Consider the following 219,671-nt stretch of genomic DNA (forward strand, 5'->3'; position numbering starts at 1 on the left):
TTAAGACTAAGTTTTCCAAAACAAATCTCTTCAATAACAAGAAGGTTGATTTGGATCCACACTGCAACCTAACTCCACCAGCAAAGTGTGCTGCTCACCAAAGACATAATGGGGCTTCTTTGTTATTTTGGAAAAAGGCTTAAATATCCAGGGAAATGAGCTAGAAAGGTTTCATGTTTTCTACATATTCTACACAGCACTGTATACAAACCAAATTGTATAGACCATTTCCCAGGGGGGACAGGCAGTAAAACAGTTTTGACTTTCAGTGCCTGTCTTCTAGTCTTAACTCCTGCCCAAATTCTGCCACTTACTAGCTGTATGACCTTCGAAAAGAAAATAAGCTTTCTGTATCTTAGTTTCTGCACCTGTAAAATGGGATAAAATTACTTACATTAACAGGTTCTTTTAAGAATTAAGAGAATACATGTAAAATGTCTGCCATTTTTCCTGGCTTATAGGGTGGGAGTTCATGTTGATGATGATGGAAGACTTGGCCCATCGTTTATGCTTTTTTTTTTCTTTATGACATTGTATAGGACATTTAACCTCTGTATCTTATTAGTCTTTCCTTCTGTAAGATGGAGAAAAGAGTAGCCTCATATTCAATTACTTGGCCATATCATTAGCAAACAAGGATTTAAAAATAGAGGTAACTTGGTACAGTGTGAAGAGGACTGGCCCTTGGAAGAACTGGATACAAACTGTGGTTCTACTAGTTACTAGCTGTGTGGCACTGGAAAACTTCCCTAAAACTCACTTTTCTTATATAAATAAGAAAATAAACAATAAATAAAATGGAAATAATATGTATCTACAGAATTAAGGTTCAATTAAGTATTGCATAGGAAAGTGAGCTAAATTGCTATGCACATGTTTGCAGTTATTATTACCAGCACAAGATTGGATATATTGTCCTTATTGTTTTTTATTGTTGTTGTTGTTGTTGCTTTCTTGCTTGTTTTAATAACAGTGTATTCAGATTTAAGTTCTCACCCTCTTTTGGTTGTCTTGCCCCTTGAGAACATTTTAGCAGTGATTTACCTTATGTTCATAGGTTTTACCCAATTTTATTCATATGTTAAAAGCAATGTTTGCTCTCTATGATAGATAGATAAGAACCTTAGATGCAATATTTAATCATAGGCTGCACTTTCTAAAATATGGCCTTGGTGTTTTAAGTGATACAGTAAAAATAACCTAGTAAAAAGCAGCAGTTTGCTAAGAATGAAGTTTATTTTCGTGTTTGGTAGGTCACTTCACCATCTCTCCTCATGTAAGTGTATTCTAGGGGAACTTAACTCTGTAGGTGCAATTCTTAAGAATATCTGCCTTGAGTCTTTAAATAAAGCCCAACAAATAAATTCACCTTGATAAATTACATTAGGAAAGAATTTCTAGCAGGATCACTTTAAATGGTTTTCTTTCATGCTTAGAATTAGATTTCATTTAGTTCAACCAGTAGAAAACCCCCGATTCAGGGCCTAAGAGTAAACTGAGGTTTGGAGAGGTTTAGTGACTTGGCCATGCATTATTAGTAAGGATTTTTTTGGGTGTAGGTTATAGACATTCGACTCCAAAGTGGCTTAAACAAAAAACGGAATTCACTGGGTCATACAGCAGAAACTAGCTTCCAACATAGCTGAATCCAGCAGCTCCAATCATGTTCTTAGAACTCAGCATTTGCCAACGTTTTTCCCACAGTATTGGCTTCCTACAGTATGGAGGAGAGGGAGGGAGATGGTCATAAGTAGCTCTAGCTTACATCATTTCTATGGTTTATGATCCAAAAGGAAGAGAGGCATCTCTCTCACAGAGCAAATTTTGTGGAAGATCAAAGTGATCCCCTTGGATCCAAGAGAGATAACCCATCACTCTTGGTCAACAGTCCCACCAGGATCACATGAAGTGAGGATTGTGGTCCTCAGAGGGAAAGTGGGGATGCGTGGGAAGCAGATATCCACCACACCAAGGCTAGGGCATTATTAAGGTGGGGCTAGGACTCAGTTCTAGTGCCGTTCTGAAGGTTGCAGTGAGAAAGAGAAATAGGTAAGCTTAGAGCAAAATAGTTTAAGCCTCTCTTAAAGGTGTATGAATTAGAAATGAAGATAAAGCTCTGAAGTGATGTTGTCAAATGACCATTTTTTTTCTTTTACTTTCAAAAGTATATGGATATTGTAAAATGCAAATCCCTGTTATTGCTAATGAATGCTCCTACACGCACTTGATAATTTAGTGTGGAAGTGGATTGAAAGGCATGCCTCTCATTTCCTTGCTCCTTGTTTTCTTCCTGTCACAGAGGGGTATTCCGGAATATAATTTTGAGGGGAAAAAAAAGACAAAATTTAAAAGAAAAATTTCTAAGTGGATAAAAAGTATTAAAATGTGAAGAAAATAGGGCTTCCCTGCTGGCGCAGTGGTTGAGAGTCCGCCTGCTGATGCAGGGGACACGGGTTCGTGCCCCGGTCCGGGAAGATCCCATATGCCACAGACCAGCTGGGCCTGTGAGCCATGGCCGCTGAGCCTGCGTGTCCGGAGCCTGTGCTCCGCAACAGGAGAGGGCACAACAGTGAGAGGCCCGCGTACCGCAAAAAAAAAAAAATGTTTTCTTTTTCGATTAGAACTAAGCATAAATAGATGTCCTCATATTTTCTTCTCCTGCATCCCAAATGGACTGACTTGCATTCTTCCTGGAATATACATACCCCTGGGATGCACTGCATGGACCTCCTTTAGAAACTATTGGTCCAAGGAAAAATCTCTCACATAGGCAAGGATGTTTCCATTTAAAAGAGACCTACTCGTTTCAGTTACTCAGCCATTTTACAGAAAGTGAAAGAGTTTTGAAATGAATCATCTTCACAGAGATTCATAATTTGCCAGCAAAATCCCCACTCTACAAAATGTGAAATGTTCTAAGCAACAGCTGTGAGCATTTCAAACGTGCACTACTCTTGGACAATTCAATTGTTGCCAAGGGAAATTGAGTTGGCTTTAAAATCTTCCTTGGTTTGAATTCTGCATTTACCCTTAATCAGAAATTGAGCAAACAAGTTCTGCATGGCTGGGGCACTGAACTTTTCATGAAGACTGGTATGGGAAACTGAGATGTGGAAATGTAAGTTCCTTGAAGGTGGGAAGGAGACTGGTATTCTACCCAGTTTTGTAAGGCCTAGGGGAGGTGAACTTTTCAGAGCAAACACAGACACTATACAGTGACCAATCACCTGGAGTCAGTAGAGGAAGCCTGCTTCCATATAAGAGCACCATCTTTTCCTGTTTCCCATTTCAGTTCAAAACAGGAATTAAAAAAAATTTTAATGGCACAAAAAAACTTCAAGATCCATTTCTGGGGATGTGCATAGAAATTTGCAACACCTGAGTGCTAAATAACACAAACGAGAAATAACAATGCATTTTTTGGTTATTGTCAGTTGTATATATGTTAGTTTTATTTATATATAGTTCTATTTCCTAACTGTATAGAAAACATGATATAATGCGAAGGGGAAAAACTACAGAACGGAATACACAATTTTAATGAAAAAAATACTGGACAGAGGTACACCAAAATGCTAACAGTGGTTATCTCTGGGTTGAAGGATTATAAACGTTATTTTTTGTACTCAGCAATAAGAATTTCTTCCTTCCTTCTTTTTTTTTTTAACCCTCTCAAAAGACATACGTAGAATCCACTCAAATAGAGCAAGAGTCCAAGAATATTCTCTGGAAATGCACCACTTGGCCTAGGACTCACTAAGGATGCAAACATATCTCTAAATATTTTATCACTTGTTCTAGCTAGAGTTAAGTGAAGCCTTCTCCATAAACTCTTTCGGATCCAACTTGCCAGTGAAGAGCTCCCAAGCTCCCGCAGTTTGAAGCTGGGTTTCCCTGAGCTCTGTACAGCGGGTGGGCCCAAGAGGTTGATCTCAATAAATGATCACAGAGCGTAGTGACCGCGTTCCCACCTGCACAAGTTACACTGAACTGGCCCCAACCAGGCTTGCAGGAGCTCCAGGGAGCTGATATTCAAAACAGAGGTTTAGGGAAAAGGAGACTAGGCGAGAGAGAATTCGAAGCGATACCCAACCCTTGGCCGGGCTCCAAGGGTTCAGATTTCCGTGCCAGGCCTCCCACAAGGTGGAGCGGAGAGCGACTGCTGGGGGCTTTACAGCCCCGGGCTTGCGAGGGGCCCATCTACAAAGGCAGCGGCGCACAGGCTGCCTTTCTTTCTATGCGGCGCTGGTTCCCGTCCGAATGGGATTCCTCGAGTCCAGAAGGGCCAGCCTCGCCGCTGAAAGGGGCGGAATCAAGGGCCAGGGACGCCCCCACCCTTAGCCGACCCTTGCCCTGGAATCCTCAGGTTGCAGACTACCGCCGCCCAGAGGATCCGCACAGCGCGGAAACCCATCGCACTGGTGTCAAGCGCACCCCTCCGGGTTTAAGGAGCTCCTCTCAGGCCTGGCGGCGGCGGCGGCTCCCCGCTTCAGCCTACCCCACCGCCTGGCGGAAGCGGCGGCAGCGCGGCCGGAGATCGCGGTTGCATCCGGGTCCCTCTCGCCTCAGCCCAATCCTCGGCCTCCTCTCTTCCCACCCTCCTGTTTCTCCGCCCCCCCGCCGCCAATCCCCGATCGGGTCTCAGCCCAACATGCTGACAAGGGAGTGAAGGCGGACGCCGGCCAATGAGGCCTCGCTTCCCGTTTAAAGCCTCCAGTGAGTGGGCGCTGGAGGCGGGCGCTGCTGGCCAGAAGGTTCGGTTGCGAGTGTGCCATGGACTCAGCTGCCCGGTGATATTGACAATAGGAGAGAGAAAGGGGCATTGACGGGGACCCACCGCGGGCACCGAACGGCGGCTCTGGCAGCGGCGGCTCCAGCCCCAGCGGCTCCTTCTTCTCCTTCCTTCTCCTCCTGCTGCCGCTGCGGCTCCAGTCTTCCTCCCTCCCTTCCCCCCTCCCCTCGTCGTCGCTGCAGCCGCCGGGTCCGGGGCAACGAGCAGAGGCGCCGCCCGCCGGGAATGTGAGCGAGGAGCCACCGGCGGAGCCGCAGCGGGGTCGGTGCCGATTTGATGGGACGGGCCCGCGGGGGAGGATCGTGAGGCCGCCGCCGCCGCCGGAGCGCTGAGGTTCAGGTCCGGCCGTGAGGCCTAGAGGCGCCGCTGCCGCGGAACCGGAGGGACGCCGCGCCGGACAGCCGTCGCCCCGGGCTCCCTGCCGCTGTCCGGACCTCCCCCCGCACGCCCCGGTCCCGCCACCCGCCCCCGCTGCGGCCCTCTCTCCCGTCTCCCGCCCCTCCGAAACCACAGATCATCTTCGGATTCTTCTCCAGAAGCTTCAAGGTAACTTCGTCCCTCCAGCACCGCGGCTCGTTTGCTTCCTTTCCTCCTTTCCTGCCTCCTACCCGACCTTCTGGGGAACCTGCAGGGCACCGGCTTGGGGAAGGCCTGGCCTGGGCCGGCGAGGGGTGCGATGGGGTGAGGTGAGGGAGAGGGAGCGCCGGTCCACTTGTCTGATTTACCTGCAAATGCTTCTGAAGATGCCTTTCATTCACTCTGCCCTCCACCCCCCTTTTTCTCCACCTTCCGGCATTGGAGGCGTATTCTTGTCCCCCTTTATCCACTGACGGGGGCGGGGGGGGGGGAGGAAAGGGGGATTGGTGTAGTGAGAAGGATTCTGTAGCAGCTTATCTTCTCCAGGGCTTGGGGTGGCGCGGGGTGGGGTGGGGTGGGTGGGAGCAAACGGAGTATGTGAGCATCCCTACAGACCAACCTCTTCTCTGTCTTTCTCCTCCACCCCAGTACCCCCTTTGGGTTATCCTGTGCCATGGAAATGCCCCGTGCCCAATGCTTAGAGGATGATAAAGCTTCGGGCGTCCTAGCCCAGGGCGAAACCTGTTTCCTCGGGCTTTGTACGGACCCGCTGCTACTGCACGTTCAATTCTGCAGCGCTTTAGGGTTGAGATCCTTGACGTTTATCCTGGGCCGCGGGCAAAAGGGGCAAATGATTAAAAAAATTTTTTTTTTGCTACCAGTAAATCATCTTTAGAGATGGGAGATAAAGAATAAAGGAGAGACAAAAAGAGTGGAGGAGGAACAGGATTTACGGAAATCTTGTGTTGTGAGGGTTAAATGTAGTCTAAATAATTCACATACCAGATTGGAAAAGCAGCCCCTAAATTTACAACATACAAATGTGATGTGGAGCTTCTTGCAGATGCAGTGATTATAAATTTTTAAGTCATCTTACTTCTATAATCATTCATGGTTTGCAATTCCTTTTTATCTATCACATTTTATTTAAGGCTAAATTAGATTGCTAAAAACTTTTTAAAAAAAGAGTACCAAACAGGACTTCAAAATTCCAAACCTCAACATCATATGGTTTTGTTTGTTTTTTGTTTATGTTTTTGTTATTTTTACTTTGTCAGAATCCAGCTAATCCAGGTAACTTTTTATTCTCACACATTCAGGAAGAAACTCCCTTACTCTTTTATTTAGAGGTTAAAAAACACTTATGTTATGTATTGGAATGACAGGTGAGTAACTGCATTTCAGCATTTCCCCCATGTGCGTTATTTCTATTCAAGTCTGCCATTAATCTTCCATGGAGCATGGGGCCTCGAGCCTCAGTGCCATAGAAGTGATGGCATCTGTTTAAATTGGTGAATGAAACTGAGCTTAATCCTTGTTACTTTTAGGAAATAGCCTTCATTTTAATGATTTGAGAATGTTAAAAAAAATCCCAAAGAACTGTTCAGTTTCATTAGTTTGATAGAATGAAAATTAATATTTGATGATGAACTTCAAGGGAACTCAACTTGGTTGTCTAAGTAGGCTGTGAATTTGTTTTTATTTCAACTTTGGTGTACCATTTCATCATAGTTTTGTTTATTAAGCTTTAGTAACTTCAGATGGCTTCATTCAAAAAGAAGACTTCTTTGAAATGATTTTAATTATGCCTTTTATGTTTTCTGTTTAAAGTAACCTAGCTTGTCCTCCTTTGTGGTGTGGTGTAGTTTATCATAGCTAACACAGCACATTGCATTAAAAGTCATGGTAGTTGGTAGTTGAGAATGTCTTGGTAGTCTTGGTAGTTGAGAAATTGTAAATTTCACCTTGCTGTGATACAGTGGTGTAGATTCTTGAAGTACCATAAGAGTTTCAACTCTAGAGCCCATTCATAATATTAACTATCTTGGGAAAATGTTTGGATGGAAATTTTGTAACTGCAGAATAGTTCCTCAATTACTTCAGGATCTCAAGATGAGAAGAGCTGTGCAGTTAGAAAATGAGTAGATGTTCAAGTATAAATGAACATCTTTTTTTGTTTGTTTGTTTGTTTGTTTTGCGGTACGCGGGCCTCTCACTGTTGTGGCCTCTCCCATTGCGGAGCACAGGCTCCGGACGCGCAGGCTCAGCAGCCATGGCTCACGGGCCTAGCCTCTGCGCAGCATGTGGGATCTTCCCAGACAGGGGCACGAACCCGTGTCCCCTGCATCGGCAGGCAGACTCTCAACCACTGCGCCACCAGGGAAGCCCTAAATGAACATATTAAATGCATATCGTAGTGGGAGTAGCACAATGCATTAGCATTACAATATTGCTTATACAGTACTTATATTCTATTTTCCACCAAGTTTTTCTGTTTTCCCATTGAACATGTGACTGCTCTTAATTGATTTTATTTGCTTTCTTTTAAACATATTCCCATTTTCAAAAATAGTGTATGGGAATTTTAGAATTTGAGTAACTCACTTGTACGCTTCTACCTCGGGAATGTGTTGATGATACTTCTTTCTTTTCAGTAGGGATATGTCCTCAGCACCAACTACTCCTCCATCAGTGGATAAAGTAGACGGATTTTCTCGGAAGTCCGTCAGAAAAGCCAGACAGAAGAGGTCGCAAAGTTCCTCACAGTTTAGGTCTCAAGGCAAGCCTATTGAGTTAACACCTCTGCCGCTGCTAAAAGGTAAGGCTCATGACCAGGTGATGGATTCCTTTTCAGTTGATCTTTTTGTATCTGTATATAATTTTCTTTTTTGTAGAGTTCCATATTTGTTAAAATTCCGTGTTGCAAATTGAAGGGATGGGAGGTTTCCGACATGTTGAAGTTATTGGTGTGTGATACACCCACTCCCCCTTTTAAAGGGTTCAATTTAATATAAATAGCCATGGGCAAATGAAAAGAAACTTATGATCAGAGAATCTCTCACATTGATAAGTAGAAAAACTGAATGCCACAGAAAGTTTATGAGGTCTGGGTCTGTGTTTTTCTTATTGTCTTCTGCTGACATTTAGATGTATACATCGTGTGCAGTGACAACTACAAATTGTACAGTTTTAATCACAGGAGGTAGACCTAGTAGAGGAGATGGTGCCATTAACTTACATATAGAAAATGATGTTTGAAATAATTGATTTTTTAAAAATGAGAAAAAATGGTCAGTAATTGATTACATGCATTTTTGTTTTCAGATAGTACAAATAGAAAAAGTATTTGATGATCATATTGTTTATGGAATTAATATGAGACCTTTTTTTTCTAAATTAAAGCTTTTACCTTTTGTTTGAGTATGTGGGTACTTTTTGTTCCTTTTAATTTTTATCTATTTGCTTTATGTTTATGAACAAGCATTGTTTGAAATGTATCCGAACATAGCATTTATAGCATGGAGCTATTGGAATCCATCGTTGAAGGTAGATTTTTGTCTGCTGAACACTTAAGAGTGAGGAGAAAGGGGACGTGAACAATACAATGCACTTTAGTGGCTCAGAGGAAATCAAAAAACTTGGTTGCTAGTTAGTTAGTGAACATTTATTTCTGTAACAATTTGTGAAATCAGAAGGTATTAAAAGAAAAACTGGAGTGTGACTAGAAAAGATCCTCAAAATGTAGCCTAGGATATTTCAAACTTCTGTTTTTCCCGTATGAACATTTTTTTTTAAGGGAGGGAGATTCATAAATGAGATTTCCATGTTTATACTTGAAATTGGTAAACATGAAATGAATACTATTACTGTAACGATGATATATCAACAGTTAATGAAGATGAGCTCATATGAGTTTGCGGGGAGAAAATTTTGACTAAAGTTTTTGCTGGTAAAAATGAAAAGAGTCTTTATGAGGCTTTGGAAGAAAAATGAAGGAAAAACTCGCTAGGGATAAAAGCAACAGTACTTGAAATACAAAGTTGGGAGGTATATTGGATTCTTTAGTAGTTTATTTAATCTGAAATAGACATGTAATAGCTATTAGCGTCTATATCTGGCAAAGGACTTTATTCTGAGGAAGCAGTATAAACTTTCTTAGGGTTAGAACAAATTTAAACTTTGTTATATTAATTTCTTGGGGCCCATGGTAAACATTTAAATTAGAACTTAACTGACCACTCAGAGCCATGGTGTTGGTTTTGTGGATAGTGAAAGAAGCATACATGAGAAGAATTTGGCACATGTTTTAATATTTTGTTGTTTCTTATCTCATTTTTAAAAAAATTGTAATATATATATATAACATAAAATTGACCATTTTACCTATTTTTAAGTGTGCATTAAACATGGCATTAGGTACATTCACATTGTTGTACATCCATTACCACCACTCATCTCCAGGACTTTTGATCTTCCCCAGCTGAAACTCTGTATCCATTAAACACTAACTCCCCATTATCCCTCCCTCTAACCTCTTTGCAACCACTACTGTCTCTGTGAATTTGAGTACTCTAGATATCTCCTATAGGGGGAATCCTACAATGTTTGTCTCTTTTGTGGTTGGCTTATTTCACTTAGCGTAATGTCCTCAAGATTCATCCATGTTGTAGCATGTGTCAGAATTTCTTTCCTTTTTAAGGCTGAATAATATTCCATCGTGTGTGCGTGTATGTGTATGTATATATATGCCACATATTGTTTATCCATCTGTCAATGGATACATGAGTTTCTTCCACCTTTCAGTGATTGTGAATAACGCTGCTCTGAGAACATGGGTGTACAAATATCTTTTTGAGCCCCTGCTTTCACTTCTTTTGGGTATATACCCAGAAGAATTGCTGGAGCATATGTTTAATTTTTTGAGGAATTGCCATACTGTTTTCCACAGCAGCTGTACCATTTTACATCCCTACCAGCAATGCCCAAGGCTTCTTCCAATTTCTCCACATTCTCACAGACACTTGTTATTTTCTTTTCCTTTTTTTTCTTTTTGATAATAGCCATCATAATGTGTATGAAGTAGTATTTCATTGTGATTTTTATTTGCATTTCCCTAGTGATTAGTGACATTGAGTATCTTTTCATGTGCTTTTTGGCCATTTGTATATCCTTTTCTCATATTTTAAGTGGAATCTGATAGTATTGTAAAATTTCCAAGAATTCTGCTCTCCAAGAATATGATTTCTGTGAACTTGTATGTTTTGCCAGCATAGGAGCATTGGAGAGCAACAAGATCATATAATACTAGATACATCCACAAGCTTAAATTCCAGACAGACTAAAAGTGATTCTTGTGTAATAAGCACGTTCTGGGAAAATATTCCGGGAAGCATTCCATAGATTTCCGTATCTGTAGAATAACAAAGAAGTACAATCATGTATAGACTTTAGAAATGTGTATTTGTTCTTGATTATTATAGTGAATGTAAAGAGTTTGTTGAATGACATTTGTTTTCCTTACAATGGATTGACTTTTATTTGTGTGCCTTCTCACAACTTTAGGAGGTGGTTTATGAAATATAAGGAAAACATAAAAGGAATTTTTTTTTTTGCCATTTCCTTAGGAAAAACCAGAGTAAATTATATATGCATGCCAAAGGGTAGTTACTGATTTAATTTTCTATAGAATTGTTTTGACTGAATTGGAAGGTTTAAGTTAATTTTATTTGGGGGCACAATATAAACTGTAGTTGAATTTTGGGGGTTGCTTTAAAGAGTAAAGAAAAAACATGTCCTTAAGGTCTAATTTTAGGGGAGTTTGAAAACGGAAATTGTGTAAACATAGTAATTATGTAGCTCATCTTTTTAATATGTAAGTTTTGAAAGCTCAAAAGTTAGGTATTCACTAATGATCACTTGTTTTGTGTGTCTGCCTTATAAGAATGCTTATTATATGCATGGTAATATTTGACTGACTTACAAGTAACACTGCCATTATTTCTTAACATTTTAAAAGTCTCTTCACTTGCAGAACTGTAACAAAGTGAAAAGAAAGTTTCATCTCTTTTGCTCTTTTCCTAATAGGTGGGGTTTTGAAATTTGTATCAATGATGTTATTTTTCTGTAGACAGCAACACCAGCATGTAGTTCTGTGTAAATATATCAGAGTGACCCTGGCTTTTCCTGCAATTGTGAAATTGCAGGATAGTCCTTGACATGTAGACATTTGAGTTTTCTCCATAAAGTACTTCTGAAAATATTTTCAGAAGGTCCTAAAGTTTTTGAGCTTGAAGGACTTTTACTCATTTTCCTGATAAGGGAAATTCAGTAGAGGTTGAGTGCCTTATGTGCTTGATAAGAAAGTAAAGACTTGGATGCTTTCTGGGTGCCTGCACAGCAGGGCATAAAGCAAGCTTTGACAGTTACCTAGGTAAGTTGCTGAATAAGGACAAAATAAACACTTAGGCAAATAGACACACACACATTAATAATAATAGCAATAATAATAATAACTACTAGGGGTAGTCGTATCTGTTTAGGTGGTTTATGTTTTCTACCCACGCCGTATTTCCTTCTCTTTTTAACTTTAAACGATTATATAAGTTTAGATTTGAGTGAGATGTTTTTGAAAGCTACCACCTCTTTGAAAATGGGATTATAGTGAAAGTGGCATCATTGTTGCTAGCCTCACAATTCATCATATGTTTCAAAAGCATTTTGCTCATAGTTTGGACAGTCAGTATCAAACATTCCAAAAACTTTGATGGCTGGAGGTGCTGTTCAGCAGAAAGAAACTCTTTGCCCCTTGGTGTTGAAACCTTTAGATTGGTAACGTATTTCTGTAACACTAATTCTCTGATTTTTTTTAACTCTACACTTATGATTCAGCTTACATTTTTATTTTATAGGGTGACAGTTTGTAAGGACTTGAAAAATTCTAAGTTAAAACTAGCTTGTGTGCTTTTAAAATTATTGGATGGGATAATTCATCTCTTTCATCTTTATCTGCTTTGTGTAGTATAAAGGAGCATACAGATAGAATTCCCAGTTTTATAATGGACTAGTGCTCTAAACTGTATTTATAATGCGAATGATCTCCTAAGAAATAATGTCCTCGATTTTGGTGTTCACTGTCTTCCTTGTAGGTTATGCCGCGGTGTCTCATGGGAGGAGGTACACGGGCTTTGTTGCCTGCAAGAGTCCTGGCTAGCTCACTAGCTGTGTTGCCTGGGGCAAGCGAGTTAGCTTTGGAAAGCTTGGTTTTCTTGTCTGTCAAATGGGCATGATAATAAAAATCAAGAGACGCGGCAGTACCACATTCAATATATTACTAACTGTTGCCATTTAACTGGGATTTCAGAAGTTACAATATGAATAATGTGAAATTATTATATGACTTTTTGTATTTTCCTAGCAAAAAAGTTGAAACTGGAGATTTCTCTGAAAATTATGAAACAAGAGCATAGTTTTGAGGTCATGAACCTTTTTCAACCCCCAAATACGAAGAAACAGTGTGCAAATGTGTTGAATTTAGTAGACTAGTTATTTTAAACATCTTTACGTGGCTGTTTTTCACCTTCTGCATTGGTATCCTGCCACATTTTTTAGTGTAGTGCTTTTTGACTTATTCGTTTTTTGAATAGATAATACAGTTATATGGTTCAAATTCCAAAAGATACAAAAGGATGTATAATGAAAAATCTTCCTCCCAAGTCGGTTTTCCTAATTAGCTCCCCTTCCCAGAAACAGCCAGTCATAATATACTTGTATTGTAGGTACAGGCATTCTTAAACCCTTGAATGAATTTGAAATGCATTGAGCAGGCTGAAATTATATGTACATTTTGTATGCATTTGTCCATTTTTAAGTGGGATAATTCCATAGCATTTTCAAATGCTCAAAGGGGTGTCTGAATCAAAAAAGTTAAGAACCATTGATCTAGTTTGTACCTTAGATTAACGATGTATGTTCTTTTTTTCTTTCCCATTATAGTTTATTACAAGATATTGAATATAATTCTTTGTAGGACCTTGTTGTCGTTTATCTATTTTATATATAATAGTTTGCGTCTGCTAATCCCCAACTCCTGCTTTATTCCCCCCTTCCCCCACCTGTCTTCCTCTTTGGTAACCATAAGTTTGTCTTTTATGTCTGTGAGTCTGTCTCTGTTTTGTAAATAAGTTCAGTTGTAATTGATGTATATTCCTTAGGCAACTAAATTGTAGTGTGAGTGTATGCGAATGTGTGAATGGTTTTAAAAAAATAATCATAAGCTTTGCTTTTGAACCAGAAAAACATCTGTAAGTTAATAGGTGTTAACATTCAGCTTTGCAGCCTTTGAAGCAATGTGGTAATATATTTCTTTGGGGGAAGAAATTATAAGATCTTGCACAAAACCAGTATCAAATGACACTGTATCATGTGTGAAAGATTATACTAGTTGTAGTGAAGAGGCATTTCATTCACTTTTAGGTGAGAATTTTATATATCTATATCTCCTAATAGTTTGTTTCTGTGGCATAGAGAAAATTCCCATACAAAGTCTTATGTGGGCCAAAATAAATTGAGAGTAAGCGTTCCTGATTCGTGAATCATTTAAAAGTAGGGTAAGCAGCTTGCATTCATATCTGTCCCATCTGAGTGTGATAATTACTGCTTAGTTCTTAACTTAGGGTTCATGGATTTCTCATTGGGGATAGGGTGTGTGCATCGTGGATGGGCTTCAAGTTTCTAAGAACCTCCTAAAATTATATGTAAAGTTTCTTTGTAGGTGCATTTGGTTTTTTTTTTTTTTTGGAGGATAGAATTCATTGCTTTCATCAACTTCTCAAAGATTTAGCTCTACCATTCCTGCTCTTTCCCCAGAGTTAAGAGCTTTTGGCTTAGACCAAAAGATTGGGAATTATTATTATTATTGTTTTTCCTGAGTATCATGTTAGCTTTATGTGTGCGCAGATGCATTGGATACTTACCAATAAATATTGTAAGCTTTAAATAGAATTCATCATAAAATGGGTCTCTCCAGGATATAACCCATCCAGGGCAGAAAAATTTTATGGTGCCAAATGAAACCTCTCCTAAGGTGAGGTGGTCCTTTTCCGCTTAGAACTTTCTTCTCTTGACTTTGTATCATTTTTCAAGTTTCAGCACAAATGGGACCTTCTTAGGGACCATCCTTCATCACTTTTAAAAATAGTCTCCTTTGACGTTTCTATCACTGTTGTTTTCTGCATCATATTTATAATCTGAAATTACTTTATCTTTGTTCACTTGTATGTTATCTGTTTTTCCTCCCCAATGAGAATATAATCTTTGGTGTGGAAACCTTGTTTCTCTTATCTCTAGGGGCTAGATCAGTGCCTCATACATAGTTGGTATTCAATAAGTATTTGTTAGTAAATGAATGAACATTGTTAGTTGAAAACATCGAGGTTATTAGTAATAGCACTATAGACATTTATTTTTCCTTTCTAAATATTAAATTTTGCCCCCCAAACCCAGGCCATGCAGATTTTATTTTAACTAGTAATTTACACAATTTTTTTTTTTTTTTTTTTTTTTTTTTTGCGGTACGCAGGCCTCTCACTGTTGTGGCCTCTCCCATTGCGGAGCACAGGCTTTGGACGTGCAGGCTCAGCGGCCATGGCTCACGGGCCCAGCCGCTCCACGGCATGTGGGATCTTCCCGGACCAGGGCACAAACCCGTGTCCCCTGCATCAGCAGGCGGACTCTCAACCACTGCGCCACCAGGGAAGCTCTACACAAAATTATAAACTTGTTTAATGAAGACATTTTATTTTTAAAGGATCAAATTGCTGAGTGTTCACTTAAAAAGCTGAGAGTGGTTTTCTTCTCTGGTAATTCTGCATGTTTCAGGTTAAAAACAAGTGCTATCTTGTGGAGAGAGGATGGAGTGGATTTTATGTATGACAGACATTCCTTTTACTTAGGGGATTCATCACTTTCATTTTGTAGAAGTTAAGATATTAAGTATAGTGAAATTTCTTTTTTCTGCTGGTGTTTGGGGACTGAATTATGGGCTGATCAGATCACCAGGCTTTCTTTCTTTATATAGTTTAAGAGAGAATAGCATATCTGATATTATAATGGACTTTCAGAGCAGTGTTTTATGGTCAAATTTTCTCTTGTCTTTAAAACTTTTATAATAATGTAAGCTCTTAATATTAACTAGATTTTGTAGTGCTTGAAAAAAAACAGTAAAGTTTCTAGATATTACAAAAAGGCTAACTAAAGGAGTTCTTTGGTTTGTTTGCCAGTAATGACACTCTCTTTTACCACTTAAAAATATTTTTCTACCTTTTGTATTGTAAGATTTCAAAAAAAAACCAGGGGTCTTATTTTTATATTATAGTAGAATTATGCATAAAGGAACTTATTAATTAAACAGTATAGTATATTATTACCTAATATATAACAGTATATACCTAATATATGTAACATATTACCCGAGGGAGGCAGGTGGCCTCTCTGATGTAAGAATGGAGACTTTGGGGTCACACACACGTAGGTTCGAATTCTAGGTCCACTCACAGCTATGTGACTTCCAAGCATTGGTTTGTTTATTTCCAAAATTGGGAGAGGAACCCACTTAATAAAGTCAGATTAAGTGCTATCAAGCAGGTAAAACATTTAGCTCAGTGCTGACGATGCTGTAGGAGTTGAAGAATATTAACTATTATAATTATAGGAAGAACTGTGTAGTGGAAAATGTATACCAGTGTTTTTCAGTTGATTATTTCTTTAATACATTACATGAATTATTTACACTTAAGGAAGAAAAATATGGAGTATGTGGAGCTGTGAGAATTAGACTTTGAAAGCAAAAAGGAGAACTGGTTCTTGTGGAACAATCTCAGCATTACTGTTTAGTCAACATTAGTTTGAAACTGACTTCTCATTTCAGGAATAAGAACTTAAGGTGGCTAATGTGATTATTTTCAAGGGAAATTCCATTTGTGGAGAGTTAACCAGGAGAAATTATTGTTAGGTAAACTCATTTTGGAAGTTGTCTAGTAGGACAGGATCTGCAAACTTTTTTTGTGATTGCTTACTCCTATCAGTAAAAATAATGTATATTTCTGTTTTTATGTTGTACACACGTGCTATTATATGAATATCTAATGCGTGTTAAGAATATACACAGACATAGAAAGTTAAAAAGGAAGATACTGGAAAATAAAATGTGTAGATGTTCTTAATACTTAATTTTTTTACCTCCTTTTCCCTTGCCCACCCTTCCAGCACATTCACTAACCCTGAACACATCTTTGTTTTGACATTTTGCTTCATAGAGAGAACCTTCTCTTCAGGTTTTGAGCCTCGTTAATTTTGTAGCATTCTGTTTTGAGCCAGAAGGAGTTGACATTGGAGCCAGATGTGGAGAGTGAATGAGAAAACTTCTTTCTTTATCTTCTTGAGGTTTTTGTCTAGGCTTTTGGATCTATTGCACCTTATAGAAACAAAATCTGAATTGAGGATTTTGCCAGTTTAAGGAGTATCATAGAAGGTTCTTTGTCGAGGGCTCTTATTTTGCTGTTGATGGGTGGGTTTCAGAGTGTCCTTAACCCTCTTGAAATTCCAGGCAGTTTTTGTGTCTCTGTGCAGATTGACATTTTTGGGGGGCAGAGGGTCTAGAGCTTTCAACAGATTCTCAAAGGAGTTTTCCTAAAGGCTAGCAACCATTGCCTTGGGTCGTAGGTGTCAGTTTCCTCACTCAGAGCAGAGAGAGAGAATTTGTCATATAATTCCTTTCTGTAGAAGGGAGATCTCATGTCAGGAGGTTTCTCCTGCATGTGTTTTCTGATTTTTAATTCTTTTTGATACCAAACAGAACTTTAAAAGGTATTTGAGGGTAGAAGTTACTACATGACTCCAGTGTGGTGGTTTGGAAATTTTTGATCAGTGTCATTTGAAAAATTAAGCTGGTTGAATAGAACTACCATTGGTAAAATTGAGAGTGCCTGTAAAATAGCATTTTCTCTGGAACAGCTGTGGACCTGGAAGAAGTCGGGAGGAGAAACTCAGGTTATCTTTGCTGGTGAAGAAATAATTTAGTAACCGGTGAAGGAGAAGAGAAGCAGTATCTCTTGGTCCTGCTATGTGCCAGGTGAGGTACCACATGGTGTCGCATTGAAGCTTCCCAACAACACCAAGAACAAGGGATGTTTGCTCTTGACTGCGGGTGGAGAGAGCCTGAGTTGGGACCCCAGTTCCATCTGTTCCAAAGCCAGGGCCTTTTCCATTATGTGCGTTAGTGGTGGATGAACACAGGTGAGCACTGGAGCTAACAGCCTTCTTGCTCATGCTGTGCTGGGATGATTTATTAAGTGAATCATCTTGCTACCTCTTGTAAGAACCCTGAAAATTGTGAGGAGACTGAGGTGATGAGAAAGGGAAGTGGAGAATAGAAGCAGGGGGAGCAGCCAGGCTGGCAGTGGCACTGTGGGTGGTGGATGGTGACAGGGAAGAGTTGAGGAAGAGCAGCAGGCCTCACAGACTCAGCTCCTTGGAAAGGCCAAGGCAGTGCCACCAAGAGGCAGACAGGAAGGATAGCCAGCACCTCGCGTTGGCAGGGAGGGGGAACTGCCTCTCTGGACCCCTGTGGGACACAAATGCTGTCACCATAAAGGTGGGAGAGTTAGAGTTTGGTAAACAGGTAGCATTCTGGCAGTGGTATTTTTTACCATCATCTTCCCATCTTTGGGAACTAGCATATTGTAGGAAAGGATATGGGTTCAAGCCTGGGTGATAATTCTACCTGTGTGATTTGAGATCAGGTATTTAACCTCTTTGGAGCTTCAGTTTCCTCTTTTGTAAAATGGGACTCATACATCCCAAGGTGGTTGTAAGGAATGAGATAATGTGGGTAAACTGCTAATGTGTGGTCCGTGGCCTAATAAATATTCCTTCCCTTGTCTGTCTGTTTGCCATTGATCTTTCTTTGAGTCACTCCTGTGGGCCTGCATCGTATTTCAGAATACACAGTGTTGTGAGGGAAGGGGTCTGGCAAAAGTTCATCCATTTATGTAGGCACCATGAAGGACTTTCATCCTAAGGTGAGGTTACATTTTATGTAATTAACTCGCCGTTGCTAGTGCCTGGAACACTGTTCAAAGTGAAACGTTAAAACATTAAAAAGAACGTGGAGAAAATTGGGACTTGCCACCATTTCAGGAAAAGTACTGTCTTCTGACAAGGAAGATGAATGCTTTGGAATTAGCCTTTCACCAAAGCAAGCCCAGAAGACAGTATCTGGGAGTGGAGGGGTTGCACCTTTGCCATACCTAATAAGGATATACAGTGAGAGTTCAGAGCGGTTTCAGGCTCCAGAGGACCTCTCATACATTCTTACATTAGCAGTTTGGAAATCACAGCTACATTGTACCTTCCACATTATAGGCATGTACCACTTTTCTTTTTGAATGAGTATTTTGAATTCAAGAACATTTGTAGCAAAAATGAAGCTTCTTTTGCGGGTCAGAAGGCTATTTCAACATTTGACTCATCAAGTTAATTTTTCAGAAAGATATAGTGATGAATCAGAAGGATTGGTGATTTTCCCTAATTTGTGAGCAAAAGTCAAAATGACTTGAAAGCAGTTTGATACAAGAGACTTTCTAAAAAGTAAAAGGATGTTTCAGTACTCTCTGTTCTGCCTTGTCTTGCATGCATTCATCTGTGTTTGCCTTTTCAACTACATCTACAAGTGGTATAACTAACTGGTGTTTTTAACGATACCTAATCATTTAGAAATAAATAAAGTTCATTTCACTTTAAGAAAGCTTAAAGATATTTTAATCAATAACAGTTAAGATGAAGTTCTAAAACTTAGTTCCTTCAATCTGGGATGTCGCTGGTTCTTGGAGGTTTATAAGTTTTTAGCTATGAGGAACCTTGATGTAACCTTTGGCTGTTGAGAAAACCTTGTGCTTTACTATCTAGAGTCAGTTATTTCCTAAAGATTTTGGATAGAGCTATATTTTATTGTGTTTAGATTTATATTTTGACATTGTAAAAGACATTTCAACTAATGGTGGAATTTGTTTAGGCATTTCTGGTTTAGTGGTATGTTCTAGAAATGGTATATACTTTAAGTACCCTTGAGCTTAGGAGTGGTAGACCCTGTACTCCTACTCTTGAATTATGGTGAGACTCGAATGAAATAAATGGTGTGCAAGTATTTTTCAAAGTATATATGAAGCAAATAGCTATGAAAGGAGTCTGCATATGACCTGGCTAAATCAGTCACATCCAAAGGCCTTAAATTCTCATTTTTGAAATTTTTCTGTGGGCTCTGTAATTGAGTTCATTCATTCATTCATCAGATTTCTACTGTGTGGTGTGATGTACTAGGCACTGTCCTGGGAACACAGTGATGAGCAAAACAAGAAGATTGATGAGGTACTTCTGAAAAGGCCATTGTAGCTGGAGGTCAGAGACTGATGGAGCTATTTAGGTCGTTGGGCCAAATCATCCAGGCTGGGTTAAAGTTTGTCCTTGACCCTGAGGGCATTTGTACATAGCCGTAAATATACAACGACAGAGTATATAAATCACCCACAAACCTCCTACCTAGTCATGAGTATTTTTCCCTCATGTTTATATATTCTTGTGTTATGCTTTAAAAAATTTTTGTTATGTGTAATGATTAATACCATTTTAATTACTTTGAGATATTCTTATTATTGGAGTTGGAATTTTAAAAAGTTCTTTTTTCTTGTTGTGGTAACATCATGCTTGTCATCTTATGATACTGAGGTTTCTTTGAAAACTAATTGCTTAATCATTGCTTGCTTTTTGAAAATTATTACCAATGTACTTTCACTCTATAAACATGAAATGTACAAACTGTAAAAAAAAGATATCAAGTCCTTTAAAAACTAAATAAAATGCATCTGTAGGTCCAGCTACATACTCTGTAGATGGCACTGTGTTATTAAAGTGCATGATCTTAAGTTTTCATGTGTTTTAATTCACTGTTTTATGAACTGCTGCTTGGAATAGTGGGGAACATAATACATTAGATTTAATTCATTAACAGAAGAAAGGTTTAGAAAGATCCGAGCTAGAACTATTGTCAGCACCACTTAAAGTTCATTAAATGAGAATGCAGGCAACAGTAAAACCAGTTAGGCAAAGCAATTAACATTAGTGTTATGGTTACTGTAAAGATTGAGAAAAATAAATAATTGAAAGTATTTTAAATTTGACAAATTGAATGAAGTTAAAAATCGAATCCACCTACTTGTCATTTGCTAATTTAAAATTTTCCTGAGCTATTATGACTTAAATTATTGAGTGTTATCTGTGCTGCATTCTGTAGGTGGTGAAAATTGAGCGGAGTGAGTGCTTTTCAGTACCAGTGCTTGAAGCAGAACTGAATTTGTGATGGTTTACATAAGGAAAAAGCATCATCTGTGATTATCTCAGACTGTGACTTGTGGGGAAATCCAGCAAAATAAGTAAAAGAACTGTAGAGTCTGGAGTTTTTGACAGTCAGGGCTTAAAGGACCACTCTTGGACCTTAGTGGTTAACGAATTTCAAAATGATTTTAGAATCAATGTGCACACCTCTAAGTGCAAATCTATATTTAATATTAATATACTCTTGGTAAAATTATATTTTTTTACAGTTTTACTTAATGAAATATTTTCTTTTATGTGTTAAAGTAGGTAGGACACTTTACCCACATACATTTCCTGGCTAGAAAGATATCCTTTTTTTATTTTGTACTGTCTTTTAAGAGAATAATTTTACATCATAGCATCATAGTTAATGATTTATACTCATTTCTCCATAAATGCAAGGATAATTAAGTAGTTATTTGCCTCTTTCTTGGTGAGAAAGTCGTGATGTTTTGCTTGACTCATTTGGAAATGATGAGAGATCAGGAACTTCTCCACAGGGTGGTTTTGAGGATTGAATGAGTTAATATAGCTAATGCTCAGAGCAGGGCCCAGATCATGGCAAGTATTATATAAATGTTAGCTATCTTTGTCATTGTTGTTACTGTTATTATCATTTATTTATAAATACTACTTAATTGTTTGTATCTTAAGGCTTGGGTTTCAAGTGGATCCTGTAAAGATGATCTATTTTTGTATACTATGTTTGGGAAGTGGGTGTTTTGTTTTTTAAAATCTATTTAGTCTATACATAGACAAAATTGTTTAAGTAAAACAGTATAGCACTATGTATTCCATTTGCTAATGGACTTTAGAGAACATTTAAAATGAATTTTTGAGTGAAGTAACATTTGGAAGCTGTCAAAAAAAAATTACTGAACCCAAGGGCTGGTCTAGCCAAGAGTGAGCTGCATTGGGCTTCCCTGGTGTCGCAGTGGTTGAGAGTCTGCCTGCCGATGCAGGGGACACGGGTTCGTGCCCTGGTCCGGGAAGATCCCACATGCCGCGGAGTGGCTGGGCCCGTGAGCCAGGGCCGCTGAGCCTGCGCATCTGGAGCCTGTGCTCCACAACGGGGGAGGCCACAACAGTGAGAGGCCCGCGTACTGCAAAAAAAAAAAAAAGAGTGAGCTGCATTGCATTATGTTCACCTAGAGCACTGTGTTCACCTGTCTTCCCCAGCTGGTGCTTTGCCGGGAGTGTGGGTTGGGGAGTTGCATGTGTGTGATGACACTGAATGAACATTGTCCCTGTGAAACATTAGGAGGGACCGTAGGTGGTTGCTAAATGGAGTTAAGATGTTGTTGGATGCTACCTGGACAGATAGGAAATAGCTATCAACCTAATGTCTTTCATTTAGTGGGAACACTGAAAAATTGTAAAACAAAACAAAACACCAATCCCCCCCCCCCCCACCGCCCACCCCAATCTAAAGAGTTTGCTAGGAGTTTTGCAAAAGTATCTTTGGAACAAGTGGCTTAGAATATGAGTTTCATGTGTATTAGAAGTTTTTCTTCACCTGTGAGTTTTTACCTAAAGCTATTTTTATGAACTGAAATTATGTATTTGTTGTGCATGTGTAATTTTGATTAACAGTGAAACCTGTATTTAGTCTTTATTCAGGCCTAGACCTAGAAAGTTTTCTTTTTCCCCCATGGGAAGTTGAGGTTATTACAATGTCCAAAGCACTCTTTTCTCAAACTTAACTCAAGATAATGAGTATTCTCATTGATATGTCTTCAGTTTCTGTTCAGAAATAATGAATTCAAATAAAATAAGTGATCGTGAATTGAAAATATTCATAAAAGCAGAGTGTACATACATTTGAAGTAGGTATATAATGAGGGAAACCAAGGCTCCAAGAAATCACTGGCAGTTCAAAGTTGAATTGGAATGTTCATCAGAAAAGAACTCTCTCTTCCAAGTTACCTATCTCCTTGAGCTGGTAGATGCTGCTGTTTCTGTTCTACTTTGAATTTTTACTTTTTATCTTAAAGATTTAAAATAAAGACTCAAAGACTGAAAAAAAGAAAGCTTCAGTCAAGGCAAGGCACTTTATGTGTATACCATACTGCTTGACTTCAGCTTTACTGAAGCTTGAGACAGTTCCCAGACTTTTTTTTCCCATCTGTTTAGAAAATTTTTTAAAACAAAATTTCAACATTTATTTTTCATTCTCTGTTTCTCTTGCTTAGTTTTTTTCTTCAGGTGGGTTTACTTTAGGCCATATTGAGCTATGACCAGGTCAGAAGTACAGAGGTAGCATGGGAAGCTAGGGAGACTGATGATTAAAACACAAAGATGTTGCATGTCTATCAAGGTAGAGTTAATGGAAAGAGGGTAGATTTGTGAGCCAGCAGCCAAAAGTCTTGGAATTCCAGTCAGTTTTCCTTGCAAACTGGGTGACTGTGGACAGATGACCTTCTCAGAGCCTCAGTTTACTCATCTGTAAAGTGATAATATCTGCCTTGCGGGACTAGTTTGAGAGGCCATGTCTGTGATATGTCTAGACCAGTACCTCATACATGGTAGACACTTGGTAATTGACACTCGTCATGATATTTCCATCCTTGGGGTCAGGGACCATGTCCATTTATGATTGTATTCCCATTGCCTAGGATAGTGCCTCCCCCACCCCACATCTTCCCTGCTCATTGAGTACCTGTTGACTGAAGCCATCCTTCAGGTAGGAAAGGAATTCTTTATGTATGTAAAGCAGTGCTGACTCATTGCTTTTTGTTTTCTGATTTGTATCTTAAATATTCTTTTAACAAATGTATATATCAGTATATATTTTAATGTGTAATGTAGTTGTCTAGTAAACTGAGCATAGCTTTAAAGACAAATGTTTATGTAAGTTAACCTTAAAAATGCATTCCAGTATACATTAGGTGCAAGCAAATCCTGTTTGATTCCACTTATACGAGGTACCTAGAACAGTCAAATTCACAGAGTCAGAAAGTACATTGGTAGATGCCAGGGGCAGGGGTGGGGGTGAGGGGGTAGGAAGAGGGAATGGGGAGTTAGTGTTTAATGGGGACAGAGTTTCAGATTAGGAAGGTAGAAAATTTGGGAGATGGATGATGGTGAGAGTTGCACAACAATGTGAATGTACTTAGTGCCACTGAACTGTACAGTTAAATATGGTTTAAAATCATATGTTTTATATTATGTGACTTTTACCACAATAAAAAAAAACAAACAAAAAAGACAAATGTTTATGATTATGGCCCACTCTGGTTAGCTGAAAAGGTGCTGCTTTGGACAGAGCACAGTCTCTGAAAGGATTATCAAAAGTTGCTAAGTGCTGGACTTCCTTGGTGGCGCAGTGGTTAAGAATCCCGCCTGCCAATGCAGGGGACATGGGTTCAAGCCCTGGTCTGGGAAGATCCCACATGCTGCGGAGCAACTAAGCCTGCGTTCCACAACTACTGAAGCTCGCATGCCTAGAGCCCGTCCTCCTCAATAGGAGAAGCCACCGCAATGAGAAGCCTGCGCACCGCAACGAAGAGTAGCCCCCTCTCGCCGCAGCTAGAGAAAGCCCGCGCGCAGCAATGAAGACCCACCACAGCCGTAAATAAAATAAATTTATATTTGAAAAAAAGTTGCCAAGTGCTTTGAAAGGCTTCCTCTTCTGGTTTTATCTTCAGTCTCTGCAGCTGTGATTGAGAGCTGGCTGTGACATGGAGTGAGTGTTTATAGAATGAATGAATATGGTGGTCGTTAAGATATCAAAATTTCGTGGGGTCTTCACTGGGTGATTTTTATTTGATCAGCTTTGAAAAGCAGAAATAGTATGCAAACATTAAATGAATTTTAGTACCTCCTTGACAGTAAAACCAACTCAGTTTCCTGTCACATCTCGGGTTTGGACCAAACAGAGATGTGCTGGTTCACAGTAATTGCTGCTGGCACTAACCTGGCACTTTGCTGCTCTCCTTAAAATACACCATAGAGAAATTTCCCCTGGGCTAGAACCTAGGACCTGAAAAGCATCACGTTTGTATAGTCTCCTCTGGATGGGGGATGTTTGAGTGAAAGAGTGAGCTGCGGGAGAGAATGTGGATGTTCTAGTCTTTTCTCTCACTTTGGCCCCTCTTGCCTTGTAGGGATTTATGTCAGCTCAGACACACCGGTTCTGGCTCACCATGATTAATGAGAGAGAAGTGCTGTAAAAGTTACTACGCTGGTCCTCTTTGTAGTTTCTCTTTCCTCTTAGGTGGACTTTTTTCTTCACCCAGTCTGTCTTTACTTTTGTTTGGTGTGTGTTCAGGAAATCTAAAAAGCTTATTTTAGTTCTAGCCTTAAGCAAACATAATTAACAAGGAAAAGTTTCTGTTGGTTGTTGCAAGAAGCCCTCCCTGCTTCTACCCCCTGCCTCTCACCCCCTATATATGTTTTTTAATACTCAGGAAGAAGTGAATTTTAGGTTATTCATGTTTCTATCCCTTCATTAGTGAGTATAATTAAGAGGTGCAAGGATTTGATGTGGCTTGCTAAAGTTTTAAGTAACATAAGAAGCACACTTCATGGTTCATATTTTTGAAAATCCGTACAGTATTTGGGAAGATTTTCTTTTACTAGAAACCTCATTTTCTGGGCTCTTCATTTTGCTATGCGTACTTTGATAAGACTCAATGTATCTGTCCTTGTCCTTTGTACTTGAAAGGAGATGCAGAGTATATTCTGAATAGAGCAGTCTGTGACCCTAGGAGGCCTTTCTTTGGTGAGCATAGCTTCAGAAACGGAGGTAATCAGGATCTGTCACCCGGAATTTCCTTTCTTCCTGAAGCCCCATTTCCAAACGTCAAACATAAACTAAGCCCCTAAACTCTGGCAAGCTCTTTCATTTAACCATCTAAACAGTTTCTGTTTCAGGTCCAAAAAAGGTGATTTGCCATCACCCATTAAAGACTTAGGTTTCAATTTTTTTTTTTTTTTTTTTTTTTTTTTTTGCGGTACGCGGGCCTCACTGTTGTGGCCTCTCCTGTTGCGGAGCACAGGCTCTGGACACGCAGGCTCAGCGGCCATGGCTCACGGGCCCAGCCGCTCCGCGGCATGTGGGATCTTCCCGGACCAGGGCACGAACCTGTGTCCCCTGTATCGGCAGGCGGACCCTCAACCACTGCGCCACCAGGGAAGCCCAGGTTTCAAATTTTTAAAAAAATATTTTGTGAGCGAGAGTGGACTGTTAACAGTGATTATCTGTGGGGAAATAGGAATGGTTTCACTTTCTACCGTGACATGTAAAAAAATTAATTAAAAAACAGAACAGTAGTCCTATGTCTGTTTTCCAAACTAGTGAAAGTAAGCAAACTAGTGGGAATAAAATGATCCATTTAACATTGGTGATCATTAGATTAAGCCTAAGTAGTAACGTGAGAAAATATATTCAGGAGTCTTTCCATACAGCATAAATGTTTATACTGAAGGTAATTAATAATCGAAAGTATTATTGATGTATATATGTCTGTCCTTCCATCCTTCCATCGTCCATCCACCCATCATCCATATACCCATCTGTCTGTATCAGTCAAGGAACTGTGACCTCAACTTGTGATCTCTTTAATATAATGGCTTTCTTTTCTATAAGGAAAGAGCTTTAATTGCTCATCTACCTGGATAACCTTGAAAAAGCATTATTTTTAACGTTTAGAAGGAGGGTAAAGTACTTGGTAATTTTCAGAAATGGTCTGTAGGACATTCAAAAGATAAATTCTATCCGTGTGAAATCTTTTATTCTCACAGTTTTCTGACATTCTTATCTTGGTGATTTTATTTCACAAAGAACTCAGCTCCCTGGCTGTCATACACCACACTTTAATGAGCTACACAGTAATTTGTGACTTGTGCTCTCTCCTTTTCTAATCAGCTTATCAGCTGATCAACATCATACCCATTCTGTATCAATTTACTTTATTTTATTTATTTTTTTTACATCTTTATTGGAGTATAATTGCTTTACAATGGTGTGTTGGTTTCTGCTTTATAACAAAGTGAATCAGTTATACATATACATATGTTCCCATATCTCTTCCCTCTTGCGTCTCCCTCCCTCCCACCCTCCCTATCCCACCCCTCTAGGTGGTCACAAAGCACTGAGCTGATGATCTCCCTGTGCTATGCGGCTGCTTCCCACTAGCTATCTATTTTACGTTTGGTAGTGTATATATGTCCATGCCACTCTCACTTTGTCACAGCTTAACCTTCCCCCTCCCCATATCCTCAAGTCCATTTTCTAGTAGGTCTGTGTTACCCCTAGGTTCTGCATGACATTTTTTTTTCTTAAACTCCATATATATGTGTTAGCATACGGTATTTGTCCTTCTCTTTCTGACTTACTTCACTCTGTATGACAGACTCTAGGTCCATCCACCTCACTACAAATATCTCAATTTCATTTCTTTTTATGGCTGAGTAATATTCCATTGTATATATGTGCCACATCTTCTTTATCCATTCATCCGATGATGGACACTTAGGTTGTTTCCATCTCCTGGCTATTGTAAAAAGAGCAGCAATGAACATTTTGGTACATGACTCTTTTTGAATTATGGTTTTCTCAGGGTATATGCCCAGTAGTGGGATTGCTGGGTCATATGGTAGTTCTATTTTTAGTTTTCTAAGGAACCTCCATACTGTACTCCATAGTGGCTGTACCAATTCACTTACCACCAGCAGTGCAAGAGGGTTCCCTTTTCTCCACAACCTCTCCAGCATTTATTGTTTCTAGATTTTTTTGATGATGGCCATTCTGACTCGTGTGAGATGATATCTCATTGTAGTTTTGATTTGCATTTCTCTAATGATTAATGATGTTGAGCATTCTTTCATGTGTTTCTTGGCAGTCTATATATCTTCTTCGGAGAAATGTCTAGGTGTTCTGCCCATTTTTGGATTGGGTTGTTTGTTTTTTTGTTATTGAGCTGCATGAGCTGCTTGTAAATTTTGGAAATTAATCCTTTGTCAGTTGCTTCATTTGCAAATATTTTCCTCCATTCTGAGGGTTGTCTTTTGGTCTCGTTTATGGTTTCCTTTGCTGTGCAAAAGCTTTGGAGTTTCATTAGGTCCCATTTGTTTATTTTTGTTTTTATTTCCATGTCCCTAGGAGGTGGGTCCAAAAGGATCTTGCTGTGATTTATATCACAGAGTGTTCTGCCTATGTTTTCCTCTAAGAGTTTGATAGTGTCTGGCCTTACATTTAGGTCTTTAATCCATTTTGAGCTTATTTTTGTGTATGGTATTAGGGAGTGATCTAATTTCATACTTTTACATGTACCTGTCCAGTATTCCCAGCACCACTTATTGAAGAGGCTGTCCTTTCCCCACTGTACATTCCTGCCTCCTTTATCAAAGATAAGGTGACCGTATGTGCGTGGGTTTATCTCTGGGCTTTCTATCCTGTTCCATTGATCTATATTTCTGTTTTTGTGCCAGTACCATACTGTCTTGATTACTGTAACTTTGTAGTATAGTCTGAAGTCAGGGAGCCTGATTCCTCCAGCTCCATTTTTCTTTCTCAAGATTGCTTTGGTTACTTGGGGTCTTTTGTGATTCCATAAAAATTGTGAAATTTTTTGTTCTATTTCTGTGAAAAATGTCAGTGGTAGTTTGATAGGGATTGCATTGAATCTGTAGATTGCTTTGGGTAGTAGAGTCATTTTCACAATGTTGATTCTTCCAATCTAAGAACATGGTATATCTCTCCATCTATTTGTATCCTCTTTAATTCCTTTCATCAGTGTCTTATAGTTTTCAGCATATAGGTCTTTTGTCTCCTTAGGTAGGTTTATTCCTAGATTTTTTTTTTTTTTTTTTTGCGGTATGCGGGCCTCTCACTGTTGTGGCCTCCCCCGTTGCGGAGCACAGGCTCCGGACGCGCAGGCTCCGGACGCGCAGGCTCAGCGGCCATGGCCCACGGGCCCAGCCGCTCCGCGGCATATGGGATCCTCCCAGACCGGGGCACGAACCCGTATCCCCTGCATCGGCAGGCGGACTCTCAACCACTTGCGCCACCAGGGAGGCCCTTCCTAGATATTTTATTCTTTTAGTTGCAGTGGTAAATGGGAGTGTTTTCTTGATTTCACTTTCAGATTTTTCATCATTAGTGTATAGGAATGCCATAGATTTCTGTGCTTTAATTTTGTATCCTGTTACTTTACCAAATTCATTGATTAGCTCTAGTAGTTTTCTGGTAGCATCTTTAGGATTCTCTATGTATAGTATCATGTCATCTGCAAACAATGACAGCTTTACTTTTTCTTTTCCAATTTGGATTCCTTTTATTTCCTTTTCTTCTCTAATCGTTGTGGCTAAAACTTCCAAAACTATGTTGAATAAGAGTGGTGAGAGTGGGCAGCCTTGTCTTGTTTCTGATCTTAGTGGAAATGGTTTCAGTTTTTCACCATTGAAGACGATGTTGGCTGTGGGTTTGTCATATATGGCCTTTTTTATGTTGAAGAAAGTTCCCTCTATGCCTACTTTCTGCAGGGTTTTTATCATAAATGGGTGTTGAATTTTGTCAAAAACTTTCTCTGCATCTATTGAGATGACCATATGGTTTTTCTCCTTCAGTTTGTTAATATGGCGTATCACATTGATTGATTTGCATATATTGAAGAATGCTTGCATTCCTGGAATAAACCCCACTTGATCATGGTGTATGATCCTTTTAATGTGTTGTTGGATTCTGGTTGCTAGTATTTTGTTGAGGATTTTTGCATCCATGTTCATCAGTGATATTGGCCTGTAGTTTTCTTTCTTTGTGCCATCCTTGTCTGGTTTTGGTATCAGGGTGATGGTGGCCTCATAGAATGAGTTTGGGGGTGTTCCTCGCTCTGCTATATTTTAGAAGAGTTTGAGAAGGATAGGTGTTAGCTCTTCTCTAAATGCTTGATAGAATTCGCCTGTGAAGCCATCTGGTCCTGGGCTTTTGTTTGGTGGAAGATTTTTAATCACAGTTTCAATTTCATTACTTGTGATTGGTCTGTTTATATTTTCTATTTCTTCCTGGTTCAGTCTCGGCAGGTTGTGCCTTTCTAAGAATTTGTCCATGTCTTCCAGGTTGTCCATTTTATTGGCATAGAGTTGCTTGTAGTAATCTCTCATGATTCTTTGTATTTCTGCAGTGTCAGTTGTTACTTCTCCTTTTTCATTTATAATTCTATTGATTTGAGTCTTCTCCCTTTTTTTCTTGATGAGTCTGGCTAATGGTTTATCAATTTTGTTTATCTTCTCAAAGAAACAGCTTTTAGTTTTATTGATCTTTCCTATTTTTTCCTTCATTTCTTTTTCATTTGTTTCTGATCTGGTCTTTATGATTTCTTTCCTTCTGCTAACTTTGGGTTTTTTTTGTTCTTTCTCTAATTGCTTTAGGTGCAAGGTTAGGTTGTTTATTCAAGGTGTTTCCTGTTTCTTTCTTTTTTTTTTTTTTTGCGACACGCGGGCCTCTCTCAATGTTGTGGCCTCTCCTGTTGCGGAGCACAGGCTCCAGACGTGCAGGCTCATCGGCCATGGTTCACGGGCCCAGCCGCTCCGCGGCATGTGGGATCTTCCTGGACCGGGGCACAAACCCATGTCCCCTGCATCAGCAGGCAGACTCTCAACCACTGCGCCACCAGGGAAGCCCTCCTGTTTCTTAAGGTCGGATTGTATTGCTATAAACTTCCCTCTTAGAACTGCTTTTGTTGCATCCCATAGGTTTTGGGTTGCCGTGTCTCCACTGTCATTTGTTTCTAGGTATTTTTTGATTTCCTCTTTGATTTCTTCAGTGATCACTTCGTTATTAAGTAGTGTATTGTTTAGCCTCCATGGGTTTGTATTTTTTACAGATCTTTTCCTGTAATTGATATCTAGTCTCATAGCGTTGTGGTCGGAAAAGATACTTGATACAATTTCAGTTTTCTTAAATTTACCAAGGATTGATTTGTGACCCAAGATATGATCTATCCTGGAGAATGTTCCTTGAGCACTTGAGAAAAATGTGTATTCTGTTGTTTTTGGATGGAATGTCGTATAAATATCAATTAAGTCCATCTTGTTTAATGTATCATTTAAAGCTTGTGTTTCCTTATTTATTTTCATTTTGTATGATATGTCCATTGGTGAAAGTGGGGTGTTAAAGTCTCCTACTATGAATGTGTTACTGTCAATTTCCCCTGTTATGGCTGTTAGTATTTGCCTTATTTATTGAGGTGCTCCTGTGTTGGGTGCAGAAATATTTACAGTTGTTATATCTTCTTCTTAGATCAATCCCTTGATGATTATGTAGTGTCCTTCTTTGTCTCTTATAATAGTGTTTATTTTAAAGTCTATTTTGTCTGATACGAGAATTGTTACTCCAGCTTTCTTTTGGTTTCCATTTGCATGGAATATCTTTTTCCATCCCCTCACTTTCAGTCTGTATGTGTCTCTAGGTCTGAAGTGGGTCTCTTGTAGACAGCATATATATGGGTCTTGTTTTTGTATCCATTCAGCCACTCTGTGCCTTTTGGTGGGAGCATTTAATCGATTTACATTTAAGGTAATTATCGATATGTATGTTCCTATTCCCATTTTCTTAATTGTTTTGCGTTTGTTATTATAGGTCTTTTCCTTCCCTTGTGTTTCTTGCCAAAGAAGATCCTTTAGCATTTGTTGTAAAGCTGGTTTGGTGGTGCTGGACTCTCTCAGCTTTTGCTTGTCTGTAAAGGTTTTAATTTCTCCATCAAATCTGAATGAGATCCTTGCTGGGTAGAGTAATCTTGGCTGTAGGTTTTTCTCCTTCATCACTTTAAATATGTCCTGCCACTGCCTTCTGGCTTGCAGAATTCCTGCTGAAAGATCAGCTGTTAACCTATGGGGATTCCCTTGTGTGTTATTTGTTGTTTTTCCCTTGCTACTTTTAATATGTTTTCTTTGTATTTAATTTTTGACAGTTTGATTAATATGTGTCTTGGTGTGTTTCTCCTTGGATTTATCCAGTATGGGACTCTCTGTGCTTCTTGGACTTGATTAACTATTTCCTTTCCCATATTAGGGAAGTTTTCAACTATAATCTCTTCAAATATTTTCTCAGTCTCTTTCTTTTTCTCTTCTTCTTCTGAACCCCCTATAATTTGAATGTTGGTGCGTTTAATGTTTTCCCAGAGGTCTCTGAGACTATCCTCAGTTGTTTTCATTCTTTTTCCTTTATTCTGCTCTGCAGTAGTTATTTCCAGTAGTTTATCTTCCAGGTCACTTATCTGTTCTTCTGCCTCAGTTATTCTGCTATTGATCCCTTGTAGAGTATTTTTAATTTCATTTATTGTGTTGTTCATCATTGCTTGTTTCCTCTTTAGTTCTTCTAGGTCCTTGTTAAATGTTTCTTGCATTTTCTCTATTCTATTTCCGAGATTTTGGATCATCTTTACTATCATTATCCTGAATTCTTTTTCAGGTACACTGCCTATTTCCTCTTCATTTGTTAGGTCTGGTGGGTTTTTATCTTGTTCCTTCATCTGCTTTGTGTTTTTCTGCCGTCTCATTTTCCTTATCTTACTGTGTTTGGGGTCTCCTTTTTGCCGGCTGCAGGTTCGTAGTTCCTGTTGTTTTTGGTGTCTGTTCCTAGTGGCTAACGTTGGTTCAGTGGGTTGTGTAGGCTTCTTGTTGGAGGGGCCTAGTGCCTGTGTTCTGGTGGATGAGGCTGGATCTTGTCTTTCTGGTGGGCAGGTCCACGTCTGGTGGTGTGTTTTGGGGTGTCTGTGGACTTATTATGGTTTTAGGCAGCCTCTCTGCTAATGGGTGGGGTTGTATTCCTGTCTTGCTAGTTGTTTGGCATAGGGTGTCCGGCACTGTAGCTTGCTGGTCGTTGAGTGAAGCTGGGTGTTGGTGTTGAGATGGAGATCTCTGGGAGATTTTCGCCGTTTGATATTACGTGGAGCTGGGAGGTCTCTTGTGGACCAGTGTCCTGAAGTTGGCTCTCCCACCTCAGAGGCACAGCACTGACTCCTGGCTGCGCCACCAATAGCCTTTCATCCACACGGCTCAGAATAAAAGGGAGAAAAAGTAGAAAGAAAGAAAGAAAGAAAGAAAGAGGATAAAATAAAATAAAGTAAGGTAAAATAAAATAAAGTTATTAAAATAAAAAAATAATTACTAAGGAAAAAAAATTTTTAAGAAGTAAAAAAAAAATGGACGGATAGGGGCTTCCCTGGTGGCGCAGTGGTTAAGAGTCCGCCTGCCGATGCAGGGGACACGGGTTCGTGCCCCGGTCCGGGAAGATCCCACATGCCGTGGAGCGGCTAGGCCCGTGAGCCATGGCTGCTGAGCCTGCGTGTCCGGAGCCTTTGCTCCACCAAGGGAGAGGCCACAACAGTGAGAGGCCCGCGTAACGCAAATAAATAAAAAACAAAACAAACAAACAAACAAAAAAACGGACGGATAGAACCCTAGGACAAATGGTGAAAGCAAAGTTATACAGACAAAATGTCGCAGAGAAGCATACACTTACACACTCACAAAAAGGGGAAAAGGGGAAAAAATAATAAATCTTGCTCTCAAAGTCCACCTCCTCAATTTGGGATGATTCGTTGTCTATTCAGGTATTCCACAGATGCAGGGTACATCAGGTTGATTGTGGAGATTTAATCCGCTGCTCCTGAGGCTGCTGGGAGGGATTTCCCTTTCCCTTCTTTGTTTGCACAGCTCCGGGGGTTCAGCTCTCGATTTGGCCCCGCCTCTGCGTGTAGGTCGCCGGAGGGCGTATGTTCTTCGCTCAGACAGGACGGAGTTAAAGGAGCCGCTGATTCGGGGGCTCTGGCTCACTCAGGCCTGGGGGGAAGGAGGGGTATGGAGTGCGGAGCGAGCCTGCGGTGGCAGAGGCCGCGTGACGTTGCACCAGCCTGAGGCACGCTGTGCGTTCTCCCGGGGAAGTTGTCGCTGGATCCTGGGACCCTGGCAGTGTCGGGCTGCACAGGCTCCCGGGAGGGGAGGTGTGGATAGTGCCCTGTGCTCACACACAGGCTCCTTGGTGGCGGCAGCAGCAGCCTTAGCGTCTCATGCCCGTCTCTGTGGTCCGCGCTGTTAGCCGCTGCTCACGCCCGTCTCTGGAGCTCCTTTAAGCAGCGCTCTTAATCCCCTCTCCTCGCGCACCAGGAAACAAAGAGGGAAACAAACGTCTCTTGCCTCTCCGGCAGGTCCACACTTTTCCCCTGACTCCCTCCTGACTAGCCGTGGCGCACTAGCCCCCTTCAGGCTGTGTTCACGCCGCCAACCCCAGTCCTCTCCCTACATCAGACCGAAGCCTGAGCCTCAGCTCCCAGCCCCGCCCGCCCTGGCGGGTGAGCAGACAAGCCTCTCGGGCTGGTGAGTGCTGTTCGGCACCGATCCTCTGTGCGGAATCTCTCCGCTTTGCCCTCCGCACTCCTGTTGCTCTGCTCTCCTCCATGGCTCTGAAGCTTCCCGCCTCCGGCACCCGCAGTCTCCGCCCGCGAAGGAGCTTCTAGTGTGTGGAAACCTTTCCTCCTTCACGGCTCCCTCCCACTGGTGCAGGTCCCGTCCCTATTCTTTTGTCTCTGTGTTTTCTTTTTTCTTTTGCCCTACCCAGGTACGTGGGGAGTTTCTTGCCTTTTGGGAGGTTTGAGGTCTTCTGCCAGCGTTCAGTAGGTGTTCTGTAGGATTTGTTCCACGTGTAGATGTTTTTCTGATGTATCTGTGGGGAGGAAGCTGATCTCCGCGTCTTACTCTTCCGCCATCTCAATTTACTTTAGAATTGAAATTTTCTTTTTGTGTAATGCCATTAGAGAAACCAAGAGAGGTTAGTGGTTTGTTTTCGATTTGTGGGGGGTAAAAAAATATTGAATCAGCTTTTGCTGTTTAATAAACCATTCCAAAACTTGGTGGCTCAAAACACAGCCCGTTATTTAGCTCACCAGTCTGTGGTTTGGCCGCTGGGGCTCGGTTCCGCGACGTGATGGTCCTGGCCTCTGCTGGGCTCACTCTTGCACCTGCAGTCAGCTGGAGCATAATGGTCTCATTCACATACCTGATGGTTGGCTGACCGTTGATTGGCTGTGGCTACAGCGGTGTCTGGGCTGTGTGAGTCTCAACATTTGGCAGGTTAGCCTGGTTTTCTTTACGTGGTAAGTTGCGGGGTTCTGTGAAGCAGTGAGGGAGGGCAAGCTTTAAGGCTTAAGTACTTTTCAGATCTCTTGCGTTATGTTTGCTGTTATCCCACTGGCCACAGCAAATTACAAGCGAGCTGAAATCCCAAGCGTGGAGAAAGACTCCACCCCTTTGTGGGAGGAGCTGTAAAATTATACTGCGATGTCATGAATACAAGGAGGAAAAGAATTTGTGGCCATTTTTGCAGTCTGCCACAGATATTCTGAGGACTTCAGATCTTGGTTCAGTGGATATTGTCTCCCTTTTGAAATACACGTAGAATCTACCGCCACTTCTCACCACTTCTGGTGCTACCTCTTAGTTCAGTCCATGATCACCTTTTGCCTCCTTACAGGTCCCTTGCTTCCACCCTTTCCCCCTGTGCTGTACACAGCCGCCAGAGCAAACTTTTGGAATAAAAGTCAGATCATGTTCAAAACCTTCCATTCGCTTCCTATCTCTTTCAGAATAAAATTTAAATTCCTTACTAAGGCTGCAGTACTACACGATACAGCTCTTTCTCTGACCTCATCTTACATCACTCTTCTCCTCACTTATCCTATCCTATCTAGTTACACTTCCCTTCTGGCTGTTTCTCAGATACACTAAACATGCTCCTGTCTCAAGGCTTTGCGTTTGCTGTTTTTTTTCTGCCAGATATCCTGCATTGCTCCCTCCTTCACTTCTTTTAGGTTTCTTTTATGTGTCACCTTCTCAGAGAGGCCTTCACTGATATCCCTACGTACAATAACAGTCTTTCCTACCAATCTCTGTCTGGCTTTATTTTACTCCCTAGCACTTATCACCACCTGACGTGTTTGTTTGCTCTCTCCTCCAGTTAGAACGTAAGCTCCTTGAGGGCCGCAACTGAGTGTTTATCCACAGTGACTAGAACAGTGCCTGGTGCAGGGTATATGCTCCCTGAGCCTCAGTGGAATGACTGTTAAGTGAAATTCATCACCTGGTCTCAGTGGTGGCTCTTCCCTAGAGCTGGTGATACCTGTGTCCTATCGTTGCTGGGCTAGAGGCAACGTCTCTCCTCCCCTTGCCCAGTGCTCAGCTGGACTGGTGTAATGATATTTAATGAAGTTTTTATTCTATTTCCCTTAGAAATTTTTAAACAATTGAGATTTACTGGTTTTCGGATCATTTTTCTTTATAAATGTCTATCTTCATGGACTCAGAAATGTAATTATTCTATTTTATCCTGATGGCTTAGGTAAATACATAAATACTTATGTTTTTTTGCAGAGGGTGGCACACAGCAAACTCTCTGGGCTAGACGTGCAGGCTCAGTTGTTGTGGTGTTAATACCTTCTTCTTGTACTCTTGAAATTCCTTCAGTCCCCAAGCCCCTTTTTCTTAGGCCTGTGTACCAAATTCAGGTCCTACTGGGCTAGGCTTCCCCTGAGCTTTAGCTAAGCCAGGCATAGGGTTGCTGTCCTTCAAGTGTAATTTGTCTCTCAAATGGCTTTCCTGTAGCTGCCTCTCAGGCCTTGAATCTGAATTGTTAGTCCACAGGAGTTTACCATCTGCAGGTATGTGTTTGTAACATAGAGTCAAACGTCTAATTTGGAATAATGAGGTGGGACGGGAATGAGTAGGAGGAAGGGCAGTCTGGCTTAGTGAAGCCTCCAAATCACAGAATACTTAAAGACAATTATATGATTTTTAAATTATAGTGTATATTATAGACTAATATGTAACTGAGACATAATGAGCTGTGCGAGCAGCAGTATGGAAATATTCACAATTCACAACAGGCCTACAGAATAAGCTAAGAATGGTAAGCAGCAAAGTCTTTGTGAGGGTTATTTGACTCAGAATTTGAAGGCTAATCCAAAGAACCTGAAGAATCATAAATTTCCTGAAAGCTTTGATTTGAAAAAATTACTGATTTTTATATAGAGCGTTCCCAATTAGTGAAGACCTGAAAGTATGCAGGTACAGATGGACTTGTACTTGATCATAATCACATTCTTCAAGATTAAAGTGGAAATTTGGAAGAGGAGGAGCTGTGACAGGAGGTCTCACTGCCTCACCTTCCTTCCTTGGACGTTCAGGTAATCCTCTGTGGAAACATCTTCTCCCATCCTAGAAAGTGGGTGGATACATATTAATTTCTGTTGCCCCAAAGCTGGTTGAGTTAGGAAGTTGGAAAGCAAAATAAGAGAAATTTTAAAATAATTTAGTGGAAAGAGTGCTCATAAATGGCAGCAGGGATTGGGGGACTGTTCTGGTCTCTGGCTTCTTTTTTTTTTTTGCGGTACGCGGGCCTCTCACTGCTGTGGCCTCTCCCGTTGCGGAGCACAGGCTCCGGATACGCAGGCTCAGCGGCCATGGCTCACGGGCCCAGCCGCTCCGCGGCATGTGGGATCTTCCTGGACCGGGGCACAAACCCGTGTCCCCTGCATCTGCAGGCGGACTCTCAACCACTGCGCCACCAGGGAAGCCCATGGTCTCTGGCTTCTTGTGATGGTATGGACAGGGTTAAGAACATGCACTTTGGAGACAGGCTAAGGTTTTAGTCCAGATTTTGCTATTTACTGTTTGAGTGATCTTAAATTATTGAACCTCTCTACATCTCAGTTTCCTTTGTCATAACGGGGGTGCTGATAGAACCTATATTTTAGATTTTTTGTAAGGAATAAGTGAAGTTAATGTATGCAAAAGGCTTAGTACTAGAAAGGCACATAATATATACTCAGGAAATGTTAGCTAATATATAGAGAAGGAATACTTTTTCAAGAATTCAGAAAAATGATGGTACCAGAAGGGCTTAAACATGGGCACGAGGACACAGTCTTTTGTGACGTTTTGGCCCCTATGAAAATATTGAATATGTGCAGTTAGTTTGTGAGAGGGACAGGGCGAGTGGTGACAGGGAGAGGGAAGGGGTTGTCATAGCATTACAAGGCCTGCAGCTGGGGTGGGTAGCTAGTGGTTTAGCGAGGAATGGGCAGGGCCTTTGATGTGTGCAAAGTGGCTCCATAGAGAGGAGCGTGGGGTTGTGTGAGGAGGGAAAAGCGTATGTGTGGTAGTGGGGGCAGAGAGCTACAGGGGCAGGAGGAGAGCACTGGTGTGTTGTGTAGGAGTGTGTTGGGGACCGGGTGGGAGTGGAGTAAGGACTTGCAGGCTTCAATCTGGCAATTACATTTGATGGCAAAGGCATTTAGGAGCCATTCAAGCTAGGCCTCTACAAGGAGGGATGATACAAACTAAGGCTCTCCTGTTGGTTAAAGACAGGTCAGTAGGGTAATGCTCAAATGTATCCACTCAGGTGCCACTAGGCATAAGAGAATTGCCCTTGCTACAATCCTGCAATTTCTTTGAAGTCTTGTTTTTTACTTTACAAATTCAGAGATTTTTGCATTCCATAACATATTAGCTTCTTTTCATTCTAAAAACTGGTGTTTTTAGTAAAGTTTATGGCTCCAGGGAGATGTGCCATGTTTATCCTATGGCTTCTGGAACACACTTGCACTGCCCTCCTTGGATCAGTCCAGGAGCAAGGTAATTAGTAAGTAGGGTATTTGGAATGCGAGGGCCAAGGGCCTTTAGGAGGGCTTCACACTCAACAGCCTGCAGGCAGGCAGGCGGGGTCCCTCATTTTTCTTCTTCCAGGCCTTGTAGGCCCCAAATCCTTTCTGTAAGGCATCTAGAGAGGTTTTGAAAGCCCACTAACAGTGCTTTAGTGCTTACTGCTTCCCCACCTTTTTTTTTTTCTTCTCTTCCCATGACCTAAGATACCTAGCCTCTTTCTTACTGCTTTTTTCAAGAAATTTTATTGAGATATAACTTACATACTGTACCGTTCTCCCATTTAAAGTGTTCAATTCAGTGTTTAGTGTGTTCACAGAGTTGTGCAACCATTACCGCTGTCTAATTTTGGAACATTTTTGTTCCTCCTAAAAGAAACTGTATCCATTATCAGTTATTCCTCATTCTCCTGCCCCCACCCCTGCCACCCCTAGTCCTTGGCAACCATAATCTACTTTCTGTGTATAGGTTTGCCTATTCTATTCACATAAATGGAATCGTACATTATGTGGTCCTTTGTGACTGACTTCTTTCATTTAGCATGTTTCCAAGGTTCCTAATGTTGTGACATGTATCTGCTTCATTCCTTTCTATGGTTGATCATATTCCATCGTAACACATTTTACTTATCCATTTGTCAGTTGATGAACATTTGGATTGTTTCCATTATTTGGCTATTACAAGTAATGCTGTGTTTTTGTGTGGACGTGTTCTCAGTTTTCTTGGGTAAATACTTTAGGCATAGAATTACTGGATCATATTGTAATTCTGTGTTTAACTTTTTGAGGAGTTGCCAAACTTTTTCACAGTGGTGTGCCATTTTGCATTTCCATTAGCAATGTATAAGGGATCTGATTTTTCTACATCCTTGGCAACACTTGTTATTCTTTTGTCTTTTTTTTTTTTTTTTTTTGCGGTACGCGGGCCTCTCACTGTTGTGGCCTCTCCCGTTGCGGAGCACAGGCTCCGGACGCGCAGGCTCAGCGGCCATGGCTCACGGGCCCAGCCGCTCTGTGGCATGTGGGATCTTCCCGGACCGGGGCACGAACCCGTGTCCCCTGCCTCGGCAGGCGGACTCTCAACCACTGTGCCACCAGGGAAGCCCTCTTTTGTCTTTTTGATTAGCGCCATCCTATTGAGTGTGATTTGTATTTTCCTGATGGCTCATGATGTTTAGCATCTTTTCATGTGCTTATTGGTCATCTGTGTATCTTCTTTGGAGAAATTTTTGTTCAAATCATTTGCCCATTTTTGGTTTGTCTTTTTGTTATCGAGTTGCGAGAGTTCCTTTAATATTCTGAGCGCAAGTTTCTTATCAGATACATGATTTGTAAATATTTTCTCCCATACTGTGGGTTGTCTTTAACTTTTTTGATAGTGTCTTTTGAAGCAGAACATGTTTTTCATCTTGATGAAGTCCCATTTATCTCATTTTTTCTTTTATTGCTTGTGCTTTTCTTCCTGTTTTTAAAAAAATTTCCTCTTCTTTTAAAAAAATATTTATTTATTTGGTTGCACTGGGTCTTAGTTGCGGCAGGCAGGCTCCTTCGTTGTGGCATGCAAACTCTTAGTTGTGGCATGCATGTGGGATCTAGTTCCCTGACCAGGGATGGAACCCGGGCTGCCTGCATTGAGAGCACAGGGTCTTAACCACTGTGCCACCAGGGAAGTCCCTCTTCCTGCTTTGTAATCCCAAGCTATTCTGTGGGATGTTGGGATAGGAACAAGAGAACCTGGGTTTTAGTCAATTTTACCACTAATGAACTGATTGACTGTGGGCAAGTCACTGTCTGTTTGCCCTGCTTACATCAGTCTGTCCTCCACAAAAGAGATCTTTTTCTAAAAACTCCATGCTGATCGTGTCACTTCGCTCTTCAGAAATGTCTGTCTGTTTCTTATTGCCCATAAAGGATAAAATCTAAACACTTAAGTTTGACATTTAAAGCTGGCCCTCTATTTTTTTTAAAATTAATTAATTAATTAATTAACTTATTTTCGGCTGTGTTGAGTCTTCGTCTCTGTGTGAGGGCCCTCTCCAGTTACGGCAAGCGGGGGCCACCCTTCATCGCGATGCGCGGGCCTCTCACCACCACGGCCTCTCTTGTTGTGGAGCACAGGCTCCAGACGCGCAGGCTCAGCAGTTGTGGCTCACGGGCCCAGCTGCTCCGCGGCATGTGGGATCCTCCCAGACCGGGGCCCGAACCTGTGTCCCCTGCATCGGCCGGCAGACTCTCAACCACTGCACCACCAGGGAGGCCCCAAGCCCTCTATTTCTTTAGCACATCCTTTCTAGACATGCTGAGTATCTCACCAATGTTTAAACCTATGCTGAATATCTCACCTATGTCATACTCTTTTCCTACTTTATGACTCTGCTTGTGCTTTTTTTCTTGACTAAGAAATCTTTCCCCATCCCCTGTTCCTCTTCATGTAGTAAACTCCCTACTTAGTCTTTCAAGATCTAGGGCAAATATTCATTGTTGTGCCCATGTGGTGCCTGGTACATAGTACATGCTTAATAAGTAATTGTTGAATGAATGAATGAACCACTATATTTTCTTGAAAGCCTTGCCAGGCTTTTTATACAAAATTGTTAGTTCCTATTTTGGATTTCTAGAGTATATGCTTTTTTATGTCTGTGATAATACTCCCACACAGTTTTGTAATTTGTTTGTAATATTTTTCTCTTCCATCCAGTGATACCTTGGAAAGCAGGTGATATGTCCATTATGTTCCCAGCTAAGTTTCTCGCATGTGCAGCAGGATAGTATAAGGTGATCAGTAAATGTTGCCTGTGAATGGATGAGTTTCTCTGGGGAACTCTGTAAATTAAAGAGGGGATATAGATTGTTGATTCTCAGCTTTCAGAAACCAGGTTAGAGAAAGATTATAAAGCGGATGTAAAAGGATGTGAGGAGTTAAATCCTCAACAAAAGATATTCCTTCAAACTTTGACAGAGACTGTTTGGAGACAGGCTGGCTCCATGGACAAGCCTCCCTTGTCTGGTCTTTTGAGAGTGAGGAAGGATTTGGGGGGGAGAGTGAATGGAAAGAGTGTGTGAGGAGGTGGTTATTACTACGGTTCCATAGTCCCCACTGTTTATGTGGATTTCCTCAATTTTAAAGTAGTTACTACTGAGTTTAATTATCTTTTTAACCTTAGGGATGTAAAGCTGTTTTTGGCATCTTTGGAAACTTCCTTGGGAGTAACCAGATTACGTGATCCTGCTAATGCTATAATAAGATCTTTTCCAGCTCTAAGATTTCATGGTTCAAGACTCTGTCTTACCCATGAAGTATTTCTTGATTACTTTAGTCCTCAGTGATCTCTGTCTTCTTATCCTAAGTCATGCAAGACATATTTATGTGTACTGCACCGTATCATTCATTCATTCAGCAGACTTTGTACTGGAAATGTGCTAGATGTTGGAGTGACCAAGATGACTAAAGCAGCATCTATTTAACAGCATTTGTTGAACATATATTTTATACGATGTCCTGGGGACAAAGTGTGAATAATACAGGCAAGGCTCTTACATGGTACAGGCTGTTGCTTTTCATGGGTGTTGGTTTGCTCTCCCTAATTAGACTGTAATTTGTGTGTTTTGTATTTCATTCCTGCAGTTATCTTAATACCCTGAATAAGTAGTTCTCAAGAGTTACCTGATTGACTTCTTGGATGGGGTTCTTTTGATTGCCAAGAAAAATTCTGCTTGCCAAGAAAACAGGAGGGCTGTTTGGTAAAATCAGAACTTTGAAGTTTATAATGTATACAGTGTGTCTGGGTCTCGCAAGTGGCTACCCAGGTAGTGTGATAGGAATAATCCATACCTATAGCTGATTTTCCATTTGGAAGAAAAAAAAAATTTGGAAGTAGCTCATACTCCCTGGCTGTTTACCCAGATTTCATTTCTGAGTAATGAACTTATGTTTTCAAATTTGGGACTCAGGACCCTGGCATGTGATTTTGGTGCTGCATGCTAAATCAGAACTTCAAAGAGTTTTTCTGTTTTGTTTTGTTTTTAAAAACAGGGCAATGCCCTTCCTAGTAAAGCAGAATTTTTTTGTTTGTTTGAGTTGATTGGGGTTTTTCCAAATGTTTTCCCTTGCAATCTGCTATTAATAAGGGCTTTCAAGGCCCTCATACAATTCTCACAGTTTCATTATACCTAAGAGGAGATAGACTATTTATGATTGTCATATCATTTGCAAATATTTTCTCCTATTCCGTAGGTTGTCTTTTTGATTTGTTGATGGTTTCCTTTGCTTTGCAAAATCTCTTAAGTTTAATTAGGTCCCATTTGTTTATTTTGGCTTTTGTTTCCTTTGCCTTAGGAGACGGATCCAAAAAAATATTGCTATGTTTTATGTTAAAGAGTGTTCTGCCTATGTTTTCTTCTAGGAGTTTTATGAATTCCAGTCTTACATTTAGGTGTTTAATCTATTTTGAGTTTATTTTTGTATATGGTATGAGAAAATATTCTAATTTAAGTTTTTTACATGTAGCTGTTCAGTTTTCCCAGCACTGGTTATTGAAGAGACTGTCTTTTCCCCATTGTATATTCTTGCCTCCTTTGTCATAGATTGACCATAAATGTGTGGGGTTATCTCCGGGCCCTCTGTTCTGTTCCCTTGATCTGTGTGTCTGTTTTTGTGCCAGTACCATAATGTTTTGATTACTGTAGCTTTGTAGTATAGTCTGAAGTCAAGGAGTGTGATCCCTTCAGCTCTTTTCTTTCTCAAGATTGCTTTGGCTATTTGGGCTCTTTTGTGTTTCCGTACTACTTTCGTATTTTCACCTTACTACTAGCTTTGTATGTGATTGATTTACTACCTTTACTGTGTTTTTGCCTTTACCAGTGAGCTTTTTCCTTTTGTAATCTTCATGTTCTAGTTGTGGCCTTTTCTTTTTTGCTTAGAGAACTCCCTTTAACATTTCTTATAAAGCTGGTTTGGTGGTGCTGAACTCTTTCAGCTTTTGCTTGTATGTAAAACTTTTGATCTCTCCATCAAATCTGAATGAAATTTTTTGGTTGTAAATTTTTACCTTTCATCATTTTACATATATCATGCCACTCCCTTCTGGCCTGCAGAGTTTCTGCTGAAAAGTCAGCTGATAGCCTTCTGGGAGTTCCCTTGTACATAACTTGTTGCTTTTCCCTTGCTGCTTTTAATATTCTCTTTATCTTTAATTTTTGCCATTTTAATTACAGTGTGTCTTGGTGTGGTCCTCTTTGGATTGATCCATTTTTTGTGACTCTCTGTGCTTCCTGAGCCTGAATGTCTGTTTCCTTTCCCAGGTTAGGGAAGTTTTCAGCTATTGTGTCTTCAGGTATGTTCTCTGCCCCTTTCTCTCTCTCTTCTCCTTCTGGGACCCCTGTAATGTGAGTGTTAGTACACTTGATGTTATCTCAAAGGTCTCTTAAACTGTCCGTGTTTCTTTTTATTCCTTTTTCTGTTCAGCTTCAGTGATTTCCACTGTTCTGTCTTCCAGCTTGCTGATTCATTCCTCTGTATCATTTAATCTACTGTTGATTCCTTCTAGTTTTTTAAAAAAATTTTCAGTTACTGTATTCTTCATCTCTGGTTCTTCTTTATATTTTCTAACTCTTTTAAAAAAATTTCTAACTTCTCACTCTGCTCATCCATTCTTCTCCCAAGTTCTTTGATTATCTATACCATCATTACCTTGAACTCTTTACTGGGTAGATTGCCTATCTCCACTTCAATTAGCTCTTCTTTTGGGGTTTTATCTTGTTCATTCATTTGCAGCATATTCCTCTGTCACCTCATTTTGCCCAATTTGCTGTTTTTATTTCTATGTGTCTGGTAGGTTGATTATGTTTCTTGATCTTAGAGAAGTGGTCTTTTGTAGGAGATGTCCTATGCGTGCCAGCACCCCACTTCCCTCTGGTCACCAGGGCTATATGCTCTAGGAGTGCCCCCTATGTAGGCTACATGGGTCCTTCTGTTGTGGTGGGCTGACTGCTATGGGCAATCTGGTAGGTGTGGCTGGCCCCCAGCCCAGTTGGTTGCCAGACCTTGCCTTGTGTGGAGGCTGCTGGCCACTGGTTGGCAAGGCCAGGTCATGAGGTAGCTGTCTGTGGAACCCCAGGGGGTGTCCCACAGCTAATGTTGGCTCACTGGTAGGCAGAACAGGGTTCTGGAGTGAGTGGTTACAGGACCAGTGTTCCTGGATCTAGTGTCGGCCTGCTGGTAGATGGGGCCAGTTCTTGTCCTGGCTGCTTGTGGGTTTTGGGGTGTTCCAAAGCTGGTGCTGGCCTGCTGGTGAGTGGGGCTGGATCCTGGGGTGACTGGCTGAGGAGTTTAAGGTATTTCAGAGCTGGTGTTTACCTGCTGATGGGTGGGGCCGGGTTCTGGGTTCCCTGGCTGCAGGGCCTTGGGGGTTCTGAAGCTGGTGTCAGCTTCAGATAGTGGGTGTGGCTGCTGGCTGATGGGCCCAAGGTGTCCCAGAGCTGGTGTTGGTCTGCTGGTGGACAGGACCAGGGCCCTGGGGATCCTAGGGCTTTTGCCAGCCTGCTGGCATGTTGCATGGGTCCTGATATGTCAGTCTGTGGGGCTGCAGTGGTCCTGGGGCTGGTGCCTGCCCACTGGTACGTAAGGTTGTTTCCGGTCTAGTGCTGACCTTCTAGTAGGTGGAACCAGGTCCCAGAGTCTCTGACTATAAGCCTGGGGGTCCCGGAATTGGTGTGTTGCTGGTGGGTGGGGCTGAGGCCCAGTGAGTCTTGGGGTTGATACCTGCCCACTGGTGGGTGGGGCTGCGTCCTGGGCCCTCTGGTGAACAGGGCCCTGTCCTGGGGTAGCTGTGGTTTCAGGGGGTTTTAAGGCAGCCTGCCTGCTGGCGGGTGGGGCTGTGTCCCTGCGCATCTAGTTGCTTGGCCTGAGACTTCCCAGTACTGGTGCTGACAGTCTGATAGGCAGGTCCAGATCCCCAGTGCTAATAAGGTAGAGGGAGGATTCCAAAATGTTGCTTGCCGACACCAGTGTCCACATGGTTGAACAAGCTCCCAATAATGGTTGCTGCCAGTGTTTGATGTCCCCAGGGGGAGCTCCAGTTGCCTCCTGCCTCTCTGGGAGATTCTCCAAGATCAGCAGGTGGGTTTGACCCAGGCTCCTTTCAAATGACTGCCTCTGCCCTTGGTCCCAGAGCATGTGAGATTTCGTATGTGCCTTTTAAGAGTGGAGTCTCTTATTTCCCACAGCCCTCTGGGTCTTGTGGAAGTCAGTCCCACTGGTATTCAAAGCCGGACATCCTGGGGGCTTGTCTGGTGCAGGATTCCCAGAGCTGGGGAGCCCGATGTGGGGCTCAGACCTGTTGCTCCTTGTGGAGAACCTCTGCAATTGTAATTATCCTCCTGCTTGTGAATTGCCCACTCAAGGGTATGGGTTCTGACTATATGGGTTCTGACTATACCGCAACCCTGCCCCTCCTACCCATCTCATTGTGGTTCTTTCTTTGTATCTTCAGTTGTAGAAGATCTTTTCTGCTAGATTCTGGTCTTTCTTATCAATAGTTGCTCTGTAAGTAGTTGTCATTTTGGTGTACCTGTGGGAGGAGGTGAGCTCAGGATCTTCCTGCTCTGCCATCTTGCCCAAGCTCCTTGAGTATGTAATTCTTGATGTATGGGGTGTACTGCTTATTGGACCATTCCCATATATTGGACTGCCTTACTAGTATACCTTTCAGGGCTCCCACGTACAGCTTCACAGATTTTACACTCACTGCATAATGTACAACCTTTTAATATAAAAAATTGTCCATTCTCTCATTAAGATTTCAGTTCCTTGAAAGTAGGAATAATCTTAGATTTTTATGTTCTCCATAGCACCCAGTTAATTGTTTATATTCAGCTTATTTCTTCTAATATTTTTATCAATTTCATATAACAAAAATATGGTGGTACTATTTTATCTTTTATTTAGGAAAGAACTGTACTAACAGAAATGATTTAAGATTAGTCACAGAGTCTTAAATTTGATGAAAGTTCTTTTTTAATTTTTAGAGTTCTTTTGCCACCAGGGCTTCATTTCCATTATAATTTAGTATGTGACAAGTAATGTTTTAATGACCATTAAAATTAAAGTACTATTGATTGAATATTGTCTTTTGGAATATACAGTTGCTAAAGGAGATTTTGACATAACAATTCCAGTTAGAAGCCTTGAGCTAAGTTTTTCTGAACCTCCCCCCACCACCCTCCAAATGTACAAATTGTTCCTCTGTGAATAGTTGAATGTGTTTTTTGGTCTTCTTCTGAAAAAGAAAAAAGGAAACTTTTTCAGAGTTATAAAAATCATGCATATATCATTATAGAAAATACAGATGAACATTATAGAAGGACATAAAAATAATCACCTATTCTCAGCTCCAGAGACGATTACCATTTCAAACATTTTGTTGTATGTTCTTCAGGCTTTTTGGAGGGGAGGGGGTGACTCTGTGTATGGGCTCATGGTCTTGAAAATAATTCTGAATTTATTTATTTACTTATTTTAAAATTTATTTATTTTTACTTATTTGTTTTTGGCTGCGTTGGGTCTTCGTTACTGTGCACAGGCTTTCTCTAGTTGTGACGAGCAGGGGCTACTCTTCGTTGCAGTGCGCAGGCTTCTCATTGCGGTGGCTTCTCCTGTTGCGGAGCATGGGCTCTATGTGCGCGGGCTTCAGTAGTTGTGGCACGTGGGCTCAGTAGTTGTGGCTCACGGGCTCTAGAGCGCAGGCTCAGTAGTTATGGCGAATGGGCTTTGTTGCTCCACGGCATGTGGCATCTTCCCGGACCAGGGCTCGAACCCGTGTCCCCTGCATTGGCAGGCGGATTCTTAACCACTGCACCACCAGGGAAGCCCCTGAATTTATTTTTAAATTAACCCTACATTTTTTGGGGAAGGGCTAATTCTATCTTATCCACGACTGTGAGTAATTTATATTAATTTGCCTTTTTTATCAAGTTACATCAAGTAATTGACTTAGCCAAATAGTAGTATATCTCTTGGTTAGATCAGTGCTTGTTGAGCAACAAGACTGAAATATAAAGAACAGAAAGCTGTGCTACTAGAATATTAGGTCATATGTCCTCTGCTTCATTCGACTACCCATTTTGGGAACCACTGACTTTTTTTTAATATTGGAAACTGAGCCAGAACATTTTTGCTTGTAGTTTGAGGAAGGAGAGTACTCATGCTCAGCTTCTCTGCATTTTGGAGAATGATGATTTATGACATAATGTGTACATTTCTCCAGTTCCCTTCTCACCCTTCCATCTTCCTGGCAGAAGGAATCCAGATAACTGCTGACTAATGCCAATACAAAGATTTCTTGTATTCATAGAGGGAGTATGGGGGAGTGGAAGAGAACAGGCCTTGGTGGTTTGCTGCTTTCTACCTGTGTATGACCCTTGGCAAGAACTTCACCCTTTTGAGTCATAGTTAACTCATCCATTAGAGTCTTTGCTCCAGTGGTCATCTCTGCTGTTATCCTGGCTCTTTCCTCACCTTACATTTCATTTGGTTCTCATGGCAGGTGAGGGAGTGAGGAGGATGGGTATTATCATCCTCATTATTTAGATAAGGGAAGTTGCAGGTGGTAGGACGCAGGCCCAGCACCTCATGCCTCTAGCTCTGGTACCTTCTACTTCATGCTGTGTTGATGCTTCCATTAAAGACAACAACAACAACAACAACAACAAAAAACCAGAACTTAAAATAATTTTAGATTTAAAGTTGTAAAAACAGAGAATTCAAATTGTTTCCCTAATAGTAGCAATTTACATAACCGTCATCTCCATTTTTTTCTACTGAATATGGTTCAGTTTTGAATATATTTCACTACCATCTTTTCTTTTTTAAACAGCTTTATTGAGATAAACAGTTGGCCCTCCCTACCCTTAGCTTCCAAATCTGTGGATTCAACCAACCATGGATTGAAAATATTCAGGAAACAAAAATTTCAGAATGCTCTAAAATGCACAACTTGAATTTACTTCATGCTAGCAACTATTTACGTAGCATTTACATTGTATTTACAACTATTTACATAGCTACTTACATTACGTATTATAAGTAATCTAGAAATGATTTGAAGTTATAAGGGACAATGTGCATATAGGTTATATGCAAATACTATGCCATATATGCAAATTCTGTGCCATTTTACATAAGGGACTTAAGCACCTTAGGATTTTGGTATGTGGGTGGGGTATGTGTCTTAAAACCAATTCCCTGAGGATACCGTGGGATGACTATTATATGCATACCATACAGTTTACCCATTTAAAGTATACAGTTCACTAGTTATTTAGTACATTCACAGATTTGTGTAACTATCACCACATAATAATTTGAGAACATTTTTAAAAAAAATTTATTTATTTATGTATTTTGGGCTGTGTTGGGTCTTTGTTGCTGAGCGCGGGCTTTCTGTAGTTGTGGTTAGCGGGGGCTACTCTTCATTGCGATGCACAGGCTTCTTATTGTGGTGGCTTCTCTTGTGGTGGAGCACGGGCTCTAGGCACGCAGGCTTCAGTAGTTGTGGCACACGGGCTCAAGAGCACAGGCTCAGTAGCTGTGGCGCATGGGCTTAGTTGCTCCGCGGCATGTGGGATCTTCCTGGACCAGGGCTTGAACCCGTGTCCCTGCATTGGCAGGCGGATTCTTAACCACTGTGCCACCGGGGAAGTCCCTAGAACATTTTTATCACCTCAAAAAATAACCCTATACCCATTAGCAGTCACTGTCCATTCCTTTCTCTACCCCTTCCCCCAGCCCCAGGCAACCACTAATCTACTTTCTGTCTCTCTAGATTTGTCTAGATATTCTGGGCATTTCATGTACATTTTCCACCATCTTTGCGTCTTGTTAGCATTTCCTATACAGCCTCTAGAGCTACACTTTCTGAGTTTAAATCCCTTACTAGAATCTGACCATGAACTCATCATTTAATTTGTCTCTGCCTTGTTTTTTCAGTTTGTAAAGTAGAAGATGATTGTACCTACGTATGGGGTTTTTTGATATTTATTTATTTATTTGGTTGTGCCGGGTCTTAGTTGTGGCAGGTGAGCTCTTCGTTGTGTCTCGCCAGCTCCTTAGTTGCGGCAGGCGGGCTTCTTAGTTGTGGCAGGCGGGCTCCTTAGTTGCGGCATGTGGGCTCCTTAGTTGTGGAATGTGGGCTCCTTAGTTGTGGCATGTGAACTCTTAGTTGCGGCATGCATGTGGGATCTAGTTCCCTGACCAGGGATCGAACCTGGGCTGCCTGCGTTGGGAGCGCAGTGTCTTAACCACTGTGCCACCAGGGAAGTCCCCCCTACATGTGGGGTTTTAAAAATTAAATGAGTTAACATGTGGAAGGCACTTAAAATTGTATCTATCCCCAATAAGTACTCTGTAAATTTTAGCTGTTGTTATTGTGCTACGACCTGTCATATTTCTGATTAATTCATTTTGAAGTTTTCTTTATTAGTATTTATTGTTTCTGTGTTGTTAACAGCTAAACTTAAAGTGTATAAAAATTATTCAGGTCAGTTTTAGTATTGGGTCCTAACTCCAGAGTTTAGAATTTAGTCATTGTAAACTGTTTCCTGTCCCAGAGACTTAGTTGGTTTAACAAAAAAAAAAAAAAAAAAAAAAGCCTGCAGCATTTGGCAGTATAATTATGCATCTTCATTTGGCACCTTGATGTGTTTATTTGAATGGGAGATGATGCACCCATCTGATTTAGTTAAAGTAAAGTAAATCTAGGTCATTGGTTTCTGAAAACCAAATTGGACTTCATTAAAGTAAGTTTGTTTCTTGAAAAGTTGCATTTGAAACTGGTTTTTTGGACACATTTGTTTTTCATATGTTCTTAGAAGAAAAACTCACTGTGCCCAAAAAACATATCCAAACATATCCACCACCACCACTTCCATAGATGGGTAAACTCTGAGGCTCAGTTTAAATGATCTGCAGGATAGTAAAATGAAGTGTGAGAAAGTCTGTTTAAAGTAGTTATCGTTGTCAAAATAATTTTCAACATAAATGCGAATCAGATCTAGATTAGGACATGTGAGAGGGATTGTGAAATACCAGATAAGACACTAGAGATGCTGGGCTAGGAACCAGAAGTTCTGGGACTACGACTTGCTGTCAGTTAGCTGAGCAACCTGGAGCATGCCACTTATGTACTTGAGTTTTCTCATCTGTAAAATGAGACAGTGGATCCAGTATAGATGGTCTCTTGGGACTCATCCAGAGCAAAAATTCTTTGGTTTATTTCCCATTTGCAGTAAACAAGATACTACCAAACATCGATCAATTCTCCGTGCATTAGTAAGGGAAGGATAGGGCAGAGAAGTCACTATATCTGTGTTTTTATTGCTCTTTTCCCCATTCTTATCATCACTACCACAGCTGTTCTAGTTTCATGGTGAGATGGCTGTTTTATGTTTGTATTTATGCATTTCTGCCATGTGTAAGCAGCCCTGACTTGTGATACCTTCAAAATCTTATTAAGATTATAGTTACAGATGGTCTGGCCAGGCAGTGTAGCTCAGGACTAAAATCAACCTTGCCTCGGTGGTGGTAGAAATGGAAGCTGCCTTGTCCTGTGTTCCAGGGTGTCCTGAAGCCTTTTTATGAGTAATTGCATTTCTTAAAAATTGCCTATGAAGTAAATGCTTGTATGTAAATTATTTTTGTGACTAATTTTGATTTTAAATTTGGAATTGTGGTTTTAGAGGGAAAAAGCATATTCATACCTAACACAATAAATTGTCACTTCAGATTCCAAATACTTACTGTAGAGATCTATACTGTTTGCAACTAGGCAATTTTGTATTTCATATTCTCTGCCAGTGGTTCCCAACTGTGGGCTTTAAAAGATGAGTGAGGGCCTCCCTGGTGGCGCAGTGGTTGAGAGTCCGCCTGCCGATGCAGGGGATACGGGTTCGTGCCCCGGTCTGGGAGGATCCCATATGCCGCGGAGCGGCTGGGCCCGTGAGCCATGGCCGCTGGGCCTGCGCATCCGGAGCCTGTGCTCCGCAACGGGAGAGGCCACAACAGTGAGAGGCCCGCATACCGCAAAAAAAAAAAAAAAAAAAAAAAAAAAAAAAAGATGAGTGATACGTAGTTATTATAAGGGGTTCAGTCATCTATGCAAACCCCTAAGCTGCCAACTAAATAAATAGGCCTTGGGCATAAATGTACTAGTGTTTTTCAGATGTATATAGGTGCTTGTGATTAATAAAGCACAAATTTTTTAAAAAACATGTACTGAATTCAGAAAAATCTTTTGTCCTTGTATTTTCTTTAATGATACAATTACTAGCATGTAAAGATCCACAAACACTTAAAAGCCTTCCAAAAGTTCATGTATGTGAAGCTTGAAAAACATTCTTCTCTAAAACCATGTCAAGAAGGTAGTGAAATGGTCAGCTGAACCCACCTGATATAGATTTATTTAGAAACATGTATATATTAAGTAGTTTCTGTTTTAAGTAAAACTTAATTTAAGCAAGCTTTTGCCTTTTCACTTAATAAAACCCACATTATTTGTCTGTTTAATGGATTTAGGGCATTTGGTCTCAAGACAAAAAGACAAACATTCAAATAGCCCCTCAAGACTTGGTTGATCCTAACTAAAAAAAGCTATCTAACTTATAAGGGAAAGATATTAACTTCATTTCTAAGATGATTATTTTGTTGACTGAATTGGTATCATGCTTAAAATAAGACATAAGCTATAGAAACTGAATTCAGTTATTGCCAAAGGTTCACTAAATGTATTATCTTCTCCTAGGTGAATAAGGAAATGAGATTTATTGATATTTGTGACAAAAGAAATATGAACAATAGAGATGTGATACCAAGTGTTGCCACTAAAATGAGTGTGTTTCTGGCCATGAAAGGAGCAGTGTTCTATGACAGCTTGCAGCAAGCATTGAGTTACTTTCCAGTTTCTGGGTAAACTTTGAGCAGCCTCATGTGTTTCTACCCAGTTACTTACCCTGTACTCTGTTAGTTACCTTTGGAGAGTGAAGGGCTATGGTTTATCTAGAGATGGTGCTTGTCAAGAAAGAAAAGGATTGTGACCTTTTGATGTGGACTCAAGTTTTATGAAATCCCATGGAGCCAGTCTTCAGATCCAGGGTTCTAATTGAATAAAGACCTTCAAGGTTCTGTTGTCATATTGTTCTTTAAATGGAAAGGAAATAGTATCACACTCATATTTATGCATCTCTGTGTAAAATATTTAGAAATGGTATCGTATGGATGTAGTATATTTGTGATAAATGCCCGAATAAAGGTTAAAATGTCTTGGGAAAATGGGAAAGCTTAAGCAGGAGGAAATACAGTTTATTTTTATAATTTAGAATGTTCCACTTAAAAGCAGTTAAACTGGTTAGAGCTGAGGGTAGAGGGAGGGGTGCTAGGATGGTTTAAAGGCCATAGCTATTACGGTGAGTGCCTGACATTTTGTTTTGAACTGTGTCTTCTCGTTTATTGTAGAACCAGAAATTTTCTACCATGCACCCAGATAAAATAGTTTGTTATTTAAGTCTAGAATTGAGGTTATAATTTTTATTAATCATCAGGTCTGTCAGTCCTTCACATGTTTGACTTTGGTTATTCATTGGAGATTTAAGTAAGAAAGGAAAAGCCACATCATTAAGTATTGATCATTTAGATCAATAAATTGAAAAAGAAAATTAGAATCAAATTTAAATTTGACTGCCTGAGATCAGAGTCTGCTAAATTAAACAATAAAACATTTATTAAACATTTCATAAAAGTTAAAAAAAATTCTGCTAAATTAAACTACTTCTTTCTGGATATGTTCTGAGTTTTCAACTGGTTATGGTTCAGGAGGGCAGCTTGGTGAGGTTTCTTACCTCTTTGAAGCTGGTTTGGCAAATTGAATTAAGCCTTATGTGACTTGCTTTGAAGGCATAACAATGTCAGCATAATGTTGGTGAACAAACAGTGGACACCAATACATCCCAGTGTATGATATAGAATTATCCACAAAGCTTGATTTATCGAAGAAGTGACACACAGAAAAAAACAGTTTTTAGGCCTTAAATTTGAAAACTGAAGATAGCCCAAGTCTAATTTTAAGTCTGTGTCTTGAAATTTACTGTTAATGGCTTAAAAAAGCACATACTTGTCGAAAAAATGAAAACAAGTTGGTGTATATTCTTTCAGACTTTTTTCTTTGTCTGCATCTACACAGATATATACATGTTTATTTTTACAAACATGAGACCATACTCTTTCTCTCTCTCTCTCTATATATATTTCTTTGTACATTTATTTTCCACTTAACAGTTTGTCTTATTGTTGCTTTTTTAAAGAAAAATAACTGTACAGTCTTCCAAGGTGTGAATATACAGTAATTTACTTAAAATTATTTTCTATTGACATTTGAAGTATTTCCAGTTTGTTGCTGTTGTAAACAGTGCTGTGGGAACTGCTTAATGCATACCTCTCCTCGTGCAGAGGTGAGCACATCTGTAGGATAGATTCCTAGAAGTGGAATTTTGAGTAAAAAAGTTTGGGAGATGCTGCCATGCCAAATTGCTTTGTAAGTAGCAATTTACATTCCTAGAAGGGTATCTGAGAATACCTGTTTTCCTACAGTTCCTGGATGTTCTCAGTCCTGTTAATTTTTTGCTAATTATATGGGTCACAAAGTGGTACCTTATTTATTTATTTATTTTTTTTAAAAAATACTTGGAGACTTTTTTTTTTTTTTTTTTCAGCACGCGGGCGTCTCACTGTTGTGGCCTCCCCCGTTGCGGAGCACAGGCTCCGGACGCGCAGGCTCAGCGGCCATGGCTCACGGGCCCAGCCGCTCCACGGCATGTGGGATCTTCCCGGACCGGGGCACGAATCCGTGTCCCCTGCATCGGCAGGTGGACTCTCAACCACTGCGCCACCAGGGAAGCCCCTTGGAGACTTTTTTCCCTCTTCTTTCTTTCTTTTTTTTTTTTAATTTATTTATTTTTGGCTGCTTTGGGTCTTCGTTGCTGTGCACAGGCTTTCTCTAGTTGTGGCGAGTGGGGGCTACTCTTGTTGTGGCACGCGGGCTTCTCATTGCAGTGGCTTCTCTTGTTGTGGAGCACGGGCTCTAGGCGTGGGGGCTTCAGTAGTTGTGACACGTGGGTTCAGTAGCTGTGGCTCACAGGCTCTAGAGCGCAGGCACAGGCTTGGTTGCTCCGTGGCATGTGGGTTCTTCCCAGACCAGGGCTCAAACCCACAGGCAGATTCTTAACCACAGCACCAACAGGAAGTTCATGATACCTTATTTTTATTTAAAACTATATTAAAAAAAATAATAATCTGAGTTTAGGTGTTGGAACATCATGTCTTCTGAATAATTATTATTGGTTAATCTAATAAAGAAAAATGTTTACAAACTAAATTAGTTACTGAGGCAGGAAGCTTCACTTACACTGTAGTTGAAGAACCTTGTGTCTTGTGAAGCTCGGCTGGTTCCGATCCCTAGAGTACTTCATTAAATTGTTATCCTTCATGTTTGGTCATATCAGAAACTTCGTCAGGAGTATTTCTTACGAGGTGCGCAAGACCAGCTGTTTGAGTACAACTTAAAACCCTACGTACAGAGAAAGCTCCCTTTGATTTGGCGACTACTGCAGCTTTTTCCAGGTGCTTTTGCTCTCTACCAATGATTCTTGGCCAGGGACATTTTTGTCTCCCAGGGGACATTTGACAATGTCTGGAGACCTATTTGGTTGTCACAACTCGTGGTGGGGGTGTGTGGGAAGGAGATTACTACTGGTATCTAGTGGGGAGAGAGGCCATGGGTGCTGCTAAATATCCTACAATTCACAGAACATCGCCCTCAGTAAAGAATTTTCTGGCCCCAAATACCAATAGTGTGAGATTGAGAAACCCAGCTCTACACAAAGAAGTTAGGATGTTTAGCCTTAACAACTATTTGATTCGTTTTCTTAAACTGTACCCCCATTTCTTGCAGCTTCATGCCAGGTCTATCTTTAATATGTCAGGATTCCTTACTTAGAGTGACTGGCTGGCGGGTGAACCTATGGCTACCCTTAGCTACCTTTGGGGACTTTGTTAGAATTTCTAGCTTCTTCATGTTTTGCTCAGATGTAGAGACAGGCAGAGTTAAGTAGAGCTTGACAAAATAAAGCCTGGTATAAAGAGTCGACTTCTGAGTTCTGGTGAGGACTCTGGTAATTTCTGCCTTGGAATTGGCTATTATTATTTTGCTATTATTTTCCACTCAAATGGAGAAGTAAAACAAATACTCCCCCTCCCCCAACAAAAGAACAAAACCCAAAAACCCAACCAAACAAAAAACTCCCAACAAACAAAAACAAAACACCTGGTGAACAAGGAGAGCCTAAAGTAATTATCTTTATCTCACATTTCAAGTTTGTACTTGACTTGGGCTAGCATAAAAGAAAACTAACTGGTATGACTGTCCCGAGGACATTTCCAGTGAAGAGGCTGGGAGAGTCCAAAAGAATGTTTTGAGTCATCAGATCCTTTTAAAATGCCAGATTCTTTCTGTGGGGTTAATTTAAACCTGTTGTGACCCTTTAAAAAATCTTCACAAGAGGCCTCAGAGTCGTAACAGCATGGAATACTGCTTGTTTAGTAGAAGTCTTTCTAAAGGGCACCTTTATATTTGGCCACATTTCTTACATTATTAACCATCACGTAAGAGAAAAACAGATAGGAATTTTGGGGTCCTTAACAGGAAACAACAGTTGCTTAGGGTAGATTCTCATGAAGTACATTTCCTTTTGAATAAGAAGGAAGCTCTCCCATTGGAAAATAAGGTATATTCTTCTTTCTTCCTTTTCCCTGACAGTTTAGGTTTAGGCTAAGTGTATGAAGTGTCTATCAATGTGTAAAAATTCAGTGTGCTGTTTATTTAAGGTTTGCCTGCAATTCTTGTTCAGAGGTAGAAAGCTGTAAGTCAGGTTATTGAAGAACGGAGAATGGTTGGGTTTCTTTTGTGACCACAGAGTAGAAAGGTTCTGGGCTATTCCAGGTCCAAGGGAATGGGGGAAGTTTTCCCCTTTGTTTTTTGTTGTATCAATTTGTCTCTTTTTCTTTTGCTGCGTTAGTTTAGTGCTTCCCCCCCAAAATAGGATGCAAACCTCAAAGTGAGCCACATACATAATTTAAAATTTTCTAGTAGCCAGATTTTTAAAAAAAGGAAAAAGAAACAGGTGAAATCAGTTTTAATAATGTTTTCTTTAACTCGTTATCTAAAATATTATCATTTTAATATGTAGCTGTTATAAAAATGAGTTATTTCTTTCTTCATACTCAGTCTTTGAAATCTCATGTGTATTTTATATTTATAGCACACCTCACTTAGGACTAGTCATGTTTCAAATGCTCAATAGCTGCATGTGGGCTACTGTATTGGACTGAACAGTTTTTTTTTTTAACTGAAGTATGATTGACAAAAGTTATATGCATAATTAAAGTGTACAATGTGCTATTTCGATACATGTGTGCATTGTGAAATTACCAGTCAGGCTAATTAACATATTCATCACCTCACATAGTTACTGGTTTTGTGTGTATGTGTGAGTGTGTGTGTGTGTGAGTGTGAGAGAGAGAGAGATGAGAACACTTGAGATCTATTCTTTTAGAAAATTTCAGGCACACATTATTATTAACTGTAGTCACTATATTACATACATTAGGCCTCCAAGAACTTATTCATCTTATAGCTGGAAGTTTGTTCTCTTTGACCAACATCTCGCCATTTTTTCCACCCCCTGGACAGCACAGTTTTAGTTGATCTGTTTCAACTCTGTAAGAATTTTTATTACTTATTAATTACAGGGCATTCAGACAAAGGCAGTCATATACTAACACATATAATTTAAGAAAAAAAAATGTAACCACTCTTGTTTAGGATACTCCAAATGTGTCTGTCATGTTTCAGCATTGTAGTTGATGGCATAAATTGGCCTGGATTTCACTGTGTTTGCGGCTGTGCAGTTTTCCTGTGACAGGTAGTCTTTAAAACCAGTTGTAAAGCTGAGAAAAGCGTCATCTAAGGAAAAAATGACTTCTACTTGAATTAAATTTTAATGTACTGTGATAGAAACATTCTAAACCTCAGTGTCCTCAGGAACTTATTGATAATTAAAATTAAGAATTTTGGTATTTGGTAACCAGCATTGAGTATGGTACTGTAATACAAATCCATAAAGAAGAAAATGGATTCTGCCTTTATTAAGACTTTACAAATTGAAGATAGGACTCAGTTGGATTTAAACTTACACTTCTGTAAATGAAACTCTGAGTTTTGAGACATATAATTTGTCCTGGATAAGGGTATGTGAAAGGCAGTGGCACTTTAAAAGTGAATCAACAATATTTTATGCTCATCTTTTACTTTCCAAATATTCTACAGTGAGCTTGTACTATTTTTATAATCAGAAACACCCCCCCCCCACCAAAAGGGGAAAAAAACCTAGAAGGGAAAAGAAGCACAAAAACAAAAAACCAAAACCACCAGTAGTACACAAAAGTGAGGAGGTTTGAAGACCTGGTTCTAATCCTGGTTTTGTTGTTAATCATCTATATCATTTGGGGCAAGTCAGTTAACGTCTTTGAGTCTCTATTTCTTCACCTGTAAAACCAGAAATTAAGTTGATTAGTTTCTTTAGGTCTTTGGTCATAGAGTAATATAATTCCTTGGCAGTTTTCATGTAAGAGTTTTGGGAACATTTTTAGAAGGAATATGTAGCCTGAAGAGGGTCTTGAGAACTCCTTCTGAAGTCATACACCGAATGAATATTTATTAAGTGCCTCCTAAGTGCCATGCAGTGTCCTTTAGCTCTAAAGAATTTGGAAAACATCGTCCTAAGTAGTAGTGGTGATGGTTGAGATGGGGGGTGGAAAGGAGGAATGAAGGACAAAAATGAGAACAAATAATAGAAAAAAAAGTGAGTATGTACATAGTATTGTATAAATTTAAAAGTACTTTTTTGTTTAGTATCTCATTTAACACCATTTAATGTTTTGGAGACATGGGAGAATATATGGAAGTAGCTGGGACCGTGTAAAAGGTAAATAAATAAGGGGAAATTATTAAGAAAACCTTGAGTACTATAATAAAGCAGTATTTGGAATAATCTGAGAAAAGAATATTTTGACTGAATCTGAGAGAAGAATTAAGAAAAAATGATTGTGTTGAGCTGACAAGTTCTGAGGATGGAACCCTGAAATTAAGTGTTGTTGAATTTTAGAAATAACAGGAAAGGTTCTTCGGGACAGTAAATATAGAGAGAGTATACAGTTGATTTATTACTGAGTTTAAAGAGTTTTGAAAGCTGAATGACCAACTGGTGAAGTAGAAAGGATTAAAATTACAAATTTGTTAAGACCCTCAAAACATATTCCTCCCAGGTTCATATAGTAGTCTCTGAAATGCTTTTCAGAAACCACTGGATTGATTTCTAAACGCCCATATCATTGGCACCAACCCTGTCCACTTATCCACATTTAACCACTGTGCTTCCCTTCTGCTTTTTTTCCTAATTAATTAATTTATCATTATTATTATTATTATTATTATTATTTCCGGTACGCGGGCCACTCACTGTTGTGGCCTCTCCCGTTGCGGAGCACAGGCTCCAGACGCGCAGGCTCAGCGGCCATGGCTCACGGGCCCAGCCGCTCCGCGGCATGTGGGATCCTCCCAGACCAGGGCACGAACCCGTGTCCCCTGCACCGGCAGGTGGACTCTCAACCACTGCGCCACCAGAAAAGCCCTAATTAATTAATTTCTTAAAGTTTGTTTATTTATTTATGGCTGTGTTGGGTCTTCATTGCTGTGAGCGGGCTTTCTCTAGTTGTGGCGAGCAGGGGCTACTCTTCGTTGCGGTGCGTGGACTTCTCATTACGGTGGTTTCTCGTTGTGGAACACAGGCTCTAGGTGCGCGGGCTTCAGTAGTTGTGGCACACGGGCTCAGTAGTTGTGGCTCGCGGGCTCTAGAGCTCAGGCTCAGTAGTTGTGGCACACGGGCTTAGTTGCTCCGAGGCCTGTGGGATCTTCCCGGACCAGGGCTTGAACCCGTGTCCCCTGCATTGGTAGGTGGATTCTTTACCACTGCACCACCAGGGAAGTCCCCCTTCTGATTTTTAACCATTTTCAAGCCCCTTTTCTTCTCCAAATGACTAAGCTGAAGAAGAAAATCCTCTGTTGCTCTGGAGAAAGACCAAACATTTGAGAGAGGCAGGATAAATGGTTTTAATTGTTTAATTATTTTAATTCCAAGTCTGATTTCCTTGTGGAATATATCACTTTTCTCTTATTTTAAAATGTCTTAACAACTTGAGCTAATATTTATTTTCACTTTCAAGTCATATATTTAGTTGGTGGCATTATGGAAACTGAGGCAATGTGTTAAAAATACTTAGGATACTGGTTTTGTATTACTTTTCTGAACAAATAACTTGCTTCTCAAAGAGCCGGGGTACCCGTGCAGCTTTATGGGTAGCTGTATTTAAAATAAATTATTTGCTACAGAAACACGTGGGTTTCAGACAGCTTAGCTCTATTCATGTTATGTGTTAGTCTCATAGGGGCTACAGGGTACAAATATAATTAAATATAATTCCAAGAGGGCAGATATTATTTCATCCTGTAATCTAGTTGAGTGCAGTAAGAGAGGTACAAGCAAGGGGGCCCTGCAGTTCAAAGGAGGGGAAAGATCACATCAGGTTGAGGGAATCACCAGGAATGGCTTCATGACAGAACATTGTGAAAGTGACATTTGCGGATGGATGGAGATAGTGCCTGGAGGGGGAAGGGGCCAGAACAGGGAGAGTGAAGACTTGCTGGGGGCCTTTTAACTGAAACACAGGTAACAATTTGAATGGGGCTTGGAGTTTATATGGGATGATGGGGAAGGAGGAGGCGGGAAAGCAGAGGAGGGATAGGAAAGAAAATGGGAGGGGAAGGAAATGGTGGAGCATGGTGGATCTCATGATTTTTCCAGTTTTATATTCTTTTATATCCCAAATGATGGTGTTAGTAAACAGTTTGTGATGAGAATTTACAGTGTGTAACTTAGTATGTACATCTCAAAATAATGTTGGCAAAATGTAAAATACTAGCACATATACATAATAGATCTTTCTGTTTGAGAGAGAGGAGAGGCGAAATGCGGAAAAGAGTGTGTCTTTTGGATTTGTTAGAGAACCTCTCATTTGTGCAAATGTTTCCACTTATAAGCATCTTGGAAAAAAAATTGCTTCATGGTGAAAATGTTAAAGAATGTGTGTGTGTATGAGAAAGAGATTGGAGGAGTCGGAAGTTAGGAGAGGGTGAGGGGGAGAAAGGTGAGGAGGAGAGGAGAGAAGTGAAAAGAGCAGGTGGGGAGCGTAGCTAGTACTAAATGTAAAGGGGACACATTTTTTAGAGGAAATGCCTTTGGGAGCCTTCTCCACCACAGAAGTTTGTCAGTATACACACAGATTGCAAATTAATTACAAGTTATATGTTACTAAAAATGGAAACAACTATAGCCTTTTTTTTCCTACCTTAAAAAAAGGTAAGAGAAACATGGAAGAGAGCATTCACATTTCAGAGTTCCTCTTGTTGAACTATGTATGTAAAAAGTATGTTTTTACTTGAATACTGTAGCATTACCACCTCTTCTGTGAGTCAGAGAGATAGTAGGCCAAAACCCTACAAAAGGAATTGATGCTTCTTTTGGATAGAACATTTACTTTTGTGAAAACAAAGCATGTGCAAAGACTATTTAAAGACGTGAATGGTTGAGTTTGGATATAATAATGGCTTTAAGAGAAAGATTTTCCCCCCTTCTCTTGACGTGCTGAAAAGTAGTTTTTAAAATACGAGGTGGGGTTCCATTGTCCCTTCCTACAGGAGTGTTGCAGGAGTGCTCCCTCTGAGGAGAGATGAGCAAAGCTGCCCAGTTTGCTGCGGGCAGCTCTGCTTTGCTTCCTTGGTCTCCTGCAAATTTAAAAGAATTTGTTGGCTTATCTGTTTTCATTGTAAATTACTGAAGTATTAGGCCATAAAAGTTGAACTTCACTGTGCCCTGGTAGTGTTTTTAAACTTCTTGTGTCTTTGACTAACCTGAGAATACTCTGAAGGGCTCAGCAAATATACTTGGCCTAGATTTAGAACATTGTTGTGTCTGGCTTTCCTGATCTTTTGAGTAGGTTCTGAAAACTTATCATTGGTTTGAATTATAACATTGTTTCTTGTGGTTCCGAAAACTGTCTGTAATAGCCTCATTCTTGTCATTGCCTCATTCTTTTTTTTTTTTTTTTTTTTTGCGGTTCACGGGCCTCTCACTGTTGTGGCCTCTCCCGTTGCGGAGCACAGGCTCCGGACGCGCAGGCTCAGCGGCCATGGCTCACGGGCCCAGCCGCTCCGCGGCATGTGGGATCCTCCTGGACTGGTGCACGAACCCGTGTCCTCTGCATCAGCAGGCGGACTCTCAACCACTGCGCCACCAGGGAAGCCCTTGCCTCATTCTTAAGAAGTTGCTTTTTGCTTTGGGGTACTTGTGGGTGTTTGAGACAGTGCGTGCTTAGGACAAATGAAAAAAATATTAAGAGTAGTGTTGTTGCAGGCTACTTCTTTCTGAAAAAGGAAATGATTAGAAGTCGTTGGTGCTGTCTTTATAATTGATATAATCGTGTGTGTGTGGGGGGGGGAGGGAGAGAAAGGAGGGGGGCGGAGAAAGAGAGAGAGAGAGAGATCCATTCTGATGCCTTCAGCTGCCCCTCCCAGGCTAGAATTTTCCCTACTCCAGATCTGCATTTCTAGCTACTCTGTGGTCCCTTTCACGGGTACCTCACATTGAGCGTGCCCCAAATCTCTCTAGGGTCTCTTCTGAGTTTCCCCATTTTAGGAAGTGGCACCTTCATCTCCATTGTGGGCCTCACTGCATCTATTTGGGCTCCGTCGCTTCTACTTCTAGCTGCTCAGTAGATGTTTGAGTCTGTCCTGTCCTCTCCTTTCCCCATCACTGCCTCTGCTCTTTCATTTCTTGCCTGGTCCCATGTGAAGCTACCTTTCAGAGCTGCCTGTATGAGCTTTCTGTAGCACAGCTCGGTGGTAGAAAGCCCCCCTGCCCCAGAAGATGGAACCCCCCTGCTCTGACCCCTGCCTGCCTCTCTGGGCTGCCTCTTCCCCATCATGTACACGAGGCTTTGTCCCGGGAGGCCGCCTGCTCCCAGCGCTCTGGGATGTTGCTTCTCTCTGGGCCATGGCACATGCTGTTCTCTGGGCAAGGGGAGCCTGTTGTCCTCTTGTGCTTCTGGTCACCTTCTCTTGCTCTCTCAAAAATTGACTCAGGGGCTTCCCTGGTGGCGCAGTGGTTGAGAGTCCGCCTGCTGATGCAGGGGACGCGGGTTCGTGCCCTGGTCCGGGAGGATCCCACATGCCGCGGAGCGGCTGGGCCCGTGAGCCATGGCCGCTGAGCCTGCACGTCCGGAGCCTGTGCTCTGCAACGGGAGAGGCCACAACAGTGAGAGGCCCGCGTACCGCAAAAAAAAAAAAAGAAAAAGAAAAATTGGCTCAGATGTTCTTTCCTCTGGGAGGCAGAATTAAGTGCCTCCTCCTCCTTCCCTCTGAGCCTTGATCAAATCTCATGTAGTATCTATCACATTGATGTCATAATTAGGTAAATGTCTGTCTTGGCCACAAGTCTATGAGCTCACCCTACTTAAAACTGTAACCACGCCGCCCTCCCCATTCCTCTTTCATTGTTTTCTTTTTCTTTTTCTTTTTCTTTTTCTTATTACACTTATCCCCTTTTAACATACTAGCTAATGTTCCTATTTATAATAGTATCTGTGCCCGCTGCTAGAACATAAACCCCACCAGGGCGGGGCTCTTCATCTCTTTTGTTCACCGCTGTATCATCAGTGCATAGAGCAGTGTCTGATACACAGAAAATACTCAAGAAATATGTGTTGAAGAAAATATGTCGGGGCCCAGCTCACAACAGGCATTGGATACGTTAAACAGTTGATGAATAGTTCATTCTGTTATACTTGTCAGGAGGTGTATGCCTGTGCCCTTGTCTGGTACGTAGAAGTAACTATAATTAAATACTTTTTAGGATTTTTATGCATTCAAATAAATTTGCTGTTTTGTAAAAAGCTGGCTTACTCTCTATTAGTTTCAGATGTCCTAGGTGGTGAGGTGTGTTCTGTGCCAATTTATATTTACCCCCCTTTCTTATATAAGCCCAAACTCAACAACTAAGAAAATATTTTACCAAAACTCACGCTTTCAGAATACCCTCTATATAGAGTCCAAAATCACACATACCCCATGGCAACAGTTTTCAAACATTTTTAGTCATATAAACCTGATAGAATTTTGTAGAACATTGAATTTTTGAATTGATTCTGACAAGTTTATCTTGTATGTTTAGATAATTACATAGTGTGTAATTTCCAGGATATTATAAGTATTGACATTTAGAGAATGTCAGAAAGAGAAGTTTGATGATGGGTACATGAGGGTTTATTATATTGTTTTTCCTTTTGAGTATATTTTAATACAAAACAAAAAGTAAAACAAGACAAAGCATGTGTATTCTGGTGTGAGACCACTGTCCTTTGATGCTACTAATACCATTAGTCTCAGTGCTGTTAACAAAGTAAGGCATTCTCTTAGGTTGAACCAAATGAAATTGCCTATATTTCATATAGGCCTAGGACCACTTTTGACTTATAAAAATGATAGTTTTATATAATTCGACATAACAATATTTGATCGTATGTATTGTTCCCTCCATACCACTTTCATTTCACTAATTGGGACAGAGCTTGATGGCTCAGGGAGAATTTTTTTTCAGGGTCTTTAATCCTTATAGACAATTTTTTTAGTTAAAATTTGTCAAAAAGATTCTTAATTTGCTGTCAGTATGGTGCTAGGTGCTATATAGCTTGAGTTAAACATGTAGCCTTGTCTTACCTCTATGTACCAAATACTTAAGTTACGTTTTGTTCAGGTCTTTATTCCTAAGTGTGGGCAAACAAATGGGTCAGTTCATTTAGTGAGGTGTTAAGTGAACAGAAGAGAATGTTCGGGGCCAGATAGATGGAGCTGTCACCTGAATAGTACCTGACGAGTTGACTTTAGAGAGAAATTAATCTCCTAAAGAGCTCAGAGTGTGTGTCTCTGTGTTTTTGTCCTTGTTGTGAAGTATGGGAATAACAGACTGGAGATAGATACTGTTCTTAATGTTTTCTTTAGCCAGAAGGAGATAGGGATCTAGAGAAGGTAAGTGATTTAGTGTGCTATCATGGTAAATCAGGGATAGAGTCAGCTTCTCATGGGTTCACAGTGTTGTATGCTCCATACCCTAGACTAGTTGTACTCAGAGTATGTTGCGTTAGCCAGCTTGGTCGTTGTCCCCCAAGAATTTCCTGGCTCTCTAGTTAAATGTGTTACTTTTATACTTTTTAACTTAATAGAGGATAAATATTAAGCATTTACTGCATTTTTTTTTTGCCTAGTTAGGTATCATATGGCACAAATTACAACAAAACTCTGGCTTTTGTGATATATAGATTTAGACTCTGAATTTTCTTTTTCTTTTCTTTTTTTTTTTCTTTTTGGCCACACCGCACAGCATGTGGGATCCTAGTTCCTCAACCAGGGATCGAACCCAAACACCCTGCATTGGGAGCACGGAGTCTTAACCACTGGACCACCAGGGAAGTTCCCTGAGTTTTCTTTTTAGAAAGCTCAGTAGAGAGCTTTGCCCACAGTACAATTTGCTTTGATACTTTAGCCTCACTATAGAGAATCTCAGGCATATCATATGATGATTTTGTGGTGTCTCACAAAATAATAATAATGCTCAGAGATTATCTTGAGTTTATAGTAAAGTACTTTTTGTGTTTTGGATGGGACAGAAAAGTTACTATGGTTTAGAACTGCTAAGCCGTATGACTTTAGTGTCAGCTGAGTTTTGTAGGGTGACTTCCTTGGTACAGGTTTGGATGTATGTTTCAAGTTCTAGGTTTCATGTAGGTACCATGTTTGTATTTTCAAAACCAATAGTTGGAGCTTAGGGTCTGGCAAAGATTTAAGTTTTCTTCATGATTTTTGATACACATATGTATAAAACTCAGATCCTATTTAGTTAATATACTTCATTTCACCTTTACTGAAAAATACAAGATCACAGAAAAGTGGAACTATCCTAGAAAATCTAAGATGGTGTTTTTCTGATTTTGTGCTGCCTGCAGTAAAGAATTCATTTTACAGTTTGACCACAATATATGCACATCCCCCCCAATTAATGCAACAGTGTACATGTAACCAATATAAAAGTTAAATGAAGTAGAACTTATACTTACTATGTTAGATGCACTTGTTTATTATGTTGTTTCTGTTCCGCTTCATTTAAAAATACATGGTGTTGCAATTCCCTAAGTTGATTTTGAAAAAAACAATGAAATGGTACATATTGTTACTGTACGTATGGTATAAGTGCCTTTTAGAAGGAATTTTGAAGAACTGTATTGAATATCAATTCTTCTGTTCATTATTTGTGTAATCTTTCTTTCTTTCCTCCCTGCCTCCAGTATGTAATGGCTACTCTATGCCAGGCCCTGTACAATAACCAACTGTCTAAGGCAGATACAGTCCTCTCCCCCTAGAAGGTTGTATTCATAATGATAACAATGATAACTGTCATCTTCTGAGCCACCTGCAAGGAGATTGGAGTAACATTAAAACCAATAGCTACCACTTATGAGTGCCTATTGCTTGCTAAATGTTGTACCTTCTGTTTTCTTTATTTCTCATCACAGCTTGCTGGGAGAGTGGTATAATTCTCCCGTTGGATAGTTAGTCAGTGAGGGAACCAGGATTCTACTCCAAGTATGTCTTATTCCAGTATGCACTTGCTTTCCACTGGACTGTTTGGCTTTTTTGTGAGACTTAACCACTCTGGGTTTCAATTTCCTTATTCTTTTTTTTTTTTTTTTTAGCAAGGGTTGGATGTTGGATATTAGGTTGCTGAAGACATTTGATGTTTAGCAGTTGAAACCAGTAGTCTCAGTGTTCAATTATACAGGGTAGGTGTCCACATCATAAAAATCTTTATTTGATTTTCCCTTCTTTGGTTTCCTTATTATTGTTTCAACAGATGACCAAGTATTAAATGAACCACGTATTAAATGAAATTGAGCTATGTCTTTTTTTGTTGTTATAATTTCGACATTTGAGGCAGGAAAGCAGCCTCAAGTAAGTATTGGAAGGATCTCAAGGCTAAATCAGATTGATTCATTTGCCCATGTTTTGCTTAAGAGCAGTACCAGTTGGAATTCATTGTTTCTCTCTTGTAGATTTTTGGGCTTTTAACTCTATTATACACATTAATTAAGTGCTTTTTCTGTAGGATCCAGTAGTGGATAGATTAGAGACTTAACCTTATGGCTATTCTATACTTATACTTTCTTTGAAAGCGCCTGCCTTAAAATGAGGATTTACATTTATTTGGCAGTTAATTTTTACAGGTAATGTACCTAACTTCTCTTTCCTTCATTTTCCTTATTCCTTCTTCTCCCCTTTCCATTTCCTTCTTCTATCACTGCATTTTTTTTTACATAAACAAATCAGTAAAATGAAAGAAAAACACGTTTTATTACAAAGAGATAAACCTTTGGACAGTCATCATTGAACTTGGCCATTCTTTCTGAAAGCTTTGACTTGTTTCTTCTGGAGGTGTTATCTATGGATCTATTTCCTTCTCTCTTCCCAGTTTCCTTTTGCCTTCCTTATTCTTTTCTTCTACTGTTTTTATTTTACTTGATTGTTATGAAGATTGAGTAATATTGGTAACAATTATTAGCATTTATGGAGTGTTTATCATGTGCCAGACATTGTTCTGAGCACTTTACTTAAATTAGCCCATTTCACCTGCACACGATGAAGAAGGAACAGAGACTCTGGTGGTGGGTTTCTTCTTGACAGCCAGTGTGACCTTAGTCTCTGGGGATCTTAGTTTCTCCGTTTGTAAAGTGTGGTGTAAGGAGGTCATTTCTGTAAACCACAGAGAACATTGCTTGGCTCTCTTTAAAGGCTCAGTAAATGTTAGCTGCTATTATTTTTTTGTTATTGTTAAAGCAGATTGACAGTTCCTGGAATGTATCAAGTGCTGAGTAAATAGTAGTTATTCATATTATTTAATATTATTGCATTGTATATTTGCTTTTAGATGGTGTATCGAGTTTGGCTGAGGCAGATGTGAAGTACTAGTAGTTTTATATGCTGTCTTAATTTCTAAATGAGATTTTTTTGTTTCTTAGGAAATGATGCAGATGCTGGATCATGGCTATGATCCAAACATATTTAGTAGATATTGTGGACTTCATAAAGGATACTTCTGAGAACAGCCATTAAATTAAATGAGAAGTAGGGAGAAGATTTGATACTGGTAAAATGACAGGTTGCAAATCTAGGGCTGTTTGAATCATAATGTATTTCCATGCCCTGTGCTCTCTTATTTCCCTAGAGCAAGAGTGTGAATAGCAAAGCACTGGGGTCCTGAAAGGGGGAGCAGGAAGGTGTCTCAGTGGAGAAAGGGAGAAGAAGAGGAGCATTAAGAACAAAGTTCTGGCACCTGCTAATTTTGCCTGGAGCCTTCCTTGATTCCTTTAGATATGCTCTGTCTATTATGGTAGCCACTGTATGCATGGTACTATTGAGCACTTGAAATGAGGCTAATACAAATTGAGATGTACTGGGAAGTATAAAATACACACTGGATTTTGAAGACTTAATATGAAAAAAGACTGCAAAATATCTCATTAATATTTTTATATTGATTACATGGTGAATGATAATATTTAGATATATTGGGTTAAATAAAATGTCCTATTAAAATTAAAAAAAAGATTTGATACTTGTAAATAAGCATTTTAAAAAGTAGAGATATATTTGATTTTTTTTTTTTTGGTGTACATATAAGTCACAAAACAGACCCTCTAATACTTTACAATCTAAATGATTCACCTCATTCTTTAATTTTCAGCTATTATTGGGCTCTTAGTTGAGTTTGTGTTAAATATATTGATATGATCTTATGCCTGAATGTCATGAATGAGTAATTTATAGATTACTTTATGACTACTGTTTGTTAATGGGTTTGAAATCAGTGGAACTTCTAAGAAAGGATGGAAACACAGCGACCACCAGCATTCTTATAATGAGTTCATTAGGAAAAATAATAGCATAATGAATGAACTGTCAAAATTGGCTTTCTGATAATATACCAGTATAGGAGGGCGTCTAATGCCTCAGAACTGATAATCAATGCCTGGTTAATATTATTACTTGGGTGAATGGAATAGTTGAGTCTGTTTTAGAAGTCACAGTATTTTATGTGATATTTGAACCAATTCCAGCAGGGATTTGAAACCCTTTAATTAAAGGCTATATTAATGTAAACTTTGGTATAGGGAGAAGTGGACCTCTTGAAGCCTACAAGACATAGATTTGAATGTGGTCCCTGTTACCTCCTATGTGTATAATTTTGAGCAAATTGTGCATCTTTGGTGCAACTCAGGTTCCTCAATTGCAAAATTAGTATCAAACCTAGCCAGTCTAACTCATAGATTTGTTAGGATCACTAAATGAAATAATATATTTTAAGGATGCCTTGAAAATCTTTTGAGTACTATACAAATGTAAATTAATGTCAGCTCTACTTTCAAATGCAAAGGTATTGTTTGAAGAGTGTTCTGGCTCCAGCTTGTGTTTATGGTTTTAATTTTTTGTTTAGGTTCATCAGTGAGAAGTGTAAGCTTCAAGTATCATGATCCTCTATTTTTTTGACCACTAATTGAAATGAAGGATGTATGCATTTGTGTCTGGCTATATAGACAGACATAAGTACATGATAGCAGTGCTGTTCATGACACTATAGTTAAGCATTTGTCAGAGTTTCCACTGTAAACTTCCCTTTAGATGTTTTTTTTTTCTTCTTTTTTTCCTTCATTTTAGCTTAGCTTTCTTGTGGGATGAAATTATAGGGCCCAAATGCTTTTGGTTGGAAACTTTTTATTTTTCCTTTTTAAAATAGGGAATGAATGCATGCTATTAAAAAACTTTTTCTTGCACTTTATAACATTTTATTGTAAAAGTTTTAAAAACACATGTACATATTTTTTCTTTAATGATTAAAAAATGTATTAGATAATTTCACTCCATATTCATAAATAGTTTTTCTTTGCTGTTGTAGTTTTTCCACTTAAAATGATCACTGTCTTCAATGTATTATCCAAGGTAAAAGAATATAAATCGTTTTTATAAACTTATGATAAGATCTAAAAACAATGATATCTTGAACACCTGTATGCTTATCCCAAGTTAAGAAAAAGTAAACTGCTTATAATATATAAACTTTCTTAGACCTTCATCAGTAAAAATATTCATTGATCTTTGTTTTAAATTTGAGTAAAGTATATTAGAGACAGGCCAAGACTTAGAATACCCATTATATCCACAGACCCTCTTCTAAAGGATGTCGTGTAGAACCTTGTGGTCTGGTCTCAGATGATTGGATCAGTGGCCACCTGACCCAAGACCATCCAATGGATAGGCAGGCCTTTGACCCAGGCAGTAATCCTACCCAGAGTCTCTATCCAACAGATGAGAGTGATGTGTTGTATCAATCAAAACCCCTAAGTTTGAACTTGGCACAGAGCAGTTGAAGGCAGGAATAGAAGCTGAAAACACAAGAAAAAACAGTTATGTTTACAGTGGGGCCATAGGGTAGGATTCCATAAATTCTTGCTGTTGTGTGGTTCTACCTTTATTGTTGCTTTATTGAAATTTCTTGTCAAGGCCACCTCCAAATCCTGATGAACACATGTCTATCCGCAACACCTGATAGTTGTCCACATTCTCCTTGGGGAGACATACTCTTCTTTGGCTTCTGTGACACTCCTCACATTTTCTTCCTACCTCTCTCTGTTTTTTCTCATTTTCTTTGCTGGTTCTTCCTTCTCTACTCCACTTGTATGTGTTATATTTTTCAGGGCTCCTTGTACTTCACTTTCTGCACTCTCACCATAGGTGATATCATCTATGCCATTGGCTTTAAGACCATTTATGTACTGTTGGCTTCCACATTTCTATCTCCAGCTCTGACTTTACTTCAAACTTTGGTCTTGTATATACAGTTACTGGCTAGACATCTTCAGGTGTGTCTCCTAAACATCTCTAACTTAACGCAGTCTCAGTGGAACACTTGATTTTCCCCCACCAAACTATTTCTTTTTTACTTAACGACTCCTCTGTTCATGCAGCTATTCCAAGCAGACAACCAATAGTCATCTTTGATTCCTCTCTGTTTCTCACTTTCAAGTCACCTTCATACCCTTCCCCCAGAACGGTTACTATCAGCAAGTACTTTTGATGCCACGTCCAATATATATCTCTAATTTGTTCACTTTGTCTCCAGTCTACAGTCTCCAATCTCCAGCAACAATAAGACAAACTGTTACGTGGAAAATAAATGTACAAAGAAATATATATATATGTAGAGAGAAAGAGTATGGTCTCATGTTTGTAAAAATAAACATGTATATATCTGTGTAGATGCAGACAAAGAAAAAAGTCTGAAAGAATATACACCAACTTGTTTTCATTTGTCCACTTTGTCTCCAGTCTCCAGTGTCCCCAACACTGAAATACATGAGCTTCCTTTATAAACCCTCTCTGATGATTCCATTTTTATCAGCAGTATCATCATTCTCTCAACCTGGAAACATTAGTAATCTTTGACTGTCTTTCCTTTTCATTATATCTAGTATGACCAAAAAAATCCCTTTGTTCCCGTCTTTTAAACGTATCTCAGACTTCCTTTACTTCCATTCCTCCATTGCCATCAGTGTAGTGTAGGCCGTCACAACTCTTCATGCTTGGTTTTGGTGACAGAGTTTTGGCTAATTTAATTGCCTCTGTCCAAACCTCTCTAAAGCACTTATCGTGTTTGCTCCTGCCCAACAGATCTCTGTTGTCAGCTGCATGAAACCCAGATTACCATGTAGATTATTATCCTTTGAGGCCAGGTCTGTTCTAATTCTTCACTCTGGTTTCCTACTCTTCCCAATCAACTATCTCCTCTATCCAGTCAGTCTTGCATATCTTCTCATATTTCCCATATAATGTGCTCACTCTTTTCTTTTGTTTAAAAAAATTTATTTATTTTGGCTGTGTTGGGTCTTTGCTGCTGCACGCTGGCTTTCTCTAGTTGCAGCAAGTGGGGGCTACTCTTCCTTGCGGTGCGCGGGCTTCTCATTGCAGTGGCTTCTCTTGTTGTGGAGCACAGGCTCTAGGTGTGTGGGCTTCAGAAGTTGCGGCATGTGGGCTCAGTAGCTGTGGCTCACGGGCTCTAGAGCACAGGCTCAGTAGTTGTGGTGCATGGGCTTAGTTGCTCTGTGGCATGTGGGATCTTCCTGGACCAGGGCTCGAACCCATGTCCCCTGCATTGGCAGGTGGACTCTTAACCACTGTGCCACTATGGAAGCCCCAGTGTGCTCACTCTTAACCTCCATGTTCTTCCTGCCTAAAATGTCGTCTTACCTTTCCTTTGTTTATTCCTTGTCCTATTTGTGCTTCCCTTAAGTCGCATTGCCATCTACCTGCTGGATGTCCTCTTGACCTTAGGCCCTGCCAGTGATAACAAAGGGTTGAACACTCAGTTTGACTCATCTTATCAAAACATATGAAGGATCAACAAATGTCAGGTGTTCCAGAACAAAATGCAACAGCTAAACCTCTGTGTCATTACATTTCCCTGAAAAGTAAATTAAAGGCAAACGGAAAGAATGTTGAAGTCTTTAAGGTAAGGCAGGTTAGGCGCAAAGGAGAATGTTGGAAGGCCAGAGAAGACTTGTAATCATCATTTGAGAGACTTAACACCAACATAACGAGGTCCTTTAAATATTAACAGAAATAACAAGCCAGCTAGAGAATCTGTATAACCCCTGGTACTTGCATTTTGTTTGGTCACAGTGGAGATAGATCACTGAGCTCATGCCTGCCTCAGTCTATATTAAAGAATCTATTAAGAGGATTAACCTTTTCAGATAGTCCCTCTAGTGTATGTTGTAGGTATGAGATGAAAAAACAAAAGTGGTTATTGATAAGCCAACTCATGTTACTCTCTAGCAGAGGTGATACAGTGTACAGGTGCCAGATTGCCTGAGTCTGAGGCTCAGCAGGGCTCCTTTCCAGCTGTGTGACTGAGAGCAAGTTACTAAATCTCTCTGGGACTCAATTTCCTGTTATGTAAAATAAGGATAATAATGCCTCCTGCACAATATTGTAGAAAGGATTACACGAGTTAATACATGTAAACTGCTTAGAATGGTGACTGTCTTAGAGTAAGTGCTTACTAAGTTCTTACTATTATTATGTATACATGATATGGCAGGGAAAGGGTGACTCATTCAAGATTTTCAGAAAGAACTATTTATTGTGAAACAGGAAATGGCTCTTGAAAATGTGTTTCTTCTATTTCATACCTGATCTGTCCTTGGTGATTCTTGTTTATTTTGATTTATTCATTCATGAACTAATATATTTTGACATTGTTTATAGTGTTGCAGATCCTAAAAGGGCAGATTGTCTGTAGGAGATCATGGTATTTTCAATAGAGGATGGATTTTGAAAAATACTCTAATGAGAGTTGTGTGAATGAGGTTCTCCTGGCCCATCTGGATCCATGAACAATCTATATAGATAAAGCATCTGGTTTTATTGGAAGTTGGAAACATACACATTTTAGCATGTGCTTTCTATTCCCACAGAGAATCTGGTGCATATATATATATATATATATATATTTTTTTTTTTTTTCCAATTTAGGTAGTATGAGAATTTCCAAGCTCTGGATGAATGTCATTCAAAACTCTGCTGAGCTTGCTGCACTTTACCCTTTCAAAGAGACATTGTCGTTTGCATGCTGGCTTGGTAACTCTCAAGACTTTGGACTTCAGGGAGGGGCAATGGCTCAGAAGCTATTGCTTGGTTAACTTTGTGAACTCAGTGTGCACTAATGGTATGAACGAACAATGTAAATTTTTTTTTTTTTTTTTTTTTTTTTGCTGTATGCGGGCCCATCACTGTTGTGGCCTCCCCCGTTGCGGAGCACAGGCTCCAGACGCGCAGGCTCAGCGGCCATGGCTCACGGGCCCAGCCACTCCGTGGCATGTGGGATCTTCCCGGACCGGGGCACGAACCCGTGTCCCCTGCATCGGCAGGCGGACTCTCAACCACTGCGCCACCAGGGAAGCCCCAATGTAAATTTTTTAAACTTCAGAATAGATATTTCATCTTTTTAAGGCTGAGGTGAGTGAGGGTGAGGGAAGGGAGAATTGGGTGAAGGCAGCCGAAAGGTACAAACTTCCAGTTATAAGATAAATAAGTACTAGGGATGTCATGTACAACATGATAAATATAATTAGCCCTGCTGTGTGTTATATGTGAAAGTTGTTAAGAGTAAATCCTAAGAGTTCTCATCACAAGAAAATAAATTTTTTTCTATTTCTTTAACTTTGTATCTATATTAGATGATGGATGTTCACTAAACTTATTATGATGATCACTTCATGATGTGTGTAAATCAAATCATTATGCTGTACACCTTAGACATGTACAGTGCTGTATGTCAATTATATCTCAATAAAACTAGAAGAAAAGAAAGATATTTTCTCTTTTTATCAAGATGTGCTCTTTTATTCCTGCCCAAGATCTGTTGATAAGGCTTGCCTTATGATGATGTGAAAGTAATACAGATGTCGCTGGAGGGGCTCCAAGTAACTTGCCCATTTTGTTTGAAATTTCCATTTTTCAAATTAGACCATTGGATGAAGCCATTTTGTTATTGTTTATGAAGTCTTTGCAATAGTATAAATATGTTTCTTTGTGGGGGTAAACCCATTAGCCCTTTAGCATTCAGGGTAATCAACCATATTTTCAGAGGACAAGGAAGATATTTGTAAGTGTGGAAAGGTCGTGAGCACAGGGTGTGATTGTGAAAATACCGTGTGCCTTGGAGGGTTGGAGGTGGGCTGTAAAAAGGGAAGTAGAGGATGAGGAGGACAGATTCATTGCTCTGGTCTCCACATTCCTGTTGCCACATATATCTGTCCAAATTAATGTCAAAGAAGGATTCCATTTTGATGTAAAGTTACCATACCTTCTGGTTCTGTATAATGAAACTGCTTCTATACCACGGTTATTGGCCCATACTAATAAAACTGAATATCTTGCAGCCTCAGTTTTCTTACCTGTAAAATGGGAATATTAATGCCTACCTTTCAGGATTTTTGCAAGGCCTCAATGAGAGAACACGTGGAAGGACCCTGGCTGGAATATTTTAGGTCCTTGCTAAATGCTTTTACTTTCCTGTCTTTTAGTCCATGAAATTTAGGTACTTAATTGCATTTTTATTATATTTTTTGCTCTTATTTGCATATGTTAATCTTGCTTCCCACCAGACTGAATTTTTTGGAGGATAAGCAACATTTCTTTTATTCTCTGCAGTATATACTCTTATAGTACCTTGTACCTTTTCTTCATAGTGCAGCCTGTTTTATGTTTATGTATATGACCATTTAATTAGGTTTTCTTCCTTTTCGGTCTGTAAGCTTCATGAAGGCTAGAATTTTGTTTGATCTTGCTCAGAAATGTGTACTTAAGGCCTAAACTAGTGCCTGGCATGTAAAAACTGTTCTGTAAATATTTGTGTAATGAATGAATGAATGATTGATTATTAAGTTAAACATAGTAGATTCTAAGTGAATACTTATTCTGGGAAGGCTGAAACTACCTATCATATTCCTTCCAGACTTAGCCTAAAGCCTTGTAGGAGGCTATAAAAAGTTTGCAGAATTTTAACTAACACCTTAGATCTTTAAATAACAGTGTGTGGAAAAGAAAAAAGGTTTACAAAATACTTTGAAGTGGTTCAGTACTTGATGTTATTTTAGTGGGAGGTCAGTAATGTTTGTTATAAATATGTTATTGTAAAGAACGTTTTAAGTGTAAATTACTGTTATTACTTTTAGCTAAAATTTATAAGTATTAACATCTGTGAATACTAATACTATTTTAAAATTTAGGCTTGAAGGACAAAGCTGTGAAACACTGTTTATTTTTCTTTCCTTTGTGAACTTTGCATAAATCTGATTGTATCTGAAGGGGTCTTTGAGAATGTGTGAGAACCTGGGGTGTCCTGGTCTTGACAGTGCTCCTCCAGTTTGTTGTACTTCTCATAAATTCTTGCTTTTCTGTTCCCAGTGCTCTGTTAGACCATCATTCATTCATCCAAATGCTGACTCTCTTCACCCTTCAGGATTTTGACACATTGCTGATGCATGTCCTGACGGCAGAATCATTTCACATATTGAATTGAGTCAGCATCTTCACCTTTCCTCTAATCAAATTACAATTTTATTGCGAAGTAATCTCACCGGATATTAGTAGGTCAAAAGTTCAATATTATTTCCTTCAAATATGGCTTACACAATTGGACACACACACAAAAGGGGAAGAAGGAAACCCTACATGTGTCATCAATTTATGTTGTTCATTTGTTAGGTATTTTTTAGAAAGCTGACATTTATGGAACATTTTCCATGTGCCAGGCATTGTGTGAAACATTTTATGTATTATCTTATGAAATGTTGGAGCTGTCACTGTGACAGAGCTACTCTTCCTAGATTCATTTTGCAAAGGATAAGCTCAGCAGTGCTTTTTAACAACAACAATGTAACAGCTAAAGTTTATTAAGCACCTAAAGTGTTCCAGACATTGTTCTATGTGTTTTTATTTTTATTCAATCACTTAATCCTTAAGTCAATCATATGAGATAGGTATTACTCTTATGCCCTCATTTACATGAGGAAACGAATGCACTCAGTCTCACCTCTGGTTTTCCACCTAGGAAGTGGCAAAGCCAGGCTTGGAATCTAGCATTCTGGCAGTCTGATTTTGTAGCCCATTATCTTAACTGCCATCCTACTCCCCAAATTGCCAAGCTGGTACACCGAGGAGCCTGATTAGAACCCAGACCCCCGACTTCAAAGTGTGGGACCTGAAGAATAATCTCAGCCATTTGGAAGAATGGAGAATGAGCTTATATTTTTTTCAAGTTTCCAATTTTTAATTGTGCTGAAAGAAATCAACTTAATTTGGCATTGTAAACATTTCTGTGATGTTCCTCCAGAATTATAACTGACAAACTTTTGAGATAGTAGACTTAGGTGCCCTGCTTAGTGTTAATTTTATTACTCTTATTAATGCCAGATCTTATTTTTCATATTTGGTCTGGCTCCTTAAGTAGAAGATACAGTTGTAGAATATGTTTCCTAAAAGTCATTTTTAGTATAACTGAAGAGAAAATGTTTGTACTACCCAGTGGCATATTTAGCTAAGCCCTGGGGTACCACATTGGGTATAGAATACTGAATTATATCTAGATTCAGTAAAGAGGCTTGTGCTTAGAATTGCCTCATTAGCAGGCTTATCTTCAAGTTTCAATGACTCTTGCTACCTTTGGTGACAGATATTTGTGGCCAGGAAATCAGTAGCAAAGAAGGGACTTATGTCATAAATATTCTGGTTCTAACTCGTATCATATCTTACTATTTAGTGTTTTAAAATGCTTCTCTGCTCTGAAGGTGTTAGGCTTTCCAGATACATTCTTTGTCTTTTACAAAATTTCTGTACTACTTTTCTCTAAGTTTCCATTTTGGAGTCATGCACTCACAATTATGCATACATATGTACATAATACATGAGTACGTACATGTAAGTTCCTGTCTCTGTTGTTTTATACTTGACAGTACTGTTTTTATACATAATAAGAAATAAGGTTTCAAAATGGATTTCATTTTTCTTAGTATGGTATTTCAAATCTGAATTTTGGATTTCCTCAAACCTTATATATGGGCTTTACATTTATATTTAATTTCTGTTAATTTGTATGAATCATAGGCACATTCCATAATTAGTGTTGTGTACTACATGTCATCACTGGATTTTATTGCCCAGATTATGACTTTAATTGTACATATACACTCTTTATTACTATTGGGATTAGAGGCCATTCCACTGTACTCACTCAGTCCTCTGTCACTCTCAGGAACTTAAGGTCTTATGTTTAAAACTCCCAGCTGAGGTTCAGAAATAGCATCTCTAAGCTGGCATTGCAACACTGAGTTGACTCTTTTCTGTACTTTAAATCTTTTTTTAAAAAAAGTTTAATGATATCTTTGGTGTCAGCTATAAGTTGTGAAATACCAGACATGGGCTTAATTGATGTTAATGTGATATATATCTATTTAATTTGTTTTTTTTTTAAAGATGTTGGGGGTAGGAGTTTATTAATTTATTTTTATTTTATTTTTGGTGTGTTGGGTCTTCGTTTCTGTACGAGGGCTTTCTCTAGTTGTGGCAAGTGGAGGCCACTCTTCATCGCGGTGCGCGGGCCTCTCACTATCGCGGCCTCTCTTGTGGCGGAGCACAGGCTCCAGACGCACAGGCTCAGTAGTTTAATTTGTTTTTAAACCTCGTATCATACTGTTAAAATAGCTGAGGTTCATCTCATTCTGAACTGATTCCCCCTGATGTTAATCCTCAAAACAAATGGAAAGTAGATAGGCCATTTTTATCCCTTGCAGAAGTAATCCCTTGGGAAGGGGTTTGGGTGGGGGTGGGTCAATTAGCTGAATACTTGAAAATAATGTGTTCTTTTATTGCAGTTTTTTTTTTTTTGGTGGGGGAGGGTCAACTGAAGGATAAGTGCTTGCTGAAAAATCTGTAATCCCATTAATTTATTTCTTACCTTATAATCATGGCACAAGTGAAAGTAGTCTTTTTGAAGATTTTTGTTGCTCATACTTTTGAACCTGGCTGAAAATTGGGCTTTAACAGTGCTGACTCTTGGGCACATCCCAGAAATTTGTTCTATTAATTATTTTTTAATCAGATTATGATTTTATGATTTACTCCTTATCTTAAAAGCCAAATGTGGGAGAGAAGACAACTTGTGGTTATCTGAGGGTTTTTTTTAAATAATTTTTTTTATCATTGTGTTCTGAATTCATAGCATTTTTAAAAAAATTTATTTATTTTTAATTTAATTTATTTTTAATTTAATTTATTTTTGGCTACGTTGTGTCTTTGTTGCTCTGTGCGGGCTTTCTCTAGTTGCGGTGAGCGGGGGTTACTCTTCGTTGCGGTGTGCAGCCTTCTCATTGCGGTGGCTTCTCTTGTTGCAGAGCATGGGCTCTAGGCGCGCGGGCTTCAGTAGTTGTGGTGCGCGGGCTCTAGAGCACAGGCTCAGTAGTCGTGACGCATGGGCTTAGTTAAGCTCCTCGGCGTGTGGGATCTTCCCAGATCAGGGATCGAACCCGTGTCCGCTGCATTGGCAGGCAGATTCTTAACCACTGTGCCACCACGAAGTCCCTATCTGAGGGTTTTAAATAGATGGCCTTTGTTTAATTGAACTTTGGTATTATTCGATAAAATTTCAAAAATTAATATTTCTAAAACTTTATTTAGAATTTATTTTGTAAATGCTTTTAAAGTAATTTTGAAGATGTACCAAAAAAGTAAATGTAAGTCTTTCTCTACAGAAAATAGTTTTAATAGGAGTTATAAAATAGGGAATTGATTCCATACTGTATGTTGTAAATATTTGATAGACGTTTGTCAAATAAAGGATAACTTTTTGAAAGTACTTTTGGAAAGCACTCTACAGCCTACAAAACACTTATTCATTTACTTCTCACTCAACCCTGTGCAGTACATTTTCTCAGTTTTACAGATAAGGAAACTAATGCTCAGAGAAGTAAGTGGTTTTGTCCAGTATCTTCTAGTAAACCATAAAGGTGTGATTCCATTTCAGAACTGGAGTGAAGGACAAAGTCCTTACAGTGTTCCCCAAGGCCCAACATGATCTCCTACACTCTTCGTCCCTTACTCTTCTGACCCATCTCCCTACTTTCCACTCAGGCTCCAGCCATGTTCGCTTCTTTGCTGATGCTCAGATTCACCTGCACACTCCCTGCTGCCAGAGTACCTTTGCGTTTACTATCCCTCTGCTCAGGCACTCTCCCCCCAGATACCCTCTTGGCTGACTACCTCACCTCCTTCAAGTATTTGCTCAAATGCCATCTTTCAGGTTAATATTCCACTTAAAATCATACCCTCCAACCCAACATGTCTCATCCCCCTTGCCCTGTATATTTTCCCCCAGAGCATATACCATACAATGTATTTATTATTTTTAGTTGCAGTTATTTGTCTGTTGCTGCTGGAATGTAAAGCTCTGTGAGAGAAGGGGTTTTTGTCTCTTTTCTTCATTGTGATATCCCTGCAGTGCTTAGACCTCAGTGAGTGTTCAGTGAATATTTGGTGAATGAATGCAAAGCCTATGCTCTTTGCACCAGATCTCCACTTTTCATTTATTAATGATACACTTGACAAAGTTATTAGTATATTTTTGCTACGAAGGGCATTCCAAGTAATACTACTTCATTAGTTTTGTGCATTCACCTTCATTTTGAATATTTTTTCTGTTGCATTTTTCTCTCATCTGTGAATATAAACCACTCTGTTTTTAAAAGTCAGCCAGATTTTTTTTTTAGAAAATGTTAGAAAGTAAGACATTATCTTTTTGGATATTAATAGGGGTAGGTAGTTCAAAGAACTAAGGAATCGTGCATTTTTTAGTTAGGTTTTTGTCAAGTCAGCTGGACTTTTTTTTTTCTTTTTACTTTCATAAATGTATCATTAAAAACCATCCTATTTTAAAATTTTATTTATGTATTTCTAGTTTTCTTGAGATATAATTGGCATATAACATTGTGTAAGTTTAAGGTATACAGTATGTTGATTTGATACACTCATATATTGCCAAATGATTACCACCATGGTGTTAGGTAACACCTCCATCTGGTCACATAATTATGATTTCTTTTTTGTAGTGAGAACATCTGAGATCTACTCTTTTAGCAACTTTCAAGTATATAATATAGCCGTATTAACTATAATCACCATGCTGTCATCAGATCTCCCAAACCTGTTCATCTTATAACTAGAAGTTAATACTCTTTGACCAACATCTCTCCATTTCCTCTACCCTTCCAGCCCTGGTAACCACCATTCTAGTCTCTGTTTCTAAGAGTTTGACTTTTTTAGATTTCACATATAAGCAGTATCCTACAATATCCATCTTTCTCTGTCTGACTTATACTTAGTCCATCTTAGTTGTAAAATTTGCATTTCATGACTTGGTATTATTAAAATATTAGGAAATAATTTATTCTATTAAATATGTTATATTAAACCTTTTCCTGTATTCAGTATAATTTTATTTCTAGAGGAATAAAGTTCTAATTTATGGTTAAAAATATGGGGAAATAAGACTCAATATGTAGAATTTATTGACTCAACCTGCATTTATTATGTGCCTACCATATTCTAGAAACTTCTTTTAGGGGCTGGGTATTAAAAGAAGAACAAGACACGATTCATCGGTTAAAAAAAAAAGGTCCCAATGTAATGTGGCAAGTCCTTGAATGGAGTTATGTATAAAGTTTTATGAGGATTTTTATGTTACAGGATTTCTAAGGGCTCCATGGCTGCCATAGAGTGAGGTACTCCTATACTAATACAGGGTATATGATTATCTTCTCAGCTTTTACAGTCGTCTAAATACAATGGAAAGTAGTACTGTCATTACAGCTGGACATCTGTTATCCATGCTAGAAATGTTGGAACAAAGGAATGATGTGGCTCAGAGAGTCCCAAATACAGACTAGTGGAAAAGTTGTTACTGGTACTGGACAAAGTGAAAAAGAAGTATAAGGGAAGCAAGATCAAGAGAAAACGCATCTCTGTGTGTGTATGTGCTCACATGGGTGCAGGCACGCATGCGTGTGTACCTGTGTGTGGAGGATTACCACCCTCCTTTTTAAGGAAGGATTTCTAGGTTTGTCCTTTCTCTTCTTTTACTATCCTAAAGGTCCTTTTGTTTTATGAAATTATAGTGGAAATAGGTGGTGGCTAGTTATTATTTTAATTCCTTTTCCTGAAATAAAAAAAAGTCAACCTGCTCTTTTTAATAATCTTCCTGGTAAAATCCCCAGAGGGAGCCACTGTCAGGGATACTTTAGAATACTGTATAATTAATTCTTGCAGCCCTTATTTATTTATTTATTTTGGTATAGCCCGGCATGCTTCAGGAATTCCTTATATTCAAAAGGCCCTGGTCCCTATCCTCCTGGTGTCTCAGCTGTGCAAAGAAGCCCGTAGGTAATGAATTGATAGTAGAGAGATCGACTGTGTTAGAAGCTGTGGTGGCTTCTATCCTGTTGATAAGTTTGGTGTCAGGAAAGTAATGCAATACCTATAATTAGGAATTGATCAATTTTTAAAAATAAATTTATTTATTTTAAAAAGAATTTTTGGCTGTGTTGGGTCTTCATTGCTGTGCGTGGACTCTCTCGTGGTGAGCGGGGGCTACTCTTCGTTGCGGTGCATGGGCTTCTCATTGTCCTGGCTTCTCTTGTTGCGGAGCACGGGCTCTAGGTGTGCAGTCTTCAGTAGTTGTGGCACGTGGGCTCAGTAGTTGTTGCTCGCGGGCTCTAGAGCTCAGACTCAGTAGTTGTGGCGCACAGGCTTAGTTGCCCCGCGGCATGTGGGATATTCCCGGGCCAGGGCTCGAACCCGTGTCCACTGCATTGGCAGGCAGATTCTTAATCACTGTGCCACCAGGGAAGTCCCTACGCATTAATCCATTTTTAAATGCTTTATTTTTCTTGTCCTGACAAGTTTCAGTGACCACCTTGGCATTAGAAGGTAAAGCATGAGGGAGAATTATGAAAGGTTGGAAACAGAAATATTTATTAGAAATGTGTATGTGTGTGTTTCCTATTTTTTCTGAGTAGAACATAGTGTCAAAACAGTGTGAAAGCTCTGAATCCTGTGATTTTGACGCTGAGGCCACTATTCTGCATTAGTGGACACCTTTGGGTTTTGCTTATAAACTGGAGTGTACCTATTTGTCAGCTTTTGGGAAAGGATGACTGGAGAGATCCATGAAAGAATAATAATACATGTTGCTTGTCCAAGCTGGGAGGAATCATTAATATATTATTATTATTTAAAACTTTAATTTACCCACCTACTATTGTTCACTCATTTAAGGCTAATTTTGTGCTGTTTAAGTTTTTTTTTTTTTTTTTTTTTTTTTTGTGGTACGCGGGCCTCTCACGGTTGTGGCCTCTCCCGTTGCGGAGCACAGGCTCCGGATGCGCAGGCTCAGCGGCCATGGCTCACGGGCCCAGCCACTCCACGGCATGTGGGATCTTCCGGGACCGGGGCACGAACCCGCGCCCCCCTCATCGGCAGGTGGACTCTCAACCACTACGCCACCAGGGAAGCCCTACATCTTTTCTTAAACAAATAACCAGCCATGACAGTTTACCCATTGCCCCAGTGGAGGTGGTGGTTGTTAGCTGCTACTGTTTATCACAGTCATCATCATCATCATCATCATCATTATTGTTATTGGTGAGGGCACTGGAGTAAGACTACCTGGGTTCAGATTCTAGCTGCGGTCCTTAGTAGTGGGTGATGCTGGGTAAGCGACTTAGCCGTCTGGGCCCCTGTTTTTCATCTGAAAAACTGGGATATTAATAGTGGCCACTCATAAGGTCTTCTGAGGATTAAAAGGGATAATGTGTGTCAGGAGCTTAGCACAGTGCTTTGCAGTAGTGAATGTTCGTTAACATTGTCATCATTCTTTTTACCTTGAAATATCAGTACTGGCCTTATCTGCTTTACGGTTTGTTGTTTAATTAATGCACCTTGGTTTCCTTCTTTTGATATTTTTATGGTGTAGTAGTTCTACGAGACATGTTTTGACCCTAAAAAAAAAAAGGTGTATGCTAATAATCAGCAAAGTGTTTTTCGATCTTCCTAATAGACTGCGAAGAGTTCTAAAAGCAGCCAATTCTACATTCACATATTTATAGCCAAGGCAAAGAAGGAATGCCTTCACTGTTGTAGGTGTTGCCAACGACCTGCCTTTGCTTGAAAATCAGAAATTTTCCCTGTTAGCTTTAAATAAACTGAGAAAGAGAATTTCAAAGGTGAAGGAGATGAAAGAAGGATTTTAAAAGTTATTACTTTAAAAACAGTGGTTTTCAGCTGTGGTCACACATTGAAATCACATGAGCTGCTTCTATAAAATACAAATACCTTGTAGTGGAAACACACCCCACTACCACCACTATCATCAACTACAAACTTTTTTGGAACCCCTATTTTGAATACAGTAATAAAGTAATTGGAATGGTCAGGTATTTAATACTTATCTTAGCTCACATGTCAGTTTCTTATTTGCTTATTAACATGGAACTATCTTGTGTAACCAACATGGTATACTTGGGTTCAGTTCATAGTACATGAAGCCTAATTTTCTTATCTGATTCATTGTAAGGATTTATAGTGGTCTTCGTGTTGTAATGAAATATTGTTGGCTATGTCTGTGATTTTTTTTCTCAAGTGTCAAAAGCAATTCCTAATGGAAGCATAGTTCCACAAATAAAATAGGATTCTTTTTAGGTTTTTTGAAATAGGTACAACAAAAAGGGAATGCTACCTGTTGTATCTATGTTTAGAAGTAAAGTTGGTGGCAAGGGTTTAGACAGACCACATGGACAGGCTATTAGGCATTTTACCACATGTGCTAACATATCACACTTTAGTCCTTCAAGGCTAAGTCAACTTAATATTTTAGTGCTAAGCTCTTCTCTGTGCTGTGAGACTAATTTTCTGTAAATATATTCTCATATGCATATGCAGGTACAATTTTCATTGACTTTGTTGAAGTTTTGGAGGGTCGTTTGTGAGGGACTGATTGCATACTTGGATGGGGATGTGTTCACCTTAAGGAAAGTTCTAAAGGATGAGGTGGAAGGGATCAAAGACCACATTTACATGCTCAATCTCTGCAGGTACCCTTATTTTTTGTGAGAATAGGGGAAATGGATATAGAAGGGCTAAGTGTGTAATATTGTAGGGCATTTTCAGGTGAAAAGTATTGTTAATTTAGAAGAATATGTTTTCCATTTCTTTTGAATGGGAATAACCAGCTATAAATATTGTTCATCAGGAGCTCAAAAAATGTTACTGCTTAGCTTCCAATGCAAACATGACCATTTTATGGAAATTTTATCTGTATGCATTTAAACAGCTTATGTGTAAATAACTTATCAGCCCACATTTTTTTTTTTTTAAACCAATCTGCTTTCTTCCTGTGATATTGTGTCTAATCAGTTTAATGTTGTGGGCCTTCTTTATTTCCTCGGTTGGCACATTTGCAGGTTGCAATGATTTTCAACAATTTCATTTGACTGGAGTCCCAGAGCACCAAACCCGAAGGACATTGGGCTCATGTTCTATTTCTTGTACCTTTGCTACTTTCTGCTTTGCAAAGTCTTGACTGAGTCAGGCCCCAAGGGAAGATGGGCTGATACTGGATCCATGACTGTATGCCCCAAACTTTAGATGGGATGGAACAATGAAAGCTCTTGATTAGGGAGGAAGGAGCTTCTGCCAGTTATAAACAAATAAATAATAAATAAACAACCAGCCCTTAAAATCATAATGAGGGTGAGGGGACAGGTGTGTGTGTGTGTGTGCGTGTGCACATGTGCACACGTGTATGCCTGTGTAACTAAATGTATATAATGCCTGTTGACTGTTCTTTAGACACAGGAGAATCTTTGTCCCTTAATCTGTACTTGCAGCCTCCCTCTACTGTTGAATTCTGTGCCCATTTTTCCATTACCTTTTGCACTTGTAAATTTTAAAATTATTTGGGTATGAACACCTTGGAGGTGAGAGTAATCATTTCCCCAACTTACAGATGAAAATTGATAGGAGGCTGTTGAGAGATGGTGATAGAAAAGCACGTGTGAGAAAATGACTAATGCTGAAAAGGAAAGAGAAGGACAATACAGTGAGAAATGCAACTGCCAAGAGCATCGACCATTTAGCTGGTCAGTACATTATTTCCTTGGGTGAGAAACACATTCTGGAAATTAAATTAATTCTAAGAGTTTTTCCAGAGCAGTGGAATCTGACATTATGGAATCTTATCAAGCTGGGATCATTAGATCAGTTACTCTCCCCTTTAAATGAATACTAACATTGGATGGATGGGTTGTTGTGCTAATGACCTGCATGGTATTATATAACCACTTACTGATTCCTCATTATTTATGGTTATGATTCTGTGGGATCCCTCTCCTGCTGTTAGGGACGGCCTGTGCAGGACAGAGGTTTCCATTGGAAGATAGATGACACAAGCATCCATTGCCTGGTTTGCTTTGGGATTCTGCGATGACCCTTAATTTTTCTAGTTTACATTTATTTTGAACGTCTATATATATTTTTCCTTCATTGAAGTTACTAAACATTTAGATTTTCAGGTGGCTTGGATTTGGGAGGTGGGTAGCTTTGAGTTGTTAAAATCTAGTGTTACTGCATGTGGTCAAAATGTACTGCTTGTCTGATTTCTTCTTTTTTGTCATTTATGAGATTTTCTTTATGGCCTAGTACCTGATACATTTTACAAATGTTTTTTTTTTTTTTTAACATCTTTATTGGAGTATAATTGCTTTACAACGGTGTGTTAGTTTCTGCTTTATAACAGAGTGAATCAGCTATACACAAATGTTTCTTTAAAAAGAATATTTGTATTGCTACTGGGACTGGTTCCATAGACATTAAACTTGTATCACTGGAACCTTCTGCACTACTCAGAGTGTTCCTTCTCTGATCCTGGCTGGTCCTACCTTTTCACATTCTACTTTTTTTATATCCCACTGGGTCTAGGGAAATGAAGGCAAGGAGGGTGGGAGCAGCACAGCCATGTGGGGCAGTCTGAGGGCCAAACATTATAGGAAGAGCCCTATGCTTGGACTGTTGTGAATTAGGTCATCTTTCAGCATGAATGCAAACACAATTTTAAAAAGTTGTTGTAATGGAATTGGCTCTTTCAGGACACCATTCCCCTTTTTTCTTTTGGTCAGTCTTGATTACTTAAATTCTTTAATTTAGGTGAAGGAAGTTATTTTAGAGGAATTTAGTCTGTGATAAAAGATAAAGCATAGCTTGTTGCTGTATGTGTTAATTTCTGGGGAATGGGCTAGTGGGGTTCAGCATGATAGTTTATAATGAGGGCATGTTGGAAATTAATTGGCTGATTTCTTTCTGTGCTCTTCCTCTTTTCTCTTTGTACATACCCTCTTTTATGGAATATGGTATTACTCTTGTGTTTCACTGAGTTTGATTGTTGCCCAGTGGTGAAGAGTTCAGGCTCTGGAGCCAGTTTGCCTGAGTGGGAATCCTGTCTCCACTGCTTATTAGTTCTAAGACTCTGCACAGGTCACTGACTCTCTCTGTGTCTTGGTTTTCTCATCTGTTAAATTGAAAATAGTACCTACTGCATAAGGTTGTTGTCGGGACTAAATAAGATATAATATATGTAAAGTGCTTAGAATAGTACCCAGTAATAGTGCTCAATAAATGTAAGCTTTTATCATTATTCCATTGGTTAGGTGGATAGCCTGCCTCACATTTGTCTATGACATTATATCAATTTGGATAAATAAAGAATACATTTCAACTGTCTAACATAAAGAAAAAGAGCTAAATGTTAACTGCCTGAAATTTTTTAAGTAGCCAAATGTGAATCTCTTGAGTATCATTGCAGTGACCACAAAGAGTAATCATTGTTGTCACTGCTTAAATGATGGTTTGCTTTTTGGAGGAAAAGCTGTCATTTATAGATGCTTTTACATATGCTGAGTTAAGGAGTTCTCCATGTACATGGTCTGATTTTTTAAGCATTATTAAAGTTACTGTATCAAAAGTAGGATTAATTAAAATTTGTCCTGAAGACTTTAATGTTACATTAATAAGCCTTTTCTTGTTCCCTGTGCATTGTCAAAACTCCCCTTCAGATTTGAGGTATGGAATCTGATTTAGAACTTAGAAGACTTCAGTAATTAACCATGATGGTCATGTACATATAATTAGCCATTGGTTAATGATATAGTCATGTTGATAAGCAGCCTTGTTTAGTTTTTGTTTGTTTATGTAAATACCTGAAGCAAATAGCAATGAAAGGGAAAGCTTGGTTTGTCTAAATTTAGTTCTTATAAAGCTTAAATGTTTCAGAAGTGATTAAGTCTAGGGTCATAGAATAAGACATATGTCATGGCTGAACTCAAATCCCCAATTCTTTGACTATAAGATACATTAGGCCTTTGGGGATTTATGGGATGGTGATGGAAGGCGCAACTCACTGGTTGAGAATAATTTCTAAATATGTAACTTGTTTTTGCTGAGAGTAGCAGTGGTGCTATATACCTTTAAAAACATCGACTACTTCTTGTTCCCTTATATCTGGTAGGGAAATGCTATACTTTCTGATGCCCATTGCACCTCATCTAGGTTTACCCCAAAGTTGATGTCAGTAGGTGGTGTTTGGGGGGAATTATCCATGAGGTCCTGGGTACATGGGCTGGCGCTTGGGTTGTGGGCTGTGGGGAGGCAAGGGAGTTGTGCAGAGGAGTCATGTAGATCCTGTGACTAGGAATCTAGCCCTCTCTCCCTGCTGCTGGTGGCTGTAAGATGGGTGCTGTTAGCTGTTGCACTTACCTCCAGGGAGCAGGTGGCCCACGCTGTGAGGCCACTGTAAAGCATTTACTGGGAGGCTGGCAACTGAGGATGGTAGCAAGTGACAGGCCAAACATTGTTCAAGTCCTTCTTGAGTCGTACAGAAGGAATGTGGGAGTGTGGTTAGAGACCCAGGTGCTGAGCCCAGCTTCATAACTCATTCATTGTGGGACCTCCATGATTGTCTCTAATTTTCTCTGTGAAAAATAGAGAATAATAATATGATGCCACCTGCTTACCTCAAAGAGTGTTCTGAGGATTAACGAGTTAATCGCCTTGGATGAAGGCAGCAGAGGTTCTCTTGTTATAATTTCATCGCCTTTCCAGAGAAGCTCCAGTTTGGTGGAATAAAGTAGTGGAAAGGAGATAAGAGTGGAAAGAGCTATCGACAACTTAGTTGGTGTCTTTCAAGTCTAACTGTAGGTCAGGTTTCCATTCTCGCTGGGGAATTTTAGTGTAAAATTTCTACATATTTTTTAGAAACGACACCAAACCAAATGTCTGACCTGCTGCCTGTAGGAAAAGAGCAGATGTTTATTCTGAGAACATATTAATAAAAATGTTAGTGGTTTTCTCCCCCGTAAAGGAAGAAGATGGGTCAAAAGGGAGAGCCTAGATTTTAGTAGAGTTTGCTCGCATTGTCCCATTACTGACGTGCCCTTTTTGAGAGAGTTGGTATTGCTTGATTTTGTTGATTTTTCGAGTTTCTTTGACAAAGAAGCGTCATAGATATCAAGCCAAAACAAAGCAAGAAATATAAACTCACACACCCAACAGTTGCTTTAAATACCAAGGATGTCAGCATGAAATTAAAATGAATCAACTGACATTTCTGCTTTGAAATTATTTTAGTAAAATTAATTTAAACCAACAGTGAAAACTTCTGTATCTACCTTATAATGGAAAGTTTGACCTTTTTCAGTGTTTTTGGCTTAAGGGTGTTGACATTGGGGTGTTTTTGGTTAAAATTTGCTTCAACTCTCTAACAGCTCTTGGGATTTTGGTCAATCTTTGGTGGCTGAATAGCAAATGCTGTCAATTGTGTTGGTACCATGTAGTTTCCAAAGACAAGGTCTCTGAAGTAGTGGATATGGTATCCCCTCCTGCCCATGTGTAACTGTTTAAAAGAACACTGTTGTCATGTGAATTCTTATTTTTTTGAGCTTGCTTTTGAAGTTAACTTTCACAGAGAATTCCTGTTACCTAGAAATTGATGACAGACTTACACCATTTCCTTTTTTTTTCTTAGACGTTCCATCCTCAGAGCAGCCTGAACTGTTCCTAAAGAAACTTCAGCAGTGCTGTGTCATTTTTGACTTCATGGACACGCTATCTGATCTTAAAATGAAAGAATACAAGCGCTCCACTCTTAATGAACTGGTGGACTACATTACAATAAGCAGAGGCTGTTTGACAGAGCAGACTTACCCTGAAGTAGTTAGAATGGTGAGTTTCTTTTTTTCGCCGCGGACACATTTAAGCACCTTCCTTAGGGACTCACAGGTGTATTTACTGCAGGGTCAGGTCACTGGAGGTCACCTCCACAAATGAGAGCCAACCTTCTGAGAGCTAAGCACAAGTAGTCGGCACAATACTAAAATTTGAAGAGCATGATTTCATGAGAATGAAATCCAGAACTTTTCATCTACAACAGTATTGGAGGAATCAGTGACTTCAAAATACGAAGCAAAGATTGCCAGGGTGTTACTGGATTTCTGGCATTGGGAAAAGAAAAGACACAGGAGAATCAACAAAAGTTTTAGATCTGTGTCTGAAAAATATTCAAGCCTGTCGGATGTCTTGATTTTTTTTTTCTCCCTATTCACTGTGGTATATTAGAAATGGCTTTAAGCTTAATGAAATCGTGGTATGTAGAATCTAGGTAAAGCCTCTCTTGGCTTTATAAACTAATCATTCTCTTTATAATCTTAAAAACAGGAGTGATGTCTTTCATTATTTTTGAACAGCGTCTTGTAATTTGTGCGGTCGTTAAGAGTTATGAGAAGAAACATTATTAGCATAATACAAGTAATTATATTCTTATTGTGTCAATAATTATATTAGTATTTCAGAAGCTGAGCCAAAATATAGTTTTCTGTTAGATTTCTGTGGGAGGGTTGCCTTCCTTGGCATCCTAGAAGATCTTGGACCTAGAGAGCACATGATATCTGGAGGAGGTGGGGCTGGTCTACTAACTCGAGAAGTTATGCTGAAGAGATCCAAGGGGGTCAGTGCATCATGGGAAGCCCACTGGGGAATCTCGCCCACCCTCTGTGTACTGCTGAAAATGTACTTAGCCTTTCTTTTTCACTTTTATCACTTGTATTCAACAAATGCAGAAAAGAGACATCTGTGATGGGGTAGTTATGGTTTAAAAATGAATAGTTCAGATTTGGGAAGGGACCTGAATTATCATAACTTGAGAAACTATGACAGATATATGAAGGTCATTTCAAAACAGTGTCCAATATATTCCTCAGATCCATATTGGAGTGTATATTGAATTTGTTAATTTATAGGAACGTAAAACAGGGTTTTGTATGTTAACTGTTTATATTGTGGTTCTTGAGCAGTGGCTCTCAACCAGGGGCGATTTTCCCTGCCAGGGCACCTTGGCATTGTCTGGAGACATTTTTGGGAGTCACAACCAGGGGTGGGAGGTGGGGTGCTACCAGCATCTAGTGGGTAGAGGCCAGGAATGCTGTTAAACATCTTACAATGCACAGGACAGCATTGTACAACAATTTTGTAGATTGTTCTACAACAAAGAATTGTAGATAATTCTACAACAAAGAATTATCTGGCCCCAAATGTCAGTGATGCCACTGTTGAGAAACCATGCTCTAGAGCTTGCATGTTCTCTACACCTCTTACCCTGATACTTAAGATCTTCTCTAGCCCACCTGCCTTCTGCAGAGCACAGTCCCTTGGTTTTAACCTACCCATGTCCTCAGCTAACGGAGGTATCCACCATTTATAAATTTCTTCTATATCTTTCCATGGATAGTCCGTGAATATTGAAGCATATACAAGCATATATGTATAAATATTGTTTTTTGTAAACACACAAATGGTAGCATACTATACACACTCTCTGTACCTTGCTTTTTTTACTTAGCAGTATATAATGTACATCAGTACATATAAAGCTGCCTCATTCATTTTTATAGCTGCATTTCGTTGTGTGGATGTGCCATAATTTATTTAACCACGAGCCCATGAATATCCTTGTACACACCTCAGTTTGCCCTTCTGCGAGAACATCTGGGTATTTGTGGATTTGTTTTGTAATAGCCCCTTTCCCTGTTCCTGGACCTTTGTGAATTCCCTGCCCTCCTGCCTTTAATTCTGATTCCCCCCTTCCTTTCAAGATCTGGCTTACAGTGCTACCACTGGTTCCTGAAAAGCCCAGAGTTTTCTCCTTCCTTCACTTCTACCACTTCTTGGCAACTCACCCTTTTAGAATTTGTTCATTTGCTGCTATTTAATCCTTTCACACGTTTATCTGATTTTTCTAATTAGGCTGTAAGTACTCCTAAGCAGGAACTGTTCGGAGTTGTCCTGCACATCTCTGTGGCCTCTGTAATACCTCCTAGCCCAGGCCTACCTGGAGATTGTTGAATGAATAGATGAATTCCCTCTTAAAATAGGGGCATTTTAGGCTCTCAAATTAGGATGAAGATATTGGATGTCATTGGATTATATTCAGCTTTAAACCCAGTAGCTGGCGTAATCCCATTCATTCCAGTGAACCAACTTGGTCCTAAACCAGCTTGAGTCTCTCAAAGGAGACCATTTTCTCTTCTTACCACCTCCCCCCATGCCCCTCTACCCCAACAAAAGAACTTTTAACAAAAGACTCCTGGACTTCCCTGGTGGTGCAGTGGTTAGGAGTCCGCCTGCCAATGCAGGGGACGCGGGTTCGTGCCCCGGTCCGGGAGGATCCCACATGCCAGGGAGCGGCTGGGCCTGTGAGCCATGGCCGCTGGGCCTGCGCATCCGGAGCCTGTGCTCCGCAAAGGGAGAGGCCACAGCGGTGAGAGGCCCGTGTACCGCCAAAAAAGACTACTGTCATTCGTGTGGGAATGTGTACTTTAAAATGTACTTAAGCCCTACTTTAGGAAGTATTGAATCTGTAGCATGCATGCTATTCTAGGGCATTAGATAATTGACTTTCTGGGTGATAGTTTAGGGTTCTCAGAGGTGTAATTTATTTTTCATATTTTGTGATTTGTGGAATTGCTACCTACTAATTTTGCATGGTTCCTAAACAATCTGGCATTTATAGAGAAGGAAGTAGCGTGGCAGAGTAGAAAGAGAAAGGGCTTTGAAACCACACAAACCTGGGTTCAAATGCCAACTCCGGCCATCCTTACTTGCTTCATCACTTCGGACAGAGCCCTCCATCTTTGGAGTCCTCAGTTTTCGTGAGGTGCTAAGAGGTATGTGGCATTGGGGGAAGGGCAGCCACAGTCCCTCCTGCCCTGCTTCACGAATTGTCCACCTGAGGAAAGTCGTGCTTTGTTTGTACATCAAGGTTCTCACCACCTCAGACACACATACAACCTAGTAAACAGGGATTTATGTCTCTTTAAGAAGGGTTGGAACCAAGTCCCAACTTGCCCTCTACTCCCTTCTGTTTTGCCACGTGTGAGCCCCTTGTGTGTAGAAATCCTGGTGCTATTACTGCTCACTTTCCTCATCTGTAGTGTACCTACCTTTTGGGTATTTTGTGAGGATTGGCGATGATGTACGTAAAGCTCTTAGAACAGTCGCTAACACATGGCAAGCATTTAATCAATGATACTGTTACTATATTTTGTGATTTCATTATTAGATACTTGACTTTATAATCATTGGGGGAACCCAGAGTTCCTGTTTGTGGACTTAAAATGCTCTATTAGCTCGATATGCTATATCCCATTGCCTCAGTGGTCCTCAAATTCTGTAATTCCAATCCTGCCTGTTGAATAGTTACTGTCCCCACCTATTCCTCTTTCTTATTACTGTAAAATGAAACTGCTTCACTAGGATTAGTGAGGGAAATGGTAGGGCTTTTAATGAAATATCAATGAAGTGATAGCTAGGTTTTGCAAACCGGGATGAGTGATGACTTAAGATGGCATGTTCTGATGTCAGTATTATTACCAAAACCTGATGGGACTGTACTTTGAGAGTTGCTATGCCTGTTAGGGTAAGAAAAGAGCAGAAGATGAAAGTAGTCTATGAGTGTGGAAACCATTTTTAGCATTTAAAAAAAGTCTAGATACCACCTACAGACTCTTAGAATTAAGAAAGACAAATAACTCTTTATGTGTAAACAAAATAAAAAAAACCAATATAGCACCTAACTCACCTGCAGAAGTGTAGTGTGGGGTAGTGGAAAGAGCCCCAGATAGAGAAAGTAGAAGCCACTGTCCTCATTTCTCATCTTCCACTTAACTAGTGGTGAGACTTGGGTTCCTCTCTAAGCCCCAAGTCTCCGCTTGTAAATGGAGGGAGTTGGTGGTGGTCTCTCACATCCTTCCAGTTCTGAAAAATACCAGCTCTTTCATCAACACAGTGTAAGAAATTTAGAATGAATTCTGCCATTCTTTTTTTTTTTTCTTTTCTATTATTATTATTATTTTTCGCCGTGCTGCATGGCATGCGGGATCTTAGTTCCCCGACCAGGGATCGAACCCGTGCCCCCTGCAGTGGAAGCATGGTGTCTTAACAACTGGACCGCCAGGGAAGTCCCTGGATTCTGCCATTCTTAAAGTTTACAGAACACTGTCCAAAGTAGTTGCTTCTGCCCCGTAAGTGGTTTCTTCCATGTGTTTCTTTCTCATGGGGTCACATCTGATGGAAAAATGAGAACCAGGACTGTTAGTTCCTTAGGCTTTGGCACATTTTGCCGTGTATCATCTCAAGTGTCAGGCTTCTGTCTTTGAGGCAGTATTTTTACCATATTATGCTCATGTTTTGTTTCTGGTTCTGTTGCCATGCATCCATTTAAAAGATTTCTTAGAATTTCTAGCTCTCCAAGTAATTTTGGGTTAATTTTTTTTTTCACTCTAACTTAAACTGTATTTTATACTCTTTATATTCACACATCTTCCTTTTCAAAACCATCTCTTTGGGGGATAGTTCAAATGTGAGAGGAAATCTTAACGGGTGAAGACATCATTTTAATTAATTCCAAATAATGTTTATTGAGTGATTTAGAGCCATGTTTTTACATTTTGATGATTAAAAAAAGACAGGACCCTGCTCTGTCAACAAACTCACAGTCTGGTAGAGAGGGCACTCATGTGAACAAGTAATAAAATATGTCATACCTGCATTAATAGAAGTATGTAGAAGGCAGGGAAGGAGTGGAGCAAAAGGGGGGTTAATCCGAGGAAGGTAGTGGTGGTCAAGGAAGGCGTTACAAAGTGAGGAAAGCCCGAGTGTTAAAAGGTGAAAACATGTTTTCCAGGGGCTGAAATCGTGTTGAAATGAAAGAGAGAATTACACGATGCAAAGGAATTCCCAAAGTGCATGATATATTCAGAGGAACACAAGCAGTGCTGTGTTGTTACAGCACTAAGTGCGCGTGTGTGGGTTGGGGAGTGAGAGGAGGTGAATGGTGGCAGTTGAAGAAGCAGATGTGGACCAGAAGATCCTGCAGAACCTCACAGACAGTGGGTAATCACTGAAAAGTCGTAAGCAGGGGAGTGACACGGTCAGCTTTGTACTGTAATGGCAGTGAGCCAGGTAGATTGGAGGGGGCTGAACTTGAAGGCAGAGAGGAATTGATTAGGGGCCTGTTGTATTAGAGAAGTTGTAAGAGGGCCTCAACCAAGCACGGGGTGAAAGTAGAGAAGATGAGGAAAGGATGGCATTTAAGACTCACTAGGAGGTAAAATTGAAGGCACGTAGCATTTGCATCGATGTTTGGAGTGAGAGAGAGAGGAAGGAGTCTAGGATAGCTTTGGGAATTAGGTAGTCACGGTGCTCCTATTTGAGAAAGGTACAGCAGGAAGGGGAGCAGGTTTTTTGGGTGGAAGCTGAGTTGATTTTTGATGTGTTAACTTTTTTTTTTTTTTTTTTTTTTTTGCGGTATGGGGGCCTCTCACTGTTGTGGCCTCTCCCGTTGCGGAGCACAGGCTTCAGACACGCAGGCCCAGCGGCCATGGCTCACGGGCCCAGCCGCTCCATGGCATGTGGGATCTTCCTGGACCAGGGCACGAACCCGTGTCCCCTGCATCGGCAGGCGGACTGTCAACCACTGCACTACCAGGGAAGCCCTTGATGTATTAACTTTGAGGTTACAGGAGTCCTAGATGGGAAAGTTGGAGATGGAGATTGAGATTGGTAATTATTAGCATGAGGGTAGAGCAGGGGGGAAAGAGAACAATACTGGGACCCCAGGTGATGCAGAGAATCATTGTGCTTCAGTGCAGTGGTTCCGGGGAGGTAGTGGGTTGTATGTGAAACATGAGGAAGTTGAAATGACGGCTGTAGATAATGATTGCACGTACAGCGGTGGAATCTTGGGTGTACTGTCCTCATTAGAGTAAAACCCTATCACTTCTTTCCTGCACAAAGTATACCTTGTTGCACTGGTCGTTTGCTGTTATTATTTTCATATTTTCTCTTTATATCTTGGCTTTTCTTGATTTCAGAGTCTGCCCTATTCCTACCTCATCTGTGGTTAAATCTCTGTATATCTCAAACTGTAGAATATATGATTTTCCAAAGCGAATGTAGTTTTAAGATAAAATATGTTGTACAACTCTTTCTTCTTTTTTCTATTGAAATCTTTCCTTGAGTCCTTTATATTGTTTCTTGGCCACACATTAGCTTCGTTTTTTCCCACTCTCAAATTATATCCTGTCACTTGGTTATCTAAGTGCTTTATCTTTTATACATTCTGTGACTTAACTGGAAATCACAGCTCTGGTTAGCCTCTTAATAGGATAATATGGATTTGTAGAAAAATATGAGGTCGCAATTAAAGGTCTCAGAGTCTGCCTATACAGACTCGTAGGAATGCTTTGTTAACTTCATTGCATCCTCTCTTGGCTAAAGGATGGAGGATTTCTTTTCATAAAATAACAGCTATCTAAAGGTAGCCTTGGGAATGATAACTACCAGGGGGGAATATGAAATTTCCATTTTTCATCCTCTTGCATCTGATAAGGAATATAACTGTACATCCCGGCCAGAATTTGCCTTGGAGGTGATTCTTTAGGCCCAAAGGAGATAAGATCTTTTGGTGTGAGCCATGGATGTGGGATGGGGGAAGGTGGGCTGCTTACAAGATTGGAAATATAAATAATGGGAAAGAATCGAGTGACATCTGGGAAAGTCATTTAGGAAGTGATGAACTTATTGGGGAATTTTTATGGATAGGATAAGTCTAAAAGATAGGACCTAAGAATTAAATTAGAAAAAGAATTCCTTGGTACTTTGAAAAGAATTTAAGGTTATGATGATGAAGATTACTAAAAGGTATTTTTAGAATGAGGTCAGGAAGAATTAGCATCTTTGGGTGTCCATCAGTTGGTTTCATGGGGGTTAGTGGACCTCCTGATGTTGAGTGCAAAATTTTGTGTGTTTTGCCTATTTTTGTGGGAGACGATCTGTAGCTTTTGATTAAATTTTCAAAGATATAATCTGACTCCAAAATGGTTTAAGCTCAATTTTTACATATGCAGTGCTCTGCTTGATGCTGCTCTGTTGGAAAATATAGGATGAGATTGGAAAGGAGCAGGGTCTCCCCATTTATGGCAGTAACTAAAGATGAAAAATGAAGTTGTAAGAATGATTTCACCAGTGAAACCATCCGGACCTGGAGTTTTCTTTATGGGAAGGTTTCTGGCAGTGAATTCTTTTTTTAAAATTTATTTTATTGAAGTATAGTTGATTTACAATGTTGTGTTAATTTCTGCTGTGCAGCAAAGTGATTCAGTTATACATCTATCTATCTATATATATATATATATATATATACATATATATATATATACATTCTTTTCCATACTCTTCTCCATTACGGTTTATCACAGGATATTGAACATAGTTCCCTGTGCTGTACAGTAGGACCTTGTTGTTTATCCATTCTATGTATAATAGTTTGCATCTGCCAATCCCAAGCTCTCAATCCATCCCTCCCAGACCCCCTCAATTTCTAAAATACATGTCTGACTATTCAGATTTTTTGTTTTACCTTGTGTCAGTTTTTGTAGGTTTTTATAATGGTTATACAGTTTAGAATTGTGGTTGAATACTTAATCCTTAGAGGTTCTTCATAAAGGCATACACCAACAAAAGGAGGTCACCAGCACCTGTACACCTTCCATTGTTAGCAGCATAATAATCTGCAGCAACTACTGTGTGGATGAATTCAGTCTTAACAACAACCTTGTTTTGTATTATATATTATATAATTATTTTATTTTATATTATATTATACTTTGTTAGAGTATTATTATATATTATTTTATAGATGATGTAAAGGAAGTAGAGAGAGGTTAAGAAACTTGCCCAAAGGTACTCACCTGGGTAACTGGCAGAACTGAGGTTTGAACCCAGTCTGTCTGGCCACAGGGCCCATCCTCTTAACTGCTGTGCCGTAATGCTCTCCTGGGATCAGTCTTTCTAATAGGAATGAAGACTAAAATCTCTAAATTTGGACTGTTGCCTCAGTACTGTGTTCTCTTCCTGAGCCCCTCTAAATAGGTCATAACGCCTTGATGCTCTCCCTCTACCTTTTCCTTGCTTGTTATTTTATCAAATAATAGGCTCTGGGGTTAAATGTTTGTTTTTGCTTAAGAAACAGCTTCCCTTTCACTCCGTCTCCCCCCACCACCTCACTGCCCTATATATAATAACTACATTGCCTTTGTGTTATTCTCCAATTAACATTTTTTCTCTGCCCTACCACTCCTTCCCAGTAGGCATGAGTACGTGGTGAATGGGGGTGAGGAGGACCTCAGGAGGAAAGCTGTGTAGTTCAAAAGTCTCCTCTGTTCCATCCTCGAGATGGTCGTATCCCTCAAGTTCACGTGCTCCCGCCATGCTACTTCTCTCTTTGCCCCACTGTTAGAAGCAGGCAAGCTGTGTCAGCAGCCAAGGGATCCCTAAATTGCTTGGTTAGCTTGGATTGGAGCAAGGGAGTTAGATGATTTAAATGTCCCTCCATCTCTATGATGGCCCCTGATCCTTGGAAGCACTTAACATTTGTACAGCCTGCTTTTCCTTTTTGTGGTCCTCCCTGGGTCTGTGATATAGATGGAATGACCTGGGCCACTTAGCTAGCCGTGTGATCTTAGCCGAGTCTTAATCCTCTTGAAGTTGTTACCCACTGTAACTTTATAAAGGTGGTTGTGATGTGGTTACTGTTACCATTATTCATAGTACCACCTTTGCCACCTCTGCTAGACTTAACCTTTTTTGTTTGGATGGATTAATCAGTTTTTCTGGTTACAGTGAAGTCTTGCTAGCCTGAAAGCTTTTTTGTCTCTTTAAGATGACTTCCCATATCTTTGACTGTTGATTTTAAACTTTAATTCTCTCTGGGAAATTTTATTTTCAAGTCCTTTTTTGAGGGTGTGGGGAGAGACCTGTAAATCTGCAGGTGCCTGTGTGTGTATAACTATATATATACATGTGTATATATGCTGCCCTCAGTTCACCTACATAAAATTTTTCCTGATATTACTTACATAGTAATGTCCGCACTGTATTAATAATTTACCACTTCTCTCCTGCAAACATTCCCTCTTAAAATATCAGACAGGGATTTTAATGGGTTTAGTTTTAATTTAAACATTTTAAGGAGCAGATTTTTACTCAGGAAGCAACGAGCTACTCATCATTGCTGTTTGCTTCATTTACAAGCTGTAGTCCCTGTGGCTTAACTGCTTTACAGATTGTTCAGAGTTTTCAATATACTTAAAATGGTTTGACAGCTGTCACTTGTCTAGCACTGGTCTATCCAATACTATCATTTCACTGAGATGAGAATATCCCCCCTCTTTCTCCTCCCCCCACACCCCCAAGCTGGCAGCAGAGTTTTGCAGGATAAGTTACAGTATTGCATTCAAGTTTTGATTCCTCTTTTATCCCACCTTTTAATTTAACCTTGAAACTGAAAATATGGTTAGCAGTGTAAGCAATACTTCTGGAAAAATCTGCCAAGAAAATGGATGATATAATGATTGGGAAATACTGCCTGTGGTATATATAAGTGGGTCTTAACCTCTAGCGTAGGAATTGATGTTAGTTTATATGGCTCAGTCTTCTCTTTACTGAGGAGAGACAGAAATGAGAGAGAGGTATTTATTGGTTGATTCTCTAAGGGGAAAGCCGGTTATGCCACAGTCGTGCATTATTAGCAGGAAGAAACTGAGAAAATGAGTGTCCTCCATGTGGCAATCTCAGAGACAGTAACGCTTGAGGCAAGAATTTGGCAAGAAAACAACGCAGGTCATTTCCAGGAGGTAGGTGGCTTCTGACCAATATTAAAAGCCAAACTTGATCTGTAGATGAAAACAAGAAGAAATATGCTCTCTGGTGACTTCTGCAGAGGAAGTTGCCTCTGGAAAGTGAGGGTAAGATAAGGGACTTTAGAGTAAAAATGCAGTTACAATGATGAATAGAGAAAGGTGCGGGTTAATGTGGCAGTGGAAGAGGGAGAACGGGAAAGACCAGAGCCTAAGGCAGCGTGCGGGGGGGCGGGGGGGGGGGTTGCGGAGGAAGCAGTGCCAGGAGGGCAGAGGGTGACATACAGAAGAGAGATTGTTTCTGAATAAAAATAGGACCTGTTATAATTATTTGGTAAGTTGGAGAGTGAGTTTATTTTTTAATAAAATGGATAAGTAAGGTATTCTGGAGAGTATAATGTTTCCTGGCCCTACAGAAAGGTGGGTTACAAACAGAGAGCGGGGGCTGGGCAGGTGCTCCATGGGCTACCTTGAAATACCATGGAATTTCCCTTCCTGAAGAACTTAAGGCATTTATGAGAATAGAGTGGAACATTCTGGAATAATGCAGGCCTCTTCCTTTTGCGGGACGTTTGGCTTTTTCTCTTAGAAGTTAGAAACATTTGTTAAGCTTAGACAGTAGATAAGGTGCTAGAAAGTTGAGTTTTGTATTTGTGCTGCCATCAGGTACAAAGTGGGGAGTTTGTCATGCCCTATTCTGGAAAGTAAGTGTAGTTATTTGAAGGGTGAAATAACTGGAAGGCAATGGTCTTTAAAAGCACATTGAAAATGGAAGCTAGGGACTTCCCTGGCGGTCCAGTGGTTAAGACTCTGCACTTCCACTGCAGAGGGAATGGGGAACTAAGATCCCGCATGCCTCGCGGTGTGGCCCTCCCAGAAAAAGGAAGCTGAAAGGGTTGGTGAGCAGTACCTGCCCCTAGACCCCTGTCTTGGTTCCTTTCCCAGGAACTTACACCCATGCTCCTGTCTCCCCCTCCAAGATGAGGCCAGCGTGCCTCAGTGAGGCTGGTGAGGGAGAGCTGTCTGTCTGGAGGGGTGTTTCTTACTCAATTTATTATGAAGCAGTAGTGTCTGGTAAAGGGTGATGTTAATCTCTGGTCAAATGTAGGTCAGGTGTGTTTTGTTTTCACTGCTCACCCTTTAGCTCAGGGCTTTATTTTACTAATGAAGGGTCACAGAGACAGAGACTTACACACAGACACAGAGTAAGGTGCAGTGACAGTTTTGGCAGTTCCCTGTTTATTTTCAGTGATTTCACATAAGAACACACACTCAATAGCCAGAAACTCTGCCTCAGGAGCCTCAAGTGTTGTGTGCGTTTTTTTTTTTTTTTTTTTTTTTTTGCGGTACGCGGGCCTCTCACTGCCGTGGCCTCCCCCGTTGCAGAGCACAGGCTCCGGACGCGCAGGCTCAGCGGCCATGGCCCACGGGCCCAGCCGCTCCGCGGCATGTGGGATCCTCCCAGACCGGGGCACGAACCCGTATCCCCTGCATCGGCAGGCGGACTCTCAACCACTTGCGCCACCAGGGAGGCCCGTTGTGTGCGTTTTTTTAATTCAAAATTCAAGAGGTTTAAATTCTCTTTTAGCATTAGCTGATTTTGAACCGTAAAGTGTTTAAAGCAGATGTTAAAGGACTCTACGTGTTCTCAAAAAAGCCCCGTGTTGTTATTGTTTTATCAACTTGTGCACTTTGGGTCTTACCAAAATGACTTAATTTACCAGTTTTAGTACCTTTCTGGGATGTAGGATCCGAAGTCCATGCATAATGATACGTAGCAAAAACCTGGTATCACAGGGCTAGCCTGTGTGTGGGACGTGAGTGCTTGACTGCCAGCAGCAAGATGGCCTGCTCCGTATTTATACACAGTAAGCACTGTGACTATTGCAGTGTTTACACCTCTATTTTTGGATTCCAAGATTTAATATCAACAATCTTCACTTTTGGATTCACTGCTACATTTCCAATTTTGGAGACAGTGCAATATAGTTGTCTCTCTGTGGGAAATATTTCCCGGTGATGGTTCGTGTGGGGATAATAGACTCTAGAGAGAATTAATTTAACCTGACTGTCAGCATTTCAGCAGGTAAAAAGTTGACTCTTACTTTGAGCAAAGTTTAGTCTTGAAATAGAAGCCTAATGGGAGTGGAGGGTTCGTGGTTGGAATTTGTGGGTAATAAGATGGAGTGGCAGGGATGGATCTAGATTACAGAGGTCTTGGCAAGCTAAGTAGAAGAGGTTAGACTTAATCTTGTGGACAGCAAGCAGAGAGTTGCTAAGGTTTTTGAATAGGAGGTGAAATGTAAACGATATTCTTATTTTTCTTTCTCCTGCCCCACAAAAAAAGCTTCCTGCCAGCTCCTTTACAGAGATTTTTGGCTGGCATATTTAACCCAGGATGGCTGGTGGCAGAAGGCTGTTGTCCTAATCTTGTCAGATGGTAGCAAAGGAAGAGGAATTGGAAAAGAATATATAAAGGAACTCCCCATCTTCTCTCTTTTTTCCTGTGCTCATAAAAGAACGTTTGGAAACCAGAGAAAAAAATGATCCATAGTTTCATTATTTAAATTCAATCATTGTCCACCTTTTGGCCAGTTTCCTCCTAGTCACTGTTTTAAAATGAGATTTTCCCCTTAAATAAAAAATTTTTAGATATGCTTACATGGAATACAATTTTAAGAACAGGGCTTAGGCAGTGAATGTTCAATGAATTTAACAATTCTATACACTCATGTAACGATAATGCCAGATCTAGAACATTGCCGTCACTTAAGAAAATTTCCTTATTCCCTTTCCTGTTTTCCCTTGTTAAAATTTTTTTCTAATCTTACTACGTATTTAATTTTGCATTAAAAATTTCTTTAGAATTATGATGTAAACATGCTTTCATGTCATTAAATATATTTTAAAAACATCATTTTAATGTCTGCCTCATACTCCATCATGTGGATATACCATTGTTTACTTAACGGTTTTCCCATTTGGGTACATTTAAACTGTTCTCAAATTCCACTATTAAAAGTAACACCGGGACTTCCCTGGTGGTCCAGTGGTTAAGACTTCGCCTTCCAATGCAAGGGGTGCGGGTTCCATCCCTGGTCTGGGAGCTAAGATCCCACATGCCTCGTGGCCGAAAAACCAAAACATAAAACAGAAGCAATATTGTAAGAAATTCAGTAAAGACTTTAAAAATGGTCCACGTCAAAAAAAAAAAAAAAAAGTAACACCACCATTAGACCCAAGAGACATTGTGAAGGAATAAATAAAATGACTTGTTGATAAGTTGCATAAAGCAGATAGCGGAGAGGAAGAGTTAAAGAAAATTCCAAAGGGTTAGACAGATGAGAAAGGTGAGAAGAGAATTCTCTTTCAGGGGGAAGTAGAGGATGTGATTGGTTTTGACTAGAATGAATTTGAGATCTAGTGAGATGTCAGAATTGCTCTGTACATAATTGGAAATAATGGAGTTAAGGACATCCTAGTGCCCTGGAAACAGAAGTCATAGAAGAAGAGATGACAGAGAACTGAGTATTGAGACAAGAGCATCATGCCAAGGATTCAGCTTTGCTCGACCTTGAGTTGTAGTGCTGATTTTTCTTTTGAGATTTGTGTACTTGTTCATTGGGTGAAATTGATGACTTTGAGGCATTCATTTGACTTCTTTATTCAGTATTCCAAGATCCAGAACGTGCTTGCTTTCTATTTTGATTCACACTAAGACCTTTTACTGTGATTGGTGCTAATTCTGAGAAAGAAAAGTTGATGTGGGCATCTCTCACTTTACCTTGGCTGAGGTTAGAGCAGCTGCCATTTAGTTTTCTTGTCGTTCTGCTGGATTCTTTCCCACTAATGGGGGATTGACATTTTTGCATAAGAAAATTAAATTGCCTGAATTAGAAGAAGTTACTGGAGAATGGAAGAAATAATTTAATAGGAAACAATTGCTAACTTTTGAGTAAATAGTGCGAATTGAACACATATATGCGTATGTTTACTTCCTTTATCTCCGAACCCACACAAAAATTACTGAAAGGAAATAAAGCCCACAGGAACAAAGCAAAATGGAGAGGACATCTCAGACTCAACATTTTGGAAACCAGAAAGCAAATGAACTGGTGGTCACTACCTTGGCTGATTAGAGACAGTTGAACCCTAAGCAACAGCAAGGACAGTTCAGAAGTAGCCAACTCATACCGTATTAACCCCTGGAAGGTGCAGAAAGGTACTTTTCAAAGTAAGGGTGCATGAGGGCAAAAATAGGAGACTTGGTGGAAGGTCTGTGTAAGAAGTAGCTGGAACTCCTGATCCTACCCACTCCCCCCAAACCAGGCAGCCAGATGACTGCACCTCCCAACTCCCAGCAGAAGACTGAAGGGCTCCGCTCTGGAGAGGCTAAACTGGAGGGAATCTAGACTCAGGGATATTGGGCACAGTTCAGAGCAATCGTCCCTTTCTGAAAGCAGGGAATCATGCTGAGTGGAAGGATCCTTAACCCTCTTCCCCATCCCAGCTCCCAGATCCCTTTTGCTGCTACTCTGGAGATGGATGTTTCATTTCTGGAGAATCAGACAAGCCCAAGAGAAAAGACCCAAAGGCACCAATAAAAGGAGAGCTCCTGGGAGGACGAAAGGGGGGTTGTGGTAAGGAAATGGCCCGGCCGGTCTCAATGCCACCCTCTCATACAGGGCTCCCATTTTAATATGCCCGGATGTGGCACTGTGAGTAAGAGCGCTGATTTTGTGGGTTTGAGTCCTCTCTCCTTGCTCTGTACTGGCATTAATGCTATTAGTTAGTTTTGTGAGATTTTGAATTTTATATAAGTGCACATGGAGGGGGCTCTGCTCAGATATCCTCCTCTTTCCCTTGCATCCCCCTACCCTCCCGATCTCTTTTCCTGCTATTGGCGCATTGCTGTCTTCTGATGGGCATGTGGTAGTTCAGAGAGAATGGAACAAAAGACAGAGACCTTTCCTTCACGCACTTTCTCCCTTTTGTCTCCTTGTAACTAAATGTTGATGTTATTCCTCAAAACTGTACCTAGTATTTACATTTGATATGTATTCAGATTCTATTGATTCTCTGGTCTTAATCTCTCATGGACAGATCCCTTTCTTCCTATGCAGTTGTCAGTGCTCTGATCCTTCTAGAAACTGATTGTCTAAAGGGATAAAATTATTTTCAGAAAACTCCAGTTACACCAATTGATCATAACAATTATCAATTAAATACTGCCACCACCAACAGCAGCAGTAATAACATCAATGAAAACAGGTTTTTTTTTTTTTGAAAGAAATACTGAATGAAGGAACTATAAGTAAAAATGATGGTATCCTTGTGACTTAGGAAAATAGTACATGACCACAATTTCTGTTACTTTAATCTTGTCTTTTGAATTTGTCTACATATTTAAAAATTCTAATTGGGCAACATAAATTTTTAAACTTCCTTTTTTGTTGTTTGTTACTCTCTTTCTTCAACTGACTGCTAAGCTTTTCATCATTTTAAGATGTTCTTTCTGCCTCATTTCAGAAATCAGGTTTAATAGAATGGCTGCTATGTCCTAGAAAGCCCTGTTAATACAGACTTAAGGTATGAAAGTGAATGGATAACAATAATTAGGTTGTAATCATTGACTTTAGAAATCTTTTAAATCCTCGTCTAGATTTCCGAATGTTGTAAAACAAACCTCACAACTGTCACAAGTACGTGTTTCTTAGTCACGTGGAAACAGTGCTCTCTGTCTTTGGTTCTGCTTCGGTGAATATTTTCTGAAAGGTATAGAGCTTTGTCCACAAAGGTGGTTTTATGATAAAAACGTGAACAACCTTGCTGCAGTAGCTTGACACACCTGTGTATCACAATATTTTAGTCCTTATTGTGTCGCTAGGACCTGTGCTTGTGGCACACACCAGCATTGCCGAGGTGGTTTTGGTTCAAGGAATCATATTTAACTCAAGTGAGCATGTTTGAGTAATAACTTGTGGAAACGCTTGTCTGAACATTTTAACTGTATTGATATTACATAGCAATGACAGTTACATGTTTAATATATTAGAGAATAAAGTGACACCTGCAGTGGATGGCTCATAATCTAGGAGGTTGTCATACTGATTTAATTAAATTTCTGCTCTTTAGAGTTAGTGCTAAGGACTTGTCTTTATGCTAGAATAAGGGATTTTAATGGTTCCACAACTTTTAAACAACCTCATCCATTCACGTAGACAGTGAGGTTTAAAAAGAGAATTTATACCTAGTCTGAAGACTACGGTAGATTTATTGTGGTAATTAAAAGACATAGTTTGGCTTTAGAAACAAATTATTGATTGAACAAATTGCCAGTGAATTAAATTAAGTGCTAATTGAAAGTTTGAAAATGTTGCCATTTGTTTCCTAATCAGAGCATCAGCTTAAAAGACATTTATCTGCTCTAAATTCCTTGAGGGTAATTACAGGTTCTTTGGGATTTCCCCCCTTGTTTTTATTTATGAGTAATTATTTATCTATAATTACTTTAAAAGGGGTTGAGAGTCAGGTTTGAAAGGTTCTTTATCATTGGGACCATTAAGAATTCTTAAATTTGGTGCTACCAAAAGTAACTTGACATTATGTGTATAAGCTATTTATTACTTTGATGTTATAAAACATACATAGCATAGCAGGGTATCTAGGCAAATTTTATTGGAATTTTAGTTCTTATTCTTAGAGTTTGAATATTTAATACAAATCCTAGTATGTTTGGAAATAGTCTCCTCTGTTCAAACGTCTGATTTAGAGATTTAAAGTAAGTTTTGTTTATGTTCACACTTTTGTTTTAGATGTAATTGTTTTTGAAAATTGCATCCATGGTAAATGTTGATGAACTACTTATGAGATTTTCCTATTTTCTTTCAAGATTTAGTTTTACTGTATCTATTTAGAGGCATCTATTGGGCTAACACAAAATACTATGAAAATAATACATGATGACCTAGCTTCAACATTGCATTTACTGGGTCCTCCCTCTGATTATAAATGCTGGATTAAATCATTTGTTTCTTTTCAATAGATGATGGATTATGGAATGAATGAATGAAGAACTGGATGAAAAACTCGGGGATATCATTGAAATTGTTACTTGCATGAGGTCTTAATACAAATAGTGCTAGAGGAATAATGGCACTTTGAATTTTGCTTGAAGGTTCTCTATTTAACATTCTTCATATAGTTCTTTTTTGTTAGAAAATTTGCATCTTAGATAATCCCAAGGAAATGTATTTTATAGCTATGATGTCATTTTTATATTTACAGTTGGTATACTTGCAGTATTGCATAAGTGTATGAAATTGTAGTTTCACAGATGAAAGAGGGAGAAATATTTTTGATATCAACAGGTTCACCTGCTTTTATCAAAGAAAGATGGTAGTTAATCATCTAGAAAATATTTTAAAGCACAGGGAAGACGATTTAAGTTGCCTTGTTATGCTGTGGTGAAAGTGGTCCCTGATTACATTACATGCCTGGTTTTCCCAAGCCTTAAGTATTAATAGTGCTAACAAATATATAACTAAAGGAAATAAAAAGTATTCCTTTAATACCTTTAAAAATACTTTTTAATAGTCCTTTAAGTTACATAGTTGTGTTTTTTTTTTTTTAAAGTAATACTCACTCTATTGTCCTTACCTTCTGTTTTGTTCTTTATTAATCCTGGCAGATGTTTAGTGACTAGCTACTAGGTGCTAACACATTCTGTTCTTTTATAATGTGCTAGTTATTTTCCTTAAGCAATAACAACAGCAAGATGTCAGCCAAAATCGTGGTGTAAAGTTAGTGGTTTCTATGGAGAGGAAGGGATGGAAGACAGTGAGTTTTTATTTATTTATTTATTTTTCTGCAGTGTTTTAAGTAACTAAAATATTAGTAGTTGTATTTTAATATCACAAGTTAAAAAGTAATAAGTTGTTTAATCAAAAACTGATGAAAATATGCCTAAACACTTCTTGCTCTTTTGCTTATCGGGCCATGCACTTAGGAACCTTTTAGTCTTCTCTTTCACGTTTGGCCAAGACTTCAAAATTTATTTTTTTATGCCATAGTTAACAGTAATCAGCAGGAAACTAAAGAACTGAAAAGTAAGAGAGCAGCCAATCCTTCAAAGCAAGCCCCTGTTAGGTCCTAGGCCTTGCCCGCAACAGTATCCCCCTCTCCTCCTCTTCCCTCGTATGTTACAGCGCCAGTCCTGAGTCACAACTGAGTTGTAACCAGTAGAGGTTCTTAATTAATATTGGTGTTATTTTAGGGTTGTCGGATTTAGGAAATAAAAATATAGGGCGCCTAGTTAAATTTCAATTTCAGATAAACGATGAATAATTTCTTTTTCCCCTTGCAGTATGTGGGACATACTTGAGCGAAAAACTATTTGTTTATGTGAAACTTAGACTCAACTGGTACACTGTATTTTATCTGGAAACCCTATTTATTTCCATTCATTGTATATCAGGCTCTAGGCATTCAGAAATTAGTAAAGAGCCCCTGAGGGGCTCAAAATCTAATTGCGCAGGTGAGAAGAAGGGATGTGAGGAGCAGGAACACCAGAGAGGAAACCACTGCCGTCATCAAAGTGTTTGATGATGCGGAGCTGAACCAGACAGCAGGCGTGCAGAGCGTGTTTTATTTCTCTGTTAGTGCCGAGCAAGGTCATCAGCTTAGGCCTGAATGCTCTCCGGTAAACAGTGCCCATGGATGCCATTGAGGGCCACTGACAGGCCAAAAACCTAAGAAGGGGGTGATGGGAAAGGAGGATGGGAAAATGAGAGAGTAATAAAAATGATAAAAAGAAATGATGAGGGGAATCAGAGGAAGAAGAGAGGGAGATATAAAGAAGTTGTGTCCATACATGGTCTTCAGGGGTTGGGGTGGAGGTGATGTGTCAAGGAAAGAACCCCCAGAACTCTCTGTGCAGATCATGGCACTGTGTTACCTTGAAAAACTCACAAGCTCTTTGGACGTCACTTTTCTTATTTCATACAAATGGAGCTGGATTAGGTAGTCTGTAACATGATGTGATTCTAGAAGCAACTCAGTGGAATCCTTAATCCTAGGTTTGCTGTCTTTGAGGAGGGCTTTTAACATTCCAGATTTTAATACCCATTCCTCCCATTCCCCCAGCTTTGCTTTCTGTCCTTATCGTCACTTTCTGGAGGCCAGGCCAGTGCCTTCAAGCCTTCAGTTTGATTCCAACATTCAGTGTTTATTGGAATATCATTGAAATGAAAATGAATTAGACTACCTCAAGGACACTTCTTTCTTTCTTTTTTTTTTGTTTTTTCTGGCATCACAGAAAGATTTTTATTACTTTTTATTGTTGTTGAACGAGAAGGAAAAAAATTTAAATGGTTCAAGTTTAAATGGATGGTTCTTAAGTAATCATTTGAAAGACCAATATATCATTTTACACTGTGAACTATGTGCACATATGTGTGAACTGGAAACCAAGGAGAAGGGACACTTATTTCTTAATTTTTTTTCTTTGCATTAACCCCAGTGTAGATTAAAATAAAATAGTTGAAAAATAAATTCTTCTAACATACTTTAAAAACTTATTTTGTTCATTTTTTAAAAAATTGGAATATAATTGCTTTACAGTGTTATGTTTTTACTTTCTACTGTACAGCCAAGTGAGTCAGCTATAGTATACATATATCCCCTCTGTTTTGGATTTCCTTCCCATTTAGGTCACTGCAGAGCATTGAGTAGAGTTCCCTGCGCTATACAGTAGGTTCTCATTAGTTATCTATTTTATACATACTATCAATAGTGTTTATATGTCAATCCCCATCTCCCAATTCATCCCACCCACCCGCTTCCCGCTTTGTATCCGTACATTTGTTCTCTTCGTCTGTGTCTGCTTTGGAAATAAGATCATCTATACCATTTTTTTTTAGATTCCACATACACGTTAGTATACGATACTTGTTTTTCTCTTTCTGACTTACTTCACTCTGTATGATAGTCTCTGTGTCCATCCACATCTATGCAAAAGACCTCACAACAGTGAGAGGCACGCGTACAGCAAAAAAAAAAAAAGTGAATCAGCTATATGTATACATATACCCGCATATCTCCTCCCTCTTGCGTCTCCCTCTCACCCTCCCTATCCCACCCCTCTAGGTGGTCACAAAGCACCGAGCTGATCTCCCTGTGCTATGCGGCTGTTCCCACTAGCTATCTATTTCACATTTGGTAGTATATATAAGTCCATGACACTCTCTCACTTCGTCTCAGTTTATCCTTCCCCCTCCCCATGTCTTCAAATCCATTCTTTATGTCTGCGTCTTTATTCCTGTCCTGCCCCTAGGTTCTTCATAACCTTTTTTTTTTTCAGTTTCCATATATATGTGTTAGCATACGGTATTTGTTTTTCTCTTTCTGACTTACTTCACTCTGTATGACAGACTCTAGGTACATCCACCTCACTACAAATAACTTAATTTCGTTTCTTTTTTATGGCTGAATAATATTCCATTGTATATATGTCCCACATCTTCTTTATCCATTCATCTGTCGATGGACACTTAGGTTGCTTACATGTCCTGGCTATTGTAAATAATGCTGCAATGAACATTGCAGTGCATGACTCCTTTTGAATTATGGTTTTCTCAGGGTATATGCCCAGTAGTGGGATTGCTGGGTCAAATGGTAGTTCTATTTGTAGTTTTTTAAGGAACCTCCATACTGTTCTCCTTAGTGGCTGTATCAATTTATATTCCCACCAACAGTGCAAGAGGGTTCCCTTTTTCCACACCCTCTCTAGCATTTATTGTTTGTAGATTTTTTGATGATGACCGTTCTGACTGGTGTGAGGTGATACCTCATTGTAGTTTTGATTTGCATTTCTCTAATGGTTAGTGATGTTGAGCATCCTTTCATGTGTTTGTTGGCAATCTGTGTATCTTCTTTGGAGAAATGTCTGTTTAGGTCTTCTGCCCATTTTTGGATTGGGTTGTTTGTTTTTTTGATATTGAGCTGCATGAGCTGCTTGTAAATTTTGGAGATTAATCCTTTGTCAGTTGCTTCATTTGCAAATATTTTCTCCCATTCTGAGGGTTGTCTTTCCATCTTGTTTATGTTTTCCTTTGCTGTGCAAAAGCTTTGAAGTTTCATTAGGTCCCATTTGTTTATTTTTGTTCTTATTTCCATTTATCTAGAGGGTGGGTCTGAAAGGATCTTGCTGTTATTTATTTCATAGAGTGTTCTGTCTATGTTTTCCTCTAATAGTTTAATAGTGTCTGTCCTTACATTTAGGTCTGTAATCCATTTTGAGTTTATTTTTGTGTATGGTGTTGGGGAGTGTTCTAATTTCATTCTTTTACATGTAGCTGTCCAGTTTTCCCAGCACCACTTATTGAAGAGGCTGTCTTTTCTCCATTGTATATTCTTGCCTCCTTTATCAAAAATAAGGTGACCATATGTGCGTAGGTTTATCTCTGGGCTTTCTATCCTGTTCCATTGACCTATATTTCTGTTCTTGTGCCAGTACCATACTGTCTTGATTATTGTAGCCTTGTAGTATAGTCTGAAGTCCGGAAGCCTGATTCCTCCAGCTCCGTTTTTCTTTCTCAAGATTGCTTTGGCTATTCGGGGTCTTTTGTGTTTCCATAGAAATTGTGAATTTTTTTGTTCTAGTTCTGTGAAAAATGCCATTGGTGGTTTGATAAGAGTTGCATAGAATCTGTAGATTGCTTTAGGTAGTATAGTCATTTTACCAGTGTTGATTCTTCCAGTCCAAGAACATGGTATATCTCTCCATCTGTTTGTATCCTCTTTAATTTCTTTCATCAGTGTGTTATAGTTTTCTGCATACAGGTCTTTTGTCTCCTTGGGTAGGTTTATTCCTAGGTATTTTATTCATTTTGTTGCAATGGTAAATGGGAGTGTTTTCTTAATATCTCTTTCAGATTTTTCATCATTAGTGTATAGGAATGCAAGAGATTTCTGTGCATTAATTTTGTATCCTGCTACTTTACCAAATTCATTGATTAGCTCTACTAGTTTTCTGGTAGAATCCTTAGGATGCTCTATGTGTAGTATCATGTCATCTGCAAACACTGACAGCTTTACTTCTTCTTTTCCAATTTGGATTCCTTTTATTTCCCTTTCTTCCCTGATTGCTGTGGCTAAAACTTCCAAAACTATGTTGAATAAAAGTGGTGAGAGTGGGCAACCTTGTCTTGTTCCTGATTTTAGAGGAAATGGTTTCAGTTGTTCACCATTGAGGACGATGTTGGCTGTGGGTTTGTCATATATGGCCTTTATTATGTTGAGGTAAGTTCCTTCTGTGCCTACTTTCTGGAGGGTTTTCATCACAAATGGGTGTTGAATGTTGTTGAAAGCTTTTTCTGCATCTACTGAGATGATCAAATGGTTTTTCTCCTTCAATTTGTTAATATGGTTTATCACATTGATTGATTTGCGTATACTGAAGAATCCTTGCATTCCTGGGATAAACCCCACTTGATCACGGTGTATGATCCTTTTAATGTGCTGTTGGATTCTGTTTGCTAGTATCTTGTTGAGGATTTTTGCATCTATGTTCATCAGTGATATTGGCCTGTAGTTTTCTTTCTTTGTGACATCTTTGGTTTTGCTGTCAGGGTGATAGTGGCCTCATAGAATGAGTTTGGGAGTGTTCCTCCCTCTTCTATACTTTGGAAGAGTTTGAGAAGGATAGGTGTTAGGTCTTCTCTGAATGTTTGATAGAATTCACCTGTGAAGCCATCTGGTCCTGGGCTTTTGTTTGTTGGAAGATTTTTAATCACAGTGTCAATTTCAGTCCTTGTGATTGGTCTGTTTATATTTTCTATTTCTTCCTGGTTCAGTCTCAGAAGGTTGTGCTTTTCTAAGACTGTGTCCATTTCTTCCAGGTTGTTCATTTTATTGACATATTGTTGCTTGTAGTAATCTCTCATGATCCTTTGTATTTCTGCAGTGTCAGTTGTTACTTCTCCTTTTTCATTTCTAATTCTATTGATTTGAGTCTTCTCCCTTTTTTTCTTGATGAGTCTGGCTAATGGTTTATCAATTTTGTTTATCTTCTCAAAGAACCAGCTTTTAGTTTTATTGAACCTTGCTATCGTTTCCTTCATTTCTTTTTCATTTATTTCTGATCTGATCTTTATGATTTTTTCCTTCCACTAACTTTGGGCATTTTTTTGTTCTTCTTTCTCTAATTGCTTTAGGTGTAAGGTTAGGTTGTTTATTTGAGGTGTTTCTTGTTTCTTGAGGCAGGATTGTATTGCTATAAATTCCCTCTTAGAACTGCTTTTGCTGCATCCCATAGGTTTTGGGTCATTGTGTTTTCATTGTCATTTGTTTCTAGGTATTTTTTTGATTTGCTCTTTGATTTCTTCAGTGGTCTCTTGGTTATTAAATAGTGTGTTGTTTAGCCTCCATGTGTTTGTATTTCTTACAGATTTTTTCCTGTAATTGATACCTAGTCTCATAGCATTGTGGTCGGAAAAGATACTTGATATGATTTCAATTTTCTTAAATTTACCAATGCTTGATTTATGACCCAAGATATGATCTGTCCTGGAGAATGTTCCATGAGCACTTGAGAAGAAAGTGTATTCTGTTGTTTTTGGATGGAATGTCCTATAAATATCAATTAAGTCCATCTTGTTTAATGTATCATTTAAAGCTTGTGTTTCCTTATTTATTTTCATTTTGGATGATCTGTCCATTGTTGAAAGTGCAGTGTTAAAGTCCCCTACTATGATTATGTTACTGTCGATTTCCCCTTTTGTGGCTGTTAGCATTTGCCTTATGTATTGAGGTGCTCCTGTTTTGGGTGCATAAATATTTACAATTGTTATATGTTCTTCTTGGATCAATCCCTTTATCATTATGTAGTGTCCTTCTTTGTCTATTGTAAGAGTCTTTATTTTAACGTCTATTTTGTCTGATATGAGAATTGTTACTCCAGCTTTCTTCTGATTTCCATTTGCATGGAATATCTTTTTCCATCCCCTCACTTTCAGTCTGTATGTGTCCCTAGGTCTGAAGTGGGTCTCTTGTAGACAGCATATATATGGGTCTTGTTTTTGTTTCCATTCAGCCAGTCTGTGTCTTTTGGTTGGAGCATTTAATCCATTTACATTTAAGGTAGTTATCGATATGTATGTTCGTATTCCCATTTTCTTAATTGTTTTGGGTTTGTTATTGTAGGTCTTTTCCTTCTCTTGTGTTTCTTGCCTAGAGAAGTTCCTTTAGCATTTGTTCTAACGCTGGTGTGGTGGTGCTGAATTCTCTTAGCTTTTGCTTGTCTGTAAATCTTTTAATTTCTCCGTCAAATCTGAATGAGATCTTTGCTAGGTAGAGTAATCTTGAATGTAGGTTTTCCCCTTTCATCACTTTAAATATGTCCTGCCACTCCCTTCTGGCTTGCAGAGTTTCTGTGGAAAGATCAGCTGTTAACCTTATGGGGATTCCCTTGTATGTTATTTGCTGTTTTTCCCTTGTTACTTTTTTTTTTTTTTTTGCAGTATGCGGGCCTCTCACTGTTGTGGCCTGTCCCGTTGCAGAGCACAGGCCCTGGACGCGCAGGCGCAGTGGCCATGGCTCACGGGCCTAGCCGCTCCATGGCATGTGGGATCTTCCCGGACCGGGGCACGAACCCATGTCCCCTGCATCGGCAGGCAGACTCTCAACCACTGTGCCACCAGGGAAGCCCTCCCTTGTTACTTTTAATATTTTTTCTCTGTATTTAATTTTTGATAGTTTGATTAATATGTGTCTTGGTGCGTTTATGCTTGGATTTATCCTGTATAGGACTCTGTGCTTTCTGGACTTGATTAACTATTTCCTTTCCCATATTAGGGAAGTTTTCAACTACAATCTCTTGAAATATTTTCTCCATCCCTTTCTTCTTCTCTTCTTCTTCTAGGACCCCTATATTTTGAATGTTGGTGTGTTTAGTGTTATCCCACAAATCTCTGAGACTGTCCTCAATTCTTTTCATCCTTTTTTCTTTATTCTGCTCTGCAGCAGTTTATTCCACTACTTTATCTTCCAGGTCACCTATCCGTTCTTCTGCCTCAGTTATTCTGCTATTGATTCCTTCTCGAGAATTTTTAATTTCATTTATTGTGTTGTTCATCATTGTTTGTTTGCTCTTTAGTTCTTCTAAGTCTTTGTTAAATGTTTCTTGTATTTTCTCCATTCTATTTCCAAGAGTTTGAGTCATTTGTACTATTGTTAGTCTGAATTCTTTTTCAGGTAGAATGCCTGTTTCCTCTTCATTTGTTTGGTCTGGTGGGTTTTTACCTTGCTCCTTAATCTGCTGTGTGTTTCTCTGTCTTCTCATTTTGCTTAACTTAACTGTGTTCGAGGTCTCCTTTTCATAGGCTGCAGGTTCATAGTTCCCGTTGTTTTTGGTGTCTGCCCCCAGTGGGTAAGGTTGGTTCAGTGGCTTGTGTAGGATTCATGGTGGAGGGGACTAGTGCCTGTGTTCTGCTGGTTGAGGCTGGATCTTGTCTTTCTGGTTGGCAGGACCGCCTCCGGTGGTGTGTTTTGGGGGTGTCTGTGACCTTATTATGATTTTAGGCATCCTCTCTGCTTATGGTTGGGGTCGTGTTCCTATCTTGCTAGTTGTTTGGCATAGGGTGTCCAGCACTGTAGCTTGCTGGTGATTGAGTGGAGCTGGGTCGTAGCGTTGAGATGGAGATCTCTGGGGGATCTTTCACTGTTTGATATTAGGTGGAGCCAGGAGTCTCTGGCGGACCAATGTCCTGGACTCAGCTCTCCCACCTCAGAGGCACAGGCCTGACACCCAGCCGGAGCACCAAGACCCTGTCAGCACACGGCTCGGAAATAAAGGGAGAAAGAAAGAAAGAAAGAAAGAAAGAAAAAAATAAATAAAGTTATTAAAATAAAAAATAATTATTAAAAATAAGAAATTTAAAAGTAATAAAAAAAAGAAAAAAAAAGAAAGAAGAGAGGAGCCAAACCAAAAAACAAATCCACCAATGATAAGAAGTGCTAAAAACTTTACTAAAAGCAAAAACAAAACCAAAAAAAAAAAACCGGACAGACAGAACCCTAGGACAAATGGTAAAAGCAAAGCTATACAGACAAAATCACACAAAGAAGCATACACATACACACTCACAAAAAAGAGAAAAAGGGATAAAAATATATATATATATATCATTGCTCCCAAAGTCCACCTCCTCAATTTGGGATGATTCATTGTCTATTCAGGTATTCCACAGATGCAGGGAACATCAAGTTGTTTGTGGAGATTTAATCTGCTGCTCCTGAGGCTGCTGGGAGAGATTTCCCTTTCTCTTCTTTGTTTGCACAGCTCCCGGGGTTCACCTTTGGATTTGGCCCCGCCTCTGCGTGTAGGTTACCTGAGGGCATCTGTTCTTCCCTCAGACAGGACAGGGTTAAAGGAGCAGCTGATTTGGGGGCTCTGGCTCACTCAGGCCGGGGAAGGGAGGGGTATGGATACGGGGCGAGCCTGCGGTGGCAGAGTTTGGCATGATGTTGCAACAGCCTGAGGCATGCCGTGTGTTCTCCCGGGGAACTTGTCCCTGGATTACGGGACCTTGGCAGTGGCGGGTTGCACAGGTTTGCGGGAGGGGAGGTGTGGATAGTGACCTGTGCTTCCACACAGGCTTCTTGGTGGCGGCAGCAGCAGCCTTAGCATCTCATGCCCGGCTCTGGGGTCCGCGCTGATAGCCGCGACTCGCGCCAGTCTCTGGAGCTCCTTTAAGCAGCGCTCTTAATCCCCTCTCCTCGCGCACCCTGAAACAGTGGTCTCTTGCCTCTTCGGCAGGTCCAGACCTTTTCTCGGACTCCCTCCCGGCTGGCTGTGGCGCACTAGCCCCCTTCAGACTGTGTTCACGCAGCCAACCCCCACCTTCCCCAGCGGGTGAGCAGAGAAGCCTCTCGGGCTGGTGAGTGCTGGTTGGCACTGATCCTCTGTGTGGGAATCTCTCCGCTTTGCCCTCCGTGCCTGTTGCTGTGCTCTCCTCCGTGACCCCGAAGCTTCCCCCCTCTGCCACCCGCAGTCTCCGCCCGCGAAGGGGCTTCTAGTGTGTGGAAACCTTTCCTCCTTCACAGCTCCCTCCCACTGGTGCAGGTCCCGTCCCTATTCTTTTGTCTCTGCTTATTCTTTTTCCTTTTGCCCTACCCAGGTACGTGGGGGAGTTTCTTGCATTTTGAGAAGTTTGAGGTCTTCTGCTAGCATTCAGTAGATGTTCTGTAGGAGCTGTTCCACGTGTAGATGTATTTCTGATGTATTTGTGGGGAGGAAGGTGATCTCCATGTCTTACTCTTCCGCCATCTTGAAGGTCTCCCTCACATGTTTCTTTTTGAATTATGGTTTTCTCTGGGTATATTCCCAGTAGTGGGATTGCTGGATCATATGGTAGTTCTATTTTTTTTTAATTAATTAATTAATTTATTTATTTATTATTTTTGGCTGTGTTGGGTCTTCGTTTCTGTGCAAGGGCTTTCTCTAGTTGGGGCAGGTGGGGGCCACTCTTCATCGTGGTGCGCGGGCCTCTCACTATCGCGGCTTCTCCTGTTGCGGAGCAGAGGCTCCAGACGCACAGGCTCAGTAGCTGTGGCTCACAGGCCCAGCTGCTCCGTGGCACGTGGGATCCTCCCAGACCAGGGCTCGAACCCGTGTTCCCTGCATTGGCAGGCAAATTCTCAACCACTGCGTCACCAGGGAAGCCCTATTTTTAGTTTTTTAAGAAACTTCCATACTGTTCTACATAGTGGCTCTACCAATTTACATTCCCACCAACAGTGTAGGAGGGTTCCCTTTTCACCACACCCTCTCCAGCATTTATCGTTAATAGATTTTTTGATGGTGGCCATTCTGACTGGTGTGAGATGATACCTCATTGTAGGTTTGATTTGCATTTCTCTAATGATTAGTGATGTTGAGCATCTTTTCATGTGCTTCTTGGCCATCTGTATGTCTTCTTTGGAGAAATGTCTATTTAGGTCTTCTGCTCTTTTTTGATTGGGTTGTTTCTTTTGTTTATTTTCTATAATTTGTTTTTGAAGGAATAAAATAGAAGGCTTAGGGCTAGAGCCTCATATATTTAAATATATTAATAGAGATAGTTTGTGACTTTATAAATACCTGGATGCATTTTCTTCTAGCTATATAGACTCTTTACAATACTGCTCTGTGGTGAGGAGTGATGCTGGGTGGTTACTTTTGGTCATGATACATTTTCATAGCATGCAACTACCATTACCTATTTAATAATGTTACCTATTTAATAATCCATTTAAAACTTGGGCTATAAATCAGAAGTGGCTGCCATGATAAAGGAAGATTTAATGGATGCAAATTTATTATTTTGTACCATCGTTTTTAACTATTTTTAGATCTTCTAAGTCTTTTGAAAATCTTGTGAAGTCAACTGGATCTTTTCCCCAGTTGGGCTCACACATACAAAGTGTTGCAGAAAATTCAGGGGATTTAGAGGACTCCCCTCTCCCCCACCCCTTTCCCCCAGCCCATTCAAGGATGACCCAATTTTAAACTCATGACTTTGGAGCTCAAATGTATAGTTAAAGTGGTCCAGTCATTCAGTCCTTCAACCATTCATTCACGAGCTAGACTCTAGGCATTGTGAGAGGCACTGATTTTTAACTCTCCTGACGGTAATAATCTTGTTCAAATTCAAGAGCGCATTTTCATCTTGAAATTAAAAGCATAACTCACATACTGCATGTTGATAACTTATGCTTTTTATGGATTTAGGACTAACTTGGTGTGTCCCAGGAGGATAAACAGCAACTACTGGGTTTCATCCATATTTCTCTTGCTTTAATACAGCTTTTCTTAATTTCCCTTTAGTTATCCATTTTCATTCTTATCTTTATAATTATAGTCACACCGTTATAGTCACATCATCTTTCCCCCTAAATCTTTATTTCTAACATTTCTTTGTGCTTCAATATAGCAATCATCTTCAGTGCTACACAGTGTTCTACTAAATAGATGTACGTCTCTAATGTTGGACATAAAGGTTATTTCCAATTTTACACTCTTTGGAGAATGTTGCAAATGACTGCTTTAAGTAGTTTTTTCAGTCTTGTCTTAGATTAGTTTCTTAGGATAGATTCTCAAGGATGAGAGCAATGGTTCATTCATTCATGACATTTTTATTAAGCACGTGTTATGTGCTAGGCAGGGTCAAAGGCTTGGCCTTTTCCATGACACTTGATTTGCTTTGACATTCTTTCCATTTGTGATAGAGAACTACTTAACCAGTTGAGTTGACTATTAATTGTCCAGCCTAATAGATCCTTGCTTCCTCATTACTCATGGTGAATGTTTAGAAGTACACTAAATGTTTAGAAGTATACTAAAGCATTGTAAGGAAGGCAGATCTGAAGAAATGGCAGTGTGTGGCTAAGTGAGATGTACATGCCTTTAGAACTATTTGCTGTTTGGATTATTTACACAATTCAACATTCTTTTGATGTGATGATAATTGAGAGATGAAGCTTTGACCAAAAGAGAGGTTTAGAACACTGTGCAGAGTTAAACATCTTAGGTTAAATAACCTAGGTTTATTTAAATCACTCAAAAATGTAAATTGAAATTTGGTTAAAGCAAAACCAAAACATACAGTTTTATTATATATCCAAACCTTTATTTTGTGAACATTTATTGGATGCCCCATATGTGCCAAGAAAACCAATGTGAATATGACATTGCATATTCCTAATAAGTGGGAAGAGACATATATGTAAGCAAATACTTGCTGCAGCCCATGGTGGGCACCATAAGAGTGTTAATGTGTCAGAGAGTTCAGAGGAACAGAAGTTTGTGTCCTTTTACCCAGATTTTTAATTACAGAAGACATTCTTCTCCTCCCGTCCCCTCCCCTCCCCTCTCCTCCCCTCCCCTCCTCTCTCCCCTCCTCTCCTCTCTTCCCCTCACCCTCTCCCTCTCCCTCTCCTGTTTTCTCTCTCTCTCTCTCTTTTTTTAATTAATTTTTATTGAAGTATAGTTGTCCTTCCTCCCTCCCTCCCTGCCTCCCTTCCTTCCTTGGTTTACTTTCACATCTTGGGAGAGGAAAATAAAACTTGTTACAGAGTACAGTAAGTATAAATGATGCACTTGGGATGAAAAACTCAACTCAGTTTCTGAAATACACATATAGTTTAATGAAGATTCAGAAAAAAGTAATTAAAAGATCTTTGCTCTTTTGATTACAGTATGACTGGCTGGTTGAAGAGAAGTCATTGGTTGATGGTTATTTGAAAAGCCACCAGTTTCTTTGTAAACATAATTTTTAATAATCATTGGCAGGGACAAAAGTAAAATAATATAACTGTGCATGCTGTAATTAGCCATAGAAAAAATATTCTAATATGATAATTTTTTTTCAGTCATCTAAGCTAAAGGAGAGCAAAAGAGGTAGTCTGCCCACTTTTCTAGAACACTATAGTGGAGCCTGACAGCCTGGGTTCAGTCATAACTGCTGGTTACTACTGGTAACCTCAGATCTCAACATCCATGCTTCTAGTTCCTCAGCGGTAAATTGGGGAATGATAGTACCCACTTCAGTGCTGCTCTATGCTCATCTTAGTCTACCTCAGAACAACATTTGCTGCTGTTGTCCTCTTTTTCCTTCTTAAGACACTCTTCTCTCCTAGCTCCTAAGACCCCCAAACTCTACTGTTTTTTTCTCCTACCTCCTACTCCTTTTCATTTGCCTTTCTTGGCCTTTTTTTTTTTTTTTCCTGCCTGGTTTCTAAATGTTGGATACCTCAGGGTCTTTCCCTTCTTTCTATTCATTCCTTTCCAAGGAGATCCCTTAGTCCCATGGCTTTAAATATCATCTACATGCTGATGAGTCCCTGTATGTCTCCAGTCCTGACCTATCCAGCTCTGAGGTACAGATTCATGTGTCTGATTGGCTCCTGGATATTGTTCCTTTAACATATTTCTAACTGGATCTCTGGATCTCCCCACCAAGGCCAGGAAACAAAGAAAACTTCCCTTTCCCAGTCATCTCCATCTTTGGTAAATGACCTTATATCTGTGACTCATCCTCGAACCTTTCCTTTCATTCACCCCATACATCCAAGCCAGCAGCAAATACTACCTCCAGAATATATTTTGAATCAGTCTATTTCTGTCTTCTCTGCTAGCCATCATCGTGTCTTGCCACTTCCACAGACTTCTAACTTGTCCCCTTCCTCTTGTCTGTTCTATACATAGCTGCCAGAGTGATTTTTTTTTTTTTTAAGTAAAATTCAAACCATGTCACTTCTCTGTTTAGATCCACTGGTGGCTTCCCATTGCGCTTAGAATAAAATCAAAGAAAGCTTCTTTCCAGAGCTTACACATCTGGGTTCAATTTCCATATCTAGAAAATAGGGATAATCATGACTTTAACTAGAATATGAACTCCTGGAAGGCACAGATTTTTATCTGCTTTGTTCATTGCTATTGTCCCAGTGCCCAGACAGTGTGTGCACATAATGGGCACCTAATAATTATTTGTTGAATGAGTAAACACATTCAGATTATATGGGCCTCCAGAAGCCTTTCTTTCTCCCTCTTTCAGAGCAACATATCATAGCTTTGTATTTTCTACTTTATACCGAAAGCCCAGTAAAGGCTTCTGGTGCAATCTCTCCCCCTGTCCCTCCTTTTTTTTTTTCTGGCCCGCAGCGGCGGCTTGCAGGATCTTAGTTCCCCAACCAGGGATTGAACCCTGGCCCTCCGCAGTGAAAGCTCAGAGTCCTAACGACTGGACCACCAGGGAATTCCCTCCCCACCCCTGTTTTATTTTTTAGATCTGAGGATACATTTGGGTCATTAGGAGAGGATAGATAAATAATAGAACAAGAAACAGAATAGAAATTGGAAGGAACCCTGGGTAGGTTACTGCAAAATAGTAGCAATAGCATTTTAAAAATAAGCATTTTACTATAGAAATCTTGGAATATGTACAGAAATAGTAGAATAGTATAATGAGTCCTCGTCTCTTCATAGCCCAGTTTCAACAGTTATCAACTCATGGCCGTTCTTTGAGCATCCAGGATTTAATCTGGAAATTTCCCATGGTAAAGAAATACCTGGTCTATAGAAATTTGTATTACAGATGTATCTTACCCTGGACGTTGTTGCTATTTTGTAAACCAACTGAGAACAGATTAGATATGATTTCAAGAACTTCAGGTTCTGAGATATCTTTTCTGATTTGCTTTTTGTAGATGCCTGAAATTTTACTATTAGTATAACTGTAAATTTGCAAATCGTGAATAAGCCTGAGAAGGGAAATACATGAAGCCCATTAACAGTTATTTATATTTTAGTGTAAACTGATTAATTAGGAGCACGCTTGACTGGTAAGTAACGAAGCACAAGCTTTGATAGAAGGCATAAGATCACAGGGACCTGGGGGCGGAAGGCCTTATAAGGACTACAAGTACTGGTCAAGAGGGTGCTGCTCGGCTATTTTCCATCTTTTCCTGGAGGTGGTTCTGGCCTCAAAGCCTATAGAAAGAGTTCTCCTTCCAGTCTGGTGGTGTTCCTGTCATCTGTCATCTGGGTTCCCTTCTGCTGGCCGCAAAGACCTTGTGTAAGTCTGCTGAGGAGGTGATTCCATTCCAGCTAATTCTGCTGCTTGTTTATTTTTAGGTGTCTTGCAATATATTCAGAACTCTCCCTCCTAGTGACAGCAATGAATTTGATCCAGAAGAAGATGAACCTACCCTTGAGGCGTCGTGGCCACACTTACAGGTACTTTGAACTACCATTTGTTATAAAAGAAAGATCCATTAACTCATTAGCTGATTAGCATGGGAATTCCTTGAAGGCCTTATTCACCAAGAAATCAAATTAGAGTACATTACTGGAAAGCTAGAGAATGCTTTTTATGTTTCTTACTGTTGATAATTAGGATGCCAAAAGAATAAAATAATAAGCATTATAATGCTTTAGGGTGGGCCCTCCTGGGTTGCATGCTCAGCCAGCAGTTTTTATTAGAGCTTCTATGTGATCCTTCCTGCTGGAGGCTCAAACAAGAACAGAACTATTTTCACATTAATATTAGTTAGATGTGATTAGATCACAGAGTACGTACCTCGTTTTCAGCAGTTAGGTACCCGGGGGACTTTGAATGCCTGTCTTCATGATAACCACGAATGTGTTTCTTTAGCCTGGAAGGGCAAAATCAAATTGCAATAGCTATTTCATAGTGTTGTAAGGAAGAGCAATAGCTGAGAAGAATCTTGTGCAAAGGCCAATTTTGCACTCTTGCACTGAGAAGGCCATCTTTTCCAATCATCCTCATGTGCCAGGACAGATTAGGACCACCCCTGCATCTCCTTTCCCAGCACCAGGCCCATTTGTACTGTATTTACTTCTCCATACCAGCCCCTTTCCATCCTCCTTTCCTGGCTGCCTTCTTTCAAGGCCAGCATTTCTCAAATGAGTAGAACAAGGAAATGTGAGTGCAATGAACCTCAAAGCCATTTTTCCATTCAGTTAGAATGTCCTCAGAGGCTGGGTGACAGCTAGTGAGGAGGGAAGGGAGGGTAGAGAAGGAATATGACCTTGTCCATTTTCACCCTAAGGCAGAAGTCACTGCATCTTTGTAGAAGTGTGCTCACGGTTACTAGTTGACTTTCTGAAGGGCAGGAAACTATGCAGCAGGGAGATAAGGCCTAGAGATATTCTAAGGGTTTATTTTTTTCCCCACTTCAGAATTATTGACATAAATTTGCAGCTTTCCCTGTCCTGCTTTGGCAGCTCAAGGTTGCTGCAGATATACATGTAATGCTCTTTCCCCTAGTTATGTGGAGAGCTTTCAGGGGCTGTGTTTTCTCAACTCTTACCTAGGTATGTTATACATATGTATTCCTGCTACCAATGCCAAAATACAGAGTAAATTAGTTAAAACATTGTAGTTGATTTACTATCTTAGATGCTTGATTTTTTTTATAAGGTGCCAGACATACTATCTGTAATCTAAGAAATTTGCAAAACTACTTGTGCTTTTCATGGTGTATTCCAGATTGTGACAAAAAGTCCAAAAAGAAAACAAAAAATGGAATTACTGTTTTGAATGGATGGACTTTTTGTCATGTCTTATTCTTGATGCTTGGCACCAGTTCACAGAAGTGCAGTATAGTCTGGAAGAAATTTAAAAAACAAAGCAAACAAAAAAGATACTTTTCTCAGAAAAGTCCTGCATCTTGTGGTTGAAAAGACGGAAGGATGTGTCTTCAAAGCTTCAACTTGTTGTCTTGTCTACATCTCGAAGAAGAGAGAGTAAACCATTCTTGCCATTTGCAGGAGCTTTTTGAATATTTTAAATCATGATCGCCATAGATATAAATTTCCCCTAAAGTATGATAAACTTTATCATACTCAATATTTAACTCAATATTTCAGTTAATCCTTCCTAAGCTTAATGACTCTATAAAATATGGGTCTAGGGTTTCCCTGGTGGCGCAGTGGTTGAGAGTCCGCCTGCTGATGCAGGGGACACGGGTTCGTGCCCTGGTCCGGGAAGATCCCACATGCTGCGGAGCGGCTGGGCCCGTGAGCCATGGCTGCTGAGCCTGCGTGTCCGGAGCCTGTGCTCCGCAATGGGAGAGGCCACAACAGTGAGAGGCCCGCGTACCACAAAAAAAAAAAAAAAAAAAAAAAAAGGGTCTAAATTAATTTCTAAAGCTATTAAGCAGAATTCTGCCACCAAAAATCTTGAGCTTGCACTGTGTCTTTACTACAGGAACATTAACCATTAGTTCATCTGCAACGCTTAAAACCAAAGCAACAGTGAGGAGTGATGATGAGACCTGTACCCTTAATGGATCTAAAGTCACAAACTGTATTCCAAAACAGGCTGGTTTCATCTGTGTTGACATCTTGTTTTAGCCTGTAGTCCTCTCTCCCCTTCTTTAGCTCAGGGGGAAACATGACATAGGCTGGATCAGGTAAAGAAGCCTGTAAGAGAAAAGAATGAATATATGTATATGTATAACAATCACTTTGCTGTACACCTGAAACTAACATAACATTATAGATCAACTATACTCCAATAAAATTAAAATTAATTAAAAAAAAAGAAATCTACTCTTAAAATTCACAAATCAACCTTCATTCATAGCAAAGGCCAAGTCAGAAGGCACTGTCTTTTGCTTTATGGAAGTATTTGTACTGGCTCCTGACTTGTCTCACGAATTCTGTGTTTTCTTTGTATATTCTGACTCCACAAATCAGTCACCTTTCCATTTTCACTAATAAGTGGTTTTAGTACTGGCAAGAGCCCTCGTTGAATGTTTAAGAAAACTTCTTTTCTGTTTGTGATAGGTCGTTCATGTCGTGGTGACCCATCACTAAATTCAACATTTTACTTTATGATTGATCCAAGAATCGATTTTTCCAGACCCAAACAGCACTTTCTTCAGCCTTTTCACTTTTTCTTAACTCCAGCATTAGCAGTGTGCTGCTGATTCTGGCCCACATTTTGCAAGGAAGCACGGTGTTTATTACCAAATCTCTGACAATAGTAAAGAACAACAAAATCACATTATGGTTGTTGGGTGGTTGGCTAGGCTCATTGCCTCACTAACTGTCTGCTCCTGCACACTCTGATTTTAATTGCGGCTTGTATAGAATTACTCATTACAACAAATCATGGATCTTTGAGGATATTTAAAAATAAGAAAAAGTATTAAATCTACAAATTTTTAGTTCACGTATGTCAAAAGGTCTACTGTATGTGTGTCATTTGGTCTTTTCTATTATCTGCGTTGGTATCTTTTAAACTGGTATCCCATGGTTACCATGGTTATTTTTTGCGTATTTTTTGAAATTGGGTCTATTTTTCTAGTAGAATACGATTTTGTAGGACTTCCATTTACAATTAAAGGATTGTTTTTAATGCTTTACGCTGGAGACTGAAAAACCAGAATACTAAAGTCTTTTTACTCATGTTCCTTGAAGAATTCACTTATGTCACCTTGAAAAGTAATTTATCCTCCTCAGTCCCTAGTCTTTCCCTTTAGAAACTCAAGGGAGATTTTTGATTCTGAGGTAAAATCTGTCTCTTAAAGTAGAGAACACTTATGCATATTAATTAATATGTCTGAAGTGTTTCCATCAAATTTTTAAAACCATAACTGCTTTCAAGGGACCAGAGGAGAGAGGACATTTTGCCAATCCCACTGGAAAGCCCTGCTTGCCCACAAGTCAGGCCTGGAAGATGAGAATCTCTCCACTTTGTGGGAATCAAAAGAGAGATGAAACCCCTTTTTATGGGTTATTTGAACAAGGCTGATGTTCTGTTTGTAAAACCAAGAGTTGAAAGATTAGTGTATTGGAAAAAGAACATTTCTTCTAGGGGGTGTTTGAACTCAGGCATTATTATGACTAGAAGTACAACTTGGCAATGTTCAGATCACTGGGAAAGAAGTTTCTTCTGAATTCAGAGTTCCAGAGAGAAAAATACAGTTTTATAAAGAAGTAAAATCCTAATGTGAATACCTAATATTAAGTGTTAGAGTCTGAAGTCACAAGGTCACTATGTGACACATTTAGGTTAGTGTTATCTGTAAACCCTTAGGGGGGGCCTGAGACCTAATTGTCAGTGGCCTGCAAGGTCAAAAGTAGTTTTATAATAATACTGTATTATTTGCCCCTTTCACTGTGTTGACATTTGCATTAATATTTGTAAAAGCAGTGGTGGTTGAAATTGCTGTTGTGTCAGCACAAATAAGGCAGTTGTGCCCAACTGGTCTAGTAGTCATATTCTTCACTGCCATGCACTTACAATTAAAAAAAAAAGCCAATTTCAATCAAGAATGTCCTTGAAGAAGCAGCAAAAAATATTAATTTTATTAAATCTTGACCTTTGAGTACACATTAAAGATAATATTCTTCATGATGAAATGGGAAGTATGCATAAAGCACATCTGCTGCATACTGAATAGTTGTCTTGTGCTAAAACATTTGTGTGATTGAGCTGCAAGCTAAACTAGCTGTTTTTTCATGAAGTGTCATTTTTACTTGAAATAATACCTGACAAACTATGGTTGTTCTGACTTGGGTATTTGGTGGATGTTTTCTCTAAAACAAACAAACAGTTGTTTTACTACTGATAAAATTAAAGCATTGAAGAAAAATTTAGAATTAGAATTTTGGAAAACCTTATCTTTCCTTTATCTGTTACCTTGAGCTTTACAGCTCCCCAAAGCTTAAAGCCTTTTTTAAAAATAAAGTTGGAGATATTAAGGAATGTGACTTTTATTGATACTATGTAATGAAATGTGTCAACATTTGAAAAATCTCCATAACTCAGTGAACCAATATTTTCCAGTTGGCCAATGAATGATGTTAGGCAGTCATGCATGGGTAAAGATCATCCAAAGTGCAAGATAAATGATTGGAATTTAGTTTAATGGTATGAAAAATTCATTGATACAGTTTCAGATTCTACAACTGCAACTTTTCTTCAAGAAATGACTGTCAAGTTCTGGTGTAGTATCAAAGAAAAGTATCCACAATTATGTGAAAAAACTAAGAACATACTCTCCCTTTTTCATACTAGTAGATTTGTGAGAAGCTTGATTTTCTTTATATACTTTAACCAAAACAGTATATTACGACAGCTTGAACATGGAGACAGATAAGATTCTGTCTTTTCATATGCTGTTAAAGAGATTTACAAAAATAAAAAAACAGTGCTTCTCTTCCTAGTAACTTTTTTGGAAAATAAATTTGTTTTTCACAAAAATATGTTAGTTATGTTAATATGTGATATATTTTATTGTTCTAAAATAATAAAAATATTAAATTTTCTCAATTTTTATTTCTACTTTCATATATATATCTCATGTAAACAGAAAGCTTTTTTGAGTCTTCAGTAATTTTTCAGTGTAAAGGAGTGAGACTAAAAAGTTTGAGAATACTGTTTTAGGCAATAATGACAGTAAGGACAGTGGTGATATGTGTTAATCACTGTGCAGAGAGCAATATATTTATAAAAAATCACATTTAATCTCAGGGATTATCATCCCCATTATACAGTTGAAGCAACAGACTTTTAGAGAAATTAACTTGCCTAGGGTCACACAGTTAGTAAGGGGTAGAGCTAGGCTTTCAACCCAGTGTCTACCTGTCTCTTGAAAGTCCTGGTTTTGATATACTGTTGTATACTACACCAGGATTTAATGTATACTTTAACATAGATTTATTTTGCAAAGAGCGTAAACAGTGATCCCCCACGGTTTATCAAAATGGTTATTTGAGGTTGACTCTGCAGATGAGAGTATTCTTACTCTTTGCAGATGAGAATATCCTGATACACCATCATATATTGCTTAGAGGAGTGTAAATTGCCGTAAACTCTCTAAAAGGAAATTGGTAATGAATGTTGAAAATCCTGACATGTTTGGATATCTTTTGATCTAACAATTCTACTTTTAGAAATATTTCCTCATGAAATAATTGAACACGTGCACACTGATGCATGTTATATAATGTACATTCTGGCATAATTTAATAGAGAAGTAATTTAAAAACTACTTAAGTGTCTAAGCATAGGATATTGGTTAAATTAATTATGAGTATTGGAATTATTCATTATAAATGTATAATAGACTGCTTGTAGCTTGAGAATGATGGCTTAGATATTGTTGGCATAAATTGTCCACAGTATATTGTTTAGATGGTAAAAGTAGTTTTAAAGCTATATTATTTATATATATATATTTATTTATAGTACTTTGGTATATTTTAGAAGTATAGAGAAAAATTGGGAGTTTTATACATTAAAGTGTTAACAGTGGTTAACTCTTAATGGTGAGATTATGGGAGATTTTTATTTGCTCTCTTTGGCTGTGTTTCCAGATTTTAAATTTAAAAAGTCAAAAATCATAACAGCAGCTGTGAGCTACAAGAAAGGCTGGCACTGCTAGTTGAATGATATTAAAACCTACTAAACCCCTTGTCAATTTTAGTATTAGAGCTTTTTAAAGTTTTTGATACTATTCTCAGTGAATTATATTTTGAAATTAACAATAACCTATTTGTTGCAGCTTGTATATGAGTTTTTCATACGATTTTTGGAAAGCCAAGAATTCCAACCCAGCATTGCCAAAAAATACATAGATCAGAAATTTGTATTACAGGTAAGCACATTATTGTGGTTGCATGTATTTGTTTTTCAGTTGATAACACTTTATCTCATTTTCTCTTGATGTTTGTTACAAAATCTTACAGTGACAGTTATATCACCCTGTAAACAAATATATACACATAAGTTAGTTTTCATTATTGCCCATTAAAAGTAATAGATACCTCTTTAATTTATTGTGCTGGAAATTAATTACATTTTAAACAACAAGGAATGCTAATGCCTAAATCCCTGCAGTTTTCTTTCTTAAAGTTTAATTATAAAGGAATTTCATTTGTGTAACCCTAGTTTGTGTGAATCTTTATGTAAGCTTGAAAACTTTTATTTGCTTAAGGATTTTAAACTATTTCATACATCTGTTAAAACTGAGTAGGCATGGTCTAGAGCATTGGTAAGCTTTAATAAATAATCAAAGTCAGGGTACTGGTGAGCTTTCACAACTAGGAAGTAGCACAGTTTAACACCTTAAGATTCCCTTGAAGAGATTAACTCTCATCTATCTGTTTGGAACTTTTCAGGATACCTACGTACTTTTCTTGATTTGTCATTTTACATTTTATAACTGTAAATCATATATTTTTACCCCGGAATTGGGTACTTTCATGGCCCTGAATATTTAAGTAGTATCTCCTTGCTCTTGTTAACATTCATCTATAAAAATGCATACTTGAGGGCTTCCCTGGTGGCACAGTGGTTGAGAGTCCGCCTGCCGATGCAGGGGACGCGGATTCGTGCCCTGAGCCGGGAAGATCCCACATGCCACGGAGCGGCTGGGCCCGTGAGCCATGGCCGCTGAGCCTGCGCGTCCGGAGCCTGTGCTCCGCAACGGGAGAGGCCACAACAGTGAGAGACCCGCGTACTGAAAGAAAAAAAAAAAAAAAAAAAAAAAAAAGAAAATGCCTACTTGAGCCAACTGATGTATGGATTGTTGTAACTCCTTTCTAAGTGATTAATGAGATGCCTTATGTGGAAAAGAATAAATATCTCCTAGTGAGCCAATCTGCAGAACTTCAAATTTAAAGCATTACTTTGGAGAAAATTGATCTCCTATGCCTTACTTGGATAAAGGTTGATAACCTCAGTGATGACCTCATTCCTTAAATTAATACATTTAGAATTCTGGACATACTAGGTTGAGAAGCCTTGGAAAAGTGAGATTTGATATATAGCTAGAGAGGTAGTAGATAAATAGGTAGATTCATGGATCACTGGGAAATTGATCCAGATCCAGATTGATCCAGACCCTTATCCCAAGTAGGTAAAATGCATTTCAGGCAAAACAAAAGCAAGACATAACAGGTCTGTGTTTGTATTGGAAAGTCCTTGCATTTCTGTAGCACTGTATAGTTGTCAGAGCACCTTTACATGCATTATTTAATTTGATTTATACAGCGATCTAGAGGAGACATGGCTAAGTTTTGTGCCCATTTTATAGATGAATAAATCTGAGGTCTAGAAAAGTTATCCAGGTTTCCCCAGCACATTTTCTATTCTGGTTTTCTGTCCATTAAACCATGTTGCCTCCTTGTGATTCCCTTTGCCATAACTTGGAATGACTCCAACGCAGGAGTAGCCCCCGTCTCTCAACACTGACGAAAAACAAGGTTCTCTTACATTTATGGTAAATTAAAGTGCCGGAGAGGATCAGATAATGATTCAACAGTAGATACTGTGTTTAGTTGACATGGAAACAGTAAATCCTGCAAAGGGCCCAGTCAGTGTGCTCTCCGTGGTTGATGGGTACTGATAAAGCTCCTAAAATTAAAACAACAGAGAAACCCAGACTTGGAAGGGACATTTTGGGTTGTCTCTTCTAGTTCTTTACGCTGTGAATCAGTTTTCTTTGAGACCCTGATGAGGGGTGACCTCTCCTTGCCCTTTTTCAGTGAGGAAGGGCCACATACTCAGGTAGATTGTTCCATTTTTGTCAGAAAGTTATTTTTTATGTTGAATCTCCCTATACCTGATAGCTTTTGGCCTTATTTCTTCAGAAGAGTCCCTTAGTATATCACTAGCCCAGGCATAACCTTTCAGGTCTTAGAACACAGCTTTTGTATTTACCTCTTGCCTCTTTTTCTCTAAAACAGCAGTTACAACCCAAATGCCTATAGGCTCCTTTATAATAGTCTGGTGGCCAGATGTCAGACAATAGGAGGCAGACCAGCTCCTACTGAAGGGAGCTTTGACTATACCTCTTTCTTCAGTATTGCCAGACTTTTTTTTTTTTTTCCAAGAGAAATTTTTTTCTCCCAAATTCAGTTTTTTTTGTGAAATTTTCTGATAGTTTCAAAATCCTGTTCAGAATGAATTAAAGCCATCTGCCTTCTGGATCTAGCCTACCAGCTGTCAGTGTGTGTTCTCTGCTCTAGACTGAGCCCTTCGTTCTGTCAACCCTGTCTCATTTGTCAGTTTTTGGTCTTCAACATGTGTCCATTTGTCTTCAAGGATGACATCTATGTCTGAACACAGTGCCCTGAGCCTGGTCAATCCAATGCAGCTTAGAGTTGGGGGTCTCCATTCGCTTGTCTGGATGCTAGGGTTCTTAAAGGGGAAGTCTCATTAGCTCTTCTTGCTGTTCCATGACACTGCTAACTTAGGTTAATAAGCTTGTGATCTTAACTGACTTCTAATTTAGTTTTACACATGTTGTCATAAACCCGTTTTCGTTTTCCTTGTTCATTTTACAGTTTGCTTTTTTATCTAGGTGTAGGATCTGACATGTATTCCTATGGAATATCTTATCTCCCCAACCTTCTGACGTCTTTCTGGATCTTGCTTCTGTCATCCACCTTATTCACTGTGCCTTCCAATCACATCTGTGATTACTAGCGATTGGTCTCATGGAAGCCATTGATTAAAATTGTTAAACTAACCAGGACTCAGGATAGAGGCCTGTGGCATGCCTTTAGCAACTTCCCTTTATTTTAGGACAGATTCACTAATAACAGTGTTTGGATTCCCTCCTTGAGCCGGTTAGAAATTTACCCTAGGATGGGGGCTTCCCTGGTGGCACAGTGGTTAAGAATCCGCCTGCCAATGCAGGGGACACAGGTTCGAGCCCTGGTCCAGGAGGATCTCACATGCTACGGAGCAACTAAGCCCATGCACCACAACTACTGAGCCTGCACTCTGGAGCCCACAAGCCACAACTGCTGAACCCATGTGCCACAACTACTGAAGCCTGCACACCTAGAGCCCGTGCTCCGCAACAAGAGAAGCCACCACAATGAGAAGCCCGTGCAGCACAATGAAGAGTAGCCCCCCCACCCCCGCTCACAGCAACTAGAGAAAGCCTATGCGCAGCAACGAAGACCCAATGCAGCCAAAAATTAAATAAATTTATTTTTTTAAAGTATCTTTAAAAAAAAGAAAAAGAAATTGACCCTAGGATGTCCTCATCCTCGCATTTAAAATTTTTGTTTATAAGGAGAGTGTAGAGACTTCATCAGATGTGATGGTAGAAGCCAGGACTTCATGTTTACAGCATTCCCCTCCTCCATGGGCCTTGGAACTTTATCATAAAAGGAATGCCAGAATTCCCTGGCTCTCCAGTGGTTAGGACTCTGCACTCTCACTGCCAAGGGCCTTGGTTCGATCCCTGGTCAGGGAACTAAGATCCCTCAAGCTGCGGGCATGGCGAAAAAGAATAATAATAATAAATAAAAAGAAATAAAAAGGGACGCCATTCGTCTGCCACGGGGCATTAGTGAACTTCTGGGGGCTACTATTGGTTTCCTGGTAATGTTGCCCTAAGTACTTGAAAATCATGGCATTGATCATCTGTCCCCAAGTTTTGTGAGAGACAAGTAATAAAGTATAAATAGTGAAGCTCATCTACTTATGCTTTATGTTTTCAGTCCCTGCCTCATTTTTTCAATTTTTTTGCCTTCTTTATCTTCCCTTTGCTGGATCTGTTGATGAACTTAGCCTTTAGACCAGGGCTCACCTCAGTGCCTGCATCAGTTACGAAAGGGTCAGTCAGGGTATTGGTGGAATTAACCTCACCACTGAGTGGTACTTGAATGTAATCATGTGACTAACCAGTGCACTATATTTTCATGTTGGGGATAAGCTCTGGTTGCCTATCAGCTGCCATCTTCCAAATTACCCTGTTCATTCATGTTCTTAACCTGTAAAGTTGGCCTCCTATTCCTTTTCCTTCCCTAAGTTTGCCCCAACACCTTCTAGGAGTGGGGACTCAATCCCCTGCCTGCTTCTCCTAAGCTTCCTTCTTCAAGAGCTTTGGTCCTGACTTGAGACCTGATGGCAATGGGTGAGCCTTTTGGAGGTTGAGCATCATTGCTGAGATTCTATCCTGTTATCCCCCATCCCACCCTACCGTCCTTTTCCTCTGAACACCATGCCTTAACTGTCCTTGAGCTGGCAGGTCCTTCGTATGTCTGTACCGTCTAGTCAGCTCATTCATTTTGCACACCCTCAGTTTTCCCTCTTTTTTCTCTACCGCAGGGACTCCCAGGGTGCTACCTGGTCCTAGCCTGGTTTTCTTGTGCCATGGGAACCCTCATACTTTTCCCTTTTGCAAATCAGGAAGACATTCACCTTATTCCTTTTCTTTAAGCAGATTTCTTATTCTCTGTGGATTCTCAAAGATCTCAAAAAGAGTTTTCAACTCAGAACTCTTTTATTTAGTAAGACATAATTTATTCTAGCCACAAGATTTACACTTACTTCCTGTAGCAGCTAGCTGTATTCTTTAGAGTCTGTTCTGACTCTGATTCCTGCATCCCCAAAAGCAAAATAAGAATTGGGCTATTTTGGGCTTCCCTGGTGGCCCAGTGGTTGAGAGTCCGCCTGCCGATGCAGGGGACGCGGGTTCATGCCCCGGTCCAGGAAGATCCCACGTGCCGCGAGCGGCTGGGCCCGTGAGCCATGGCCACTGAGCCTGCGCGTCTGGAGCCCGTGCTCCGCGATGGGAGAGGCCACAACAGTGAGAGGCCTGCGTACCGCAAAAAAAAAAAAAAAAAAAAAAAAAAAAAAAGGATTGGGCTATTTTAACAGGATGTAGTGAAGAGAAACTTAGAAGGCTCTGGATGGGAATCCTTACTCCCCTATGTACTCTAAGTATATTTTAGGAGCTAAGAATATGAGCTGTGCGATAAGAAGAAACTGCATTCAAACCCTGGCTTTTCTGCTTACTTGCAATGTGACTTTCGGCAAGTTAATACACTTGCTACCAAGCACGAGTTTCCTCATTCATGACATGGGGATAACAGAATAAGTGAGATACTGTTCAGTAACATAAGATATACCCCCAAACTGACAACTGTTAAATCTTCTTAATTGAATTGGCACTATGGATACAAACACAGGCTGCCTACCTTCAGTCTTAAACAGGTCCTGAAAACTTGGGCAGATAATTGACTATTCTGAGCCTCAGTGTTTTCTTCTGTAAAATGACAATAACAGTCGTCTTTCTTACAAGTTACAAAAAAATAGGCTGTTATGATGATAAAATGACTTGTATAAATGTCTGCTGGTAGCATATATGGGGCCTAATAGTTGCTTATTAAATATCAATTCCTCTTTTCACATCCTCATATTATATTACCTGTCCACATTGGTAGGATGTCTTATTTTTCTTGATTCCAATATTAGTTTTAAAACCTCCACCTTTTGAAACAAAATTTTAAAATTTATGTGAAACTTACAATAAAAATTTTGCAAAGAAGTCTTGAATAAATGCAGAAATGTAACGTAATCCTAGGTGGGAAGACTTGCCATCATAAAAATGCCCATAGGCTCTCCAAATTAATCTGTACATTTAGTGTAATTCTAATTAAAATTTCAGTATTTTTTCTATTTGAAAATTTCAGAGTTCATGAAATAAAAAGTTTTTGAAAAAGAAAACTAGTGATACTTTATTAGACATTAAAACATACTGTAAAGGTACATTAATTAAAACAGCATGGTATGGGTACAGGAGACTGGAACATAGTAGAGGCTTGGGTGGAAAAGACCCTTTTTAGTATGCTATAAAACTCATAAAAAATATATGAATAAATAGATACGATAGATACCTACCTACATACATATATATTAAATTGGTATAATGCTCTGAAGAGGAGATCTGATAGAATTCTATTGACTCAGACTGTGACTGAGCAATTCCATGAGAAGTAGATGTGTACACGAAGCAATATGTACAAGGATATTGAATGTATCATTGTTAATGATTATTAGAAAATTGGAAACAATTTAAAAGTTCTTCAGTAGGGGTTGGTTGAATAAACTGTGGACATTCATATGATGAAATATTCATCAGTCTATAAAAAGAATGAGATAGAGCTACACATGATCTGTTTTTAAGTGAAACATGCACATTATGGAGCAGTATGATATTTTGAACCTGAGTCTGTTATTTTAGGGAAAAGGAATGTTTGTCTCTGCACTAAAAATTTTGGAAGAAGATACACCACGTTTTTATTAATTGTCTGGTGGGGTGTAAGATTATGTGTGATGATCTTTACTTTCTATTTTTTGCATTTAAAAAATAGTGAACATGTATGTTATAATCAATAAGAATAGTCAAAATATTTCAATTACAGCTACATTCTCATTTTGTTGCCTTGCATTTTTTGTAAAACTCAGCTGATTCTGTTCATTAATCTTCCTAAGACTATTTTTAATAAGACTATGCCATTCTTTTATACTTAACTTTTTTTTTTGTATTTCCTTCCTTTTATCATTTGTGCATGTCCTTTTAAAGTCTGAAGCTCCATGGCAAGCTTCCTGTGTTGCCTCAAGGGCCTCTTTCAATACCTCTCGTTTTAATTCCTCAGCAGGAAGCAATATAGATTAGTTGTTAAGTGTATAGACTGGTTTGGATTCAGACTCTACCATTTTTTAGTGCATGACCTTGGGCAAGTTATATAACTGCTGTATGCCTCAGTTTCCTCATCTGGAAAGTAGATGCAAAATATCCATTATATGATAGTAATTATGTTGTAAGGTTCTTGTGCAGATTTAATAAGTGTATACATATGTAAGCACTGGGCTCCCCTGGTGGCGCAGTGGTTGAGAGTCCGCCTGCTGATGCAGGGGACACGGGTTCGTGCCCCGGTCCGGGAAGATCCCACATGCCGCGGAGCGGCTGGGCCCGTGAGCCATGACCGCTGAGCCTGCGCGTCCGGAGCCTGTGCTCCGCAATGGGAGAGGCCACAACAGTGAGAGGCCCGCATACCGCAAAAAAAAAAAAAAAAAAAAAAAAAAAAACCATATGTAAGCACTAAGAACAATTCCTGATAATAGTAACTGTTCAGTAAATGTTACACTGCTGCTGTCACTACTATTTTTATTAGGATCAGTTCTTGTGTTTAAAACTTTTTTTACCATTATTTTCTAGAACAGCCTCAATGCAGGAAGTTACGTGATGTTAGTCTGTCATGTCTTACCTAGCATGTTATCAATTTTTTGAAATCTAACTTTTATCATTCTAAAAAATCAAAAAACCCTTTGGACTCTGCTTATATGGTCCTTCGTGGGCTGTTGGGATTTTTAAAGATGTTAAATATGGTCTCCTGTCCTTGAATTCTCATCAGTTCCACTTCACCAACTGATTTCTTCCAATCAGTGTTAGAAGTAAATGTTTAATTAGTGCCAGGAGCATGTACTTTTTAGTGTGTAAGAACCAGGGAAAGCGCATTCAAATCTTTACAGAGGCCAGACAAGTGATACATAATGAAGTAGTCTGGGTGTAACAGAAAGGAGTTGATGGAAACAGTGGTGACCTAGAGAGCTCGGACCCTGCTACCAATCTGTTTCTGTTAACTGTTGGCTGATTGCTAAGTGGGCCAAGTGTTGCTAGATTCTTCTGATTTTTTAAGAGAACCTGGAAATCTAGATTTTTGTATGGGCCAGTCAAAATCGTCAGTGACTTGTACCTTTGAAGGGTTTGCTCTTTTTTATTTCAGAATGGACTAGTTTATTTAAATTTCGTAGTAATTTTTGTTAAATCTAGATTTACATAACCTTTAGCATTTCTTATGTGCTTAAGTCTTTACATAAGGAAGCTGTCAGAGACTTATCAAAGATAGTCGATTGATTAAATAGTGCCCTTGTGTCCATGGTAATGTTGTTGATTTTAGACTTAGGTAACTTAGCTATAAGTGTGTTGGCTTGCGTAGGCTTTGGAAACAGCCTTGTCTATTCCCAGTAAAGATAATTTTCATCTGCCTTAGGGTGGTTGGGAAAATGGTTTCTTTATGACACTTCCCTCCCCCAAGACCAAAAATGAATTGCCAAACCTTGAATTATGTCACTGGGTGAATTGTCGTGGTAAGAGTTTAGTAGCATATCTCTAAAGACTGCTTTCAACCACTCTGCAAGTCTGAAAAGTAGTCAGTGGTTGCTAAGAGATGTACTATTCAAGTATCTCCATAAACATATGTACTGCTGGAGATGGCTCGTTAGTAATTTGTACTTCACATTTGTGGTTATATTTAGTTGAAAGGTACTGTAATTATCATGCAAATTATGCAAATCATCCAGCCTGTCCTTAAAAGTGACCTTTTGTTATTGTGTTTTAAAAGCTGAAGACAAATTGGACATGATACAAAACCAACCCATGAAAAAATGTTAGGTTCTTAACTGAAATAAAATTCACGAGGCCTTGAATCTCAGCTCTAATACAAAGAACTATTTTCCAAACAAGTTCCTTGAATATGTCAAAATGCTTACATTTCTCTCTCAGAGTCTATAGCAAATAAAACTTTAGAGAGTTTATTTCTACCAGGAATTTTATCAGATACACATTACCAGTTAACAATAAATTGCCCCATCCCATCCTGTCCAACCTATAACTCAAAAACCTTAAAAAAGGGCTGTACTGCTCTGACTTCTGCATCCAGAGCCAGCTTGGTAGGCAAGCAACTCGTGGAGGGCGGCGGGCCCTGTGCTTAGAAGGATGTTGTTCATGGTTTAATGCTTTGCTGTTGCTGTCTTGAAATTCTTAGTACTTTTTGAACAAGGAGCAGTACGTTTTTGTTTTGCGCTGGGCCCACAAATTATGTAGCTAGTCCCTGCCTGTATCCCACTAAGTGCATCATTATGTACCATAACAACTGTTTCTTGAAATGCTGACCGAATTAAAATTTTAAATCACAGGGTTTTCTTGAATCAGTTGGAATAAATGCTTGAGGGAGAATAGAATGGACTTCTCTACTTTGTAGGAAAAATGCTGAAATTAGGAGAGAAATAAAAGCCTGTGACTTGGCAGAGTTGTTCATGTTTGTATGACTGACACCTTTGAAATTTTTATACCGAGTTATAGGGGTCCTGAAGTCAGAATTGCTAGAAGCTTATAATGTGCAACCTTTTGATTCCTTGTCCATGCTGTGCTTGCTCAGTGGTTGCCCACAGGTCAGTTCATTTCATACGTTGGTCCTCTTGAGTTGTTATGATTCATGGGAGTCAGGCTGCCGCTGGCTCTTCTTTCTTGGTTCTGGGCTATTTTCTCCAGGTGCTTTATTACTTGATCGAGGTGAAGGTATTAGGAAGATATTTTTTTTTCACCTAGCGGAGTAGCTTAAGTGAAAAACAAAGCAAGACATGTAGAGATCTGATTTTAGTTTGGTTTGAAACATTGAGAATACTAATTTCATTGATTATTTACTCTTTCTTTACGTGAAATAGCTCTGGGCAGTTGCTTCTTTATGTAGAAGAGGGTAATGGGCTTTTTGTTTCAAGTCTTTTGCTCATATGGTTTATAAAGAAAAATAGCCAGCCCTGCCTGGGGCTTCCTTCCCCAACCCAGAGTCTCATTCCCTATAGGTAACCACATTCAAGTCTTCTAGCCGTTTCCTCATATGTATCTCCGTACTTCTAAATAGCACTCTTACTGCCGTTTGTTGATTTTTTTCATCTGTTCCTACTATAAGCCATTACATGTCTCCCTCTGTATCTCCCTCCTTTATGTCTTTCCAATGCAGTTATGTCACAAATTTTAATTCAATCAAATTGTAGTGTTTGCATTAGTATGACTGTGTATATGTTGTTCAGAGCCAAGGCACACATTATGCTATAATTACATTTCTTTTCTTGTAAGGCTTTTTTTTTTTTAACCCCTAGAATTAATAGTTGCCTTATTTTTCACTTGCTTGCTTTCTTATGTAGTCGTCATTAGTTCATCCCTTAGTTCTCTGAGAGCACCATACAACTCTTCCCAGTCTGGCCCACACTGATAACTAGTCTTTTTTTTCTTTCTCTTGGAAGCCTTTTTTCTGGAGCTCCAGTCATCCTGGTCTGGTTGGCACTGGTTGCTTTCTCTAGGCTGTATCTGCAGTGGCCATCCAGGGACTTACCTTTTCTGGACTATGTCTTTATTTCCTTGGTTTCCTCTCTTTCGTTTTGGTGGGAACATACTCTAAATGCTTCCTAAGAAAGCATGAATGGGATGTAAATTTTTTGAGCGCTGCTTCTCTGAAAATGGCTTTATTCTACCCACGTACTTGACTGATGTTTTGGCTAGGTTTGGATTTCTAGGTTGGAGCCCATCCTCCCTCTGCAGTTTTAAGGAATTGCTCTATTGTCTTCTAGCTTTCAGTGTTGGTGTTGAGAAGGCCTGTGCCAGCTGAATTCCTTATCCTTTATAGTGACCTGTTTTCTCTGTAAGCTTTTGTGATCTACTCTTTGTCCACAATGCCCGGAAACTTCAAAGTGTTGTGCTTTGTTGTGAGTCTTTGTTCATTTATTGTGCAGAGGACATAATGGCCCTCATCTGTATTGAAACTCATGTACTCATGTCCTTTTTTCCTGGAAAATTACATTGAATTATTTCTCAGATAATTTCCTTCTCTTTATTTTCTCTGTTTTTCTGTCTCTGTACCCATTTAAAATGTCTGTTAGTCATGTGTTGGACCTTTTGGATTGATCCTTTAGTTTTCTTATCTTCTTTCTTCTGTTACAATCTTCATCGTTTGGTTATACTTTCAGCATAGATTTGCTCATTTTAATGCGCCAGTCCTTCTGAAACTTTTATTTCTGTTACATCTTGAATTTCCAAAAGCTATTTTATTTTCTGAATATTCATCTGTAATAGCATTCTGATTTTGTTTCAAGTATCTAGTAGATTTGTTTATTTCTGGGGATGTTATAGGTTCTTTTTTTGCAGTTTTTTTCTGCTCCTTGCAGTATGGCTATTTCCTCTGAGTTCTTTATGATGGTTTGTTTTGGTCTCTATCTTTTATGTTAGAGTGTTTGGTGATCTTTGACAATATTCATAGTTATACGTTAGTCCAAAAAAAGCCTCCTAGAGGGCTTCCCTGGTGGCGCAGTGGTTGAGAGTCCGCCTGCCGATGCAGGGGACACAGATTCGTGCTCCGATCCGGGAAGATCCCACGTGCCGCAGAGCGGCTGGGCCCGTGAGCCATGGCTGCTGAGCCTGAGCGTCCGGAGCCTGTGCTCTGCAACGGGAGAGGCCACAACAGTGAGAGGCCTGCGTACCGCAAAAAAAAAAAAAAAAAAAAAGCCTCCTAGAACCTGTGTGTGTGAGTGTGAGTGTGTGTGAGTGTGAGTATGTGTGTGTGTATGTGTGTGTGTGTACGCGTAAGTGGGAGACACTTGGCACATTAGCCAGAGGCCTTGCCATTTCATTGAGAAACCTTCAAATATTAGTATATCTGCAGGTGTTTTCCTCTTGAGGCTGTCAATTTCCCCAAAAAGGGACCGTCTAATCTCCTGCCTCAGTCAGAACTGAGAGCTTAGTCAGGGAAGGGCCTGGCAAAGGTCATGTTCTTCAGCATGCAGAATTTTATTAAATCCCATTATTTTCAATAACTGTTTTACTTTAGCTATATCTGATGTCCCCAAGACTAGAGACTTACTCATTTATTCCCTCCAGACCTTGAGTTTAAGTCCTCAGCACACTGCATGGGACAGAGGATCCGGGAGGTCTTGTTACTCTTTCTCCAAGCTTTCAATCAGTTCTGCTGTTTCAGCTCCTCACACCCTTGACATCAAATATATCTGGTGCCTTCAATTCTTATGCCTTTTAAGGGTTCCCTGGTGTGAATTGGCTTGCTTCTTGTTGGCGTCCCTCCCTGCTGGCAGAATGGAAAGACATTTAGCAGAGTGGAGAAAGAGGAAACCTAAGATAGTTACCCCTTGCCATCTACTTTCCATCTCTGAGAGACGTGCGAATTTGTCTAATCTGCTCTCCAATCCTTTCTGCCCCATGGATTTCTTCCATTTTTATTCTTTTTACTCTCACTTCAGAGAGTGTTCAAGAGGAGAGACGTTCAATCCCCCAAGTCTAACTGAAAGACCCTAACTACCTTTTTCATTTTGCCCTTTTAATTTCACTGTAGATTTATTATGAGGTTCAGGGGAGGTTCTTTGGCTAAATCACTAGGCAGTTCATCTCTGTCTGTTAGCTTCAGGAAGGCTGATTTTGTAAACTAGGAGACAGCATGTTGACAGGTCTGTCTTTGCTCTGTAATCACCCTGGAAACTCCAGCTTCGCTTCTTTGACAACAAGTTGCCTGTTACATTGTAGGGAGCATAGTCTACCTAGGCATTTACAGATACGGGATTATATTTTTCATTGCTTTTTCTTTGTGGGGAGTGTTTGAAGTGTATATATGACTAAGCACACAAATATTACTTTGTTTTGGAAATTAGAGCTCATCCCACTCTCTCCTCTTTTTGGGTCTATGAACTGTTCTACCTTTTCTTTTGTCTCATACATCATGAAATCATCAAGAGTGTGTTCTGTAGAGCAGCAGAGAAGTAGTTTATATTACTGCAATTCATCTTTCTCAAAGAACATAGAATATATAATATTTGTGGCTTTAAAACTCACTCAGGTTAGGTGCCTGGTAATACATTTTCTTTGAGGGCCTAATGGAAACATTAGTTAAATAATTTTTGTTTAATTATTATGCATTCATTAAACTCTTAAAGGTTAACAGTACATAAGCATGGTTGATTCAAGTTTTGCTAAAAGTACACCCCCTCAAACCTTCTCCTGCGTTAGTTGCAAATTACTCATTAAGCCCTTTTACAACACTTGAAAATAGAAACCAACTAAAAACATAGAACTCAAAGGTTAATTATTTCTATTAACAAGGAATGGAATGAGTAGGTTAGAAATCTTCTGTCATTTTATGCAGGCATTAGGCAAGAGATACCTAGCCGGTGGGGCCTTTTTTGCCCATAGGGTTCACATTTTTCTTTCTTAGACCGTTTCTTGTGGAAATGTGTCGTTGACTTGCTCATTGCTGTCCTGTGGACTCCAAGTTTGTTCGTGTGTGTGTGCACGCGTGCGTGCGCGCAGCAGAGAGGACAATCCCTGGTGCGTGCAGATATTGACTGATTGGTTGATTGATTGCATGACAAAGTAGGCAGAGAGATGGCAGGTATTTTAACCACATCTGCTGTTTAGATAGGCTGCTGGTGAAGGTATGTGTTATTGAATCTATCATGAACACTTCCTTCACCTCTAACTCCTAATTTCTTCATGGATGTCACTTCCTATAGCAGCCTTCCCTGATCACTCCACTTCTCCCAAATAGAGTAGATGTGTCTGCTATGTATTTATATAGTATCCTGAGCCACTTACCATGCTGCTTATTTCTCTGTATCCCTCATTGCGTTAGGCTCTGTAAAAGCAGTGCTGCTCATCATTGTATCCCTGACACCTTGCCCAGTGACTGGCGACATACTCATTTGAAATATTTATTTTTTGAATGGATGCATGACATTGTGCAGTCAAAAATTTTGTTTGTCTCACTGCCCAGTTTTGAAGACTATTCTTCGGTTTGTGCTTTCTGCCATTATGTAAAGGGCTTTTTTTTTTTTTTTTTTTTTTTGGTCTGTAACTCTGTCTTTTGTTCAAAGAAAAGCACCAATGTAGATGATTTATTTGATTACTGCCCACTGAGTTCTTCTGCTGTCGGTCTCAGCCTCAGTCTTAATCACCTGAAATCATGCTTTAGTCCGTCTTGATAGCTTTTTTTGGTAATTAGGGTAGTCTCTTCATTTGTATGCTATCTATATGCTCTTGAAATGTTTTGCTATAAAGTCAACATTAGAACTATGAGTTTTGTTTTATTGCAATGATAATGAAGGTATGAAGAAATCCGTAAAATTCAAACCAGTCTCCAAGTTTGTTCTTCAGCTAGAGGAACCTGCCCACTATTGTTTAAAAAAAAAAAATAGCAGCCTTATTGAGATATAATTCATATACCATAAAATTCAGCCTTTTAAAGTTTACAGTTTGATGTTTTTTAATATATTCCACAGAGTTGCGTAACCATCACTGTTACATAATTGCAGCACACTTTTTATCATTTCCCAAAGATACACCATACTCATTAGCAGTCACTCCTCATTCTGCTCTCTGTCTCTATGGATTTGCCTCTTCTGGATATTTCATATAAATGTAATCATACAATATGTGGCCTTTTTGTGTCTGGCTTCTTTCGCTTGGCATGATGTGGTAACATATTTTTGTACTCCATTCCTTTTTATGGCTGAATAATATTCCACCGTAAGCACACTTTGCAGCAGTTGATGGGCATTTGGGTTATTTCCACTTTGGGGCTATTACGAATCATGCTGCAGTGAACATTCATGTACAAGTTTTTGTGTTGACATATGTTTTCAATTCTGATAAGATGTGATCTTATCAGGATTCAGTTATTGCCTTTAGATTACAAATGATTGGGACCTTAAAAATAATGTTATTCATGTATAACATAATATGGAAATCGTAAGTGTTTACCTCAGTGGTGAACACACCCATGTAATAAGAGCCAGGATCTAGAAAGAGAACATTGCCAGTACTGTTGGGAACTTTGATGCTTGCTTTGGTGTGGGTTACTAAATTTACTTGAATGCTCTGGCAGAGCTGAAAGCTTAACTATATATTTGGAACATAAGCTCACTAGATGGCTTATTGTATAGAATTGTGGTGATTGAGGTAATGGACTCTAGGGTCTCAACTGCTTGGGTTCAAATCCCAGCTCTACTGCTTGAGACCATGGGCAAGTTACTTAGCATCTCTCTGTCCCAATTTCCTCTTCTGAAAAATGGGAGTAAGACTACCTCATAGGGAGTATTAATATAAGTAGATTGCTTAGAAAATTGCCTGATGATCATACTAAGTGCTGTATATGTGTTACCTATTATGATTATTGTTATGATTGTTATTATTGTGTATGTCTTCTCTAGAGTATAAGCTACCCTTGTCTGACTTATTTATCACTGTATTCCCAAAGACTAGCACTGTGCCTGGCACATAATAGATTTTCAGTAATTTTTTGAGGAAGGAAGGAAGGAAGGAAGGAAGGGATTTTAAATGAGTGGCGGAATTCCTAAATCCTTTTCTGAAACTGCTTTTGACAGCTACACTGTCTTTTATTTACAACAGCTTTTGGAGCTGTTTGACAGCGAAGACCCACGGGAACGGGACTACTTGAAAACAGTCTTACACAGAATTTATGGCAAGTTTCTTGGTCTTAGAGCATTTATCCGAAAACAGATTAACAATATTTTTCTAAGGTAAGTGGAGTGTGGGGGGAGAAGGAGAAGCAAAGTTGGTGGTTTTATAGAAGTATTAAGTCAACCTGAAATATTTGACCATAGTGTACTGACTTTTTCTCTTTTTTCTTTTTCTTTTCTCTCCTCTTCTCCCCTCCCCTCCCCTCCCCTCCCCTTCCCTCTTCTTTTCTCTCTCTTTTTAGGTTTGTTTATGAAACAGAACACTTCAATGGTGTAGCTGAACTGCTGGAAATATTAGGAAGGTAAGCACATTTTTATCTAATTGCTAATCTCAGGTGAATGTCGTTGTGACAGGTTCAGGTGGCACAGGGAAATGCTACCCCAAATCCCTTGCTTGTATGTACATCGGGTCTCATCTGTGCTTATGACATGTTTCCCAGCTGACTCTACAAGACACAGTTTTGTGTTTCCCTTGTTCCATAATTATGAATTGCTATTTTTTTGGGATGACTGAAAAAGCTAACAGTTTATTCATTATTCATCTAATTGCAGTCAGGCCAGTTACTCCAAAACATCTTATTCTTGTCAGTTTCGTTTCTAGGCTACCTCTCCTCTGCCATAATTTTTGAAAGTAAGTTTATAATAAGTTAGAAAAATTGCCATTTTCAAAGGGTCCATGTACCCAGGTGAAGTTCTTGAACAGCTGCTGCCTGGAGTAGTGGAATGAATTGGAAAGAGACAGCTGTTGTGTGGGTTTCTACACACAAGAGAGCTAATGTAACTGGACGATGTGATTACTTAGTCTCTCCTCCTAATATGAGGAGAGAGGGAAGGTGGAGCCACACGGTTCTCTCTGGGACTTCCCATAGTTGGGCTCTTTACCCAGGGGTATTCTTGGCCTGGGCCAATTTCAGGAATGGGAAGGAATGGTGTCTGGAAATGGAAAGGGTCATCAGTGAGCAAGGCAGGCGATTATTTGGGGAAGGAAAAGAGGGAAGGAAAAATAAAGAGCTGTTGATACAAAAGCTTTTGGGTACTATGCAACTAGGTGTAAGAGCTCAGGAGCCTTTGCTGGGATATTAGAAGCAAATTTCCTTCTTACTTAAAGATACTCTTTTTTATTTTTTTTGCGGTACGCGGGCCTCACTGTTGTGGCCTCTCCCGCTGCGGAGCACAGGCTCCGGACATGCAGGCTCAGCGGCCATGGCTCACCGGCCCAGCCGCTCCGCGGCATGTGGGATCTTCCCGGACCGGGGCACGAACCCGTGTCCCCTACATCGGCAGGCAGACTCTCAACCACTGCGCCACCAGGGAAGCCCCTTAAAGATATTCTTTAAAGCAACTAAGAAGTCTTGAATGCCACTGGGGTGGGTTTTGGGTTGTTCTGGACTAAACATAAACTGATTAAGATTTAACCTAATCTCACAAGAACAGTGTCTCAATTTAGCTTGTTGTGGTAACCTTGCTAATTCATGTCTCTTTTCTTTTTCCTAGTATTATCAATGGCTTTGCTTTACCTCTTAAGGCAGAACACAAACAGTTTCTGGTGAAAGTGTTGATCCCTTTACACACTGTGAGGAGCTTATCACTCTTCCACGCCCAGGTAGAATTTTGCACAACTACTTCTGGAAGCAAAATAAAGTTTGTAAACCCAGTGTTTCATTGATATTGTTATTTACTTAATTTACACAAACAAAACACTTGTTAAAGTTTAAAATATTCCCCAAGGCAAATAAAAATGTGTATATATTTTCCTATGTATAGGAGTGTCCTGGGAATATTTTTCAAGTGGGAGAAGCATTTGTTTAATCATATCATTTTACAGAGAGAACTTAGATACTTGCCCAAGTTCACACAATTATATACTGAACAGGTTGCATATAATAAAATGTAATGGGCTTTTCAGATTTGTACCTTTGGACATGTGTAATCATTTTGGGATGTTCTTGAATCTTTTAGCTCATCCTCATTTTGCATTAGTCTATCCTTGCCCTTTGCCCCCTCTTCTAGTTCATTCACCATTTCTTTCTCACTTTCTGTATACAAATAACACTCTCACAAGTAAACAAATCAATCAGTATTTTCACTTACTTTTATTTTTAGCCTCCATTACTTTAAAAAGCACACCCTGTCTAGTCCCCACTCTCATTTCCCTGCTAACACTGCCTTGCATGGTAAGCGTGTCACTAGGAGGTAGATAAATGATCTAGTGGCATTTTAATTTTACCAGTTCAAACCTCTGGCGCCCTCCTCCTTGCAATGGGAATGTTTTGAGTTTGCGTAAAAATGTAACACATTTTTCAGAGTGGTGTTCCTCTTTAAATGTGAAATGCTGTGTTTTGAGGAAAAATTAGTCCATATGCTTCTAATTTAGAGCACCATCAAAATGTTGTTTTGCAAGAGCGGATTTCTTGTCCAAGAATCTTTACGAGCCCTTTTGCAGATCTTGTCTCTAGTTTTTGAAACAGGATATCACACTTCATGATCATTTACAAATTCTTACCTCGATGAGTTAGCATCAGATGTAGAACTCTTCGTGTTTGTCCAGGGCTCTACCTGTGGCAGGTACAACCTTTTATCTTTCCATGAAGCTGCTTCAGTTTGCGTGTGCCATTTCATGCCACCAGCAGTGTTTTTAGTAAGTGCCTGCTTCTCATATAGGACTCTTCTGGAACCACAGTAAAACCCAATACTGTTGGTGTTCCAGCAAAGAGAAAAGAAGCCCATGAGATGTAGCTCAAACTATATGTAGATGAGATACTTTCAGAATATACTGGATGTGCTGTTTCACCTCTGCTTTTCATTAGCTGAGTATTTCATGTCCCAATATTCTTTTTAAAAAACTTTCCCTGGAGCCTTGTTAGTGTCAATCTTTGGCTTGAAAAAGTAGCTTCATATTTTGCTTTATATATATTTTATTTTAAAAATGAATTGAATGTGAAGTTATTAAAACCAGACTCTGGAAACTTTTTAGGGCTTTTTAATAATACATCTTTGAGCCCTGAGTATATAGAATTTCCAATTTTGTCTTTTGTCTGTTTGTTTCTCCAGCTGGCATATTGCATAGTACAGTTTCTGGAGAAAGATCCTTCACTCACAGAACCAGTAAGTATTTTTCCCATAATTTCAAAAAACTTCAGAAAGACCACTTTTCATGGCGTATATAAGAAAATTAAATGCAATTTGTTTTTCTCCTTTTCATTTTAGGTTATTAGGGGATTAATGAAATTTTGGCCCAAAACATGTAGTCAAAAAGAGGTAAGTGCTCAATGTCAGTGTGTTAATAGCTTACTAGAGCACTGAGATAATTAGCATGTGTAAAGATGCATTATCTCCTCTTAATCCTCATTGTAACTCAGCAAGGTAGGACTGTAAATATTCTCATTTTACTAGTTATGAAACTGCTATTTAGAGGTTAAGTAGCCTGCCTGGGTATGCTAAGTACAGGTGATTAGGCCACAACCTGCCTCCCTGATTCCTGAACCCTGGGCTTTTACCCTGGGCTGCTCAGCCCTGGGTAAGCCCAAGGCAGACCCCAGTCATGTGTCCAACTGTCTAACTCTACTGATGTCCCCTTCCTAGTGACCACCTACATAATATGAAGGTTTTGCTGTCACTGTTGATAGATGCTACAGTAAGCTGCCCCAATACCTACTTTAAAGCATCATGTAGGTGGGATCTTACTATGTACAATCTTAAAATATATTGCAGACCTTTAGTTTCAGCTATTCACAAGTGGCCCTGGAAATCTCTGATCTACAATCATTTGTACTTTTGCCAAGACCTAAGTGAGCATGTGCTGTGTGAGGTTTCTGTGGAGGAAGTGAGGCTCTTAGCTTCACAGTGAGCCTAGCTGGGCACCAGATCTACACCCACTTTTCTGAAAGGTTAGAAACCATATGGAAAATGACCCAGAAACAAAGGTCAGCTGTTAGTTTTTCATTTGGAGAGTATTTTGGAAGAACTTCAGAATGTTTCTTAACAAATGGCAAGGCTCAACTATATTTCGCTTTTAACAGAAACACCCTCCTTCTCAAATCAGCTACAATTCTCCAAAACCCTACTTTACACATTTTCAGAAAATCATCTAATTTCTTAATACCTGTTAGGTAAGATTAAACTATGCATTGCTACCCAGAAGCATCTCGAGATATGAAAACGTCATGTTTCATACTTTAATTGCAGGCTTAATTTTTTTTCTAGGCAGTTATTTCTTCATACCTAAATAGGAAAGTGGTTTTTTATTTCTCTGCCAGTTTTCCATTATATTGAAAACGAGTGACCCTACTATTGATTTGACTCCATTTTGTGATCTAAAAGCTCTGGTTTCGGAGGCAAGTGGTACTGAGGTCACAAGATTCATTGTGCTCTGTAGTGAGTGAGTGTGTTCATATGTATATGTGTGTAAGTGTGGACATTGGGTCTGTGTGTGCTGAGGGGTTTAAAGTGGTGTGTGTGTGTGGCTGAACCTCCTCATTTGTCTCTCCGACTTTGTGTGTTCTGCGAACTGGCGTCTCTTAGAGGAGCGCCTAGCACATAGCAGGGGCTGTAAATGTTTGGCAAATATCTGCATGTGCTGCCGCTGTGAGCTTTGTCCATCGTGCTGGAGGGCCACTTGCCCACTGTTTTAAAAATATGGAGGAGGGGAGGAGAGCCCCAAAGGGATAGTCCTGTTTCCCAGGGCCCTGCTGCAGTGTGTAAGTACCCCTCATTCTGTATAATAGATGTAGCACATAGAGTATTTTTTCCAAAGTAAATAGAATCACATTTTCAATGCTGTAGGGAATTTGTTCTTAACAAGTACTTTCTGGTGAATTCCTTGTGAAATCAACATCTAACATAAGTTAAACCCTGATTTGTTTTGTTCATGTTTGGTTTTATGTATAAATTTTCATTATATTAAAACTGTACAAAACGCTCATTATTCCTCATTGTCCATATGGATTTTTTAATCAAGCACCTGACACTTTGTGTTTTGCCTGTACTTCCAGGTTATGTTCCTTGGGGAGCTGGAAGAAATATTGGATGTGATTGAACCTTCACAGTTTGTTAAAATCCAAGAACCTTTGTTTAAACAAATTGCCAAGTGTGTCTCTAGCCCCCATTTTCAGGTTAGTAATAAGAGGGCATGAGCCAGAGTGGCTTATACAACATGTATTATTTTGGTAAAGTTTCATTGGTATTGAAAGAAATGTAATGGACACTAGCTACCTGTTGTTTTTATTGGCTGTTTTTTCACACGATAACAATACTTTTGGTAATCACCACCTTCATCTTGAACACTTGTTACATGACAGCCGCTGTGATGGTGCTTTCTGTCCAGTAACTTGAATTCTCATGACCACTCTGCAAGGAGGGCATTATGATTTTTACAGATGTAAACACTGACCCTCAAAGTGGTAAAATAACATGTCTCAAGCAAAAGGGCTGAATAAGAGGTGGACTGGTAGGGCTTCTATAGTGTGTAAGAGAGAATGCTGAATAAAGCTTAAAAGAAAAAGAGAATGCTGATATTCTATACTGTGCTAGATATTTTACATACATTACTCCTAACTTCAAATTATCCTCTGAGGCTTCCCCCCCACTTTCTAGATGAGAAAAATGAGGCTCAGAGAATGATTTGCTCAAGTTCCCCAGTTAATAGAGAGTGGGGAGTCACATAGGCGTCGCTTCTGGTGAAAGCCCGTGCCCTTCCTGTGGCACCACTCTGCCTCCTTGTGGCCGCTCTGGGAGAACACAGGGAGGGTGAGCCTGGGCAACCCTTTTCTTGACTGGGGACATTTTAGCAGGGCTGTGGGACCTACACTGGAGAGAAGAAGGTGATCTTGGGTGAAACACGTTAGGTTTTATACTTTGGCTGTCTCACCAAAGGTCCAAGTTACAGACCTAGAGAATTGACTCTATATACTGCCTGTTGATTTGAAGAGACTGTTCAGATTGTATTTGGCAGCACAGGACCCCATTGCTAACATGGGGGACTTGATGGTGGACTTTTCTCTGAGCTGTCATTATCCTGCATAGTTAGAGACACTGGCTGTAGTTGTTGTTTTAATTTTTGACCTAAAGACATCTTAGTATGTCAAGTCAGTGATCTTATGACAACTTTGCAATTGTACCACAAAGCCAAAACAAACAAAAAAACAAAAAAAGAGTAGAAACCATTACATGAACCATTACCTTCAGATCTTATGACACATCTAGATTTTTTTAAAAATGCGGGACACTATGTAGATGTTTTACATATTACACATGGCCTGTGGTGCTCAAATACCTGGATTGTTTACCTTATTTTTCAGTTTTTATCATGTGTTTGTGGTAATGGAGGGCAAAGAGCAGGACTCTCTTTTCAAATGAGTACCACCAGGGAGCCTTAAATGAAGCTCAGAAGCTTAGAAAGGAGACAGTGTCATAATTAGCTAGGGCTGTGTCTTAGGGCTACTCTAACAAAATACCACAGACTCTGGTGGCTTATAAACAACAGAAATTTTTTCTCACAGTCCTAGAGGCTGGCAGTCTGAGATCAGAGTGGCAGCACCATTGGGTGAGGGCTCTCTTCTGGGTCGCAGACTTCTTGCTGTATCCTCACATGGTGGAAGGGGCTAGGGAGCTTTTGGGAGCCTCTTTTTTTTTTTTTTTTTTTTTTTGCGGTATGCGGGCCTCTCACTGTTGTGGCCTCTCCCGTTGCGGAGCACAGCCTCCGGACACGCAGCCTCAGCGACCATGGCTCATGGGCCCAGCTGCTCCGCAGCATGTGGGATCTTCCCGGACCAGGGCACGAACCCGTGTCCCCTGCATTGGCAGGCGGACTCTCAACCACTGCGCCACCAGGGAAGCCCTGGGAGCCTCTTTTAAAAGGCACCAATCCCATCATCTTTGGAGGTTAGGATCTCAACGTAGGAGTTTTGGGGGGACACAAACATTTAGACTGCAGCAGCCTTCCATAACAAAACACCCCACACTGTGTGGCTTAAACAACAGGAATTGATTTCTCATAGTTCTGTAGGCTGGAAGTCTGAGATCCGAGTGCCAGTGTGGTATGCTTCTCTGAGGGCTCTTTCTGGCTTGCACATCTTCTCACTGTGTCCTCACATGACCTTTCCCTCCTGCATGCTTGAGGAAAGAGAAGGAAATCTCTCTCTTCCTCTCCGTATAAGGCCACCAAGCCTATCATATTAGGGCCCCACCCATGACCTCCTTTAATCTTAATTAACTCCTATCTCCAAATGCACTCACACTAGGGGTTAGGGCTTCAGCATTTGGGTTTCCTGCAGGAGGGGGAGACGGGGATGGAGGTAGGGGGGTGGGGACACAATTCAGTCCATAGCAGAAAGAAAAAGAATTTTAAATTCCTTGACAGAAGTAAAACTGAGAACAAAAGAAAGAAGGAGAGTAAGGAGGCTCTTTGTTCATTCATTGAGTGTTCATTGGTTCATCCAACAAACATTTATCGAGTGTCACTCTGTGTAGTCAGATGCCGCTCACTACTTGCCCAGGTGTGGCATTGGGGTTAGAAGGCTCTGAGCTAGAGACACTGCACTGTGTGTGTGCAGGAAGACAGTGGGTCCCAGGAAAGTAGTGGTTCTGTCCTGCTGTCAGACATGCTAGTTTTCACTTTGCATAAGCAGTGCCTTTCCTCTTTAAAGGGCTTTGCTGGATACTGACTTTCTTTCTGTAAGTGATTTTACATATTGATAAATAGATACATAGAGCTTAGGATACTTATTAGCATTAAGTAACAGGTAAATATTAGACTCATAGTTGGATCTAGGAAAAGCCTAGGTCTCTCTGCCTTTACTAGCATCCTCTTGTGGTCTCTTTAAGAATTTCTCCTGTGGGTTGTTTTCAGAACAGCCTCATCCCATTCCTCCTGTTCACCCTGCCCTTTCCTTACCTTGTGCTCTACCTGCCTCAGCCACATGTGCTTCATATTTCTAGACACATTGTCCATGTTGGTACCCCTGCCCCCCTTTCCTGTAATTCCTTTGGCCTGGAATGCCCTTTGCTTCTTTCCTTCATCCTTCAAAGCCCAGCTTAGATGCTATGGCCTATGGTACATTTCTGCCACCCTTCCTCTCCCCCGAGTCATCTGGATTGTTCTTTCTGCTCTCTCCTCTGGCACTTTATTTCTAGATCTGATACAGCATCTATCACAGTTCATGTTGGATTGGGGATTGTGGAACCCCCTTTCCCTACCAGCACACAAGCTCCATAGGGATAATAGAGTGAAGAGGTTAAGCAGGGACTTAGGGTGCTGTTACTTGTAGCCATGTGACCTTGAGGCAATGGCTTATCTCCTCTGAGCCTCAGTTTCCTCATTTGCAAAATAGAAATAATGGTACCTACTCTGTGTGTTGGTTGTGAGGATTAAATGAGAAAATATGTAAGTGAAACACTTACCACAGTGCCTGGCATATAGTAAACATTCAATAATAGTGAATTATTTTCTTTGTACTCTCAGTGTCTAGTGCCTTATGAGACCCAGGATTTTTTTGTGAACCAAATTGAATAATGTAAATGGAAAGGTTCTAATTTCTCAGAGTCTATTGGTGGGCACAGGTTGTACCATTTTATTAAATTAAATGGTTACATTTAAGTTAAATTTAAATTTATTTAATTAAAACATAATTTCTTAATCTGTATGAATAAAAGAAGCTGCTCTTTTCCCCCTTTCCCCATATAACAACTCTTTTTAGAGGTTTTTAGATTTTTTTTTTGAGACTTTGGTTTATTGGAATTATTATTGTTATTTTAGATTAATTTTTAGATTTTTTTTTTGAGGCTTTCCTCTGAATTCAGAGAGTCAGTTGATAAATGTAGCAGTCAGAAAAAAGGGGTCTGAGATAGCAAGCGAATGTACATACAGCCAGTGTCCCTGAGTCCTAAACTGAGTGACTTCCTCCTGGCTTAGCCAGTTCAAAGGAAGGGACCAGAAATGAACTCTAGAAAGAGTCTGGGCACTAGACTCACATCCCAGTTTATCATTGACTAGCAGTGTGACTGTGGCCAGGTTCCCAATCTCTCTGAACCTCAATGCCCTCTTCTGTACAGTGGTTCCCACTCCTTGGATGGTGGTAAGGATGACACATTCTGCCTGCAGGGTGGGCACAGTGCCTGGCCATAGGAGGTGCTTAGCAAATGCGCCTGCTCTGCAGGGATAGGCAGCTGGGTTTTCTTCAGCAGCTACTGACTGAAGGCCAGCCACGTGCTGCGCCTTGTGGTTGATCTACAGTGTGTGGGATGAAAGAGGTGATCCAGGAAGGGGATTAAAGTGATGGGGAAAACAGTGTAGCATATAGAAGTAGGGTGAGGGTGTCTGGAGCTTGCGAGCTGTGTAGGGAAAATGTGGAATCAGATGAAATGGGCATTGTTAAAGGAGAATATAAATAAGTAGGTAGGAAAACTTCTTTTTCTTCCCCAAATTGATGAACCACTTTGGAACTTTCTGAAAGATTTTAAATCCACAAAAATGTAAAGTGTGATTAATATTTAATTTTATACTTGATTGAATGATATTAAGATAGTCTTAAAATACTTTTGTTTGAAGAGATTATAATTTTGTTTTATCTTTCTCTCTTAACATTTTATTTTTCTTTTCTCAAAGGTGGCAGAAAGGGCACTCTATTATTGGAATAATGAATACATCATGAGTTTGATAGAAGAAAACTCTAATGTCATCCTTCCCATCATGTTTTCCAGTCTTTATAGGATTTCAAAAGAACATTGGAATCCGTAGGTTTTCACAGTTCTCCCCCTCCGTCCCTCCCCCCTCCCCTTCCTTCCTTCCTTGCTTCCTTCCTTCCCTCCCCCCTCCCTCCATCCCTCCTTCCCTCCTTCTCTCTCTCCCCCCTCCTTTGGCCTCTCTTCCTCCCTCCTTCTCTTTTGCTTAATAAAATGTCTTGCATGTATGCTATGTGTCAGATGCTGTGCTTGATGCTGAAGATAGATATGTGAAAAGATAAAATCCCTACATTTTAGAAATTCACTGACTGGTTTGGGAGACCCACAAATAAACAGATATTTTATAAAACAGTGTTTTAAGTGCTCTTATATTCAGATGTCTGTTTACTTGAGGGCTTCTTGACCTGTCTGTGAATGTAGCTGAGGTATTTTGGGGATGCTGTGGATCAAGAGGAGAAGTCTGTGGATATTGCTAGGGTGATGATGCTCAAACTGAATCTTAAAAGAATTTGGCAGGTGGATGGGATGGAGAAGTCCATTCAGATAGTGGGTCTACCCATCACATAAAAAACGCACAAAAAGGTAAGAAGCACCTGTCATGTTCTGAGACCCGTGAATTTGGGAGGGCTGAAGCACAAGGTCATTTGGGGAGGTTGCTGGAAGGTAGGGTTAGAAAGTGGAGTGGTGCCCGCGTGAGTCTTCACCTAGTGGATAATGAAACACTAAAGAGTTGTAAGAAGGGAAGTGCTCTGAACTGATTTGCATTTTAACAAGATCGATTTCTTAAAAACCAGTTCAGTCACTATATGGGTTCTCTAGGGGGAAAAACATTTAAAAATGTTAAAAGAGGAGTTTATCATCTAGTCTTACGAAAGTTAAAGCATTCTGTATTTGAAGAGCTTTACATATTTCTCTGTGGAATAGAAAGAAAATTTAATGTGGCCTTAAAAATTAGAGATAATTTAGTATATTCGTAGTATGTCTAAAAGTTTTACATACAACTATAAAATACCATATTTCTTACTTTTCACATTTGTCAAATTTTATGACTAAAACTTATAAAGAGCTAGCAAACAAATCTCATTATGTAGATAGCCTCTTGAGAACCTAGAGAGTGGTTCTAGCAAGTGTCTGTAACTGCTCAGTAGATTGTATTTGGCTCTTCTCCGTCACTGCCCATCCTATTTGAGAAGGTCGTTCCCCATAAGTTTCCCTTTTAATGGACACAGGGCAGAAGCAACACAGCAAGTCCACTTTCTTATAAATGTTTTAGAAACATCAAACCCAGGGTTTATTATATGGCCTAACTTTTACCAATGCCTTCTTCAATGGTATTCGAAACACACTAAAGGGAAGTAATGTCGTGTAGTTTTGCAAAGGGCAGTGTTATTTAGACTCTAGTCTGAAGATACCAAGCCCATCACGGCAGAGTCCTCACGTTGCCAAGAGCTTTTTCTTCCACTTGATAAGCATAGGCAGCCGTTTGGCTCTTTAGCTGTTTAGTATTCCACAGCTGGTAGCAGCCATCACCAGCTTGCCAGTTACCTTACCAGCCTGTGTATTGGGTCAGCAAGGGGACTAAGGAGTGGATGGACTGATGCAAATCCCAACTGGAGACATAACTTGTATTAAACTGCCCAGCTTACAGAGGCTTGGTATCATCTTTGAATATGATTTATAGATATATAAAATTTGTTACCATGGGAACAGCCTTTGATTTTGATGAATTATGTATATTATCACTTTAAAAATAAAATTCTATGCAAATTCAGGTCTCGAAGTTTGGTCCTACCACAGGTGCTCATTTTTAGGGTGAAGTTGCTTTATTTTTTATACTTGCCTTTTTATTAAATTAAATTAACAAGTGCCCACAGGCAAGTCTATTCTGGGTACCCATAATCAGGAGGGCAAAATTAGATTTTGTTTTTCTAATCCTGCCAACCCCTCAGAAAGATATCTTACCTAAAGAATGTAGCTCTCTTGATGTGGAAGTGAACTGTAGGTCATTTCTAGTTGTTCCAACTAAAAAGGGATGGAGATTGCAGTGTGAGGAGCTCATTCAGATAAAGGCTGTACATCCGCTCTCTTCATTCAGCTTCCCATTGTGTAAGACTAACCAATACGTTCCCTTCTCTCTGTGCTTCCAGGGCTATCGTGGCATTAGTGTACAATGTGTTGAAGGCATTTATGGAAATGAACAGCACCATGTTTGATGAGCTGACAGCCACATACAAGTCAGATCGTCAGCGGTAACTTTTTAAAGCTTTTTTGTCAGCCGTGCATAATACTATTGAGTTCTTTTTTTGCTCTTTGCTGAAGTTGCCTAATTGTACCTGAAATCCTAAGCAGCGAATTTTATTTATTTCCATATTCATTTTCACATGCTCATTAGCTGTGACTTTATTAGTCTGCCACTGGGTAACAAAGTGTCACTTTGAAAAAGTCTGCTTTCCCTCCTCCCTTCCATAATGTTTCTCTTCTGCCTCAGGGTTAAGAGCCTGGCACATAACTGGTATTTCAGGTCCACTTAAGGGGACCATCAGGTAGTTTGCCATCTGGAGTCACTCCCATTCTGAACTAGATTCTGAACTGATTTGTACTTCACTCCAGCAGCAGGAGAGATGAGGCACCGTTTTTGTTTAGCTCTTTGGCCCAGAACTTACTTTCTATACTAAAACCCAACAAATTCCTTATGATTTAGAGAGCAGTGAAAAGAAGGAGTAGGAGGTAAAGTGTATTATACAGATCTTGAAATGTTTAAGATCAAAGGAGAGCAGAAACCAGTTGAACTCTTTATAGTAAATGCTCTGGTTTAGTAGGCCTTTCTTGAGTTCATTTACATGATTCTTCACTTTTGTTATTTCTTGTTCAATGTGTTCACTTTCCAAAAGATGTGTCTTAGTCCGTTTGGGCTGCTATGACAAAAGACCACATTATGGGTATTTTATGGGTAGCTTATAAAGAACAAAAATGTATTGCTCACAGCTCTGGAGTCTAGAAGTCCAAGAGCATGGCACCAGCATGGTTGGATGAGGGACCTCTTTCTGGTTCATAGCTGGTCTCACTATGTCTTCACATGGTGGAAGGGATGAGGGATCTCTGTGGGGTCTCTTTTATAAGAGCACTAATCCCATCCATGAGGGCTCCACCCTCATGACCTAATCACTTCCCCAAAGCCCCACCTACTAATACCGTCACCTCTGTGGGTTAGGATTTCAGCATATCAATTTTGGGGGTACACAGATATTCAGACCCTGGCTTGATATACTTGGAGAGATTGAGGAAAGTCTGGAGAGCTTGTTAGTTGAGCCTCTGGGTTGGCTTTTCTTATCCAGAAGAAAATGTCAGCTTTGTGTATATCATAAAACCACGGACCTTCAAGGATCCCAGAGTTTTCATGCTCAACACCTGGCTGAACCTCCTGAGCAAAACTATCTGTGGTTCCCTTGCATCTTTGCCCAATTTTTAATGTGTTACTTGGATTTTAGATAAAAAGAGCAATGAAAGGAAAGGTTTGGTGGCAGGGACAAAGGACCTTCACAGTGATTTTTTTTTTTTTTTTTTTTGGTACGCGGGCCTCTCACTGTTGTGGCCTTTCTCGTTGCGGAGCACAGGCTCCGGACGCGCTGGCTCAGTGGCCATGGCTCACGGGCCCAGCCCCTCCACGGCATGTGGAATCTTCCTGGACCGGGGCACAAACCTGTGTCCCCTGCATGGGCAGGCGGACTCTCAACCACTGCGCCACCAGGGAAGCCTATTTTTTTTTTTTAATTACCAGGATGCAGTATAGAAAAGCGACTTAATTGTGGAATATGGCAAGTGTTTAATGGTAGAGAGAAGAGACTGAGATTTTTTATGCCACATTGAAATAAATACCAGTTATTGGATATGTTGTACCATACCTAAAGAACTTTTAATTTACTATACAGTATTTATAGTTGCTGCAGATCATTAAATTTATAGTAACCCTCCATATTCCAAACTTAAATTAAAATCTTTAAAAAAATGTTATTTAAGTAAAGGAGATACAGGACACATTTTTATACTGTGACATACAATTAAGGAGTGCATTGTACATAATATCCTTTCTTTTATGGTAAGTAAAAACCCATTTTTATTATCCTAGTTGAATAAGGATTAAATCTGTAGAATTCCATTAAGACTATTAAAGACCTTATTTCTAAAATATTCAGATCAATTGAATTAAATTCATTCATTTCTGTTGAATTTCAGAACTGTTTTCTGATCATTTATCATTTAAACTAAATAGGCCAAACTCTTGAAAAAGATAAGAATGAACCAAGGGGACCAGGAATAGACACTATGAAGCTGATTGTGATAATCTGGTATATTAAAGCGACTTATAATGAGTGGACTTTCTTAATGACAGAGGGTTTTTTTAAAGCCAGGGTAATATTTTGTCAAGTGAGCAATAGAAGGTTGTATTGAATAGTTGGAAATACTAGTCTTTCCATGGATGTGGGAAGAGAAAAAGAGACTAAAGAGATTTATTTGGTATTGTTAGACAAGAAATGAAAGGAGGATTTCACTTCCGGAAGGCAAGAAGTAACTAACTGTTTCAGTTCAGATAAAGATTTTTTAAGTATTACAAATCTGAAAACAGGTGGGTGGAGTAAGTAACAGTGATAGATATTGATACATATGCCACCATTAGTGCTCTGTGAAATTGAAACTGGAAGAGAGTTTGACATTATCCCTAGTATGACAACTTGGTGGAGTTTTAAATTGCCACCTACAGGGAGAGAGAAAAGTGGGAAAGAATGGGGGTGACAGAAGCTATCTCAGAAATATTTAGGATTTTTGAAGATAAAGTTGTCAGTGTAAAAGATATATGATAACTCAGCAAGAAGTTCATCTGGAAGAAAAGCCCCACAGGATAGACTGTGATGATTGCCATGCAACTCTTGATCAAAGACTCATGAAATGCTTCAGTAACAAGATGAGTGTTTTAATTATGTCAGCACTTAATTTAAACTGCAGATTAGGGCAGTAAGAACCTAACGTATGTTTAAGCTGTTTTTTAGTTGGATAAGTTCTCTAAGCCCTTGCTTACCATCTTCTTCCTCCTCCAAATAGGAAGATCAATATGCATTGAAACTCAGCAGGATCTGTAGAATATACTTTTAAATCAGTGTTCTGTGATAACATTTATTTAGACCTAATATTATCCCCAGACTGTACTGAGAAACCAAAAGTGATAATTTACCAAACAGCTTGCTTTACAGTTAAGAATCTAGTATCCATAATGGTTGGAGAATTATCTAATCTTGCCCTTGTTACCCTATAAATAAAGATTTTCAGGATCAAAATTACCAAATAGGTAATTGTTTGAAAAACTATTACACTCACTGAAATTCATATTGTGTAGATTGTATTTGAGCTGGTTGGAACTAGTTGTAGTAAACAAGGCTTAAATGACCAAAATAATAATTATAAAATGATAATATTAATTACCATATTATATAATTAAATGTTCCCTCAATACTCTAGTGGAATGAGGTTATAAAATTCCTTAGATATTTCTAGAGACATTTTGGCGGGGGGATGAAGATTAATTTCTGTTGCTGTAGATATCAATATAACCTTTTAAAAATTGGTGACAATAAAAAATATGAGGCAATGGAATTATATACACATTTCACTTAACCTATGTGGATTTCCTTCCCTGAGTACATATTGTACTGTAGTAAAGTACAAAATTCTTACTAAGTGAAGTTAAATTCTTACCAAGTGAAGTTGCATAAGGACCATAATCTTCTATGCCTGGGGTGGCAGAGCCCCTGTTTTCAGGATTTATCTGAATTTATGGATTCACAAATGTTATCTGGGTCTGCTGTTTACTGGTTCATCACAACATGAAGAAACTAGGGACAGTGTAGTGAATTATTTTTAATAAATATGAAATTATTTAATGTATAGTATAGCCATGTGTTCCTGGTTTGTGTACTTATTACTTCATTGATGTTAAAGTTAACATTCTTTATTTTATAAAAATATGGTAATCTAAAAGTGTCCTTGGCAAAATAAAATTTGTTTACCCTATCTATCTATCTATCTATCTGTCTATCTGTTTATTTTTGGCTGTGTTGGGTCTTCGTTGCCACGCACAGGCTTTCTCTAGTTGTGAGTGGGGGCTACTCTTCATTGAGGCGCGCAGGCTTCTCATTGTGATGACTTCTCTTGTTGCAGAGCACGGGCTCTAGGCACACGGGCTTCAGCAGTTGTGGCTCGCAGGCTTTAGAGCGCAGGCTCAGTAGTTGTGGCTCTGGGGCTTAGTTGCTCCATGGCATGTGGGATCTTCCCGGACCAGGGCTCGAACCTGTGTCCTCTGCCCTGGCAGGCAGATTCTTAACCACTGCTCCACCAGGGGAGTCCCTACCCTATTTTGAACATCTAGTTTTTTGGTAAATTTTACCAAACAGTGAAATCTGAAAAGTCTGGAAGTCATTAGTCAAATTGATATTGAGCCAAATTTGAAGGCTTGGAACATTAAAAATTTAATACCCAATAATATCAACAAAGTTCTGTCCAGAATTAAAACTGAAATCACAGAAGAATGTTTAATTCGTCCATATATATAGGTATAAAATAAGTTAGTAATGTGGATTTTGTGGTTTAAGACTTATAAGAACAAGATTCTGCTAAAAAGTTTACATATACATAATGTAAGAAAAATGGCATAATAAAGAGGAAGTACATTTTCTTGACCTACTACATTCTTTGTATCAGTGTCGTCTCTAGCAACCCTTTTGAGAAACTATTTGGAGACAAAAAGAAAATCAGATTTGAACTAGACCAAAGTAAAAATGAATAATGTACCATTGGTTTTAGGATAACAGATACATAAAAGTGATCATCATTTTTCTTTCTTGGTAATTTTGAAGTTAATTTTCTTTATTAAGCTAAGTATAAAGGAATATTAATGTGAAATATTAAAATATGCTTGTCATCTCCTACTCTATTTTATGTCTATATAAGTGTCAAGAAAAAATAAAAAGCAAGAGAGAGAAAAACTAAAAATGCCAAACTTTTCAGAGACCTTTTAAAAAGTCTGGGGAAAAGTATGTCAAAGGGGCAGTTATTGTTGGATAATCTCTTTAAACTTTCTCAGTTGTTTACCTATTATTCTATTTTTTCCCCAGTGAGAAAAAGAAAGAAAAGGAGCGTGAAGAATTGTGGAAAAAACTGGAGGATCTGGAGTTAAAGAGAGGTCTTAGACGCGATGGGATAATTCCAACTTAACAAAAATAATGACAACAACCTTACTAACCTGTGGAGTCACACATTTATGTAGTAGAAGATGGAGCAGCAGTTTTCTGTATTGTGCAACTTTACAGTAGATTTCACATTTGTTTCATTATTACAACAGCACTGTATATACCTGTCTCTAAGTAAAGGAAAAAAAAAATAAGGACTTCAGTCCAAAGTTTGGACAGTAGATGGACTTCTCAGAACTTGGCAAACATAATCATTGTTCTAACCCTCTTTTAAAAAAAAAAAGCAGTCTTCAAAGATCTGTCAATGAAATTTGTATATTAAAATTCCATTATTGGGAGTTCCTTATTTATCATTAGCAGAGAGTATGAAACAATTTTCAAATGTGAACAATCTTAAATTTAGCTTGTCTTTCTGCTAAGCTGTTAAGTGTATTTATAGTAAAGGAAGGGGAAAAAAAAGACTGTCATTTCCTTATAAGTTTGTATAACATCCTCCTCTGGGTAACTTGACTGTAATTTGACCTCTTTTCCTTTTGCACATCTTCATGAGTTGAATGTCCACGTGGAATGGGGCCGTGAATTATAAAGGCCCCTGATAAAAGTTTTGTTCACTGGAGTGAACATCTTTCCAGTAAGCAGGTAGTCCTGGTACTCCTTTAGTTTTCAAATTAGGAGTAAAAGAGAGCAGGTGATAAACATAGTAGGGAAGGGAATTTTGGATTCACGCATCAGTTTATGGTGACTCCAAATCAATGTCTTGAATCCTTTGAAAACAGGCACTGGGACATCATAGGGTTCAGTACCTGACCAGTATTAGTTATGTATGTCATTGAACACACAAACCAGAGATGTTTTAGAAATGTCAGAAGACATCCTTTTGGACCATTTTGAAATAAGAAAGACAAACACTAAACAGTACAACCATGAAATTGATCACCAGGATTGCGAATCTAATTGGGAATAGAGTTGAGCAAACAGCTTGGACTGTTTGGAGTTGTTGCCTTACTTTTTAATATGTATTTATAAAGTATTCCAGCAAAAGAGGATGAAGCCTCTGGGAAAAAAACAAACATATTACAGTGTTTTTTGTAGATTCTCATTCTATATCCCATCACAGCGCCAGCCCTGTTTTTAGCCAGAAGGGATTCAGGATAAACATTATTATGCATTCTGAATTGAATGCGTATTCCTAACTACTGTATTTGTTACCAAAAGTGGTTCTACAAATGCTACTGAAAAAATCTGGAAATTCCTAATGTCCTGAGTATTAATAATAAAGTTTAAAAATGCTTTTATATCAAAGGTGCATTGTGACCAAATTGTTTAAGAAAAACAAAAAACAAAATCTAAGGCTGTATTATAGATCTATCTTATTGGCTCTCTGTTTTGTATTTAAAAGAGGAAGCTTACATCTTGGGGAGTTAAAATGCTGATAAAACTTGTGTACATTATGTACTTACCTAAAGCAGTTGCATTATTATGTACTGAAAGGTATGTGTTTTGGGATTTATTTCCAGGATGCTTTTGCTTGTTATGGACTTGGCAGCAGTGAGTTGATAATCCTAAACAATCCCTTCCAGCAGTATTCGTGGTATAGAGCTGATTCTGCGTTCATGTGTTGAATTGTGATAGTAGCAAACAGGAACATATGAACTGTTGTTGCTCTTAATAGAAATATGGTATCAATATGGGCTTGTATATTTTCTTCCTTCCATTTAAAATATAAGGTAGAATATGCAGTTTTATTCTTTATAAGAAAAAAGGAAAAAAAGAAGCCACTGACCTTTCTCCCCTATTAAGTGTTTCAGGATTATCAGGTCACAGTTTATGCATAAAAGTCAGCTGATTATGGATATTGTCATCTCAATAACTTTGTAAAACAAAAACAAAATTTGGCATTGTTAATTCTGAAAAAGAAACAGCAGTAAAAGAGTCATATGCAATACCAAACACAACATGGTTTAATGGAATTAATAGATTTTTTTTTTTTTTTTTTTTTTAGAGAACATTAATGGGAATTCAATGTAAAGCTGGCAGAGGCTGCCAAAGATGAAAACAACTTACGTTAAAAGTACTGGAGCAAAGGTGCAAGTTCAAATGCTAAAGATAAAAATAAATTTGTAACAAATCATCTCCTTTAGCCCTTGAATTTTAGCCTGTTAGTTTTAACTCTACTTTACATTTAATTTTGATAATATAAACTTTTGTTTGCCATTAATTCATCTTTTTAGATTGAGGACATTACAATCACAGGTTTATGAAATATCTCTGCCCATTAGAATGAAATGCAGTCATTTGAAATGAGAAAGACGAGGATCCTTTTTTGCACCTTACCCTGTCCTCAGAGTTAAGGTGAGAGCTACACCGATATCCTTGATGTCAGTTTCATATGTTGATCATTCCAAACTGAAAAGAATAAAGCCAAATTTTAGACACATTTAAAGAAGTTATTATAGATATATGTCTAAAATTCATAGGGCAACTTCTGAGAAGAAACACTGTCTTTTCTTTTTTAACTGAAAGTGACAATGTGGCATTTGTCATGTTGTGTCCAGTGATGCACAGTAACTGAGGTAATCTGACTGTTGCACTATGTGACATATTTAAGGACGTACTTGCTGCATTTGCAGCAGCCCTCTCTTTGTCCTTTCCCACATTTCTGCTGTTGCTGCAACTTGAGTTAATTGTGACAAATGCATCTTTGTGTTATATTTTGTTTGCTTCCTAATTTCCAGAACTATATATAAATATATTTTTTAAATAGCAAATATTGTAGTTAGTGAGTGATGATCACTCCAACCTTATCCCTACCATATTGGTTTCAGGGGTAGGATTAAGAGTGTCTTTGGAAGAAAAAACAAAAAACAAAAACAGAACCCTGTGGTTTAGAAGGATGCTGAGGCCTTAGGCTGTGGGCCTAGAACAACCATGTGAGTGAATTGACCCATCTCATACTTTGAATCAAGCATGCATTCCTTTTCTCATTGTGCAGGTGTCTCCAGTTGTTTTCCTTCAGTGTTTTCGTCCTTTTAAATTTTATTATATTTTGCTCTCCCTGACATCTGTTTTTTATAAAATAAAAAATAAAAAAAGTAAGACATAGATAATACCCTCAATGCCTCTGGATACTCACAAGCAGGGTTATGCTCCTTCATCTTGGGCTCACTTGCCTAAGTGGAAGGGTTTAATTTATTTTGTACCTCCTTCTATGCGTGGGACAGTCCAGGGTGCAGAGCTAGGAATTGCTTATAATTGCACCTGCTATACTTAAATGTATAGCCCTAGGCTCAATCACACTATGGAAAGAAAAAAAAAAGTATATTTAGAGCTTTAAAAGCTTTTTTATTTTTTTGTGGGGATTGGGGGGTGGGAAAGGGAAGATGTATGGATGTTATTGGCATTTTTAAATGTTCAGAGGTTTTTGTTTGTTTTGTTTTGTTTTGTTTTGTTTCTTCTGTTTTGTTTTTTCTTCCCTTTAATTGGATGCACTGACCTGGCCCAAGAAATGAAGGGATTCTCTCTTTTGATGCTATTACCAATGTTACAACAAAGTGACAGTCATCTATAGCAAAAAGGTGGCACCAGACATTATCAGTGATATTTTATTTGCACATCAATATTTTTATTTTTATATTCTGGCTCAGCTGCTTCTCTGAGTGGAGTTAAGGAATGAGCCACAAAGGATTTTTGTAGTAGCTATATTGGCAATGCATTTTATATTTCTCAGTATTTAATTTTGAAACTCTAAAAGGATTGTGCATCTTGAGAGAAAGTTGAGCAAATTTTAATCTAGTGTTAATTTGTGCTGCTTCTTGTGCACGATAGCAGCAGTAGTATCTCTCTTGGAAATAAACATCCCATATTATGATGTCTATGAATATAGGTTTCCTTTTCTACCCTCCCTCCCTCCCTCCTTCCTTCCCTCCTTCCTTCCCTCCCTCCTTCCTTCCTTCCTTTCTTTCCTTCCTTCCTTCCCTTCTCTTTCTTTACTTTTTTGGAAATCACTTATTGTATATAAGTTGTAATCCAGACCTCATGTATCAATGGGGAACTTTCAAATATAAATATTACCAATACATTTTCTGGTTGTTGTCTGATTTTTGATTGAGGTATAATGAGAATGACATGTCCATTGCTTTTGGTTTGAGGATTTCGCTTTAGCTTCATAAATCTTTTGGTATTTTAGTATTTCATTGTTTTAGCAGGAGAGGGCAGCAAAAGTTCATTTTCCCTGTTAGAAATGCTGTGGTTCATGATTGGTTTTAAATTTAGTTGTGTGTGTGTTTTTTTAAACAGCATCTGTTTGTGGGTAGAGGTAAAAATGAAACATTTTTGATATGAAAAGTTGCATATGAAAATTATAGACTGGTTCAACCAGACAGTGAAGACTTCTGATCCACATTAAAGTTAAAATGCCACAAAGCAATCTTCCAACGCTGGCTAAAATATGCTACTTCCTTTTCAAACACAACAAAATGCAAGCTGAGTCTTAAAACATTTGGATTTTTTAAATGTCTTTCTTTGAAAATGATTTGCTTTCTTCAAAGTGGTAACAGAAACAAAAATGAAGGTGCTCCCAAAGGGAAATGTAACCTTCCCCTTTCACAGGTGTGTGAGAGGTTCTGTACTGTGGGTGCATCCTAATAAAGAAGCAGTGAAGAGTTTTCAGGTGCCTGGCTGTGTGTATTTGTTTGTTTGTCTGTTTCTGATGTCCATGGCCTTTTTGAACCATACTAATGGTAGGTTTGATCAATGTAGCTGTGAGGCAGTGGGGTTGGTATGTTCCGGCTTTCAACTTGAGAAAATCAGTTTGTGATTAGGGAGCGGTCCAATGTCTATTGCTGGATAACAAACTACCCCAAAACTTGGTGACAGAACATTTGTTCACAAATGTATGGTGTGGGCAGGACTTGGCAATAATGTCTTGTCTCTGCTGTTCAAGTATCAACTTGGGTTTATCAAGTGGGATAGGAGAATTTATTTCCAACATGGTTCACTCATATGGCTGTTGGCAAGTTGGTGCTGGCTGTTGGCTTGGGGTTCAGCCAGAGGCCTCAGTTCTTCTTGACATGGGCCTCCTTATGGGGATGCCTTCTTGGGCTTCCTCACAGCATGACAACTAGGAATGAGTGTTTTAAGAGACAGGAAGTAGACACTGCCAATACTTTAAGGCCTGGGCCCAGAAACTCATGGCATCACTTCTGTAATATTTTCTTGGTCAAACAATGACAAGGTCTGCTCAGATACAAGCGGAGGGGACATAAGCCTCATCATGATGTGTTGAGAGGAGTGTCATCTGTAGCCAACCATGGGATACTTTCTTTGTAAAGCGTTTGATTTAGGTGTGCTTTCCTCTCGGCTAATTAAATCATATCAGATTTGGAACCATGTAGAGTTAACCAATTACTGTTTCATGTTCAGTTAAACTCTGACTTGGGGAGGGAAAAATCTTTGTAAATTTAGCAGTTTTGTATTTCAAAGCATGACCATTTTAACATCTGAAGTTTGTAAGTTATTTACCAAGAAGAAACTTGTAACAAAGAAGGGTTAAAAGAAATTTAGGGTTCAAAGAAATTTAAGAGTTGATTTTCATGGAATATCTAATCCTTTCTATAACATTGCCTCCTGCCTGTAAACACTATATTATAATGGAGGTAAAGTTAATGTACAGTCCAATTCCTGTTTCCTGGAGTTTTATATAATATTGTGTCCTGGTGGTTTCTCTGAGATGAAATTCACATTAGATTTTTTTTTTTTAAACAGAGACTAACTATGGGATAGTTAACCAAGACTAACTGTAGGACAAGGGGAATTAAAATTAGATTTTTTTCTGATTATGATACATGTTCAATGTATAATTTATTCTTGAAAAGGAAGATTTTAAAAAACAAGTTTAATAGCTACATGCTGTGCCCCATACCTAAAAGTCCACTGCAAGTCATGTGCATTCATTGATTGGAGCAGTGTTTATTGATTACCTCTGTCCATAGTCTTGCCCATTCTCTGATGTGCAGATTTCCTGCCTCTTTCATGTCTCATTTAATTTATTTCACCTCTTGCAATCAAAGTCTGAATTAATTGTACAATTTGAGTCACATTTTGCTGCTATCAGATGATATGAGGCCTCAGAACCAGGATGGATATCAGCCACGACCACCTTTGTCCTCCCCAAAGCTCTTCAGGCAAGATGTCTCTGTCTGGAGTCACCCAAGGTGATGGCCGTGGACTTGGAAATCAGAGACTCTTGGGATCATTTGGCTTCTGACATTTATCAGCTGTGTGACTTTGGGGAAATCGCTTGATCTAAGCCTCAGTTTCCTTTGTAAAATGCAGGTAAAATGGTGCTTATAGTGTTGTTATATTCCATTAGGTAATATATGTAAAGTAGTTAGCATAAAGCTTGGCACATGGTAACCTGAAAAAATATTAATTATTACCTTTAATAAATGCTTATTTTATTAAATCCAAAAGTTAAGCCCAAAGTTAACAAAAGGATAGAAGTAATAAAGATTAGAGCAGAGTTAAACAAAATAGAGAATAGAAATCAATGAAACCAAAAGTTGGTACTTTGAAAAGATCAGCAAAATGAACAAGCCTTTAGCTAGATGGACTAAGTAAAAGAAGACTCAAGTTACTAAAATCAGAAATGAAAGTGGAGGTATCACTGCTGATTCTACAGAAATAAAAAAGAGTATAAGAGAGTACTATGAATGATTATATGCAAAAAAAATTGGATAGCCTAGATGAAATGATTAAATCACAGTGAAATAGAAAATCTGAATAGACATGTAGGTAGTACGGGGATTGAGTCAGTAATCAAAAATCTCCCAATAAAGAAAAGTCCTGGTCCTGACGGCTTCACTGGTAAATTCTACCAAACATTTAAAAAAGAATTAATACCAATCCCTCTCAAATGTTTCCAAAAAATTGAAGAGGAGGGGACACTTCCTAACTCATTCTGTCAGATAAGCATAACCCTGACACCAAAAATAGACAAAGATACTACAAGAAAACTAAATGCCAATATACCTTATAAGCATCAATGCAAAAATCTTCAGCAAATTACTAGCAAACAGAATTCAGCAGCATATTTAAAGGTTTATACACCATGACCAACTGGGATTTATTCCTGGAATGCAAGGGTGATACAACATACAAAAATCAATCAATGTAATACACCACATCAACAAAATGAAGGGGAAAAACCCCCCACAAAATCATCTCAATTTATGCAGCAAAAGCATTTGAGAAAATTCAACACCTTTTCATGATAAAAACACTCAACAAAATAGGAATAGAAGGAAACTACCTCAACATAATATTGGGTGGGCCAAAAGTTTCGTTCCTTTTTTTTCCCCCATGAGATGGCTCCAGTAGCACTTAGTGGTCTTTAGCTTCATTCAAAACAATTTGTTAGATTGTGTGTGACAGCTATAATATCAGTGTGCATTTAAAAAAAGACATAAATATTGGTGAATTTTTGTGTAGCCATTTTGATATTGAAGATGGAAGAAAAAAACATTTTCAACATATTATACTTTATTACTTCAAGAAAGGTAAAAATGCAACTGAAACATACAAAAAGATTTGTGCAGTATATGGAGACGGTGCTGTGACTGATCAAACATGTCAAAAGTGGTTTGTGAAATTTCGTGCAGGAGATTTCTCTCTGGACGATGCTCCATGGTTGGGTAGACCCCTTGAAGTTGATAGTGATCAAATTGAGACATTAATTGAGAACAATCAGCTTTATACCATGTGGGAGATAGCTGACATACTCAAAATATCCAAATCAAGTGTTGAAAATCATTTGCACCATCTTGGTTATGTGAATCACTTTGATGTTTGTGTTTCACGTTAAGTGAAAAAAACCTTGACCATATTTCTGCTTGCGGTTCTCTACTGAAACAAAAGGAAAACGTGCGTTTTTAAAACAGATTGTGACGGGAGATGAAATGTGGATACTGTACAACAACATGGAATGGAAGAGATTGTGGGGCAAGCGAAATGAACCACCACCAACCACACCAAAGGCTTGTCTTCATCCAAAGAAGGTGGTGTTGTGTATATGGTGGGATTGGAAGGGAGTCCTCTATTATGAGCTCCTTCCGAAAACCAAATTATTAATTCCAACAAGTACTGCTCTCAATTAGACCAACTGAAAGTGGCACTCGACGAAAAGCATACAGGTTTTGTCAACAGAAAACACATAATCTTCCATCAGGATAACACAAGACTGCATATTTCTTTGATGACCAGGCAAAAACAGCTTGGCTGGGAAGTTCTGATTCATCCGCTGTATTCACCAGACATTGCACCTTAGGATTTCCATTTATTTGGGTCTTTACAAAATATTCTTAATGGAAAAAATCTTAATTCCCTGGTAGACTGTAAAAGGCACCTGGAACAGTTCTTTGCTCAAAAAGATAAGTTTTGGGAAGATGGAATTATGAAGTTGCCTGAAAAATGGCAGAAGGTAGTGGAACAAAAGGGTGAATATGTTGTTCAATAAAATTCTTGGTGAAAATGAAAAATGTGTCTTATTTTTACTTAAAAAACCGAAGGCAATTTTTGGCCCACCCAATAAAAGCCATGTGTGAAAAATCCACAGCAAACATCATATTCAATGGTGAAAGACTGAAAGCTTTTCCTCTAAGATCAGGAAGAAGGTGAGGATGCCCACTTTAACTACTTATATTCAACATAGTGCTGGAAGTTCTATCCTGAGCAATTAGGCAAGGAAAAGAAAAAGCATCCAGATTGGAAAGGAAGAAGTAAAATTATTTGTTTGCAGATGGTATGATGGTATAGAAAATCCTAAAGACTCCACAAAAAGTAGTTAGAACTAATAAATGAATTCAGCAAAGTAGTAGAATACTAAGTCAACACACAAGAATCAGTTTCATCTCAAAAAAATGTTTGGAATCTTAACCAAGTTTTTTTCAGAAAATAGATTTAAAAAAAATTATTCCCAACTTTTTTGATGAAGGTGACATTACACTGATACTAAAACTAGTCAAATGTATTAGAACACTACAGAATACTACAGAATACTACAAACTGTTAACTCTCATAAATGTTAATACAAAAATGCTTAATAAAATATTTGCAAATAAAATTCAGCAATATTTAAAGGAAAAAATCAGTTTCATCTCTATACACAATAATTTGAAAAGGAAATTACAAAAACAATTTCACATACCAATAGCATCAAAAAGAATAAACTCCTTAGGAATTAACCAAAGAGGTAAAAGACTTGTACAATGAAAACTATAAAACATTGCTGAAAGAAATTAAGATATAAATAAATGGGAATATATTCCATGTTTATGGACTGGAATACTTATTATTGTTAAAATGTCAGTACTACCCAACATGATCTACAGATAGAATGCAATCACTATCAAAATCCCCATGAAGTTTTTTTGCAGAAATTAAAAAATATCCATTCTAAAATTCATATGGAATCTCAAAGGAGCCTGAATAGCCAAAACAATCTTGAAAAAGAACAAAACTGGAGGATACACACTTCTTGATTTCAAAATTTACTATAAAGCTACATTAATCAAAACAGTGTGATGGTTTTGGCATAAAGATAGATATATAGACCAATGGAATAAAATAGAGAGTCCAGAAAGAAACTCATATATATGGTCAAAAGATTTTTAGTAAGTTTCCAAGACCTTTTGAAAAGGATAGCATTTTCAAAAAATAGTGTGGTGAAAACTGGATATCCACATGCCAAAGAATGATGTTGGACCCTTATCTAACACCATATACAAAAATTAACACCAAATAATAAAGAACCTAAATGTATGACCTAAAACAATAAAACTCTTAGAAACATAGGACAAAAGCTTCACAACATTGTATTTGGCAATGACTTCTTGGATATAACATCAAAAACACAGGTAACAAAAGAAAAAAAATAGACAAATTAGACTTCATGAAAATTAAAAAAAAACTTGTGCATCCTAGGACACTATCCACAGTAAAAAAGCAACCCACAGAAAGGCAGACAATATTTGCACATTATATATCTGATAAAGTGTTAATATCAAGAATATATAATTTTCAAAAACTCAACAATATAAATACCAAACAACCCAATTCAAAAATGGAGAAGGATTTAAATAGATATTCCTCCAAAGAAGATAAATGAATGACCAACAAGCACATGAAAAAATGCTCAACATCACTAATCATTAGGAAAATGCAAATCAAAACTTCAGTGAGAAAACTCCTCACACCCATTAGTATGGCTACTATCAAAAATCAGAAAACAATAAGAGTTAGCAAGGATGTGGAGAAATTGGAACTTTTATGCACTGTTGGTGGGAATGTAAAATGATGCAGCTGCTGTGGAAAACAGTATGGCAGTTCCTCAAAAGATTAAAAATAGAAATACCATATGACCTGGCAATTGCACTTCTGAGTATATACCCAAAAAAAGAGAAGTCAGGGTCTCAATGAGATATTTGTACACTCATGTTCATAGCATCATAATTCACAATAGCTAAAATGTGGAAGAAACCCCAGTGCCCATCAACAGATGAATGGATGAGCAAAATGTGGTATACACATAAAATGGAATATTATTCAGCCTCAAAAAGGAAGGAAATTCTGAGATATGCTACAACATGGATGAACCTTGAGGACTTTATGCTAAATGAAATAAGCCAGTCTTAAAAAGACAAATACTGTTTGATTCCACTTACATGAGGTACTTAAGTCAAAAATTACAGAAAGTGTAATGGTGGTTGCCAGGGGCTGAGAGTAGGAGAGAATGGGGAGTTATATTTTAATAGGTTTAGAGTTTCAGTATTATAAGATGAAAAGAGTTATGAGGATAGGTGGTGGTGATGGTTGCCCAACAATGTGAATGTATTTAATACAAATGACCTGTACACTTAAAAATGGTCAAAATGGTAACTTAATTTTATGTGTGTTTTACCTCAATAATTTAAAAAGTACTACCAAACCATTTTCTACAGTGGACATGACATTTCACACCCTCACCAACAATGTATGTGAATTCCAGTTGCTTCACATTCTTGCCAACATTTGGTGGTGTCACTTTTTATTATTTTAGACATTCTGGTGTATGCATATAGAGATGCCTTATTGTAGTTCTAATTTGTATTCTGATGACTAATTATATTGAACACTTTTTTTTCATGTGTTTTTTGGCAATTTGTTTATTTCTTTTGTGAAGTGTCTGCTCAAATCTTTTGCCCATTTTGCTTTATTGTGTTGTTGATCTTTTTATTATTGAATTGTAGGGGATCTTTATATAGCCTGGATAATAATTCTTTTCAGATAGATGTTTTGTGAATATATCACAATGTTTTGTGAAATTTTCTCCCTCCCTGATGAGCAAAAGGTTTAAATTTTGATGAGACCTAACTTAACATTTTTTTCTTTTTATGATTATTGTTTTTTGTGATGTATGAAGTCTTTCTCTTCCCCTGCTTCCTTTCCTCCCTACCTGCCAGACCGAATTATACTCTCTTATATATTCCCTTTAAGAGCTTTACAGTTTTTACTTTTATGTGTAGGTTCATGATTCACCTTGAATTTTTTTTTGTGCATAGGTTTTAATATAAAAATCTAGATTCTTTTTTTCTGTATGGATAGCATATTATTGCAGCATCAATTATTGAAAATTCTCCCCAAATAATTGCTTTGGTGCCTTTGTAAAAAAAAAAAAAAAAGGCTACCATAAAAGTGTGGATCTAAATTTAGGTTCTCTATTCTATTTCAATTGCTGACTTATTGATTTTTATACCAGTACCACAGTCATGATTACTGTAGCTTTAAAATAGTCTTGAATCAAATTGTCTAAGCATTTCAATTTTTTATTTCTTTTTCAAGATTGCCTATTATAGGTCCTTTGTATTTTAACATAAAATTTAGAAGAAACATGTCAATTTCTACAAAAGAAAAAAAAACCTTGTGGGATTATGATTAAAGTTGCATTGTATCTCTAGATAATTTTGGGAAGAATTGACATCTTCATAATATTGAGTATTATAATCCAGGAACATGGTATTATTCTTCATTTATTTAGTCTTTAATTTCTCTCAGCACTTTTTAAATTATTTTCAGCATAGATATCCTGTACATCTTTTGTTAAATTTATTACTAAGTATTTTATGTTTTTTGAAGCTGTTATGAATTGAATTGTTTTTTAAATTTCATTTTTCAATTGTTTGCTGTTAGTATATAAAAACACAGTTGGTTTTTGTAGATTAACTGCCATCATTAAACTTTGCTAAAATCAGTTATTAGTTCAATTAGTTTTTATAGATTGTTTAGAATCTCTATGTAAACAATTATGTTATCTGCAAATAGCAAGTTTTACTTCTTTATTAATGGTCACTAAATTTCTATTTGTTTTATTTCCTTTTTCTTGCCTTGTTGCAATGGTTCAGACTTCTAGTATAATATTGAATAGAAGTGTTGAGACTGGGCATCCTTGCCTGATCTTAGAGGGAAAGTGTTCATTATTTCTCCATTAAATATAATGTTCACTGTAGGTTTTTTGTAGATGCCCTATATCATATTGAGAAAGTTCTCTTCTATTTCTACATTACTAAGAGTTTTTATCATGAATGAGTGCTGAAATTTGTCATATGATTTTCCTGCATCTATTGAAATGATCCTATAATTTTTTCCTTTATTCTATTAACATGGTGAATTGCATTGCATTTCTGGGATTAAAGATATATATAGTTTATGCATTTATATAGTTGACCACTGAACAACCTGGGTTTGAACTGCACAGGTCCACTTATAAACAGATTTTTTTTTCAGTAAAAGATACAATACTATATGATCTGAAGATATGGAGGGCTGACTATAGGACTAGTGGATTTGGTTATCCACGGTGGGTCCTGGAACCAATCCCCTGCGGATACTGAGGGATGACTGTAGTTATATGTATCCATGTTAATTTCTGATGACAATGCAGTGTTTATTCAACTTGATATTTCTCTAAATATAATGTGTCATTTCTTCTGGCTATTTTCAGGATTTCCTTTATCTTTTGTTTTCTATTTGCTTCTGATGTGCCTAATGGTTTGCTTCATAATTATCATGCTTGGAGATCACTGAGTTACTTAAATCTCTACATTTATATCTGTCACCAGATTTGGTAAATATTTTGGTCATTATTTTTCAGATATTTTTTCTGTCCCATTCTCTCTATTTTTTTTCTTCTGTGATGCTAATTAATATGTACTTAAATCTTTGTTATTATAAGTCACAGTGGTACTACTGTTCAGTTTTTAAATTATATTTTATTAAGATAGAATTCACATAAAATTAACCATTTTAAAATATACATTTTACTGACATTTTGTACATTAAATATACTGTACAACCTTCATTTCTATTTCGTTCCAAATTTTTTTCACCACCCCAAAAGGAAACTCTGTATTCATTAAGCAACCACTTTCCCATTCCTCCCTCCCAATCCCACAACCACAAATTAGCTTTCTGTCTTTATGTATTTACCTATTCTAGATATTTCATATAAATGGAATTATATAATATGTAAACTTTGTGTCTGGCTTCTTTCACCTAGCATATTCTTTTTGAAGTTCATGTTGTTACATGTATCAGTACTTCATTCCTTTTTATTGCTGAATAATATTTCATTGTATGATATACCACATTTTGTTTATCCATCATCAGTTGATGGACATTTAGGTTGTTTCCACCTTATGGCTATTGGGTATAGTGCTGTGATGAACATTATGAGTTTTGTTTAAATATGTGTTTTCAATTCTTTTGGTAAGTAGGTAGGAGTGGAAATGCTGGGTCATATGGTAACACTATGTTTAACTTTTTGAGGAACTGTCAAGCTGTTTTCCACAGCAGCTACACTGTTTTACATTCCTGCCAGCAATGTATGGGGGTTCTGATTTCTCCACGTCCTTGCTAATGCTAGATATTTTCTGTTATTATTCTTTATTATAGTGACCCTAGTGGATGGTCTGTTCATCTCTTAAAAATATCTTTTTTCAATGTTCTTTAAATTGAATAATTTATTGATCTACTTCAGGTTCACTGGCTTTTTCCTCTGTCATCTCTATTAACTGTTATGCTCCTATAACAAATATTTTTCTTTTAGATACTGTATTTTTTTAGTTTTAGAATTTTCTCTTAGTTCATTTTTCTATTAGATTCTATTCCTCTGTTGAGATTTCTATGTTTTCATTCATTGTGAATATGTCTTTCTTTTTAAAATTAATTAATTAATTAATTAATTAATTTATGGCTGTGTTGGGTCTTCATTGCTGTGCACAGGCTTTCTCTAGTTGCTGTGAGCAGGGGCTACTCTTCGTTGCAGTGCACAGGCTTCACATTGCAGTGGCTTCTCTTGTTGTGGAGCACAGGCTCTAGGTGCACAGGCTTCAGTAGTTGTGGCATGTGGGCTCTGTAGTTGTGGCTCATGGGCTTTGTTGCTCAGTGACATGTGGGATCTTCCTGGACCAGGGATCAAACCCATGTCCCCTGCATTAGCAGATGGATTCTTAACCACTGAGCCACCAGGGAAGTCCCAATGAGTATGTTTTTCTTAATATCATTGAGCATAATTATAGTAGCTATCATAAAATTCTTGTTGGCAGATTCTAATATCTGGGCCATCTCAGGACCTGTCTCTTTTTTTTTTTGCGATACGCGGGCCTCTCACTGTTGTGGCCTCTCCTGGCTCCGGACGCGCAGGCTCAGCAGCCATGGCTCACGGGCCTAGCCGCTCTGTGGCATGTGGGATCTTCCCAGACTGGGGCACGAACCCACGTCCCCTGCATCGGCAGGCAAACTCTCAACCACGGTGCCACCAGGGAAGCCCAAGGACCTGTCTCTTTTAATGGTCTTTTTCTTGAGAATCTGTCACATTTTTCTGATTCTTCATATGTTGAGTAAATTTGAATTTTTGTCCTGGATATTTTGAATATTATGTTATGGGAACTCTGGATTATGTAATATTTCTCTGAAGAGTATTAATTATTTTGTTTTAGCAAAGACTAATTTGAAAGGACTCAAACTACAAACTCCAACTCTTGGGCAGTAGCTCAAATCTTAGTTCAATTCTTTTTTCCTTCTCCGGAGTTTGTCCCATGCATATGAGGGTTAGGCATTAGTCATAGGTTTGGGTTGAGTTATACACAAGATTTGGGCTCCTACTGTCTAGTGCTCTCCTTTCTGTGATATTACCCTCACTTTCCAATGGTTGTGGTTGCCCTGAACTCTGTCCTCTGGTTCTTCAGGGAACAAAAACAGTTTTTTTTATTGGTGTTCTCCTGCTTCACCTAGTATTGACTCTCAGGCTAAAACACATTAAAAGGAAGATTTATCCAGTGTCATCTTTTTTCCCAAGTGTTGACTTTCCTCCAGAATATGACTTTTAGTGCTTTCCAATTGTTTTCCTCTTGCTCTCGCTCTCTCTGTATTTTGGCTACATTTTCCCATTTTAATCTGCATGAGGAGGTCTAGCAGAATTTTAATCAGATATTCTTAAAGCAGATCTTCATTCAAGGGCTATCATATGGGGACACATGATTCCCTTCCTCCCCCACCCCAACATATTCTGCATATCAGGCATTGTACTAAGTTAAGATTAGTATTTCCCACACATCAGTGATTTATATATCACTGTCATGAATTTTGCCACTTGTAACATTACACTTGCAATTTTTTTTTTTTTTTTTTACCACGCTGTGTGGCTTGTGGGATCTCAGCTCCCTGACCAGGGATTGAACCTGGGCCATGGCAGTGAAAGCCCAGCATCCTAACCACTAGGCCACCAGGGAACTCCCTACCCTTGTGATCTGTTAGCTATTTTTAAATGAATCATATTTTCATTCAATTTTATTTATTTACTTGCTTTTTAAACTTTTTATTTTTGAGATAACTGTAGACTTGTATACAAGAGTTGAAAAATATTACCGTGAATTCCTGGATACCCTTCTCACAACTTCCCCTTATGTTAACATCTTCTATAACCATAGAACATTTATCCTTGGTGCAAGTATCCTAGGTATAACACTATCAACTAAAATACAGAATTTATTCAGATTTCACCAGTTTTCCCATTAATGTCCCTTTTCTCTTCTAGCATCCAATCCAGGACTCCATATTATATCTAGTTGTTACATCTCCTTAGTCTCTTCGACTCTGTGACACTTCCCCAGTCTTTCCTGATCTCTCATTACTGTCAGTTTTGTACAGCACTGGTCAGTTGCTTCTTAGAATGTCCCTCAGTTTGGGTTTTCTGATGTTTTCTTATGGCAAGGTTGAAGTTATATGCATTATTTCAGGATATTGATAGGATGATTCAGAGATGATGCTCCTCCCTCAGTGCGTGATATCAGGGAGTACATGATGTCACTGTTTATTATTAGACTATAGAGAATATTTATATACTCATATTAATGCAGTCCCTGATTATTGATTGATTAATTATTGATTATTGATTAAAATAGTGATATATTGGGAGAATGGGAGAGGGGAGACACAGGTTGTGCAAAACTGAGCTAAATCCTTGACAATGTCTATAGAATTTCCAAATCAAGAAATAGCAGAAGCCATTGGAAATGTGGAACCTATTTTACTGATAGCTTACAGAGGTAAAACTGGCTAAAAGTAGTCAAGGGGAGAGAGAGAAGAGACATCATGAAGAAGAGGCATAACTGTCTTTTACCAGAGTCTCAATGTCTGAGAAATAGGTCAAATAAATAGTGTGCATTCTTTTTTCAAAAGCTCAGTGGAGCAGACCTTAGAAAACCTCCCCAGCAGATTGAGACATGTCTGTTGGTATAAAAGGGGCTTTCTTCAGGCCAGGGTGATTACATATGTATAGATAAAGCAGGTCCAGGTCAAGCATTAAGAAGTAACAGGCCGGGCTTCTTTGGTGGCGCAGTGGCTGAGAGTCCGCCTGCTGATGCAGGGGACACGGGTTCGTGCCCCGGTCCGGGAAGATCCCACATGCCGCGGAGCAGCTGGGCCCGTGAGCCATGGCCACTGAGCCTGCGCGTCCAGAGCCTGTGCTCCACAACGGGAGAGGCCACAACAGTGAGAGGCCCGCGTACTGCAAAAAAAGAAGTAACAGGCCGAGCTGATATCCCCCAAGACACATAATTATTTTTTTGAGCTTTTGAGAATGCAGGGGTCAGGAATTGACCTCTGCCACTGTTTACTCTATCCCAGATTAGAAAAAAACCTGGCACAGATAGACTTCTACTTTGCTTGAATGAGGAAATGTGAACATCAGATGGTGTTAATTAGTTAGGCGTTTACAGGCTATTTCACTGACACAAAAAGGATATTATCGCTGTTCCCCCTTGCACTTCAGCACCTGGATTGACTCAGACAATAGTGAATTCACATAACAAGCAATCTGAAATGGTAAGTGATTATGATTGAAAAAATTGGGCTTGTGGAATCTCAAAGGCAGGTTCATTTCCTTGTTAGAACTCTGGAATAGCACTGTCACTTTAGAAAGCCTACTTCTGGTTCCAGAAGCTCCAGCAATCCAGGAGGGGGACACCTAGAGGGGCCTGAGAAGGGGCAGTCAGGAGAGGGAGAACTTTCATTATTGTTTCTGCAGACTCTGAAAATCTGAGGGTGCAAATGTCATGAGGCATCCTTGTGGGGGCGGAGTCCTGCACTCTTCTTATTGGTAATTTGATGGGGAATCATCACAGGGAGAAACATCTGAAGATCCATAAAACACCACATGAACAGTTTAGCTAAATTATAGCAGCGGGAGAGGGAAGGGAAGTGCTGGGGAGAATCATTTTAAAAGCTCACAAATAAAAAGCATATCAATTTTGCAGGTTTTATTTTCATTTTGAAATTATATGTACCCTTTCATTTTTACTATTTATTGAGGTATAATATCCTTGCAGAAAAGTGTACATGTCACACATGAACAACTCACTGCATTTTTACTCATTTCTTTTTAGAGATAAAAACAAGAAACCAAAGTGAGAAGTAGAAGACAGGTTGAGAGAGACTATATTCTGCTGTCACCATCTAGGGACAAGTGGCTTGATGCTCTGATGTATACCTAATGGCCAGGTGTGGCTGCATCTCCCTGGAATTGTCTCCACTCCTCTAAGGACTAATCAGGATTGCCTCAGGCATGACCCCGTGAGGATGCCCACAGCAACGGTAGTCCTGCCAACTTTGTGGCTGCACCCAGCAACACCTGGGAAGACAGTAAGTCTTCATGTATAGGCTATAAAAGAAATAGGACTATGAGTGATTAAGGGAATAAATACAAAGTCCCTGCTATGGTTTTTCCAGGAGCCTCATGGTTTGTTTCCATCCCATGACACATCACTGATTCAGATAAGTGAAAGAAAAGGCAGTGGAAGAAAAGGCAGTGGAAGCTGAAGAAAAGGCAGAGGATTGCTCTGAATATCAGATCATGTCGATCCCCTTCCAAAAAAGTTTCCATGACTGCTTGATACATTAGGAATAAAATCTAGACTCCCAAGAGTGGTCTACAAGGTGCCAAGTTATCTGGCAGTACCCAACTCTCTGACGTTCTCACCTGCTACTCCCCGTCTTTACTCACTGATCCTAACTCTACTGGTTGCCATCCTGTTCCTTGTTTCTGCCTCAGGGCCCTTGTACTTGCTGTTTCCTCTGCCCTAGGAACTTTGTATTGTTGGCTGCTTCTCACTTTTTAGTTCTTTGCTTAGATGTTACCTCATCAGTGGACTCCCCTGACTGGTCTACATAAATGAAAGAGTCCTTTCTTCCAAATCACTCCTATCTCATCATCCTCTTTATTTAATGAATAACTTACCACAGCTTGAAACTATCTTTTATTTGTTTATTTTTTCACTTGCTTCTTATTTTTATTGCCCCTTTCTAGAATGTCAGTTCCATAAGGGCAGGCTTTATCTGCTTCACTGATGGCTATAAATTAGCCCCTAGAAAAACAGTGCCTGGCAGTAGCTGGTGCTAAGCCTGTATTGAGTAAATGAGTAAATGAATAGTGAACAGTATGCATAATAAACATATCTATTAGGCTAAGGTATTTGCAAGGAATGAGCCGATGCTCTTCTTATCTTTGGAAGCCCCCCCAACTGGGGTGCTGAGCATAGAGATCTGAGTGCTGTGCTCTACATGTAGAATTCTGGAAAGCCCAGGCTTGGTTACTAAACTCTGTATTAGTTATCTATTGCTGTGTAACAATTTACCACAAACTTAGAAACTTTAGAAACTTGAATCACATTTATTAGCTCATAGTTCCTTTGGATTAGGAGTCTGGGCATGGCTTAACTGGGTCTGCTGCTCAGGATTTCTCATCAGGCTGCAATCAGGGTGTGGGCCTGGGTTGTGGTCTGTTCTCAAGGACTGACTGGGAAAGGAACTGCTTCCAGGCTCACGTGGTTGTTGGCAGAATTCAGTTCCTTGCAATTGTAAGGCTGAGGACCTCAGTTTCTGGCTGGTCATCGGCTGGTGCTGTCCTCAGTTTCTAGTTGGTTGTTGGCCAGAGACTCTCCTCGGTTCCTTGTTATGAGGGCCTCCCCAACCTGGCTGCTCGCTACGGCGAAGACAGTGAGGGAGAGAGAGTCTGCTACAAGATGGACATTACGATCTTACATCATGTAATCGCAGAAATGACAGCTCGTTTCTGTTGCCATATTCTAGTCTAAAGCAAGTTACAGGTCCAGGCTGCATGCTAGGGGAGGAGATGACCCGGAATGTGAATGCCAGGAAGCAGGGATCCCTGGGCCGTCTTAACATCTGCTTGTCACTGTCCAACTTCTGGCTCCCAACGGTTCACACCCCACCCCTGCGCATCCCTCCCACACACAAAATACATTCGCCTCCTTCCAAGAAGTGCCACGAGTCTCACCCATTACAGCATCTGTTCAAAGTCCAGCATCTCATTATCCAAATCAGAAACTGCACTCTAGGCAAAATTCCTCTACATTTATCAATTTTTAAAACTAAAGAGACAATATGGGAATAGAATCTAAAAAAGAGTGGATACATGTATACATGTAACTGATTCACTTTGCCGTACAGCAGAAACTAACACAACATTGCAAATCAACTATACCCAATAAAACTTAATTAAGAAAATGAGAGAGATAACTTTATCCACCTCTTGCCCCTACCCCCTATAACGGTGGAATATAGGCATAGAATAATAGCTACAGATATTCCTGTTCAAAAAGAGAGAAACGGGAGGTAGAAAGGAGTGCTAGGAATAATTCTCATTGGCTCTGTCCTTTGGGTTCTTGCTTTTATCCTCGGAATGATCCTTTTTTTTACTACTGTAGTAAAATGTATGAGGAGACAGGTGAATTGGATGGAAACTGTTAAACCAAGAAACAAGACTTAATGATTTTGAAAATTATTAGACTTATATGTCGAAAGATGTTAAAATTAAGAAATGTTTTCCTTGCACTGTCAGAAAAACGTGGCATGGAATAAAAGCCAAATCAATTTAGGTTTTCCCTCTCATGTGCCTCAAAATTCTTCCAGACTCCACACAGCTCCAAAGCCATGCTCATATTTTCAGGTATTTGTCACAGCAGCACCCCACTTCCAAAGACCAAAATCTATATTGATAAATTTTGTGTATGACTCTCACCAACCTGAGTTAAGGGAAGATGACAGTTGACTCACTTTGATTCCCCAAGAGCTGAGTAAAACCTACCATACTCCCAGCAGCATGTTAGGTGCAAGAAAAACTCCTTGGTGGCAGTTACCTTTTTGGGCAAGGTTGATTCTGTTGTCCTGACTCTGTTATTCCATCACTGTAGATAGATTTCTTTTCTCTGCACATTCATATGCCTGTGGGGTTCAGTCTGTCTCTCTCTGCTGAGTGAGTAGAGCAAATTGAAGCCAAACCACTGGGTGTAGATATGGGCTTGGGGTTTCCGGGAAATATTAGCAGCAGGGAGGACACAACTAGGTGAGAGTGGCTTAGAGGGGTATTAGGGATGGACCGTTTGGTGGTGGGTTTGTGCTTTGTGATCTTCAACCCATTTGAAAATGTGGATTCCCCAGCAGGCTATTGGGCCCCTGCCTGCATGTTTCCTCCAGCAGTCTGACCTTTGAGAGGATGAACACTTCCTATAATGGCTGTCCCCAGGGGTGGCAGCCAGAGTACCCAAGCATCCTGACACATGATAAAGATGCTTCAGGCTAGAAGACCCTACTGGCAACCCTGTTGTGCTGCTAACAAGCCAAGCTGGCAGGGGGACTCCATGACTTTGTCCACTTCTGGGGATACACCCTGAAGATGAGCCTTGGGATCCCAGCTGGAGGTCTCCCACAGCTTAAGAGTGTTGCTTGGCATTCATGCTTGGTCCCTACTAATCTGGAATGTTTCTCTATAGCAAATACCAGGATGACAAATATATAGACATTTGAGTGCCTTAAGGATCATGCCTGTCTAACTTGTTACGTATCTCATGAGCTTAATTCAGCATGATCTCATGAATGCCATGGGCATGCCTTATATCATAGTGTCTTAACATTTCACTTGACCGAGTGACTCATTCTTCTTCATGGAAAATTGCTACTGCATGTGCAGCATCCATCCTTACACGTTTCCATTTCATCTAGGTCAATATATTCCTCAATTCCAGCCAGGATCCTATTCTCCGCTGTCATGTAAATGTATTCTTTCTCTTTTGAAAGATTCATTTTTACTTCTTCTTTATTAGGAAAGTGCCCTCAATCATGGGTGGCCCTGCCTTATAATTATTCCTAAGAGCCTTTGTCCAACTTTCTGATAAACTCTAATTAAAACTCATTGTCCGTGTTACTTTTCTGGGTGGATGGGAGGCACGGTTCCCAGGGACAGGGTTGTATGGTAAACAATAGTTTCAGCTGATGTGGGAAACAGGCAGTCTTAGAGTCTCTTGCTAAGTAGAAAATGCTAATTCTTAAAAAAAAAAAAAAGACAAAGGTACTTTTTGTTTTATTAGCTCTGTTGGAGTAAGTTCCTATTCAGGTCAAGTTATATCACATTATTTTTGATCATCTAGCCTGGAGTGTCTCTTGTCCAGAGGCAAAGGATAAGCTGTTTTAAGCAGAGGCAAGTATACCATTTCTTCATCCTTGCCCGCCTCCCTTCAAGAGAAGTTAGCTCTTCTCACTTCTATTTTCCTAGTGTGTAGTGAGTTGTATTATGCCCCCACTCAAAGATATGTCCAACCAGAACCTGTGAAAGAATGACAGACAAACTGTTGTTATTTATTTATTTAACATATTTTTTAGAGTATAATTGCTTTACAATGGTGTGTTAGTTTCTGTTTATAACAAAGTGAAACAGTTATACATATACATATGTCCCCATATCTCTTCCCTCTTGCATCTCTCTCCCTCCCACCCTGCCTATCCCACCCCTCTAGGTGGTCACAAAGCACCGAGCTGATTTCCCACTGCTATGTGGCTGCTTCCCACTAGCTATCTATTTTACGTTTGGTAGGGTATATATGTCCATGCCACTCTCTCACTTTGTCACAGCTTACCCTTCCCCCTTCCCATATCCTCAAATCCATTCTCTAGTAGGTCTTCATCTTTATTCCCGTCTTGCCCCTGGTATTTCTGACCATTTTTTTCTTTTTAAATTCCATATATATCTGTTAGCATACGGTATTTGTTTTTCTCTTTCTGACTTACTTCACTCTGTGTGACAGTCTCTAGGTCCATCCACCTCACTACAAATAACTCAGTTTCGTTCCTTTTTATGGCTGAGTAATATTCCATTGTATATATGTGCCACATCTTCTTTATCCACTCATCTGTTGATGGGCACTTAGGTTGCTGCCATGTCCTGGCTATTGTAAATAGAGCTGCAATGAACATTGCAGTACATGACTTTCTTTGAATTATGGTTTTCTCAGGGTATATGCCCAGTAGTGGGATTGCTGGGTCCTATGGTAGTTCTATTTTTAGTTTTTTAAGGAACCTCCATACTGTTCTCCATAGTGGCTGTATCAATTTACATTCCCACCAACAGTTCAAGAGGGTTCCCTTTTCTCCACGCCCTCTCCAGCATTTATTGTTTGTAGATTTTTTTTTTTTTTTTTTTTGCGGTATGCAGGCCTCTCACTGTTGTGACCTCTCCCGTTGCGGAGCACAGGCTCCGGACGTGCAGGCTCAGCAGCCATGGCTCATGGGACCAGCTGCTCCATGGCATGTGGGATCTTCCCGGACCAGGGCACGAACCCGTGTCCCCTGCATCGGCAGGCGGACTCTCAACCACTGCGCCACCAGGGAAGCCCTGTAGATTTTTTGATGATGGCCATTCTGACTGATGTGAGATGATATCTCATTGTAGTTTTTTCTGTTTTCTTGTTTTTTTTTTTTAGTTTCTGCTTTATAACAAAGTGAATCAGTCATACATATACATCTGTTCTCATTGTAGTTTTGATTTGCATTTCTCTAATGATTAATGATGTTGAGCATTCTTTCATGTGTTTGTTGGCAATCTGTATATCTTCTTTGGAGAAATGTCTATTTAGGTCTTCTGCTCATTTTTGGATTGGGTTGTTTGTTTTTTGATATTGAGCTGCATGAGTTGTTTGTATGTTTTGGAGGTTAATCCTTTGTCAGTTGCTTCATTTGCAAATATTTTCTTCCATTCTGAGGGTTGTCTTTTCATCTGGTTTATGGTTTCCTTTCCTGTGCAAAAGCTTTGAAGTTTCATTAGGTCCCATTTGTTTATCTTTGTTTTTATTTCCATTTCTCTAGGAGGTGGGTCAAAAACGATCTTGCTGTGATTTATGTCATACAGTGTTCTGCCTATGTTTTCCTCTAAGAGTTTGATGGTGTCTGGCCTTACATTTAGGTCTTTAAACCATTTTGAGTTTATTTTTGTGTATGCTGTTAGGGAGTGTTCTAATTTCATTCTTTTACATGTGGCTTTCCAGTTTTCCCATCACCACTTATTGAAGAGGTTGTCTTTTCTCCAATGTATATTCTTGCCTCCTTTATCAAAGATAAGGTGACCATATGTTCATGGGCTTATCTCTGGGCTTTCTGTCGTGTTCCATTGATCTATATTTCTGTTTTTGTGTGAGTACCATACTGTCTTGATTATTATAGCTTTGTAGTATAGTATGGTCAGGGAGCCTGATTCCTCCAGCTCTGTTTTTTCTTTCTCAAGATTGCTTTGGCTATTTGGGGTCTTTTGTGTTTCCACACAAATTGTGAAATTTTTTCTTCTAGTTTTATGAAAAATGCCAGTGGTAGTTTGATAGGAATTGCATTGAATCTGTAGATTGTTTTGGGTAGTAGAGTCATTTTCACAATGTTGATTCTTCCAATCCAAGAACATGGTATATCTCTCCATCTATTTATATCATTTTAAATTTCTTTCATCAGTGTCTTACAATTTTCTACATACAGGTCTTTTGTCTCCTTAGGTAGATTTATTCCTAGATATTTTATTCTTTTTGTTGCAATGGTAAATGGGAGTGTTTTCTTAATTTCACTTTCAGATTTTTCATCATTAGTGTATAGGAATGCGAAAGATTTCTGTGCATTAATTTTGTATCCTGCTACTTTACCAAATGCATTGATTAGCTCTAGTAGTTTTCTGGTAGCATCTTTAGGATACTCTATGTATAGTATCATGTCATCTGCAAACAGTGACAGCTTTACTTCTTCTTTTCTGATTTGGATTCCTTTTATTTCCTTTTCTTCTCTAATCGCTGTGGCTAAAACTTCCAAAACTATGTTGAATAGTAGTGGTGAGAGTGGGCAACCTTGTCTTGTTCCTGGTCTTAGTGGAAATGCTTTCAGTTTTTCACCATTGAGGATGATGTCGGCTGTGGGTTTGTCATATATGGCCTTTATTATGTTGAGGAAAGTTCCCTCTATGCCTACTTTCTGGAGGGTTTTTCTCATAAATTGGTGTTGAATTTTGTCGAAAGTTTTCTCTGCATTTATTGAGATGATCATATGGTTTTTCTCCTTCAATTTGTTAACATGGTGTATCACGTTGATTGATTTGCATATATTGAAGAATCCTTCCATGCCTGGAATAAACCCCACTTGATCATAGTGTATGATCCTTTTAATGTGCTGTTGGATTCTGTTTGCTAGTATTTTGTTGAGGATTTTTGCATCTATGTTCATCAGTGATGTTAGCCTGTAGTTTTCTTTCTTTGTGACATCTTTGTCTGGTTTTGGTATCAGGGTGATGGTGGCCTCATAGAATGAGTTTGGGAGTGTTCCTCCCTCTGCTATATTTTGGAAGAGTTTGAGAAGGATTGGTGTTAGCTCTGCTCTAAATGTTTGATAGAATTTGCCTGTGAAGCCATCTGATCCTGGGCTTCTGTTTGTTGGAAGATTTAAATCACAGTGTCAATTTCAGTGCTTTTGATTGGTCTGTTAATATTTTCTATTTCTTCCTGGTTCAGTCTCAGAAGGTTGTGCATTTCGAAGAATTTGTCCATTTCTTCCAGGTTGTCCATTTTATTGGCATTTAGTTGCTTGTAGTAATCTCTCATGATCCTTTGTATTTCTGCAGTGTCAGTTGTTACTTCTCCTTTTTTCATTTCTAATTCTATTGATTTGAGTCTTCTTCCTTTTTTTCTTGATGAGTCTGGCTAATGGTTTATCAATTTTGTTTATCTTCTCAAAGAACCAGCTTTTAGCTTTATTGACCTTTGCTATCATTTCCTTCATTTCTTTTTCATTTATTTCTGATCTGATATTTATGATTTCTTTCCTTCTGCTAACTTTGGAGCTTTTTTGTTCTTCATTCTCTAATTGCTTTAGGTGTAAGGTTAGGTTGTTTACTTGAGATGTTTCCTGTTTCTTAAGGTAGGATTGTATCACTATAAACTTCCCTCTTAGAACTGCTTTTGCTGCATCCCATAGGTTTTGGGTCATTGTGTTTTCATTGTCATTTGTTTCTAGGTATTTTTTGATTTCCTCTTTGATTTATTCAGTGATCTCTTGGTTATTACGTAGTGTGTTGTTTAGCCTCCATGTGTTTGTATTTCTTACAGATCTTTTCCTGTAATTGATATCTAGTCTCATAGTGTTGTGGTCGGAAAAGATACTTGATACGATTTCAATTTTCTTCAATTTACCAATGCTTGATTTGTGACCCAAGATATGATCTGTCCTGGAGAATGTTCCATGAGCACTTGAGAAGAATGTGTATTCTGTTGTTTTTGGATGGAATGTCCTATAAATATCAACTAAGTCCATCTTGTTTAATGTATCATTTAAAGCTTGTGTTTCCTTATTTATTTTCATTTTGGATGATCTGTCCATTGGTGAACGTGGGGTGTTAAAGTCCCCTACTATGATTGTGTCACTGTCGATTTCCCCTTTTATGACTGTTAGTATTTTCCTTGTATACATATTTACAATTGTTATATCTTCTTCTTAGATTGATCCGTTGACCATTATGTAGTGTCCTTCTTTGTCTCTTGTAATAGTTTTGTTTTAAAGTCTATTTTGTCTGATATGAGAATTACTACTCCAGCTTTCTTTTGATTTCCATTTGCATGGAATATCTTTTTCCATCCCCTCACGTTCAGTCTGTAGGTGTCCCTAGGTCTGAAATGGGTCTCTTGTAGACAGCATATATACGGGTCTTGTTTTTGTATCCATTCAGCCATGGTGGGAGCATTTAATCCATTTACATATAAGGTGATTATTGATATGTATGTTCCTATTAACATTTTCTTAATTGTTTTGGGTTTATTATTGTAGATCTTTTCCTCCTCTTGTGTTTCCTGCCTAGAGAAGTTCCTTTAGCATTTCTTGTTTAGCTGGTTTGGTGGTGCTGAATTCTCTTAGCTTTTGCTTGTCTGTAAAGCTTTTAACTTCTCCGTCAAATCTGAATGAGATCCTTGCTGGGTAAAGTAATCTTGTAGGTTTTTCTCCTTCATCACTTTTAATATGTCCTGCCACTCCCTTCTGCCTTGCAGAGTTTCTGCTGAAAGATCACCTGGTAACCTTATGGGGATTCCCTTATGTGTTATTTGTTGTTTTTCCCCTTGCTACTTTTAATATTTGTTCTTTGTAATTAATTTTTGATAGTTTGATTAATATGTGTCTTGGCGTGTTTCTCCTTGGATTTATCCTGTATGGGACTCTCTGTGCTTCCTGGACTTGATTAACTATCTCCTTTCCCATATTAGAGAAATTTTCTCAGTCCCTTTCTTTTTCTCTTCTTCTTCTGGGACCCCTATAATTCGAATGTTGGTGCATTTAATGTTGTTCCAGAGGTCTCTGAGACTGTCCTCAATTCTTTTCGTTCTTTTTTCTTTATTCTGCTCTGCAGTAGTTATTTCCACTGTTTATCTTCCAGGTCACTTATCCATTCTTCTGCCTCAGTTATTCTGCCATTGATCCCTCCTAGAGAATTTTTAATTTCATTTATTGTGTTGTTCATCACTGTTTGTTTGCTCTTTAGTTCTTCTAGGGCCTTATTAAAAGTTTCTTTTATTTTCTCCATTCTATTTCCAAGATTTTGGGTCATCTTTACTATCATTATTCTGAATTCTTTTTCAGGTAGACTGCCTATTTCCTCTTCATTTGTTAGGTGTGGTGGGTTTTTGCCTTGCTCCTTCAGCTGCTGTGTGTTTCTCTGTTTTCTCACGTTGCTTAACTTACTGTGTTTGGGGTCTCTTTTGTGCAGGCTGCAGCTTCATAGTTTCCATTGTTTTTGGTGTCTGTTTGCAGTGGCTAAGGTTGCTTCAGTGGGGTGTGTAGGCTTCCTGGTGGAGGGGACTAGTGCCTGTGTTCTGGTGGATGAGGCTGGATCTTGTCTTTCTGGTGGGCAGGTCCAAGTCTGGTGGTGTGTTTTGTTGTGTCTGTGGCCTTATCATGATTTTAGACAGCCTCTGTGCTAATGGATGGGGTTGTGTTCCTGTCTTGCTAGTTGTTTGGCATAGGGTGTCCTGCACTGTAGCTTGCTGGTCGTTGAGTGAAGCTGGGTCTTGGTGTTGAGGTGGAGATCTCTTGGAGATTTTTGCCATTTGGTATTACGTGGAGCTGAGAGGTCTCCTGTGGACCAGTGTCCTGAACTTGGCTCTCCCACCTCAGTGGCACAGCCCTGACACCCAGCTGGATCACCAAGAGCCTGTCCTCCACACGGCTCAGAATAAAAGGGAGGAAAAAAGAAAGAAAGAAGAAGATAAAATAAAGTAAAATAAAATAAAATAAAGTTATTAAAATAAAAAATAATTATTAAGAAAAAAATTTTAAGTAAAAAAAAAAAAAAAAAAGCGGACAGACAGGCCCCTAGGACAAATGGTAAAAGCAAAGCTATACAGACAAAACGTCACACAGAAGCATACACATACACATTCACAAAAAGAGAAAAAGGGGAAAAAAATATATCCTTGCTCCCAAAGTCCACCTCCTCAATTTGGGATGATTCATTTTCTATTCAGGTATTCCACAGATGCAGGGTATATCAAGTTGATTGTGGAGATTTAATCTGCTGCTCCTGAGGCTGCTGGGAGAGATTTCCCTTTCTCTTCTTTGTTTGCACAGCTCCCTGCGTTCAGCTTTAGATTTGGCCCCGCCTCTGCGTGTAGGTCGCCTGAGGTCGTCTGTTCTTCGCTCAGACAGGATGGGGTTAAAGGAGCAGCTGTTTTGGGGGCTCTGGCTCACTCAGGCCGGGGGTAGGGAGGGCTACAGATGCGGGGCGAGCCTGCAGCGGCAGAGGACGGCGTGACGTAGCAACAGTCTGAGGCGCGCCATACGTTCTCCTGGGTAAGCTGTCCGTAGATCACAGGACCCTGGCAGTGGCGCGCTGCACAGTCTCCCCAGAAGGGAGGTGTGGAGAGTGACCTGTGCTTCCACACAGGCTTCTCGGTGGCGGCAGCAGCAGCCTTAGCGTCTCATGCCCGTCTTTGGGGTCCGCGCTGATAGCCGCGGCTCGCGCCCGTCTCTGGAGCTCCTTTAAGCAGCGCTCTTAATCCCCTCTCCTCGCGCACCAGGAAACAAAAAGGCAAGAAAAAGTTTCTTGCCTCTTCGGCAACTCCAGACTTTTCCCGGACTCCCTCCCGGCTAGCCGTGGTACACTAACCCCTTCAGGCTGTGTTCACGCCGCCAGTCCTCTCCCTGCGCTCTGACCGACGCCCGAGCCTCAGCTCCCAGCCCCGCCTGCCCCGGCGGGTGAGCAGACAAGCCTCTTGGGCTGGTGAGTGCTGGTCAGCACCGATCCTCTGTGCGGAAATCTCACCACTTTGCCCTCCACACCCGTTGCTGCGCTCTCCTCCGTGACCCTGAAGCTTCCCCCCTCCGCCACCTGCAGTCTCCACCCACGAAGGGGATTCTTAGTGTGTGGAAACCTTTCCTCCTTCACAGCTCCCTCCCACTGGTGCAGGTCCCGTCCCTATTCTTTTGTCTCTGTGTTTTCTTTTTTCTTTTGCCCTACCCAGGTACGTGGGGGAGTTTCTTGCCTTTTGGGAGGTCTGAGGTCTTCTGCCAGCGTTCAGTAGGTGTTCTGTAGGAGTTGTTCCACGTGTAGATGTATTTCTGATGTATTTGTGGGGAGAAAGTTGCCCTCTGCATCTTACTCTTCCGCCATCTTGAAGGTCCTCTCTAGTAAGAATCTGGCCCTGGGTCCCAAGGACTGTCGTGGCTTCGGCTGGTTGGTCCCCTCCAGAGCCGGCAGCCTCAGTGAGGCCGCCCTCCCCTCGGCCTCCGGAGCAGTTCAGTCTGTGGTTATTTAGAATTGGGTATGTGACAGACATTTTCTGCCAAAATTTCAAGTGAACCTGTCACTTCAAGGAAAATAACTGATGGTATTTGTTGGCAAAATGAAATTTGAGTTTTTAAGGGAAAATTAGAAGTTTGAAAAACTTGTATCCACCACTGTGAGCTTGTCAGTTTCCAAAAAAATTGTAAAGACTTTTCTGATGAGAGTGCTGGTGAAATTAATGAATGTGATTTTTTGATATTGTATGATAAAATGTATGAACACTTGAAACATTTGCACAATTTAGTCAACTAATGTTTTCTAAATGACCAGTGCAGTATGTGACAATATCATGCCTGGGTAAACGATGCATTTAAAGTGCAAGAGAGACAAATGGATTTTAATGTAACTCATTATGAAAAGTTCATTGTGGTTTCAGATTCTACATTATAACCAGCCCTTAAGGAACTACCACTTGTTGAGTTTTGGTTTTGTATCAAAGAATACACATTATCATCACAGCAATATGTTTTTGGATCCGTCTTCTAGAGTAATGGAATTAAAAACAAAAATAAATAAGCGGGACCTAATTAAACATAAAAGCTTTTGCTAATTATTAGAGAAATACAAATCAAAACTACAGTGAGGTATCACCACACACCAGTCAGAATGGCCATCATTAAAAGGTCTACAAATAATAACTGCTGAACAGGGTGTGGAGAAAAAGGAACCCTCCTACACTGTTGGTGGGAATGTAAATTGTTATAGCCACTATGGAGAACAGTATGGAGGTTTCTTAAAAACTGAAGATAGAGCTACCATATGATCCTGCAATCCCACTCCTGGGCATGTATCTGGAGAAAACTATAACTTGAAAATATATGTGCACCCCATAGCAGTGTTCATAGCAGTTCTACTTATAATAGGCAAGACATGGAAACAACCTAAATGTCCATTGACAGATGAATGGATAACACACACACATATACACACACAATGGAATATTACTCAGCCATAAAAAAGAATGAAATAATGCCATTTGCAACAACATGGATGGACCTAGGAATTATCATATTGAGTGAAGTAAGTCAGACAGAGAAAGACAGATATCATATGATATCACTTATATATGTGGAATCTAAAAAAACTATACAAATGAACTTATTTACAAAACAGAAATAGACTCACAGACATAGAAAACAAACTTATAGTTACCAAAAGGGATAGCAGGGGTGGGGCGTGGGGGAGGGGAAGGATAAATTAGGAGTTTGGGATTAACATATACACACTGCTATATAGGGAATAGATCATCAAGGACCTACTGTATAGCACAGGGAACTATATTCAATATCTTGTAATAACATAATGGAAAAGAATCTGAAAAAAGATAGCTATATGCACATATGTATAACTGAATCATTTGGGTGTACACCTGAAATTAACACAATACTGTAAATTCACTATACTTCAATAAAAAAGTTTAAAAAATACACATTATTTGAAAAGAGTAATAAAGTATTCCTCTCATTCCCAACTATGTATCATTATGAGACTAGAATGTCTTCATATACATCAACAGAAACAATGTATCACAGCAGATTGAATGTAAAAATACTTATGAGAATCCAGATGTTTCTATATTCCAGCTATTACAGCAATTTGTAAATGTGTGAAACAGAGCAGTTTCTGTTACTACTTTTTTTTGGAAAATATATATTTTTCCCACAAAATGTGTTATTTATGTTAACCTGTAATGAGCTTACTATTGTTATTTTAAAACAAGTTAATAGCCAGATATTAAAAATATTTATGGATATTTACCATGGTAGAAATGAAACTAAGGATTTAATGGATAGAACATACATAAACAAAAGCTCTTGGGAGTCTTCAATATTTTTAAGAGAATAAAGGGATCCCGAGATCAAAGAGTTTGAGAATTTGTGGTCTAGAAAAAGCCTATGTTCCTTCATATGCATATCCAGTATTACTCTTGTGCTCAATGATTTCAAGTTAGAAAGTCTTTAATTTCAAAATTCTCAGTTGAAGTGAAACACAAACTAGTAGTTTATTATTTGTTAGTTTATTATTGGTAGTTTATTATTCTCTCTTCCTGTAAAATGGGTTTAACATCACCAATTTTATGGGGTTGTTGTTAGGTTGTTGTATGTAAAATGCATGGCATGATTCCACTTGCCTCTCAGTGTTCTTGATTATCATTTTTCAAGTAGACATCTAAATATGCTTAAGTATGTTGACTTTATCTGGGAATTATATTCCTCTTTTTTTTTTTTTTTTTGCTGTACGTGGGCCTCTCACTGCTGTGGCCTCTCCCGTTGTGGAGCACAGGCTCCGGATGTGCAGGCTCAGTGGCCATGGCTCACGGGCCCAGCCACTCCATGGCATGTGGGATCTTCCCGGACCGGGGCACGAACCCGTGTCCCCTGCATCGGCAGGTGGACTCCCAACCACTATGCCACCAGGGAAGCCCTATATTCCTCTTTGATGGCTTTACTGGCACATTCCTGGGTGGTATCTGTAGTCCTGCAGCCCTCCCCTCATCATCAAATGAAAATTCCATATAAGGAAAATTCTAGATATTTTTCTTCATGCCCTATAGGGAAAATGAGTCCAAATGGTAACCTCTGAGCAACAATTGTTGCTTTTCTAAACAGAAAAAGTGATGAAGGCTGCTACAGAATATTCCTTATGGAGAACTGGAAAACCTGCTAAGACACCACCTTATTCTAAAGCCATCTTGGAACCTTAGTGAATTTGAGTGACGAATTCTTAAGAGGAGAGATTATGCAATTCTATTATTGCATTGAAAAATCCTTACTCATAACCTTTTCTTTTTCCTTCCACTTGACAAATTATTCCTAAAAACCATTGCCATTACTACTACTTTCTGATTCACCTACAACCCCTCTCAAAAATCCTTGGCTGTGATGTCTGAGATTTCAGAACAGTCTGGCTCATTATTGTGGCTGGAAACCAGATAATGAAATTTATGTTTGGCTTAACTACCAGGGAAAAGAGCATGGAGAAATAAGCCACATGTAGTCCTTCTGGTATTTTCCTTTGATCAAGTGTCATAGTCATGAATAATAGAAATCCTTGTTTAGTTGGAAAGTTGACTAAATAGCACAGAGTTACTATGTTATTCTAAAGTAAACAAATGTGTCTTTTGTTGTCTCTTTACAGATGGATTTTAAAAAGTTTTATATTTTAATGGTATGGATTTCATTACCATTGATGACATCTGATTGGCAGCTTACAAACATGAGTTGGAAGAAGATTAATTCTCTAGGGGAAATTTTGGAAATGACTTGAGAGTATTTGGTTAACAGGTAGGTATCCTTTCTGAAGGAAACCTTCTTAGTATCTAGTCATGGGAGAGGTGAGATAGAAACCCACTCAGAGACTGCTGGAGAGAAATTGGAAGAAACTTATATAAAGTTTAAGTAAATATTAGCTTAAAATAAGCTAATATTTTTCCATATTAGCTTATTCTAAGTTGGCTTTGTTTGTCTAAGCACTGACTAATTTATTCTAACATTGGATTATTGAAGTCTCTTATTTTTTTCTGTCTTTCTTTTACTTTCTGATATTTGTATATTTCATTACTCATAAACATTTACACCAAAGGATGAGATTATAACAGAGAAGAAATTTACAGCAAGATGGAAGTCTGATGGTTACTTTCAGCTTGTCTTTCCTCATTTATAAAATGATAATGATAATATTCCCTACTTCATAGTGTTGTTCTAAAGATTAAAGAGTTAATATGTGTAGAGTGCTTAACATAGCGGCTGGTACAAGGAAGATCAATACATATGAATTGCAAATCATTTTATGTGAATTGGTTTTATAGATTGAGGGGAAGAGGGGGTCAAATTATTGGCTGAAATGAGGCTTAGATTTTATCTATGTTTCCATCAGTTTCTCCTGAATTAGATGGTCAGAAATATTATCAACAGTATACTAATGAACTCACCTAAGTTATTGTGCTTCTGAACTTTCTGACTTAAATACATGAATATTTCAATTTAAGTCAATTCAATGCTACCTCCTTGTTACAGCAGTGTCATGTGAGTTACAGCCTACAGTTGAGTGATTCTACTCTGTTGGTTTCATTGCATCAGGTGAGATGGGGCTGCAAAGAACAGAAAATTGGATTAACAGTGGCTTAAATAATGAAAATACTTATAAATTCACATAATAAGAAGTCTGAAGATTGGTTACTTTAGTGGAACAGTGGGATGCAGGGACTTCAATCATCACACTGCTGTCCTTATCACACTGACTTTTGTTCACAAGCTTGTCTCCTCCTGTTTACTAGAGGGCTGCCTCAGCTCCAGGCATTGTGTCCTCATGTTACTGCATCCAGAAGAAGGAAGAACAATTTCTCCTTATAGGTCTCTTTTCATTAGAGGGTAAATTCTTCCCTAGAAGCCTCCCAGGAGACTTACCTGCCTTTGCTTGTGTTCCCCAGAATGCAGAGTCTGAGCGTCAAAGTAGTCGATCTTAAAGGGTAGAGCAAGGGAAGCAAAGAAGTACCCATCTGAGGCAACAAGAATTAACAAGGCTGAATAATAATGGTGAATTTTGTCTAATGGTGACCCTGGTCTTCTAGTGTATAAGACTCTCTCTCTTTCTCATTCTCTGTGTGCATCTGTTTGTGTGTACACTCAGGGGTGTGTATGAATTCATTCCTCCATTTCTTTCATTCATACATAAATTCAATATGTACTGAGCATTGACTATGCTGTTTGCTGGGATTCAGAGACAAATATGAAACAGCCCTTGATGCAAGGACTCCATGGCCTGTCAGCTCTCCCTTGTCCTTACCCACTCACGCAGGTCAGACTCCTGCTTCACTTCCTCATCCACTTTGTTGACAACCTCTCAAGCCCCTGCCTTTTAGCAGTCCTGGAAACCTCCCAATCTTGCCTCAGTTTGACTCTCTGCTTTCTTTTTTTTTTGAGGTACGCGGGCCTCTCACTGTTGTGGTCTCTCCCGTTGTGGAGCACAGGCTCCAGACGCTCAGGCTCAGCGGCCATGGCTCACGGGCCCAGCCGCTCCGCGGCATGTGGGTGGGATCTTCCCGGACCGGGGCATGAACCCGTGTCCCCTGCATCGGCAGGCGGACTCTCAACCACTGCGCCACCAGGGAGGCCCTGACTCTGCTTTCTGCAGTTTGGCTGACCTTGGTCACTGATTTCTGCTGAATAAAATCATGCAGACCTAGGGATTAGTGTCTCTATTAATGTGTATTTTCAGTCCTATCTGAACTAGGAATAGCTGTGATTCTTTGGAGCAACTTTAGTTCAGATATATCTATATAGATCCTTAGGGATATATGCAAGTATGTCCTTATGGATGTTTAAATCTTCCTTACACCTTTGCTTTGGATGAAAGAAAACTCAGAGCTGAATTTGTGCTTTACTTTAGCACACGAGCAGGAGCTCACTGTGTGTACAGAGAGACACACCGGAAAGGGACTCTGGCTGCCTGGCTGAGGGGAGAACCTTCCCACGGCAGGAACATTATAGCAGAAGGAGCCCTGGGCTGGGAGTAGGCACCCTAGAGGGTGGTCCAGTTCTGTCCCTTGATGGTGGTATTCTGGGGCAACTCGTATCAAATTTCCTGGCTAGTAATGCAATATTGTGCATCTTCAAATCTTCTACTGTTCCCTCTCATTCATTACAAAATCAGTTTTGGATGTTTTTCATGAAAGAGCTTATAAATGCTGGATAATATTCAGGCTCAAGTCATGTGAGTAAACAGTAGCCCCTTTGAAGAAGACATCCTTGCAAGACAATTAGAAAGAAGCAAGAAAGTTTTACTCAAAGTCTTACCTTTTCTGTGTTAGAAACAAAAGGCTTGCCTTTGCTGTGGTTGTTTGCAGCCTCCAGCACTGGGGGTCAAGAAGGAGGCCAACTTACAATAGTTTGGACATATCTGATGTTGAGAAAAACAGCATTTTCAAGACATGTGGGATAGTCACTCCAAAATGTCTTAATATAGTTAGCGACAACTCAACAGCTTATTAAAAAGAAAATAATTATATGGGATTTAAAGTATCTCAGTGAAGGAGTCACAATGTAAAAAAATGATCGAATATTTTTCAGGAAGGATACATTAGAAGTTGGTTTGTGCTTTTGCCCCAGGTTAAATAGGATATTATGACACTGTTCAAATGGTAGGCAATACTTCAGATGGTTTTCAATGTCTCTTTGAGGCTCTCTTTCCTAGGAGATCACCCTAATGCAAGAGTTGAGCCTGGAGCAACTTTTAATCAAACTATTGGTTTACCAGTTTAAGGTATCTGGCTGGTGATGTGTTCTCAGTAACTTACAGCCGGGCTCATTTTGCTGACAAAATATTTTCTCCTGTGTTGAATTGCTACCTTTCTTCACGTTGCCTGAATGTGAATTAAATGACCTTTAATTTCTGTGGAGGAATATTGTACTTTGTAGATGCTTCATGTTTTGATACTGATTTGCAAAAAATGCTCTCTGGTGAGATGTGTTTTGCACTGCAGTTTCCATCTCCTTCTTCTTCCCAAGAAAGGGGTATATTTGGCTCTCTTTCTCCCAGTGCTCAGTCTCTCCCAGGAGGAAAATTTTTGAGGCAGTTCCCCTGTCTAAGAGTGGTACTTTACTCAAGACATAGCACTCCCCCCACCAAATGATTGTGTTTTAAGACCCCAAGAGGCTAGTTACTCTATCAGAAAGGGTTCCCTGGGCTTGAGGAGTTCTCTGAAGTCAGAGATTGTAGTGGTCATGGCTGGTTGTCTAAGACAAAGATCCACCCACTCCTTCCTCCTGCAACCCATGTGAGGCAGTGGAGGCTGACTCCAGCCCTTCTCCAGGTGTGGGTCCTAATTCATGTGAGCCAAAATTGGAATTCAACCCTCCTTTTCAGTGATTGGTTCAAGGGTGGGCATGTGAACTACGGGGGCTCAATCAGACCAAAGGGAATGACTTTTATTTCATGATGGGGGGGTGATCATAGTTAATTTTATGTGTCAACTTGAGAGAACTCTGACTAGTATAGGGGGAGAGTCTTGCTCTCTCTCAAATGGACATGAAAGAGAAAGCACATTGCTCCAGGTGCTGCTGCAGCTATCTTTTGACCATGAGGGCAGGCTCCTTCTGAGGATAAAGCAGGCTTGCTAAAGAGGGAAGACCATAGAGAACTGCAGAGAAAGAGAAAAAAAGCCTTACTTTTTCCTGGAGCTTGTCCTACCTTGGGGATTTAGCTTTGTGAGAAAATAAATTCCTTAATTGTTTAAATCTGTGTGAGTCAGATTTTCCTATTTTTTTCAACAATGTATTTAACATATTACCTACTTAGCAGCTACTGTGAGCCAGGTGCTGTCCCAGGTACTGGTGAAAAGCATGGTCAAAGTCATGAAACATGCCTTCTGTTAACAGAAAAAACAATACACACATTTATACATAATATGATATCAGGTAATCAAGCAGGGTAAGGAGGTAGAGAGTGTTGATTGGGGGTCATATATCTGAGAGGTATGCTATTTGGTCAGGGAAGTGAATAAAGTGAGGGAGTGAGCCATTAAAACATTTGAGGAAAGAACTTTCTAGGCAGGGGGAACAGTAAATTCAAAGGTCCCAAGGCAGGAATGTGCTTGGTATGTTTTAGGAAAAACCTAAAGCACTGGTACAGCTGAATGAGATGGAGATTGGTGGTAAGAAGGAGGCAGTGGTGAGAACATGTGGGTTGATAGACTTGGAACTGCCTGTCTATGTGAAGCAAAGCTATTGGAAAATATTGAGAATGGGAGTAATTTGCAGCTCAAAGCAGCCTAATGGGTATAGAGGTAAAGTAACTTGGACCTGAATGTACAGTCTGCAAAGATCAGGACACACTGATAGCAGGATTTGCCTTTGAACCTTTGAATAGTCATTGCACCCATTTAGTCTTCAAGGAATTCATCAGATCAACTAACTGTTGTTGCATTCTTATAGGTCTAATAACCTAAATTCAATATAACTATGCACATATGTGTAGATATAGAGATGACATTGAGAAAATACCTATCTTTCCTATTTTACTAAGAATTTAAATATTAGTTTAAATTAGGAATAACTGTTGTATTTGTTTTGTTACATGCAGCCTCTGTTGAGATGACATCATGTGTTTTTCCTCTTTTGATCTATTAATATGGAGAATTATATGAACAGATTTCCTGTTACGGGATCATCCTTGCATTTCTGGAATAGACCCAATTTGGCCATGGTATATTATTTGTTTAATATGTTGCTGGATTCAATTTACTGATATTTTATTTATCATTTTCATATCAGTATTCATAAGAAAAATAAGATTATAGCTTTCTTTTCTGATGCTCTCTTATCCCGGTTTTTGTATTAGGGCCTTTGTAAAGGCACTTTGTTTTTCTTCTCTCTCTGGGATTATTTAAATAGTTTCAGAATTTTCTTTCCTTGAAGATTTGAAATAATTTGACTTTTATGGTGAACACAATCTACTCAACTTAAAAATTATTCTTAGTATGACTTTCCAGTTTTTGTCCACAGGTTGGCATAATTGTTAAACAGATATAGTTATACTAATATTTATTTTGTACAATTTTGCATTCTGATTTCTTCCCCTTAACTTTGTTTCAAATGCTTTTCCACATGCTACAGTCTTTATAATAATTTTAATTGATAAATATTATTCCATTGTGTGGATGGACCATAGTTTAACACTTTCCTATCCTTACATGATTAAGATATTTCCTGTTGCTATTTTTGTAAAATAATGCTGCAATAAAGGCACTTTTCAAAGTTGTATTCTAATTTCAGATTTTTTTCCCCATTAGGATAAATTCCCAGGAATGAGAAGGTAGAAAATTTTCTATGACTTTTAAGACCTATGGGCAAATTATTTTCCAAAAGTTTTGTACAAATTTACAAGGTCGCCAGAATTTTGATGCATTATCTGCACAACATTTTTGTCAGCTTTGGATGTTATTTATATATACTTTTTCTGTTGTCAGGTATGAAATAGCATCATAAACATCTAGTCTCCAGTCTCAGGGACAGGAGAATGAGGAGAGTACTTTCCATTAAACGCTGACCTTCCCACTGAGATTCCAGGGTTGATTTAGTTGCTGTTGTTTCTTGGGTGTAATAAGAGTTAGTTCTGAGCTTTGTCTGAGACCAGGACCCCAGCTCTTCGCTGTATTGTACTGACTGAAGCCAAGGTCCAGTATTCAGACCTGGTCACCTTTTTGTTTTTATTTGTTTTGCTTTTTAGTTAACATTGATTGAGCTCTTACAATATGCCCAGCACAAATTCTTAATTGCGTTTTCTTTTTACCAACCAGGACACATGGCTGGAGAACATGAGGACTTCTTTTTTTTTCATATTTAAAATTTTTATTTTTTGAATTTTTGAATTTTATTTTATTTATTTTTTATACAGCAGGTTCTTATTAGTCATCCATTTTATACATATTAGTGTATACATGCCAATCCCAATCTCCCAATGCATCCCACCACTGCCACCACCCACTCCGCCACTTTCCCGCCTTGGTGTCCATACACTAAACATGAGGACTTCTGCAGGCACATGGAGCAGCAGCCTGCCTCTGGGGGCCTCTTTTCAAAGGCAAAATGCCTTCCAGCTTTACTTTCTCTCAAACTCAATTTAGTGACTATAAACACAGATCGCTGTCTTCTGAGCAGGCTGGTAGCTGGCTCAGGGAAGGGAGAAAAATCTTGGCTCTTTGACACTGAACTTGAGGTTCTTCCCCAGTTACTCTGTGTAAAACAAAACACCACTTGCCACCTCAGCAGAGGAGACCTCTTATTTTTGTGAAATCAAGGTACTTTGTAACCATGACAAACTTCCGATGTCAGTAAACTGTCTCCAGAGAGAGGTTCTGATTACAAAAGCCTCACATATAATAACCATGCTGCTGGAATTGTCACACAGGTGCTGGCCCCAGGAGGGAGTCCGATCTCACTGTACCTGCCAGGGGCCTTAGAGAAGGATTAACTGAAGAGCAGAAACCAATTAAGACCATTTCTATGGTATTTAAATTTAGTTTTAAAAGTGAGCCCAGGCAATTCAGAAAAAGAGAATACTCCTGTTTTTATGAGGATTGGAGAAAAGCAAGTGGTAGAATCTAGAAACCAGATTTCTGCTCTTAAGTCAGTTAAGAGAATGAGGGGGCAGAGAGAAGAGGTATGCTCTTAGATTAAAATTCTTCTTGAGTGACATGCTAAATCCTGGTGTTTTCCTGAATTTGAAGCACATCAGACTTGCTATTTTTTGCCTCTTCCATAAACTATGAGTATACAATCATTGTTTAATAAACACTTATTGAACATGTAGAATATTCTTAATTATGTATGTATTTAATCCTAGGGATATGAAATCAAATAAGATTTTGTCCTTACCTTCAAGCTGATTGTGTCTAGCACAGGGGAAAAAAGTACATAGTCATAACAATGATGGATGTTAGGTCAAAGTGCTGTGGGAACCTTGAGGAGATAAATACTTCGGTTCAAATGAGCCAAGTATTAAGCTCTGAGGCTCCTTATTTGACTTCTTGCCCCTTATGTTTTTTTTTTAATTTTATTGGAGTATAGTTGATTTACAATGTTGTGTTAGTTTCAGGTGTACAGTATAGTGATTCAGTTATACATATACATATATTCATTCTTTTTCAGATTCTTTTCTCATATAGGTTATTACAGAATATTGAGTAGAGTTCTCTGTGTTATACAGTAGGTCCTCGTTGGTTATCTATTTCATATATCGTAGTGTGTGTATGTAAATCCCAATCTTGTCCCTTATCTTTGCTACATATCTTTTCTGGAAGATCTTGTTCACCCCCAAGAGCTTCCACCACCACTTGTGTGCAGATGATTCAATTGTTTTCTCTCTTGCCCTGATCTTTCTCTAGATTGCAGACCTATGTGTCTACCCATGAATGGATGTCTCTATACAAGTGTCTGGCAGATATTTCAAAGTCAACCCAAAGTGAACTCATCTGCCCCCAAAACCTATTCCACACAGTACCCTGCTAGCCAATGCTACCACCATCTACCAAGTCACAAGGCAGACACTTGGGCCATCTGAGATGCTTCCCCTCCTTCATCCTTTATACCTAAATCCTGTTGAATTAACCTCTCAAATAGATTTTAGTTGCTCCCCTTTTTTTATCTATGCTTTCATTGCCTTAGTCCACACTTGGGATTCTCCCCTCGTTACCTCAGTGGTCTCATGTCCGGTCAGAGTCTTCTTTCTCCAATCTCACCCTCCCTCCCCTACCACACACACTTTAATTCCCTGGGTCAGAGGGATCTATTTGAAACTCATATCTGATCATATCACTCTTTTGAATAAAATCCTCCAGTGTGTGCCCAGCAGAACCTGGCCCTTGTTCCCCTTTGGCTGTGCCCTCCATCTCCTGTCCTTCCTCCCTATGCCCAAATGACTTTTGATTCTCTGACCCTTCTGCATTCTCTTTCACTTCTGAGCTTTTTCATGCTCTTTCTTCTACCCAGAATGCCGTTTCCTTTCCCTTAACATGTTCCCTCCTGTGTCCTTCACATGATTAAAGGATACCTCTTCACAGGAAGCCTATCCTCCTTCCTCCAGGATGACTTAAGTGTCCCTCCAAACCTGTAGCCCTCTATGCATATCATAGCCCTTATCACTGTTGAAATTACTGACTTATTTTTCATTCTGTTCCTCTAGACTAAGAGCTCCTCAATGGCAAGAACTGATAATATGTTCTTCATGTCTGTCCCCGCCCCCCATACTTAATGGTGCCCAATAGATGACAACAGGATGAATGTTGTTGAAGAGACAACTGAAACTCCCACATCCAAAAAACGTGGTCAAGTATTTAGGACCAAGTAAATGGCATTCTAATAGATCTTACAGAACTAACAGCAGAACCATTGCTAGAGAACTTTTGGAAGTTCTGGAAGAATAACAGAACCATTGCTGGAGAACTTTTGGAAGTTTCTTGGCTCTCTTGCTGGAAGACAGCAAGAGAGCCAAGAAACAAATGTTGCCTGAAAAAAATCAAAAGGTGAATTATTGAAATTAGACAGGTAAGATTGACAGATGTGCCAGCACTTTTGAAGGCAATACTTATGGGTGACCATCATGAGCTCACCAAACAGTCATGTCAAACTAGATAAGGAGGATATAGAGCATAACGATTTCAGAAAAATGCCTAGAATGTCTTATTTTTCCTTTTTTGGCAAGATGGAGGAGAGGTCCAATATGGGTGGTGGTCACTAGTGCTATTACAGAGCCTCTGTTCATGGCCTCATCTGTTTTCCCCTCTTCCCTTGAACCTACTCAGGCAGATGGGACCACTGACCAGTATTTTAAAAAAAGAATTGGATGAAAGGGAAAATACTCTGCTAGCAGGTTCAAAGAAGTTGTCATATTAATGCACATTTGCCCTGTCCAATTCTTCCCTTCTTGACATTTTTGAGGCCATCATGAGGTCCTTGGGGGAAGCTTTGGGTAGGATGAAGGAAAAGATTATGAAAACTTCTTTATCTCTCTTTCCTCTTTGTTTAAAAAATATGTAAGTTTTTAGCCAAGAAATACATTATATGGTTAAAAACTCAAATACTATACCAAGAGTTAGAATGAAAAATGGCATTCCCTTGCTCTACCCTGCCCCACTTCCAAGTTCAGCTATCCTAGAGCAACATTTTTCAACTCTTTTAAACTGTTTCTTTTGTAACTTACTTCTCCATTTCTAAGTAATATGCCTATACTATAATTTCTAGATTTATAAATTTTAGATATTATTTTGTTGACTTCATATAATGAAGATGAGGGAGCAGGGTGGTATAATAGAGCACATTTATATCACCAGCCCCCTTTCCCTTTCCCCACCTTCAAATGGGGTCACTATACACCCTTCTTCTCCAGTTTGAGTTTGTTGTTCTCTGGGCCTTCTGTATGGCTATTATTTCTGGACTTCTCTTCAACTCTCTCCTGCCTTGGATCCCAGATTTCTGGATTTGATGTTTTCTTCTTCCTTTATTTACTTCCTTGTTTACATTCTTTGGTAGCTTCCTGAGAAAGGGTACATGGGGTGTATACTTTTTGAGATGTTGCATGCCTGAACATTTCCTTATTGTACTTTAATGCTTGATTGAAAATTTGTCTAGGTGTAGAATTTCCTAAGATGAAAATACTTTTCATTTGAATTTTGAAGGCATTTTTTCCATATTACTGTGAAGAAGCTCTGGTAAAAACAATATTATGTGTTCATCCAATTTATTTCATTTTCTTCTTGGGCATGCAGGACGGCCTTGTTCCTCAGCCTTATTTGCAGTTAGGTCAGAGCCATAAGATTGAGTTATGGCCAATGGGATGTGGGTGGAGGTGATGTGCCCACTTCAGGCTGCACTGTCCCCCAGGCTCTCTCTTCCCCTTCCATGGTGGTCCTCCAGGCCATACCTTGAATATGGTGTTATCGTAAGATGGACCCTCTGTCCCTTAGTCATGGCAGAGCCTTGTCCTCTGCTTCTGCTGACTGTGAGTGATTTTATTTGGTAAGCTGTCGAGATTTGGGCACTTTTCTTAGCTGATCCTGATTAATAAGTAAATCCTATGCCATTCTGATTCTAGTGCCTTCTTATGTGGCTTGTTTTCCATGTGACCTATTTTTCTCTTTGGAAGACGGATGGGAAGAGCACAGCATGGATATGACATCTGAGCACATGCCTGAAGGAGGAGTTGGAGTCTGCTGGGCAGAAGGAGCTGTGTAAGGTGGAGCACTGCAGCTTGGTTGTATAATAGAGTAAGAACGTTTGAAGAACAGTGAAAAGTCCGCGCAGGAAGTCATTCATTCATTCTTTAAATCTTCATTGAGTGTCTGTTTGCTGTCAGATACAATATTAAGGAGTGGGAAGACAATGGCCCTTATGGATTAGTGGTAGAAATAGAATTGTAAATGAAAATTAAAAAAAATATTTAAATACTGTAGAGGAATATAACATAGTGGTCAAGGGCACGGGCTCTGGTTACAGACTGCCAAAATTCAAATCCTGACTCAATTACTTTTAGCTGTGTGACCTTGGCAAGTTACTTAACTCCAGTTTTTTTCATATGTAAAATGGAGATAACAACATTATAACAATATTCTTGTTGTGAGGGTTAAAAGAGACAATGACATGTAAAGTGCTTCATATGTATTGAGCACAGAGTAAGACTAAAAACATTAGCTGTGAATGGAGGCTGATGCTAGGACCTTTTATAAGCTGTGTCAAGGCGTTTGGGCTGTATCCTGTAGACATTAGAGATCGTTTCAATGCAGAGATGAAGGAAAGATCCATTTTTAGTGCCTTGTCATTCTGCTTGTCTTAACAAAACTCAGTTTCAAGGGAATACCAATTTTCCTAAACTCTCATAAGCCCATTACATGGCTACTCTGAACAACAGGCTTGGGGCATATTCACAAGTTCCTGTTTTTATTAAGCCTATTTTTATTAAGTTTGAAGCCTTTTATTAAGGCTTCAAACTTCATCATTATTTACTAGTTTTGATACGTTAAGGCCAATGTAAGTCAATGTGAGTAAAATTGTTTCCTTTCATAACATTTCTTAGGCTGATTGTGATTTGATTCACTGCTTGGAGACATTTGAATGCACGGTCATAGGACCATAGACTATCCGGGCTGGAAGGGGCTTCGGAGATGCTCTCATCCAAACCTCTCGCTTTGCAAATAAAGAAACTGAGGGCGGTGGTTTATTTTTCTATGGTCAACTGTGCTCCTGGCAGTAACTGTTAGTGTTTGAGGGTAATAAGTAATCATGACTCTCTCCTTGCTCTGAGCTTGGAACTAATAGAAAGATAGGACACAGGAATCTGACAGGAGGAGGTACAAATATTGGCTTTCCTACTGAATGAGGTTAAATTAGAGAGCACAACTTGACATGGCCTTTGCTCTGACTCAAACCAACACATGTGACAGGCACTGGTGGTTGTCTACCTGACACACCAGTAGGTGCTTTTCTCCCTTATGAGCAAAGCTGGTCTTCCAGCTGCAGACAAGGTACTCCTATTCCCAGCCTTCCTTACAGCTAGTGCATGATTGTGTGGCCTGATTCTGGCCAACGTGATTAAAGAGGAAATTGGAGGAAACTTCTGGAAGACGTTTTCTCCCTTAAAAGAGAATTGCTGTGACAAGGTGTCACACTTTCCTCTCCTTATGCCCTTTCTTTCCTTCCTTCCTTCCTTCCTGTTTCCCTCCTTCCCCCTCTCCCTCTCCCTCCCTCCCTCCCTTCCTTCCCTCCTTCCTTCCTTTTTGCTTTTGGACACTGTTGCTTAAGGACACTAAGTTTGGAGCTGGGGCAGGTCATGAAGGGAGGCAGGTCAACACACTGGGGATCACAGACCAGACGAATGAGCAGCACCTGGGTCCTTGATGACACTGTTGAGCAGCCACACCAATGCCGGATCGTCCTGACTCCGGGTTTCTTGTTACTTAAGCTCAAGTATGCTTATGGTACCTTCAGTGGCTTGTTATTTGCAGCCAAAACCATCCCAAGTGATAAATCTACCTGAACTGTAAACCTCCAGGATGCTGAGTCACCTTGTTTATTTCCCAATCTCATCATTGGATCAGAAAGACAGAGGGTGGGAGTGTGGAGTAGAGAGACAGAGGGCTGAATTGTTTTATCCATTCTCTCCTCTTGCCCACTACAGACAAGTGAGAATGGGAGATAAGCATCCCTTCCTCCCAACTAACCCCAATCATAACATTGGAAATTGGAGTCTAAAAATACAAGGGCCTTGTAATTTTTTGAAGAGTTAGATCCATGATTTTTACGTGATGAACAGAGTTGAATGTGTGTGTGTGTGTGTGTGTGTGTGTGTGTGTGTGTGTGTGTGTTCTGATAGTACTTCTGAAGCTTCACGGGCTCAGTCTTTTGCAGGCCTCATCGGTCTTCAAGGCAGTGTAGAAAACAGAGCATCAACAACAGTGTCAGGCATGCCTGAAATATGCATCTCATTTCCAGCGTCCTGCACATGAACAATGCAGAAAGGATGAACCTAGCGACCACATATTTGAGGCACAGTAATTTCATTATGAAGTTTCCTTCTTTACTTTTGCCCCTGAGGGGAGAGGATTATTAAAATTATGTCATTGCCCATCAGGCTGTCAGAAAAGCCCAAACTCCTTTTTCCAAAGAGAGCTATAGAATAGTAGAAGTGATCGAAGCAAATAGCTGGCTGCCAGTCAAATCTGATTTCCATAGTCTCCACATTTCTTTGATGAGATATTTCAAGCTGCAAAGAAGGAAAATGTTTTTTCCTTTCCAAGTAATTGAAGTTAGTTATAAAACTCAGCCAAACAGACCAAGGTGCTGAGGAGTTCCAAGAAGCAGATATGTGCCCTGCCTGACCACTCACATGGAGGAATCTGTTCATATTGGTAGGGGGTGGAAGCCAGCAGGTTTAGTATCCTGTGATGGGAAAGAAGATAACGGGGAAGTGGGTGCTGACCCTGGGCCTAATGCTTCCAGAATTGCTTGTTGCCTGATGAGTCCACACCCCTACACGTGGGCCCCACATTGCACTAACTCAAACCTCGTAGCATTTCATGATGACCCTGCACTGTCCCACTGAGTTCTCATTTAGATATGGGAAGGCAGATCTTGTTGGATTGACTATTTGCTTTTCCAGAAATATTTGCCAAACTTTAATGGAGGTTCACAAAGTTTTGAGTTGGGGGAAAATGGGAATAAGTGCTATTTGGTGTTCTCCACAAGCATTCAGTTTTCCTCATTTACTTAAGTGTATATTGCCTATTCTGTACAAGCGCTGAGGATGGAAGTGTGAACAGGAGAGTGACAGGGCAGCTACTTAGAGCTTACAATATAGTAGGGGTTGGAGACAAGTGAACCGCTGATGATGGTCTCATATGAAAGGAGCTGCAATAAGGGAGGCACAAGGCATGATGAGAGCTCAGGTCTTGGGCATCCATCTCAGACTCTGAGGATCAGGGAAGGCTTCCTGAAGGAAACAAGCAGCTAAGACAAGTCCTAAAGGATGAATAGGGGGTGAAGCAGAGGTAGGGACTGGGGAGAGGAAAGGGCAAGTGTGAAGGCCAGATGGGAGAGAGGGTGGTCCTTGGCTCATGCAGAGAGACCTGAACTTGGAGTGAGAATAGGGAGGGGCTAAGGAGAGAACTTTGTTAAAGAGTTTGTATTTTGTCTTGGGTGCCATGGGGAGCAGTGATGAGTTTAAACCAGAATGTACAAATCATATTTAGACTGACATTGACAAAAGATCTTTTAGGTACAGTGAAGAGAGAGGAAGGAGTCAGAGGCATAAGTAAGAAGGGTCTTCAAGGGTTTTGAATTAGGAAACTGAGTCACAAGGTAGTTAGGAGATAAAACTGATAGAATTGTATGTGGAGGGGAGGCAGGGAGGTGCTTAGAATGAATCTCAAAGGGTTTCATTTACAGAGATGGAAAATGCCAGATGAAAGGGGTGGGAAAGACCCTGGAGAGAAAGATAAAGAACTTTGTTTGGGACATAATGAGTTTGGGATGTTTCTATGACATCCAAATAGAGAGGTCATGTAGATAGTGAGGAAGTCAACAAATGGTATTAGACATTTGTGTACTTAATATTCAGACTGTTTCAGCTTCATGTTCTCGGCCTTAGTTGGCTTTCTATCCATGGCTTGTTAACTCAGATTCATGGGTTTGAGACTTTTACTTTATTCAGCTCTTAAACATCTCAAACTACATCTCTAATCCTTGGCCAGCATTTTGCAAATGTGGGTCACTTGTTCCAAGAGACACCCAGGGCCCAGGGGCCACAGCTACAGAGAGAAATGGGTCTTAGGTCAGCCTTAGAAATACTGCTGTTCACTATATCCATAGCCATCATGGCTTCAAGATCTTATATTGTATCTTCCTTCCCCTCAGCCTTTGCCTGTCCAGCTTATCCTTTAGGCTGGTGATTTTTTTCAAAGCCTATCCTTTATTATGAAGTTCTTCCATTCCCTTGATTATATTAGTGTCCCGTCTCTGGACCTGAATACCATTCTGGCTTCATCATTCACTAAATGTCAGGGCCATCTCTACTTAGAAGAAATTTCTCCCCATAATTTATTTTGATGTGAGCTCGTCAGTGAGGTTAAGGTAAGAAACAGTGATTCAGTTAGGCAGACCAGCACATTTCTAAAGACTGAGACTCTCAGATCAAGTAATTAGGCTCAGCAGATCAGAAATCAGGTTCTAGATAAATAAGCATTTTGGTAAATTCTGAAAAAAAATCATCTCTTTTATGGACTCCTTGCTGCTTCAGGCTTTGAAATTTCACATGCATCAGCTGCACGAGCCCAGTTGGAGAGGGCTCAGATGTTTCCATGAGATTGATCTTATGATCCCTCACTGCAGGCCAAGGTTTCTCACTGGAACAGCATAATAAAGTGGCTAAAGCAGCCGCATAGAGGAAAAAGCAGTCAGTCAGAGCTGAATTTGAATACTAGCTCCATCACTGAGTAGTTGGAAGGCCATGGTCAATTTGTTTAACTTCTTTGGGGCTCAGTTTCCGCATCATAAAGGTAGATAATAATACTTCATAGGATTGTCATTGCTGTTGTTGTGAGAATTAATAGTCATGCCACGTGGAAAGGGTCTAGAAGAAGTTCAGATAGTTATTCCTTGCCACTGGGTAGCACCATCTATGCATTAGACCTATGCTGTTCAATATGGTAGCTAGGGCATGTAGCTCTTAAGCACTTGAAATGTGGCTGCTTTGAACTGAGATACGTTGTCAATGATACATATCAATACAGATTAGACTCCAAAGACTTAGTATAAGAAAAGGATGTAGGGCTTCCCTGGTGGCGCAGTGGTTGAGAATCCGCCTGCCAATGCAGGGGACACGGGTTCGTGCCCCGGTCCGGGAAGATCCCACATACCGCGGAGCGGCTGGGCCCATGAGCCATGGCCGCTGAGCCTGCGTATCCGGAGCCTGTGCTCCGCAACGGGAGAGGCCACAACAGTGAGAGGCCCGCATACCACAAAAAAAAAAAAAAAAAAGAAAGAAAAAAAAGAAAAGGATGTAAAAAGAGTATAAAGAATTTCATGAATAATGTTTTATATTGATTACATGTTGATTATATGATAATATTGGGTACAATCTTATTTCTAGAGTTTAACACACTGGAATTAATTATTATAATTAATTTCACCTTTTCCTTTGATTTTCTTAATATGGCTACTAGAAATTTAAAATTGCGTATGTGGCTTGAATTCTATTGCTATTGGACACCTCCGTTTTGGACATAGGACTTATACTGAAGGACTTCTAACATACGAGACTCTAAGCAAAGGACTCACCTGGATCACCACAGAAACCTCCCCAGCTGGTGTCTTAGTTCCAGTCTGTCTCCTCACTATGCTCACAGGATCTTTCTTGGCTCCTACTTTATGTTGGAATAAAGGTTGAACCCTTCAGAGTACCTGACCCGTAGCCCATCTTCTGCTACCATTCTCATCCCTGTCTATCCTCCTAAACACACTCTATGCTCAACCATGATGACTCCTTGTAGCTTCCCAAACTCACCACATCCTCTTCCACATCTTTATTATTCATTCAGTGAACAGTTTTTGTTAATTAACTGTGAGCCAGGCAGTGTTTTAGACCTTGGGGTAATAGCAGTGAGCAAGACAGATGAAGAGCCTGCTCTTTTAAAATAATTTTTTTTGGAATATAGTTGATTTACTATACACAGTAATGTTGTGTGTTGTTAATTGCTGTATAGCACAGTGATTCAGTTATACCTATACATACATTCTTTTTAATATTCTTTTTCCATTATGGTTTATCACAGAATATTAAATACAGTTCCCTGTGCTGTAGAGTAGGACCTTGTTGTTTATCCATTCTATGTATACTACTTTGTGTCTGCTGACCCCAAATTCCCACTCCATCTCTTCCCCCTCCCCTTGGCAACCACAAGTCTGTTCTCTATGTCTGTGAGTCTGTTTCTGTTTCATAGATAAGTTAATTTGTGTCGTATTTTAGATTCCACATATAAGTGATATAATATGGTATTTGTCTTTCTCTTTCTGAATGACTTCACTTAGTATGGTAATCTCTAGTTGCATCCATGTTGCTGCAAATGGCAATATTTCATTCTTTTTTATGGCTGAGTAATATTCCATTGTATGTATGTACCACAACTCCTTTATCCATCCCCCTGTTGATGGACATTTAGGTTGTTTCCATGTCTTGGCTATTATGAATAGTGCTGCTATGAACATAGGGGTGTGTGTGTCTTTTTGAATTATAGTTTTGTCCAGATATCTGCCCAGGAGTGGGATTGCTGGATCATATTGCAACTCTATTTTTAGTTTTTTGAGGAACCGCTATGCTGTTTTCCATAGTGGCTGTACCAGCTTACATTCCCAACAGTATAGGAGGGTTCCCTTTTCTCCACACCCTCCCCAGCATTTGTTGTTTGTAGGCTTTTTAATGTTAGCCATTCAGATTGGTGTGAGGTGTAGTTTTCATTTGCAATTCTCTAATAACTAGTGATGTTGAGAATATTTTCATGTGCCCTTTGGCCACCTGTTTGTCTTCTTTGGAGAAATGTCTATTTAGGTCTTCTGCCCACTTTTCAATTGGGTTGTTTGTTTTTTTGTTGTTATTGTTGAGTTGTATCAGCTGTTTGTATATTTTGGAAATTGTTGGTCGCATCGTTTGCAAATATTTTCTCCCATTCTGTAGGTTGTCTTTTCATTTTGTTTATGGTTTCCTTTGCTGTGCAAAAGCTTATAAGTTTAATTAGGTCCCATTTGTTTATTTTTGCTTTTATTTCGATTGCTTTGGGAGACTGACCTAAGAAAACGTTGCTAAGATTTATGTCAGAGAATGTTTGCCTATGTTCTCTTCTAGGAGTTTTATCGTGTCATGTCTTATATTTAAGTCTTCAAGCCATTTTGAGTTTATTTTTGTGTATGGTATGAGGGAGTGTTCTAACTTCATTGATTTACATGTGGCTGTCCAACTTTCCCAACACCACTTGCTGAAGAGACTGTCTTTTTCCCGTTGTATATTCTTGCCTCCTTTGTTGAAGATTAATTGACTGTAGATGTGTGGGTTTATTTCTGGACTCTCTATTCTGTTCCATTGATTCATATGTCAGTTTTTGTGCCAATATCATGATGTTTTGATTACTGTAGCTTTGTAGTATAGTCTGAAGCCTGGGAGGGTTATGCCTCCTGCTTTGTTCCTTTTCCTCAGGATTGCTTTGGCAATTCTGTGTCTTTTATGGTTCCATATAAATTTTAGACTTACTTGTTCTAGTTCTGTGAAAAATGTCATGGGTAATTTGATAGGGATCGCATTAAATCTGTAGATTGCTTTGGGTAGTATGGCCATTTTAGCAATATTAAGTCTTCCAATCCAAGAGCATGGGATATCTTTCCATTTCTTTGAATCATCTTAAATTTCCTTTATAAATGTTCTATAGTTCTCAGCATAAAAGTCTTTTACCTCCTTGGTCAGGTTTATTCCTAAGTATTTTACTTTTTTTGATGTGATTTGTTTTTTTACATTCCCTTTCTGATATTTCATTGTTAGTGCAAAAAAGTGCAACTGATTTCTGTATGTTAATCTTGTATCCTGTTACCTTGCTGGATTTGTTTGATCAGTTCTAGTAGTTTTTGTGTGGAGTCTTTAGGGTTTTCTATATATAGTATCATGTCAAAAGAGTCTGCTCTTAACTCTAATGGTGGAGTCGTGTGGTTTCCTCTGCCTGAAATGAATTATCTCCCAACTTGCTAGAGTCACCTCGATAGGAAATAATCTAAGATCTCCTAGCACCCTATCTCCATTTTTACCACTGCACTTATCCCACTTAATGTTATACTGATTTATTTTTTTAAGCTTCTAATTCTTTTTATTTCTTAACAGTAATACTTAAAATTAACTTTATTTTTTTATGAAGAATACTTTTTTCATTAAAAAATTGAGACATATTTGGCATTAACATTGTATTAGTTTTAGTGGTACAACATGGTGATCTGATATATAAAATGATTACTACATTAAGTTTAGTTAACATCCCTCACTACACATAGTTACAAAATTTTTTTTCTTGTGATGAGAACTTTGAAGATCTACTCTCTTTTCAACTTTCAAATATACAATACAGTGTTGCTAACTATAGTCATCATTATGAACATTACATCCACAGGACTCATTTATTCATACAGAGACATCCTGTGTCCCATTCATCCAGTTTCCCTCAGTGTTTTTTATACTTAAAACTGTAGTACAGTATTATATTATCAGGGTATTGACATTGATATAATCACCTATCTTGTTTACATTTACTCAGTTTACTTATATCTGTGTATGTGTGTATATTTAATTTTATGCAATTTTATTACATGTTTTGTTCATTTATTTACCACCACGGTCAAGAGCAGAACATTTCTATCATCACAAAAATCCTACATTTGCCCCTTGTAACCACACCCACGTCCTTCCTATCTCTGGGTCTCCTTGACTACTGGCAACCACTAGTCTGTTCTCCATCTCTAGAATCTTGTCATTTCAAGAATGTTATATAAATGGAATCATACAGTATATAACTTTTTAAGATTGGCTTTTTCACTCCCCAGGATTCTCCAGAGATTCATGAGTTGTTGTGTGTTCGTTCCCTATTATTGCTGTGTAGGATTCCATGATATGGATGGACCACAGTTTGTTTAACCATTCACCTGTTGAAGGACACCTGAGTTGTTTCCAGTTTAGGGCTATTATGAATAAAGCTGCCATGAACATGTGTACAGGTTTTTATGAGAACATAAATTTCCATATCTCTGGGATAAATGCCCAAGAGTACAATATCTGGGCCATATGTATGTTGGTTTATTTATCACTCTCGCTAGACTTTTGACTCTGGGGGCAGGTCCTTAGTTCTGTCCATATTTGCATCACATGTACTTAGCATATGTCTGACACACGGTAACATTCAATAAAATATGGAAGGACAGAAGGAAGGAAGAGGAGATAGAGAGAAGGAGGAAGGAAATCTATCATTACTCTTAGTTGTTAGCTATTCCACCTTCATGCCTCTCAACATCATCTTTTTATTTATTTATTTTTAATGAACCCAGTGACTTCAGTGCTAGACAGTGCCTGGCACTTGGTAGTAGCTTAATAAATATGTGTTAAGTTATATAATGAGAACTCTGGAGAGTAGAACAGCTCTCCTCTTCTCTGTCTCCACTCTCCCATCACCCTGCTCCATCTCTCAAGCATAAGCATTGGTGCACACAGGCACACGCACGCACTCTGGGGCCGTGATCCTAGGAAACTTTTCCTGGAACAAAGCCAATAACTAACAAATGAGGTGCTGTTGCTTCAAAGCTTAGCTAACAACAACCTTGGCCTTGTCTGTGCGACCGCCTAGGGAATTACAAATGAAGGATTTGGGGACCCAGCAGCTTTGTGGACTCATTCCAATGAGAATACAGGATGCACTTGAAATAAAGAATGATTCTTTGTGACTCATTAAGCTCCTTTCTGTTCCTCTCTATTGGGCATGTGTCTGTCATGCCCTGCAAATCTATGACATTCAAAAGTGGAAGAGTCAGGCGGAAATAAAAACATTCCACTTCAGCTCCTAAACCATGTTCCCCTTAATCTGAAATAAATCTGTGACAACTGACAGATACTTCTTTCAGAAAGTTGTGGAGAAAGGCTTGACTTGCCTTAGTAAATCAGACACAGCCTTCATTATTTTTAGTCTCTTAGAAAAAACGTTACCATAGCAACTGCACCATCATCTAGGGCAAATGTTATCCCTTTAAATCAGTAAAATGAAGAGCTGTCCCACAAATGCCCAGTGCTTCCAAAGGAAGAAATGACTTTTCAATAAAATTAATTTCTTTCAAGACTTCACCATTCATCTTCATTTGTAATCCCAGAGTTTTTTTCCCATCTAAATAAGGGATATTAAAAGCAAAATTCAACTTTGTAAAATCCAAGGCTGACCTTTCTTGTATCTGTTTGCAGAAAATCATTAATTCTATTACTTCCTTGAAACATACAGCTTCATTTGTGGCTTTTTTATTCATCCACAGGAGGCATCATGCTAATTAATTTGGCCCTTGGACAGAGCATTGCGAATTCTGAGAGGACAACGTGGAGAAATGTATCAGAGCACGCATGTCTTTTCTCAACTCTTAAGAGATCATTGTAAGTGATGCAGCAGACAGCAGAGTTCTTGTGGGCCCTCACTTAGTACCTGTGGGACAGAGGTTGGCTCAGTTAGTTTGACTCCATCCTTGGTCAGAACTGAAATTGTTTGGGAGTATTCATGACGATTTATTAATATATTAAAACTTGGTACTGTGGTAAAGTTTGCATCCATGAAGTGTGAGATTTGGACCTTAAAAATTAAAACTAATATGTCAGACCTTTTTTCCTACTTAAAAATGTGTCGGGCCTCCCTGGTGGTGCAAGTGGTTGAGAGTCCGCCTGCCGATGCAGGGGATACGGGTTCGTGCCCCGGTCTGGGAGGATCCCATATGCCGCGGAGCGGCTGGGCCCGTGAGCCATGGCCGCTGAGCCTGCGCGTCCGGAGCCTGTGCTCCGCAACGGGGGAGGCCACAACAGTGAGAGGCCCGCATACCGCAAAAAAAAAAAAAAAAAAAAAAAAGTGTCAATTTTAGTGTCAGCTCAAAGCACCACAGGCTGTGGGGAAGCATGGTTGGTACCTACCCATGTCTCCTGGTTTCAGAATACTGAGAAGGTCTCCTAGCCTCCAAAGACTTTGCTTCCTCTATTTTCAGACTCGTATTTTTTTTTCACATTTAATACCTTTGAAATCAGGATATGCCTAATAATTAATGGACATAATTTTTTATTGGCAGATTTTTATTTCTTAGAGGTACACACAATGATGATGGGGAAAAAAGTAAAACATTTATTGCCTGCTTATCAGATATCAAGCACTGAGATAAGAAATTTATAGATATTATTTTGTAGGAGGCTCACATGAACCCTATGAAGGAGGCATTTTCAGTTTTGTAGAAAACAAACTCAGTGTGTTATGAGACTCCAAGATCACAAGCTGGCAGGTGTCAGAGTCAGACAAACACAAATCTAGATGACTTTATGATAATATGAACCTTTGGATTCTCCATCTGACTTGCCCTCAGCTTGTTATCTTCATAAATAGTTTTGCAAACCTTTAAATTCTGGTGCTAGGAAGGACCTTATGAGTCATAGGGTCCAACCCCATCATGTTGCAGAAGAGGAAACTGAGGCTGAGAGAAGTAACTTGCCCAAGGCAGTCACAAAAGAAGTTGTGCCACTGAGAATCAGCATGGCTAGGCCAGGGAAGGGAGCTACCAGGCTCTTGCAATATCTCCATCTCCTGCACAGATTGTACACTCCCTGGTCCTCCCTGTCTGGGGCTGCCCACCCTGGACCAGACCTCAACCTTTCAAGGCACTGACTCAGCTCATTCCTCTGTTTACATGCTCCCCTAGACCTCAAGATGATTGCTCTCCTACACCCCTTCTCCCCTCTCCTTACCCCTAGTGAACTTGTATCTTGTGACTCATCCTCCAAGGTAACAATGAATCCATGTGAAGATAATGGAACAAGATAAGAGAAGATTCCCTAGGGCCTGTGCTTGGAGACATTGAGCACATCTTTGCTACAACAAGAGAGGGAATTTAGTGGTGGGCACATCAACAGGAATGGAAGGGAAGGTGGCAGATACAGGCTAAATGAAAGGGAAGGTGGCAGATAGAGATCCTGAGATATTCTGCATGTATCAGGGCCTTAAGTAGCCTTAGAAATCACACAGCAACCTCTCACTGCCTCTAGAGAGGCAGGTGGCATGGCACAGTGCATGGATTGCAAAAAGATGGCATCCATATACCATTCCCCTTTCCTACACTCATGATGATATTGGTGGGCCACAGCCTTCTGCTCTGGGAATGGATTCAAGAGCCTTTCTTTTTTTTTTTTTTGCGGTACGTGGGCCTCTCACTTCTGTGGCCTCTCCTGTTGTGGAGCACAGGCTCCGGACACGCAGCCTCAGCGGCCATGGCTCATGCGCCCAGCCGCTCCACGGCATGTGGGATCCTCCCGGACCGGGGCACGAACCCGTGTCCCCTGCATCGGCAGGCGGACTCTCAACCACTGCGCCACCAGGGAAGCCCCTCAAGGGCCTTTCTTAACACAGTGTTCCAGGCGGCACCTTCAATTGACTGCAGTTGATTACGGGGATGAAACAAACCTATTTGCCATCCTCAGTGCTGTCAAAGGCGTTGAAGGTAGGTAGCTTACAAAATAACTGAGCCTCCATTTCTCCCAGTGGAAAAAAGGAGATATTAATCTTTGATTTACAGAATTGTTATAAAATTTAGAGATAACATATGTAAGAGCACAGCAGATACCATGGAGTCTGGTACATAGTAGGTGCTCAGTGACTATAAGTTGTCATTCTTATGAAGTTAATGCTGATGGAGACTAGTCAGGATGCCACAGCTCTGCATTATAAGGAAGTTGGGGATTGTGAAAGAATGGTACTCTTGGCCTCCCTTTGTTGTCTTTCTTTATCTTGTGACATTGCAGACAGAGGTATGAAAGTTTCAGGTCTCATCTAAAAGGGTTGAACAGTCTCAGGTCAGGATGGCAGCTCACCACTGATTGGCTAGCTCTTGGCCCAGCAAGTTAGGACTCTCATGCCAGGTAAGCAGTCTGTCCCTATAGTACCCCAGGTCTGGTTATGCTACTCACAGGCTGAAGGGCTGAAGAAAGTCCTTTATTCCAAGCCTAGTTCAATTTCTATAAAATATATATAATAATCTGACCCTAGAGATGGGTGTATTGGTGGTATAGTGATAGATTCACTAAGGGTTATTATATGTTTTGAAAGAAAAATCAAACCCTTAATGAGTAGCATGTTTATTTAAAGAACACCTTTCTTTGCAGAAAATAGAAATGTTTTAACTTCTTTATTTTGTATCATTTATTTATTTAATGTACATCTTAAATGTCTTGGGCTATGTCATTATTAGCTACGATATGTAAACTCCTAAAGGCAAGAATGATGTTTGCTTCATTTATTTTTTACAGCACCCCGAATAATGCCATGAACAATGAGGTTTTTTCATCCATTAACATGCTACAGTTGCAGACTGGAATATAAACTGTATCTCACACTCATAAGGAATACCATTTCATTCTTAGTTTAGACTTTTAAGAACCTGAAATCAAATGAAACAGTTCCATTACAACAGCATTGAATATCTTACATGCAGCACAAATGGATACTTATTGGTTTATTTTAATTTTTAAAATATCAATATTAATTGACTTTCTATTACAAAAGCCTGCCCCAAGTAGAAAATGTGAAAAATGCTGAAAACTACTTAGAAAAAAAGTCATTTTTAAGTACCATGCTGGAAGATAATCATGTTGAACATCTTAATATTTTTTTTCCTGTGTGATTCATTTTAAAGTGTTATTAATATGGTTTAATCCTTAACTCATTTTAAGACATTCAAATGTTTCTTCTCACTGTGATTTCCATCCTTTCAGTTAGTGATCCCATGTTCTCTCCAGGAAGAATTATTGTTTTGTTATCTTTCAATATATTGAAATGTGTTGTGAGTTAAGGGAAAGAGTTTGCCATGAGCTGCTAGTGACTGCCTCCTGTCTCAAAGGAAAGTTGTGGTTACGGCGAAGGAAAATCTAATCCATCTTGCCCCAGTGCACTTGGTCTCCCAGAGCCAGGTGAACTACCTTTGACTGTTTCCCTAGGATTATGTCACCCACCAAGGTAACTTTCTGTCTCAGTAGGCGATGTTAAGAAACAAAACAACACCCTTTATGTTAATCACTTTTGGAAAATAGAGAATGGCTTTATATCCCAAGGCTTTGATGTGTTTAGTGGTTCCTGTAAGGCTCTGCCTCCCTTTTGTTTTGATTGACGAGACCTTTCCTATATATTTGAGCAATCAAGCAGCCCAGTAACAGAGGGTAGAGGCATTTACCCAGAGCAAACTTGTACCACTCATTGTGACTTCCCAAAGTCTTGGGTGCAAGTTTCAGCTTTAAAGAAGGGGTAGCTCCAGTAAAATCAGGTAAGTGCTTCTCCATACTTGTAACTTCATTCTACTTGAGGGTAAGTCCAGATAGCCTTGCTAAGGTGACAGGTCAGAAGTAGGAACTGGGAGATCAGCTTGGGAGTAAATAACTTTGCAGCCAGTTTTAAGTCATAATGAATTGGGGGTGTTCTGTAAGTGTAGTGTCCACTCTCATTTCAACATCCAGGTATGTTCTGTGTGGTGGGCCAAGCATGAAAGGAGTGATTCTGGCTCCTGAAAAAGCACAGGAAATGACCAAGACCCAGAGAGGATAGACAGTAGATTGGTAGTTGACTGGGGTTATGTTTTAAATACCCGTGATGCTTTCCATCATTTGGCTTTAAATTCACTCACTACGAGGTGCCTATGAGAGTGGAGGTTAGACCAGAGGGAATTTGTAGCAAGTAGGACACATTCTTATGAATGGCCACCAAGTCAGGTGTGAGGGTTCACATCTGCGTATACAAGTTTTGTGGTGGGTTGGGTTAGTAGCAATACGTATGGGGCATACAATTATTGCTTATTTACCTCCCCCCTCCATTCCCCATCCATGACATTGGAAATATAATTGTGAGCAAAGCATGTAACATAATTCCAAATACCCTGATCTGAATAAAAAGAACTTGTTTATATTCCTGTATTATGCTAGGATATGCATTACTTTTGGTGTTACTCATATTCTGTGTTCATTTTGAAGAGACGATTGGGACAAACTTCTTTCACCCACAAGTCAAGTCCAGCAGGTGGAATGCTATAAGGAAA

General features: G+C 39.3%; 1 protein-coding gene across 5 annotated transcripts; it reads left to right on the forward strand.

Annotated features, from left to right (window-relative positions):
• Positions 1 to 4,731: 4,731 nt before the first annotated feature.
• Positions 4,732 to 165,723, forward strand: PPP2R5E (protein phosphatase 2 regulatory subunit B'epsilon). Of its 5 annotated transcripts, XM_060096053.1 has the most exons (15): positions 4,732 to 5,338; positions 7,804 to 7,967; positions 89,290 to 89,486; positions 122,187 to 122,288; positions 128,594 to 128,686; positions 144,080 to 144,210; positions 144,393 to 144,452; positions 145,645 to 145,753; positions 147,202 to 147,255; positions 147,358 to 147,408; positions 149,142 to 149,261; positions 153,752 to 153,879; positions 155,976 to 156,077; positions 160,992 to 161,059; positions 163,069 to 165,723. In XM_060096053.1, exons 2-15 carry the CDS (start codon positions 7,811 to 7,813, stop codon positions 163,092 to 163,094), a joined length of 1,398 nt encoding a protein of 465 aa, XP_059952036.1. In that variant the 5' UTR covers positions 4,732 to 5,338; positions 7,804 to 7,810; the 3' UTR covers positions 163,095 to 165,723. The 5 variants fall into 5 exon arrangements, with proteins under 5 accessions (XP_059952036.1, XP_059952037.1, XP_059952038.1 ...); XM_060096054.1 differs by lacking the exon at positions 163,069 to 165,723 and having other exon boundaries at positions 155,976 to 156,062; positions 160,992 to 162,368; XM_060096051.1 differs by lacking the exon at positions 163,069 to 165,723 and having other exon boundaries at positions 4,733 to 5,338; positions 160,992 to 162,368.
• Positions 165,724 to 219,671: the final 53,948 nt, after the last annotated feature.

The sequence above is a fragment of the Mesoplodon densirostris genome, chromosome 4, assembly GCF_025265405.1.
Source record: "Mesoplodon densirostris isolate mMesDen1 chromosome 4, mMesDen1 primary haplotype, whole genome shotgun sequence".
NCBI classification, from domain to species: Eukaryota; Metazoa; Chordata; class Mammalia; order Artiodactyla; family Ziphiidae; genus Mesoplodon; species Mesoplodon densirostris.

Bases quoted from the DNA above. Each gene is read 5' to 3' on its own strand.
- PPP2R5E (XM_060096051.1), top strand. From the start codon at position 7,811: ATGTCCTCAGCACCAACTACTCCTCCATCAGTGGATAAAGTAGACGGA. The intron at 122,289-128,593 runs GTACTTTGAACT...TATTTGTTGCAG, and splicing joins CGTCGTGGCCACACTTACAG to CTTGTATATGAGTTTTTCAT. The intron at 145,754-147,201 runs GTAGAATTTTGC...TTGTTTCTCCAG, and splicing joins TATCACTCTTCCACGCCCAG to CTGGCATATTGCATAGTACA.